The 244,431-nt window shown below is 47.3% G+C and overlaps 3 protein-coding genes and 1 pseudogene across 5 annotated transcripts; 3 read left to right on the forward strand and 1 right to left on the reverse strand.

Annotated features, from left to right (window-relative positions):
• The first annotated feature begins 6,285 nt into the window (after positions 1-6,285).
• On the forward strand, positions 6,286-85,434 carry Spata13 (spermatogenesis associated 13). 3 transcript variants are annotated; one of them, XM_051160654.1, is made up of 12 exons: positions 6,286-7,964; positions 25,355-25,717; positions 28,440-28,584; positions 68,974-69,110; positions 71,038-71,217; positions 72,441-72,626; positions 74,533-74,712; positions 76,173-76,405; positions 78,256-78,385; positions 80,408-80,780; positions 83,839-83,913; positions 84,967-85,434. In XM_051160654.1, the coding sequence occupies exons 1-12, from the start codon at positions 6,408-6,410 to the stop codon at positions 85,140-85,142; spliced, it is 3,735 nt and encodes a 1,244-aa protein (XP_051016611.1). In that variant the 5' UTR covers positions 6,286-6,407; the 3' UTR covers positions 85,143-85,434. The 3 variants fall into 3 exon arrangements, with proteins under 3 accessions (XP_051016611.1, XP_051016612.1, XP_051016613.1); XM_051160655.1 differs by lacking the exon at positions 6,286-7,964 and adding an exon at positions 21,494-21,736; XM_051160656.1 differs by lacking the exons at positions 6,286-7,964; positions 25,355-25,717; positions 28,440-28,584 and adding an exon at positions 56,326-56,483.
• Positions 85,435-96,062: 10,628 nt separating this feature from the next.
• LOC127202360 (complement C1q and tumor necrosis factor-related protein 9) lies at positions 96,063-101,597 on the forward strand. Its single transcript, XM_051161038.1, has 3 exons — positions 96,063-96,276; positions 97,642-97,704; positions 100,806-101,597. Exons 1-3 carry the CDS (start codon positions 96,111-96,113, stop codon positions 101,576-101,578), a joined length of 1,002 nt encoding a protein of 333 aa, XP_051016995.1. The 5' UTR covers positions 96,063-96,110; the 3' UTR covers positions 101,579-101,597.
• Positions 101,598-103,945: 2,348 nt separating this feature from the next.
• Positions 103,946-229,827, forward strand: Mipep (mitochondrial intermediate peptidase). Its single transcript, XM_051160657.1, has 19 exons — positions 103,946-104,154; positions 106,592-106,765; positions 109,256-109,344; positions 112,342-112,428; positions 120,899-120,962; positions 125,893-126,075; positions 126,598-126,754; positions 132,312-132,360; positions 134,594-134,654; positions 138,051-138,103; positions 143,103-143,256; positions 144,625-144,702; positions 146,378-146,582; positions 147,895-148,004; positions 165,013-165,087; positions 168,275-168,394; positions 192,527-192,648; positions 196,452-196,525; positions 229,583-229,827. Exons 1-19 carry the CDS (start codon positions 103,969-103,971, stop codon positions 229,678-229,680), a joined length of 2,139 nt encoding a protein of 712 aa, XP_051016614.1. The 5' UTR covers positions 103,946-103,968; the 3' UTR covers positions 229,681-229,827.
• On the reverse strand, positions 201,684-202,547 carry LOC127201953 (E3 ubiquitin-protein ligase RNF170-like; annotated as a pseudogene).
• Positions 229,828-244,431: the final 14,604 nt, after the last annotated feature.

Consider the following 244,431-nt stretch of genomic DNA (forward strand, 5'->3'; position numbering starts at 1 on the left):
TTTTATGACATTCTTCTATCTCTCTATCTGTCTGTTTGCCCATCCATCTAGCCATTCATCTTGGTGTTTTTGAGACAACATCTCAGTGTATAGCCCAGCTGGTCTAGAGCTTGCTATATAATCCAGACTGGTCTCAAACTCAAGATCCTCCAGAACTACTTAAGTTCTGGAATTACTTTGAGTTTGCCACACCTGACGCAGTGTTTCTTGTTCCGCCTAACATTGGTAGCCACCACTGGTCTGAAACATCCTAGGGGACACAGGACAGTTCCCACAGAAAAACTGATACATCTGGTGCATGTAGAAGGATGTTATCTTTACCCTCAGTCTGAGGGGTGATGAAGATAGCAAAATCAGATGTGATTTCTACCTTTAAGAACTTTTCAAACCCTTCAGAGATTGCTGGAGAAACCAGAGGAGGAGCAGGGTGCCGGAGCAGGATGCCGGAGCAGGATGCCGGAGCAGGATGCTGGAGCAGGGTGGTGAGCAGTAGAACCAATTGAGCTAAACGAGGTGCTGGGAACCAGAGAAAGGGCCCCCTGCATTAGAGAGGGAGGAAGAGTTACTTAGGAGCCCAGCTAATTGGGTTAGTAAAGTCAAGGCAGAGTGCTTGAACAGGTAGAGAGAACTGCCTCTAGGTATTTCAAACAGGGAGACACCAACACAGGCTTACGTGTGTATTCAGTTGGGAAACTGGCAGACGTGCAGTGACCGTTAGGCTGGAGGGGAGAAGGAGCAGGAACCGGGACCACCTGACAGGATCTGGGACATGAAGAGGCAGAGCCAAAGCAAAGAGAGGTACAACCCACAGAGGTACTGGGGCCTTCTTCCTCCCACTCTGAGGTCACCTCCCACAATTGGTTCCACTGACCAAACCTATCAGACGCCTTTAGTCGTGGTAGCTAGGAACTGTGGGTGAGAGAACACCCACTGCAAAGAACCTGAGAGGAGAAGAGGCCCCGCAGTGGGGCAAGTCTGTGAGCTTGCAACAAGGCCCTCAGGGTTTTCAGTAAGCACCCCCAAACCTAAACAAAATGGAGCCCGGTTGGAATGAGGTCTGGAGTGCTGCAGCAAGTGAGGCGGCATTCAGTGACAGCTCCATTGGCAGACCAGGAAGTAGACTGCTGAGAGAGGGAAGGGTGGGCCGGGTAAGCTGGACTGCAAGGTGGGAGGTAGCCAGGAGGCAACCTGCCCAGGACGAAGGCATCTCGGGCTAGAGATATGGCAGAATGCCACACACTCCTGGAGGTCTTGGGAGCCAGGCAGTGATGGTCTCAGACTTGGTGGCCACAGAGACCAGGGGACAGACCAGTGGGATTGTCTCTAGGTTCTTCTAGTGAGTAGATGACTGTGCTGGACTCTGGATTCCATCCCCCCCCCCCCCCACTGTGCTTTTACTCCCCTCCGCCTTCTAACAGTCAAGACTGGTAGGTAGGTGGCTGGAACCGCAGACAGAGCTGAAGCTCAAATGTAGACTACTTTCTGTTGACGTGCACACCATGGTTAAGTGTTCATCTTCTCAGACAAAGGAAGGATTTCATTAGTGTGTCTGAGTCGCCAGCATCTCTCCTTTTGAGCTTTGGGGCGCTATTATCAAATAAAACAAGGATTATTTGAACTTAACCACGGCAACGCCACGACAACCACTCAAGAGTTGGCTACAGAATGACTAATGGAATGGAATGACTATGGGATGGAATGACTATGGGATGGAAGGACTATGGGATGGAATGGCTATGTCATGGAATGACTATGGGATGGAATGGCTAAGTCATGGAATGACTATGGGATGGAATGGCTATAGGATGGAATGGCTATGTCATGGAATGACTATGGGATGGAATGACTATGGGATGGAATGGCTATGGGATGGAATGGCTATGGGATAGAATGGCTATGTCATGGAATGACTATGGGATGGAATGGCTATGGGATGGAATGGCTATAGGATGGAATGGCTATGTCATGGAATGACTATGGGATGGAATGACTATGGGATGGAATGGCTATGGGATGGAATGACTATGGGATAGAATGGCTATGTCATGGAATGACTATGGGATGGAATGGCTATGGGATGGAATGGCTATAGGATGGAATGGCTATGGCATGGAATGACTATGGGATGGAATGACTATGGGATGGAATGGCTATGGGATGGAATGACTATGGGATAGAATGGCTATGTCATGGAATGACTATGGGATGGAATGGCTATGGGATGGAATGGCTATGGGATGGAATGGCTATGGCATGGATAAGCCAGAGAGAGAGAGAGAGAGAGAGAGAGAGAGTTTGTATCCAGGGCAGGACAGAGAAGGATGGTGTAAAATGCAAAGAAAAGAAAAGAAAACAAACAACAACAACAACAACTGTCAATTGCCTACATTCAGAACTTTCCTTTTAGTGACTTTTGGGTCACATCTGTCTGGACATACCTGGAGACATGGAAATGGGTGGGGGAGGGGCACGGTGTTGCACGGTGGCGCTCAGCCTTGCTGGCCTTCATGCAGGCATTAAATGCTCTCCAAGGCAGTGTCCATAGCCCAGTAAAGGCCGTCCGTACTTTTACCCCTTTAACATTTCTGGCTTCAATGCATTTTATACCAGTGTCACATTTTTCTGAAATTTACATTTCATCAGCAGGCTTTAGATATGTATCACTGATTTTCAAATTTAAGTTCTAATTTAAGTTTGTTGGTTACAGCTGTTTTTAGGGATTTCTCATTTACAAGTGTGGGGGGAGGGGGGATGGTCCTCTGTGTAGTTCATTCACCCCAGAGTCCAGCCTGTGGGCAGCTGGGTTTCACAATATCCCCATCCTGAATTCTTTCTTTTTTTTTTTTTTTTTCCTCTTCATAAGCGTCTCTGGCAGTGCTCTCATGATTTACAAGCCTTGCCATAAAGCCAGTAATTGAATTGCAGCCTTTGTTAGTTAATGGGGGTCAAAGCGTCGCTTCTAAATAATGCAACTTGGTGTGTTACTCAGAGATTCCAGGAAAGCTTTTATTCCTCCCTCCACACGCCCCCCCCCCACCATGATTTTTCTCTTTCCACTCTAAAGCAGTAAACAGCAACGGCCCTGGTCAGGCTCATGCGCCAACAGTAGATTGTTCAGTTTTCTAAACCTATTGTCCAGGTTGCTCATGCTGCAAGTGCGTTATAGAATCTGGTTCTAAATTTAAATACACTTTAAAGTAACCACTCACTAGTGTTAGAAGAATGTAAGTGTTTTCAATCTGGAAAAATACTGGTAAGCAATGCTTGCTGGTGATCCTTGGGTGCTGGAGGCCAAAGGACTCCGGTTCAAAGACAAACCTAGAGACCCCGTCTCAAAGTAAAAGTAAAACAAATGAATAATAAACAAACAGTAGGGCTGGAGAGATGGCTCAGCGGTTAAGAGCGCTGCCTGCTCTTCCAAAGGACCTGGGTTCAATTCCCAGCAACCACATGGCAGCTCACCCCTGTCTGTAACTCCAAGATCTGACATTCTCACACCAACACACATAAATTAAAATTAAATAAAAAAGATTTAAAAAAAAAATAAACAAACAGTAACGAAACAGTATCAATGAAAACAGAGAGCTGGGTTACATAGCTCGGTGGTAGAAGGCTTGCCTAGCATGTGTGAGGTCTCTACATTTAATCATCAGTTAAGACAAAGTACAGTATTATGTCATGGTCTGTTACCCGACTAAAGATCCAGTCAGGAAAAGTGATAGAATGAATAAGCTTAAGTGTACGCTCACATAGTTCTCACACCTGAAAAGGCCGTAGGTTTGTTCATAGTACCAAAGTGTCACAGATGGTAAGGCTCCCGCCCCATGGAAGCACAGAAAAAGATATCGCACTCACTCTCGCGGTACTAGAAGGAACTCCTACAGGAAGTGACCCCTGCAATCGGCCTTGAAGAATGATTGGGTTTTGGGTTTTACACTCAGAGTATGTAGGCAGCTGGCCCAATTTCCCATGATTCTCAGCACTTACCCCATCGGGCCAGCCCTCCAGCGGCACTGTTCTGCCTGCCCGTATCCAATTTGTTAAGAATTTTCCCAGCTTTTCCCTGGAAGTTGAAACTGTTCACCTTCATTCACTGCCTCCCAGGTCTACCATGTTCCCAGCTGCCCTGTGCTCATGCCAGCTTCCTCTCGCCATCTTGAACTCTTCATGGGGCTTGGCCTGCTAGTTGCATCCTGTGGAGGATCATGACATAGTGGGTTGATTGATAGTTCTGCCTCTTACCTCATAGATGGCATGAAGCACGGGTTGTTGAGATGGCTGGCTGGGGATTGTGTGACGGTAGCAGGTCTAGAATCCGGGCGTAGCCCCATGTGTTCCTAGGAGCGTTTTCAAAATACCCAACACGCATCTCTACATTCCTTGAGCCCTGAGGGTCCCCTTAGCAAGGCCTTGTCCTGGGCTAAGAAGGTCTTTTGGTGCCCTCTACTGGTGTGACTGGCATGTGTCCTCGCAAGACCATCCCAGCTGCTTGGTCTGCAGTCAGTTCTTGGGTAGGCCTTGGATACTTCATTCCCTGGTTCATTTTAGGATTCCGAGGTTAAAGAAAGAAGCCCACTCCCATGGTGCTGAGGGTGGACAGACAGTCTAACTGTCGTCCCAGGTTCCACAGGATTCAAGACTCTGCTCCTGTGGCTAATTCAAATGTAGCCGCAGCCCCTCCCTACCCCATGCCTCTCACACACTCACTGCCTTCCCCATTAGAGCTGTGCACCACAGAGGGCACAGTAGGCCATCAGTCTCCCTATTAGCAAAGTGCTGACAGGCTAAGTCAGTAGAAACTCCCTCATCCCTGGTGGGTGGCACCAATCCTTTTATCTGTTTTCCCTAGGGGCCCTCCCTGATGGTCCATCCAGCTGTTGGGGAAAAGTGGTCTGTGAGACATCAGATTCAGCTTGAAAACGGTAAGCTAACTAAAATTGAGCCTCAGGTTCTGCTTCAGTTTTCTCCCGCTGCTTTGACCTCGGGGGGGGGGGGGCAGGGTAACGGTCTTGACTAATATCTAAGAACAGCTGGGACCTGACTTTTCTTGGGAAATGGGCACAGGTATGTGTGTAGGGCTTGGGACGTAAGAGAAGTGGGAGAGGGTGTTTTATTCAGATGCCTCTGTCTGAGTTTCCTAATGCTCCAGTGGATAGGTAGAGCCCTCTGGGTATCGGGTGTGCACAGCCTTTTCTCAGGCTTCACTGGCTTGCTGTGTTGGGCCATGAGTCCCTGTAACACTGTGTGGCTGTCTCGGAGCCTTCCTTAGACTGTCCGGCTGTCTCGGAGCCTTCCTTAGACTGTCCGGCTGTCTCGCAGCCTTCCTTAAACTGTACGGCTGTCTCTCAGCCTTCCTTAGACTGTACGGCTCTCTGCAGCCTTCCTTAGACTGTCCGGGTGTCTCACAGCCTTCCTTAGACTGTACGGCTCTCTGCAGCCTTCCTTAGACTGTACGGCTCTCTGCAGCCTTCCTTAGACTGTACAGCTCTCTGCAGCCTTCCTTAGACACTCTGTCAGAACTACAAGGAGTCCACTAACTGAACTCCCTGCTCCCACAGGCTGTGTTAGGATTCTGCATCAGCCTGCCTACCTGTGATGTCATTGCCTACCTGCCACGGGGGCATGGCCCTGCCCAGGGCTATATAAAAGGACAGTTCTACCTTGCCCCTCCCTCTTACTCTTCCGCTCTCTCCCCTCTCTCCCCTCTCTTCCTCTGGCTCTGTCTCCCTCTCTCTCCTTGGGGTACCCCTCCCACCTTTCCTACTCCCCCCATGCTCATTTAATAAACTCCTCTATAGCATACTCTCTGCTCCCTGGCACCTTATTAGCTTCTTATCATTTTCTTATCTATTAAACATAAAAGGCTGGTGTTGCAGTGGGCATGTCTGGAGGTTGCTGTTTGGTAATAAAAGATCCATCCCTTCAATTCCCATAGAGAACAAGGTCTCTCCATTTTCATTACAGTGTTTTCTTGAGATGTACACACCCTTAGCTGCCTTCTTCAGCTCTCTTTTTAGGGATGTGCATGTATGTACGTACATACGTATGTATGTATGTATGTATGTATGTATGTGTGTGTGTATGTATACGTATGCATCATTCTTGCTTTGATGAAAAGTGAATTTTAAAGTAATTCTCAAGGAATCAGCTGTGTCCTGGAGCTCTCCTTTTCCTTCAATTAGCAGTTGTGAGATTGGACGATCCGTCTCCAAAGAGGCACCTCCTTGGGGACAGTGGTTAAATGCCTGCTTTGTTTTGCGCTGCAGGCAGTAGCTGTGCCTACGGATTTAGATGTGCACAGCAGATGCGAGAGCCAGGCTGGCGTCCTTGAAGATGAAGATCTGGAGTTGGGACCCCTGGTCACAGGCGTGAGTGGGGGTCTGAAGCACGCTGCCCACCCCAAGAACATGACAACAGCCCAGGACGGCCATGGGCAAGGTGCCACAGCCACTTGCCCAGCCTCCAATCTGAAGGCTCCCAAAATGGTGACCCCCTCGGTGTGTCAGAATGGAGGCTGCAAAAGCAGCCCCGGCAGCGACCCTGAGGCCGCGGAGGCCAGGCTCAGCCCTTCCAAGCTTGTGCGCCTCTTCTCCGGTCGGAAGAGGGTGAATTCGCACTCTGAGAGGCCTCGCTCCGTGGTCCTCGTGGGGAACTCCTCCACGTGGAATGCCCTGGCCTCCTTCCGTAAAATGGGATCTTTTAAAAGATTGAAATCTTCTGTCCTTCAAGGAATTCAGAACCGGGAGGGGGCAGAAATTTCCAAGGACGAGCCATCAGGAGACCCAGCAAGGGCTGCGCCCAATGGTACCTTTAACATCCTGGGAAAGGGCCTGGGCAGGTGTCCATCCTTGGGGCCTGTAGGGGATGGGGCCGGGTCCGACTGCTCTGATCCTGAGGACACGGAAGACGCTTTCCAGAGGAGCACTCACCGTTCGCGCAGCATCCGCAGGGCCTATGGCCTGGGCCGCATCAGCCTGCTGGACCTGGGGCGGCAGCCAGTACCAGAGCCCGCCCTGTGCGAGATTCGCGTGTGTGACCCTGAGCCCAGTAACGCCGTGCCCCTACCGCGCAGAAGCAAAAGCATTGACAGCTTGAGCGTCCTGAAAAGCTCCTTCAAGCGCAAGTCGGCCTCCAACCTCACGGAACTGCCAGGTGACAGGCAGGTTCCCCCCAGGACCCTGAGCAGTTTATCCACGGACTCGGAGAAGCCCAGTGGCTCCGAGAGAAGAACGAGACGCTGGAGGAGCCCCATCCGGGCCAAGGACTTTGACAGAGTCCTAAGACTGGTGAGTAATGTCAAGGATGCCGCCTGGAAGAGGGAGGCCTCCAGGGGTGCAGCCCCTAGCCCTGGTCCCGGCCTGGGAGATGTGAACCCACCACTGGGACCGCGAAGCAGACTCCATGATGACTACTCGCGCCGCACCAGCAGCAGTGTGGAGCCAGATGCCAGGCGCGGTGGCCCTTTGTCTGCACCCTGTATCCCTGCACCATCTATTGCTGTGCCCTACGTAGCTCCAGAACCCCACCTGGATGTGGACACTGCCGTATTCCCCCTGGAAACCAAAAGTGCTCAGGCGCCGGGAAACGATGGGCCTCGAGTCGGCAGCCCCTCACCAATCCCCGCAGACCCAGAAGGGTTGAGCCAAGCCTCCAAGGAGGCACATAGTAGCAGCCGGCATCCCTTTGACCTTGTACCGTTTCCCACCCCTCTGAGGCCCACCACACCCAAGCCCCAAAGCCCTCAGAGCCCAGGAAGCACTAAGTGCCCCAGCAGTCTAAGCGTGTTGTCACTCAGTTCAGCGGACAGTGAAGAAAGGACTGAGGATGCTGCCCAGAGGCTGCCAGGACCGGTGTCTCTCCAGGATACTGTGCGGGTCGCGGCTGGTGACGAGGGAGAAGTCAGTGACAGGAGTTTTCCCGTGAATCTCCAGGGAGTCACCAATCCAGAAGAGAGGAAAGAAGAGGTAAGAGTCCAGGTGGAGCCCCCTGGTGGGTAACAGGGTCAGGCGGGGTGCCTGTCAAGTATTGCTCACTCACCCAGGACTTTCCAAAGACTGCTGGTCTTGTCAATTCCAACTAACCCTGTTAGCAGAGTTGGAAGTTACTGGGTTAGCCTATCTAGTTCTGGGGTGCTTTCTAGATGTGCCTCAGTGGTAGGTGCTTACTTGGCAAGTGCAAGGTCCCAGGTTTGATTCCCCAGCACCTCCCTAAAAGGTCATTTTTAATCTCAGTTAAATTGAAATGCTAATAAATACGATTTCTTGAGGTAGTGTAGTGAAAATGATTTTTATTGAGCATCTACTATGTGCTGCTAAGTTCTGGGAATTAATGTGGCCGCTAGGGCTTCTCAAAACTTTTCACATTTTGGAAGTTTTATTACCCCAAATCTTAAATTGCTATTGCTGTTATTCTTCCCAACAGAGACCTTGCAAGTGCAGATCTCTGTGTTAGAACATTACACGTCTTGCGTCGTTTCTTTCCTGGGAATGAATGACAAATGTGCAGCAGCTCAGTGCCTGTCAAGCCCAGGACGATGCTTCTTCAAAGTGATTCGAGTGATGGCCATTGTACTTATTTTTAGGGTAGAGCTCCAAGCAGCTCGTGGATCGAATCAGCGAATAGCTTGTCAGAGCTCCAAGATGCAGTGTCAGTTCCTTTCACATCCTGTCAGACAGCGAGACAGTTGTACTTCACTGGGCAGGTCTCACTGTGTGAATTCAGTAATAGCACTGACATAGCTAAGCGACAGGCGTGCACCCGCCTGTACCTGTTGTAGATTTGTTCTTTGCATGAGCTCCTAGACTCGTTACAGCTGTGAACTGGTGTTTGACAGTAGAAGTTGCTCCTTGGCAATTGGTCCCTTCCCTTAAGTCCTGAAGAGGGCGGGCAAATAAACAAGTGCACAGTTGGGTTTGCAAGCGGAAGCCAGGCCAGCCTGTGGACTACCTGTTAGAGATTTACTGACATGAGGTCTTGCTCTGTATGTAGCCCAGGCTGGCCTCAAAGTCACAGTCCAGAGTGCTGGGATTATTGGTGTGTACCGTGGGATTATTCTGTGGCTGGCAGAGATCTGTTTTTGACCTTTGCTCCGCAGAGGCATCCGAGTCATTGAGCCTTCTAGAAAGGACCTAGAGAGAGAAACTGCTTCAGAGTGCTTTGGGGATTCCCAAACCAGCTTTACGGATGACACCCAGGCAGCTGACGTGCCTGCCTGAGGGCCAGTCTGTCAGAGCTTTCCAGCATTGAAGGTGATCTGCTCATTTGCATACTTAAAAAAAAAAAAAGAAGTGTGGATCCCCTGAGGGGCACAGGCAGTCCTGGGAAGGAGTTCCAACTTTGCTGACTTTGTTTTTGTTTTTTGTTTGTTTGTTTGTTTTGTTTTTATTGGACACAAGTTTTACTCAATCTTGAGCGTGTTCTATCAGTTTTGCATCAGCACTACCAGCTGGGTGTGGTCACGTGTGTAACATGTGTTGCTAATACAAGTAAGTATAAGCTCAGCGCCTGGGAGATGGAGGCAGGAGGACCGCGGATTCCACTCCATCCTGTTCCATCCTGTTATATAGCATGACTCTCTCAGCAAAGAGTTTTATTCTGTTTGATGGTCGTACTGGTTCCTATCAAAGATTGGCCAGTCCTGCTGATTTGGCCCTCTGACAGGGGTAGCATATATCATGGTAGGAATCCACGTCACAGTGACTGATCACATCTCAAGGTTGGAGGCAGAAAGAGGAAGCAGTTGGCAAGGTCACAACCGTAGGACCTCCCACTGGGGTCTCCCCTATAGAGGTCCACAGCACCTCCTAATGCTTTCACCCCCGAGACTAAACTTTATCCTTGGACCTTTGGAGGACCGTGACCGTCCAAAACCAGTCTTGGTGAGTCATTCACTCCAGCAGACACCCCCATTTTTGGCGCCCCATTATTCTAGTAAAGGATTTTCATAAGTCTCGCAGGCTCTGAGACTCAAAGAGAGTGTGTCCCTCACCTGCTAAGTGTGATCTCCAGGACCTTACAAACTCAGTAGGAATAAACCCTGGCTCGAGAGGGTAGAGACAGGAGGATCAGAAGTTTAAGGCAATCGTCAGCTACGTGCCTGGCTACACAGAACCCTGTATCAAAGCAAAACAAAACACAAAATACTTTTGGGGGAAATTGTTAACTGAAAAAGAGCCGGGGGGGGGGGGGGGGCGGGGAGACATGCTGGGGGGGGGGGGCAGAAATGCTGCTATCGTTTGCAAAACATGGCCTCGTCCTGCCACCTAGTGGTAATTCTTGATAAAGAACAGTGCTGAGTGGACATGAACCTAAAAATTATTCCTCCTTTTAAAAAATGCCATGCAGAGCCAGGCACGGTAACATATACCTGTAATCTTAGCGCTCTGGGAGGCAGAGGCAGGGGGATCTCTTGGAGTTCAAGGCCAGCCTGGTCTACAAAGAGAGTCCAGGACTGCCAAGGCTACACAGAAAAACCCTATCTTGAAATACCTTAAAAAAATAAAAGCTATTCAAAAGCTGAGTGTGCTGGCACAGATCTGTAACACCAGCACTTGAGACGCAGAGGCAGAAGGATTCTGAGTTCAAGGCCAGCCTGAGCTACATAGTAAGTTCAAGGCCCGGGCTCCCACTCTGTGGTAGAATTCTCTTTTTTGTTGTTGTTGGTTTTTTGTTTGTTTGTTTGTTTTGTTTTGGTTTTTTGTTTTTTTCCCAGACAGGGTTTCTCTGTGTAACAAAGGCCTGGCTGTCCTGGACTCTCTTTGTAGACCAGGCTCGCCTCGAATTCACAGAAATCCATCTGCCTCTGCCTTTGCCTCTGCCTCTGTCTCTGTCTCCCAAGTGCTGGGATTAAAGGCATGTGCCACCACAGCCTGGCTGTGGTACAGTTCTTGCCTAGCACAGGCTGTGAGTTCTATCCATGCCATTTAATATTTAAATATTTATATATTTATTATGTATACAATGTGTCTGCATGTACACCTGCAGGCCAGAAGAGGGCACCAGATATCATAGATGGTTGTGAGCCACCATGTGGTTGCTGGGAATTGAACTCAGGACCTCTGGAAGAGCAGCCAGGGCTCTGAACTTCTGACCTATCTCTCCAACCCCCTGTTTGGCATTGATTAAAGTGTTTCCTCATCCCCAAGAAAGGTGCAGGAGTCATGGTTTAGAGCATCCACGCAGAATTTCCTAAAGGAATATTGCTGCAGTGTAGAGTCCTTGGCTGTTAAGCAACAAGCGGCGGTCGTGAGCCTTTCCCAGGCGCTGTGGTGAGTCTTCTGCAAATGCTTCTAGTTTCGTGGGACCCTGGCCCTGCTCCTCTGAAGACACCAGTTGGGCATCTTGACCTTCTGTGGGTCTCAGTTGTCCCTGGAGTATGGAGCAACCGTCTGCCTGATAGGATTATAAGGGCCGGGTAGTCAGTTGTGTTAAATGCTTAACCAGAATCTTAACATTTTCAAAATTATTATTTTAAGATGTATTTTGCCTGCACGTATGTTTGTGTACCATGCGTGCCTGTTATCTGAGGAGGCTGGAGGCGAGCGTTGTATCCTCTGGAGTTGGAGTTATAGATGATTGTCAGTTGCCATATGGTGCTAGGAATCTACCTGAGGTTCTCGGATTGAAAGAGCTTTTAACCACTGAGCCACCTCTCCCACCTCTACCCCTCAAATCTCTTTTTGTATAAACACTACATTATAGTTCTACAGGAAGCTGAGTACTTCTTCAAATAATTAGATTGGTCTTCCTCTGATTTTTATTATAAGACAGAATCTTGTTTATTATAGGCTGACCTTGAACTCACCATAAAACCTTGAGCTTCTCACCGTCTTGTGCCCCCCCCCCCTCCTGGGTGCTGGGATGACAGGTGTGAACGGCTTCATTCAGAAAGACAGGCACTCCACTACTGCCACCTCAGTAGAGTCCCAGGATGTCCTAACAGCGGTGTGTTCTATTCAGGCATGGCCCCCAGCCCAGTCTATTTTGAATCTACCAGGCGCAAGCGACTGAAGTCAGGCAGAACACAACAAGGCATACAGGTGACACTTGAGATGGCCGTGAGCCTCGTCCAGCACAGTATGTAAACCCCACACAAGACATAGGCAGGGACAAAGAAGAATCCTGGTTCTCACACACTTGTACTCGCAGGTTCTGTGTGTGGAAGGTAGGATGCTGCGCCGGAGGTAGAGTGCGACCCTCCCTTGCTGCATGTGAGCCGCAGGACTGTATAAGCCCAGGATAGTGCCCCGTGTCCTGTAGTCTCACCCCTCCCTGCCAGGGATTGGAAGTTGAAGGCAACCCTTAGCAGTTGCAGATAGGGGTGACCACACGGATGAAGGGAGCGGGGTTCTGGAGGGTGCAGTAGCCTGGACAGGTTACATAGACCTCGTACGAGGAGGGGTGCCATTAGGTGTGATGTAGGACAACCTAGGTTAAGTTGCGTAGTTACGGTCAGGTCACCCACACTCTCAGCCTCTGTATTACCTGGTGAATGAGGAAGAGCTGGGACTGGGTGTGAACAGAGAGACAAGCCAAGGCTCAGCCCTGTAGAGAAGAAATTTAGAAGGAGAGAGACCAGAAGGAAGGTTCGCAGTTTATATCAAAAAGGTGATAAGGTGAGGTGACAGTGGACAGGAACTAAAGACTCAACCTGAATGAATAGAACTCCAGGGGGCGAGCACCTGAGAGCTGGTCGTGCACCCTGGCTGTGAACACCTGCGTGTGCCAGGTGTTGGGGGAAAGAGGTCAGTGAGCTGTCACTCTCCTCAAAATACAGATGAAGTGCCAGCTGTCTATTATGGCAGCACTTGGGAGACTAAGCTAGAAGGGTGACTTGAGTTTGAGGTCAGCTTGGGCTGCGTAGTGAGTGCTGGGCTTTCCTGGGCTACAGAGTGAGGCCCTGTCTTCAGAGAATAAGAAAATGAAAATGGTAGTAGTACTGAGGGCCTCTCATGGGAGGGTGCAAAGCACCCCAAGTTAGAACTAATAGGTGGGTCAAAAGAAGCAGGAATGGTGAGGTACTTGAAGTGTGGGTACTGGCCTGTTCAAAGCCCAGCCACTGGAGAGTGCTGGGCATTCTGGGCTGACTGGGAGAAGAGGCAGGTGTGTTACCTGAACTCCAGCCCTGGCTCTAACCTGGGCGTGACCAGTTCCTCCACACAGGGTGCTGTGAGGTTAGCCTAGGCTGACCAGTCCCTCCACACAGGGTGCTAGGAGGTTAGCTCAGGTTGACCAGTCCCTCCACGCAGGCTGTTGTGAGGTTAGCCAGGCTAACCAGTCCCTCTATGCAGGCTGTTGGGAGCTTAGCCCAGGCTGACCAGTCCCTCCACACAGGGTGCTAGAAGATTAGCTCAGGCTGACCAGTCCCTCCACATAGTCTGCTGTGAGGATAGCCCAGGCTAACTAAGCCCTCCACACAGCCTGCTGTGAGGTAAGCCCAGGCTAACCAAGCCCTCCACACAGGCTGCTATGAAGGGAAGCAAAGTAACACAGGTGTTTAGCACACCTAGCTTATTGTGTCTGTCAGAGGCTTGCTTGCATATGACGATGCCAGGTGACTAAACTACTGTGCTTGGGGAACTACAGATGGGCTAGCTAACTTTTGTGCAGGTGTTTGGGTGGAGAAGGGGAAGATAAGATTAGTCAATAGGTCTGGATATGATTAGGAAGGACCTGGCTTGGAGCTGTGGACTTGGACTTCACCCTGTAGACGCTGAGGAGCCAAGGACAGCAGGGGACCTGTGGAGTCAGGATTGACTGACTGGACCAGCCTTGTAGAGGAGCTGCAGCCCTCCTGAGTCTCTTCCACAGGTCATGAGGCCTACACTTGGAGGAGACCGGCATAAACAGCAAAGCCGCTTAGCAGTTTCTATGTGCAGTGCGAGCCTGTGTGAGTGTTGATGGGGTTGCAGTGATGCTCGGTGCCATGTAGAAAGCACTTTGGGTTTGGATGTTCCCTGTCAAACAAGCCACAAACTTGGTGGACTGGGAAGCAAAAGGAAGGACTTATTTGGCACTGCAGGTACCTTGCTGCTAAAATAGAGTCCCTCCCGTTAAAGCAGCAGAACTGTCCAGCAGGGAAACTGGGTTAAACTGGGGCCAAGTTTTAGCTTGAATGAATGATTCCAGGGCCTTTGGATGCAGCTGCTTCTGTGCTGTTTAGTGACACAGCTTGGGCACCTGGCAAGTCCTGAGGGGTTGCTTCCGGGAGGTTTTGATGGCTTAGAAGTTATGCCATGTAGCCATTCCTACAAGCAGGGAGATGGTGTTACATTTACAGAAATAAATGTAGCTGGATGCAATCCCCAGCACCCTGGAAGCTTCTTACCTCTATACAATCTAACCTAGACCTAGAATGTATTAATCCTCTGAGACTGATGAATATGCTCACCCTTTCAAGCTCTTTCTGAATTCTGGCTGGCTGGTTCAACTCGGCTGTTCTGGCTCAAACTCTTCTCCCAGCTGACTTTTATAATATGGCTTCTCTCTTGGCCCCTGGAATTGCTCTGCTTGGCCTCAAACTTTTCTGGTTTTCTGACTCCTCGTTCTCTGGCTTCTTCAGTCTTCACCTGAATTCTTTCTCTGCAACCTGTCTCTCTGTTACTATCCCAGGAAAGCTGCCCCCTCTCTTTGTTAAACCACTTCTTAAGTAGCTTCCCTTTCTTCTCTCCTCTCGTGAGAGTTGGGCATATCCTAGCCTGTCAAATCTTCTCTGACTGTCACTTTCTTTTCCTGACATTCAATTAGACATCATTTTCAAACATGGGTGCTTCCTTCTACAAGCTAACTTCACCCTCACTGTTTGGGATTAAAGGCATGTACCACCATGCCTGGACCTAGGCTTTTCTTTACCTGATACTTGCTCTATACCAGGCTGGCCTTGAACACAGATCTGTCTACTTCTGTCTCCTGGATTAAAGGCGTATTTGCAATTCCAGCCAGATCACACAGACCTGGAAGGTCTTTGGATGTGATGTCTTGCCAGAACAGCCAAGTTCTGAATTAACATCCCTCTACAGAATGTATATCAGGTTGGCCTTGAACTCACAGAGAGCCACCTGCCTCTGCCTTCCGAGTGCTGGGTCTGGCTGTGCTTTTTCTCAAGAGAACATTTGGTGGTTTTTGTTAGTTTTGTGGACTAAGGGAGCAATCATGTGATATATTATCTTTCAAACCAACAATTTTTCCAGTGGCATCTTTTTTTTTTTAAAGATTTATTTATTTATTATTATGTATACAGTGCTCTGCCTGCATGTACATCTGTGGACCAGAGGAGGGCATCAGATCACATTATAGATGGTTGTGAGCCACCATGTGGTTGCTGGGAATTGAACTCAGGACTTCTGGAAGAGCAGTCAGTGCTCTTAACTGCTGAGCCATCTCTTCAGCCCTTCAGTGGCGTCTTGTGCTCAATGTTTACATGCGTCATAGCAGGTTTCATGTTTTAGTTCTTTATTTCTTTTTTAGCCAAATAGTAGGTAGATCACATCTTGCTTATTCATCTGTGGCCATACAAATACCAACACTAGCGAGACAAAGGCAAGAGGATCTCTGTAAGTTCAAGGCTAACTTGGGCTACTCGTTCAGACATTTAGGCAAATCAAACAAAAGTACCAGAGTATTGGATGGATGCAGACCCAACAGGGATACAGAAGAGATGTACTACAGAATGGCCGCCTCAAGGGCGGAGGCAGACACCGCCCCCCACCCCACCCCCCAACTGCCAGGGCATGAGGGAGGCCCAGCAAGCACCCCCACTGCCAGGGCATGAGGGAGGCCCAGCAAGCCACTAATGTCTTTCGGTCTAAGTTTGAAGGCTGGAGAACAGAGCAGGGCTGTGAAAGTTGATGCTGGTCCTGGAGTTGATGAGCCAAACTCTAACATGAGATGTGGTATTGATGACTGCACTCAGTAAGAAGGAGGGCTGCATACCTTGGGCCCTCCGTGGAGTAGACGGAGTCTACCTATATCTAGCAGTGAGGGTGGATCTTTCTCCCTGACCCATTGACTGACTCTCATCCTGACTGGAAACACCCTCACAGAAGCACCCAGAAATAATGCTTTATTGACTATCTGGGCACCCCCATTCCAGTCAAAGGGACTTGCACTATTAACCATCATGTATGAGTCACGGATCACTGTTCCTACTCTGTCCTGCCTCGTGTTTTAAGTGTTACGTGTCCAGGGTTCTTTTCTCCCAGTTCTGGGCATTGAACCCAGGCCTCTGAGAATGCTAAGCAAGCGCTCTTGCTGAGCTACACCCACAGCCAAACTTTCTAGGTTTGCTGTGTCTTGTCTTTTGAGATAGCCCCATTATGCAACTCAGGCCGACCATAAACTCACAGGCCTCTTTCTTGCCTTAACTTGCTAAGTGCGGGCTGGGATTACTGGTACGCGCTATCACATCCACCTTGGCTGTGGTTTTCTTTTTATTTTAAAGATTTGTTTATTTATTTATTATGTATACAATGCTCTGCCTCCATGTACACCTGCGGGCCAGAAGAGGGCATCAGGTCTCATTATAGATGGTTGTGAGCCACCACGTGGTTGCTGGGAATTGAATTCAGGACCTTTGGAAGAGCAGACAGTGCTCTTAACCTCTGAGCCATTTCTCCAGCCCCCTTCTTTTTATTTAAAAAGGGTATTTACATTTATTTATCATGTACCACAGCATGCATGTGGCACTCATAGGACAATTTGTAGGAGGGGCCAGTTCTCCCCTTCCACCATGTAGGTTCCAGGTATGGAACTCAGGTGGCCAGGAGTGGCAGCAGGGTCCCTGTGCTGTGCTAGCTGACTTTTGTTTTCTCCTCCTAAAAGACTTTCAGCGGCACCACCCCCCCCCCTTATTTCTTCTTTTGAAGGGAGAAAAAAATGGAAGTAAAAAGGGAACTGAACATGGTAGTACATGCCTATAACCCCAGCACTCAGGGCGGAGGCAGGAGGATTGCCGTAAATTTTAGGACAGACTGTTTTCCATATGGAGACTCTGCTGTTCAGCTTCTGTCCCCACCCCACCCTCTGCAGAAAGAAAAAGAAAGAAAACGAGAAGAGGGTCGTGGCAGAAACATGACATTAGCCATTGCCCTGAGTCCCTTGAGAAGTGGCCCTTTATTTGTATCGTTGAGTCATTTTGTGCCTCCGTCTTCACTAAGGTTGTTTCCGTCTGCTCCGAGAAGCCCTTTGCTTGTTACTCCACATAGAGACACTCTATTTGTGGTGCCAGATTTCCTAGAGTTCTGATGGACCCTTAATGTCTGACAGGATGGAGCTCCATGAACTTAAAAACACTTCTAAGCATGATGCTACAAGCCAGCGGCTCATGGCAGGCCAACCTGGGCTGCATAGTTCCAGGCTAGCTTGGGCTGCATGTGAGACCCTGACTCAAGGATGGAAAACACCTCACCCTTCAAAGATTGCTTCTTTTTCTTTTTACTTGTTTTTTTTTTTTTTTTTTTTTTTTTTTGTTGTTGTTGTTGTTTTGTTTTGAGACAGGGTTTCTCTATGTAGCCTTGGCTGTCCTGGACTCATTTTGTAGACCAGGCTGGCCTTGAACTCACAGCGATCCACCTGCCTCTGCCTCCCGAGTGCTGGGATTAAAGGCATGCGCCATCCCCACCCCCACGGGGCTACAGGACGCTTGTTTTTTGATGTAAATGTTTTAACTCAGTGAATGGATGCCGTGTAACAAGCTGTTTCCTTTGTTCAATTACTTGGGGCAGGGTCCTTGAGCTCCGGCCCCTCCTGCCGTTACACCCATCCTTCTTCTTTTGAGGGGAGGTGTGTTCTGTTGCTGAGTCTTTCTTCTGTCCCTCCCTCCTGACTAGCCGGGACAACTGTTGACCACCCGGGGGTCTAGACCCAGCTTAAAAAGTATTTTCAGTCATTGAGTGAAGTTACTTTTTTCCTCTCCCCAATCTAGGAGGTGGGACTAAAAGCCATTACTCTGCTGATAGGCACGGCCCCAACCCAGTATATCACATTAATGTTATGAGTAGCCATAATAAACCGTTTAACATTCTAACATGTATAAGAAACTGGGCTAGACTGTAGCTCAGTATCTTGAGTTTTCTGTCTAGCATATGCCAGATCCTCAGCACTGAAAGGAGTAAATACAAGATAATCATATTAATGTGAGCCACTGTCATAGTATTTTGAAAGTTTTCTCTCAAATTAGTGGCTTGTTTAATTTGGGAATAGAAAAGGCATAAAAAGCCTTAACTGAAATCCTAAAATAAGAAAATTAAGTTTCAATATTCTTTTCCAGGGTGGGGCAGGCTGTTCTAGTGTATATGTTTTTGTTGCCAAGTTTCTCTTTCTAGGCTTTCCTGTGATAAGATCAGAACGAAAATTCCTTTCTGGCTGGCAGGGTGACGAGTGCGCCATCCGCATTTGTCTGTTGTGGTTATTAGAACAATGTTTGGTTTATTTGGTAGAGGGAAACAAGGAGAAAAGCGTGCATTCCATAAGCTGGGCATCAAACGACGCCCATGTTTTCTCGGGTGGCCTGATGCCTGTGCCGTTGAGGGCACAATTAAGCCCAGGGAGAAACTGAAGGCTTGGGGAGAGGTGAAGCTACCGGGAGACTGAGGATTTGAGAGAGGGGCTGGCTGAGTGAAGGGACAAAGGCTTAACACATGAAAGCTCCAAGTCCTCTCTTTCTGTACATAGTAATGTGTCCTCGTTTGTTTTGAGAGAGGGTCCTCCTGAGTAGCTCAGGTTGGCCTTGTCCTCTCCACCCTCCTGTCGCTACTTGCTGGGCCATAAGTCCTATTTAGATCTCTGCACTTGCTTTGAACTCTGAAAAATTGTCATTCATCTGGGATCTTAGAAAGTCTTACTTAAGATCCTAGGACACACATGTAGAGCTCACACACATGCACGCCAACAGCATGTGGTTTGGGCTGGCTTTAGGCTTCTTGTTGATTGTGACGCAGTAGTTGTCATTTAAGGGATAAAAGCACACAGGTTGAGCATTCCAAATCCAGATGTTCAAAATCCAGAGTACCCCAAATTCCAATATGGGCTGAGCGCTGCACAAGTGAAAACTCCTCACCATAAAACTGTTCTGTGCATAGAATTGTTAAAAAAAAAAAAAAAAAAAAAAAAAAAAAAAAAAAAAAAAGACCACAAATTACTGTTGGGCTGCCTCTAGTGAGCTGTATGTGAAACAGGAGTCAAATTTGCTTTTAGAGTTGGACTCTGCTTAGTTTGGGCTTGTATTGCTTTGATAAAGACCAAAAGCACCTCAAGGAGGAAAGGGTTTATTCCCTCATAAGAGGAAGTCAGGGAAGGAACTCAAAGCAGGAACCCGAAGCAGAGCCTGTGGAGGAATGCTGCTTGCTAGCTTGCTCAATGTCTATTCTTACACACCTCAGGGCTGTCTGTTCAGGGGTGTCACTGCCCCCCAGTGTGCCGGGCCCTCTCACATCAATCACTCACTAATCAATAAGGTGTCCTACAGACTTGCCTATAGAAAATCTGACGGAGACAAAACCAAACCAAAACAAAACAAAAAAGAAACAAAACAAAACAAAACACCAAAAACCTAGCCAGGACAAACCCAGCCCATGAAATCTCTCTTTATTTTTTACAGGCAAGTACTCTAGAATCCAAAAATAATCTTGTATACCTTGAGAACATGGTTGAGGAGAAGGTTTTAATTGTGTGTAGATTTGAGTCATCGTACAGCCAGGGGTTTCTGGAAGAGTCCAGGGCAGGGAGAGAAAGTAGATTGAACGTGGCCAGCACACCGGACCAGGCCAGGCCAGGAGAGGTGAGGTGAGGTGAGGCGATGTGAGGAGGAGAGAGGGAGGGAGCGAGAGAGAGACACCCAAGAGAGAGGGGATCAAGAGGAGAAGGCAAAAGAGAGAACCCGTGGTCAACATGGCAGAGTTATAAGGGATTGAGAAGCTGGGGGAGGAAATATGGCTGGAGAAGTTTAGGGTGAGAAGAGCCGGGAAGAGCCACCAGTACCGGTACCGGGTGAGCCTGGAGGCCTACGTGAGCTTTGGTATGCTAAGAGGCACCACAGGCAGCCAGTTGTCTAGGTTTCTCTTGGACTTGACAAATCTGAATCTCTCCCATCCCAGGATTTGGGTAAAGATACTCAATGTGTAATTGTAAGCCAGGATTTGGGTTTGTGAAGGGTAGTGAGCACCTCACGCCAGTTTCATTTTGCTGAAGTGGCGCCCTGGACTGACGTCATAGCTCCTGGACTCTGGGAGGTACTGTCTCCCTAGTACTCCCTTGGGGGGGGGGGCTGTCCTGGGAGATTAAATGGGAAGCCTTGTGCCTCTGCTTCACGGTGAAGCATCTTCCATTAACTCTCCCATCTCCTTGGGTGAAGCTGATGTCCTAGCTGGGTCCAGGCCTGTGGTACCCCAGGAAGGTTCTGGGAAGTAAGCTTATTGCAATATGCATTTCAAAAACCTGTAGCTCCATCACTGTGGGTTGTTTGTTTGTTTGTTTGGTTTGGTTTGGTTTCTTAAGAAATGGTTTTTCTATATAGCCCTGGCTGTCCTGGAACTCACTCTTGTAGACCAGGGTGGCCTCAAACTCGGAGATCCGCCTGCCTCTCCCTCCCAATTGCTGGGATAAAAGGCGTGCAGGGCCACCACTGCCTGGCAAAGTGTCTCTAATTTCATTACCTGTAATATTTTTGTTTGAGTTCCCCTGCTGTCTTAGTTAGCCAGACTTACCTAACAAGGGATACACAGCGGATGGCTAAAACAACAGACAGTTGCCGTCCCACAGGTCAGGAAAACACAAGTTCAAAGTCACAGTGCGTCAGAATCCAATCTCTGCAAGGCCCCACCTTCTTCAGCTTCTGGTGGCAGTGACAGTCTTGGGCTCGCCAATGCGTCACTCCTTGGCTGGGGATAGAACTTGGGTGTTACAGAATGCCTGACGAGCAGGCTGTAACCCCATTGGCAGCGGAGGCAGAAATGACAGAAGGTCAAGGTCATCCTCAGCTACAGGTCCAGCTGGAAGCTGACTTGGCCTACATAAACCCCTGCTTCTAGACAGGCGAATAAGCATCAGTCTTCCAATCCTTCAGTACCTGGCTTCCTTTGTGTTTGTATCCAAATTTTCCTTAGCTATAAAGGCAGCAGCCATTGGTTTAGAACCCACCGAATCCAGGGTGAGCCCGGTGCAGGGTGGATCACCTTGCACAGCACCCAGATACTCAGTGGTTAGGGTCCCATCCGTCTTGGGGGCACCTGACAGCTGCCTCTGTTGTCTGGCTTCTGAATATGTGTTATCAAGTCAGGTTGTTTTACGAACTGTTTTTCATTCTTTTTTATCTCCAGTTAATAATTTCCTTTCACAGAAATGTTTCAAAGTAACGGTTTATATTAGTTTATATTAGGGTTTTTTTGTTTTTGTTTTTTTTTTTTTGTAGCTGGTGGGTGTGTAGAGAAGTCCTGTATAGGAAGAAAGCCACTTTAGAAGAGTTCAGAAAAGCAAGAGTTAAGAGGGCAGGCCCCAGAGTGCAAGGTCTGTTTACAGAGGTTTATGGCTTGGGTGTGACTCAGTGGTGGTTCAGGCTTCAGAGACTTGGAGACTTGTGAGTTGAGCCTGCTGGACTGGACCGGACCGAGCTCTGGATGGCTGTGTAGGGCCCTGATCACTGCTTTTAAAAAGACTTGAACAACTCTGGAAAAACATGGGTATGGCCAACTGCCTGTTCTTCCAGTGTGTGTGTGGGCCACCCCTGGCCATGGCTACATCTCAGGTAGGTTTTCAGCCTGCAGACGAGGATGCTTGCTGAAGTGTGTTTTCAGTTCTAAGAACGGGCCCATTAATCTCTATACTCTTGGCGGTGAACCTGGACAGAAAATTTTGCTTAAAATAAAACGTTGAGTTTAGGATCCGTGTACCTGTGAGCAGAGCCTGTGCCTGCTGGCATGGCTGCCATGCATAAGGCCGAGGCTCTTCCGTATGTAGCCAAGTCCACCTTGGCTTCTGAAGGGATCTGGCTCTTTCCTGCCAAGGGAGCAGCATATGAATGCGAGCTGGAACCCAGGCTTCCCTGCGGCTTCTCCTGAACCGGACGTTTCAAATCCATGTGATATTTTGTACCTAGATTTTAGGATCCCTAGAACACTTTGGTGCCTTTTAGCGGATCTCGTGCGTCATCATGGGAGCTGTGCACACACTGAAATCCAGCTCCGTTGGATCTCGGTTTTGCTGCCTGTGTGCGGCCAGTAGCTGGAGAGGCATGGCCGGAATACTTGCAGGGCTGCTTTGCCTGTGCCTACCTGGCCCAGCCCCAGTCACTTCCTGGTACATTTCTTTTATTTTTGGCATCAGTAAGAAAATACAAGTTGCATGTTACATAATAAGCACAAAGCAAAGCCTCGAGCTATTCAAAAACAACTTGTGTTTTGAATGTTTCTGAGGAGGTAGAGAGGCTCCAGGCTCTGGTTTTGTTCTGTAATCTTCCGTTTCTCTCGCAGGTTGTCGATGGTCCTCATTAAAATGACATCATATAAATGGATTCGTTCTTGCTGTGTATTTGAGTTGCCCATGTCATTTGAGTTAGTAATTTGCTTCAGTCCCCCATAATCTGATTTTCATAGAATTCAGAAAATGATGTTAACCTTATGATTTTTTTTTTTTTCCTTTTCCTGTGGTAGTGTTAGGAAGGATAAAAACATATATATCTCCTCCTGGCTGTGTGTGAGTTCACAAAACAAAACAAAATCCTCTGGTAGGTGGTGAGGACTTGATGCGAGGGTCTTTTAAGAGGTGTCAGCAGGCTGGGAGAAGAGTAAATAAGAAAAGCCAGGGTTGTATTTCTTCCGCGCGCGCCACCCCCCCCCTCCCGCCAGTGTGAGAAAATGGGGTTGGGGAGGGCCTCTAGGACCATTGGATCCTTTGGGGAGACTGTATAGGCAGGTGACAGGGTTTGGGGGGAGCAACTTTTCTCAAATGTCTTTGGCTGGCATAATTTGTGGAGTTTAGTTTGCCTTTTCACAGTGTCCTGAAGGTTCAGGACAGCAGCTCGGGGAGACTGTGCAGTGCAAGTTCAGAGGCCACGTGACCCGCGGTGGCAGTGTGGTCCTGGGCAAGCCACTGCCCTCCTTCCTCCTACAGTGTTTGTGATTTGAGGACTGCAGAGGTTGGTGTGGAGAGTCTATATGGTCCAGCCTTTGCATTAGCACAGGGTTCATGCTCGAGGAACTGTGTTTAATTGTGGGGTCCAGGATTTTTAGCTGGATACATGTACTCTGTATCCTTTTTAGTCTTTTTGAATTTGAGAGTCCCACTGTATCTTAGTGAACACTTTTAAACAAACCTCCGTTTTAGGACTATTGTTGCTGGCACGAGGTTTCTCTTCCTGTGCCTCCACCATTTAGCTTTCTTTGGGCCCAGACTCTCTCATGGACAAGGTGGGGCCAGGCTGCCTCAGATCACTGTGTCATCCCTTGGCAGCCACCTGCCTTTGATGCTTTGATGCGCCCACTGCCTGCTCTGCTGCCATCCCTGCCTGCCTTCCTGTGTAGGCTTTTCTGCCTACTCTGCACATCCTAGCGCCCCTCCCCCGGCCTGTGGCTTCATAGCCTGTTCAGTTTGTGTTTCTAAAAAATGAATAGGGGAGCCGGGCGTGATGGCGCACGCCTTTAATCCCAGCACTCGGGAGGCAGAGGCAGGCAGATTGCTGTGAGTTTGAGGCCAGCCTGGTCTACAAAGTGAGTCCAGGATGGCCAAGGCTACACAGAGAAACCCTGTCTCGAAAAACCAAAAAAAAAAAAAAAAAAAAAAAGAATAGGGACATAGGGACAAGCTAGGTGAGTAGGACCAGCCTGTAATCTCAGTACTTTGGGGGTCTGAAGGAGGAAGATTGCCACAGACAGACAGACAGACAGACACACACACACACACACACACACACAGAGTATTGCCAGCTTGGCTCACATTAACTGCTGTGCCTACTGCTGACAGCTACTGCCAGTCTCTGGACTAACCCAGTCCTTCTTGCATCCAGACTTTGGGGGGAATCTGCCAAGTAGACTGGTACCTATTTCTAGGCAGGACAAGCCCCTGGGGATGACTTCTCTGTGGCTCTCTTTGTAGCATGACAGCTGACTCTACCCTATAAGGCCTATCCTGCCAGGATTGCGTTTCAGTCACTTGAGTGAGGTTACTCACTCGGCCCCTGGCCCTGTCGGGGATGGATACAGGAGTCATCCTGACTCCAGACCATGCGTTTGCTTGGTTCCTGATTGCTTTCGAAAAAGCATATGAGGCTGGGTAGGCCTGGCAATGCATAACTGCTTATTCAAGAATGGCAGGGAATAGGTTAGAGTTCAAAGCCAGCCTGGGATACATAGCAAAATCCGGTCCTCCTCCTTCTCCCTCAAAGATGGAAAGCTTATTTGAAGAATTAGAAGTGGCGGGCATCTTGCTCTAGGTTTGATCCCAGGACTCCTTTTGACTCGTGGATTTTCTGTCTTGTTGTTTTGAAGCAGCCTTCTTTAGGTAGCCCAGGCTGGCTTGAATCCTTGTCCTCTTGTCTCTGCCTCCCAAGCACTGAGAACACGGCATGGACCACCACGCTCAGCTGAGGCTCACGAGATATGCATTTGTGAGATTTATCCTGTCAGAGGGCCAAGGTTAGCCTTGCCAAGTCCACACAGCTTGTTCGCGGTCTGATAGTTCTAGGAACCCTACCTAACTCAATCCATTCCCACCTGACTGTGGCAGGGGTGCTGGGACCCTCAGGTGCCAAGCCCTCACAGCCCTGCATGTAATCTTCTCATAGCACTATTTGTCAGTAGCATGTGCACTGAAAGAAGGGACTTGAGGGCAGTTCTGGATCTTGTTACAGGCGTACTTCAGGCGGCTGTCGCTAACTGCCTGCGGTTAAGCATATTTGGGAAACACCCACCTTAGCTGTATATCCATTTTATTATTGTGGACCTTCTGGCATTCTTTTTAAAAGGTTTTTCGAGACAGTTTCTCTGTGTAACAGTCCTGGCTTTCCTGGACTCGCTTTTGTAGACCAGGCTGGCCTCGAACTCACAGAGATCCACCTGCCTTTGCCTCCCAAGTGCTGGGATTAAAGGTATGCGCCACCACCGCCCGGCCCTTCTGGCATTCTTAATGTCTCAGGGTAGCTCATCGCTGGTCCCCCAAACATCTCTTAAGCTATAGCGTTAATTCAGCCTGGAATCAGATTCGGCTCATTTAACCCACAGTGAGTTGTGTTCACAGTGTGTCTCTGTGGCGCAGTAACTTTAGGCAGAGTCTGTGGCTTTGCAGGGGGGTGGGCTGGGCAGCAGGCATCCGTCCCGTTGTTCACACTTGCCCGGATCTCTGAGCTCACTCGGCCTGTTCATTTGCAAAGGTGGTGACTGAGGATGACTGGCGGCAGGGCTCAGCCCAGGAGGAGGAGCAGAATGAGGCACCCCGAATCTCCAGGAGGAGGTGGGGCTCAGGGAGGCGCACCCGGCCACGGCCACTATCTGACTATGGCCAGCTTGGCAGCAGAAGCTTGTCCATTCCTGAAGATGCCATTGCTGCAGACCCTCCAGATGAAGACCACGTGGACAGGATGCTCCCAGCAAGTGTGACCACCACCAGCCAGGACCCACGTGCCCCCTCAGGGTGTTCCAGAGGAGGCCGGAGAAGGCGACCCATATCCGTGATTGGAGGGGTCAGTTTCTATGGCAACACCCAGGCCGAGGATGTGGAGAACCTCTTGGTCCAAGTAAGAATTGATGTCTCCAACCATGGCCAGCAGAGACACTCGGCTTCCTCCTCTGTCCTCCCTGCAGACTAAACTGGACACTGCCTTTCCTTCTGGAGGAGGACGTACCTCTTCGCCCCTTTTCCTCCTGACTTTGAAACTTGCTTGGATTCACACTAACAGCCTGCTCTCTCACAGTCTGCTTTCTAATCTCCTCTTTTCCTGGAGCCTCGGCTCCCAGCACAGACTTGCCACTTGTCTGAGAAGCCTGAGACCTGAGCCTGGGGTGGGGGGTGAGGGGGCCGGGCACCATAGCCTGCATGGTTTTATCTAGTTCGCTTCCTGAAGGAGTGATTGTTGAAAGACAAAGTGGTCTGCTGTTAGAATGCAAACATAGGGACTAAGTGAAGATGAAAGCAAAGGGGATGGGGGCCCGACATAGCTCCATAGCTCTGTGATGGACCGTTGGTTTTCATGCACGAAGCCCTGCCTGTGTTCCTCCCACCACCACCCCTGCCCCCGCCCTCCCCAACAGAGCAGCAGACCATGCTTGGAGAAAAAGCAATTTCTTTCATCTTCTAAAATATCACACCTCTCCCCAGTGACTCATCACCCACAGTTCCTGGAGTGGACCCAGGCTTGGAGCATGCTAGGCAAGCTCCGTGCTGTGGAGCAGCACCACCATTTCCGGTTGCAGTTTTGCTGCAAGGTTGACCATAAACTGGTCCCTCATCACATTTGGCAAATCTCAATCTCAATCTCTCTTCTCTCTCTCTCTCTCTCTCTCTCTTCTCTCTTCTCTCTTCTCTCTCTCTCTCTCTCTCTCTCTCTCTCTCTCTCTCTCTCTCTTCTCTCTTCTCTCTTCTCTCTCTCTCTCTCTCCCCCAGATTGATTGATTGATTGATTATGCAACACTCCGTCTGCATGTACAACTACATGCCAGAAGAGGGCACCAGATCTCATTATAGATGGTTGTGAGCCACCATGTGGTTGCTGGGAATTGGACTCAGGACCTCTGGAGGAGCAATCAGTGCCCTTAACCTCTCAGCCATCTCTCCAGCCCATGGCAAATATTCTCTTAAGAGCATAGTGAGCACTTTAAGGTTATGGAATATTCAAGTAAAGAGCCTCTGCTGGAGATACTCATGTTTCTCTGCCTGTTTGGCCCAGCTAATACTATGACTGTGATCACACAGTCAGAGAAGAGTTTATATAATAATTTATATCTTCAGTTTCATTTTTGAAAGCCTGCTAGGGAAAAAAAAAAAGAGAAAGAAATTCTATATGAGGCTTGGGCTGTGTGCTAAAGCTCTTCCTACCAAAATCAGCACAATATCTTGCTTGTAGCAAACACTCAAAAAAACAAAACAAACAAACAAAAAAACCAAACCAAAACAAAAAAAAGCTCTTGCTTAATTCAATTGAGTTAAATTCTTCAAGTAAAATTAAAATCCCAGTGTGGTGGCACACAGCTGGCACGCAACAAAATCCCAGCTCTTGGGAGAGGGATGTGTGTGGTGTGTACAGGTTGGGGGTAGGGGAAGAATTCAAGGCCATCCAGCTACTGGAGGCCCTGTGTGGATAATGAGTCCTTGCCTCCAAAAACAAGCGAAATAACACAAGCAAAAGTGAAGTTAACGATACTCCAAGGCCTTTTAAGATTCTTTTGTTTTAAGGTGTCCCACTTGTTGGGAAATACTTCTCAGCTAAACTGAATCCAATTGTAAAATAATCTGAATGCAAGACACAGCCGAGGGATAATCTGAGACACTTAGAACACACTTTAGTTCTGGACGGCAAGACAGTATTGTGTCCAGACACGGTACTTGTGCCTGTAATGCTAAAGCAGAGGCATTGTGGCACTGAGGCCAGCCTAGACTCCAGAGCGAGACCCTGATGTACATGCCAAAGCACAGCAGGAGAGAGACAGCTCAGTGGTTAGTTCTTCTGTTCTAGAACACCCGTGTGGGGCAGCTTGTATCGTCATGTAACTCCAGTATGAGGGGATCAGACACCCTCTCCTGGTCTCTGCAGGCACCCACTCATAGGTGGCATAGACACACAGACATGTACACACATACATACACACACACACACACACACACATAGTGTATATATATATATATATACATATATATATATATATATAATCTTTTTTTAATAATTTACTTTTTAATTTTATGTGCATTGGTATTTTGCCTGCATGTATGTCTGTATGAAGGTGTCAGATTCCCTGGGCCTGGAGTTACAGATAGTTGTGAGCTGCCATGTGAGGCTCTCCGGCAGAAGAACAGCCAGGGCTTTTAACTGCTAAGCCCTCTCTTCAGCCCCCCGCCCCCAAATAATTTTGTAAATGAAACAACCATGTCTGTGTGCTGTGGCCTGGCCCTAGCTTCCTTAGATGCTACTCTGGGCAGCACACCTTTCTAACATAGCTCTGCTGCTGTCTTGGCTTCCTCTCCCTCAGAGGCCTCACTTTCTCTCCCTGTTTCCTTCTGGCATGGTGCTCACAAGTGGGATGAAATGTGACTGAGCCATCTTTGAGGCTGCCTGTTGAAACTTTTTAGCACAGCCTGTTGCCACTGAGCCTCGTGCTGCCGCCGCCAGCAGCTGCTGGTAGGCTTTGAAGAAGCCAGTCCACATCTGCCAGTGGCTTCAGGGTGAGAACACAGAAACGTTTTGTGGCTCACAGGAGCTGAGACTTCCTGGCACATTCTCACAGCGTTTTCACTTCCTTTCGCAGCCAGCAGCCAGGCCTCCCGTGCCCGCACACCAGGTCCCACCCTACAAGGCTGTGTCTGCCCGCCTCCGGCCCTTCACCTTTTCCCAGAGCACTCCCATCGGGCTTGACCGCGTGGGGCGCCGGCGGCAGATGAAAGCATCCAATGGTGAGTCTTGGGGCTTCCTCTGTGGCCCCAACCTTTTGTCTTGTGCCAGGGAGGTGCCTGAGGCACCAAGGTGATTCTGTACGTTACCCATCTGGATTGTTATCTGGATTACTCCGGTTTTTATATTTAAACCCCGTTCTTACATCTCCACACCCAAGTTGCTGCAGAGCCATCCCAATGTGTACTGACGTTGGGTTCGAGACCGAAGGTTCTAGTGTGGAGGGTAGTTTGTGTTTGCCCTTGTTCCTAGGCTGCGGGAGCACCATGCCGGATCGCTCCTGGCTTCTGCTAGCCTCGGGCTCCCTGGCTGGCGGGAGCAGCCCATCTCCACCTGTGCACTCTGTGGCGTTCTCCCTGCTGCAAACATTGTAAGGATAACCAGTCTCACTAAAGTGGCCTCCGTTCCTAGTGCCCTCATCTTAACTTGCCACCTACAAAGACTGTGTTCTCATCTAGGTCACAATTAGGGGTCTGTAACAAGGATGTCATCATCATTTGGGGGGGGGGGGTGGGGGGGCTTTTCAGATCAATCAAAAGTGCTCCAGTGACAGTATAGATGTCTGTCATGACTGCACGTGCTTTAGATACCAACAAAGAGCAGGAATGCATGGAAGATGCTAGACTCTTAGGAACAGAGTGGGTTTCTGCTCGGCCCCTACATACAGCCGAACAGCCTGTTTCATGTTTTATGTAATGCTTTTTAAATTTATTTTTAATTTTTTTATTTGGTTTTTCAAGAAAGGGTTTCTCTGTGTTAGCCTTGGCTATCCTGGACTTGCTTTGTAGACCAGGCTGGCTTCGAACTCACAGTGATCCATCTGCCTCTGCCTCCCGAGTGCTGTGATTAATGGCGTGCACCACCATGCCCGCCTCGTAATGCTTTTTAAAATTAAAAAAAAAAAAAATTAAAAACAGAAAGACCTTAGGGTTCTCTGGTTGAAAACAGCAAAACTGACAGACTAGTTTAGGAAAAGAGGGGTATGTGACTAAATACAGCATTTGGTAGAGTGCTTGCCCAGCATTCACATAGCCCTGAGCTCAGTCCCCGCATGAGTGGTGTGGAGTGGCGTGGGCAGGTAGTCTCAGCAGGAGGGAGACGGGAGCAGTAGACTCAAGTTTGAAGTCTTCCTCAGTTACATAGTCAGTTTGAGGCTAATGTGGGCTATATGAAAAATTAAATTTAAAACGGGGGGGTGTTGGGGGGAGGTCAGAAAAAACAAACAAACCAAAAACATCAAGCCTTGTGTGGTGGCCCACGGCTTTAAAACCCAGCACTCAGAAGACAGAGGCAGGCAGATCTCTGTGAGTTCGAGGCCCGTCTGGTCTACAAAGTGAGTCCAGGATAGCCAAGACTACACAGAGAAACCCTGTCTCAAACAACCAAATAAAATAAAATAAAATTAAATTAAAAAATAAAGGCCAGGTGTGGTAGTGCACACCTTTAATCCCAGCACTCAGAGGCAGGCAGATCTCTTGAGTTTCTGGCCAGCCTGTTCTACAGAGCTAATTCCAAGATAGCCAGGGGTACACAAAGAAATCCTGTCTAGAAACACCTGTCCCCACCCCCACCAAAAAAAAAAAAAAAGAAAAAAACTCATCAGGAGAGTGTTGGGTGCCCCAAGAGTGGCTAGGGAACTAGATGGAACTTTTGTGGTGTCAGGGCTCCCAGTAGTCCTGGAACCTCAAGAAGCAGTGTCGCAGAAGGCTGGGCATGGTCCCCCAGGGGAAGGGAGAAGGCCAGCCTGCCCCACCCTCCTGTCATGCTTGCAAGAGTCAGGCTCCCAGGATAGTGGCTCTAGCTGTTAGAGCTCAGTGGCCTGGTCACAGTGCAGCTGGTGCGTCTGGTATCCACACCCCCTCGCCTCTGCGTTTGTGCAGGTGGATAGTTCCCTGCCGTCAGTGTGAGTACAGGAGAAGGGTAGGCATTGCTCCCAGAACAGCGGCCAGGTGGTGTCAGGAACAGATTGGTCCTGAAAAAGTCCTCCCTTGGCTTGGGTCCACTCCTGCTTTCTCTGTCCCTCTGCAGTGAGCAGTTACTGTGCAGCAGAGAGCAGGGACCAGGATCCGATCCCTTAAAGCTCTGTGAGAGGAGCATGAGCAACAGGGACCTAGTCAACAGGACAGGGCACTATGGGGATGCTCGGTACTATGGAGATGCTCGTGTGTCACCCCACAGTGCTGTACCTACCCCTGATACCATGGAGATACTTCTTTTTCCCTGGAGATTCCCCCACAGGCCTGTCACCTCATCAGATACCACTGGGCCTATGCCATCTATGCTGGGAGGTAACTCTTGGGTGCTCTTCTGGAGTTTCTAGCCCTGGCAATACAATACCATAGTGGACGGCAGCAGGGAGGGATTTGTGAGCCAGTGCACATGCATTCATGTCATCACAAAAGGCACTTCTCACTGCCATGTCCTCGGAAGCCAGGCCATAGGCGGTATGTTTTCACTCCGCGTGCCCTCCTCCAACTGTCTGCTGCCTGCCTCTCCCAGCACCCCTAACCGTGTAGGGATCTGTGTCAGACAAAGCGATCCTACTTTATAGCTGTGTTCTTTTTTTCTCTTTTCCTCAAAAGTCGGTTAACCTACAAAAAAAATGTGTGGTGCCTCAACTGTGAGGCAGGGGCTGTTGCAGTAATTTTAGGATACAGCATTTCAAAGACTATACAGATGACTTCTGTATGCAGACTTGTGTCTCATGTACTCAGGGTTGACTCACCACAGACTGGGAAAACTAAGAAGAACTATATCTTCACCGAACAGACCCTGGCTCCTCTCCCTAGAACACACACCCAGTGCCTCACATATGGTGCACACTCCAGCCCTGCACTTTTCAGGACCTAGTCCCTAGACTAGCTGAGCAAGTGTATGCACGGTGTTTTCCCTGTACTAGTATTGCGAGCCGTCTAGAGATGACTTCCAGTATACGGGAGGATCTGTGTGTGTTACATGCTAAGGTCCTCCTGTTTTAAGTAAAGGACCTTGAGCATCCACAGAGAAGCCTGGCATCCAAAGGGCCCCTGGAATACAGAGGGGTACTATACATTCCACCATTTGAATAGATTCCTGGTAGGATTCCACAAGTCACTAGTAATGCTTGTGAGAAAATGAGGAGAGGCCATGGAGGATAGGGCCCGGCAGGCAGGCAGGCGTGACACTTGAGTAGCAACCTGGGTGACTAGGAAGAGGTAAAGAGGTAGTGAGGACCAGCAGCAGATGGCTCCACTGAGGTGACTGAGCTCCGGAAACATGGACAGAAGGGGGCGCTGTCAGAGATCGTGGCTAAACAGGAAACAGTTCATGTTCTGAGGATGTGGGGTTCTGCCTAAGCAGGGAGCCATTGCCAACAAACAGTTCTAGTTTGTGCTTCAGTTAAAAACAACAACAGAGCCAGGTGTAGTAAGACACCCCTTTAATCCCAGCACTTGGGAGGCAGCGGCAGGTGGATCCCTGAGTTTGAGGCCATGCTGAACTATAGAGCAAGTTCCAGGACAGCCAGGATTACACTGAGAAACCCTGTTTTGAAAAAAACAAAAGCAAAAACAACAGCAAAACCTCTGTGTGTGTGTGTGTGTGTGTGTGTGTGTGTGTGTGTGCGCGCGCGCGCGCGTGCACGCGTGTTGAGCATCTGTGGGCACAAACATGCCATGGGTGCATACGGAGGTCAGAGGACAACTTGGCAGGAGTCTGGTCTCCCTTTTTACCACATGAGTCTCGGGGATCAAACTCAAATCGTCAGGCTTGGCGGTGGGTCCCTGCACCCTCCAAGCCATCTTCCTGGTTTCTGGGTCATGCTTCGGAAGGAAAGAGAAGAATGGCCAAGCCTGTGTGGTGGTGCATGTCTGCAATGCCTGGAAATTAGCCAGGTTAGCGTGGGCTTCACTATGATTTCCAGGCCAACCTGAGACTGTACAACAAAACCCTAAAAGTGAATAAAGATTAAAGACTGAAACCAGAGAGAGCAAAGGAGAAAAGCAGGCCCCGTAGTTTGGAGAGAAGAAAGATGGGCACGAAGGCTGCTCTGTGAATCCACAAAGGCCACCCACAGTTCCCACTGGGGTGTCCGTTTCCCTAAAGCAAGAGGAGGCTGAAATGACTAGCTCCGTCCCTGTCTGACTGTGGGTAAGAGCTGGGATGTCCCACAGAAGGACTTCTCCCCTTGGAGAGGAAATTCCGTTTCGACAGAGCAGCACTGAGCAGGAGGGAAACGTTTTGCAAGCATGCTGTGGAGTAAGAGGGTAGCTGCTTCTATGTTTACCCGTGGTTTCCGGCTGTGGCTTAGCATCTCCCCCACCCCAGTGACATGAGTCATAGGTTCACAGCATGTGCCCCTGCAGGGTATCATGGCAGCCCCTGTGTGTGTCCCTATACTTCCTAGACGATTGGGTTCCATTGAGGTGGCGCTGCCAGTCCACTGGGGAGTTCTCCGTGGCATCTGGGAGATGCTATGGCTGTCTATGAGCTTTTGGTGAAGGCCAGCGAAGAGGCAGGAGTAATCTGTGTCTAGCACAAGTGGCTTTCTCAGTGAGGACAAATCATTGCCTCCTCCTGTTACAAAAATGTTCGTTGTAAACAGCTTTCCACAAGTAGCTATCTAGCTCCTACACAGAACCATATCATTAACCGCCGCGAGGACAGGCCCTGCGGTCTCACTCAGGCTGCGCACCCTTTCAGCAACTATGCTCTGGTGGGTGTTTGCTTTCTTCGTGAGTCCACTGAGCCACCCATCAAGGTGAATAGAGAAGATTATCCTATGTCTGCATGGCAAGCATTGTGCCCACATGATTATTCATTCACACAGTGTCTTTCGAGGTTCACTTTGCAAGCTTTGAGGGTCCTCTGATATGTCATCAACCCCTGGCTCCGCATCAAGGCATAGCCCTCTCTATTCAGCCAAGCCATTGGCTCCCCAAGCTCAGTCTGTCTTCTCCTACCGAAAGTTACTCTGTCCTGGGTGCAGAATGACCAGGTAAAGAGTGGGAGCTTGGTGACAGGAATATGACTCACTTAGTGTAGTATTACCTGCTGTGCAGGAGTACCTCAGACGCAGGGCCCTGGGTTTCCCTGTCACACTGGCTGACCCACAGATTACATGCATCATTAGCCAAGTGACACCTTAATGGAGGTGCTCGTCAGCATTGTTCCTGGGGACCCCAAGATCAGGGAGGGACAACCAGAGACTTCATGGGTCAGATCAAGGCCTTCCTGCCTGGGGACCGCAACTACCCATTATCCCGCAACAGGTGTTTGCTTCACTTGCATAGCTGATGAGGTCTCCATGGCAACTGAGGCATCTCTGGCCTAGATGCCTCATCAGTCTGGAGCTTATGGAAGCTGCCACCATGCTCACTCACTGGTCCGTGGCTCCTGTTGGACCATTTCCTACCTCTCTGCCTGATGAGTTAGGGACCCTTTCTTTCTAAATGCAAAGAGCTTATATTAGTTTGCTTTCCGATTCCATGATAAAACAAGCAATGTGTAAAGGTTTACTATGGCTTCCTACTGTTCCGGAGGGAGGAGAGTCCGACCTGACAGATGAGGGGTTGGGGGCAAGCACGACAGCAAGCAGCAAGCGCGGCAGCAGGAAAAGGAAGTTTGGCATCTCATACCTTCAAACGCAAAGGAGAGCAAATTGGAACAGGGCCACGGCAGTTCTCTCTCAACGTGTCCCCCATGTTCTGCTTTCTCCAGCGAGGCTATACCACCCTTCCAAAGGAGTGTCACCAACTGGAGCCAAGTCTTCAAATCCATGAGTCCGGGGGCGACAACGGCCACTCTCTAACCACCACATTCCACTCCCCTGGCCCCTGTAGATCATGTAAAATGCAAAATGCATTTAGTCTCATAGTCCTTCAGGATAAACTCATTTAAAAGTCCAAATTCTCTTTTGGGAGTCAACATAATCGTCTCGGTTTTCCGAGACAGGGTCTCTCTGTGCAGCCCTGACTGTCCTGGAACTTCCTCTGTAGACCAGGCTGACCTCGAACTCAGAGGGCCACCTGCCTCTGCCTCCTAAGTGCTGGGATTGAAAGGTGTGAGCCACCACCACCTGACTTCAAGGTAATCTCTTAAGTGTGCAGACACCCCACCCCACCCCGACACACACACACACACACACACACACACACACACACACACGCACGCACGCACACAAATTAAAAAGCTAAGTAGATACTTTCAACATGTAACGGTGGCACAGAATATACATTCTATGCTGATTAGTTTTGTCAGCGTGACACCAACCTAGACATAGCTGGGGAGAGGGAATTGAGAGGGAATTCACCTGTGGGCAAGTCTGTAGGGTTTCTTCACTAATGGTTAATATAGACGGGCCACTGTAGGCAGTGCAATCCCAGGGCAGGTGGTCCTGCGTGGTGGAAGAAAGGAGACTGAGCAGACCACGAGGAGCAAGCCAGTAAGCAGCATTCCTCATGGCCTCGTGTCCGATCTCGCTTACAGGTTCTTCCACGGCTTCGCTGGGTGAAGGACTGAAAGCTGTAAGATGGCACGAACCCTTTCTCCTTCAAGTTGCTCTTTGTCAGGTGTTTCCTCACAATAGAAAGCTTAGGGTTTCTATTTCTACTGAACAATGACATATTCCCTTTCCGGAAGGGAGGAATGGGGCACAGAGGCAAGATCAAAACCAAGCACGGCAAACCCCAAATCCTATAGCTCCATGTCTGGTGTCAAAGTGCTTGGGATGACTTTGCTGCCTGTGACATCCTCCTTTGGGCAGAGTCCACTCCCTTGTGTGCGGCTTTCCTTCGGGGATGTCTCACAGTCTCGCATCCCCCCGACATCTTGAGGTCTCTACCACAACCTAAGCTCCACACAATGGCCCTCGCACAGCCTCCTGCCCTCTCACGTAATGTCCTTCAGTGACTCCCTGCCACAGGCTGCTGAGCCTGGGTGGCCCCTTCACTCCAACTCTTCAGGCCTCAAAATCCAGCACCACGTGGGTAGCACTGTCAAGTTGCTCTGTTAGCCTGGGATGGAGCATGGCCCCCTCAAGCCACATTAGCAAAAGCTTTTGTTTATCCTGTTCCTTTCTAGGAACAGGAAAACACCCCAGGTCTTTTTCTTTCATAGGTTGGAAGCTTCCGCTGGAAGTAGTCTTACCTTGAGGGTACCTTTCCCTTTATTCCAGAGAGGAGCCTGAGGCCTCTCCATAACAAGTGCAGCCTCTTTTTAAGCCTGAGCAGTGGTCACACATTAACGTAGCAGTGTTTTTTTCTCTCCAGACTATACATTTTGTATTTCTTTCTGGCTCACTTGCTCTCTTGCCTTGTACACCTGTGCATGCGTTATTAGTACTAACTTCTGCACAGATTATGCATTATGTTGCCCTGAAAATTTTCCCCATCAAATAAATTGGTCCATTACTTTTAAATTTGCCTTCAGCCAGAATTGTTGTCAAAATATTAGTCCTTGCTGCTCTTTGAAGCCTCCTGAACCAAGTGTCCATGTTCTCTTTGCTCTTGGATCTCCTATGAGGATGGACCACCCAGCCCTGCCTACAATATTCAACTGCTTTTCCAGTCCAAAGTTACAAAATCTTTCACATCCCCTCCCCCCAAGTCAACATGCTCAGCTTCTTCATAATAAACCCCACTCTTTGTACCAACTTCTGTCTTAGTTACTCTTCTGTTTCTGGGATAAAATACAGAAGGGTTTTATTTTGGCTATGGTTCCATCATAGCAGGAAGAGGATGGTCATGTCAGCCAGCAGCAGGCATGGCTGCAGGAGCATTACCTTCACTAGCAGGCATGGCACAGGGAGTGTGAACAGGAAGTGTGGAAAGGCTGTGAACTCTCAGAGCCCACCCCACGGTGACGTACTTCCTCTAGCAAGGCTGTACCACCTTCTTGGGACCAACCAAGTGTGCAAATACCTGAGCCTGTTGGGGACATTTCTCATTCTAACCACCACTGAAATGTTCAGCACACGAACCAGCAAAGTTCTGAAATGACTCCCAGCTCGATGAGCCCACAGACTGAATACAGGTACTACCCAGAAAGACACAACTGGTTTAATCAAAATTATGTTCATTGATAGACTACTGATGCTAGTTTTAAACTCTTGCCTTATTTGGGATATTTACTGCCTCTACCTCCCTTCTCCACCCCAATCCCTACCAACACCCCAATACTAGGTGTGAGAGAAAGAAGGTTAGTAGGGAGACGGGGCATAGACCACTTTACTTCTTCAAGCTCTTTAGGATCTATTGAAGCTTCTCTCTTCCTGTAGCTACATACATACATACATACATACATACATACATACAATAAAGATTGAATTAAAACAAACAAAAAAGATCCATGAATCATTAGTTTGTTAGCTGGGGCAGTGACTGTATCAGCTACTTGGGGGGCAGCAGGACTGTATCAGCCCCTGGGGTGGGGGCTGGACCATCTAAGTGAGTTAGTTCTGAGGAAGAATTAGCAGAAAGAATCTAGGCAAGGCTTCCCTTTAGGAGACGACTTGGAGAGAGAAGGCAACAGAATGTGAGGGGCAAAAGTTGATCAGGAAGCTTGTTTACAGCCCTGTAGTTATTTAAGGTTGTGTGTGTGAAGTGTGTGACTATACATGCTCTGTGTGTGTGTGTGTGTGTGTGTGTGTGTGTGTGTGTGTGCGTGTGTGTACATAAGAGCGCAAGAGTCCTTATAAGCTTGCTGGCCAGCCAGCCCCAGGGACCTGCCAGTGTCTACCTCTCGGTCCTGAGCTTACAGCCATGTCACTTTATGCTTGATAAGAAATAGTTGGCATAAAATTCGAGAAAATATTTGTAACCACTCAGCCTCTGTGAGTGGAGTCCCCAAGGAAGAGTTAGCTTATTTCTCCCCCCTGGTGGGGCGCTGTGAACATCTGCAGAAGCAGAACCGCCCGTGCTCAGCGGTGGAGCACATGCTCAGGGTGCGGGAAGCCCTGGGCTTCCTCTTAGCCACCGAAGACAAGAACCGACAGCCACAGTTTTCTTAAGATCTAGAGATGTGAATGTTTGTCACTGGTAGGCATTCTTCTGCCGACTAAATGAACCAATTCAAGCCAAATTAAAGGATTAAAGTCAGGTTTATTGGGAGCAGCTCTTGGCTGGGTTCACTGGTCCCAAGGAACCGGGGCCAGGGAAGTCACTATGCTGACAGGGAGACAGAGAAGGGGGCAAGGAAGGAAGAAAGACAGAGTATGCACACGTGGGGTGGGGTGGGCTGGAGGGAGTGATGAAAATGTCTAGATTATATAGTGAAGAGCCTCTTGGGGAGAGGAAGCCCAGCCCATGGGCTGGAAAGTTCAGGTAAGGACTGAGGGATACTGGGAGAATCTGGTGGCCAGGTGTGTTGCTATGTTAAACATGCACCTCAGCTGCTGGTCCCGGGTCTGAATCCCAGCAGTTACTCCACTGTTCTGTTTTGTACTGCTGCCCTTGTGAGACATGGTCTTGTTTGAGCCACTGATCTCAAACCCAGGATCTTTCTGTTTCTGCTGTTCAAGTGCTGGGATTATAATTGTGCGTGAACATACCCAGCTAGCTAATGCTCTCTCCCGTTCCTCCATCCCTTCCCCTCCTGCTCCCCCCCCCCCCCCCCCCCGGCCTTTCTCTCTCTCACTCTGAAAGGAAGATCTGTGCCTTCTTACTAAAGTGGTCTCTCTTCTCATGCCTTTGCCACTGTGCTGTGATCTCTCTAGCTCTGGTCCCTACCCTCTTATCTGTTTAGAAACCAACCTTATCTCTTGGTAGCCCACACTATGTGTGAAGGAAGGCCACGTGGCCAGTCCTGAGGACTGCCTTTCTACAGTATGGATATGGTGTTGACGATAACAGGGTCAGGGGGATGAATCACAGCAGCACTTACCAGTGTCTTTAGAAAGTCCATCGATAAAAATGCCGAGGCCAGCTGGGTGTGGCAGTGCATGCCTGTAATTGCAGCACCCAGGAGGCTAAGTCGGGAAGTTTCTGCAGTTTAAGGCCAGCATGGGCCAAATAGTGAAACTGCTCTCTCTAGAATTCTAGGGATGGGTCCCAAGGCCTTGAGCATGCTGACTAGGCCAAGGCTTTGCCATCAACCTACATTCCCAAATGGTTCTTTCTTTCTTTCCTTATTTATTTGCTTTTAAGTTTGAGTGTCTCTTTAAGTTTTTTAGACTACTAGCCTTGAACTCAGTCTGTATCTTGGACAGGCTTTAAACTTAACATCGTCTTGCCTCAGAGTCTTACTTGCTAAGATACAGGGATGTGCTACTGTGCCTGGCCTTCACAGCCCTCTTACTTTCAACACACACACACACACACACACACACACACACACACACACACACACACACACACCATGTAGTATTTATATTTCTGAGTCTGACTTGTCTATATAGTTTACCAAAAGTCATATCGGATACTTTCTTTAAAAGTTCTTATTTCAGTTTGCTAAGATAAACCATGATTATCTTAGCTGTCTTAGCATTTTAAACTCTTGGTGGAATTTTTATGGACCATAAACAGAAAGATACTGCATGCCCATGCACTGATGTCAGTAGGTGTGGATGCAGCGCCTTCAACAAACTGTACTCAGGACTAGGGTCGACCAGTTGGTAAAGTGTTTGTCACACTAGTATGAGGACCTGAATTCAGATTCCCAGCATCCATGTAAAACTCAGGTCCGGGCAGCTCAAGCCTGTAACTGAAGTACAGAGAGGCAGAGACAAGAAGATTCCTGGTGTAATAATTAAAAATCAGATGCCATGCAATCTCTATGAATGTGGAGATCTTTATTTGGGGAGGAGGAGAGGGGAGAGGAGTTAGGTCCTGAGTGGGCCATGGAGGGAGAGAGGCAGTGGGAAAGACTGTGGGTGCGGGTGGGGATGGGGGTGACACAGAGACTACCGTCATTCTAAGTTAGAAAAGAGAATCAAATGAACCCAGGCTAGATTCCTAGTGTCCCAGGCTGACTCTGAGGAGGTTTCCTCAGAAGATGCAGCATCTCTAGCCGTGTTGCCGTAACCCAGAGTCGTCACCATACACATGGAAGCAACTGCAGTCTCATTAGTCCCCTGCCCGGCCCCGTGCCCGGGATCCAACCCTTGTATATCCCAGGCTGGTGGCTCTACCACTGAGCCACACCCAGCCCTTCCAACTGTGGTCCTTCCAAGGCATGATACAGATAAGGAAGAACTTCATCTACGAAGGACATCTGGGTAAGATCACAGCTGTCCTTCCTTACCTGTGTGTCCCACCTTTACTTAAAGAACAAATCTCAGATAAAAATATTTGGAAGGAAAACTGTGGGCAGATTGAAGATAGACATTTTCCTCATCGGCACTCAGCAAGCAAAGCCATGTAGCACCCTTTTACACTGTAGTTACGCTGTTTTGGATGTTGCAAGTCAGCTAGATTAAATGATTAAGTGACTAAAATGATTAAAATGTGGGAAAGGATGTGTATAGACTCTGTCTTAGGGATTCGAGCATCCCAGGGGCCTGGAAATCAGCCCAAGGGAGATGTACAGGAAGCTGGCCAACTGTCTGTGACGCACAGCAGGCCAGCCAATGACTGGTGTGAAGGGTGGGGCTTTGAAAGGCTGCTCTGAATGCCTTGTTTGGTTGTTAAGGAAGAAATGACGTAAAGTTGGGTTCAGGAGACACACACACACACACACACACACACACACACACACACACACACACACACACACCACTCAAACAGGCTTGTGGTCCTAGTACTGGGAAGACCAAAGCTAAGAGAGCAGGACTTTGAGACTAGTCTGCGTTACATGCGGGCCCATTTCAAACAAACTATGAAAGTACTACAGATGGACTGAAATTGACCACTGTTTTACGGTGGCCTACAAAAACAGTGCAAAGCTAGAACGAAGCAGGAGGATAAGATGTACATTCTTTTTTCTATTGTTTTTTGTTTGGTTTAAAGTTTTGAGGCAGCATCTCACTCTAGAGTCCAGCTAGCCTGGAACTCACCGATGTAGGCCAGGCTGGCCTGAGACTCAAGGCAGCCTTCTAGCTTCTAAGTGCTGGAATTACAGCTATGTAGCATACATTTCTCAGTGATTTAAAAAGCGATCTTCAGCATATGACATACTACCTTTTGCTTTAAGAAGAACCCGAGAGAACTGTTTTTAAATTTCTTTTCTTCGTGATTTTCTTTTTGTTTTGTGCAGGTGTGTGTCACCAGTGTTGGCTGCTTTGTGGGTTCTTTTTCTTCCACCCTTCTCCACCCCTTTTCTTCCATCCTTTCAACCCCCCCCCAACACTAGATAAGAGAGAAAAAAGGGTAAAGAGGAAAGGAAAGAGATCCCTGAGTGAAGTCAGCTCGGAAAGGGGGTGATGGTATCTTTGTCCTATTTCCTGCTGAATAGGGCATCTAGTTTCCTTGGGCAAGTCAGGATATCTAATTTCTTCTTGTTTCTTCTTTGCTCATGACTACTTCACAAACTGAGACCAACAGCAACCAACAACCCACCCACCCACCCACCCCCCTCAGGGCTCCAGCATTCTGAAAAGTCCCCAGAATTCCAAATGTCACACAATTGCAGAAACGATCTATAGCTGGCAAACTCGCACCCCTGCAGAGCATGAGGCAGATCATAGTCAGCTGCTGCAGTGAAAAGGAAACGGAAGTGAGGGGATAACAATCTGGATGTAATCTGAATAAATTATTTAAGTAAAAAAGTTTTAAAAGAAAGGTCAAAAACAAACAAAAAATAACAAAAATGAACTGGGCGTGGTGGCACACGCCTATAATCCCAGCACTCAGGAGGCAGAGGCAGGCCGATCACTGTGAGTTCGAGGCCAGCCTGGTCTACAAAGCGAGTCCAGGACTGCCAAGGCTACACAGAGAGACCCAGTACAACAACAACAATAACAAAACAATGAAACATATTCTTATTAAGAAACCAAAACTCCCAAATTCTCACTACAGGCATGTGTGTGTGTGTGTGTGTGTGTGTGTGTGTACATGATTGCAGGTCCCCAAGGGGGCCAAAGGCATCATGGCCTCTTAGAACTGAAGTTGTAGGCAGTAATTCTGAGCCTTGGGACATAGATGCTGAGCATCAAAGTCCAGTCCTGCATGAACAGTACATGCTTGTAACCACCTAAGTGTCTCTCCAGTCTTTGAGGAATGCTTTGAAGAAACTTTCTGCCCTTAAAAAAAAAAAAAAGCCAGTGCTCCTACCACAGAAAAAATTTGCTGCTTCTCATACAATTGACACAGCAGTATTCCCAATATCACCTACTTGGAAAAACTTGCCATGAGTGTTTGCCAGGGCCGGGAGGATGATCAGAAGAGGGTAGTGGGGAGCTCCTGTGCCATCTTTCTGTGGTCCCTGTGGATGGGTCCATAGTTTTGCAAACTGGTCAAGGCTGAGGCCAGCATCTTCAGTCTGCCTTGGAGCCCCCTCCCAAGCTTCAGGGAGCAGAGACCTTGGGGTGCCCAGCAGTGAAGTGTGGGCTTAGCCTTGTAGGAGCTTGGGGAGAGTGGGAGATGAAAGTCACCCAACTAGTAGGCACTTAAGGGATCTGAAGGCACCTAACATTCCCTTTGGGGCTCTGCTGGGCCTGCTGCAGCCTGCTGCTGCCCCCCTGTCCTGCCTCTCCCTGGTCCACCACCACCCCCCTTCCTACCTGGCCCTGTCCCGGTGTGGCTGCTATGCAACTGCCCAGCGCCTTTCTTGCTTGCATCATCTGTTACTACACAGATTTAAGCTTGCCTTAGCTAAATACGAAAATGTACCAGGCCTTTCTCTGTGTTTAAAGGCCAATAGTTTAATATTTCAGTTGTGTAAACAGAGAGACCTTTCCAGATTTTCTCCTTCTTCTTCTTCTTCTTTTTTTTTTTTTTTTTTGGTTTGGTTTTGTTGTTGTTGTTGTTGTTTTTGTTTTATTTTGTTTTGATTTTCAAGACAGGGTTTCTCTGTGTATCCTTGGCTGTCCTGGACTCTCTTTGTAGACCAGGCTGGCCTCAAACTCACAGCGATCCACCTGTCGCTGCCTCCTGAGTGCTGGGATTAAAGGCGTGTGTCACCACCGCCCAGCCAGATTTTCTCATTTCATAGTGAAATGCACACCTAACTCAGAAGGACAAAGATATATAAACATAATTATTTTCTTTTCCCTTACTAGGAGCTGACACTAATTTTAAGAACACCTTGGTGTTGGTTCAAGTGTTTGGGTTTCTTTGTTAAGACAGGGTCTCACTATGTAGCGTGGCTGGCCTGGAACTGACAGAGATGTACCTGTCTTGTGCAGCGTGGTCCTTGGCACTGGTTCCATGTTTTTTTGTTTTTGTTTTGTTTTGTTTTTATGATCAGTTGTTAACTTTAGACTTTCAGGACGTGCTGCGTGACCTGTTGTGAGGCCCCTGTCAGTGTCATCTCTGGAAGTACCCTGGCTGCTCCAAGCCTTTCTGAGCCACTCTCTTTTGTGGTGCTTTCTGTGCAGGAATGCCAAGGCACACTCAAGGGGCCTGGGACAGTGGCCAGGCTAGGCCCAAGCCTTTGATTTAGTTTGTTTTTCCTTCTGTCCTATTTGGGTTTCATTTTCTTCCCTTCTCTCTTGTTTGTTTATAAGTTAGATTTTTAAATGTGCTGCGACATCAAAGAAACTTCTATTTTCTTAAAAATAGGGACATTGTGGTACACATGTAAGCTAGCTCTTGGGAAGCAAATTCAGGAAGATCAAGGATTCAGGGGTACCTTTGGCTACAGAGTTATACTGGCCAGTGTAAGACCCTGCCTCAAGAACAAATGAGGAAGGTACTGAGACTACAAGCCAATCCACTATCCTGCCTCTACGTTGCTTAGCAACCTCTAACATCATCACCTGCTTCCCCCAGATGTGTGCCAGATGCGCTTCAGCTGCACACCAGATATGAAGGACCAACCTGTCATTGTGTTCTCTCTCTGCCTTGGTTTCTCTCCCCTTCTTTGTCTGGGGCGTCCGCCCCCCTTTATATAATAAATCTCTTCCTAGTAGATCTGTTGCATGGCCTCAATATTTATCATTATTATAACAGATACATTGTATACATGTATGAAATTATCAAAGAATAATAAAAAATTAATTAGTTAAACAAATAAATAAAAGCCAGGCATGATGGCTTCTGTCTGCAATCTCAGCACGTGGGAGATTTTTATCTGTGGTTCAGCACTTGAGACTAGAATATTGTAAGGAGTTCCAGGCCAACTCCAGTGACAATATAAGACCCTGAGCAAAAACAAAAAAACAAAACAAACCAGGCCTGGGCAGATGGCTAAGTGGGTAAAGAGCTTGCTAAGGAAATACAAGGACTGGAGTTCAAAGTCCCAGAACCAGTGTAATGTTTGGGAGAGGGGTGGGGGTGGCTCCTACAGGAAGATGGTGGGACTTCCTACAGGAAGACAGGAAGTGGGGCAGGAGAGTCCCTGGAAGCTTATGGGTCAGCTAACGTGGCCAACACAGAAAACAAGCAAGTCTGTCACAAAACAAGGTGGGAGGTGAGAATTGACATCCAGAGTTCCCCCTGACCTCAGCCCACATTGGTACTTTGTCATGTATACCGAGGGTGTGTGTGTGTGTGTGTGTGTGTGTGTGTGTGTGTGTGTGTGTGTGTGTGTGTGTGTGTGTGTGTGTAGAGAGAGAGAGAGACAGAGACATAGATATTGACACTTTAAAAAGTCACAGGAACTTCCTGTTTTGGGTTTATTTATCACTACTATAAGTGAGACCTGTCTCCTAAGTAGTGTTCTAGCTTGGTATTCACTGCCGGGATAAAGAACACTAAAAGCAACTTGAGGAGGATTTATTTGACTTTCATAGCCCTGATCAGAAATCAGAGCGTTTAAAAAAGAAAGAAAGAAAGAAAAGAAACCAGAGTGTTGAGTTTAGTTTTTGTTTTGAAGAGGGCATAAGGCTGGGTGGGTAGGGAAAAGGGGAGGGTCTGGGAGGAGTTGGGAGAGGGAGAGACTATGATCCAAACCACAGTGACATTCTCAAAGAGCAAGATGGACATTGGGCAATCTGTGCTCGAGTGGCCTCACTGGTGTCTCTAGGTTCTGCACTGAGAAACCAGAACCGGGGATCATAACCAGTGCATCCTGATGTGGATTGGACAAGGGAGCTTGTGCACAGGAAGAGCCCAGACCTTTGCCATCACGATGAAGCAAAACAGCTGCACATTCACTGCCTGCAGCTGAACCAACGTCATGTGGTGCAAATCTGTGTGGCTCAGCGGTCTGACTCGCTCCCAGGAGGTGGGAGGGCAAGCCGCTTCAATTGCTCCTGGTGGGAAGACCTGAGTTTAATTACTAGCCTTGAGGCTTTGGCAGGGGCCAGGGTTTAGAGGCCATTGTAAACCTGAGTTTCAGCTACCTGGAAGCAAGGAGGGAGGGGCTGGGCAGCCAGGAACTGCTCTGAGGTTTAAGCTGGAGTGGGGTGGCCAGCTCTGCATCTCAGGGCCTTCTCAGGCTAGACTGTGGAGCGGGAAGTGTCTCTTGCCTAATTAGGTTGCCATGTGGCTCAGAAGTAGGAAAAGTGGCAGTAGTACTGGGAAAGCGAAGAGAATGGAAGCCTAGAGAACTGTCTGGATGCTGCAGGCAAGGGAAGAGTCCTGATGACATCAACGCCCGCGCGACTGATGGGAAACAGGTTCCCAGCCCCGTGGGTGGAACTGCAGCCCTCAGCTCAGTCTCTGCTGGGCCCCAGATATCTAGGTTCTGTTGTGGGGGAGATGGGCTGAGGCTAAGGGTAAAGACTTCCTGGCCCAGAGGTGGGTGTGGTGGGGTTAGGAGGTCAGGAAAAGAAATTCACAGAGAGAAAATAGTAGGGATGAGGAGAGGGAGGCTCAGGAGCTTGGAGGAGTTCCTTGGTGCCATGAAGTTGAGCACAGGCCCCAGTGGTTTGTGCCTGTAGTTTCCATGTTCTCGAAAGACCGAGACAGGAATGTTTCTGGAACCCTGGAATTAAAGACCATCCTGCGCACCACAGGAAGCTGTGTTTCAAGGGAAGGGTGAAATGTGGAAAACTGGTCTGGATGAATAACTGCAGCTCTGTGGCTCAGGGCCAGGAGGAGCTTGGTGACTTCGATTAAAGGGAGCCTTCGGCTTCGGCACCAATGCGGGACATTTGCCCCAGAAGGCCGAGGAGGGGCCAGGACGTTACCGTTGCAGTAGCTGATAGATTTTGTTGATCTCTTGTGAGACTTTTCTCATCTTATATATGAAAATATCCTGTAAGTGCCAAGAATCAATATGTAATGATTAAAAAAAAATATTGTAGCCCCGTGGGACAGCATCTGAAAGCTCATTAGCATGCACGTGCTGATGTTCCCCTCTCGCTAAATGGCTTTGGTGCGAGAAACAACTAGCGCGCCTCAGGAAGTTCATCCCTGAGGAGCCTGTGGCTCCGCTGAGGAGGACTGGCCCAGGATGCCCATGGATCTAGGTCCCGCACCCAGCACCACAGAGCGGTGAGAGGCGGTCCTTGATTTGGGACTATGATGTAATCTCCTGAAATCATGAGACTTCATCTCCTGGTCTGTAGTTCTTTAGGATGCTCATATAGTGATTGGCCGTTTTAGAGACGTGTCCGCTCCAGAGTTTTGCCCAGTTTTCATTTTGTTTATTTGATATTTTTTGTTTGTTGAATTTTGTGAATTTAAAAAATAATATACTTTAGATATTATCCCAGCTCCCCTTCTTGCCCTGAAAGTGAAGGAGTTTATTCAAGTGAAAGAATTTATTCATAGGTGTCGGGGTTTTATTTGATTTTCCAGTTAAATAAATTCAAGAAGGTATAAAAACATTTCTTGCCGGGCGTGGTGGCGCACGCCTTTAATCCCAGCACTTGGGAGGCAGAGGCAGGCGGATCGCTGTGAGTTCGAGGCCAGCCTGGGCTACAAATAGAGTCCAGGATGGCCAAGGCTACACAGAGAGACCCTGTCTTGAAAAAAAACCAAAACATTTCTTTGCAAAGTTGAGTGTGTGTGTGCGTGTGTGTGTGCGCACGCTTGTGTGTGTGTGCATGCATGTGTTGCTGGGGATCACACACTGGCTCCTGGGCATACTAAGCAAAGCACTCTGCTGCTGTGTTAATCTCTTTCCTTCTGCAGAGTCCTGTGGCCCTGGTAGTTCACTTCTATAGTCCAGGCACTCAGGAGGCTTCTGAGGCAGGAGGATCAGGAGTTCAAGGCCAGCTTGGGCTACCTAGCAAGACCTTCTAAAGCACAAAGTTAAACTTTTAGTAAAAGTCTTTGGAATGGTTTTTATTACATTTATGTCTGTATTTTGCCTGTTTGTGCCTCAGCATTCATGTGGAGGTCAGAGGACACCGCAGGAGATGGTTTTCTCTTTCCTTCTTTCTGTCTTGTGGGTCTGAGGAATCAAACTAAGGACACCAGGCTTGGTGGCCAGCACTATTGCCATTTTTCAGGTCTTTGAAATGGTTAGTCAAAACTATGATCATTTTCCTTACCTTTGCCTTAGTGTTGTGTGTGTGTATGTGTGTGTGTGTGTGTGTCCAACATTCTGTTTCTAATATTTTGGAAGTAACAGATTTACATGTTGATAGCTTGCTTTAAAACAGGCCACATATTTCTGTTTTTTTCTTTGGTACAATTAACAGTCTAAGGCAATGTGGTCAGAGAGGAGAGGGGAAGTGTGCAGCTAGTCTAGCATTCTGACTGAGATAACCACTATTGGAATGTTTTTTTCTGGAAAACAGACTTTTGTGTCAGAAAGCCAACACAAGCTCCCACCCTTCCATTGAGACCGGCTAACCATGGCCTATCTCAGAGTCTTGAAATCGCAAAGGAGAATTGAATTAATCTCTGACTCAGAGCAGGAAAACGGGACCTGTACAGCATGAGTAACTATAGTGATCCATTAGGGGGCGTCTCACGAGGACATGAGCCATGAGCTCTTCAGTCATTTATTTGACCACACAGACAAGTTGTCCATTCTGGACAAGCCACTATCTACCAAGTGGCTTAGAGCTCTGGGTAGGACACCCAGCTATAGCTCAAGCTAATTTAAAACATACACACTCAGGTTATTAGGGGAAATCTTTATTGAATCTTTTCCATTGATTCTTGTGACCCACATAATTGCCCATGGAGTACCTAAAATTTTATTATCCTGTGCTGGAGAGATGGCTCAGCCTGCTGTTCCAAAGGTCCTGAGTTCAATTCCCAGCAACCACATGGTGGCTCACAACCATCTATAATGTGATCTGGTGCCCTCTTCTGCAGATAAAGCACTCATATACAGTAAATAAATAATAAAAATTAAATATTTTAAAATTATCATCCTGATGCTCCACTCAGCATTTTATTAGGATGAAGGTGGGGGAGAGGGGAGAGGCAGTGTCCAGAGCTCAGGAATGTGCATCTTATATGTGTGAGCAAGTTCAGGTAAATGTAGGACCTTTAGTGACTTTGGCAGGGTGGGTGCGTGACTGTAGGCTCAGTGTGCCAGAGTTTGGAACTGGCCTGCGCTGGAAAAACAGTGCCTGGCATGGCTTCCACTCCCCAACTCCCCACAATCCTTTTGGTTTGATCTTTATTGTTGTTATTATTCAGGGTATGTCTGCGTCTGTTTGTTGGTTTTTTTGTAATTTTATTTTTTATGAGTATTCACTGTAGTGAAGCAGTATTCATGAGGAGCTAACAGGAGAATCTGTGGGATTTGGGTCTCTTCTACCACATGGCTCCCAGGGATCAAACTGGGGTTGTTAACAGGCCCTGTGGTATATGACTGCACAGTGAGCCATCATGCCAGCCCCATTTGCTGTTCTGAGACAGAGTCTCACTGTATATAGCCCAGGATGGCCTTGAGGTTGCCCTTCTGTCTCCATCTCCCAAGCCTTGGGGTAACAGCATGCCCTGCTAAGCTCATTCTGCTGGGGTTAACAGTGTGCTCCTCTATGCCCACCCTGCTGGGGTTAAAGTATATCCCTGTATGCCCACCCTGTTGGGGTAACAGCATGCCCTCTATGCCCACCCACCTGGGGTTACTGCATGCCCCTCTATGCCCAGCCTTCTGGGGTTACAGCGTGCTCCCTATGCCCATCTTACTGGGGTAACAGTGTGCCCCCTATGCCCACCCAGCTGGGGTAACAGCATGCCCCTTTATGCCTACCCGGCTGGGGTTACAGCATGCCCTCTGTGCCCACCCAGCTGGGGTTATAGTGTACCCCCTATGCCCACCCTGCTGGGGTTACAGCATGCCCCCTATGCCCACCTGGCTGGAGTTACAGCATGCCCCTCTATGCCCACCCAGCTGGGCTTACAGCATGCCCCTCTATGCCCACCCGGCTGGGGATACAGTGCGCCCTGCTATGCCCAGCCTGTTCTTGCATTTTCTTTATACTGTTTTTCAAAAATTTTCTTTGAATGGAGAGTCTGAGCCAGACAAAGTAGTTCACACCTGGAATCCCAGACTTTCGAACACTGAGACAGGAGAACTGCCAACAGTTCAAAGCTAGCACAGGCTACAGAATAAATCCGTGTCACAAGAGGGATAGAAAAGGAAATAATGAAATCCAGTCTCAGTTGCTTAACACCTGAAGAGGGTGACAGTCACTGGGCTGTAAGGAATGCTGGTTAAGGCTGCAGTGATCCCAGCCTTGTTAGGTGTAGCGGTCACGTGTCCTGTCCCATCATCCCTTTCCTGGCCTGCATTAGACTGCATACCAAGGGATTACGGTGCTGGCTGTGCTCCTTTGCAAAATAGGGCGAATCCATTTACTCGTCTGTAGGCATATCCTTGCTGTTAGTGCTTTGCTGGCTGCTAAGACTGGGCAGCGGAATGCCCTCCCCAGCCCTGCAGTGAGATAGTGTGGATTCCACGGAGTCCGAGGAATTCAGAAATTGTGCTTCCTTTCAAAGGAAGGATTAGGAACAGCCCATCACTGCCTGTAGCCTGGTGCCTCCAGGCTGAGATCACATGAGCTCCAGTAGCCACTCTCCAGCTGGTTATTTCATGGCTTAGCATTGCCTATAATCAAGGGTTTAAAAAAAGGAACAGTGCGTTCTGTCTCTGCCTCAGAAAAACATGATGCAGAATTCAACTTTTTTTTTTTTTAATATAAGGTACTGGGTCTTGCTATGTATGTAACCCAAACTGGCCTTGAACTCTCAATCCTCCTGCATCAGCCTCCCCAGTGCTGGGCTTACAAGCATGTACCACCGTGTCCCGCTCCAGTCAACATAGCTTTCCATTTTCCAGCAGGTAAAGCAGTCTCTATTTTATGACTTGTGCTTGTTCCAGTCTTTGTGAAGTACAATCAGAAAGAAAAACCTTCTCAGAAGACGATGTTTCTCAAGTTTCAGGAAGTGGCTTTTAAAGAAGAGAGAATATGCTGAGCGTGGTGGTGCACGCCTTTAATCCCAGCACTCAGGAGGCAGAGGCAGGCGGACCTCTGTGAGTTCGAGGCCAGCCTGGTCTACAAAGCGAGGTCAGGACAGCCAGGGCTACAGAGAAACCCTGTCTCAAAGAACAAAACAAAACCAAAAAAAAAAAAAAAGGAAGAGAGACTATTAAACATCCAGGAGAACAAGAGATGTAAACACCCGGTACGTACGCTCTCTCATACACACATGTGCAGGCACACACATACACAGGTGCCAGCCCTCAGTCCCTGCAACTGCACTGATCTCACTGAGAAGGAACTGGAGCCCTGAGTGTGTCCTGAGGCTCAGCCCAGCCCAGCTGTCCTGCTGAAGAAGGTAGGAGTAATGCTGCCACTCAAACCAGATCACACAGGGGTGGTGTTTTAACCAACTGGCGGGATACTGAAGTCAAGACAAAGACATTATCCTTCGCCTCTAACTTGAGGCAGCCCTCCTGCCCCAAACCCCTCGAGCGCCGCGATTGTAGGAGAGACCCACTTGAAGACAGCAACCTCTCTAAAATGTTAGTCTCACTTATTTATTTCAGATGCGTGTTGCAAGTGTGACCGCAGCAGGTGTGTGACCACCAGAGGCCATCTTGGAGGAGTCAGTTTTCTCCTTCCCTTGTGGGCTCTAGTGAGTCAACTCCGGGCAACAAGTAGTCTTATCTACCAAACCATCTTACTACCCACTTCCTGGTTTTTTTGGTTGGTTTGGTTTTTTGTTTTGTTTTGTTTTGTTTTTGTTTTTGTTTTTTTTTTTGAGACAGGGTTTCTCTCTGTAGCCCTGTCTGTCTGGAAGCTCACTCCATAGACCAGGCTGCCCTTAAACTCAGAGATCCACCTGCCTCTGCCTCCCAAGTGCTGGGATTACAGGCGTGCTCCACCACGCCCGGCCAGTTCCTGTTTTTGAAGACTGAATTTGTTTACTAGTACATGCCTACACATATATCCACCAGCATGCCACAGTGTGTGTGGGAGTCAGTGGACAACCTACGAGAGCCTTCTTTCACTATATGAGTCCCCGAAAGTCAAAACCCAGGCTCGGTGGGATGCTGAACCATCTCTATATAAGATAGCATCTTTTCAACAGTTTCGCGTTTGTTTCTGCACCAATCTAAGTTCTAGTTGGCATCTGTGGAGTACATCTTGGAGCAAGTTTAGAAGCTGGTAGACTGTGAAAGAGAGAAATGGTGGGAGCCTTCATTCAAGTCACGAACAACAAATTTCCTTTGCTGTGATGTGTTCAAGTCCACATGGTCCTGACAAGCTGCAGTGACTACGAAAGCACAGAGTGGCGCTTCTCAGTCATCGCTATTCATAAGGGAACTCTTGGTTCTCAACCCTTGGCTCTTCCATGCTGTAATGGTTGGCCTCCCCTCTGTGTTGCAGGATCTGGGGCTGCCCAGTGGCCTTCCTGGTCAACTGTAAACTCTAGAACTTTAAGCATTTTAGGTGAGCACTCTACCAGCGAACTACATCCCTCAGCCTCCTAAATATTTTGAGATTAGGCTCCCATTAGGTGGACCTGGTTGGCCTTGAACTTCCAACCCTCGTGTCTCTGCCTTCTGGCTGTATTAGTTACTGTTCTGGTCTGTGATAAGGCAGCTTACAGAAAGAATAGTTTACGTGGGCTGACAGTTCCGGAGGGATAAGAACCCATCCCAAGAGGGAGCCACAGCAGCGCGCAGCAGGCATGGAGGCAAGAGCAGGAAGCGCAGAGGCCACATCTGCCAACAGAAACGTGGAGTTAGAGAATGACCTGGAAATAGATGAGACTACACAATATCAGAGCCCTCTGCCCAGTGACATACTTAATCCAGCAGGGCGGTACCACCCAAACCTCCCCAAAAGCTCCACCACCTGGGAACCAAGTGTCCAGATGCCTGAGCCCAAGGGAGGCATTTCTTAGTCTAACCACCATATTCCACTCCCTCACCGCCATGATCATATAATGCAACATGCTTTTAGGTCCTACTTCAAAATCCCTCGCAGTCTTTCACAATCTCAGTGCTGTTTGGAAGTCCATTCGGAGGCTGAGGCCGTCTCTTAAAATATCCCCTCCAGTAAGATCAGAAGGCAAATTACATACTTCGGCATATAATGAATGCCATGGAATGCCGCAGAATCCAAAAATGAGGCATGGGGACACAGTGGGCAAAGAGTGGACTGTAGCAAGACTGAAATCCAACAGGACAAATAACAAATCCTGTAGCTTCGTGTCCAATGTCAAACGGCTGCAACCTCAGTCTCCCTCTGCCTACCTGGCTGGCTTCACTCCCTGAGTGCAGCTCTCCGCCTCAAGTGTCTCACAACTCTGGCATCTCCAACATCTGGGGTTTCTGCTGTGAACCAGGCTTCATTTTCACAGTAGCCTCTCAGCTTTCCGCCCTCTCAGGCCTTCATGCAGAAGCCCGCCTTTAAGTGGCTCTCGGAAACCGTGGAGGAAACACCAGTGTTCTTCACTCCTGAACCTTTCAGGCCTCTCCTCGAGCCAACACCCCGTGGACCACACTGCCAAGTTTGGCTGCCAGCTTAGAAAGGATCCGGCCCGACTTGAGCCACGTTAGCAGCAACCTTTCCACACCTTTGCTTTCTAGGGGCAGGTGTGCCTTAGGTGATCTTTCATAATCTGGAAATTTAGTTGGGTAGGCTCGTTAACGGGGTCAATCTCTGCCTCAAGCTTCGGAGCTGCCCTTCATCTCTCCAAACCTGTACATTGTGTATTCCTTTCTGCCCCACATGCTCTTTTTCATTGTGGGCCTTCATAAATATCATAAAAAAAGAACCATACCACAGACTCAATATTACACAGTCTTGAAATGTCCTTCACCAGAGAAGTCAGCCCATTCCTTTTTGATTTAGCCCCAGGAAGGTTCTCAGGTCAAAGGCAAAAGGCCTTGCCAAATATCATACACATGGCTTCTAGCCCAGTGGCTAGTATTTTCCCCTCTGAAAGATCTTGAACTGGGCCGCTCGCATCCACATTGCTGTCAGCACTGCTGTCTTACAGGCTCCTGCTGAGCGAGGCTTACAGTGCATTCAACCACTTTGTAAAGTCTAAAATCTTCCAGAAAATAACATGGCTAGCTTCTTCACGTTAAACAGCCCACTCTCTGGTACCAGTTCCTGTATTGGCTCTTTTTCTGTTACCGTGATAAAATACCATGAAGAAGGCGACTTAGAAGGAATAGTTTTATTTCAGCTTCCAAGAGTCTATAATGGTGGAGAGGCATAGCGGCAAGCGCAAGGCATGTCAGTAGGCGTAGGAGGCTGAGCTACCACGTCTTCAAACATAAACATGAAGCCAGAGAGAGAAAGCAGGAAATAGCTTGCCCCCCCGCCCCCCCCCCCACCCAGTGACACATTTCCACCAGCAAGGCAACAGCACCAAAACCTCCCCCAAACAGCTCCACCAACTGGTGAGCAAGTGTTCTAATGCCCAAGCCTGTGGGGACATTCCTCACTCAAACTACCACAAGGCCAGTGCCACCATGCCTGGTTTACCTTCTTCTAGTTTCTAAGTATTTGCTACCAATATGTGATTTGCAAATCCATTTCTATCAATTATTTCTTGACTTGATGCCCTCCGTTGCCTGCTATAGTAGTTACTCAAAGAACAGGTTAGCCAGACATGGTGGCACATGCCTGTAATCCCAGCACTCAGGGAGGCAGAGGCATGTGGATCTCTGTGAGTTCGAGGCCAGCCTGGTCTACAAAGCGAGTCCAGAACAGCTAAGGCTACACAGAGAAACCCTGTCTCAAAAAACCAATTCCCCCCCCCACACACACACCAAAAAAAAAGTTAGTTTGGAAGGATAAGACTTACTTTTCACTCTGCTTGAGAGTTGTTTTGTTTTGTTTTTAAGCATTGGCAAATGTAGGCTATAATCCCTGAACATTTTTTAAAAAGCCTTAAAGTCAAATCGGTTTGCTCTATTGATACTTTTTCCCCTCAGTGTGTGTAGTACCTACCTGAACAAGTGAGTGCGCATGTGTGTGGAGTTCAGAGACCAACACTGGATGTCTTCCTTGGACTCCTTTCAACTTAGTTTTGAGGTTGGGTTGGTCTGAAAGTTGCTCCCAAACTGTCGGCCTCACGCACGCTAAGCAAGTTCTCCATCATTGAACCACTTGGCTTATGTATGTCTTGTCTTTATTTTACGTTGTTTTGTTTTAACGTGTATGGCTATCTTACCTGCACGCATGTATGTCCATCACATGTGTCCATCACATGTGTCCATGGTACCCTTGGAGGCCAAAAGAGGACATCAGGCCCCCTGGATCTGGAGTTAACAGATGGTTGTGAGCTGTCATGTATGTGCTGGGAATTGTACCTGGTTACCAGGGAAAGCAACCAGTTCTCTTGACTACTGAATCATGTCTCCAGCCCCTTTTTCTGGTTTTTTAATAAAATGACATTTCCCATTGTTCTGGAAGCCAGAAAGTGTGAGGTAGGCTTTCCTGCTTGTATAATGAAACACCTTTCATTATGTGAGCAGAACAGTGGCCTCTATGCTGCAGGGGTTTTTGTTTGTTGGTGTTTGTTTGCTTGCTTGCTTGCTTAGTTTTTAAAAATAATTTATTACTTATTATTTTATGTACATTGGTGTTCTGTCTGCATGTATGTCTGTGTGAGTGTGCCAGATCTCCTGAAACTGGAATTACAGACGGTTGTAAGCTGCCATGTGGTACTGAGAATTGAACCCAAGTCCTCTGGAAGAACAGCCAGTGCTCTTAGCCACTGAGCCATCTCTGTAGCTCTATTTGCTCATTTTTGAGGCAGGGTTTCTATCAGTCCAGGCTGGCCTCTGAACTCTTGATCCTCCTGCCTCAGCCTCCCAAGTGCTGGGATACAGATGTGTCACAGACTCTTAAAAACGATAATTTCCCTGGAAAACTTTTCTTAGTAGAATCAGGGGCAGGAAAGAACAGATAAATGGAAACGACCACAAATGTGAAAGCTGCCACATGGTGCACAGTCAGCCGGGGTGGGGGGGGGGGGGTTTACTAATTGGCCAGCCCCATCTTCTGAAGTTGTATGATGTTGAATGTTTTGTTTGAGCCGTAGCACGGCCAACCTGGAATTCACATCTGTGAGCTGCCATCCCCCACCCCGCACCCCACGTGGTGTGGGTGTGGGTGTGGGTGTGTGTGTGTGTGTGTGTGTGTGTGTGTGTGTTGCTGGTGATTGAACCCATACTTACATTGGTAAGTCAAGCACTGAGCAACCACATACACGGGCTAGCTTTGGACCTGGGGGTCTCCAGGGTGCTGGGCTTATAGACACCAGGGTGCTGGGCTTATAGACACGCACCGCCTAACCTAGCTTGACGCTGTGATTTCCCAGGGAACTGGATGTTACTAGGGGTCGCCAGGTATTTTCAAGCTGCAGTGGCTCAGGACAGATAACCCTTACCAGTTCCTAAGGAGGTGGTCCAGCTGCTCAGGCACTTGGTCAAATCCTTCAGACAGCCAAGGCAGGGTCAGGAGTGCCCCGTTGCCCCTCCACTGCTTCGAGGGAGGAAGCAGAAGCCAGGTGCAAAGTGCTGCAGCCCAGTGAAGAAAGCAGCAGCTTTGAACCCAAGCTCACCACAGCGTTTTACCAATCGCCGCCGTTCTCACTTTTTAACCCATATGCCGAGGATGGTCATGCGGCCGCTGGTTTTGCGCATATTATTAACTCATAGTTCATGAAGTTTAAAAGTCAGTGACTTCCTATTCAGAAGAAATGAAGGAAGCGCACTGCTGACAGCTGCGTGGAAATGTAAAAGAACAACCTGCTAATTTTGCCCATTATTTGAGAAATACAGAAAAGCATCGAGGAATTATAAATAACCCACACTGTTATTTAATGGCACCTCTTTTAGAACAAAGCCCATATTTTACATAGTGGTGATACAAAGTATGACTTTCATAGGGTTAAAGCATACATATGCTTATTATGTGTCTATCTTTGTCTTGCCGTTTTTACACACATTTTTAAAAAACAAAAGTCCCCTTTTTTTCAGCAATTCCATAAATTATAGTTAGTATAATGTAGCATCATAACTCAAATTTTTGGCATTCCATGCTGTGAAATCCTAACTCCACTTTCAAACCCAGTGACCTCTGTGCTTTTCTCTCCGAAACAAACAAGCTTTGGGAAAGTGATCTGCAAAGCCTAGAGCAGCCCTGGGGGTTGGAGTTAAAAGCGGCGCTCTTCCATCACCGGGCGCTGAGCCGCTCACTGGCTCGGTGGATTTGCGGCGTTCGTTTAGAATTTCCTCCCAAAAGTCAGCGCGTGGTGATGTCGCTGGAGCGACTGAGCCTGAGTCACGGGCAGCAAGCAGGCTGTTAGTTTCTGGGCAGCTCTGGCCAGGAGATTCAAGTTCCCGCAGCTGCCAGCCTGACCAGCAGCGCGCCTCACAGCGAGCTGAGGACCTGTTTCCTTGGTCACACCGTCTCCCTGCTGTGTGTGTTTAAACAGAAGGATGGTAGCGAGAGGAGAAATAGCAAGATTTTGGAGTCTGGAAAGCCTTCACATGGGTATGTGTGCGGTTCTCCTGTGGGCAGTGTTGCTTACTCTATTTACTGCTGAGCTCTCTCTCTCTCTCTCTCTCTCTCTCTCTCTCTCTCTCTCTCTTCTCTCTCTCTCTCTCTCTCTCTCTCTCTCTCTCTCTCTCTCTCTCTCTCTCTCTCTCTCTCTCTCTCTCCCTCCCTCCCTCCCTCTCTCTCCTTCTCCACTCCTCTCTTATCTGCTTGTGAGCCTACCTGGAAGGAAAGGAAAAAGGAAACTCTCATTCCTCCCGTGAGAGGGTCCATCAGAGGAATTGATCTGGGTGTATGACTGAGTAGTCAGACTAACAAGAAGCAAGTGTGGACCCACCTCTTGTAGGTGGGGGGACCTGGTGTTTGCTACTGTGATTGTTTCAGGGAGGTTTGTTTAGGTTTTGTGAAATTCCTTTATTTTAAAAGGAGATACCTGTGTGCCTGTGCGTCCTCAGTGATAGCTTAAGTGCGCCCTTCTGTGTGAGGGGGGAGGGGTCAGGTCTAAATGAGGGTTGGTTTTAAGTACTTAGTGTTTTCAAAGTAATCTGGCCTAGTTCGGTTTGTGCGTTCTGCTCATCTCATCTTGATAATGTTTCTTTTTATCAGCAACTGGACTAGACTCTAAACGTGAAAGAAAGGTTATTCTAGGAAGTTATAGATTGTAATCCACACATTCCTAAGGAAATAAGAAGGGGAGGGGAACCTCACAGGAAGAATCCCCCCCCCCACCCCACCCCGACTGCAGATGCTCTAAAAACAGAGCTTGTCTTTGGTCTTGCCTTAAATAGATGCCAGAAACGTGTGTGGAGATGAATGGGAACCTTAGTTGACAGCTTGAAGGCAGGCCCAGCCGCCAGCGAGGCTGTTTGTAGTTGATGCTTTCTTCCCTGTTTGGCGCGTTACCTTGGCCAGCCGAGACAGGACAGGGATGTGTGGTCACTGCTTCTGTCTCTGACATGGCACAGCGAGAGTAAAGCCAGGAGGTAGGGGTTGGGAGACTGAGAGGGATGGATGATGCTCCTGCCTCCTGGAGCCTCTTTCCCATTGGGTTGCCTGTCCGGAGCAATGATCTCCCCATGTTATTCCAGAATCTTCCATGAAGGCTTGTCCTTTAGGGGAATGAATGGATGGGTACTCAGCCTCTGAGACCAGCCTAGCTGTTGGTACTCCACTGCTGTGCCACTGTGGTGAGGTCGCTCTCCAGCCAGCCTGCTTTACTTCTCTACTCCACGACATCATTGAAGGCATGAGCTCCCAAGAACCGTCTCAGAGTCTTGGCATGTTGTGCACAGCACAAGTGAAGCCATGGCAAAGTAGTGTGATTTCCCTCATAATAATAATTGTTCAAAAAAAAAATCTGAAGCTCCCATTGGTGGGTTGCCGCTACATAGGGCACTCTGAGAGGCCAGGAGAGGGGAGTGAACCCCAGTGTCAGCTGGCTGATGCTTTTTCCATTTGGAAGCAGTAGATGTGACCACCATTGTCTCATTTCCAGGTTTCTGTCTTTTAGGGTGGGGTCTTTTAGTTAAGGTGGGATCTCTTAGCCCAGTCAGTCTGGTCTTGAACTCAGGATCTTCTGCCTAACCCTCCTGAGCACTGGGCTTAGAGGCGTGGCACACCACTAGTTGGGCTTAAGCCACAGTCTCCTCCTAGATAAATGAGTGGGGCTGGTGATAATTCGGGACACTTGTTAGTGTTGAATACCACGCTCAATACACCTGACCACACCGGCTTCCCTGATAGATTCCACCAGCCCGCAAAGTGGCCACTGGACCTGATAGGTGGTGGAGGGAACGCAGGAAGGGATAGCCTCTCAATGTCAGTTAGCAAGGATGGGTGTGGCCAGGCACCATCAAACCCAGGGACCCACAGAGGTGGAACAGCTGGCTGAGGAGACAGCAGACATTCCAGGGCATGTCAGAGGTAAAGCTGGGGCTTGTCACAGGGCACAGCGAGGCCAACTTCCTCTTGGCTGCTGGCCCAGAGATGGGCACCATGGGGGTGCCAGCTGCCCAGACTTCCCATCTCATCCGTCTCATCTTGTTTAGTCACTTTACAGATGAGCACAGCAATGCCGAGAGTGGATGGCAGAACTCCAGGCGAGCTCACTGCACTGGGGGGTGGGGGGTGGGGTGGAGCGGGGGGAGGACACTGCTCACTGGTGGTGGTCATGATGAAATGGAAGACTTACCAAGCCATCTGTAGAAACACACATCCACTTCTAGAAGTTTGGAATGCTTAGGCTCAGTCGTGATGCATTTTCCTCCTATCAGCTCTGGACAGCCAGAAACATGTTGCGTGTTGATGAGAGCTGAATGGGAGATCCATAGGCATTACAAAGGATAATCAGCAAGGGTGAAAGGTGGCAGGACATGACAGCAATTGTTTATTTTTGAACATGCAAAGCATCTCATGCTTTACTTAGTGTAGTCTGCAGCACACAGTGGCTCACAAAGGAGACCTTAAGGTCTGTGGGACATAGTTCTGGACAATAATAATAATAATAATAATAATAATAATAATAATAATAATAATAATAATAATAATGGTTATGGCTTGATAAATAAAGCAGTTGTGTACTGGGAGGTGTTTTGAAAGAGGTTAAACGCCCATGCCTCTAGAACGGGTCAGAGATGGTTATTGTAGGGGATCAAGGCATAGGTAAGAGACAGCTAGAAAACTGGGGGACCCTCCACTAAAAGGAGACCGTTGGGCTTTAAAGAATCATTCAGAGCACTGAGCTGCCTGGGAAGGACGGAGCAAAACAATTCCTCCCATCAGAGCGGGACCACTGAAGCATCCCAGAGCAGTAGTGCTGGCTTTCCATTGCTCTGCACCCTGTGGTGTGGTGCCGTGTGGTGTGGTGTGTGATGGAGGCAGGTCCCAGACCCACTCTGTAGAGAGATTCATGGGTGTGCTGTGGTGTGAGGTTAGCCGGAAGGCCCACTGCCTCTCAAGTTTATCAGGCATCACAGCCTTTTGAGGGACTTTTGGAAAGAGCTCCCACCTCCGTCCTCACTAATGGCCAGAGAATATAGTGGGATCTTCACTTTTCTAAGCGTCCTCCAATGTGGCAGGGTGCCACGTCCTTGGGTGTTGGGAGACCCCTGAAGAAGAGTGGATCAGGTGTGCCTGCGGCTGTGTGGGCATTGTTGGTTCCCCCTGTGGGTAAGGAGATGGCCTGAGAGTTGCTCTCTGGGCTGAGGGGCTGGGCCCACTGTCAACTGTAACTACAGCTGCTGAGCCTGTGAGTCCATTTCCGCTTTTGAAGGGGGTGGGGGCGAGTTGGAATAACTTCTGTTAGCCTGGAGGAAGTGGAGTGAGCAGCAGGAGGATTTCTGAAATGTATATTTTTTAACAGACTACTCTAAGCACGGGAATTTCCCCCCCAAACAAAGCCTTGGGGAAATCCCCTCCAGGAGCTGGCTGACTGGAAAAGGGCACCATGCATTAGCAAGTCTGTGGGTGACAGCCTGCCTCTTCCCAGCTGTGCCACCTCCACGCCCGGCCCTGAACACTAGCTGATAAGGCTGGGTGCTTCTCACCTTGCTCCACATCCGCCTCAGACAGCGCGGGTCAGAGGTGTTTTTCTCAGTTACCCATGAGAAAGCAAAGGCTCAGAGATCATGGCTTTCCCAAGGTGGCATCTCTGGGACCCAGACCAAACTCTGGCTCAGTGCTTTTAAACCCTGCTACTTTGTGCAATAATAAGCCAGCAAGAAAGAGAGCTATTTGTTTGGAGAAGAAAGCCACTCTCAGGCTGGGGCTGGGGTGGGGGTGGGGTTTGGGGGAATGGGGGAGGGGCGGCACTGAACAGTCAGGAAGGGGCCACAAAACAGGGCTCCACTGCTGCTGCTGTGTGATGTCATTTCTTGCTATCAGACTAACCTGTGGGATCTGATGCTCCTTCGGAAGTGTGAGGTCTGAGTCCAGAGAGGATGGCCTGCTGATTTCAAAAGGAGCGTAGCTGCTATTCCTTGCTGGCTTTCATAAAGTGTACACCCTTTCTGATTCCTGTTCCTAATGGTCCAGTTAGCTAGTGGCCTTGTGAACCTAGGCATTGGCCCATTCTCTGCAGGCAGCACACAACCCTCTGCACCCATTTTGGGGTCCTATCTGGCTGGAGGTGGCTCAGATGTCCTCAGAGAGTTAGTTGTCCCCTCATCCAACAAGGTTACAGACTAGGGAGTTATAAGTCTCCCAGAACAAACAAACATCTGGAGGCCACTGTGTAAAGGGCAGGGCAGTTGAACACACAGATGATACGTACCCCAGGGGAACAACCTTCCTAAGGGTGGTAGCTTACTGTGGTGATTCAATCAGAGCGCGGTGAACCCACCGTGTTGTGTATGTGGAAAGGGTGGGCTTCCGAAAAGTTCCAGAATTGCCTCTAGCCTGAGGTTTGTGCTGAGTCCGCACACAGAGCTGTTAAGAAGGGTAGGGATTCTCTTTGCACGCTCAAGGCTCTGAGTTCAATCCTCAGCAGCAAAAAAAAAATTGACAAAAGAAGGTAAAGAGGGGCTTCCTGACTAAAGCTTTAGCTAGCAAGTACTTAAAGGTAGGACTCACTTGAGGTCTGGAGATCTTAAAGTGACTTTGGTTTTGAGCAGCACAGTCTCCCTGTTTGCAGGACTACTTAGCTGAGGGAGGGAGAACTAGTCTTCCCTGGGGATGGCTCCAAAATGGTTATACAATGCCAGGCTGTCAGCCCATAATAAGTACACAGGAGCAACACCAAACAGACTCAGCCGGCTGTGTTTATATATTTATTCATGTGTGCCCACACTCCCTCACACACACCCGTGTGTGTGTGTGTGTGTGTGTGTGTGTGTGAGAGAGAGATAATAATTAAAGAATAATGCCATGAATTTGAGAGGAAGTTGGGGGACATGGAAGGAGCTAGAGGGAGTGGAAAATGATGTGACTATGTGTTTTTAATTAACAAAAAAGAAAGACACAAGGAGGAAAAATTGTCTTTTCCATACTTACGTTTTCAACAAAAGAAACAATATAGATAGCTCAGCCCTTGTGAGCTAGCGGCGAGGATGTACAACAATGTGGAAAAAATATGGAAGCCTCCAAAGACCTACCGCAGAATGAGCAAGCGCAGCGCTCTCCTGATTGAGTTCAGAACGCACAGGACTGAAAGCCGGCCTTCCAAGGCACGGTGAGTGTGCACACGCACGCATGCACGCACGTACGCACGCAGCTGGCTGCACTGTTCATAGTGGCCAAGAGGTGGAAGCACCCAGTGTACTTACACGCATGGAAGCAAACATGCAAAGCAGAAAGGGAGGAACACACAGCCGGAAGACAGAAGGGAAACCTGACATCTGTCGTGGGCATCACAGACGGAATGGGAGGGCATTGGGTATTGTGCTAAGTGAGACACTTGTTGCTGCAAGTCTGATACCACGTGGCCTGGACACAAACTCATCTGAAGAGGACCCACAGAAACAGGAAATAGAGAGGTGGTTGGCAAGGAGCAGGCGGGGGGCGGGGAGAGAGGGAAAGGAAGCTGCTGTTGGTACAGGGTTTTGGTTTTGCAAGATAAAAGCGTTCTGGAGGTCCGTGCACAGCAGGGAAGTGCAGCCTAATGCTACTCAACTGCTTTAAAGGGATTAAGCTGGAGTTTTAAAAAAATTAAAATAAAAAGGGAGCAAATTACATATTTAGCTGTTTGTGGAGATATATTCACATGATCCCAGCATCAAAGAGAAGGAGGTAGATGAGGGGGGTAGCCTGGGCTACATGATGAGCCGTAGCCAAAACAATTCTCAGCTGGGTGTGGTGGCACAGGCCTTTAATCCCAGCACTCTGGAGGCAGAGGCAGGTGGATCTTTGTGAGTTCGAGGCCAGCCTGGTCTATAAAGAGCTTTGCAGGACAGTCAAGGCTATCAAGGCTATTATACAGAGAAACCCTGTCTCGAAAAACAAAACAAACAATTCTCTATTTATATATTTCTCTTGGTTTTGCAGAGGTGTATTTTGAGAAAGTTTATTAGTGATTTATTACTCAGAATGGCTATAGGTTAACAAGTCCCCTTCGCTAACTGCCATCGATAGCAGAGGAATTTGGAGCCTTTTGGAGCTTGGAGGAAGTGACTGCAGAGGTACAGGGCCCAGGGAAGAGGTCAGCCACGGAGGAGGCAGTGGGTGTGGGCCTTGGCATCCATCAGGCACACACCAGGCGATTCAGTTGCTCTTTACCCATTAGCAGTGTTCAGCTCAGCTGAAAAATCATTTACTGCAAGTGTCTGGCACCAAGCATACCACTGACGTCTGTCCAAGGAGGCCTTGAATGCTGCGTGGGGGAAAAACACCACCATGGGGCTTTTCGTGAAACCAGGAGGCCAGGATTTTGAATTCACTGTGAAAGCAGCACAGGGCAGGGCTGGGGAGTGAGATGGAAGGCGCGAAGACCACCTGCAGAATTTTCCAGCCACAATCTGTGGTGGGTACAGGGATGCGAGCCAAGGAGCCCTGGTGTCCACGCTAGCCTGGCCTGGCACAGCGGGTTTTTGAGTTATGTAACTTCTTGGAACCCTGCTTCCCCATTGGCAGTTGGCAGCCGGTTTGGAAAGCTCTGAGTGGCTTCTCTGCCCCCAGGTGTTTACACAGAGTGCTAAGCTTGCAGAAACACAGTATCCGTCTCTTGCCCTTGGGCCCAGGAACTGGGAGTCCACCGGTTTAGAAGGAACTTAGTGTCATAGATAAAGGTCCCACAGGGCAAGGAATGAAAACAAACTGAGTTGGGACAGTGGTCAGCCTCACTGGGAGCCAGGGGCCAAAGCTTGAAAGGGACAGGGCCTCAGCAGTCACTTCAACTCCCAGAACAGTGTAAAAGGATTGAAGTTCTGATACCAGGCCACGTTTGCTGTCTGTCATACAGATTTTCTGTCCTGTTACCTGAAAGAGGCATCACAGAGGTGGCCAGTAGGAGAAGACATGTACCATGGAGGTCCCACCATGCAGTACCCAGTAAAAAGAATATTAAGCAGTTTACTTTTTTTTTTTTTTTTGCTTATGCATGAGCATCTGGAGGTCAGGGGACATCTAGTGGGAGTCAGTCCTTCATTTCCACCATGTGAGTCCTGGCTGTGGGTGTCTTTACCACTGAGCTACCTTGACAACCCCTAGTTTTCGTTGTTTTGTTTGTTTTTTTGTTTTGTTGCCAGGGTTGGGGTGGGGTTGTTCAAGACAGTGTTTCTCTGTGTAGCCTTAGTTGTCCTGGACTCACTGTGTACACCACCAGGCTGGCCTCGAATTCACAGAAATCCACCTGCCTCTGTCTCCCTGAGTGCTGAGATTGCCCCCCAGTTTTATTTTAGAATGCATTTAGTTATTTATACCAATTGGTTGATTAATTGAGACAGAGTCTCCATACTTAGTCCTGATTGGCCTTGAGCTTGTGGCAATCCTCTTGCCTCTGCCTGAAGATGAGGTTTTTTAAAGTGGAATGGTCAAGAAGCACGAGTCTTGTCTGAGGAGGGGTGTCCTGCAGGGGCATCAGAAAGTCATCGGAACCAGGGTGACATAGTGTGCGTGCATAGTGGACCTCGGGGCTTTGACTCTTCCTGGGGCAGATGAGCAGAGACACATTTTAAATTACGAGGGATTTAATAGCTGCCTTGGTACAGGCCATAGGCACTGGGTGGGGCGGGGCAGGGAGGCCAGCAAGGGGCAACTGAGTGAGCCTGTTAGGGTAACCCAGAGTAGTGTTGAGAGACAGGTGGGGCTTGACTGGGTTCTTGTCCCCTTTGGAAGGAAAGGTAGAGACAAGGTAGGGTGTGAAAGGTGGGAGAGAAAGAATGGCCTTTGAGTACGTAAAACATGAAAACCTACGCCCTTTACAGTTGGCAGGACACATTTATGGCAGCAGCTCAGAGGTCATTTGTCATTTTTCCTTTGTCACTGTGTGTCCCTGTCTCTTGTGAACATGCCTAGCACTTTTCTCAGAGAATTCTTTATATTAGACTTTTGTATATTATGGATTATAGGGGATGGCTACTGATAAAGAAAGAAAGAAAGAAAGAAAGAAAGAAAGAAAGAAAGAAAGAAAGAAAGAAAGAAAGAAAGAAAAGAAAAGAAAAGAAAAACCCACTGATTTTTGTTTTCCCCTAGCAACAGGCAGATCGGGTGGCAGTATTCTCACTGGGCCAACGTTGTTCAGTGCTTCTTTGAGGGAAAAAGTGGCATTTTCAGGGCTTTGCCCTAACTGAGAGGCCCCATGCCTTTCTTGTATTTTTTTTTTTTTTTTTAATTTGATCTGGCTCCGCCATAGCTGAAATGTGATAAGGAGAAATGCCAGCGGTGTGGGGCAGTGCCAGGTCACTGCTGGCCGGCACCCAAAGATTTCTGCAGCTCTGGTCCCCAGCCAGACCCAGGGTTTGTCTATTCTCTCAGCTCACCCACAATCGTTAGAACCTTTTAGCTGTAAACCCAGCCAGGCCACCAGGCCTCACTACTGGCTGCTGTTTCCACTGCAGCCTCCCCCATCCCCCCAAATTCACAAAGGCTTTTATCTTTAGTGCTCTCCCTGGGGCCTCAGACTGCTGACTTCTGCATGCAGAAAAACTAAACCACTTCCTGCCTCCTCAAGAGCCCATGCCCATACCCCAGGAACTCGTAATGCACGAGGTAGTAAGGAACCTTCAATTCTGTATCTGCGAGGCCCATGACCAGGGAAGGCAATGGAAGTGAAGATTTAAAAGGAACAGATACCTCGCTCTGATTCTCAGACTGCTGAGGTCTGACGTCCTTAAGACCTCACATGCTCAGCCTTGCGTCCCTGAAAAGAGGAAGAAGTATGTACTTGCTAAAGACCTACATCACACATGTACACGTGGCTAGCCACCCCTGCCCACCTTCCTGCCCTTTCCTGGGGTGGGGAGTCAGACTCAGGACAGCATTAGGAGCACCAAGTGTCCCTGGGTTCAAGTTCAGGAGCACCTTGACCCATACTCCCCCAGGCTCTTCCAAGGCAGCTCACTGCACTGTAGCCAGAGCTTGCCTGACTGCAGTCAGGGAAGGGAACTGAGGCTTGGGGTGGAAAGAGGGAGGGGAACACTGCAGGCAGCCAGCAGCCACTGTGGGCCAGTACACTCCAGCTCAGCTGCCCAACACCAGGTCGTCCAAGGGTTATGGACTCAGGATCTAGAGACTTGACAACACTGGTGTACATACGGCCTCCAGCCGGACAGGATAGCTCTGAAGGTGGGGTCACTACAGCAACACTGTGGGACCGCAGCCTCAGGCAATGAGACAAGAAAGCATGAGCTTGCTTATAAGCATACCCAGCCAGGTCCGAAGCTGCTGGAAGAAGCTGAGTGGAGCTTAGGCTCATGGGCTAGGGCCACCCAGGGTGGGGAGGCTGGAGCAGAGGGATCTCCTTCCCACCACACTGCTTCTTCATCGGATGTCCCTTTTGCCAGTGCTCCTGTGCTGAGCTCAGCTTCTCTTGTTCCCAGCCTGAGGATGTCATCACCTAAGAACTCCCGTTCTAATGACCTTTTTCCAGGATGGCACCTAGGTGCCTGATCATTGCACCAGCTTCCTGTCTCCCCAGCCCCACTACTTCACTTCCTGTTGTAGCAGGGTCATTCAGTTCTGCCCTGGTCACATTCTGCAACCTACAGTGTAAGGGGACCCTGGAAACTCAACATTATACTGATAACTGAAAACTCAGAAAGAAGCCACTTGGTGCCACCTTCCTGTGACTCAGCCCTTGGCCGAGGTGGGAGGATGGGAATTCCAGACCAGCCTGGGCTACGGAGTGAGACCAGTCATGAAAAACACACTGAAAGAACACGCTTGGCTGTCCATGGCCCTGGGAGTCAGTCTCCTGCCTCAGCCTTCCCATTCTTAACTTTCACTCCACTCTCAGAAGTCCCCTGGCCACAGGAGATACATTCATGGATACGTGAAATCTCAGTTCAAACCTCACATACACTATGATTTTCCTACTTGTGCATACCTCAGATAAATGTATAAACTACACACAAGGTTCAGATGAACAGTGACAATAATAAAATACAACAGAAATAACAATCTCTCTTTCTTTTCTCTCCTTCCCTCCCCTCCCCTTTCCCTCCCTCTCTTCTCTCCTCATGAGAGTTGAGTGTATCCTACTCTTCTCTGATTTGTCACTTTTCTTTTCTTTTCCCCCCAAGACAGGGTCTCTCTGTGTAGCCTTGGCTATCCTGGACTTTGTAGGCCAGGCTGGCCTCGAACTCACAGTGGTCCACCTGCCTCTGCCTCCCGAGTGCTGGGATTAAAGGAGTGCTCCACCACACCCGGCCTCGTTACCTTTTTTTTTCCCCCTGCCACTCAATTAGACATCACTTTCAAACACGAGTGCTTCCTTCTACAAACTGACTTTACCTTCATTGTTTGGGATTAAAGGCATGGGCCACCACACCTGGACCTAAAAGGTCTTTGGATGTGATCTCTTGCCAGAGCAGCCATGTTCTGAATTTAAAATCCTCTACATTGGGTTAAAGTGGTCTTTGGTTTGGAGCCACATGTGATGCACCCTTCAAATCTTGCCACCGTTTTCTCTTGCTCAAGGGCCATCTCAGTGTCGTGACTGAGGTGGCACGTCTCTCTTCCTTGAAGAGCCTCTCTCAGTGACATGATTTTTCTCTTTAAAGCCTCCTTAACACCTTTTGTGAGCCACTGTCTGGCTTGAGTGTTAGGCACTGAGCCCCCTTTGCTCTCCAGCTGCTGCTTTTGCCTCCTGAGGGCAGATGAGCCTTGTCCCATCTTCCCCAGCACCCAGCAGACCCCCATGCTGGAGGAAATGGCGATGGCAATGTCACTACTCCTATACCAGAGGGGGGCTAAACCAATGTGGCTCAAGCATGCAGCAACGGTGAGAGGAGCCCATGTTCCTGAAAGAACATCCTGGTAATGTGGTAGTCTAAGCAAAGCACTGCCCCCACCTTTTTTATTGACTGCTTTTGAAAAGTGTTTTATTTTTTGATATGATACTACATCCTTTACTCCTTCCCTTTCCTCCCTCCAAGCATTCCCATATACCCCTTTTTACTCTCTTTCAAATTTCTGACTCTTTTTCATTAACCGTTACATGCATACATGTATGTTCCTGAATACATAAATGCGGCCTGTTCAGTCTGCATCATGGTATTTGGTGCGTATGTTTTTTAGGTCTGACCATTTGGTATTGGATAATTGAGGAAGATTCCTTAGTTGCCTTTAGTTCTTTGGGTAGAGCTGAGACCTCACGGGCTTCCCCTCCCATCCATGTTGACGTGTCTGTTGTGTTTTTGTCCTCAGCTCATGTTTGGGTGGTCATGTTGATGGGACTTTATGTTTAACTTTGGTTATTACTAGGAAATACAGTAAGTATCACAGCAAACTCCCAGATCCTCTGGCTCTTACAATCTTTCTGACCCCTCCTCCAGGGTGTTCCCTGAGCCTTAGGGGTTGGGAATGTTTTATAGACTGAGACTCTACACCTCTTCTTCTTGGTTGCGGTTTCTGCAATGCTCTCTGTCTGTTGCAAAGAGAAGCTTCCCTGGTGAGGGGTGAGGACCACACTTCTGTGGGCTTAAGGCCAATGCGTAGGATGCTGTTGGGGTCATGCTGTCTTCGTAAAGGGGAGATTGGTGGTTCTCCTCCAAGCCCTGAGAAGTGCCCTCCTCTCTAAAACTCCTTTCTGTCTTGGTAAAGATGCTCACACAGCTTCCTGTACTGAGCACTGTTCCTTGTGGCTGGGCAGACTAAGGCAGAACGGCCCATTCTGACCACGTGGACACCTTCTGACATCAGCTGTCCTGTCGTGCCCTCACAGGCTGCAGAAGAATGTGTCTGATGCGATTCTCTGAGCTAGTCACTTCCTCAAGAGCCTTGACACATTTCCTGAAAACGGAACGTCGTTATGTTCCTTCTCCTTTTAAACGAGGTCTCAGTAACTTAGGTTGTCTTCCAAGCCCCAGTGATCCTCCTGCCTCAGCCCAGGTTCAGGAATCACAGCTGTGAACCCCCACACTTGCCTGTTAGCTGTGTTCTCTGTATCCACTCTGGAGTGGATTTCCTACCAAGTCATAAGTGAGTCCTTCTCGCTTGACTCAGAAAATAGCATGGTTGCAATGTCTGTAGTGCTCCTATCACAAAGCTGCTGGGACACTGGACTCTAGCTGCTCTTGCTGCCAGATGCCACCCCAGAGTTAGAGGGTCCCTGGAGATGTCCTAACATTGTCCTGCTCTGGGTAGGATAAAATGACCATTTTTCTTGAGGAATGTTACCAGCGGCCACTTGTTTTACCATATACATTGGTTGTTGTTGATATCTGTGTCTTGCTGTGCAACTCTGGTTCATCTGGAACTCATTGTGTAGCCCAGGCTGGCCTCAGATTTGCTGTGGCACCCCCCGCCCCGCCCCCTTTTACCTCTGCCTCTTGAGATGACAGGTGTGAGCTACCATGTCTTTTAAAGCATGCCTTCTCTGCCTCTTCCCCTGCAGTCTCTTCAGATGGAGGTGCGGACTCTTCAGCCTTAGTGGATGACAATGGGAGCGAGGAAGACTTCAGCTATGAAGAGCTCTGCCAGGCCAACCCCCGGTACCTGCAGCCTGGTGGGGAACAGCTGGCTATCAATGAGGTACTGGAACCCCACGTGTGCCAGACACTTGTTTCTCAAGGCTGTGGCCATCTGATTACTTCTTTTTTTTTTTTTTCCCCTGAGACAGGGTTTCTCTGCATAGCCTTGGTTGTCCTGGACTCGATTTGTAGACCAGGCTGGCCTCGAACTCACAGCGATCCGCCTGCCTCTGCTCCCAAGTGCTGGGATTAAAGGCGTGCGCCACCATACCCGGCTAATCTGATTACTTCTTACTGGGTATAATCTGAAGCCTGGGACTCTGTCCTCGTCAAGGGACCTGTCTGTAACTGAGCTTTGTAGGTTACTCACAGCCATCCCCATAAGCAGTAAGGTAAGCAGGTACTGGTCTTCAGGGCTGGCTCGTCACCTTTTTAAGTATGGTCCTTAGCTGGGCTGTGGTGATATACACCTTTACCAATACTCCTGAGGCAGAGGCAGGCCGGTCTGAGTTCCAGGTCACCCTGGTCCACAGAGTGAGTTCTAGGACAGTCAGGGTAACACGGAGAAACCTTGTCTCAAAAAAACAAAACTAAAAAAAAAAGTGTTCACTATCTCAGGTGATTCTCACAGCTCCTCTATCAGGGAAATGAAAACACTAATCGGCATGTTGGCATGAAGTTACACCTGGCCTGGTGTATGCCAAACACTCTGAAAGCCAAGGCAGGGAGCTTGCAAGTTCAAGGCCTCCCTGAGCAGTTTATGGAGACCTTTATCTTAAATAAGGGCAGGGTAGTTCAGTCATAGAGCGCATATGGCTCTGAGTTCTATGCCCAACACCATGGGGGTGGTGGGTGGGGTTGGCGTGAAATGCTTTGTTAGCAGATAACAGCTAGAATTAACCATGTGTTTCTTTTTCCCGGTCACTTTTTTTTTTCCCTACTACACTGAAATCAGCATTCCTCCTCCCTTTTCCTGTCCCTCTCCTCCATTCCCACCCCACCCCCAACAGACAGGGTTTCTCTGTGTAGCCTTAGCTGTCTTGGAACTCACTCCGTAGGCCAGGCTGGCCTCCAACTCAGAGATCCGCCCGCCTCTGCCTCCTGTGTGCTGAGACTAAAGGCGTGCGCCACCACGCTCAGCCCTCCTGCATTATCCCTTTTTCTTTGACTCTTTCTGGAAGGTTCTCCACGTTTTGACATTCCTGCGTGGACCACAGGGAGCACAGCTTCACTAAGGTGTACTGTTATCACTGTGGAGCTCTGGCACCTAGTGTGGTGCCTCAGAAGACATTTGTAGAGCGAGGATTCCAGACACTGACTTCGGTAGTAAACTGGTCTGCAGCTCCCATGACACAAAAGCCTTATGCCCATGTTCAGTGGAGTCAATAGATACTTCAGATGTGGGTTTTTTTTTTTTAATCTTTTTTGGATTAGTGGTATAGAACAACCATTCTGTTCTCTCTTTCCCTTCCAATACAACGCTCAGTGACTTTAGGGCTACTCAGAGCTTCGTTATGTGATGCACTTCCTGTTACATGGGCTACAACAGCACTGACGTACAGTGACTAGGTGCAGCAAATACAGTCAACGGTTTATGATGGTTTTAACTCCAGTGACTTACTATGATGTAGCCTCATTGTGAGTCAATGGGTTCTGTACAGCTTCGGTTTTGTTGAGACTGTCTTGCTGCCTACCAAACCCTGACTACCCTTGAACATGTGACACCCCCCACACCCCCCACCTCAAACTCCTACTCACCTTTTCAAAGTTGATCTGAGTTTCCCTTTAAGTGCAGGTCACAGACACCTACCAGCTGCTGTTCTCCTCAGCTGATTTCACACAGCCAGTGTACCTGGACAGCCATGAGTCTTTCCAGACAGAGTAGAAGGTGCCAGGTCACTCTGAGAAAGCACACCTGGCGTGTGGCTCCTTTCTGTCTGCCCACTTTGCTGAGTGCCAAACACGCTCTCCTGTCTCCATATTTCCAGCTCATCAGTGATGGCAGCGTGGTCTGTGCAGAAGCCCTTTGGGACCATGTGACCATGGACGACCAGGAACTGGGCTTCAAGGCTGGCGATGTCATCCAGGTCCTTGAAGCCTCTAACAAGGACTGGTGGTGGGGACGGAATGAAGATAAAGAGGCCTGGTTCCCTGCAAGCTTCGTGAGGGTGAGTGTGGCCCTTTGTGCTTCCCAGGGGTGATGGTGGCCAGGGAGTTGCAGAAGAGTTTACCACATCTCAGGCTTCCCCCAGGCCCAGTTCTTCTGTCATGGTCTTTAATACCATGCATAAGCCAACCTGTAGGAAATAGGCTGGTTGGGAGTGAAAATCTTTTATTTATTTATTTATTTTTTAAACTTTTTATTGAGTCTTTGCGATTTGCCCATCATGCACCTCAATCCCACTCATCTCCCTGTCCCTCCACATCCACCCCTGCCCTTGCAACTTCCCCTCTCAAAAAGAAAGCAAAAAAATAATTTAAAAAAGAAAAGAAAAGAAAAATATGACCATGGAAGCTGTGGTGTGTCACGGTGTGTCATACAGTATACCCTTTTGACCAAACAGCTTTATTTACTGTTTGAGCAAACAGCGAGCATTATTTACTGTTCATGGCAGTGAGTCGTGGGTTTGGTTCAAGGCCTCTGGCTTCTGCCTCACTAATCAATACCGGAACTTCACCGAGACTGCTCTCAGGTATTCTGCCCTTGCTGTGTGTCGTGGAGAGCCTGTAGCTTTGGTTCAGTAGGACTGGCCCCTTCACATGCTCCAGCAGTTCAGAGATGGGGGTAGATCAACTCAAAGCCTTGGATCCAGGCCTGGGTAGTGGTTCTGGAGTTGTTCAGCCTGACAGATCTTCTGCTTTGCTCAGTTGAGCAAGGGCTGAGACCGGCTCTTCCACTTTCACATCTTCACCTGGCTCTCCTGTGTCCACGCCATTAGGACCAGCTCAACGAGGCTGCCTAGATGAGGCGTGGGGCCTGGTCTCCCAATTTCTTTTTTTTTTTAAAAAAAATATTTATTTATTTATTTATTTGTTTCTTTATTTATTATGCTCTGCCTGCATGTACACCTGCAGGCCAGAAGAGGGCATTAGATCACATTACAGATGGTTGTGAGCCACCATGTGGTTGCTGGGAATTGAACTCAGGACCTCTGGAGGAGCAGTCAGTGCCCATATAACCTCTGAGCCATCTCTCCAGCCCTCCCAAAGGCTTCTTAATGGACGTAAACAAGCTTACTTGGCATTGCTACTGCCCATGGACACTTACCAAGGGCACCGTGACTTGATAACTCAGGCACAGAGAGCAGAGGCCAGCGAGGTCCTCGCCTTGCTCCCTGCTACCACTTCCTCCTCCCCCCTAAGCCACCTGCCTTTTGTGTGTGGCCTGCAGCTTCGGGTCAACCAGGACGAGCTGCCAGAGACGGGCAGCAGCTCCCATGGGGACGAGGAGGACGAGGACGCCAGCAGGGCCCGCCACAAGCACACCGAGAGCCTGCAGCAGATGCGTACCAACGTCATCCAAGAGATCATGAACACCGAGCGAGTGTACATCAAACACCTCAAGGACATCTGTGAGGTGAGGGCCAGTCGGGGCTCGCCATCTCCTCCAACCAACCCCAAGCGTCTGCTCAGATTCTCAGGCAGGATGCCAAGAGTGGAAATGTGGTCCCACTGGGTGGTGTTGCCATGGACTTTAAGATGATAGCCGGGAGTCAGAGGAGGTAGTGTGTGACTGTGCAACGATTGCTGGGATCATGGCCACTGGCCACTGGCCACCGTGGCCAGCTGTTATTCAGTAGTCCTGTCCTGGTTTCAGAGACCAGACCTTTAGTAGGTGTGAGGCCAGAAGGCTGCTTCCTCCCAGGCTGGTTCTCATTTTGTGGGATCAAGCGAGCCATGGAGCTCTGCGTGCTGATGGCAGCATTGCCCACTCAGCTGTGGTCACTCAGCGCTGGAGGCGAGCTTCATTCCTGACAGCCTGTTCTGGCGTGGATGAAGATAGCCCACCTCTGCTCACCTCTCTGCTGTGCAAGTGTGTGGTAAAGAAGGGTCTTTGGGATGGTACACTGACTGTGGATGCCCCGTTACCCAGCTCAGCTCAGCTCCTCACAGTGTTCTCACTGGGCACACAGCCCCTTAGTTGCCTGTTGCAGATGAGGAAATGGAGACCTTAGAATTCAGAGGCAGGGTTGGCAGACAGTGTGTTCCTGAGTTTGGAATCTGTATTGTCACAGTGGGTGTTCTCTTACAAGAATAGAGTGATTTAGGGGCTGGGGTGCAGTGCTTGGGGCACATGCGTGAGGACGTGAGTTCAGATCCTCCAGCATACACATAAAAGTTGGGTGCGGCAGCATGTGCCTCCCAGGAGGCAGAGATGAACAGATCCCATGGCCTCTCTGGCCAACCGATCTAAGCCAAAACTGTGAGTCCCAGGTTTAGTGAGAAGTCTTGTCACAAAAAGCGGGGAGAGGGTGGGTAGGTGACTGAGGTCACATGTACCTGGATGGGCAAGCCTTCCCACACACTCATGTACAACACATGCATGTATACATGTCACACTACACACCGGCAGTGGGTAGGTGCAAACAAGTGGATCCCTGGGGCTCTTCCACCAGCCTTGTCTGCTTGGATAGTTCCAGACCAGTAAGGACTCTATGTCAAACAAAAGGGACAACTCCTGAGGAAGGACACCCGGGCTTGTCCTCTGTCCTTCATACAGCTATGAATGCACATGCCCCATCAGCACCCCCTGCACGCACACATGCGTCTGCACGCACACATGCGGGTGCACGCGCGCACACACACACACACACACACACACACAGACACACACACACACACACAAACATGAGGACAAGTACACATAATGCACACAGTGGCAATGTGAATTTTTTTTAAACCCTGCCATTTGAAACTCACTCCTGCAAACTTGAAATCCAGCCATGTGAAACTTTTCACTTTCATTTTGTTTTTAAAAATGTTTACGGTGGGGGCTGGAGAGATGGCTCAGTGGTAAAGAGTACTGTCTGTTCTTCCAAAGGACCTGAGTTCAATTCCCAGCACCCACATGGCAGCTCACAATCATCTGTAACCCCAGTTCCAATGGATCTGACACCCTTCCACCAATGCATATAAAATAAAATAAAATAAAAATTTAAAAATGTTTACAGTGAATTGTAGTTGTAGAAATATGATTGATTGTCTTATCAGGGCCCCACAGAGATAAAGAATAATTTTCTCTAATTAAAATTTACCCCAACTTGGAAATGATGCCGCACACCATCATCCCACATAGGAGTCTTGTGTCAGGAGGATCGCAAGTTTAAGGCCAGCTACATAGTGAGATCCTATCCTAAGAATAAAATAAAATTCAGCCCAAGACCATGGCATTGGGCCAAAACACAAACAGAAACAACAACAAGAAACTGTATTGTCCAACTATCTCTAAACAAATAAAAACCGTGTGCTTTTGTTCTTCACAGGGCTACATCCGACAGTGTCGTAAGCACACGGGAATGTTCACCGGTGCGCAGCTAGCCACTATTTTTGGCAACATCGAAGACATTTACAAATTCCAAAGAAAGTTTCTGAAAGACCTTGAGAAACAGTACAACAAGGAGGAACCTCACTTAAGTGAGATAGGATCCTGCTTTCTTCAGCACGTATGTCACTGTTCCCCGTTAATCATAATCCTGTCAGACAATAGCCTAGAAAGGTACCCCCACTGGAAACATTCCAGAGGTTTCTTCACTGCCTCATGTACTGCCATTAGGTAGATACGATTTTTCTTCCCCAGAGAGTGAGTGACCCAAGGCCAAATGCTCATAGGCAGGTGACATCACGAGCTCAGAGCTTCTCGGGCGGTGACCTGACTTCTGGGCACTTACTATTTAGGTTGACTGTAACTGACAGTGAAAGATTTTGGAGGTTTTATTTCTGGGCTTAGAGAATATTCTAGTACTGCTAACTGTGGCGGCAGTGTCTCCTCCCTTCCGAGGCGCTAAGCCTGGTGGTTCAACAGAGTCAAGGGGCCAGACCTGGAGGAACAAGAGGGACCTTAGATTGCTGAGCGTGGTGGTTCCATAGGGAAGCAGGCCAGAAGGGGTCCCCGGGTGCCCAGGCATCTTCTAGACACTGAAGACCTGTGTGACCAGAGAAGCCTGGTCTTGTGGGTGAGCCACTACGGAGAGGCTTTGGAGGTGAGCAAAGGCAGGCCAAGAGCGGACAGCTGAGGGGCCGGAAGCACAGGAGAGTCTTCTTCACTGCTCTCCCTGCCGTGGCCAGCCCTGTCAGGTGATGGTCCAGGAGAAAGCGAAAGGAGACTTGCTCCAATGGGCGTTTTCGAGGGAAGTCTGGCAAGGCTGGTTGTGCCAACAGAGCAGTGGTCTCCAGCGCCTGTGTCCTAGAGTCAGCAGGTGGGGTGTGGAAACGGGATGCTGGGGAAAGGAGGACTTGGTGGGAGACCTGCTGCATTTAAGTTCAGCCAAGCCTGTGTGGTGGGACAGGGGAAGGAGGAAGGAAGAGCAGCCGTGAGAGCAGGGGTCAGCAGCTGAAGCTGAAGGAAAGGTCAGGATGGCCAAGGGTGTAGAATAGCAGCCCCCAAGGGCAGGGCTTTTAAAGGGATAGCCACGCGGACTTGAGGGAAGAAACGATGGGCAGAGGAGAGATTGGAGCTCCAAGCCCAGAAGAAGGGCAGCAGTGCGGCTGCACCTCCGCAAGAAGGGAAGTGGGTGGGGCCCTTTCAGTTGGAGAAGAGGGTAAAACATAGAAGCCAGGGCCAAGGGTACCACATGGTACCTCCAAGCCAGAGTTTATCAGTGGAAGGAAGGAAACCAGGATGGAGAGCCAGTCCTCAGAGCACCGCTTAGCCTCTATGCTGTGCCAGCTGCAGGCTCGGAGCCAAGTGAGCACACATGGTAGGGTACCCTCTACCTACCCTTAAAGAGAACCCAGTTATCTACCACCCCCAAACGACAAACAATCCTTCCTACCAACCATCCACGAAAGCCACCGCCAAGCCTGGATTGCCCTGGGGTCCTGGCCAACCCCTTCCCCGCTTCTCCAGGAGTGTCCTCACAGGTGGCTCAGAGCCACTGACTGATGTGGCTGCCTTCCCTTCCAGCAAGAGGGCTTTGCCATCTACTCCGAGTACTGCAACAACCACCCAGGTGCCTGCGTGGAGCTGTCCAACCTCACGAAGCAGAGCAAGTACCGGCACTTCTTCGAGGCCTGCCGACTGCTCCAGCAGATGATTGACATCGCCCTGGATGGCTTCCTGCTCACACCTGTGCAGAAGATCTGTAAATACCCACTGCAGCTGGCTGAGCTGCTCAAGTATACCACCCAGGAGCACAGGTAAGCCCAGGCTTGCCAGGGACCATGAAACCTGAGCAGCAGCAGCTGGGCCTGGTGCTTCTGGCATGGTGGGGGATGGGCAGTGGCAGCTACAACCGTGGCAGTGTGGTGATGGGGGATGGGCGGTGGCAGCTACAGTGGTGGCAATGCTATGGTGCCACTGAGGTCCATGGTAGACGTTCTCAGGTGTTTACAGTGTTTGTCACTATAACGGGGTGTGAAGATACTCCATGACTTCAAGAAATAGAAAAACAAAAGAATTCCTCTTTTTTGTTGTTGTTAATTTAATTTTATTTATTTATTAATATATATATTTTTTTTATAAATTTGCTTTGCTTTTTGTTTTTTGAACAAGGTTTTCTCTGTGTAGCCCCTGCCAGGCTGGCCTCAAACTCATAGATCTCCCTGCTTCTGCCTCCTAAGTGCTGGGATTAAAGGTGTACACCACCACTGGTGTATGTGTGTGTGTGTGTGTGTTTTAAGTAAAGCAGAAAAAATTTCTAGATTAAAAAGCAACCACAAAGCCCCCTAGATTCTGTCCCTTTTCTTTGGAGCTTCCCTTTCTTGGGCTGTTCCACATCGTGTTTGTTTTACCTCCTGCTCTGCCTCTGAGACTAGGCCTGTAAAGACAGGATCTGCTTTGTGGACAGTCCTGCAGACTTCCCAGAGTTCCCCTGTGTTCTGTTCACAGCTTCTGTTCTTAAGGCTGTGGAGGATTCTGCCTCAGTTACCGGGGGCCCCTGCCCTGCCATCACATGAGCTCAGGTGGTCCAGCCTGCTGACTGAATTACTGGTTTACATATCCCCAAACGACTACTGCTGAGCAAAACCTGGATGTAACATTTTCTTACACTGCGTCCTAGCCTCTGTGTAAATTAGGATTTTGGTTTTAGGGTTTTCAGAGCTTAACAGTTTCAGAGGCATGGGCAGGGGGGCTGCTGAAAGATATCAGGGCTGAGTGCTCTTGGCCTCTCATGCTCTTTCTAGACAAGTGAAAGAAGAGACCCGAGGCAGATAATTTCTGTCAAAATGGCTAGTGATAACATCGTGATGGGTGGGTCGGGGCCCAGTGGGGTCAAACTATTGCACTAACCAAGGACAATACAAGTAGTAAACATCGAACTCCTACTCTGATCTAGCCACATTCTCCACAGTTAGGTGGAAAGCGGGGACTAACTGACTCGAACCCTGGTGCCCCATATTTGACCACCTCCCCTTGGTGGGGAGGCCTGATGGCACTCAGAGAAAGAATAGGCAGGCTACCAAGATGGGACTTGATAGCCTATGAGCATATAGTGGGGGAGGAGGTCCCCCTTGGTCATAGACCTAGGGGAGGGGAATAGGGTGAAAGCAGGAGGGAGGGAGGAATGGGAGGGTACAAGTGATGGGATAACAGTTGAGCTCTAATCTGAATAAATTAAATAAATAAAAAAATGGCTAGTGGTTTTTAAGCAGCTTTGTAGAGCAGAACTGGTTATGTTGAAGTCAAAGCAGAAATGAAGAATTCTCTGTACTAATGAAAGTTACTCAGCGTGGCTGTGACTAACACTTGGTTTCTGTGGCATTTGCTTTCATTCATGGTGATTTCTGGAAAATGAATGACAACATTCTTATTTCCAAGAGAATTGTGAATCGTGCTCCCTCAGCTCACTCGACCCGAGCAGACTGGGGTCTGTTCACCAGGGGCGGGGGGGGGGGGGGACAGGGGGACGGGACGACGACAATGGCTCTTATTCAGTGCCTTGTCTAGACAATCAGCATACAAGCCAGGGGCAGAGCGCCCCGCTTTGTCAGTCCCTACTTGCGAGTGGCACGCCTGGCAACCGAAATGACCTCTTGCCGTTCTGCAGCGACTATGACAGTGTGAAGGCGGCTTACGAAGCCATGAAGAACGTGGCCTGCCTAATCAATGAGCGCAAGCGCAAGCTGGAGAGCATCGACAAGATTGCCCGATGGCAGGTGTCCATCGTGGGCTGGGAGGTGAGCACACCTCAGTGTCCGCTCCGTCCTGGCTGTGTGGAATATGTACCCACAACTGTCCGTGCATTCGGAGGGATTTTGATGAGTCTAAAATCCAACTACCTTACTTATGTACAGTGCCTACAAAGAAATAATCTGAGTAGGTGAGATAGCTCAGAGGGTAAAGACATGTGTTTAATCCCCCGGGCCCACGTGGTGAAAGGAAAGAAGAAAATTCTGCAAACTGTCCTTCAGCCTCCACACAGGCAATGTGACACGCCCATGCCCATACACATACATTCACGCACACACACTAAATAAATAAAGTAAAAGACAATTTTTAAAAAATTAATAATAATAAAAAAAAAACAAAGTCATTAATATATTGCTTAGTGTCTGGGGCCCCTGACATGGAGAGCCAGCTCTCACACAGTCAAAGATCACAGTGGAAGGAGCGCAGGGACTCTAGTCGTGCTAACCTATTTGGAACCTATATGATCCAAGCAAATTATCTTTTATTGTCTTTAAGTTGAGGAGAAAAATACTACTTCTTAGGCTTACATGCTCACTATTTAATAGTACAACTAACCCTACCTGATAGTGATGACCTAATGGGTATATTTACGCTTGTTTGTATACACATATACATGCACACACACATACACACTCATGCACACACACAACACAGTATGTAGTCTGTCCTGTCCCCTGCCCCCCCCCCCCACACACACACTATCATGTTGACTACCAATTACATTTATGAACTCAGTGAATCCCCTCAGTATTCCTTACAAGTAGGCACCACTCGGGTGGCGGGGGAGGCCCTTCACGGTGATAAGTACAAGGTGATAAAAACAAGGTGATGAGAGAGACAGGGCTGAAATCCAACCCAGGAAGTCTGTGCTGGTCGCCCCTTCGCTAAACCTGCAGCTAAGAGCGAGCTGGTGCCATTCAGGTTGTCGCTGAACCAGAAAAGGTTCGCCCCACTTACCAGCTGGTCAGAACTGGCTTTCACAGACTGAGAAGGTGTGGGGTGAGAAGGCAGGAATTCTGCTGAAGCCAGTGAAAGCAAGGCGGCTAAAGGCAGTGCGCCCTCCCGGTACCCTGAGCCTACCTCCAACATCGCTGCCTGATCCTCTGTTTTTTTAAGTGGAGAATCTGGGCCACAGAATTGCTCTAGGAAAGGAAATAGAAGAAATATTTTGGAGTCGAGGAATTTTGCCTCCAGAACATGCTGTGTATTATTAGGATTAAAGGAAAATGAGAATTTTACAAAGGAAGGCCAGCTTCATACCAAAGTTGTTGGGTGATATTGGCCTCGATCTACCCTAGATATTATAAAAGGTCATTTTCTTTCCAATCTTAGATTGGGTGATCATTTCATCAGAATTCTAATTTCTTTTTTTGTGTTTGTTTGTTTGTTTGTTTTTTGCAGGGTTATTTTTGTTTTTCGAAACAGGGTTTCTCTGTGTACCCTTGGCTGTCCTGGACTACTTCTGTAGACCAGGCTGGCCTCAAACTCACAGAGATCCACCTGTCTGCCTCCCAGAGTACTGGGATTAAAGGCATGCGCCACCAGGCTCGGCTCAGAGTTCTAATTTCTTATGGGCAGGCTGGCCTTTTGTTTCCAGGATCCTAAGCTAGCTACCCCAGGAAGTGGTAAACACCTGACTCTGGAGCCGTCAGAGTCAAAAATAGCCGTGCAGCAAACCTCTGCTTCCCTTTTATTCTGAGGAAGCCAGTCTTTATTGGCTCCCACCCCAGACACTGTCTGGATTCATTACTTTAACATGTTTTTTTTGTTGTTGTTGTTGTTTTTAGATCAGGAAGGCACTTTGTGTAACATAGAAGTAGGAGAAGAAAAACTGAATCGAGATGTTTAATGACAAGGAACCCAAGAAGTCAGGGTCTGAATGGCCTTTGAGGCCCGTGCATAGGGCAGCAGTGCCTGGTCTTAGGGAACAGAATATTCTAGAATTCTGTGTTGCTGTTGTTGCAAACAGTCTGGTTTAGAAAACTCACAGTGTCACTGTGTTCCCTCAGGGCCTGGACATTCTAGACCGGAGCTCCGAGCTGATTCACTCAGGGGAGCTAACCAAAATCACCAGGCAGGGCAAGAGCCAGCAGCGGATCTTCTTCCTCTTTGACCACCAGCTGGTGTCCTGCAAGAAGGACCTGCTGCGCAGGGACATGCTGTACTACAAGGGCCGCATGGACACGGATGGGGTGGATCTTGTGGATGTGGAGGACGGGCGGGACAAGGACTGGAACCTCAGCATGCGGAATGCCTTCAAGCTGGTCAGCAGGACCACGGACGAGGTTCATCTGTTCTGCGCCCGAAAGCAAGAAGACAAGGCCAGGTGGCTGCAGGCCTATGCAGATGAGAGGCGGCGGGTGCAGGAGGACCAGCAGATGGGTGAGTCCTAGCCTCCTCCTTTTGGCCTGTTCTGCCCAGTTGCTCCCTCAACTGAATCTATGGATGGGGCGGCCGGCATGCACTCCTGTGGAACGTTAGCCAAGATGACCCATAAAGCCCTAGGATGTGATTACTTCCCTTATTCACAACGTACGGATGGTTCTTTCTTCCTAATGGCCCAGCCTGGTGTGGTCCCAGGGACTGACCATATGGTGGCAGCACACACATACACACACACACACACACACACACACACACACACACACACACACACAACCTAACCCAACCAGTGGAAATGCCAGATGATTGTCTTTATTTCTTCACTTGTGTATTTATTTATGCTGTGTGTGTGTGTGTGTGTGTGTGTGTGTTGTATTTGTTCCTGGCAGGGGGTCAGAGAAGGACATCTAGTGATCTGCTTTATCATTCTCTGTCTTTTTCACTTGCAAGGGGTGTAACTGAACCCGGAGCTAGGCTGCCAGCTGGTAAGCCCCAGCAATCCACCTGTCTCATTCCCTACAGCCTTGGGAATCCAGGTGTGCACAAAAGTACACCAGCTTTTTACATAAGCCTTGGGGGCTTGAACTCAGGACACCATGCCCTTACAGCACACACTCTACCCACTCCTGAGTGGTCATCTTCCTAGCCCAGAAATACCAGATAATTGTCAAGGCTTCCCCTTTTATCAGCGCTCTTGGGAAGCACCCGCCGCCTGGGTCAGCTCAGATCCGGCTCCTCCTCTGCTTTTCCCCACCTGTGGCGTCTGGGGAACCTGTACCACATAGCAGAGTAATCTCATGATTCAGATGTTCCGTAGTGCACTTGTGCAGACCGAGCGTCTATAATCTCTGAGCGTCAGTGCGGAAAACGGCCACACCGGGCAGCATGTGAGAGACCCTGTCAAAAATGCAGATAGACGCCCAAGAAGTACAGTTTAGAATTACTTTGAGGCTCTGTATAAGGTATCTGCGAAACATAACTGAATAACCCTGTGTTTAGACTTTGGTCTCTTCCCCCAGATTCCTTATGCATCGTGTATGTGAAAAATATTAAATCTAAAGTGCGGTGTGCTCTGGTCCCACACATCTCAGATAAGGGGAAGTTAGCCTGTCCTTTGGTTTGTCATCCCAACCTCTACTGGCCTTTTTGTTGCATGCCCTTGTAAGAAGGAAGCTGCCCTGTGGCATTAGCCAGTGCAGCACTCACAGTTTCTATGCCCACACTCCAGAGCCACCCACACAGATTGGGAGTGTGAGCACACGCTGTCACATGTGAGCTGTGGTGCCCAGAGGCCAAGGGTGCACAGGGATAAAACGAGTGAGAAATGGCTCTGGTGACCAGATCTCAAGGGTCATGGGTCTGGGCAAGTTTCACCGCAGCTACAGAGCCAAAGGAGCTTATGGGTGGTCCCTATGTCTCCTGTATCAAGCCACCAGCTTTAAACGTGGCCCTAGCTTCTGTTGTTGGCCATAGAAACCCCTGTGTTGGGAGCACTCAGAAATCCATCAGGCCATTTTGCCATTAAAAATTAAGAATTTCAGCCAGGCATGGTGAAGCACACCTTTAATCCCAGCACTCAGGAGGCAGAGACAGGCAGATCACTGTGAGTTCAAGACCAACCTGGTCCACAGAGCGAGTCCAGGATAGCTCAGGTTACACAGAGAAACCCTGTCTCAAAAAAAAAAAAAAAGTTAAGAATTTCTTCAGAGACCACCAGAGCTCAGACTAGAGCATGCGGCTCCCAGCCTCACACGTGGGGATCTGCCACTCTGTGTGGCTGTCCTTTAGAGCCGAGGAAACCTGAATTGTGGTTACCGCTGCCGCGCTGGCTGCTGACCTGCAGGCCCTGTCGCCATAAGGCTTGTCACGAAATCCTTCTCAGAAGTGTGCGGGTAGTTACTAAAACCTGAAGTGATGGAGTCACCAGCTCCCACCAGTCATCCTACGCTGTCTGTGGCTAGAGGCACCTGAGTTGGGATGCTTGCAGTTCCCCTGGGGGGTTCAGGGAAGACCACAGAAGGATGCTAGAAACAGTCAGCTTCTTCAGCTAGTGTGTAGCCTTCGCTTCCTGGGCTCCTGTGGCTGGAGGCCACTGAGGCCAGCTCGGTAGGCTGTGTCTGGAGCAAGACACCAATCTCTGCAGCTGGGTATAAGGAAACTGCAGGTCAGACAGTGAGTATATGACTGCAGAAAGCCAGCGGAGCAGAGCCAGCCAAGGTAGAAGGTCGGTCCAAGATGGAAGCAAGGGCCAACTCAAGCTGCATGGCTCTCACCTCCACCGGTGTCCCACCTCTCACCTCAGGAGAAGCAGCCACCCCAGCTGCAGCTGATGCTCCCCTGCCGTTTTATCTCTCTCCAAAGCTGTTCTGTCCACTTTCCCGGGGCAACTCCTAGTTTTCACCTAGTTGGCCCACCACATGCAGACAGCTTTTCGGTCCACGCTGCACAGCCAGGGGTGCAGAGCCCCAGTCTGAGGCTTGCGGCAATTAGAATCTCAACCCACAGCCCCGGGCCCCTTTACCTCAGGCTCGCTTCCACAGCCCCGGGCCCCTTTACCTCAGGCTCGCTTCCACAGCCCCGGGCCCCTTTACCTCAGGCTCGCTTCCACAGTCCCGGGCCCCTTTACCTCAGGCTCGCTTCCACAGCCCCGGGCCCCTTTACCTCAGACTCGCTTCCACAGCCCCGGGCCCCTTTACCTCAGACTCGCTTCCACAGCCCCGGGCCCCTTTACTTCAGGCTCGCTTCCCAGAGTGTCCTGCTGTAGGCCTGCACTTGGGGTGACTCCCGTGTGGACACTGACCTGGGAGTGTCTGTCTTGAGACACCAAGGGTCTGTGTGTCATGGCAGTAGTACCTAGTATCACTCTGAAACACTTGGGTTCGGAGGTCATTGCGAGGCACTTGGTGATGCTCCTGGCACCCTGCTTTTCCTCACCTTTCAGGGTTCTCTGCTCTGTTCTGTAGAGAAAAACCTCAGCACTAGTTTATGTTGTACACAGTCTGTTCTGAAAACTTTTTTCCGGGTTCTGAACGTAGACCACATCTGTTCCTAAATCCAGGAATGGAAATCCCAGAAAATCAAAAGAAACTCGCCATGTTGAACGCTCAGAAGACAGGACATGGGAAATCTAAAGGTAAGGTTGGCTAAGGCTTTTCTCCTTCCTGTGGACCTTGAGATGATATGGAGCCAGTGGCCATGTAGAGCTTTTTCCCAGCCTTGGGTAGAAAGGAACGGACAGCGACACCAGATCCCAACTGACAGGCGGGTGGAGAGTCCATTTCAGGTTTGGATGCAGGAGCACGGAATATCTCAGTAGTAATGAAGGCCTTTAAGCCTCCTACTCCTGCCAGCACCCTCTGTTCCTAACACCCATGAGGGGATGGTTCTGGTACCCACTGGGCCACCAGTCAAGTAACACCTCGCATTTTTGGCTTAAGGGGGAATTTCCAATACCAAAGTGCTTGCCAGCTATAGGGGACTACACAGCGAGATGAAGTGAGGTCCCAGCTATAGGGGACTACACCACGTTCCAGTGAGGTGAGGAAAGGTCCCAGCTGTAGCGGACCGCACTGCATTCCAGTGAGCTGAAGTCTTGACAGTCTCTCATCGGTGAGTGAGAAGACACTGGCCTTCTCCTAGAGTGCTTCCCCACTCTTGGACATACTAGAGTCACTTGGTGGTGACACAGATGCCCTCATGGCCAGGCCACATCAGGGTCCTAGTGCTCACACCCAGTGCCTCCCCAGGGTAGATAGTGCCACTAAACGTTACCTCATTTATTCTCGCAGTACCCTGGTACTGTCACTGGCATGGTAGAAATCAGGGAATGGAGACAGAGAGAAATCAAAGAATTTCCCTCCAAGTACTCCCGCTAAGTAAGCGTGGAGTAGCATTTGTGTCAAGGGAGTGCCGGCTCCAGGCTTTGGCTCAGAGCATGTCCCATCCTCACCAGGAAGAGCCCAGTTCTGGTTCTTCGGTGACCTCCATCACGGTGGAAAGTGGTCGGCTTCCTTCCTGGGAAGTTTCGGGTAGGCTTTGTGAGTAACCCTTGCTGGCCACACGCGGGGCATCTGAAAGTCTCGTTTCATAGGGTGGCTATCCAGTGTCCTCTTGACTCCTGTACATTAGCCGAGTCCCAGTGTGTCTTTCTAGTGACTTGTCTGTTGTTCTGTCCTTCCTGAGTTAGGCTACAGCAGCTGCCCCGTGGCCCCGCCCCACCAGAGCCTGCTGCCCCTTCACCAGCGCCACATCACCGTGCCCACCAGCATCCCGCAGCAGCAGGTCTTCACGTTGGCCGAGCCCAAGAGGAAGCCATCGCTCTTCTGGCACACGTTCCACAAACTCACTCCCTTCCGAAAATGAGCCTTACCCAGAGTGTGCTTCTGAGGCGCTGTGGGCGGGAAGACTGGTTCTGTCTCTTCAGTGTGATGGACAGGGATGGCGTCTTGCTCAGTGTTCAACACTTCTTTTGGGGAATCACTGAAGGGGAAAAAGAGTTTGGACCTTTTATCTTGAGAGTCCCCGGCTCCCTTGTGGAAGGAAGGAAGCCGTGAAGCCGTGCTCTGTCCCACACTGGAAGCCAAGGCGCACTCTAGGGTGGCCAGGATATAGGGACCAGGCCCTTTCTGCATGGGGACTGCTTACTCAGTGGCTGTGGGAGTTTCCTGCTGACAGTCACACTGCCACTGCAGTTCCAAACAGTACCAGGGGCCTTTTGGTCCCCCAGCAGCAACTACATGAAGGATGACTTCTGTGTTTGATTTTAAGGAACTCATCATCAGCGGGACTGGTTAGGAGTTGGCAGCCGTGCCATGGCCTGGGCCAGGTGGGACCTGAAAGAGACAAATGAAGGAGGTAGAGCCAGCTGGGCAGGTGCCCACAGTCTTCCAAGGTGCAGCAGGTGCCACGCAAGAGCGTAGGCTTCATATTTTGAAAGGTTTCTTATTCACAAGAGAGTCAGGAGGCACCTGGCAGCATGGGGGAGGGGGGTGATGGTGTCCTCAAGGCAGTGCTACTTGCCATACAAGAGGGAAGGCCGCTGCCACCTGATTGGTCCCTCTCACGTCTTCAAGAGGCCATATCTTGCTCACTCATCACAGCCTAAGAAGCTGTCATTCACAGAAGTAGCGGTGATGTGAAAATTCTGCCCCTGGGCATCTTCAGCAGCCATTTGCAATGCCTTCTCCAGTGAAACGAATGATGAAGACCCAGGCATCCACAGAGAAAACTAGGGGCAAAAACGGCTTCCTGCTTCCTGGAGACACCTCTGTCACATGACCCCGAAATGGTAGTGCATGGCTGTGCCAGCTGGAGATTTGATGACTCCGCAGCTCTGAGAGAGTTGTCTCTTAATGAAGGCCACGTGGGCAGACACCTTTCTCTGTTGGCACTGTGGAGTTTGAAAATGCCTTTTAACCAAATCTAAGGAAGACTGGTTCTGCATTTTAGTCTACACAGCAGGCTGGCAGGGAGGGTCTGCAGCTTGTGTTTTCCTTTAGACAGGCTTGCTCTTGTGTGCTGTTCTTGCAAGGTTCTCCCCTCATCAGCTCTTGCCTGGGAACAAACAAGTCTGCAGGGTGAGAGATGAAAGGGTTGGTCCATAGGCTCAGTTCCTCCAACCTGTCCCCATAGCTATGCCTGGAACAAGTGATGTCACAGCAGATAGCCTTGATCCTGGACCTGGGATTAGCCTCAACCCTGCTGTGCACTCTTGGCATGGTCATTTATAGGCAGCCCTGCTGGGGATTGTGGCCCACAGCTGTTTTTGTGTGCTATGAAGTGGTTCAGTGCACAAAGCATGCGCTCTGTGTGTGTGTGTGTGTGTGTGTGTGTGTGTGTGTGTGTGTGTGTGTGTGTGTGTGTGAGGACTCAACTTCAGCTGCATTTATGTAACTGACAGATTTTTAGTTTTGGTTGATTGGGTTTTTGTTTGTTTTCCTAACAGAATGTAATGGTATATTTTGGAAACCATACTTAGTACTTTTCTCTGCTCCACTGTGTGCGTGTACAGCAGTTTCAAGAGCCGTGTTGTTAATATGAGAATTGCTTTAAGGAGGTGAAGAGAGTCTCTTGGTCCTGTTCATTTTCACTGAGGACTCAGCTTGAGTCAGTCTTGCTACAGACTTGATTTACTGTTACAGCTAATGACAGGGGAGAAACAATACATGTTGGTGACCAGCCCTAATATATTTCCCAGCTGCCCTGACTTCCGGTTCCCACCTACCTCCACAGACTTCCTTACAATCCTGGACATCAGGACGTGTTTATAGCGAGTCAAGTTCAAGACCTGGGCTGGCCCTAGGCAGTTTTATACAGCCTGAAAAGTGTTTAATCAAATGCCTGTCCCGGGTGAATCTTACTTGGGATTTCTGGGTGATTTTGAAAGCTAACGTGTTTTTAAAAGATATAATAGCTTTTGACTTTGTTAAAAAAAAAAAATCTGTATGTCTGTATACATTTTATTACCAAATACCTGAGCTCGAAAAAAGAAAAAGTGGAAGATCTTTAGTATTCTTATTTTTCAGTTCTCCAGACTTCCTTCTTGATTTAAGGCATGTGCTCTACTTTGGAAGGAAATGGAAGCAACAAAGAGCCTCCTGCCTGAATGCTGTGTGCCACCCACGAACAACATCCCCTCCCCTCAGTGGAGTCCAACAGAGATTGGTGGTTTAAAGTTTTTGATGGATTTCATTTGTTCCATTTGTAGTATTCCGGAATTTGTCAGCTCTGTTGACATGGTTGAGAAGGCGCCTCTGATACTATAGTGTTTAGCCACCATGTGGTAGATGAAAAGTAATCATAAACAGTCCTTAAAAGTCTAGAGAAAGAAATAACATTCCAGGCTCTGTCCCCAAAAGTAAAACAGTGGCAGGCAGCTAGTTGGGGCTCTCGTGAACCTTTAGCTGATGCCATCTGTTCCGATTTCCCGTTTCCACGCGGTAGGTCCGCTTCTTCGGGTGAGGTGTGAAATGCCGTTTCTAAATACTGTGCCTTCTGCTAGCCAGTCCACTGAGGACTGATTCCACATCCTCCACCTCTGCTGTTACACACAAAGCGAAAATGTATTTCATTCAAAATTCAGTCCACAGCACACATCTTCTGTAAGCGCCAGCGACCTAGCGTCGTGCGCCTTTGGAAATATGTACCTGATGTTTCTCAGGGCAGGTCAGTCCTGTTTCTCAGCCAGGGTTCCCTGCAGCCAGAGCATGGCTACTGCATTATGGCTTCATTGCAAATAGGAAAAGCAGAAGTGTCCTCAGGCCAGTGCCAAGACCCAGGAGTCAGTGCCTGTCAGCAGCTGCTGGGGACAGGTGTGCCACTAATTGTTTCTTCTCAGGATCCAGGGAAAGGGGAGTTTGAAAGACTTAAGAAAATAAGTAGGATTTTCTAGCTAGTCTTGGGGAGGGAGGGAAATTCAGCTCGTATAATGTATGTAAATTTGCTTAGCCACCGTCTGTATTTTATCGTTGCCTTTACTGTCCTGGGCATCGCCAATTATATTTTGGAAGTACTTTGAGCTGCTTCTATAATGTAATCATTGGTCCCTTTTTGGGGGGTACATATCGATGCCCGCTGTGCGTGACTTGCCAATCTCCTTGGCTATGCTTCGGTGATAACTAATCCACAATGGGGTGCTGTCGTCTGTTTGAGCCAAGGGCTGCCCCCTGGGCTGCTGAGCTGGCTTCGACACTGAAGAAGGAACTGCGTACAAGATGTGCGGTTTTCGCTGAATGAAGGGTTTTTTGTTGTTGTTGTTGTTTAAAAATATATATACTGTTGTTTGATTTCTTGTAAGTGCTGTGAATCTCTTTGTCATTTTGTATCTGTATATTAAAATTAATTTGCCAAGCTGGTTCTAGCGATGCGTCTCCATAGTAAAGTAAGAAGCACTATGGTGGTTTGTATGCATAAGGCCCTGGGTTCGATTCTCAGGACTGTGTAAGACTGGGTGTGATAGCACATCCCTGCAATCCCAGCACTTGGGAGGTGGAAACAGGAGGTTTTCCCTGGAAATAACAAGAAGTTCAAGGTCAACCTAAGCCATATGAGAAAAGAAGGAAAAAAAAAATTTAAGGCAGCGGATGCTGGAACTTCTGGATCCTTTCTTGCCCAAAGCTTGCTGCTGCTTCCTACGGAATCATTCCTGATGGCAAGGAAGCTTTGGGCAGTCTTGGAGGAAAGGCTCTGAGGGGATGGAGAGGGACCACTGGACTCCCAGAGCCACTAGAGTAAGAGAAGAGCCAGAGGGGCAGCAAGTGACAGTTTGGGTGGCTTTTGTTACCCTTTCGTTGGGTTTGGAGGTGTAGCTGGGGACTGCCCCACCCCCACTCCCAAGGCCAAGCAGGCCCTTATACCACTACACAGCAGCCCAGCCCTGAAAGGCAGCACTTTGCCATGAATGATGGAATGGGGGTGGGGGGCCAGGTCTCGGTGCCTCTGGGTGATGGGAGCTGCTGGCAAAGCCCCTTCACTGGGAGGTGAGCCTGCAGCCTTGGCCTCCCTCACCCTGAGTGTGGGGTGAATAAAAACTTCCTTCTCTCATTAGCAGGCTCAGAAAATCCCAGGAAACAGCCGCCCATTGTGTGCTGTGACTCATCAGAGGAAGGGGTCCTCTGGGTTGCCAAGGCTACCTGTTGCTTTGTTTATACATAGCATCAGCAGTCCGCTTGTGCCCTTGTTCACTCCTCCATGGGCACCACTGGCTGAAAGAGTGACAGCACAGCATGATGTGTGGTATCATGGAAGGGGACATAAGAGGGAGGCAGCAGTGCTTTGTTCTAACGTGCACATTTAGTTGTCTTACATATACACAGGAGAAACATATCCCTTTAGAGAAATAGGGCCAGAAGAACCACAGGGAAAGAGGGCGAGGTTCACCTGGCACTGCAGCTTCTGGAATGGAGTCCTGCTCCTAATGTCCTAATGTCCAGGCTGGACTCAACTCCTAAGGACTCTGTGGACAAGCACAACAGCGCTTAGCCAAAGCATCTTGCTTCCTCAGCTGCCTCAGAGCTGGGGCCTTGTGGTCTCTGCAGAGCTGGATTTTTAACCGTTGACCCACCCTGTGACACTGGTGACATTTGGTATTCCCTAATGTGGCTAGAGAGCTCAAGGCCGTCTGTGGCCAGTATTGCTTACACAGGTTGCAGTGAAGAGTCAGTGAAGTCAAATCCAAGGCAGAGAGGTGTTCAGGGGGACAGCCTAGCAGGCTACAGTGATCCCAGCAGGCCTTGGGAAAGGGAAGCGTCATGGGCGACCAAGTCCTCAATTTGTGCAAACTAAACTAAACTGAGGCAGAAGAGTAGTGCAAATGGTGCTCCAGGCATCCTATCAAACCCCTGGTTCCTGCTAACTCGAGAGAGGATAGGGCTAGGAATACAGCTGGAGAGGGTTCCACATAGCTAGGGGACCATAGGTCCTGTGGCAGCCTGAAGCGGAGTTGTCACATTGGTCCCTCTAGCAACCAGCTGCACTCCTCACCCATGAAGGGACTTGGCTGGAGCAGTCATATCTAAAGAAGCCAGACCTAGATCAATGGATGCCACCTAGCTTAACAGATGCTTCCAAGTCCCCAAGTCAAATCCTACCTCCTCCTGGGTATATTGTTGGGGCTGCCTGCTGGGCTGAGGAGGGCACATGGGGCTTGGTTAGCTCTGCTAAAGTGAGTCCCCCAGTACCTGCATACCCTATTCTCAGATGGCTATTAAGATTGAGCTCCTACCCCTCTCAGAGCAGAATATTTATTTATTTATTTATTTATATGTCCTGGAAACCATTGCACTTTTGCCTGAATGTTTAGACAATTCCCTGGGCAGAAGAAGATTGCACGACCAGACCCATGACAGAGCTGCAGCATGTTCCTTCCTGGTTGCACTGGGGGTTGGGGGCCGGGGCTCTGTGCCTGGTCTTCCCTACACAGATGTTGGGAGGATCTGTTTAGGCCATGGTAACTTGCCACATCCAAAACACCCGAAGCTGAAACTTGGAGTTACTGGAAGGGAAGAGCAATTGTCAATTGTCCAAAGGGAACTTTTCATTCCCTCACCCCAAAGGAGTAGATAATCCCAAGACAGTGTTTACTCCTCTCAGGCTGAACCTGAAGGAGCAGTGTTCCTCGGGAACACACGAAAGGGAAGGACCACTCCCCTTGGCATATACCTGTGGGTCCGTACCCTTCAGTCCCTAATCACATGGACCTGTTAGCATCCTTCCTAAATGCCGGTTAAAAGTTACAGGTACACCTACTCGCCAGAAGAGGGCTTTCGATCCCTTTATGACGATCATGAGCCACCATGTAGTTGCTGGGAATTGAACTCAGGACCTCTGGAAGAGCAGCTAGTGTTCTGAGCCGTCTCTCTAGCCCATATTGTCATTTTTATACCTGTTGCCTGATGAGGGACTCAAGGCCGATGAGGAAACTGTTCGAGTTAAGGAAAGAAACCTGCATTCCCACCTGCCACCTGCTGGAACACCTGGAGTCCCCTCAGTCTATTTCAGAGGACAGAGAAGAAAGGGACAAAGTTTTCCACACCTGGGGGTGCTCCAAAGAGATGCTACCTGCCCCCAGTGCTGCTGTGATTTTTTTGAAGCTCATTCAAAACATGTACCTCCCTCTGTCCCCTCCCCTTCCTGCTGTTTTGCAGTTATGTCCACTTGGGAGTTCTATGGCAGGAAGGCATGATTTTATTTACAGTGTGTGGGGTCCCTATTCACACGGTGCCTGTATCCAGCCTGCAACTCCAGGGTTCAGGTAAGTGCATGAAAGGATTTTATTTTATTTTATTTTATTTTTACATTCAGCCGAAGGCGCCTGGGTTCTGAGGTAGCCAGGTGTGGTATATATAAAGCTCTGGGTAAGAACAGAGGCATCTGCTTCTCATTTTTTTTTTTTTCCCTAAAGAACACACAAGTATGGTGGTTCACACATGCAGTATCACACTGGAGCAGCTGACACAGGAGGCTTGGGCTACAAAGTAAATTCCAGGACAGACAACCCAGGCTACAATATAAGATTATCTCAAATGCACTAAGCAAGAGAGAAAAGCAGTGAATTTCATTTGCCTGAATTCTGCAATACTGGCCTGAGAGGAGGCATTAAAAACAAGATAAATCACAAGAATAACAGACCTTTCTAGAAAAATATAATTAGATTATCAGCTACACATTTTAATGCGTCTGTTTTATTCATTATGTCTATGCTAATTCATAAAGTCTATAAAATATGTTTTAAAAATTGCATACTTTGACATTGTATCAACTCCATGGGAGAAAAAAATAGAGCCGATTTAGTGTGGAAGGGTGCCATCCCTCCATCTTACGGTCAAGCAGGCTGAGCCTCTGCAAGGACAAACTGGCCTGGTGCAGCACGCCTGCCAGCCACACTTGGAACGCTGGGGCAGAACGACATGAGTTCTAAGATGGCCCGAGCTGCATAGCAAAACCCAGTCTGGCAATAGCTAGATTGCAGTTCCCTGGGTTCTGTTAAATGTTAGTGTTTGGGAGCTGAGAAAAGAGTTTGAACTCTTTGGAGGCGTAAGGAATCTGAGATGTTTGGGAATAGGCTTACCCTTGACCGCGAGTAGGACGAAGTTCATCAGAGGAGGCACCGAAAGTGTGTGCTGTGTGTTTGTTTTTAATGTGTGTGTTATGTTTGCACCATCTGTCAGTGCCATACTGGGAGCCAGGAGAGGGCGTCACATCATCCGAAACTCCAGGTACAGACTTGGATATACAGCCGTGCGGGTCCTGGGACCTTAACTCAGGTGCCCTGCAAGATCAGGCTCTTGAACGTTAAGCCGCCCCCGCCCCTCTCTGCCTCCCGCTCCCGCCCCACAGTGGCTTTTCACGGGAGGTTGGGACGCTGGTTAAAGCTCAGAAGAAGGAGCCTAGAATCTACCAGTTGCTTCTGACTCCAGCCCCAGAGCGCCGTAGAGAACTCATAGGTTTGGCGCTAAGGAAACACAACTTCTAACGGAGTGAGTTTCTGTCAGGCACTACCTGGGTTTCCTCTTCTTCTGGAAACACTTTCTGTGTCCCATAATACTCAGCAGCTCCACCAGAGGGCGACACAGCCTTGTGGATGGCAGCGTCTAGCTACACCGGGGCTAGAGATGGCTTAGAGGTGAAGAGCACTTGGAGGAGCAGAGTTCAGCTCTCAGCACCCGCGTCTGGTGGCCTGTAACTCCAGCTCCAGCAACACCTCATGTTCTGGCCCCCAAGGGTCTTTACGTTCACTCGTGAGTGTGCCTGTGCGCGCGTCTGCATGTGTGTACGCAAACACACAGTTAAAAATAAGCAAGACAAACGGTCACAAATGTGTAACTAGCACTACAAAGACCTTTTCTCCCCACAGGAAACCCTCTTACCACCTCATCGTTCTATACATTAACATGTTCGGTTATTTGCATATATTTACTTCTAGTTTTTGATAATATACATACATTAATATCTTCATAATGTGCCTGATAACAGTCTTTCTAAAATCCCAAGTTTAAGTTTTAACTGTTATTATTATTTTTATTATTATTTATTAGTTATTATTATTATTATTATTATTATTATTATTATTATTATTATTATTATTATGTGTGTGTGTGCTTCTTGTGTGAATACCCTCAGAGGCGAGAGAGAAGGGGGCTCAGAATGGGGCTCAGATCCCCTGGAGCTGAGCTATAGGCAGTTGTGAGCTGCCCGCTGTGGGTGCTGGGGCCTCTGCAAGAACAGCCAGTGAACTTAACTGCTGAGCCATCTCTCCGGGTTCCTGAACTCACCATCTTCTGCCTTCATGCATCTTGTACAGTCTTCGCTGGCCCTCATGACTTCTTCAGCTCTTAGGCACCATCCCACCCCCCAAATCTATAAATAGGCATTACATAATGTGCCCCTTTCCACCTCAACAGATGATGCTCCAGGTAACTTGGGCGCACAGATCTTTGCTTTATTCTGAACAATTCCAGAGATGGGTTGAAAGGACAGGCACCCCGCCTTTTGCCTTTACAAAGGCTTACGGACATCTGCATTGCTGCCCATGGTACATAAGGCTCTGAGGTGTGACGGCGTGCATTAATACATGTGTTCTTATTTGGTTTGGGGGGAGGGATTGGGAATTTTGTTCTTTAAATCTTAAAAGTGCTGCCACCACAAAGTCCTTGCATCAAACCACCAAGGCTCACTCTGCGGCTCCATATTCACCCCTGGAGACTTGGGGTGCAATGCTGAAAATTCCGTAGGTGAGCATTTACATCCCACCTTGTACCAAGTGCAGAACCCCTGGTAGGCAGGGCCTGGAGGAGAAATGGAGTGGCACTTTGCACTTTGAACACTCGCCCGTAGCCTCACCTTGATCCGGAATCACATTCATGCACGTCTTACAGACTCGACCCCCTGCAGGGACTTCCATGCCAATCCCGGTGCGGGGCGGTTCGCCTACAAAGTCTCCCTGTGCCTCAACCTGATGTGGGCTCAGGAACGAGCCACAGCAACAGATTTGTTTGTTTTGTGGCACTGGGGGTTAAACCCAAGGACTCTATGTGTGACACGAGTGCTCTAGCATTGAGCTGTAGGCACAGCCCCTGAGGTTTGGTACATTGCTATTAATGCCACATAATTGTTGGTGTATGTGTGCATGGGGGGGGGGGTACTGGGAGGGAACTTGGGGCCTCGTGAGTGTGAAGCAGTATTTCCACCACTGAGCCACAGCCTCATCTTTAATATTTTGATGTTTTTATTGTGATAAAATGTATACATAAATTCAAACTTAGCAGTTGAGCCATTTTAAGTAGCAACAAATACGTTCACATCACCCTGCAGCCATCACCATCATCAGCCTGCAGAAGTTTTATCTTTCGTTTAACAGGAGCCCCCCCTGCCTGCCCGCGCCCCACCCCCACCCCACCCTGCCACCCCTCCCTTCAGCTCCTGGCATCTACCATATTGCCTTCTCCATGGATTGGACCACTTTGCGTACTTCAGATAAGCATTCACACCAGGACTCTCTTTCAGTCCCAGATTGTCCCCACCTAATGTCCTTGAGGTTGATCCATGTTGGAGCATGGCCCAGTATCTCCTGCCTTTCTGGGGCTGAGTGACATTCCACTGTATTTATATACTACATATTCTTTTTTTGTTTGCTTGTTTGGTTTGGGTTTTGTGTGTGTGTGTGTGTGTGTATGTGTGTGTTAGTTTAGTTTAGTTTTGTTTTGTTTTGTTATGTTTTCCCAAGACAGGGTTTCTCTGTGTAGCCTTGGCTGTCCTGGACTTGAACTCACAGCGATCCTTTGCCTCTGCCTCCCAAGGGCTGGCATTAAAGGTGTGGGCCACCACGTCCAACTATAATACGTATTCTATGTCCACTCATCCACTGATGGCCACATGGGCTGCTCCCCCTCGTGGCCTGTGTGGACATTGCTGCCAGGAACACAGAACTTGTTCAAGCCCCTTTTTGTTGTTTGGTTTGGTTTCTGTTTAGTTGGTTGGTTGTTCTATTCCCAGGAATAGAATTGTTGGCTCAGATTGTAACTCTGTGTGAGCTTCATTGTCTTTAGTGTGCTTTTTCATGTAGATTTTGGTCAAATTTGGTTTTTACATTAGTCCTATGGCATAAGAAAACATTTTCCTCTGGCTCAAAAAAGTGACTTGCAGCTGGGAATGGTGGCGCACGCCTGTAATCCCAGCACTCGGGAGGCAGAGGCAGGCGGATCATTGTAAGTTCGAGGCCAGCCTGGTCTACAAAGTAAGTCTAGGGCAGCCAAGGCTACACAGAGAAACCCTGTCTCAGAAAAAAAAAAGTGACTTGCTCAAATTGACACAGGGAACAGAAGAGTCTCCTAACCTCGAAACTCGGCTTCCATATTTACTGACCATTAAAAGTGGTCCCAGTCATGTGTCACCACCGGAGGACAATGTCCCCATCTTTTCCTTTTCCTTTTTTCCCCAACCCCCTTCACAATACATTCTCACTGTATAACTGTGTACTGTGCTGACCCGGATCTTGTGATTTCCTTCTTAGCCTTCCGAGGGCTGGGATTACAGGCATGTGCCGCTGTGCCAGGCTTTGTGACAAGGTCCTTCAACTCCAGCCCAGTCAACTTCCTGGGTTTTTTTGCCCCCCTGACCTGACCATCTGACACAGTGCGATCTGGTGCAGGCCTTTGTCAGTGCAGAGAGAAGAGGCCCTGTCACTCTCTAGCAATTGTGTCCATGCCCAGAGACCAAGGTCTGCGCCATCGCTGAGATGAGAGGCCATGCCCGTGTCCCGCAACTGTACCTACACCCAGCAAGCTGGCATCCTTCAACTTCTGTTTCTCTCAGTCCAGGCCCTGTTGTCTGACCATGAAGATTTGGTGGCTCCTGCTGGCTGTGGGTGTGTGCCCAAGGAGTGTATACTCCCAGGACACCTGCCGGCAAGGGCACTCTGGCATCCCTGGGAATCCAGGTCACAATGGCCTACCCGGAAGAGATGGGCGAGATGGCGTCAAGGGTGACAAAGGAGACACAGGTACATTTAAAACAACACACCTGTTTTCTGGGCCAGGTATAATGCATGCCTTTAATCCTAGCACTCAGGAGGCAGAAGCAGGTGGATCTCTGTGAGTTCCAGAACAGCCAGAGCTACATAATAGAGCGACCCTATCTCAAAAACCAAAACCAAAACCAAACATCAAAATCCCCAAAGCATCTGTTTCTGTATTATTTTTCTATTCAGTGTGTGTGTGTGTGTGTGTGTGTGTATACGTACATACATACATAGACATATATGCATATATGTAGAATATATACATATTCTACTCAGTGTACTATTTCTCAGGAGAGTGATGCAACCATGCAGCTTGGCAGGAAAGGCTGCTTCTTCTTTACCTGCTCGTCTGAAGATGTGCTGTGTGTTTCATGTTACCAGCGCCTGGTTGGTGCAGTGTGTGACACACACATTCGCAGTTGTTGGGTAGATGTTCATGCTCTGGCCTGGAGACCGTGCTACAGAATACACGAACTGGGAACTAAGCCTGGAAACAGAGAAGTTGGAGTAGGAAGGCTCAGGCTTGTGGTAGTACAGAGGGATGAAGGGTTATGGGGAGAAGGCAAGGCCTGGCAGTGGAGGGGGACCCGGGACTTGCTTGGGAATTTCCATAACGCCAGGCATTGTGACCGATGCAGATCAGCCTGTGTCACTCTCCAGGCCTGAGAGCTGAAGGCTGTTCCAGCTGTTTCTCACTCCACAGCTAGCATGGCAGGCTTGAAACCTTTGCGTCCTGGCTAATTTGAGCAAGACAAACCTGGACTAAACTGTGGCCTTGCGGGGTCTTCTGGCATCATAGTCTGGCCGTTTTACCTTGCTTACACCAGGTGAAGGTGGGACTTGGTGGCCTGCGCCCTGCCTCAGGACTACTGTATGGCCAGCAGAACCCAGTGTCTCGTCACAGCGTGTTCAGTGGCATTCACCCTCAGTCCATGGTGCCTTCCCTCCCCCAACAGTCATTTCATGGAGTTCCCTGGTGTCTCAGGGAATCTGGGGAGCCTTCCGTCGCACTCTTTGAGTGGTGGAAAGGGGACAGAATGAGAGATATGTCTAGCCCCTCCCACCTTCAGATTACTTCCAAGTCCTCATCTTGAGGCAAAATTACAGCATGGCCCTCAGTGGCCCAGTTTGCCTTGCCTCCTGTGCTCCTGGCACTCAGGAAGTCAGTCACCAACTCATCTCAGAACCTGCTCATCCTGCATGATTCAACACCCTGGATACTGCTACCTTCACCTGCACTGTGGGAAGAGAGGTGGGCTTGGGCACCCCAGGACTTCCCATGTGCTTCATCTGTGGAAATTGGAGTTGGAATGTCAACTCTTGTCTGCTTTCTTCCCTTCCACCTAGGAGAACCAGGATATCCCGGTGGCCCAGGGAAGGATGGAATCCGTGGAGAGAAAGGAGAACCAGGTGAGCAGTGGCTTTGTATTCGCCCATCCACAATGCTCTAATGCGAAGCTGAGTTGCCGGCAGCTGTTCAGGAGGGACCTGTATGGTGCTGCCAGGATCAGCCACTGTATTAGCCAGGGGGGTCTCTAGAGGGGCAGGATTGGTAGGATGGATGTATAGAAACACACACAGAGGCTTATGTTTAATAATAAGAAAATGGTAAAAAGATACCAGATGCCACATATTAGAATATATGAGGTTTATTAAGTGAGCATGGGGAGAGAAGAAAAGGGAGGAGGGGTACCCCAGAAAGAGAGAGAGAGAGGGGGAGAGAGAGAGAAATGGGGTAAGGGGGTAAGAGGAGAGAGGGTAGAGAGAGAGCTGTGAGGAGGGCTTGTCCTTTTATATAGCCCTGAGCAGGGCCACGCCCCCATGGCAGGTAGGCAATGACATCACAGGTAGGCAGACTGAAGCAGAATCCCAACACAGAGAAGGGGGGGGGGGGGGGGAGCGGAGAGGGAGAAGGAGAGACAGAGACATGGAGAGATGGAGAGACAGAGAGACAGATGATTACAACCTGTGGTCTGGGTAGTCCAACAATGGCTGTCTCCCAAGGGGAAGGCCAAGAATCTGTTAGTTGGTCAGTCCACAAGCCTAGACATCTCAGCAGTCCCAGTGTGGTTCTGGAGTCCAGGGGAATTCCTGGAGAGCTGCTGATCTTGAGTCTACATTGGAAACATCAAGTAGATTGTAAGACCAGGCAAGGAATGGCCCAGCAGCAGGGGAGATGAGTTTACCAGTAAGGACAAGGACAGGTGATCAAAAAGCAAAAGCTTCCTTCTTCCATGTTCTCTGATGCCTACTTTTTTTTTTTTTTTTTAAAGATTTAATTTATTATGTATACAATGTTCTGCCTGCCTGCTAGAAGAGGGCACCAGACCTTACCATAAATGGTTGTGAGCCACCACGTGGGTGCTGGGAATTGAACTCAGGACCTCTGGAAGAGCAGGCAGTGCTCCTAACCTCTGAGCCATCTCTCCAGCCAGACTTTTAGATTCTCCCCATGCCCTCTTTCACTATGTTCTCCAAATATTGAAGGGGTTGACATACACGTCTCGTTTTTGACTAAGCATTCGCTAGTTACTTATTCTCAATGCCTCTCTTTTTTTTCCTTTTTTCTAATTTATTCAGATTGTATCTCACTTGTATCTTCCCGTTGCCCCCTCCCTCCTGCTTTCACCCTGTTCTCCTCCCCTAGACCTCTGACAGAAGGGGACCTCCTCCCCCATGATGTGACCACAGCCAATCAGGTCTCATCTGGATAGCCTGCTTCCCCTTCCTCTGAGTGCCACACCACCAGGCTTCCCCACCGAGAGGAAGTGGTCAGACTGGGGGCACCAGAGTTCATGTCAGAGGCAGTCCCTGCTCTCTCCATAACTGTGGAGAATGTGCTGTCCATTGGCTAGATCTGAATGGGTGGGGGGGGGGATGGGAGGTCTAGGTTTACTGCATGCATTGTCCTTGGTTAGCACAGCAGTTTGTGCACCCTTCCCCCCACACACCCCCCACCTCCAGATATGCCAGCCTTGATGGTCTCCGTGTGGAGTTCCTGGACCCTCTGGGTTTCTTTTTTAACGTCTTAGTTTAAGACAAGAGTGTCAGGGCATTGCTGAGGGCTGGCCTGGGGCTCACTCTGTACATCAGGAAAGCTATGAACTTGCTAGCTGCTATGTGAGCCTCCTGAGTAGCTGAGATGACGGGTCTTGAGCCATCACATCATGTCGAGGTGTTATTTTTTGCCTGTATAAACATGTAAACCATTCTTAGCTTATGGGCTGTGCAAAAGTCAGGCAGAGGTGGGCGGATCTGGGCAGCAGGCCACTGTGTGCTGGCCTCTGACTCATAGAATGAGTGAGAAGGAAGAGGGCTTTACGTCACTCAGTGCATCTGTCCCTACTTCAGGGAGAAAGTGGCACTTGAGGGGGACCTAGGCTGGGGTCATAGCTCAGTGGCCCATCCTTGCCCAGAATGAGTTGCAACCTAGTAACCAACGGGGAGCGGGGGGAGATGCCCGTAATGTCAGACACGGACAGCTCATTCTGGGCATTAATCTAAGGCTTTATATGAAAATATCAGAGTTCTATAAATTAGATAGCAAAGGCCCCAGCTCTATAGTTGAGAGGGAAATGTGATGGAGGATGACTGCTTGTTTGTATAGCATGGTCATGTGTGCTGGGGTTGGCGAAAGGGTGATAGTTTTTTTGTATCTAAGCCCAGGCTCTATGCTCATAAGCGCCATCACCTCCCAATCCAGGCAGAGGAAGCAAGCAGTGTGGCATGTTTGTGTAGACTTAGGAAAAATGAGCAGAAAGGGCAGTCTAGGGCTGGATAGATGACAGGCATGTGGGTTACAATGAACACCCGACTTCAGGTCCACTCCCCGAGCGGCTGTCACTTCCCTGGGACTGAGGTCCCATTTCTCAGCAGCCCCAATCGACCTGCTCTGCTCCCAAGGGTGGCCTCATTTCTGGGCTGACGTAGGTCACTCTGGTAGTACAGTTGTCACTGCTCATACGAGCCCTGGCACTGACTGAGGAATACTTTTGGAGGCTGGGGATGTGGCTCAGTTGGTAGAGTGCTAGCTTAGCACGCATTGAAGCCCTGGGTTCTAGTCCCAGCGCTGCATAAATGGGGAGTGGTCAAATACAGCTACAGTCTTAGCACTCAGGAAGCACGGGTGGGAAGATCAGAAGTTCAAGATCATCTGGTCAGCCTCGGCTATAGTGAGTTTGGGGCCATCCTCGGCTACATGTGACCCTGTCCCCAAAATTTATGAATTAGTCCCCCTCACCGTGTGTGTGTGTGTGTGTGTGTGTGTGTGTGTGAGTGAGAGAGAGAGAGAGAGAGAGAGAGAGAGAGAGAGAGAGAGAGAGAGAGAGAGAGAGGGAGAGAGAGAGAATATTCCTGCATGCAATTTGGGAGTTTCTGAATGTTCAGAGTCTGAGCAGATCTCAAACCCATGCACTACTTTGTCTCAATCAAATGCCTTACTAACAGAAACCCCAGCATCGCTCAGGAGGAGTATTTCCTAACTCACTTTTTCATTATCTCCCTCTATTCAGGAGCAAATGGAAGAGTGGAAGCAAGAGGCATCAAAGGTGACCCAGGCTCCCGAGGACCCCCAGGGAAACATGGTCCAAAGGGATCCATTGGTCCTACAGGAGAGCAAGGGCTGCCAGGAGACACTGGTCCTCAGGGGCAGAAGGGGGATAAAGGCGACGTGGGCCCCACTGGTCCAGAAGGACTAATGGGCAGTACTGGACCTTTGGGTCCCAAGGGCTTACCTGGCCCTGTGGGCCCCATTGGCAAACCAGGTCCCAAGGGAGAAGCTGGACCCACGGGCCCCCAAGGGGAGCCAGGAGTCAGAGGAATTAGAGGCTGGAAGGGTGACCGAGGAGAGAAAGGGAAAGTGGGTGAGGCTCCCACCTTGCCCAAGAGCGCCTTCACTGTGGGGCTCACAGTGATCAGCAAGTTCCCGCCCCCCGATGCGCCCATCAAATTTGACAAGATCCTGTACAATGACCTAAACCATTACAACGTAGCGACGGGGAAATTCACCTGCCACGTGGCTGGTGTCTATTACTTCACCTACCACGTCACGGTTTTCTCCAGGAATGTGCAGGTGTCCTTGGTCAAGAATGGGGCAAAAGTCCTGCACACCAAGGATAGTTACATGAGCTCTGAGGACCAGGCTTCCGGTGGCATTGTGCTGGAGCTAAAGCTTGGGGACGAAGTGTGGATGCAGGTGACAGGAGGAGAGAGGTTTAACGGCTTGTTTGCAGACGAGGACGATGACACCACATTCACCGGCTTTCTTCTGTTCAGCAGCCCTTGACATGAGAGACAGCATGTGGGCCTCCAGGAGGGCTCTGCCGGTGGACGTGGGTGGTGCCCACGGGTCTAGCTCGGCGAGGGCGGCATTGTGACTGTACCCATTCCTCCAGTTACCGCGTCAATCCTAAGATGTAGAAGTGGGAGGTTAATCCTAAAAATTCAGTCACTCGAACATATTAATAATAAACTAAGAGTCACCAGCAACACGTCGGTGTTTGGGTAAGGTGATGAGGCCCGTTGGGCCAAGTAAACCCGTGGGTCCCAGAACATTTCTCCTCAGTGTCATTTTTACCAAGAGTGAGTCCAGATTTGAGTTCTCTGGTTCGCGGTCCCGGTGTCTTCCATCCTCCCTGCCTGTCTGCTACATGAGTCTGGATCTGTGTCTGCTTGAAGGCTGGCACGTGAATCTGTCCCTGTCCCCGACAAAGCACTTTGCTGTCTATCTTATTGAACAGCCAAAAAGCATCACAGGGAGGAAGGGATGAGGGCTACTTGACAGAGATGCTTTGTAGAGTTTTACAAGGGATTACATCACTGGCTCCAGCTGGTCCATACTGCCCCACTATGAAGCAGGGAAGGAGGGAGAGAAACAGAGGGAGAAGAAGAGGGAGAGAGGAAGGGAAGGAGAGGGGGAAGGGAGGGAGAAGAGACTGGACCTGGCATGGTCCCAGTGACACATCTCCTCCAACCAGGACTTTCATGACCAAGGGGGATGGCTTAAACATCAGAACGTACACCTCCTAATCCTTCCCAGACAGTTTCACTAACTAGGGACCAAGCTTTCAAACACATGAGCCTCACCACCCTCATTCAAACCACAACAATATAAAGGATATCTTTAACATAATGCATTGCCACAACTATATGTAATTTAGAGTCTCTTAAAGAGGAAACAAAAACAACAACAACAAAACACAACACCATCAAACCAAACAAAACACCAAAAAAAAAAAAAAAAAAAACCCAAAAACAAACAAAATAAAAAACCAAACAGTGGCCCTGTTTGTTGTAATTAACTTTCCTCCTGAAGATGGAAGCCATGGTTTGTCCACGCTAGGCAAGCCTCTGCCGCAGAGCCACGCCCACAGCCTGCTTGCTAAAATGTATCTAACACACAGCATTCCCTTACCCAGGACACCCTTTGCCTGTGCGTTTGTGGTGGGAAGAGTGCTGAGGTCACTTTCCTGCTCTAGGGGCCACGTTAGGACTTCTGATATTAGGGGTACGTAACAGAAAATGAGCTGGGGTTATGGCTGAGTGGGCATAGCATTTGTACAGCGTGCCGGGGTTCCATTCTCGGCACTGCAAGAACTATTTCCCAGCCTCTGCCCCCCTCTCATTTCTGCAGTCCAGTTGACCATTAGGGCAGGTCCTGTCTGTACTCATTTAGATTTTAGGCTATTATGTTGAGATACTAGGAGTTAGACTCCCTGTTAGGCACAGAGATAGGGAAAGGGGTCACTGGCTAAGCAGTGATGGTGTGGAATCTCCAAGCTTCTTCCTCTACCCACTGCTGATGGACCAGCTCAGGGGAATCGAGATGGGTCCGGACATGTTATTACTACAGCCCCGGGCTGGCCAATCGCTCTAGATTTCTTCAAATTGCACAGTCCTAAATTAGGGGTGGAAAGGTCTTCAGAGGTTTAAAAACTCCCAGCCTTTGAGAAGAGACTGGATTCCCCCACCCCCACCCCAGTCCCGCCTCTGCTTAGCAGAGGGGTCTTTTTCTCTGTGTGCCTGGTGAATGTGTTTGCTCACGCCCAATGAATGCCTGCCTCCAACTGCTGAGTCTGTCCACAGTGCTCTGCGGCGACTTGTTAAGCTTCAGATTTTTCCTGCCTTCTAATCCTTTGGCTGGCAGAGACAATGAATCCGATCAAGACCCTTAAACGGGATCAATAGTTTCCAATGTCAAAATAGATGACGATTCTCTGACAGTTAATTCACGTGGTTACACACAACTATCGCTGACACAGCTGACTTGCGAGCAAAGGTGGGTGTGACTTCAATCTCTTTTGGAGCTGACAGGTGCCTTAGATTTCGACTGCATGTGGCTTCTGGATCCGTCCATTCGTTGTCACTCGGTCTCCTCTGAGAAGGCATCAAGAACTCATCTTGAGTTGTCACGGTCAAAGACTTCTCTCCCGGCGTCCCAGTAAGGGAAAAGGCAAACCCAGGACGTTTTCTTCATCCAGACACACGAGGGCGCTCGGGAACTTCTGCTTCTCGGAAGGCTTCCGGGCGACGCTCTTGCTAACAGGAGTCCACGGGCTCTCAAGTCCCAGCCGGCCCACAGTCCAACGCGAGCGTCACGTGTCGCGGCGTGGGCCGCTGCCTTGGAAACGCGGGGCGAGGGCTTCTTGAGAGTAGCCGAGCCGGGGCCCCCGGAGGATGCTGCTGCTGGCGGCCGGGATGCGGTGCGCCCGCAAGCTGTGCGGCCTGGGAGCCGCAGCGGCTCTGCGGGGACCCCCAGGCCGGGGCCACGCCCGCAGGGTCAGCACTAGCTGGTCCCCGGTGGGAGCCGCCTTCAACGTCAAGCCCCAAGGGCGCCAGTGGGACCTGTTGGGAGAGCGCCGGGTGAGCGTGCCGTGGGTCTGGGCAGCTCCGGCTCCGCCTCTTCCTGAAGTGGGACGGTGCAGGGATGTGCGCGCACCGGAGCTGCGGTCCCACCGGCTTCCCACTCTGCCCTTCCCCTGCTCAAGTTTGCTTCCTCCTAACCCAGTCTCTGGCTTCATAATTCACCTTTGCCCTTAGCTCTGTAACGACACCCTTCTGTTGAAAACTCCATCGCACTTTAACTGTCCATTTCAAGCTGCCTTGGAACAACCTGTCAAACCAGGCATGGTGGCTCCTGCTTGTGAGAGCCTTAATGGGTAGAAGCGAGGGCGTTCAAAGGGCTGTCCTTTTGGCTCCAAACCGAGTTTGAAACTGACCTGAGTTGTATAAGAACGGGTGTTAAAACAGAAAGCAGCAACAGAACCCTTTTGAAAAAAAAAAAATCAGATTTCCTGTCATGCTTCGGAGTTGATTGCTTAGCCTATGAAGTCACCAAACAGAATTGTTTGGCTATTTCCTCCCTGCCCCTGGTGGTGTTGGACGCTTGATCATGGAAAATTGAGATGCGTCATTATGTTTTTGCGTTTGCAGATTTTGTTGTAAAGCTTAAGGGTTAGGGGCTGGAGAGATGGCTCAGAGGTTAAGAGCACTGACTGCGCTTTGAGAGATCCTGAGTTTAATTCGCAGCAACCACATGGTGGCTCATAACCATCTGTAATGTGATCTGATGCCCTCTACTGGCGGGCAGGTGTACATGCAGGCAGACACTGTATACACAATAAATAACTAAATAAATATAAACACATACATACATCTCTTTTTAAAAGGGGGTTAAGGGCTAGTTTTGCTTTTTAGCTTTTCGTTATTGAGCAGCTTTCTAAAGACAATTCTGGGGTATAGTTACGTTGCACTTAATGGTGTGAGTAACTCTGTGTTTCACTTTTGTCTACTTGAAAGTTCTTTCTATATAAAGTGTCCTCCCAAACTCCTAAGGGTGGATGATGCCGTAATGAATGGGGTCGGTGTTAGAAGTGCCTGTTAGTATTGAGCAGAAAAGATGTAGAAGATAAGCTTGCTTTTGTGTGGATTGAATGTAACTGGTTTCAGCCCCATTTTAAACAATTATTTCCTGTGTGTGTGCTGCAGGTGCAAGCCAGAGAACAGCTTCCAGGGGTCTGTTGCCTTCCACCCTGTGGTCAGGGGCTCTCTTGTTTTTGCTACTGCACTGCGTACTCAGCTTATCTTACGTGCCCGTATCTGGCCCTTGAGCTTCTGGGCTATTTTCTTGTTTCTATCTTGGAGTACAGTTGCATGCCACAGAATTTTAAAAGTTAATTTTTATTTTTCACTTTATGTGTTTTGCCCAACTGTTTATAGATGCACCACATGTGTGCAGTACCCACAGAGGGAAGAAGAAGGCGTCTGACACCCTGCAATGGAAGTTATAAACAGGTTGTAAACTGCCCTGTGGATGCTGGGGCTAGAACCCAGGTCCTCTGTAAGAGCAGTCAAGTCTCTTAACCACTGAGCCACTCCAGCCCTTCCTCCCAAACTGTTTTTCAGTTATGTTTTTGTCTGTCTGTGTGTGTAGGTGACTGTATGTATAGGTGTGTGTGTGTGTGTGTGTGTGTGTGTGTGTATTACTGTGTATGCCTGGACATTTAGCACTTGGGGTGTTTAGACAGGAGGAGCTACGTCCATATCTCTATAGAAGTGTTATAGAACTGTGTGATCTAGATGAGAGAACCCGTGTGAAGTACACAGCACCCACATGTGTCCTATTAAACGCCAGTTTTTCTCAGGGCTCTAGGATTCAAGCTTGAACAGCCTTACAAAGACAGTTGTTTCCATTACATCAGTGCTTTTTTTTTTTCTTTATTAAAACACTGAAGTGCCTGAGTTTCAGCCAGTGACTGGTATGTTAAGTCTCAGTTTTATAGTCGTGGACAGGTTGGTATTATGTGTGGAGACCTTGCTCTATGAGAGGCACAGCTCTTGGCACTTCATACATGCTTTCTGCTATAGTATGTTTCCATGCTGCCAGCTGTGTACCTGGTGAGAAAACTGCAGCCTGGGAGGAGTGCTCACGTGTCCGGGGTTCACATCTGCTAGCGCTGTCTGCGTGCCAGGCGCAGTTAGACATCTTGTTAAGCCTTTGGGTCGTCATTTAGCCTCCCAGCCATTTTCTCGCGGAGTCACAGCACTGACAACGGAACCTATGCCATTTCTTGTTGAAAAGTAAGAAGGGCTTGAAGAAAACATAAAATGTCAAAACTATTTTTTAGTGTAGTTTTGTCGAGTGTGACAGAGAAGGGGTGTGGCACTACTCCCGTGAGTACAGATGTGGGTGGTCTAGATAGAGCAACCAAGATGAGGGCTTCGTGTAAAAGCAGTTCTAGGGAATCAAACAAAACTGTACTTCTGGCTATAAATTGGAAATACTGCTTTGGACTTTTAGGGTCTTTTTGGAGTTCCTGAGCTCAGCACACCTGAAGGATTCCACGTTGCTCAGGAGGAAGCTTTGAGGAAGACGGCATGGCTGGTGGAGCGAGCGTGTTCCACACCCCCAGGGCCGCAGACGGTCTTCATTTTTGACGAGCTCTCAGATTGCCTGTGCAGAGTGGCCGACTTGGTGAGACTTGGAAGGGAGAACAATTGTGTGTGTGTGTGAGTTGTAGGTGCATGCGTGCCATGGATGTGTGTGTGTGTGTGTGTGTGTGTGTGTGAGTGTGTGTGAGTGTGGAGGCCAGAGGAAAACTCCAAGGACTCTGTCCTTCCTCGTAGGAGCCATGGGTGAAACTTAGGTCCCCAGGCCTGCAAGCCAGACCTTCCACCTGCTGAGCCATCTTGCCAGGAAAGGGCCCACACTTGATTACTTGGATCAGTGAAGGTGCTTAGTGGCACACAGGATCCAAAATAGTGATTGTTCACAACGTGATGTAGTTCTGACCTGTGTAGACTCTTCCTCAATGTTCAGTCATTGTTGAGGTCACCTGGTACAAAGTACTATCCTAGGTCAGGACAGGTTAGAAACATCAGCTCTGCAGTTCACTGCTTCTAGACAAGTTAGGCAGCACCCAGGTGGTGGCGTCATCTGGGGCAATTGCTGTACTCCCTCTGCCTATCTTTATGTACCTCAGTCAGTCAGTATTTTTCTCTCTTGCTCTGTGTGTGCACGCGGTCTCACTGTGTAGTCTACACTGTTCTAGAACTCACTCTGTGGGCCAAGTTGGCCTTAACTCATTCAGTCCCTGTAGCCTCCTGAGGACTGTAGTGCTTGGCATAGTCCACGGCCAGATCTGTCTTTCCTAGAAGGTCTAGGAGCAGCTATGAATGGGAGACCAGCCTAATACTTGTCCATTTTTGTCCATTTCTGCTTTCGTGACCATTTTGTCTTTCCTGCCCTTGAGTTGAGCACGAGGAGATGATAACACAGTCACTTTGTGTACCTGGGTTTTAAAGGAACAGGGTCACACTGTTCTGTTGGAAAGGTTCCCTAGGCGTGAGGTGTGGGCCCTGCCTTTCATTGGGTCTCTGTGCTGTTCTTCCTCAGTGATGGAAGCATCAGGTCCTGTGCTTTGCCAGCTTCCTGTGTCATTAATGGAATTGCAAAAGGCAGATCTACACAGTGTGGGCCTCTCTCACACAGTCCACAGTCCACTTTGACAGTGACTCTCAGTCCTGGAGAGCACCTGATTTATAGGCTTAGTCTGCATCCTCAGTAGGCAGTGGGCTACAATTTACCCTACATTTTGTTGTTGCTTGTGGTGTTTTGTTTTTTTGTTTTTGTTTTTTCTTGAGAAAGGGTTTCCCTGTGAGGCCCTGGCTGTCCTGGATGCACTTTGTAGACCAGGTTGGCCTTGAACTCACAGAGATCCACCCATACTGCCTCCCAGAGTGCTGGGGTTACAGGCATGCACCCTGCGTTTTTTATTTTGCTCTTTATGTCCTATGTTTTGAGCATTAAAACTATTTATGAAGTATAACAGTGTCTCATTAAAAATAATTTTCTAGCCAGTTGCAGTGTTACATGCCAAATGCCAGCACTTGGGAAACTGAGGCAGGAGGATCACAAGTCTGAGGTCAGCCTGGGCCACATAATAAGATACTGTCTCACATCAACAACAACTATAAAAGAAACCTGAACAAATTATAATGTAATTTATATGTATAATTCTTTGGGTAAATAGCTTTTTCTCTTTTTTAATTTTTAAGCTATTTCCTGCCTGTATGACCATTGTGAGGCAAGAATTTCATAAGCTCTCAGAAAATAGTATTTTGTTTTCTTTTCTCATAATTTTTATGAAACTGTTTTCTTCATTACCATTACAAATATGCTTTTATGCTAATGGGGCTGCATTGATGGTAAAGTGTTGACCCATTAGTGTGAGGACCTGACTTGCTCTGAGTTCCCAAGTAAGCGCCCAGTGTGGTAATCACACCGGTAGCCCAGAGCTATGGATCTGGCAACAGGAGGATTGCTCCGGGCTCAGTGAGAGACTGTGTCTCTAAAATAATTTTCTATTTAAAAAAAAAAAATGAATCCTTGCTTAAATTATCCTGGTTGGCATAGCGGAAACAGTATGGTTGTATACTGTTCTGGATGAGGATCAGCAGTTCCTATTTCCCTCTTATAAAACTCCCACAGAGAGACTGTGCCTCCCCCACCCCCTCCCAGAGCCTCAGATGTCAAGTTGGTTTTGAAATTATGTTAGGTGTCATTTTACAAGTGCACCCCTGAGCGAGCTGTGTCATCATAGGAGCATCACACTGCAGTTTAAAGTCCGAAGTTTCAGAGTGTTCAAGACCAGGCTTGGCTCATTGGAGTCACAGTATGGGAAGGATTTGCTGGCTATTCATGTGAAGGTGAAAATCTTATAAAATGAAGTTCATGAAAGCATCTGCTTTGGAGTGAAACAGACTTGGTTCCGAGGGATTAGAGTTTATAAACGTCTAGACAGAACAGAAAGGATCTGCTTTGCCTCGGTAGATGCAAATTCAGTCAGGAAATGTGTGGGTTAACGCAAGTGGCACGTCCCAAGGCTGGCTTCATTTGTACCCTTGGTTTTAAAATCCAGAGTTCCATCAAAGTCCTTTGGTTTTTGTCTTTCCCCTCCATTAGGCGGACTTTGTGAAAATTGGACACCCTGAGCCCGCATTCAGAGAGGCTGCGGAAGAGGCCTGCAGAAATATTGGCACCATGGTGGAAAAGTATGTCCCGTCCACTCCAGGTGGCTTTGTGTATAGTGCTTGTCACCTCCAGGGCAGGTGGGAGGAGGCACCATGATCTAGCAGCCCAGGTAGGTGGCGAGAGGGCTGGGAGTAGGTCCCCTGTCAGCACTGCAGCTGCGGTTATGGCCTGTCCTCTCCCTTTATCTGTAATTGTGTAATCACATCGACTTCAGTGTTGCCGCGTGTGAAAATGAAACGAGGCGAATGAGAGAGTGAGATGCTTAAAAGATGTCGGGCACACAGGGACAGATGGTAATATTTGTCATCATTACTGTTGATGGTAATTGTGCTGGTTGTTCTTTGTAGTGAACCGCATTTGAGGGACTTCCTCCATCAGACTGGCCTGTAGACAAGTCTGGGGGGTATTTTTTTTGGTTAATGGGTGGTGTCAGAGGGCCCAGCTCACTGTGAGCTGTGCCACCCCTAGGCAGGTGGCCCCAGGTTGTATAAGAAACATGTCGTGTTAGCCTCAGGGTGTGAGTGGCCCTCCTCCTTGGCTTCTGCGTCCGTTTCTGCCCATGGTTCCCTGCCTTGCATCCCTCAGTGGACTGTGACATGGGACGTGTAAGCCAAACACCCCTTTTGCTCCCCAGGTTGCTCTTGATTTTGCTCTTTTTCACAGCAGTGGAAAGCAAACTGGGACAGTCAGTAAAGTCTTTTGAGTATTTTTGTGGGTATTTGGAGTTCCTAGGTTCTACCGTGAGCTGATTGCTCTTGCATACATGACTGTGGGCTACAGGGTAGGAAGCGAAAATATGTATTTACATGAAGCACCCTTGTAGACTTTGTTGAGTTGTGATTAGCACTATCTTAACACTCTTGAGAGAGCCAAGGAAGGCTGTAGGTGGAGGCTATAGGAACCAAGTTATTCTAAAGTGGCTTAGGAGTGATCTGAAATGTTTTAAAGCCACTTACAAATGCCCCAAAGAGATTGCTAAAGCCACTGTGGACAACACTGTATTCTGAAGCACAGGTGTGTGGTAGTGTTGAGGCCAGGGAGAGTGTCAGGGCTTGCCTAGCCTGGGTTTATGAGGGGAAAACAAGCAGGCAGTACCACGAGACTGTTCCAGAGACCAGAAGTGGGAGAGGAGGTGGCTTCCCCAGCTGGACAGAGTTCCTGGAAGACTTCATATCTTAGGAGGTATGGCTGTCCTTCTTTCCCGTTGAGCGGCGTTGCCCCACTCAGGCACAGTAAGTATGACTTTCTGGTCATCAATGTGAGCTACATGGATGAAACCCATCCCTGCCACATTTAGACACGTGACCCTGTGCTGCAACAGGGACTGAGGCAAGGATTCCATGGGAGAACGGCCACCTTCTGCTAGGAGCAGTTCAGGGAAGGAGACAGCATGGCCAGGCCACCTGTCTGGGATGTCATGAAAGCTATGTCCTGCTGATTTGAGATGGAGCCTGTTGTAAGCACAAGTGCTCTGAGTTTTGTGGGAGACCAGTGGAGAGCCATGACTGACAGTGACGTGGTATAGTGTTTGACTGTAATCGTCACCTCTGCATGGAGAGTGCTAAGACCCTAAAGCAGCCTTTACCACCTTGCCCAGAGTTTTGCTTCCTGCTTTCTCCAAGTACTCACTGTGACGCATTTTTCCCTTTGGTCTGACTGAAGCCCAGCTGACTTCTTCGGCTGGTCCGGCTAACCTTGGGTACATGGGGAAACTGACTCGTTTTCTGGGTGTGGAGAAACAGTTGAGAATTGATGGTAGATGTAAACCATAGACTTCACCTCGGGGTCTTCCAACATTAAACAGTGCAAGAGATGTGCATATACCTCAGCAGGGACCATGGTGCAGGTGTCGCTGAAGTGCTGTCCTGCGCATGGCAAGAGGCCAACAGGACATAGGTGCCAGCTTTCCCCCTGACCTGGGAGCTGTGTGAGGGAGTAGATGCTGAGCATTTTTAAAATATATATATATTTATTTGTGTATTTGTGTATATTAGCACTGCATGACAGAAGAGAGCATCAGATTTCAAATAGATGGCTGTGAGCCACCACCTGGTTGGTGGGAATTGAACTCAGGACCTCTGGACGAGGAGCCAGTGCTCTTAACTGCTGAACCGTCTCTCTAGCCCCTGCTTAGCATTTTGATTGACAGTAATTAACTGCCTTGGCCCCTTAACATTTGGGAAAGAAACCCTCCAGTTCACAGGATACTTCAGTTCTTTAATTGTGAATGGCCTGGGGAACTAGCCCATCTCTGAGTTCCTGGGTAAGATCCGGAGACTGGGGAGGGTGTGAGGAATATTGTTTCTCCATCATGATCCAGTAGGTGGGAGTGGATTCTAGTGTAGGGCTGGTCCCAAGGCAGGCCCTGAGGATGCCAGGGCCTTGGCACCTAGAGAGGACAGTGCTGCTGCAGATTGGGCTGACATTGCCATATGGCTCGTGACTCTTTGCTTCCAGATTTGGCCTAGAGCCCTGGTGTGGTATTCAGTCCTCACAGCACCCTAGGATTATAGGGCCACAGTTGACCAACTGCATGACACTGGCTGCACACTGTCCTGAGCTGTCCAGGGTGGGCCTGCTCCTCTCACTCACCTAAGCACAGCCAGCCAGAGTGGTAGGGCACTGAGCTGAGGTCTTAGGGAATCTTCGCAGTGCCTCAGCCTTTCTTCCCTCCTTGCTTCTTTCTACTTATTAAAACCAAAGAAGCTGCCTAACCATTGCTAATGGGAAAAGGTCTCCATGACCAAGGCCACCACCCTGCCTCATCCTCACCACCCCCTGCTCCAGCTGCCTTCTCAACTTAACTTTACCTCCACTGGGAGGTTAAAGGATTGCCTGTCCCTATACTGAACAGTTTCTAAGTATGGCTGTGATTCCTGGTTCAAAAGAAGATACAGAAAACTACTCCCCAGTTTTGGGCTCTGGGTATTTGTATGTGACCATCAAATGCCATTTCTTGATGTAAAGATTTAAAAATGCATTAGAAAATCACATGTTCCCACTCATGGTCTTTCTAGGTTGAATACGGATGTGGAATTGTACCAGAGCCTGCAGAAATTGCTGGATGATAAGAAGCTCATGGAGTCCCTTGACGCAGAAACCAGGTGCTCATCCACTTACCCCTGTCCCTCTGACTGATGCTGCAGCCAGGCTGGGCAGCCCTCCAGGCCCTCGGAATGGGAAGGCTGCTCTCCCCGTATCCCTTGGCTCCTGCACTTTCTCGGAGACTCAACTACACTACATCTTCGCTTTCCACCATGTCTGACTGGATCCATCCTATTTCCCATGGTCACCACCAGTATCTTCTTATCTGTTGCCTTGGTAATTTGTTTCCATCTCACTGCCTTTGCCTGAGCTCCACAGGCCGCTTCTCAGTCTCTCTTGTTTATTGCTGCGAAATGAGTGACCAGTGATGACCTCCTGTTAATCGCTGATGGTCACACTGCCTTTATGCTTCTAGTTACGTAATAGCACCATTGGGAGAGATCAGCAAATTGATTTGTTGCTGGGTGGTTCTCAAGAGCTTTAAAATGATTATCTCTGGTTCATTAGAGTGCAGTTGTTCATTGTAACCAGAGGCCTGGTGCTAACTCAGTGCAGAGAGAACCTTACTTCTTTGCTTAAATTTTTTTATAAGATAAATGTAGGATTGATGAAAGGGCTCAGTAGGTCAGAGTATCTGTTCATAACCCCAGTGCTCTGAGCTCAGTCCTGGGACGCACATGGCAGAAGGAAAAACTGACTCCTAGAAGTGGTTCTCTCACCTCCTTACTCATGCCATGGTGGGCATGTACATGCACATGTGTGTATACATGAAAAATGAATAATGAAATAATAAGTTAAGCATACTAGGGCTATGATTTATGTGTTTATGATATTATGTCATAACCTAGAAAATAATTATTTTCTCCACCTGTTAATCCTCTATTTACGGGACACTTTGACTACCTATTTTCCCTCTTGCTGCTTCCGTCTCCCTGTCTGTCTCCATGTGCCACCCCAACGAAAGCCTTAACCCCTGGAGGCCAGCTGGGAATGGAACTTGCTTTCAGTTCAGATATGAGTTCCAGGTGGTGGAGGCACTGTGGGGACAGGTGCTTCCCTCACTCGCCTCACTCACCGGCAGGTCGTCAGGGACCTGGTTCTCCTCCTTGTTGCTCCTGAAGCTCAGGATCTTAGTGGAGCTGGCTGTGTCACGTGGGTAGTTGTTTGATTGTAATTTTAGGCTTGACTTATACTGTCTCCATTAGTGCAAAGCTAGGTAAGCTTGACTGTGGGTGCATCACCCCAGATGAGTACTCACTTGGCATTAGCTTAATGTAACAATATAAAGTATTATCTCTAGGTAATTTAGGACCTCACTCTAATCACTGGCACTTTTTTGTTTTGTGTTTTGTTTTTATTTTTTTCTTTCGAGACAAGGTTTCTCTGTGTAGCCTTAGTTGTTCTAGACTCACTTTGTAGACCAGGCTGGCCTCGAACTCACAGCCATCCGTCTGCCTCTGCCTCCCAAGTGCTAAGATCAAAGGCGTGTGCCACCATGCCAAGTGGGATAACTAGCATTTTTATGTTGACTGTGTACAAATTTTAGTTGGCTTTTGAGTCACTTTATACACAAAGAAATTGTGGGTACATTCCATATTTCTAATGTTTCTAGAAACGCCAATAAAGAGCTTTTGAGGAGCAAAGTGAAACATACATTGGGAAGAGTAAGCTGAGTGATAGAGCAGTGTTCCAGAAAGGAGAGCATTGGGTGTGGAAGAGAACTAGGGCTTGAGATGATAGCAAATGAAACGTCATGGTGCTTGAGCGTCATTGTGAGCGTTGTCAGTCATCCAGAAGGTACTGCATCGTAGACACTGCCTGTGTAAAGTACGGACCATGGTGAAAATGGAATTGTAGTGTTGGTCACATGTATTCTCATTAGTTAATGTGTAAATGGAGGAACTGGACTGAGTGCCCATTTATTTATTTATGTATTTCACTGTTTACTATTACTAGATGCATCCTCAGAAATACAAGTTCTCTGAGTGTGTTAGTGTCTTTCTGTTGCTATGATAAAACAGAAAAGCAGCAGGAGGCAAGACGATCTCTGTGAGTTCAAGGCCAGCCTGGTCTACCCAGCGAGTTCCAGGACAGCTAAGGCTACACAGAGAAGCCCTTTTTTGAACCCCCCTCAAAACAAAACAAAACAAACAAACAAAAACACAAACGCAGCTGACAAGGGAGCTGAGGAGATAGAAGGTTTATTAGTTCACAGTGCCAGATTACAGTCCGTCACTGCAAGAAAGTCACAGCCTCAGAGGTGTGGGGAATTGCTCTTGTCACACTCATAAGGAGCAGAGGACAAAGGGTGAGTGGCGCGTTGTTGTGGCCAGGCAGTTTTCCCACCATTGCTCAGTTCAGGGTCTCCTGCCTAGGTAATGGTGCCACCCTTAGTAGTGAGACCTTCTGCCTCAGTAGCATCGCTAAGATGCCCCTCACAGACGTGCCCCCAGACCCATTCTTCCAGTCTCTTACTATGACTACCTTCTGAAGTGTCAAGGTTGCGTCAAATTGACTGTTGTTGACAAGTTGTGTTAAGCTGCCGTTTAAAGCTAATCATCGCCCTCTATCCTTGTCTTTGAGCTAAACAAGAAGAAACTAAGAAATGAGCTGCATTCAGATTTTTTTCAGAGGGATCCCACAGAAAGGTCTCTACATTTGGGAATCTGCTATTTCTTCCTTTGGAAAATTTAGTGGCTTCAGGTCTCTGATGAGTCTGTCTATAAAGAGACCTCCTTTTTATTTGAGGTTTTCTATGTTGTATGTGTGCAGAAATGACAAACACATTTTCTATACTATGTAAAACAGGAAAGACCCCTGTTACAGAGCAAGTTATAACATCCCTTTGGATAAACTCTGGAGAGCATACCATGCAGAACCTGAATGCACACACATGAAGATGCACACACATGACCACTAGGAAGCATGAAGATGCACACACATGACCTCTAGGAAGCATGGAGATGCACACACATGACCTCTAGGAAGCATGAAGATGCACACACATGACCACTAGGAAGCATGAAGATGCACACACATGACCTCTAGGAAGCATGGAGATGCACACACATGACCTCTAGGAAGCATGAAGATGCACACACATGACCACTAGGAAGCATGAAGATGCACACACATGACCTTTAGGAAGCATGAAGATGCACACACATGACCTCTAGGAAGCATGAAGATGCACACACATGACCTCTAGGAAGCATGAAGATGCACATACATGACCACTAGGAAGCATGAAGATGCACACACATGACCACTAGGAAGCATGAAGATGCACACACATGACCTCCAGGAAGCATGAAGATGCATACACATGACCGCTAGGAAGCATGAAGATGCACACACATGACCTCTAGGAAGCATGAAGATGCACATACATGACCACTAGGAAGCATGAAGATGCACACACATGACCTCTAGGAAGCATGGAGATGCACACACATGACCACTAGGAAGCATGAAGATGCACACACATGACCTCTAGGAAGCATGGAGATGCACACACATGACCACTAGGAAGCATGAAGATGCACACACATGACCTCTAGGAAGCATGGAGATGCACACACATGACACTAGGAAGCATGAAGATGCACACACATGACCTCTAGGAAGCATGGAGATGCACACACATGACCACTAGGAAGCATGAAGATGCACACACATGACCTCTAGGAAGCATGAAGATGCACACACATGACCTCTAGGAAGCATGAAGATGCACATACATGACCACTAGGAAGCATGGAGATGCACACACATGACCACTAGGAAGCATGAAGATGCACACACATGACCACTAGGAAGCATGAAGATGCACACACATGACCTCTAGGAAGCATGAAGATGCACACACATGACCACTAGGAAGCATGGAGATGCACACACATGACCACTAGGAAGCATGAAGATGCACACACATGACCTCTAGGAAGCATGAAGATGCACACACATGACCTCTAGGAAGCATGAAGATGCACATACATGACCACTAGGAAGCATGAAGATGCACACACATGACCACTAGGAAGCATGGAGATGCACACACATGACCTCTAGGAAGCATGAAGATGCACACACATGACCTCTAGGAAGCATGAAGATGCACACATGACCTCTAGGAAGCATGAAGATGCACACACATGACCTCTAGGAAGCATGAAGATGCACACACATGACCTCTAGGAAGCATGAAGATGTACACACATGACCACTAGGAAGCATGAAGATGCACACACATGACCTCCAGGAAGCATGAAGATGCACACACATGACCACTAGGAAGCATGAAGATGCACACACATGACCTCTAGGAAGCATGAAGATGCACACACATGACCTCTAGGAAGCATGGAGATGCACACACATGACCGCTAGGAAGCATGAAGATGCACACACATGACCTCTAGGAAGCATGAAGATGCACACACATGACCACTAGGAAGCATGAAGATGCACACACATGACCTCCAGGAAGCATGAAGATGCACACACATGACCACTAGGAAGCATGAAGATGCACACACATGACCTCTAGGAAGCATGAAGATGCACACACATGACCTCTAGGAAGCATGAAGATGCACACACATGACCTCTAGGAAGCATGAAGATGCACACACATGACCTCCAGGAAGCATGAAGATGCACACACATGACCACTAGGAAGCATGAAGATGCACACACATGACCTCTAGGAAGCATGAAGATGCACACACATGACCTCTAGGAAGCATGAAGATGCACACACATGACCTCTAGGAAGCATGAAGATGCACACATGACCTCTAGGAAGCATGAAGATGCACACACATGACCTCTAGGAAGCATGAAGATGCACACATGACCTCTAGGAAGCATGAAGATGCACATACATGACCGCTAGGAAGCATGAAGATGCACACACATGACCTCTAGGAAGCATGAAGATGCACACATGACCTCTAGGAAGCATGAAGATGTACACACATGACCACTAGGAAGCATGAAGATGCACACACATGACCTCTAGGAAGCATGGAGATGCACACACATGACCTCTAGGAAGCATGAAGATGCACACACATGACCTCTAGGAAGCATGGAGATGCACACACATGACTGCTAGGAAGCATGAAGATGCACACACATGACCTCTAGGAAGCATGAAGATGCACATACATGACCGCTAGGAAGCATGAAGATGCACACACATGACCTCTAGGAAGCATGAAGAGTGATTGAGGTGGAGAACATGTTGCTCTGTTAGACAGGAGACAGGAGAAAGGAGAATCCATTAGCCTGTTCTCCTAGCCTGTAAGCTCATGGCTGTCCTGTCTCTGTCTAAAGAAGAGATTTCTGTTACTCAAAAGGATTTTGAAGTTGTAAACAATACTCCAGAATAGGCTGGAAATAATCTGGTAAGGTAGCATGTTAGCATAGTTTTTATCTATTTTATTGAGGTTTCTTACAGCTCTTTCTCCCTTCTCCACCCAATCCCTTCCAACACCTCACACCAGAGAGGAGAGAAAGAAGGTTAGTGGGGAGCAGGCGCGTGGTTCTCTAGGGACTTCCTGCTGGTGAGAGTCATTGGGTGGCTTGGGACAAGTCCTGTCTTCGGTTCAGGATAGCGCCAAGCTCTTCTCATCAAACTGCACCAACAGCAGCAGGAGCAGCAGGGAGAGCAGGAGCAGCAGGGAGAGCAAGAGCAGCAGGAGCAGTACGGGGAGCAGGAGCAGCAGGAGCAGCAGGGAGAGCAGGAGCAGCAGGGGGAGCAGGAGCAGCAGGGGGAACAGGAGCAGCAGGGGGAGCAGGGGGAGCAGGAGCAGCAGGGGGAACAGGAGCAGCAGGAGCAGCAGGGGGAGCAGGAGCAGCAGCTCTTTTTCTTTCTCAAACTGCCCCTCCCCCCCTGGAATTTATTCCCTCTTTGGAGTCCTCAGAGCTAAACTATCTGGCAAAGATCATGCCCCACTCAGAGCCTGCACGAGGCAAATAGTCTGCTGCTGTGGACAATCTAAAGCAACCCCATATCCTACACCTGGGATTAAAACAAAAACATGTTTAAATAGCATAACTGATATTTTAAATACACCAAAACTTCCACTAAAGTAAGAAGAAGTCTTAAACTAGATTTTCCAAATGTGTGTGTGTGTGTGTGTGTGTGTGTGTGTGTGTACGTACACATATATATTGCCTGTGTTTGGAAGTGCCTTATATTTATTTAATTTGGAATATTCAATTAGAGAGTGGAAGAACGGAGAAATTGCAGCCAGAGACACAGATCTATCTGTAGCTGTTTAGACGTCGTAAAAGAGTCATTACACATCAGCGGGGAAAAACCCCGAGAATTATTTTATCAAAGACAATATTTTTTAGAAGCTACACATGGTATTTTAGGATTATAATCCCAGATACTCAGGAGGCTAAGACAGGATGACCCAGGCTCAAGGCCTTGCTGATAACTTGTAAGGCCATTGTCACAAATGAAAAGTAAACAACAGTAAAATCGCAGATGGGTATATAGCTCAGCAATGAGTCATTGCTTAGTGTGTGCAAGCTTCAAATCCAGTGTCTAGCCCAGTCAGTCAGTTGTCTATTAGTACTTTGGAAAAGACAAATAAGAGCATAGATCTCTTGGGATGTGGAAGGTGTTTCCTTATACCAAAAGGAAAGATTGATTTGGTTACATAAAAATTATAAACTTGTTATGGCCAAACTCTTCCATGTTGAAAGTCAATATGCAAATGAGACACACTAGTTACATGACAAAGGGCTAGTTTATTTATCATGTTAAGAGACCTTATGCATTACTGGAATATAAAGAGCATACACAAAAATGGGGATAGAATTTGTTTTTGCAAAAGGCTTACTTCTCAAGATGAGGAGGAACAGATGCCCATTAGATTTTCACCGTGAACTGTAGTTAAACACTGATCTTTTTTTTTTTTCCTACTTATTTTTTTTTTAAACACTGATCTTGAGGGCAGCAGTAAGGAGTGGCTCTAGAAATAGACTGCAGGGCTGGCTGTTGGCACCACAGTTGGCTGAACTCTAGTTCCCTTTGTGAAAAGAGAAAAGGGAGTATTTATAGGATTACAGGTATGTGCTGCCTCCACCTGGCACAAACATGAAGTATTTTTGCTTAAGAAGAGAGTACTGGGGGCTGGAGTACATGGAGAGATGGCTCAGTGGTTAGAGCACTGGCTTCTCTCCCAGAGGACACAGGTTCAATTCCCAGCACCCACATGGCAGCTCACAACTGTCTATAGGTCTAGTTCCAGAGGATCTAACACCCTCACACCTGTGTGAGTGCAGGGCAAAACACTAATGCACATAAAAAAGAAGAGAAAGATTTTTTGAAGTACTTTTTTTTTTTTTAAAAATAGTGCTTAGGAAAGGGAGATGGTGTGAGATAGGTAAAGAGACCAGTTAAGGGCTCCTGTGAAGTGTTCTGTATTGTTTGTAAGAAAGCATTCAAATGACTGCATTGTTCATGGGACTTATTTATTTATTTATTTATTTATTTATTTATTTATTTATTTATTTATTTATAGACAGGCTATAGAACTCCATATTAGTCCAGAATGGCTCAAACTTGTAATCTTCATGTGTCTTCCTTTTCCAAGTGCTGGAACAACAGGTTTCACAGATGCCTGGCAAGGTTCCTGAAGTTTTAGACTTTTAGAGGACTTTAGGCTGAGTACAGCTCACTGCTAGAGAACTTGCTCTGGATATGCAGGGCCCTGGTGTGATCCCAGCACCATGGGGACCACGTGGGAAGAAGTTTAGAATAATGCTAATTCTGTTCATTCAAGCTGTATTTGAGCCAGGTGTGGTGGTACTCACCTATAATCCTAGCGCTCAGCAGGCTGGGGCAGGAAGATAACTAGTTTGAAGCTAATTTGGGCTGTATAGCAAGATCCTATCTCATAATAAAAGCACATTTAATAAGTAGAATTATATGATACAATAATCAGGAAGATAAATGGATATATTCCTTTTGAAAAGTCAAAGCCAGAAGAATACTCCATTAGTCTAACACTAGAAACAACAACTGAAAAATAACCATTGACAGGAAAGTTGTTAACTGGCTTCAAGCCTGAAGGCAGAATAAAAAGAAAGCACAGTTCTCCACAGTCACGAAGCCCACTGTGGCACAGCACCAGAGCTGGAAGAACCCAGAAAACCCCTGCAGGGGTCTTGAGAAGCTCTCCAAGTGTGAGCTGATCCTGATTTTAGTTACTGGGGTGCAGACAAAACTGAAATAATTAGCATGTTAGCTTTCCCAGCTTCACCAGGCAATAAACGCTCACATGACCAGCTGGTAGGGGCTGTCAGTCAACTGGGCATTGTATCTTTTCCTGAGATATTAAACTCCTTGTTTCAGACAAATAAACAAATTTTGGGTATGCTTATCTGTATGTGTGTTGAAATAGTTTTTCTTAATAGTAAATTTCAGAAATCCTGCCGAACATAAAGACTGATTGTTTTGTTTGTAATTTTAATGAACTCCTGTAACTTGTGCTCACTTTCTCTTAGGCGAGTGGCTGAGCTATTTATGTTTGATTTTGAAATCAGTGGAATCCATCTAGATGAAGAAAAGGTAAATCTTTTTATTTTTAAAATATGCTTTTAGGTTTATTTCTCTTGTGTATGAGTTGGTCTGAATGTATGTAGTCTCCTTTGGAGGTAAGAAGAGGCTTTCAGAGTCCCTGGGACTGCAGTTATAGATGGATTTGGACCGCCATATGGGTGCTGAGTACCAATCCTTGGTCTTCTGCAGGAGCAGCAAGTGCTCTTAACCTTTGAACCATCTCTGCACACCATGTTTTCTTTCTTGAGACAGAGTCTATGTAGCCCCAGCTGACCTGGAACTTGTTATGTAGACTAGGCTGGCCTCAAACTCACTCTGCCCCCAGAGTGCTTGGATTAAAGGTGCATGCCAGCACATGGACACTTTACTTTTGTGTTCGTCTTGTGTAGCCCAGGTAATTAATTAATTAATTAATTAGCTGATTAATTAAGAGATCGGGTCTCTTGTAGCTCAGGTCATCTTTGATCTTGCTATGTAGTTGAGGAAGAACTCGAACTTTAGATCTTGCACCGGGCTCAGTGCTGGGGGGTGAACCCTGGACCCAGGGCCTCCTGCATATCAGAGCAAGCATCCTACCAGCTGAGCTCTATCCTCCGCTCTGTTTTTCTTGAAGACAGGGTTACATGTTGACCAGGTTGGCCTTGAACTTGCTGTATAGCAGAGGCTGCCCGTGTACTCCCGACCCTCCTGCTAGGATCATAAGCATGTGTCACCACACCAGCTTCCAGCTATTTTGCCCAGTGTTGTTACTAATAGGTAGTTGCTAGAGCCCTTGTGTACCACTTGGCCTGGTGTTAGTAAAGCCTTACGACTCTTTTATTTTACATAAAATCCTTCGGTAGGTGGTGTCTAAATGTGATGCTCTGTGGAAGCTGGCCCGTCACCCCTGGTGATCCAGAATGAGGCGACATCACAGCTAGAGGGTGTAGGTATCATGGAATGAGGCTGAGGTGAAGCACAGGGGACTGTTAACAGAGATGCCTGCTGATCCACATGCGTACTATGGCAGCAGAAGGCGTTGGTGTGACCCACAGTGTTCACTCTGGATAGAGGGCCTGTCACATTGTCTGAACCTCTTGTATTATAGATGTTGAAACAAAGTAACCTGCTCAGGCTCTCAGCTTTAGTGCCAGGAATTCTCACTGGCTGTTGCTCTCCTCAGAGTCGGATGCAGTGCCACACTGGGGTCCTCTGAGTTGCGGTAGAGGAGTGACAGGCGCCATCAAGAGTGGCTCTCTATGGCCTCTTCTTTCCATAGTCCAGTGGCAGATGGAAACACTCAGAAACAATGTGTCTGCAGTGAGCTGAGAGCAGACTTTTTTGAACAGTGCCTTCTGTGCTCTCACCTGGCCTTTACACTGTATTATGCTTCCTAAGTGACAGAGTGGTGTTGTGACGCTGACGGGAGGAGATGCATAGGTGCCATGCGAAGGATCGACTGCCTGCTGTCCAAGGGAGGGGTGTGTTGGCATCGGTCCCAGGAAACAGTTTATGCCATGTCCGATAAACAGGTCTCTGGTCTTTCTGTCTCCCTCTTAACTTTGTGTTGTTTGTTTTGTTTTTTGAGATACTTGTATCCACTTTCTGCAGCCCAGACTGGTCTTGAACTTGTGATCTTCTTACTTCAGCCTCTTCAGTGCTAGGATCACTTGTGTGAGCTGCTGCTCCTGGCCAGTAAACCACAGTGTGTCTATTCACTCACCTGTGGGGGCTTATGTGTCAGGGCTAAGCATGTAGCTCTTGGTTCCTCTAAGTCTGCGGCTGTCTTTCCGTCAGGCCCCATTAGCAGTTTCTTTGCCGCTGCCCCCCGATTCTGTGGTGACGTATACCCTACAAAGTGTGGAGTAACTGTACATTTCTCCTTCACTGCCGTTCACACCGTCTTAGTAACTGGATCTTCAGATGGCATCTTAGATTTGATGGCAAGTCACATCTGCCAGAGGACCTGGCTGGCTGAGGCCTCTGTCTTCTCAGAGGTGACAGTGAACATCTGCCGAGCATTTGCTGTAGTAAAGTGTGCTTCTTTCTCCCATACTGCATAGTGCCTTTGAGAGTGCGTCAGGATGAAAAGCTGGTGAGCCTAGAGCTGGTGGGAAGGGCGTGATCTGTAGGCTGACCTAGAACTCTCAGGTGCTAGGGTCACATGCTTGAGCCACCACAGCTGGCTCCTTTGTATTTTGTCATAAGGTCTCACTTTTGGGAAGTGAGCCTGCCAAGTGCTTGTGAGTATAGGCACGTGATGATCACATGTTCCCTCTGGTGCCTCATGCATGCTAGGCAGGTGCTCTGCCACTGAGCCGTTATCGCCAGCAGATCATAGTTTTTAATGCATCCCAGTTTTAGATTCAGTAAAATACCTAATGAATGGAAGACGAATCATTATAACGCCACTAACCGACTTTGACGTCCTGACTTACTTATCTGTGGGTGATGGGTCTGACACGTCACAGGCTGGCCGTGAGCCAAGAAGGACCCTGAGCTTGTGATCGTTCTGCTTCCACCTCCCAAGTGCTGCCAATGCAGACCTTGTCCATCGCGCCCGCTCTGTGCGGTGCTAGGACCAAGCCCAGGGCTTCCTGCATGCTGGACCAGCACACAGCCAACTGCATACAGGCCCGCTCGGACCCTACCTTAGTAACTGTTGAGGAAGCCTTGCTGGTAGGAGTGGGTGCGCATAGCTTTAGCATCCTACAAAATGCTTGTTAAAGCGGTGTTTGAAACTGCTGACCAGTGCTTATGATCAGCTTTACCGGCACAGACACAGCTGTTCCCGCCCAGCACGCTCGTCCTTACAGCATGTGACTCCCAGAGTCCATCAGCATTAAAGATGGAGGAGAGAAAATCAGTCTTCTCTGCGACTCCCCTGTCTGCTCTCACAGGTCCCTCGGACAGGGAAGACACCACCTGCTTTAGAAGGGAGGCTGTGGCGGCAACCCACCAACATAACAATTTGCACACCATAAAAGCTTATGGTCTTTTAGGTTTGCTGTGGTTTGTTTTGAGATGAGATGTTGCTGTGTCTCTAGGCTGGCTTTGAACTTTGGAGCTCAAGCACTCCTGCCTTCTTCTCTGCTGAGAAAATGTAGCTACAGGTGTGGGCCTCTGTGCTTGCCAGATTTCACTTTACTTTAAGGTCTTGTGAACATAATTTAGGAGTTTAAGTTTAAGTTTATTTTAAGGAATGTTTCTAGTAGTTTCACAGGTGTTTAGAGTCCCAAGTTGTACTTGTTGGATGGGTCTCTAATGATGGAATATGTCCAGATGATTACTGGAATCAGAAAGTGAACTAGATTTTATTTTTTCTAGAGGTTGTAAAATATTATAAAACTTTAGGATGATTAATTTTATTACATTTATGGTTTTTCATTTTTGTTTTTTTCATAAAAAAAGCTTTGGGGACGATCTTTGAACTATAGTTTTTAGATACCATCCGTCATTTTTGTTATTCCACTGACTACCACTAGGTGGCAGTACATGGCTGCAAGAGAAGTCAGGATTAGAAAGACATTGGAAGCACTGGAAACCAATTCTTCCCAGGAAAGTTTGATTTTTCCATATTGAAAACTTCAGGGTATTGTCCTACATTTATCTTTTTTTTCCTGATATGGAAGTCTTGTTATATAACCCAGGCTGGCATTGAACTTGCAGTGTAGTCCAGGCTGATTTTGAACATTTAAAATGCCTGCCTCAGCATTCCTCAGTGCTGGAATTATATGCATGTGCCCCATAGCTGGTTTATTTTATTTTATTTTAGTCAAGGTGGCATGGAATCACTATGCTGCAGAAGTTGACCTTGAACTTCTGATCCTCTCGCTTCCATTTCCTGTGTGCTGGGACTGTATACACCCAGTTTGTGTAATGCTGAGGACCAGGGTCAAGGCTTTGTGCGTGGTGGGCAAGCACTCGGCTGAGCTACACCACCCCAGTCCTTCTCAGTTTCTTGTTCGGTACACATTTACATCTTATATATTTGTCTGAAGAAAAAAATAGTGTTGCTTAATAATTTTTAAAAGGCAGGTCACGTGACTCACCTGAACCACATCCTAAGTCCAGTCTGCAGCCTGACTTGTTTCTTGCTGATGTAGCTGGCAGTGCAGTGCGTACCTAGTCCTCTGATAGGCCGTAGAGATTACACGGGTACAGTTTATATTTGTGGTGTGTGCCGGGCCTGAGGCTCAGTGGCGGGAGCGCTTGCCCAGCATGCCGAGGCCCTGGGTTCAACCCTCAGCCATGCACACGACAAGCAAGGGGCTCAAGCCTGTTGTCCCATCATTCATGGGGCTGCGGGCTGGGGAGAGAGGAGGCAAGAGCGAAGCTGAAGGTCATCCTCAGCAGTGTCTCCTTTGACCATGGACCTCGGAAACTCCTCCCTGGAGACTGTTCTGGAGTGTGACTGCAAGCTCAAACTTAGATGACTGTGAGGAACTGGTCCGTGTACCACACACCTGGCCCATAGTGCGGAGGCTGCAGCTTTGCCCCTCAGGCCTTCCCGTTTTCAAGGCAGGGTCTGAGTGACCCGAGCCAGTGGTCCTTCTGCCATGCGACGCACACCCTGTGCCCTGTTTGCATCGGCTTTGCTGCTGTCCTTGCATAGCGTCAGGTGTGCGTGTGTTGAGAGCCTCTGACCTGAACCTGCCGGGTGTTCACTGCTGTTCCGGGCAGAGCTGTTTCTCGTCTCTCTTCCCTCTCTGCCCTTTAGTCTTTTACAATTCAACATCTCTCTAATTTACTCTTCAAATGCTTAATTTTTTAAAGTGCTACTGATCACGTGTTTCCAGCTCACTTGTTGACTTAACTTAATGAAAATTTAGGGGACAGAGGATTACACTTAAGTGTTCCGTATCAGCAGTTCAGAAGTTGATTTCCTTCCCGCTGTAGATTGTCTGTCTGTGAAATGCCAATTTACATTGCTTTAAAATACCTTCTCTCCCACGTGTAGCGCAAAAGAGCAGTGGACCTCAATGTTAAGATCCTGGATTTGAGCAGCACTTTTCTCATGGGGACCAACTTACCTAACAAGATACAGAAGCATCTCTTACCGGAGCACATTCGGCACCACTTTGCCCGTGATGGGAATCATGCCGTCGTCGATGGCCTACATGCAGAAGCCTCGGAGGACTTGGTAGGAGGCTGCGCTGCTCTTTGCTCTGCTCCCATCTGAACACCAGTGGATTGTATTACTACTGTTTTACTCCCAGATTGATTAGTAACATGTTATTACGGCCTTACAGATCTTGTTGCATTACTGAGCTCTGAAAATGTAATTTGTGACAAGTTGATCCCACAAAGGCTTTGAATAAGGAAAATAGTTAAAATTCATTTCTCTCAAGGATTAATTTTTGGAGTGCAGTCAATAGCTAGTGTGGTTGCTTTTAATTTGTGAGGTCATTGTGTCCCTGGATTGAGTGCTTTGTGGCATAGAGACAGAAGCATTGGCAAATTGGCCTCCCAGAGCCTGCCCCATGTGCAGTTGTGGCCCATAAAAGCACTGTGATTTGGTGAGGGCTGCTCTACTTTGGAAGCCATGGCCAGCTACAAGTAACATGTAACGTGGGGAGCATTGGCCTGGGTGGGTGTTGCCTAGGATTTTGAGCCATGTCATTTAGATCTTTGACTTTCTCTTCTTTCACTGTTCTAACTACAGGTTCGGGAGGCGGCTTATAAAATTTTCCTTTATCCCAATGCTGGTCAGTTGAAATGTTTGGAAGAATTGCTAAGCAGCAGAGATCTTCTGGCAAACTTAGTAGGTTACTCTACATTTTCCCACAGGGCGCTCCAGGGAACCATAGCGCAGACTCCAGGTGAGCCTGTCCATCCAACTTCTAAGGACAAACAGGACTTTGAGGAAACACAATTTCTAGTGGGTGGGTGGGTGGATAGATTGACAGTGCTGGAGAGCCACCCCAGGGAACTATGTGTGCAGCCCAGAACTTCTGATTTTAAATGTCTATAAATGGGTTAAAAGACAAAAGGCATTTGCCATATGGCCCAGGCTGTCTGAACTCACGGTCTCTTCTTGCCTGAGCTTCCTGGGTGCTGGGATCCTGCATGAGCGACCATGTCCAACAGGGTTTGTTTTTAATGCATTCAGAGAACCATTTGTTGATGTTTCAGCATCTTTTGATAGCACTCATCTTTGAATAGAGTAAGTAATTTGTATGTATTGGCTGAGAATAAGTCAAACCTAAGTTTTTTCTTGTTATTAATTTATATTAATCCATTCTAACAGCCCAGTGTCATCATATTAGTTGGAATTAGAGTGGGAGGGTGAAGGATGATGTTTTTGCTCAGCCAAGGTGGTGAGGTCATAGCCGAGCGCCGTCCTGCGAAGGAAGGTTCGTGTTAGGTGGGTGGGGGAAGTGGGAGTGGGTGAGCTGGCCTTGTGCTGAGCAGGGGATTCTAAGAGAGAATGAAAATGCATACGAGCTTTTCAGAGGCGCTTTAGTATCTGATAATTGAGGCAGTGAATCCGTCCAGACTGCTGAGGGTGGTGGAGCTGCTGAGATTCTAGCTGCACTTTGGAGATGTTGGTGGAGAGGGAGGGGTGGCCGTGCAGCTTCTTGTGCGCACTCACATGATTGTGGGAAGAGGGAGCACTAGGATGGACTCCGTGTGTGGGGGTTCCCGGCCTGCCTTCTGTCTTTGTTGCTGTCTTGTGCAGCCCCCCCCCCCAACCTGCTCCTTCGTTCTTCACAGTTCCTTTGTCTTTTTCGCTCTTCCTTACACAGCCACACATCCCTTGACCTGCTGTCCTCTGTCTCAGGGTTTTACGTGGTGAAGAGACACCATGACCTGGCAACTCTTCTAAAAGAAAATATTTAATTGGGGCTGCTTCACAGTTCAGAGGTTTAGTCTATTACTGTCATGGCAGGAAGCTTGGTGACATGAGGGCAGGCACAGTGCTGGAGAGGTAGCTGAGAGTTCTACCTCTTGATCCACAGGCAGCAGGAAGAGGCGGTGAGCCACTAGACCTGGCTTGAGTTTCTGAGACCTCCAAGCCCACCCCCAGTGACACACTTCCTCCAACAAGGCCACACCCACTCCAATAAGGTGACACCTCCTAATAGTGCCACTCCCTGTGAGCCTAGGCATGGTTTTCATTCAAACCATCACATCCTGCTTCCAGCCTGGGTGCTCCAGGTCGGGTTTGCTGAGCCCCAAGCCCACCTCTTCCATGATAAACTTCCAAAAACATTGCACTCTTTCTGCCTTCCTTCAATTCGGTCCTTGAACCTTTAAACCCCTTACTTTTTTGTTTTGTTTTGATTTATTTTTTTATGCCCAGTATGGAACCTAGGACCTCACTCATCCTAGGATCTTCTCTATCACCAAGCTCCATCTCAGGCCAGCTTTAAAACTGCTTTCATATAACTTAATTCCTAGATTGATTGATATATATATATATATAAAACATATTTTCTGTTTTTGACACTCATATATTTCAAGCTATCGAGGATGACCTTGAACTCTTGATCCTCCTGCCTCTACCTCCTTCCTGCCAGATTGCAAGAGTGTGCTACAGTGCTCATTTAAATTACTGTTAATATTAGCGGAGTTAAAATACCATAATTTTACTTTTATACTATATGAAGTATTAGTAGACTATTAGTGCTGCTGTGTCCCGTTATTTAACCCCTCGCCAGCCCTGTGGTTTATGGGTCACAGAACGAACCTCAGGTTAGTGTGTCTCTAAAACACGGCCCAGCAGGAATCTGTACACACCTCTGAGGCCTCTTGCCTGTCATAGCTGGAGTCAGAATGTCTTCCTGAGCTGCTACTCCATCAGATGTTCACCTGGGCCCTAGAAGCGAGTCAGTGTGGCAGGGAGGAGAGAGTGGCTTCTCCATGCAGGTGGGATTGCTATGGAGAGATGGAGCAGGGATGGGACGGAGCATGCAGTGTGCAGGCAGTGCTGCCTTTGCCAGGAAGGCTTGTGTAGAAATGTGATGGTACATGCGGGATGTGCAACACTTCTGGGCAGGCCTGGCAGTTTGCCAGAACGACCCTGCAGTCCCTTGGGGAGAAGGTGCAACCATATGCCAAGGTCCTAAGGCAGAGATGTGCCAGACACACCCAAGGAAAAGCCAGAGTGGGCGCTTGTCGAAAAGAGATACGTTGTGGGGCTGCATGTAGGGAGAGCTGTTCCGGGAAAGATGAGGGCTTTGCAGGGTTTGGGCAGGGAGGAAAGCTGACTTACACCATGATGACCAGAAGTGCTGGTAGCCATAGGATGAGGTGAGGAGGGAGCATTGGAAACTATTATGTGACACTCAGGAGGAGAAACAATGGCACCTTGACTAGGATGCCAGTGAGGTGGTCCGTGGGCACCAGCTTCTAGATACATGCTGTTTTGAAGGGGGAGCTTTACCCTGAGCAGCTAGAAAGACTGTAGGTCACTACAGTGGGGACCAGGAGCCTGGTTTGGTTCAAGATAAGGTCAGGATGCTGTTGTCTTGAAAGTGATCACTGTAGATACACGCTGTGGGCTGAGGGCTCTGAGATGGAAATGTACGTTGAAATGTTTACTCAAAGGCTCAGGACTGTATGAAGTCACTAAGGGAGTTGGGGGAAGGAGCAGGAGGCCACAGGCTGCTCTGGGTCAGACTGGGAGAAGAACCACTGTGCTTTGAGGAGTGCTGGGATAGTGCATACCAAGAAAAGGAAGCAGAATGTGTCCTCCGGCCAGCCGCGGGAGAGGCCGAAGGAGAGCAGAGGGATGCCCATTGTGGGGGCTGGCCATTGGCCCAGCCTGGCTTGTTAGAGTTGACGGACTCAACAGTAGCTAAAACCAGATTCCATCAGTGGCAAGCAAGTTGCTCGCCTGCAAGTCATGTAGTGCCATTTTGGAAGAGACTGCTGCACATAGTCACATGAGATGTGACCTGTGTCCTTGAGGATTTAAAATTTACTGCCACATTAGTACAAACAACAAGGCCATGAAAGTTTAGCTAGCAGGTGGTGTTTGTTAGCTGATTGGATGGCTTGTAGCTTTCAGGGAGGCGATGGCATTGACGAAATGATGAGTTTTCACAGAGAGCAGGGTAGAAAGAGAGGAACTGAGGTTATAGTGGCCATCATTTGGTGGTGAATTTGAAGCAGCCACATAGTGAGCATTGGGTTTCTCTTTAGGGAGTTTCCCATTTAGTGGTGTGCATGCGTGCGTGCGTAGGCCTGACGTAGATGCTGGGTGTCTTCTTTGGCTGTTCTCCTCCTCATTTTCTGAGAGTGATCTCTCCCTGAACCCAGACCTCACCAATTGGCCTGGAGTGCCTGGCCAGTAGGCCCCAGGGAGCCTTGTGTCGCTACCTTCCCTGATCTGGGGTTGCAGGCGAGTGCTGCTACACCTGTTTGGTGTTTTCTTTGTGTTTTGGAGGCTGGTACTCAGGTCCTTGTGCCCACATGGCAAACACTTTACTGACTACGTCATCTCCTTAGTCAGTCTTTTTAATAACAGTGTTTGCAAACTCTTTACATATCACCAGAAAAACAAAATGGGTGACTGAATAAGACATGGTTGTGTGGAAATCAAATACACTGAGATAGATTTGTTTGGAACTGTTGTCTGTGGTAGCTGGGATGATGGGAACAGCTTCGAATGCAGGCTTTTGTCTCCTTTCAGTTTCTGACGCAGTTAACTTGGCACACGAGACTGAGTATGAGACTTTCTAAAGATGACAGGGGCAAGAGACTGTGGCTGTGGTTTAGGCTAACCCGTTCCCTGCTTAGCCTTTCATTTACTCAGAAAGGAGATAGCTTAAAGACAGGGCAAGAAATTAAACCCATAGAAAAGATCATCTGGAAAATATAAAGGCTGTGTTTGTGGCCGACCGAAACACACATAAAAGCATTGCGTGGAGGTCAGGGCAGAAGGCGGCTTGGGATACTTTCCATGGGAAAGAAAGGTTCTGCTGCTCAGCCTCACGGGGCCTCGCTGGTGCTGACTGTGACTGAAGAGCTGCCGTGAGCACTGAGGACCAAGTCAAGACCTTGTTTAGTTATGCCTGGTATTGATACCAAGCAGGTTATTTTAAAAAGTGACCCAGGCAAACTTTGCTTTTTAAAGTTGAGGTTTTGGTGAATCATTTTTCTAAATGGTACTGATATCATTTATATTTTTATTAGTGTATATTTTATAAGGCTTCAGACGCTCAGTTTTGTTTAAAGATGTCATGAACTTTGACCGTGTTCACTCCCAAGTATCCTCCCTTGTCCCTTTCCCCTACCGTGAGTCCACTCTCTCTTCCCAGATAGCATCCTTCTGGTTTCGTGTGTGTGCAGTGCACAGTGATGTTTGCTTAGTAACATGATCTAAGGACATAACGTTTTGGGGGTTAGGGGAGCTAAGAGGAATTGGAGTGGGGAGTGGAGATTGGCTATGATCAAAATATATTGTATGTGTGTGTGAAATTCTCAAAGAATAAGTTACATTCTTTAAATGACCATCTTCAGTTCCATCTTGTTTCCTGAAAGTGACATAATTTAATTCTTTATGACTGAGTAAAGCTCTCTCTCTGTCTCTCTCTCTCTCTCTCATGCACGCACATACTCTTCTTTATTGTTTCATCTGTTGGTAAACATCTGGACTGCTTAAGTGACGTGGCTGTTGTGAAGGATGCGCAGCATTGCTGTGGGCTCTGATGGAGCCCTTTGCATAGCACCCAGGACTGGTGTGGCTGGACTTTAAGGTTTTAGGTTTTGAGGTCCCTCCACTGCTGAGTTCTGCACTAGCTGTACCAGTTTCAGTTACCACCAGCTGTGAATAAGGGCGCCCACTTTCCCATCCTTGTCAGAGTCTGTTGGGTTTTCTGTCTTTTCAATCACAACCATCTGATCAGAGTAGGATGGCTTTCAGTGTGGATTTGCATTTACCTGATGGTTAGGGGTGCTAAGCCATTTTGAGCCATCGTCTCTCTTTGGAGCTGGGCTGTGTTGGCTGTGACTCCTGGCGCAGTGCCCCATGGGCCGAGATTACCGGCATGTTCTGATTTTAGGATCAAGCCAACATCTAGCCATCTTGAAACTTAGGAATAAGTACACGTGTCTGTGGCACTTTTTTCCATACAACTGAACAGGAATTTTGGGTTATTTTCTTTTTGCTCTCCATTAATGTTGCTAACACTGGGTACAGTCTGAGGCTTTAGCACTCTGTTAATTTAATTTGTTTTTCGTAGGAGATAGTCAGTGTCTAGAAATACTAATCATATTCCAATCATATGGAGACAACTCTGCCTACCTTTGAAAAATCATTACTTTAGGGGGAACTACAGGTGATGAGCCTCACATTACAGTTTTAACATGGCTGTCCGTGATATTTTACAAACCGTAATTGAAGGAATTTTCTTTTGGATTCATTTTTAGAGACTGTCATGCAGTTCCTTGAGAAGCTATCTGGAAAACTCTCTGAAAGGTTAGTTTACATTCTAATTAATAGTTCAGTTGTGTCCTCAGCTTCTGTGTGTGGTATATGTATGTACGTGTATATGTATGTGTGCAGGTTCATGTATGTGCACATGTGTGTAGGTGGAGGCTTGAAGGTAAGTGCCCACCTCTATCACTCTCTACCTTACACATTGAGACAGGTTTTCTCCCCTGAATCTGGGGGCTCGCCAGCTCAGGTGATTCAGCTAGCCATCTTATCACTTCTTAATCTTCTGCCTGGGATGCACTTGGGTCCTGGGGAATCCATCCAAACTCTGTTCCTTACACTTGGGCACCTTCTAAGATGTCTCTCCAATTTCTGCAGTTGAATTTTTTTAGGAAGAGGTTTGTTTTAAAAATTAAGAAGTAATTTACTAAGAATGTAAGTTTAAATGTGAGTCAGATCTGTTGGCAAGAGATTGTCCCCTTAGAAGATGTTGAAAGCAGCCTCCCTACAGTTGGTACCTTAACGACTTAAGGTTGGTCTCAGCAACTAAGCTGGTTTCCCCCATGACCCACTTTGTTTAATAACCCTTCATTTGTGTCTGTTTAACCACCTTTCCAAAAGGGTGTTTTGTTTTGTTTTTTATTTTGCGTTTTTGTTTTGGTTTTTTTCAACACAGGGTTTCTCTGGGTAACAGCCCTGGTTGTCCTTGAACTGGAGCTCGAGCTGTAGACCAGGCTGACCTTGAACTAACAGAGCCTGCCTCTGCTTCTTGAGTGCTGGGATTAAAGGCATGTGCCACCACCTCCCAGCCCATAAGGTTCTTCAAATCATTTATTCTAAATTGTGTCACTAATTATAAGAAACTCATAAAATTGCATGTTTCTTTTGGGGCTCAATACAGGAGAGCTTGGGTGCAGTGGGTCTCCAGGACTTGGAATTTTGGTTTAAGGATTCTCTGCTTGCGTGTTGCAAGGCCAAGCTGTGTTCCCCTTTCTGTGCCCCATGCCTCATGGTGCTCTCCTTTGTGCTGGCTGCTGTCTCTGCCCTTCCCTCCAGTGCTTGTCCTCAGTGGGCTCTCTCCCAGCGCTTGGAGAAGGGTTGGCCACCTTGCCCTATTATAGCCAGCGTTCCAGGAAGAAGTGGACCATGGTTTGGGAACCCAGGCCTGTGCCCTCTAATCTGCCTCACAAAGCTGTGGAGTCTCCTTTGCCATTTTTTGATCATAGGAACACATCGGGTATTAGCTCAGATTTCTGTTTTGAATATTTGTTAAGGTTTATTTTATGTGTTGACTGTTATGTCTACATGTACGTATGTGCACTGTGTGCTTGCCTGGTGTCTGTGGAGTTCAGACGCAAGCATCCGATCTCCTGGGACTGGAGTTACACAAAGTTGTGAGTGGCTGTTGGGTGCTGGGAACTGAATCCAAGACCTCTAGAAGAGGCATTAAGTCATCTTAACCACTGGGCAACCTCTCCAGTGGCATTTGTTTTGAATTTTAAACTTGTGCCTTTGAATCATTTCTAATTTGGCTCATATTTACACTTCAAAAATCTTTTAACGCTAGTGAAGCGCTGTCTCTGTGACAGTGGCGAGGGAATGTTGACCAAGAAATTTCTTAGTTTACTTACTTTTGTTTGAAGGGTTCTCAGTTTATGTGTAGCTATAGATTGTATTCTCAGCAAATATACCTTCTAGTTGTCTGTGTGTGTGTGTGTATGTATGTTTGTATGTGTGTATATGTATGTGTGTGTGTATGTATGTATGTATGTTAATGCAAAGGACACTTCTGTTGTCCCGTTTTTCTGTAAGGAAAGGTGAAGTGTAGCAGTTGTAAGTCATCCCTACAGATGTCTCATAGCGGATCTTGCTCGTTTGCTGAGCTTGCTGTGCTGATTCAGAGTCTGCTGGTGACTCTGTGTCTGCTTTCCCAAGCCTCAGTACTTTCAAGGCTTTCTTCTATATTGTACATAAGGTAGAATTTGTAACAACTCAATGACCTATGTAGTTTCATAAAACACTTTAGTAAAAGTTGGGTTAATTATAGTTTGCTTTTGTTTTCATGACAGGGTATCCCTGTGTATCTGTGTATCCCTGGCTGTCCTGGAACTCGTTCTGTAGATCAGGCTGGCCTAGAACTCACAGAGATCTGCCTGTCTCTGACTCCCTGAATGCTGGGATTAAAGGCGTGCACCACCACCACCCGGTTAAAAGTTTATTCTTAATGCAATTACTAATTTTTTTCTTAATAAGTAATGATGGACTTGTTTTGCAGAACTAGAAAAGATTTTGAGATGATGCAAGGAATGAAAATGAAGCTAAATCCTCAAAATTCTGTAAGTTAAGTATGTTGGAGTTTTTCAAATAATATAAACACGATTTCAGCTGAAAGCAATATCTGTTGGTTCTAGAACCTTCTTTGTTTAATTTTACCTTTGTTCTTTACAGTTTCATACATTTGTATAGAATAATTTGATCATATTTTCCTCCCCCACTGGTCTCTTATTCCTTCCCACAAACCCTTCCTTTTCCCCATCTAGTCCCCATTGTGTCGTGTGTGTGTGTGTGTGTGTGTGTGTGTGTGTGTGTGTGTGTGTGTGTGTGTGTGTTTCACTGCATTTGACTAGGGTGCCTATATGACCATAGGTGATGGATTATTTATTTACTTGAGCAAGGGCAACTTACGAGTGGACTATAACTCCCTCCCCCCAGCAACCATGAATTACCTGCAGCTCTTTAGGGAGAGGTGGGGCCGCATTAGCCCCTGAGTTACCCCTCATCAATATGAAGGGCTATTTCACTGTGTAGAAGGCCCTTGAGTTTTGGTTGGATTTATTCCCCATCCTCTGATGTGCACATGCATTACCAACAACCCCACAGTGGTTGCTATGTCTTGCTCACTTGGTCCAGTCAGCATAATGTCATCAATAAAGTATGAATCGGTGATATTTTGTGGAAGAGGCAGATGACCAAGAGCCATTTGAACTAAGTTATGACACAGGGTTGGAGAGTTAATATACCATTGCCTGTATGTGTTGTTTTCAGCCATAAGGTCATATGACAGTGTAGACCAAGTGTGTTTGTGGCTAGCATGCCGCCCAGGGACTTGGCATGTTCTAAAGTGATGGGATTGCAGACATTAGGACCCTTGTTCCCATGTGGCCCAAAGGTACCACAGGCTTTCTGGGGTTGTCAGTACCATTCTTTCCCGTAGGTGCTGCTGTTGATGATTCTTGAGTGGACAGCGCCCTTCAGAGCTGTAGGCACAGGGAGATATGGAGAAAGGAGCCTTGTAGATGTGGAAACTATGCCAGTTTCTCAGGCCCACCCACTAAGTAGTGGATGATAGGTTCCTGGACTGGATGGGATTAGAGTAGCATGCCAGCCTGGCACCTGGCTGTGTCTGGCCTGGTGGCTAATGTCAGATATCTGCACCTTTTGCAGCGGTGGGCACATCCACATAGCATGCCAGCTATAGATCAGAATTCAGTTGGGCAGACCTAACAATTAAAAACATGCTGCCGAGAGCTGATTCATTCAAAGCTGACACACCTTGTCCCTTTTCGCCCAACATTTTTGTGTGGCTGATGGATGCAGGCAGTTCTGCAAATGTCAGTGAAGTCCTCTCCTGAAGGCTCAGTTCTGGACAGTGGTACCTCCTACTTACCCTGTTGCCCCAGCTAGAAGCCGCGCTCACTGCTGGCTGTTGAAGTGTGCGCAGTTCCTGCCCTGAAGCAGTAGCACTGCCCCGGAACTCGGCCTCACACGCCCGGCTAACGCTCTGGGTTGAGGCTTGTTGTTGCGTTTCACTGTGCCTTGCCGGGGGGTCCAACTCTTGTTGCTCCCCCATTCGCTTGCCTGGGACCACAGCCTCGGCTGGCTCCTTACTGGTTCTCACCTAGATGTAGTTGCTTAATTGGCTTCCCAGCCTTTAGTTCCTGCTTCCCTCCGAAGCACACTGGCGCAGCCCAGCGTGGGCGCAGAGCAGGTGCTTGGCACTTACTTGATCTACGAGGGTGTGAATCAAGAAGTGAGTGGCTTGCCGTCTGGGAGATTCTCCTGCAGCACAGATCTGGTCGTACCATTCCCTGTTTGAAATCCTTCACTAACTGCTGTGCCGTTCTTTCCATACCTAGGATGGCATGGCTTTCCTTACTCACTTCTGCCTTGTTTTCTTTTGTTCTTCAACTCTTGTCGGTCATTATGTGCCAACCACTTAAATATGCTGTGCTGGGAGCTTCCAGTCACCTCAGGTGCTACACACAGGAAGGCGCCTCCTCACCTTTCCCCCTCCATCAACTGCTGCCGTATCTCAGAATGTTTCTTCCTCCAAAACAGCCCTGAACCCAACACGTTGCTTTACAACTTCTCAGAGGTCTCAGATGCTTGTGCCTTGCGCACATAATACATTTTGTGTGTTCTTGTTGTTGTTTAAAAAATGACCGTCTCGTGGGTTGTGGTTTTGGGTGAGTTGCGTGGAAGGGTGCTTGTGTATGTGTCTGGAAGCCAGAGGTCACCCTGACAAACGCTTTCTCGTGAGCTGTTCCCCTTAACTGAGCTCAGAGCTCACAGATTCAGCCAAAATGGCTGGCCAGCCAGCCAGTGAGCCTTAGGCATTTTTCCTGGTGCTGGGATTACAAATAGAAACTGCCACACTCAGCTTTTTACGTGTGTTTTGGGGATTGGATTCAGGTCCTCATTCTTGCATAGGCAGTACTTTATTGACCGAGCTATCCTCCCATTCCCGTCACGTGTTACACTGCCCTTGCATTAAATCACTTGGCCCTCCTACACCATCAGCTCTACTAGGGCCACTTCCATCTGTGGTAGGAGCCCTACTCTGCCATTTGTAGACGGTACACAGTCATCAGCTGGAGGAGCTGGGAACTGGGACCTGAAGTCTAGGAGGTGGAGCCTCGGGGCTGCCATCCCTGCCCTGCAGGTGCTCAAGGGAGAAAGACCCTGAGTCTGCACTCTTACGTTGCCACGCATGATGTGCCCCAGGTGCCATGGCGCCGTGAGGGAGAGTCATAGCGTGCTGAGTCCTTACTCAGAGCCAGGTGTCCCTGTGTGGGAGGTGCTGGCAACTTATCAGCAGGCACTCAGTGAGTGGCTGTCCTGTGCAGCCTGCTGTTTGACCTCCGGTAGGCCATCCACTCAGGTGCTCAGGTTTGCTTTCAGCGCCCTCCGCTGGCTGTCACACAGCTGCTAATGCTTTGTTACTTTGGGGCTGGGCTTGTGAGTCTGAGCCACCATGCTCTGTTCTTGTATGACCTCCTTCAGACATACGGAATTTTCTCTGCAGAGATTGGGGCTGCTGCTGCCTCAGTTGCAGTTTAAAATATTGCTTTAATTTTTGGGCTGCACCCTAACCTACTTTTACAAAGATGTTCATCTCATTTTACTACCTGCAATGTATTTTATGAATTTATATATAGGTTATGCTTTAAGAAAAATTTTATTCTGACTGATTTAACCCATTAATGCTGACTTTTGTTGATTACCCTTTAGAATGTCATTTACCTTGGCCCCAGATTCTAAGGTTATGCCTTATTTATACCTCTGTGCATTGGTTACAGAGAAGTCAAATTGTGCCATGCCATGGCTTTTAAACATTTTTTTAGATATATGTTTAAAGTAACTGGTTTATGTTTTATAAGCTGGCCAATTTCTGATTTTAAAAAAAGATACTCAATTATGTTTGCTGACAGTAAACCATTTATGCCTTTCAGAAACTAATGCCTTGGGACCCTCCTTACTACAGTGGTGTGATTCGTGCAGAGAGGTAAGCTATTTCAGAAAGGGTCCTGTGGGCAGGACACAGGAGTGTATGTACTGAGCATCACACGCTGCCCTTCCCTGAGACACTTCTGTCTCTGAGGGCAAAGCGGATGCAACACTCGGTTGCAGTGTCTTTGATCTTCCCCACGTCTGTCCTTGGGTGGTTTGTACCATGTCTTTAATTCACTGGGCAGTGCTGTCTCATATGTGTAATTGGTTCTTGATAATTCTATTAAACACACAAGCACGTGCATGTGCGCGTACACACACACACACACACACACACACACACACACACACACACACACACACATCTATCTATCTACCTATCTATCTATCAGTTTTTCTATTCATTTGCATATGTCTATAGTAAGGGCACACAGCCACAGCACACATGTGGTGGTTGGAAGACTGCTTGCAGGAGTCAGTTCTTTTCTACATGTGGGTCCTGGGGTTGAACTAGGGACATCAGACCTGGCAACAGGTCCCTTCATTCACTGAACCATCAAGCTAGCCTACTATCCCTACTTTAAAGCTCTGAGGTACACTCACACTGAGTTTTCAGGAAGCGTGTATTGCTTGTTAGATATTCAAGCCCATATTGATCCAAATAAAAGTAATCATATAATAGGAATTTGGGGAAGAGAATGTCACAATATTTTGAATGGCATTCAAAGAGGGTTTTTTGTTTGAGTTTGTTTTGTTTTGTTTTGTTTTTGAGATAGGGTCTCTCTGTGTATCCCTGGCTGTCCTGGGATTCACTCTGTAAACCCAGCTGGCTCGAACTCAGAGATCCTCTGGCTTCTGCCTCCCAAGTCCCAGGATTAAAGGCATTTATCTGGCTGCTTCATTACATACTCCACTGGTTCCTCTCTGGAGGTCATTCCTGTGCTGTCTATAAAGACTCAGTGTGAAACACTTCCACTGGGGGCAGGATCTCACGGTTGATGCTGCAGAGTGTCCTGTCACAGCAGGGGACAGTCATTGGCTGTCCCCCCTTCCACCAGTCTTCCTAAGGGTAAGCTTAAGTAGAGTGTGCCCACTGGTGTCTGCGTCCTGCTGAAGGCCGGGGTCTCTCTTGTCTGGAAAGCCTGTGGCCTCCTGGTCCTGGAAGCCTTGGGGCAGCCGCTTCCTGTGCAGCTCACACGGCTTCACTCCCTTCCATGGCTCTTGTGTGAGGCAGTTCTCTTTCTCAGTTACCAGCTCCAAAATGAGGATTGCATACTTTCCCAGAGGTTCTGCTGACTCAGCCTGTTTCTGTTATTACAGTCTTGGGAGGACGCCACATTGGCCAACTGTACTGAAAAGTTGTAAGACCTTGATTTTTAGTTCAGGCTTTCAGCAGCTTGCTTGGGGAGACCCAGTGATGAAGGAATTGTGTCTCCTTCAAGACAGAAGCGGGCAGCAGTTTCTCCAATTGTGAGCCATGAGACCAACAATAGTCTAAGGATGGACTGGACTGTTGTCAGGAACTTGGCCTTTAATTGTAGGCTGGCTTACAGTTTCAGATGTCCATGATCACCATGGTGGGGAGCTTGGCATCAGGCGGGCTGCAGGGGCAGTAGCTGAGAGCTTACATCTGATCTGCAGAGGGAGGGAGGGAGGGACTGACTGGTGTTTAAATATATGAGACTGTGAAGACCCTTCTCATTCAAACCCAACACAGCCGTAAGCATGCCATTAGAACACTGTTCTTTCCGCCTCTGTGCTTTGTGCTTCTGGGGCTTGACTTTCACACCAGGAAAGTGGGAAACACTTCCCAGGCTCCAATGCACATAAAAGATATCTCCTCGGGGAAAGCCGGGACTGGCACACTGTTACCATGCTCACTGCCACAGCCAAGAAAGCCATACAAAGCCAGTGCCTCCCTCTCCTCTTCAATGCAACATGGTCACAGAACCTGAGTCATAAAAGATAGTGTGCATTGCTAATAGTAAACACTCATTTGTGCACTGTGTCCCATAAAGAGGTTGTAGCCCTAATGATTAGGCCAAGTGCTCAGGGGTGCCTGGGCACTGGGAAAGGGCTCTGGCACAGAGACAGTGGGTGCTGTTGATTCCACCCATTGGCTGATGGGGCATGACGGAGATCAGAGAGAACCACCAAGAGAGGAGCCGCTTCTGAGCAGCCCTGGAAAGGGGCTCCTGGTACAGGAAGTAGCACCTGCAAGGGCTTGAAGGCTGGGGAGGGAGGATGAAAGGGTGGTGGGGTACAATGCAGGAGAGGTCAGATACTCTTGACCTTGCTCAGCCATCTCCTCAATACCCTCTGGGACTCATGCCAAAGGAAAGTGAGCGAGAATGGAGGACTTACAGAAACAAAGCTTTGTTATCTGCAGTGCTGTAGGGTGCTGAGGGATCCCAGGAAAGAGTCCTTTAAACAGGCTAGACGGCAGGTAGCCAAAGGAACACCATGGCGCTCAGTTCACACTGGTACTGCAGTGTGATGTGCTGACTATTGTATGTCAGTGGTCTCCTTGCCCTGAGGGCGCTAGGCTCATGGTTAGTCATGCCAGGCTCTGGATATGACCACCGTGCCTGCCTTAATAGGGTGTTACTGATCAAGGTCACCTGTTAACACATACCTGTAATGCCTCTATCCACAACTTCCTTAGTTCCTGCACTACATGGAGGAATCGTCTCCTCTACCACAGAGACTCCTCAGGGGTACAGCACATGACTCTGAACCCTTCTAGCATGCCAGAGCCATAGCCAGTGCAAACAGTATCTCTGTGCCGAGGCTCTGCTGTGACCTCCTGGTGTCCTTTTGCTCCAGCCTTCGAGCTGGGATAATGGGTTGTGCCACCATGCTTTGGTTACTGTCTGTTTTCATTTGGAAACTTGTCTTTGTGACACCTTTTCTTTTACCCTTTTCTCCTTCTATTGTTCTCCTTATTTATATTTCACAACTTTGTAGTTATCCTAAAGATTTTGTGTAGTCTCCTCTATTTTTCACCGCCTCTTACTCTCCCCACGTCAGCCTCTCACTGCGTAAGTAGCTCAGAGTTGCCTCCCGTGGCTTGTGCTCTCCCAGCCTCTGCTTCCAGAATGCCCTGCCGCCGAGTCCTGGCGTTTATTTCACCCTTGAGACGTTTCTGTTGACATTGCTTCCAGCTCAGTGAGTCTCTCCTCAATGGTTCTAAGTCTGTGAGCCCTGAAAGGCATTCTTTGTTTCTGTCACAATGTTTTTTGTTTCTAGCATGTTCTTTTGATTCTGAAGGTCCTTCTTCCTGCATACATTACCCATCTGTTCTTGTGACATTCTCTGCTTTTTCGTTTGGGGACGCATTTCACAGCCTTGTCTATTCATTCAGTTCTATATCACTGCTGTATCTGAGACGGATTCTAGTATTGTTTGTCTCTTCTCACCACTGTTGGAGTAGTTTGTGCCCTTGGGGTGACCTTCATAGTGTTTCTCAGCCCCTCCCTTCCTGCTGGGGTGAGCCTAGAGGCTGAGCGATGCTTGGTTTGGGTGTTTCTACGTCATTTTCACCCCTCAACTCCCTGGCCTTTCGGTTAGGTTTTGGCTAAGTAGTTTTCTTTTGAGGGCAGGCTGTAGTAAGAATAGAATGTTCTAGCAATATTTCAGAGTGGTTCCTTTTCTTCTCCAACTACTGACAGGAGGGATTTTTCTCCACCTTAATTTTGGGAACTGTAGGGCTCCTGGGAGTGCACTCATGCAAGTGTGGGGTACTGTACAAGACGAGAGGGCTGTGGGGGACACGGCTTGCTGTGTAACCTGGACGCTGCTGTTGCCGTGGAGTTTGTTCAGCTCTTGTGTCCGAGAGTGTGGTGGCTTTGGGGGTCCTTGAGTGTCTGATTGGAAGCTGGAGCTCCCCTTTCTTCCTTTAACTATGTATTCAAGTCAAGTGGTGTTCCTCTGGAAGTGGTGGTAGCCCTGTCTGTGCTGTCGCCTGCCATCCCTTATTCCTCTAGGTCTGGGATCGACCGTTGATGAGCTGGTGATCACGTGGCCATGTTTCCTGTAGAGCCTTTCTCCCCCAGCTGGAGCAGCAGCTGCTTGCCGGTCCTGCAGGTCAAATTCTCATTGCTACAGTCACGTCGTGCCTTCAGACTGTACATGTCTGTCTTCCCACGGGCACGCACATTCCTTCTCCTCCAGCATCCGGGGCACACTCACCTTCTCCTCAGCACACAGTTATGTGTACCCTGGATGGTCTGGTTCTCATTCCTTGCCTACGGCTGTCTCTCTTACAATACCTGGTTCACTGGTCATTTGCCTCCGTTTATGGGATAAGGAGAAAATAAAAGCAACAATAACAAAAAATAGTCCTTATATTTGGAAATGAGTGACATTCTAAGTGAACGTATATTGTATGACATGCCATGTCAAGGATCAGTGCCTCAGCCCCATGAGAGTGGCAAAGCTTTCCCCAGGTGAGGCTCAAAGGGATGGCAGCAATGTGTGTAGAAAATTCTACCATAGCTTTCTCCCTTGGATATGTATGTCCTAGAGGCTGCTGCCCTACAGAGACTGCTCCTACTGAGATCAGCGAACCTGTCTCCTTGTTCAGCTGTGTACCATAACCCTGCCACCCTGTTTGTCTGTGTCATAACCCACCTCCGTGTTCAGCTGCCTTCCGGTTCACCTGTGTATAACAGACACCCCGAGCTGTGGAGGTGCTGTGGCTTCTGCATCAGAGAGCCCAGAGCACCCAACCCCAGCTCCTCTGCCCGTTCTTCATTCCTTGCTTGCCCCGCCAGGATCCAAGCTATGCAAGGATGGGACTCACACAAGTTCAAAACATAAGTCCACACAGCAGACATCCTCACTCCCCACCTACTCACGTTTTCTGCTGCAGTTGTTTGAACTGCTGGATGCAGAACCAGAGACTAGAGACTGCCTGCCAGCTGCACCCTCTTTCTGTGAACCTCCTTTTTTTTTTCGCCCCTTTGGTCCGAAGTATAGATAAACAGTTAACTGAATTGACCTTCTGAAAGTAAATAGAAGTGTCACTGTTGACCTTTTCTTCTTTCTCTTAGGTATAATATTGAGCCCAGTTTATATTGCCCGTTCTTCTCCCTCGGAGCTTGCATGGAAGGCCTGAACGTCTTATTTAACAAACTGTTGGGCATCACCTTATATGCAGAGCAGCCTGCAAAGGGAGAGGTGTGGTGTGAGGATGTCCGGAAGCTGGTAAGCCTCCTGGCTGGGGAAGCACCCAGGGGCCGTGTTAGTGAGTCCCCGGCAGTGTCTCCTGTGAGGTAATTTTATTCTGTTAGGGTGTCCCTTCCATAGAAAGCTCAAGCACCGCTCTGATTTAGGACCTTGCACATAGGACCTGAACATGGAACTACAGGGTCAGTTCTCCAAAACAAGTGCTGTCAAAAAGCCTGATTGCCATTTGCCTACTTTGAAATGGTCATGAATTCTAGTGGTTTAAAAAAAAGGCCATTGTTGTTCATCATATATTGGCAATGACCTGTCCCCCTGTAGCTCCCACTGTATTGCTCCCTTATTTGCAGGCTTTTTCATGTGTTTGCACTGGTCTTTGCATCAGACATTAATTGTATCCTGTGTCTGATTTATTTGACTTTGATGACAACTTTAAGCCTGGAGTTTTGCCTTTCTCTTATTAAGACCCACTTTACTTGGGATGTGAATATTTTACATTTTCCTCAGAAGGTTTTGTGGCTTTTTGGCCCTACATTATTTCATCCGCAAGGCTTCATGGGGCATTGCAATTTTCTCTTGCTTGCATGCTGCTGGGCTGTACTTTCTTCACTGTGTGCCCGGTCATGTCAGCTGCCTCACTACTCTTTGGCAGTGCTTTGAGCATGGGCAGGTATGAATCTGGTCAAGCTAGGAGAGCACACTGTCTGGGATGTTGTCTGCAGAACATCCTGGCCTGTTACCATCTTCCCGAGTGGTACAGGTTAGGGAAAAGTCAGGATGCAGTAAGAAGAAAAGCCAGGCACAGGCTGGAGGACAGATGCAGGTGGCAGCCCGGCCTTCTCCTCGATGCCTTGGCTATAGGTGCTTGCCGAGTGAGCGAGTGAGTGAATATACTTGCTTGAAAATTTAGAAAAGCAAATTATAATTACCAAATTGAGAAGAACAAGGCAAGATGAAGCCAAGTGACCCAATGGGGAAGAGAGCTGTGTTTTGTTGGTTCTGGATTCAAGGGCATGTATCAATTGCATAAGACAGGGAAGGAAAATAATTTTGCCATTAAAATCGTCAAGTCAGCTTTTCTTCCTAAGTCCTCTGGGTCCTTTTGAGAGAAGCGTTCTGTGAGGAGCTCGGGTTGGCGTACCTAGTGTAGAGGAGGGCAGGGAGGACTCAGGACCTCAAGGATGATATCTTCTCCTGACCACAGGATTCTCAAGTCAAATGCTCAAGAAGTGGAGCAAAATAGGTGAATATCTTGGAAAACTTGGGATGAAAAAAGTCACTAAAATGGCTGTGGCTCTGGCTGTGGGCATTTAGTACACAGGGCCTTGTGTTCTGCTTTTGGATGTTTTGATGGGGTCATTGACCCTTAACTTTGACCTTGTATTCTAGGCTGTTGTTCATGAATCCGAAGGGTTGCTGGGGTACATTTACTGTGATTTTTTCCAGCGAGCAAACAAGCCACATCAGGTAAGCCTTCCTTTACAAGCTGGCTTGTCTAGATGTGGCCAGCAGTTTATCTGTATGAATATGAACCTTATGTGACATTTTTATAGTTCCATTATATTTAAAGGCACCAAAGACTTTCTAAATATGTAAATTGAAGATAGGGGAGAATTTGAAAGTAATAAAGATCAGAAGAACTGCAGGGATCTATATTAACTACTCATATTTGCATATTAACTGAAGTAGTAATAATAATTGGGGACACTTAACAGGCTCTCATTTTGAGACCCAGCACATTTATATACTTACACCATTTAATGGTCACCTCAGCCTTTTGACTGAGGCTTTAACACAGTGAGGTCAGTGAAATTACACATTTGCCCAGGACACAGCTAGAGAGTCTTAGGCCCTGAGACCAAACATTGCGTCTAGAGCCCCAGTTCTCAACCCCTTTCCGTGACAGACAGTTGTCCTACTTAGCACGGTCAGCTGGACACAGCCTGCTTCATCTGTGGCATGCGTGTGAGGGATTGTCTTGATTGCTAATTGACATAGGAAGGCTCGGCCCACTGTGGGCGGTGCTGTTCCTAGCCAGGTGCTCCTGGGGTGTGTAATAAAGCAGGAGCAAGGAAGCTAGCGAGCAGTGTTACTCCAGAGCTGTTCTGCCTCGTTCCTGCCTGAGCTCCTGTCCTGACTTCCCTCGATGATAGACTATGACCTGGAGTGTAAGCCAAATAAATCCTTTCCTTCCCCAAGCTGCTGGGTCCGTAGAGGCTGTCCTGCCACCTGTTAGCTCACGGCGTGGGAAACACACAGACTTGCTTCTTTCCTTTTGCTGCGTGCTACATTTACACTCAAGTCACCTTTAGCATTTTTATGCAACTCAGTGGGGAACCATGACTTCAGGTTCAAAATTGTAACAGAAAAAGAAGTGGTGCCTGGCATTTAATCGTGATCTGCAGTTTCCAAAGTGTTTGAACAGACGGGAGCCTAGGAGGTGTGTAGCCTGGGACTTGACAGGAAGCAGTCTTCATTCTGTAGATGAGGCTGTGGCGGCAAATTGCTTTCCTTGGTGATTTGGCTAGCAAGAATCATAGTGGGCAGAGGACAGGCCAACAGCTCTGTGTCCCAGCTTCCCCCCCTTTCCTGAGTGTGGGTGGCAGTTTAAGGATCTCAGCCCTGGCCTCTGACAGTCAGCTGGGTTCAGATCTGAGCGGCAACACCTCCCATCCAGCTTGGATGCAGCACTTGACACTTTCAAGGCTTAGTTTTAGTTGTCTCTTCTGAACTGAGGGGCATCTGTGTCCTCATGTCATTTGAAGGAGCGACACTGCGCCTGCTCCAGACTCCGCTTAGACAGTCCAGGCCTTGGTTACCCAGGCACAAGGATGGCAGAGCGAAAGCCTCTCTGCTGACACATTCAGGGACATTACTGGTGGCTCTCAGCTCCTCAGTGCCTTTGTTCCCGCCCCTGGGTACACAGGCCACTGCATGGTTTTTGAGTAGCTGTATAAAATTCATCAATACATTTTAGTGGTTTAAAAATTAAAATTTTAGAAAAAAAGGAAGTAAAAAATATACAGGACAAAAAGAGTAAGCTAGAAGTCTGAACTCACGTATTTCTATAGAGTTTTCTGTCTAGACCTGTGCTCCAGCATGTCTAACCCTTTGTCTCCATATATGTATTTCCCACTCACAGGATTGCCACTTCACCATTCGCGGGGGCAGACTGAGGGAAGACGGAAGCTATCAGCTGCCCGTCGTCGTCCTCATGCTGAGTCTCCCTCACTCCTCCAGGGACGCCCCCACCTTACTAACTCCTGGGATGATGGAGAATCTCTTCCATGAGATGGGGCATGCCATGCATTCAATGCTCGGACGGGCCCGCTACCAACACGTGACTGGTAAGGACGGCTTGCTTCAGCAACCTTGGTCATTTCTAGTGTACACCTGGGCTCTCGAAGGCCTTTCACCTCACGACCTCATCCTGTTACTGCTGCACGTTAGGTCCTTTCATGCTGCTCTCTCCCGATGGGTGGAGTCTCCGTTGTCAGTCTTGAACTCGTGCCCACTTATGTTTTATGACAACGCAGGGAACGTAGAGCTCAGGGTATGAGAGAGGATAGGTCTGTGTCTCCTCAGTCCCGGACATAGTTACTGAGTGAAATGTTTCTTTTTTTTTATTAAAATAAGACTCCATGTATTTTGTCATAAAATAAAATAAATTGTTTCTTAAAAGTATGGTAACATATTTTTACTTGTACTCCTCCTATACAATATTGGAATTATGCTTTATGAATTTTTAATGATTCCTCATTACATTCAGGATTTTATTCTTAGCTTTCTTGTCGCTAAGGTTTTTTTGTTTTTGTTGTTTTTTTTGTTTTTTTTTTTTTTTTTTTGAGACAAGGTCTCTAGTAAACCAGGCTGGCCTTGAACTCACTGTCTAACTCAGGCTGGCCTTGAACTTGTGCTCTTCCTGTCCACCTCCCGGTATTGGGATTATAGGTGTGCACCACCGCTCCTGGCTCTACTTCATCTAACGTCCCCAGCTCACTACCATGAGTGATCAACATTTGACCACCTCCTGGTATGGTGTTGGCATCCATTGCTCATTAACTAACTCTGAACACACAGAACTTGGGCAAGGAAAAGCTGTTTGAAGAGCGTGGGTGGGTTGACTGGAGCAATATAGTGTCACCTGGAGGTTCTTAGAGATTTGTTACCTTAAGAAACTTTGAATTTAAAATATTGATTTTTCTTACCAAGGGTTGACTTTGTTACAAAGAGCAGTATGTAGCTTAACTAAAGTCCTTTGAAAACAAATGAAGGCTAAAAGCATTTGGTAATGGAATTCCGTGAATTAAATACAAATGCCTTATTGGTTGTAAGAGGGTTTTAATTTGTAATTCATGTCAAGCCAGCACAGCTGAAGACAAGCTGTGTGCAGAGGGTGTGAGCTGTCGCTTTGTAAGGTGTTTCAGCAGCTGTGCAAATATTTTGTTTCACTTCTGATATAAAGAAAAATATATAGGATTATAATAAACTTTTCTGCAAATATGCACAATAACTTTATAGAAGCAAAATATTGATTCAGTGAATTAAAGTTTATCATAGTTCATCAGAAGTACAAATAGAAGTTTGATTAAGCTGCATATCATACGGAAGACGAGCATGTTGATTTAACTCATACCTATTTTTTTCTCCCCATTTTAGGGACCAGGTGCCCCACTGACTTTGCTGAGGTTCCCTCTGTTCTGATGGAGTACTTTTCAAATGATTACCGAGTAATCAGCCAGTTTGCCAGGCATTATCAGACGGGTCAGGTAGGAATAACTAACACAGGCTAATCAGCCCTAGTCTAGACTTGAAGCACGGACCCAGGGCCACGAGTAGAAAGTCACAGACCTGACCCCGTGCAGCAGGTCTTAGTCACATCAAGTGGCCTCCGGGGGTACGTGTAGGGTAACATGCCTTTGAAACAGTGAATTCCTGTTGAGAGTTGGGTCTTATTCCTAAGCTGCTACCTGTGTGTGCGCGCAAATATCCCCAAACCTGGAAAAACTCAATCTGAACTAGCTCTGGCCACAGGCATTTTGGATAAGGGATTCTTACCCGTGTGACCTCATCGTGCGTTGGGTTGCCATGATTGGCTTTTATGGCCTACTGATTAACGGTGAGCGTTTTTGTGCGTATTTCTTTTGTTTTCTCAAACACCACCTCTCAAGTTGTCAAATCATATTCCCAGCACATGGTCATATGCTGAAAAATAGCTGCCTTTTATCTGGTGCCAAATAGTCTACTCTTTGTCCCTATGTTTATCCTGTAAGGAAAGCATTGTGTCTCTGCCCTGCCCTGCCCTGCACTGGGCCAGGCACTCAGGCTTGTCCCTATCCCAGAAGGAAGGCACTGTGTCTCTGCCCTGCCCTGCCCTGGGCCAGGCACTCGGGCTTGTCCCTATCCCAGAAGGAAGGCACTGTGTCTCTGCCCTGCCCTGCCCTGCACTGGGCCAGGCACTCAGGCTTGTCCCTATCCCAGAAGGAAGGCACTGTGTCTCTGCCCTGCCCTGCCCTGCCCTGGGCCAGGCACTCAGGCTTGTCTCACTGCAAAGAGCTTCGCTTCTGCACATTCGTTCTCTTTGCTTAAATTGTTTTCTTAGCAACTTTATTATCCAAATCTGAGAAGTCTGAAAATTCCTTGTGTGTATACGTGTTTGTGATACATTGCCATTTTAAACACTTCTAAATTAATATGAGAGTTATAGTTCAATAGTTTCCTATGTATAACTAATGATATGTTGCCGTTTAGTGACCCACATGTGTTTTGCTTTGGTTTTTTGTTGTCCTGTGGTCCTAGGGATCTAGCCCACAGCCTTGCACATGCTAGTCACGTGTTCTGCCACTGCGAGGCATCTCCACTCAGCCGTCCCATGTTCATTGGAAAAGACATGCTTGCCTTCTGGGAACAGCTTTCTATCACGTGTGCCTTGCTTTACATTGCTGTTTGCATCTCTGAGCCTCAGACTTTCACCTACTTCAGGGTGGGGGCAGAAATGTAAAAAAATATGTTAAGTGGAGGAATTAATCAAATTAGGAGAAAACAAAGGACTGAACTCCACCTTTATTTCCATCTCTTTCTATCTTCAGATGTGTAATGTGGCCTCGTTGTCTTTTGGGGGCTTGGCTCTATTTTTATCAACTCTGGAGCAGTAGATGTGTTTCTAGGTAGCCAGTCTGAGTGAGTCTTCATTATAGCCTATTTCACTTTTTAAATGGCAAAGTTAGGGCTGGAGAGATGGCTCAGAGGTTAAGAGCAATGGCTGTTCTTTCAAAGATCCTGAGTTCAATTTCCAGCAACCACATGATGGCTCACAACCATCTATGATGAGATCTGGTGCCCTCTTCTGGTATGCAGGTGTACATGCAGGCAGAACACTGAGTACATAATAAATAAATAATTTTTTTAATGACAAAGTTAAAGTAACTATGGTGTGGCCACACAAACCCCTACAAAAAGTCATGCAGCCTTCCATAGCTTCATGTTGGGGTTTGAGAGTGATAGGAATTTTGTAATTCCTTCCCATGTGAGGCCTGTGGAGTAGCGCCAGGTGCCCCATACCCAAGATCGCAGGGAAAGGCCAGCCCAAGCTGCCTAAGGGGCAGGGAGTCACTCAAGAGGGTAGTGAATACATGGGGTCTTGGGAAAGGCTTATAGGAAGGGGGCTCGCATCCAGCTCTCAGTAGCCCTATCCATTTTGTTAAAACATACTAACACTTATTAAGGGCATGTTAAGCGTGTGAAGTCCTCAGCCAGAATGTTCCTATTGAGTTTACGCTTCATGTCGGTCTCTAGTAAAAGAGAGGCATTGTCCCAAGGCTCCTGCCTTCAGTTCCTGAAGACAAGACAAGATAGCCCATTTTTGCTAGAAGGAAAAGCCTCCAAGAGGCCTGCAAAGTTCTCAAAAGGGCTTATGGAGAACTTTGGCGGTTGCCGGGGGCGGGGGGGCGTTGAGCAGGAATGGCCAGAGAATGGGAGGGAGGGAGGTGAAGGGCTCAGGTAAGCAAGAGTAACCTAGTGAGGGAGGAAGTAATGAAAGTTTTAGCAGGAGAGTGACGTTACTTTTCAGGGTCCTTGGCTTCAAGACATGTGATTATGATTGGGCAGGACTCTGAGGGCAGCAGTTGGCTCAGTGAGCCTTGCAGAGTCCTCAGGAACAGGCAGGGAGCGAGGCCATTTTGTATGAGCCGCCCCGGGAGCAGCCCCAGCTCATGTGTCTCCCTTCTGGGTACCTGTGCTTCTCTGAAAGCTGCTCCTGTTGGTGCTCCCTTCTCCACACAGACCTCAGCCCAGAGCACTCAGTTCCTACAGACAGTCTCCCAGCACTGCCACCCCAGTCCCTGGCTACCTGCTGGTACCTGCTGGGTACCTGGGTACCACTGATTCCCACTCAGCTCTGTGCTTCCCTGGATGTCGCCTTTCAAGTGTAGCCTGGTTTAGCCCTTACCAGTGAGAGCTGGAGGAGCTGCAGGCAGGCAGTGAGGGTGACCCTGATCACTACTTGCTGGGTATGGGTTGGCTGTGTGGCATGTATTTACTAGAAGAGAAGGCCCCCCCAAAAGGTCCAGAAAGTCTTCCCAAGGGCTTGTAGAGGACTTGGGTGGGTATTAAGAACAGCCAGAGGATGCTGAAGAAGAGGAAGAGAAGAACTAGTCAAGGAGACAGCTTTAGATAGTGGGGGTGGGGCAAAGGCACACATTCCATGTCAGAGAACTCCATAAGGCTCAAGTTTGAAAGAGAAGTTGCCAAGTTCTTACGTGTGTGTTGTGTGTGTGTGAGAGAGAGAGATAGACAGAGACAGACAGACAGACAGACAGACAGACAGAAAGGGGGCATTTCTTGGGATAAATTCACCATTTTTAAAGATGACCATCCATGTGAAGAACAGGCAAAGGAATAGCGAGGGGACAGAGCCAGTGAGGGCAGAAGAATATCCAGTAGAGGCATTCCCTCAGCAACAGAAGCCCTTTCAGGAGCTAAGCATGGTGTCAGTCTAGTACTTGGGAGGTGAAGGCAGGGGTGTTAGGAGTTCAAGGCCAACCTAGAGACTCTATCTCAAAAAAAAAAAAAAAAAAAAAAAGAGCCCCCCCCCTTAAATAGTTGCAAAATCCCTCAACAGCAGTAGGCCCCAGTACACTCCAAGACATGCCCCAGGGAAGCATTAAGCTGCTTTGAATTAATTTCACACCCAGACTCAGAAGTCATGTCCAGTGCCCTTCAGGACTTGCAGACACAGTCTAAGGAATTTAAAATAATTTGGTGATTTCACGGAGAACACAAGCGTGCCCACAGGCTAGAGACACATAAATGCTCTAAGATCCTCAGAGGGCACGCCTCTTCTTGTCCTAATTAAGACACCCAGTGGCTTCATCTCTCCCTGCTCCCTTCATTTTAAGGGTTGTTCTAGCCTTAGGAATATGGAGGTAATTACTAAAATCTAAGTCTATAAATAAATGACAGGCGAGCTCAGGGCAGTGTCTTCATGTCTAATTTCCTGTCCGGTTGCTCTCAGGGAAGAATTTATTCCCCTATACGAGGCAGACTCTGTCAGGAATTTACTAACTGGCTAGAGTGCAGCCAGTGATCCTTTAAGTTGGAAGAATGAGAAACTGGCTTTTATGATTCACAGGTGCTGAACACAGGTCAGGTGACAGTGTCTCCACAAACTCATCACCCCTAGACCACATGGGGGACTAGTGGTGCTGAGGCCCTGGCTGTGATAGTGCCCCTCTCTGCTCATTGGTCCAGCCTTTGGTACTTTCCAGTTTGATTGAGCACAGCGTCACTGCTTCCCCAGGCATGCTCTTCACCTGCAAAGCCTTTCTAACAGACAGCATTCCCTGCCTCGAAAAGTGCAGCCCTTTGTTGTTTACCCATATGTATTTAATGGCAGATTGTGTTTTACTACCCCCAAAACCACATAAGAACACCAGGCAGTCTTCATAATTACTGGGTTCTTAGGCTCCTACACCCAGCACTAAAAAATTGAAGTATCTCTGGGCTTGGTAACTGACCTTTGACCTTCCCCAAAGTACCTCCCTAGTAAGTGAGGTGCGACCAGAGTTTTCCTCTTTTTTTTCTCTCATTTCCCTTGGTTACTGATTTCTAAATGGCAGGATCACTCTGTTCCTGCCCAGGGATTGTTATCTTTTCACATCAGGCTTTAGGTAAAAATTTTAAAATGAAGGGCTAGAGAGATGGCTCAGAGGTTAAAAGCACTGGCTGCTCTTCCCGAGGACCTGGGTTCAACTCCCAGCACCCATATACATGACAGCTCATAAATATCTGTAACTCCAGTTCCAGGGAATCTGATGCCCTCAAACAGATATACATATAGGCAAAACACAGATGCACATATAATAAGTAAATAAAAAATTGAAAAATGAGCCCAAGAGTATGGTAGTGGTTAAGGTTAGGGTTTCCTTTGTTCTACGGTTCTGTCCCTACTCTTTCAGAATACATTTTTAACTCAGTTGAAGTAGCCAAGTGCTTAGGTAGACCAGATAGCTTCTGTGCACTCTGCCCATGTCCAATAGTAACCTCCTCTGTCTCCAGTTTTTTTAGTTTGTAACTTATATTAGCATTGACACTCAAATAGCTTTACTTGGAGCAGGGCAGTTCCCCTTTCTCTGGTGACCTGTCACCTAAGGGACAGTCAGTGCAGTGTGCTCTGTCTTGCCTTAAGTTGTCCTGGTAACAGTTCATCACAGTCCTCTGCTACTGTGGTTTTATGATAAGCTTCATACCAGAGGATTGAGCAGGAACCAGCAGGACGAACAGCCACACTTCTTCAGAGGCCCTCCCCCACCCCACCACCCCCATCCCCACCCCGACCCTGGGCTCTGGCATTTATTCTTTCTCCAGAGTCCTCAGAATTACACTATCCGCAGCTGGCCAAGATCATGCCCTTGCTAGTGCTCGAGATAATCATAGTTAGTAGCTGTGGATAAACTTAAGCAGCTCCATATTGCACACCTGGGATTAAAACAAAAACATTTACATAACAAAACTGGGTTTTTAAAGAAACCAAAACTCTCACTATAGAGGATATTTTATAAAATGAGCTGGTGAGTTGGTGTGTGTTCCTTCTTTTTCTGTTTGCTACAAGTGGTTTTTTTTTTTTTTTTTTTTTAATAGAACTATAGTCATCTGTTTCATAAAGCTTTGTCAGGGCTCACTTGGGATTTACTTTGTGGGAAGATCTTTAGTGAGCGGTTCTTTAGTGTCACTGGGCTCCTTGGACTGCACTTTTCTTCTTAAAGAGCTTTGCTAAGTTGTAATTTTCTAGAAATTTAACCCAAGTTCTTAAGTTTATTGGCATAGTTATTTATAGTATTCTTTTATCTTTCATTTTCAGCTTCATCTATAATTATATTGCTTTCTACTCAGTATTGTTTTTCCCATTTTTTTCTTTACTATCTGGCAGGTGTTTGTCTGTTTTATTAGTATTTCAAAGAGCAAATGCTGAGTCTTCTATTTGGTTTGAGTTCACTGATATTTTTTGCTTTGTTATGATTCATTTCTTCCTTTCTTGTTCCATCCACTTCCCTGATTATTATTTCTCTTCCTCCTCCTCCTCCTCCTTCTTCTTCTTAAAAAAATAGGGTCTCATCACATAGCCTTCATTGGACTTTGAACTCACTATGTAGACCAGGCTGGCCTTAAACTCATTGAGACCAACCTGCCTGTCTCCCAAGTGCTGGTGTTAAAGGCATGTGCCGTCATGCTCAGCTTCCCTGATTTTGTAAGACGACATTTAGCTAATTGTTTAAACTTATGTAATATACCCATTTAGATTTGAAGGCCATCTGCTTAAAATTTCACAGTACATTGCCTCAGCTAGATTGTATAGTTTTAGTATAAAATAGTACTGATATTGTCAATTTCCCTTGTGATTTTGCTTCTGCCCCAGGATCCTTTAGAAATGTAGCCAAATTTTGCTTTGTTTGTTTGTTTGAGGCAGAATCTCCTGGAAGTCAGTGTTTAGCTCAAGGTAGCCTTGAACTCATGGCTTTCCTCACCAGGCCTAGCAGTCTAAAACTCACATGCAGTTCTTCTTGCTTTACTCTCTATAGCTGACTTAGTGGGCTGCCTGGTGTTGACTCTTCATGGTTTGTTAGGATTCACTGTTGGCAATAGTCCGTCCATCTGTGCTGGAGCAGATGGTATGTTTCGTGAGTGTCATGTCTGGGATTTAGCTCTCTTGAGTCTGCAGGTCTGTGATGGACAGCTAGCTTCTTCTCTAACGAAGGCTGTTAGGAAATGGAGGTCTTGGTGGGGAGGTGGCAGGCAGCGTGCCCGGGGTTTCCTGTGTCTTTGCTGCCTGCACTTGAATACTATTTCACTAATGTATAAAAGCACCATTCATCAAACTTGCCATGCTCATTTGATTTTTAAACAAAGACATTTAGAATTTGAAAAATAATGTATCCAAAACTTCAAATATTATATTAGTCAAACTTAGTAATGTATGCACACTGTAAAGCATGGTGATAATGGACCACATTTTAGAAAGATGCAAAGGATCTTGTTATATATGAAATTTATCATCATCGTCGTCGTCGTCGTCGTCGTCGTCATCATCATCATCGTCGTCGTCATCATCGTCATCATCATCATCATCATCATCATCATCATCATCATCATCGTCATCTACTGTTTCCGGGTAGGGAAGTATGGAGCAGGATCAAGGTCTTTCCCCAGATGCTATTATGTTGTGGTCTTTACTTTCTTTGGGCTTCATAAAGCTGGTAATTATCACCCTGATAATTCATATTTAGACCAAAGCCTCAGCCCGTTACTGCCGTGGCAGGGAACATGGCGTCTTGAGTGCAGGCATGATGCTGGAGGAGCCGAGAGTTCTACATCTGCGTCCACAGACAGCAGAAGGACACTGGTGCCGCACTGGGTGTAGCTTGAGCACGAGGGCCCTCAAAGCCCACTCTCACAGTAGCACCTTCTTCCAGCGTGACCACAGGCACGCCGACAGGGCCACACCTCCTAATAGGTGTGCGTCAAACACATGAGCCTCTGGTGGCCATTCCTGTTCAGACCACCACAGCTACTCTTGGGGGATGGCTATGCCCTGCAGCAAGTCTTTGCTCCTGAAGCCAGGGTGTCTGGGAATGTAGAGCAGGGGGACAAGAGTGAATCTGCTGGTGACCTGAACCTGCTCCGGCTGCCATATCTCCCACCCTGGAGGGGGTTGCCACTCCTGAAAGTCAGTGAGTGAGCACCAGGTCACAGCAAGGGGCAGAGCTCCCTGCATTCTAACACTATACAGTTGAATGGGTGGATGAAAAGTTAGGCTGCATGTAGCAACCTAACACATTTAAAAATATTTTTATTAAAGTTTTGAAAATTTTATACATGCATGCAATGTATTTTGGTTAATATTCACACACACCCTCCTCTCCCAGGCCCCTCAGGCCACCATCGACTAGCTAACACACTTTCCCAAATAACATACATGACTTTGGAGTGGTGCACAAGGCACTATCTATAAAACATTTAGAATTGAAAAATTTTTAAAGATTTGTTTGTTATAAATACAGTGTTCTGTCTGCACACTGAGAAAAGGGCACCAGATCTCATTATAGATGGTCCTGAGCCACCATGTCATTGCTGGGAATTGAACTCAAAACCTGTGGAAGAGCAGACAGTGCTCTTAGCCCTTGAGCCATCTCTCTAGCTCTAGAATTGAAATTTTTGTTACATTTTTAAGATTTGGTGTGTGCATGTGTACGTGCGTATGCAGAGGCCGAGGCCGAGGCCAGTCGCTCTCTCCTTCCGCTGTGCTCCCAGGGGTGCACTTCAGGGTATCAGATTTGGCAGCAGGTGCTTCTACTGCATAGCCGTCTTGCTGGCCCTAGAATTTAACTTTTTGCTATTTTTGTCTTTTCTTTTGGTTTTCCAAAAGAAGTGGAAAATATACTCCTTATCTCAGATTAAAATATGTGCCAAGTAGAGATTTATAGTTGTTGAGCTGGAATGTTGGAATTACATGTTTGAGCATCAGAATTTTCTGGGTGGTTAGAAATTAAAATGCTTTAAATACTGTAGATTTTTAGTTTTAAAACAAGCTTATTGAGTTCTGGCCAACTGCACTTTAGTTAAGTACATTCCTATTTCTGCAAGTTCACAAAGTGTGGTGAGTTCTCTGAGAAGATAACGCACTCCACAGGCCGTGCTCCGTCCAGGGCAGGTTTTGCTTTCAGAGCTGTTTGTCTGTCTTGATGGCAGCTTCAGCCTTCAGGCCTTGCTGGAGTCTTCCAGGAAGGGGTCTGGTCACTCATGGTGCTCCCGGGGTTTCCCTCATTCTCGCCTAATGGGTTGCTTAGAGATAAATTAATTGTAAAAACTGTAGGAATTAGGAGAAACATGTTTTTATGTGCCTACCTACCTTCAATTCTGGCCTCATTTTATTTACTGACATTTTTCCATATTCTCACCTTTGCTACCATTCATTATATGCTAATTGTGTACTTGAATACATAATTGTAATCACTGTGTTTTATATTACCACTACTAACACTTTTGGGTTAGTTCTCCCCAAAAGTACTTATTAGGACATTAATTAAAAACAAAACAAAAACAAAACCTTGCATGGGAATGGCTTTGCCATTGGGGAGCAGGATGCTCCGTATCTTTGCCTCCATGTGATACAGTTAGGATTATGATATTTAAGGGCAGAAGATGATGTTTTACCTCATATTTTAAAGAAAAAAAATATGTAATCCTTTAAAAAGACCCAACAAGGCAACATTTCTTCAGAGTTTAACAGAGTTTTACAGTGGTAGAAAGATTCTGCTCATATCACCACCAAATACGGAAGGACATGGCCTTGTGTACGGCAGAGGCCAGGTCTGGGGGCTTGCTAAGCAGGAGGGATTCGAGACATTCTAGCTAACCAGACTACGGAATGTCCAGTGAAGATGGACCTTGGTGGGCAGGCACCACTTGGGGGATGGTGCTGATAAGGGGTCTTGAGGATGGCGGAATCTGGCTACATTGTCTGCTGGTTTGGAAATTGGTTATATCCCAAATGTTTGTTTGCTGGAAGTTTGGTCCCCAGTGTAGCTGTGTTGGGGTGATGGAACCTTCATGCTACCACCCTGGAAGAAATGAGGTGGCTCCAGAGGAACACTGACTAATTCCTGTGGCAGGTTATTAAAGAGGTCAGGCCTTTGCCCTGTCTCTCCATGTGGTCTCTTCTGCCTGTCTCTCCATGTGGTCTCTTCTGCCTGTCTCTCCATGTGATCTCTTCTGCCTGTCTCTCCACGTGATCTCTTCTGCCTGTCTCTCCACGTGATCTCTTCTGCCTGTCTCTCCACGTGATCTCTTCTGCCTGTCTCTCCACGTGATCTCTTCTGCCTGTCTCTCCACGTGATCTCTTCTGCCTGTCTCTCCATGTGGTCTCTTCTGCCTGTCTCTCCACGTGATCTCTTCTGCCTGTCTCTCCACGTGGTCTCTTCTGCCTGTCTCTCAACGTGATCTCTTCTGCCTGTCTCTCCATGTGGTCTCTTCTGCCTGTCTCTCCATGTGGTCTCTTCTGCCTGTCTCTCCATGTGGTCTCTTCTGCCTGTCTCTCCATGTGGTCTCTTCTGCCTGTCTCTCCATGTGGTCTCTTCTGCCTGTCTCTCCATGTGATCTCTTCTGCCTGTCTCTCCATGTGGTCTCTTCTGCCTGTCTCTCCATGTGGTCTCTTCTGCCTGTCTCTCCACGTGATCTCTTCTCTCTGTCTCTCCACGTGATCTCTTCTCTCTGTCTCTCCACGTGATCTCTTCTCTCTGTCTCTCCACGTGATCTCTTCTCTCTGTCTCTCCACGTGATCTCTTCTGCCTGTCTCTCCACGTGATCTCTTCTGCCTGTCTCTCCATGTGATCTCTTCTGCCTGTCTTTCCACGTGATCTCTTCTGCTTGTCTCTCCATGTGATCTCTTCTGCCTGTCTCTCCACGTGATCTCTTCTGCCTGTCTCTCCATGTGATCTCTTCTGCCTGTCTCTCCATGTGATCTCTTCTGCCTGTCTCTCCATGTGATCTCTTCTGCACTTGTTCCCACTGTCTGTCACCATCTGCCAGGAGGCTCTTCAGTATTAGGACCACTTAGTCTTGGACTGGTAGTGTCTAAAAGTATGATCCTAATAAATGTGCTCTCTTTATCAAACACCCAGCCTCAGAGACCTTTATGAAACAACAGAAAACAGTAAACATGTTGATTGATCAGCATTCTTCTGAAAGTGGACAGTGCCTGAGTTAACATGGAAATTAAATTCCGACAGCTTGAGCAGAGAAGAGAGAACATGTGTTGTCCCCCAGCTGACCACAATCGTACCTTATACTAGCAGTTTATTGATTTTTTTTCCTTTGAAGTATTTAAAGGAATTGACATCTAATGTTCACTCATTTATTGCACAAGTTTACAAATGAGCTTAAAGGGATGAAGTTTGCGTGTGAGCATCGCTGTGGTTAGTGCAGCTGAAACCTAGAGGCCAGATGCTTACATTTACAGGAAATTGGGGTTAAACCCCATGCTTGATCCTTGAGCCTGAGGGAACTAAAGTAATAAAAACTGTCTGTTTAGGTTTTCAATAGTATTTTTTTTATACCACAATGGGCTAGAGTGCAAGTTCCCAGAGAGCTGAGATTCTGTTTTCTTCCTAGCCGACGACTGTACCAGTCAGAGGAAGGGCAGGCTGTCAGCAGATACTTGCCCAGTGAACTATCCCTTAGCTAAAGCTGAGGAGTTTGGCTTGTGGTGCTGATGCACGCGGTCTTGTCATACATGCTGAAGCATTGCAGGGGTCGTCATGCATGCCTTTAGTAATTCAGACCCCTGCTCCTTTCTCAAGCTTTGCTGCCTTCCTGTCAGCAATGTGTTACTTTTGGAACACTGACCTGTTGGGTGTGTCCCACCCTCCAACCAAATAGAAAGCTTGGCTGGCTCCATGTCAGCATCACTGCAGAAAGAGGCAGCTAACACTCCAGCTCTTCCTGAGCTCCAGAACCTTGTAGTGACTTGAGTCTAAGGATGTAGACCAGCCCTCCATGGCATAGTACAGGTGACAGTGCTGACTGCTACATCAGGCAAGAGAGGTCAGATAACATTCTAGCTGAGAGGAAAGCCAGCTGTGCAATAGCTGTCAGAATTGACTCTGCGTGTGTGTGTGTGTGTGTGTGTGTGTGTGTGTGTGTGTGTATTTTCACAAGCCATGTTTTATTGGTCTCTACCAGTAATAATAACACCACAGGGGGAGTAAATCACAGCAGCACCCTCTTTCTTAGTACCTGCTGTGCTAAAACCGAGATATTCAGTTTTTGAAAACACTGCTTGTTTCTTGTACAGGCCTTTCACCTGTCTGGTTTGGTGTGCTAGGTGTGTGTGCATACGTGCTTGCATGTGTGTGAAGCTATGGTAAAAGGAATCTCTTCCTCTGATTTCATTCTCAGCAAGTTCACTATTGATACATACAAAGTCTGATGACCTCACCCCCACTCCCACCCATGTAGCATGTGGCCTCCTTCCCTGCGTGGTATGTGCATTTCACATCCCTTTCTCCCTCTGGTTTGTGCATGTCTCTGTGTGCATGAGTGTGTGTGCGCGTACATGTGTGTGGACATGAGTGTGTGTGCATGAGTGAGTGTGTGCATATGTGTGTGTGTACATGAGTGAGAGTGTGTGTGCTGCATGAGTGTGTGTGTGTGCGCGCACGTGTGTGTAGGACAGAGGTTGTTGTTTGGTACGTCCCATTGTTCTCTACCTTGTTTTTTGAGATAGAGTCTTTTCACTGATTGGCCAAACTGGGATTATAGGTATGTGCTGCCAAACCCAGCTTTTCACATGAACGTTGGCGATCTGAACTCAGGCTCTCGTGTTTGTGTGGCAAGCTGCTGATTCCTATGTGTTGGTGTTAAGTCCTGCTGCATGGCTGAAGGTGATTATCAAGTCTAAGAGTTTTTGTCCTTTGTAAATAGGGATGAATTGACTCCTGTTTCTTTCTCTTCTTATCTGCTCTAGCTAAGACTTTGATAATTATACTGAGTAAGAGAGCCAGTGCTTTTCAGCTTCCTCTGTTTGGTAGGTTTGCTACAGATTGTGATTTGCGGCTTATATTCCTAGGTTTTTCAGACTGTTATTGTGAATGGATGTAACATTTTGTCAAAGGCGTTTTCTCCATCTATTTGAGATGATCATGTGATTTCTGTCTTCATATGTGACTTGCAGGTGTTGAACCAGCCTTAAGATCTATGGAATGAAACAAACTTGACATGGTGTATGGTCTTCCTAATGTGCTTTAAAATTCAGTTTTCATGTATCTTCTGGGAGTTCTATGTGTGTGTTCACTTGGTCTATGCATTGCCCTTTCAGTCTCCATTTTACTAATTTCTTATCTTCACGGTTTCATGCTAACTGTTGCTTTTAAATTTGGCTTGCTCTTCCTGTTCTAAGACCTGTTACAATCAATTTATCTGTTTGGCATAGGAAGCCGATAACTGACACAAAGACTGAAATGTACTTTAAAGTTGCAAGCAGAATCTAAATTGATACTAATCTACTTGTAAACTAAAATAAACTACTCTAAACCGCATAACCTACATACATCCCAAGCACTTGCCAATCTGATCCTCGGAGGCTTCTCTCCCTCCTACTTCAACTGTGAACTCTCAACTCCGTCCCCTCTCCAGGAAGTCCCGCCTTCTACTTCCTGTCCTTCTGCCCAGCTGATTGGCTAAACAGTGCTTTATTGACAATTGTTACATCCACTCAAGACATTCCTCCACAAAGACCTTGCCATGTATGCATAATTAGGGTATTCGAAATCCTCCTGGTTTTGTTTAAGTGATGCCCACAGCTAAGAACTTTTCTTTTAGAAATGACTTAGCTGATCCCAAAGGTTCTGGGAATTTGTGCTTTCATTTTCATTTGGCTGTAGAAACTGCTTAATTTCTTCAGTAACTGTGATCATTTAAGAGTGTACTATTTAGACTCCTCAGGCACTTATATGATTTTTTTTTTTCTTTTTTTAACTATTGGTTTCTGGTTTTATTGCACCATGCCATAAAAAGATAAGTGAAATTATTTGATTCTTTTATATTGCCCAGACTTGCTTTTTGACCTACAATGAGGGTGTTTGGTGGGCTGCTGAGAATTGCCTTTTGTATCTGTCAAGTGAATCTTCCGTTTGACGCTGCTACTTCCAAGCTTTCAGTTGCATGGCCTCTCTGAAGATGAGAGTGGGCCTTGAAGTCACCTCCAGTCACAGTGTCAGAGACCCTCTGGCATTTTATGTCTGTTAGTGTTGGTTTTACGAAATGAGGAGCCCCAGCATTCAGTGCATGGATATTTACAACTGTTAGAGCTTCCTGGTGAATTAATCCACTAATTAATCTGTAGTGACCTTCCTTATCTCTTCTAGTTTTAGTGTGAATTCTACCTTGCTAGACATAGGAGTAGCCATGCCTTTGGTTCTCATTCTGTGACTCTCAGTCTGCACTATCTTTGCTTGTGAGTTTTCTTTTTTTCCTTCCTTCCTTTCTTTTTTGTTTGTTTTTGTTTTTTGAGACAGGGTTTCTTTTGTAGTCTTGAGTGTCCTGGACTCACTTTATAGACCAGGCTGTCCTCGAACTCACAGAGATCCGCCTGCCTCTGTCTCTGGGATTAAAGGTGTGCACCACCACAAAAACAGAGCTACTTGGACCTTGATCTTTAGTTGGTTAGCCAGTCTGTATCTCTTTATTGATAATTACAGGCCTCTTACATTTAAGGTATTATTGAAAGATGTTTACTATGATTTTCTTGTTTTTCTGTTTGAGTTATTTGTTTCTTTCCTACCAGTTTGCTGATTTACTATGTGGGACATGATGGGTTTTTTCCTACCTTTCCTCTTTCTGTTTATCCCTCTCATGAAAATAGTTTTTGTGTTATTATAGCTGAAACTGTTCCTCTCCCTTTTGTATAATATTCCTTTAAATATTCTGCAGTGCTGGTTTATTTGTTTACCATGAGCTGCCCTCGTTTTTGCTTGTTTTGAAGTGTTCTTTGTCTATTTTCAAAGAGAGCTTTGCTGGATGCTACAATTTCGGCTGGCAGCGGCTTACTCAGAGTTTGCAATATGTCTTCCTTGCCTTCCTGGCTTTTAGGAATGCTGCCGCAAAAGCTCATGCTCTTGTGATGAGTTTGCTTTGTGGATGAGTCAGTACTTTCCCCTTACAGCCTTGAGTGCTGTTCCTTTTCACTTCTGACACCTTGGCTGTACTGTGCTGTGGAGAGGGTCTTCCCTGTGTGTGTCTGTCTGGGTTTAAATCCCGTGGGCTTGAGCTTTCTGCTATCATTTTATTCAACAGATATTCTATGCCTTTAGTGCTTATCTCACAGCCTCTTCGCCCTGTGCATTCTTAGGTTTGCTGTCTTGATCATATTCCAAAGGGCGTGGGTGTCTTGTCATGTTTGCTGTGTCCCCCCCCCACCCCCCCACTCACTTTGCTTTATTTGAATGTAGTATTTCCTTGACCTTGTCCTCTGTTTCTGATATTCTTCTGCTTAGCTGAGTCTATTGGCAATGTTTTTTACTATTACCTTTTTGATTTGTTTCTTTCTTTCTTTTTTTCTTTTTTTCTTTTTAATTTCTGAGGAGTTTTGTTTACCTGATTTTTCCCCCTTTAAAATCTGTTTCTTTGTTGAGTATTTTTTTTTCTTGTTTCTGTCTTTTTCGTCCATATTGCTGATTTTATCATTCACTTGGCTAACTTTTTTCTCGTGTTGCTGACTTGAATTGAGTTCATGTGTTTGCTTAGATCCTTTTTCAGGTCACTGGTGATGTGGAAGTCTCCACTGAGCGTTTAAACTCCCAGTATCTTATCTAGTAGCTGAGGACTTGAGTCTTCTAAAGCAGCTAGTGTTGCCTTGTTTCTTGTGTTCCTGCGCTGTGCTTGACTGTTGGTTTGACTGTCTTACTGACCAACTCAAGAGGGCTGAATCCCCAGGACCTTTCGGGCAGGAGAGAACAGCCGTTGCAGAGGCATCTGCATGGGCAGAGGACTTGTCTTTGTGCTTAATCACCCCACTGCAGGGTGACACTTGAGTTTGTAGAAGGACAGATGGTGGCTCCTAAGGGTGACTAGCTGAGGCCAGCTGGCCTCAGGCTGAGGGGCTGTTAAGCTCAGTGGTAGTCTCAGCTATGAGCATGAGCCCCTTAGTTACTTTTCTGCCCCTATCATAAAATACCCTGATGAAAACAACCTACTCTGGCCTGCAGTCCACCATGGCTGGAAAGACACGGCAGCAGGGGCAGGGAGCTAGTTGGTTGCATCGCTTCTGCACACAGTGAACAGCAAGTGGGGCTGGGGTGTGAAGGCTCAAGGCTTACACCATGCCCCCCCCCCCCAACCCCCATTCATTGAGGCTCCACCCACCCCCTGAAGCTTCACAACCTCTCCCTACAGCACCACCAGCCGGAGGCCAAATGTTCAAGCACATGAGGGACTTTCATACTCTGCATTTTTCTATCACTGTCTTTGTGAATTCCCAAAACTCTCTCATTTTTCATTAGGAATGGAGTCAATTCTTCCTTACTCTGGTTCTTTGCCTTAACTGGGTCACAGAAAAAGCAGCTCTTACTCAGAAGTCTGCTTGGCCTTTCTTTTTCTTTTTTCTTTATTATTATGTATACAGTGTTCTGCCTGCATGTACATCTGCAGGCAGAGAAGGACATCACATCACATTATAGATGGTTGTGAGCCACCATGTGGTTGCTGGGAATTGAACTCATGGCCTCTGGAAGAGCAGACAGTGCTCTTAACTGCTGAGCCATCTCTCCAGCCCCGTGCTTGGCTTTTCTCATGGGGAAGTGCAAAGAGAAGAAAAAGCTGAATGTTTGTTGGTCTTGCTGTAGTTTTCACTTCATTGAATCACTAGGAGCCATTCTTGTATCTGTCTGTTCATCAGCAAAGCTCTTCAGAGCCCCGTGTGGCACCCTCTCTTCTGCAGATGTAGGCAGTAGCCGCTATTAACGAGCCCGCACTCCAGGAGCTAAACCAGCAACTCACTACCTTGGTTTCTTAGGTAACATGTTTCTGAGGAAGGGATTTTAGCTTCTTCGGTAAACATCATAATAATTATTATAAAGACTGAGCAACGTACTCATTCACTTCAGCTACATTATTTGCCCCCTCCCCAGGAGTCTTGTGTCATAGGATTAGGTCTTACTACCCTCACAGAGAACACCTTAGTTGAAGCAGGGACAGCATACTGTGCCCAGGCTTTCTGGACTCTTCCAGGTTGGAAAAGTAAGAGCCCAAAGTTCATCCTCACACTGATTTTTTGGGTATCAGTCCTTCTTTAGCACTGGCTGGCACTGTGGATTAGCGTTTATCTCCACATTTTAATCTTTTAGGCTCTTTCTCAGTTATTACGTGCACTTGAAAGTTAAGAGATCACTTAAACACACCTACTGGAAACAAAGGAGCAAGAGTATTTATTCCCTTTGGGGTTTAAATAAATTTGAAAGAGCAGTGCCAATACTGTCACTCCCTCTAATCCTGTTTTTTCTTGTGCAAACCCTTATTTGACAGTTAGTCCTTCTTAAAAGTAAATGGAATGTCTTCACCCATGCTACCCTGTCAACTGAAATATTCAAAAGTTATTTTTACACTCTATAATGAGATCTGCCATTCATTTTTTTCACTTGATGTCATTTTAAAATTCCCTGACCCTGAAGTATACTTGTTGCAGTGGCTTATTAAACATTATTGATGTGTAAATTGTTTTGTTTTATGAAGCCCCTGCCGAAAGCTATGGTGTCTCGTCTCTGTGAATCTAAGAAGGTTTGTGCGGCCGCAGAAATGCAGCTTCAGGTACGTGTGCTTGCTTCATGCTACCCACTGCCAGTCATTATTCCGTATATACACGCAACCTTAAATTCTTGCCAGTTATATACTTTTATTACAATAATTATGCTTCTGAACACCTTTCATGGCAGTTCAAAGAACTTGGCCAGAACTGACTTATGAAATTCTCGCTCTGTCTGCATGAGGTGCATGTGAAATGTGAAATATAGTCATTTCTCATTTTTATCAAGGAAGTAAAAGGCTAGCAGGGTATAGGCTCAGACCTAACCATATGGATTGTTACGCATTTTCTGTCTTTCAAAAAGAAACTGCAGCCCTACATGTGAAGTTTAAACAGTAATTACCATTAGTTTTAAGATAATATTTATAGACAATTTCCTGGCTTACCAGATGAAGACAAGGACAATTTTATGAGCCATCTGGATGCCAGGTCTGTTACCAGATGTTGGGATATTTGTAGTTACTAAGATTGTCTATGGAGTGTCCGTCCTTATGTCTTCATAGCAATCCACAGTATTACCCGGCGAAAGTCCTTTTATAACTTTGTTTTGATTTGGATAGTCTTGAGTAAATGGCCCAGGCTGGCCTAGAATGTGATCCTCCTGCCTCAGCCTTTCACTGCTGAGATCACGTGCATGTGCACCCCAGCACTGATGCCTTTTGTTTTGCTTTTAGATGTCTCTTGGAGCTTTCTCTTTGAACATCTGTTCCACTGATTTTATTTTAAGCCAGGAACCAACTGTTCCTTCCTGCGCATCCAAAAGTATAACCCTGAGAGGGCCGTGTCCCTGACAGTGCGGGGGCTAGAGCCTGCTTCCAAGCCTATGCGAAGCAGACCAGAGTGTAGAAAGGAAGGGAGTTGTTTTGTGTTGTGAGGTGGTGTAGACACTGTTTTAGAAAATGTGGCGCCCCTCTGCCATGCACTGTTTAACAGCGTGAGCACGTTTGTGTGGTGCTCAGGTTTTTTGCTCCAGGAATGCAGCTGCTGGCTGAGCAGTGTGCTATTCGCTCTTGTGTTGCTGTGGTAAACACCATGATCAAAGACAGCCTAAGGAAGAGAGGGTTTGTTTTGGCTTGCAGTTGCAGAGAGATCAGAGTAGAGGCACAGCAGCGAGGAGCAGGGAGCTGAGAGCACAAAGCAGAAGGAAGGTTCTGGAGATGACAAGGAGGCTTTGGACTCTCAGAGCCGGCTTCCAGTGCCATGCTTCTTCCAGCAGGGCCATGCCTACACCTCCCTAACCAGTGCTGCCCAGCTGCGACCACACGTTTATACAAGTCTACACTGACATCAGTTAAAAGGCACAATCGAAGAAACAAAGCTGCTGAATTCTAGCTTGTTTGCAGTGTGGGACAGAGTGTGCCTCCTCAGTTCAGGTTAGGATTTGGTTTCAATTGGCTCCACTGGGCATTGTTAGCCACTGCTACTCTCACAGAGCTGAGAGCTGGATTTAGGGTCTGTTGAGAGGACCAGCTGGAGGAGCACCATGTTTAGATTCAGAAAATGTCTTTATTTAACAGGGAAGGCTTAGCTTAGCTTTATAATTCACAGACATAATTCTATATGTAGGTGAAGCCGGCGGCCACGGGTCACATGTTTCCTTTATTCCAGACTAACCCACTGTTATTTCAAGTCAGCAGCTGTGCATTCACTGTAGACTCCATTTCTAAGCCAGAAAGATGCACTTCAGAGGTGTAATTGCATGTCAGACTTTCTCTTTAAATAAAGCACTTCAGCCTTCTCATATTGTGCTGCTCCTCAAGCACTCAGGTCAGATGTCCTGGTGAGAGCTGCCGCCTCCCTCTCCTCCTCCTCTTCCTCCTCCTCCCCATCCTCTTCCTCTTCTTCTCCTCCCAATCCTCCTCCTCTTCTCCTCCTCCTCTTCTCCTCCCCATCCTCCTCCTCTTCTTCCTCCTCTTTCTCCCCATCCTCTTCCTCTTCCTCCTCCCCATCCTCCTCTTCTTCCTCCTCTCCATCTTCCTCTTCCTTTTCCTCCTCCCCACCCTCCTCCTCTTCCTCTTCCTTCTCCTCCTCCCCTCCCCTCCTCTTCCTCCTCTCCATCCTCCTCTTCCTCCTCCCCTTCCCCATCCTCTTCCTCTTCCTCCTCCTCTCCATCCTCCTCCTCTTCCCCCTCCCCTCCCCTCCTCTTCCTCTTCCTCCTCTCCATCCTCCTCTTCCTCTTCCTCCTCCTTCTCCTCCCCATCCTCCTCCTCCTCTTTCTCCTCTTCCTCCTTCTCCTCCTCCACTTCCTCCTCCCCTCCCCCTCCTTTTCCTCTTCCTCCTCCTCTTCCTCCTCCTCCTCTTCCTCCTCCTTCTCTCCATCCTCCTTTTCCTCTTCCTCCTCCCCATCCTCCTCCTCTCCATCCTCCTCTTCCTCTTCCTCATCCTCCCTATCCTCTTCCTCCTCTTCCTCTTCTTTCTCCTCCTCCTCCCCCTCCTCCTCCTCTTCCTCTTTCTCCTCCCCCTCCTCCTCTTTGTTTTAGATTTTTCTACATGAAGCTTGGTTCTCTATACTCTCTAGACTGCAGATTCTGTGTTCAGGTTTCCTTTGGTGCTTTACTCTTTCCATGGCCGCTTTCCTCTGCCCAGGGGTGAGAGGTGGCCCCCACAATCCCCACTGCTGCAGCTGCCTCTTTTGCCCTTCCCAGCATAGATCTGAGGTCTGCTGTGGCCCTTGCTCCAAACCCCACAAGAGCTGCATCAGGGGTTGTCCCTTCTACACTCAGCAATGCACTAGAGTGCTTTTTACATTCTCCTCAACTCAACTGTGCCCACTTAGGTTTCTTTGACCAATTCTGACCCTCACACCTCTCATTACAATCTCCCAGGATCCAGGAAGAAACCAAACAAGATGTGTTAGATAAAGGAGACCACAAGCTGTAATTCTGATTTTTTTTTTTTTTTACATATTTTTAACTACATAATTCCAGTTTTGTGGCAACAAATTTAATGATGGATAAGGTTCAAAAGTGAACAACAACCTTTATTATGAAAAGCCCAAGAGTATCCTTTACGCTCTTGACTGGTTACATATGTGGTACAGAGTGCATCTCAAATAACACATATTTATGTTTGTGAGCCTTTTCAGCTGTGGCTCCTAATTACCATTCCGGTGTCCTTACGACATCTTTGACTGACCACATCTTAAATACAGGATGGACGACCAAAGCTAAATAGAGGTTTCTGTCTGCCTAGGTCTTTTATGCTGCCCTCGATCAAATCTACCACGGCCAGCATCCCCTGAAGAAGTCAACCACAGACATCCTCATGGAAACACAAGAGCAGTTTTATGGCTTACCCTATGTTCCTGACACTGTGAGTCCGCGATTGCTTATCTCTCTAGGTCGCCGTCAGTACCTCCAGGAGGACTTGCACTCCTTACGTTTGTGTTGAGATTGTTCATGGGCCATATGTTAGTTACCTCCTGGTACATCGAATGTCCTCTCTCGGTGCTTCCTAGATGCCTAGTAAAGTGGGTATTAGTCAGTATTCTGTTTAATTTTTAATTTATAATATGTAAATTTGTATATGTTTTTATATCTTTATATATGTTGAGACTCTGATAGTGGTCCTTACAAAGATAACTAACATTTATTGAGTACCTTACATTGTCCCAGGGCTTGTACTGCATTCTTTATATCTTTATATCTTATTTGGTGTCCTGTTGAACTAAAGGGCAGGAATCTTGGTGCCATTTCTAAGTTCTAGATGCTTAACTTCACCTCACTGCTTTGGAAGAAGAACTCTTAACTTCACTCTTGAACCGGCTTAGTCTTTTAACTACTCTCATCTCACTGGGGCTCATATTGAGGTCCTCTCCAGGATTAGATAGTGATGTGTTGGGAGTGAAAGCCACTTCAGACTTTGCTTATTACCAGGCTCCTATGGAAAGAAGACCAACTGATTTGCTCAGTAGTATGGCCTTAGAGTTTTTAGGGCTCTCCAGTTGTAGGTGATAGAAACCCAGTGAAGTTGGTTTAAGCAGAAAGGGCATTCATTGAGTCCCATACCTGGAAAGGCGAGGTGTGTTTGGTTCCAGCTAACCTGGATCTGGGTCCTCTATACCATCACTGGAAATGTGTCTCTTCTCTGCTTGTAGCTCTGTTCTCTGGGTTCATCTTATTTCCCCTGTCCAGGAGGTGAGGTGACTACAGCTGGGTAGAGATTGTATCCTTCCAAGCTAGTCAGTCCAATAAGGAGCTAATGTTAAGACAGTTCCATTAATTGCAGGAAGACAAAGGATTGAACATTAGAAGATGGTCAAGAGACCAAGTTAATCATATACTGTAACTAGCCACCAGGTTACTGTCTCTTCATCAGTAAATATATTTAGAAATAATTTATATACCCTGTGATGGGGCATGTGACCTTGACAGTGTCCCATTCATTAGTTTCTTATTGTCTTAGAAGCTGAATGTTCTAAAGATACAGAATACTGATCACACTAACTCCCCCACGGTGTGTGTGTGTGTGTGTGTGTGTGTGTGTGTGTGTGTGTGCGCCTTTGTGTGCTAAGCATGAGCTCTACCATTGGGCTACACACTGGCCCTAATTGCCTAGTTTTGATCATCCATCATTTGTTATTGTAATCTGTGATCTGCTGAGCTCTTCTGTATGCATGCTAGTGAGCACTGGCAGGGATGAGTGAAAACAACCTCTTCACTACGGAAGATGGAGTACTAACTGTTCCCTAGATTTTAATAGCTGTTACTTCATTTGTGGACTTACGGACTTTGTGTGTGTTTGCTTACCAAATATTCCACTTAGCTTTAAAAAAAAATGCAAGTTGGGGCTGGAGAGACGCCTCAGTGGTTCAGAGAACACGCTGCTCTTTCAGAATACCCAAGTTCAATTTTCAGTGCCTACATGGAGGCTCACAGCCATCTGTAACTCCGGTTTCAGGGACTCTAGCACCCTGTTCTGACTTCTACACTACCGGCAATAGGTGTGTGCCCACACATGAGAGGAGGGGGAGGAGAGAGAGGAAAGAGAGAGGAGAGAGAGAGCTCTTAAACACAAAATAAAAATAAACCTTTTAAAAGAATTAATGCAAGCTCCACTCCATGTAGATGCAACGTAACCAGTAAGGCTGTGTATCATAAGTAAACCCAGACGGGAGAGGACTGGACACTCTGCAAAGCTACAGAACTTAAGGGTGGCTGAGCAACGTGTCTGCTGTGTTCCCTTACCTCATGTCCTGGTTACCTTTCTATTGCTGTGATAAACATGACCCAGGCAACTTATAAAAGAAAGCATTTAATTGAATTTACAGTTTCAGAGGGTTCAAGTCCATGATGGCAGAGTGAAGAAACAGCTGAACACATCTGACCCAAGCCACAGGCAGCCAGAAGCAGCACACTGGAATGGCACAAGAATTTTGTTTTTCTTTTTTAAATCTTAAAGCCAACCCCTAGTGACACACCTCCTAATCCTTCCCAAACAGTTCTACCAACTGGGAACCAAGTATTCAAATATATGAGCCTATGGGGGCCATTGTTATTCAAACCACCGTGTTCTGCTCCCTAGGTTTGTGGCAAAATGCAAAATGTATGTAACCCAACTTCAAAAGCCCCCATAAATCTTTCACAAATTCAATGTTTTCTTCTAAGACTTGAGGAAATCCTTAATTATAACCCATGTAAAATGAAAAAGCAAATCACATACTTCCAATATACAGTGGCACAGAATACACACCAGGGCATAGTGAGGAAATACTGGGCCAAAGCAAAACTGAAATCCAGCAGGGCGGACTCCAAGTCCTACAGCCCTGTGTCTGATGTTAAACGGCTTTGGTGGTCCTGGCCTTCCAGCCTGCGGTGGCAGCCACCTCTCTCTCTCTCTGTATGCGGCTCCTCCTGGCATCTATCAGGCTCTGACATGCCTTCCATCTTGGAGGCTCCAATGCAATCCAGCTTCACGAAATGACCCCTCAGGGCCTCCATGAGAGTCCCCCGCCGTACACCTAAACTCATCGTTCTCCTTGACCATGGAGGAAGATTCCACAACCCCTTTACTTAAGTCTCCTCCATGACTCTAACACCATAACCACATGGATGATGCTGCCAAGTCTGACTGCCAACTTGGGGTGAACCCTGGCACCCCTCACTCATATGTCAGCTCTCATTTGTTGCTTTTCAGGAGCAGAAAATCCCTTAGGCTTAGCTGTGTGGAGGGTTACCCTGAGGGCACCTCTCACTTTATTCCGTTTCTGATGAGCCCTCTATTATGTCACCTCATCTCTTTAGCACAAGCCTTGGCTCCAACATTGAATGTTCTAGTGGTCTTTTAAACTGTGTATGTTTTATATCTCTTTTGCCCTACTTGTTCTTTTTCATTGTAGACCTGCGTGAGGGTGACTACTAACAACCATGCAACGGAGTCAATATTAGGCCTTCTTGAAATCCCTTCCATCAAAGAGATTACTTTTCAGTTCACCCTTAGGCAAATTATTAGGACAAAGGCAAAAAGCAGTCACGTTCTTTGCCAAAAATATCATAAGAATGATCTCTAGCCCAGGCACTAATATTGTCCCCTGAAACAGCTTGGGTTGGGTCTCCGCAGCTCACAGCTTGGGTAGAGTCTCCGCAGTCTGCATGCTCTTTGCATAGTCGTCTTCTGAGCTCCTGCCAGGATGGCCCGTCAAGCGCAATATACCTGACTGCTGGTCATGTACATAGATGCCCAGTTAAATATATGGTTATAAAACAGTGCCCACCCCATATATGAAAGGCCGGAAAATGAGATCTCTGCCTCACATTGTATATAAAACATGAAGCAAGTTGGAGCCCAAATGTGGGGAATAGTGAATCCAAAAGCATGCCGTTCTCATAGGCATTAAGTAAAAAACAGAAGACAGGCAAATTTAAGCACATTTAAATTGAAAGGTAAAACCGTAAGTTTAGTGTAACAGGAGCCAATCTGCTTCTATAAAAAATGGAAAACTTAAGATGTAGCAGTAGATATTTCCATGCACCTGTTTCTCTTTTTCTTTCTTTCTTTCTTTCTTTCTTTCTTTCTTTCTTTCTTTCTTCCTTTATTATTATTTTTTTTTAAAGTGTGGTTAAAAAGCATAAAAACTTGATGTGCTAGAAAAGCTGTGTCTTTACAGCCCTGAAAGGCCCTAAGACACAGGCACGCAGTAAGCCACATAAAACAGCCTCCACATTGACCAAGGAATGCTGACGAAACCATATCCTGCTGCCATTTGATTCTCAGCAGTTTGGCAAAATGTACGCAGGTCAAGAATGGGAAGGCCATGACGCTGTGGGCAGAAGTGCGGATGGTTCCTCTGTTTTGGAGAGAGCTAAGCAGTATGCAGTAACATAGGTTGTGGGCACTCCTGTGGGCGGCATTCCTCTCCTCTATTCAGGGTAGGGAACGTGAAGTGTCAAGCCCTCAGTTTCAGGAAGGCTTGTGACGGGTTTTGAACATTTCTGAAGAAGAGCTGAGTGGGGAGGAGTCTGTGAAAAGGGCAGGTTATTGTCAGCAGGGTAGAGAGAAGCACTGTGCAGAAAGAGCAGCTGAGGCATAGAGTTACGGAGCCCAGCAGGCTTACACCATAGGCAAAATAAGTGAGTTTCTTAAGAATCCAACTACGGGGGCTGGAGAGATGACTCAGAGGTTAAGAGCACTGACTGGTCTACCAGAGGTAATGAGTTCAATTTCCAGCAACCACATAGTGGCTCACAATCATTTGGAATGAGATCTGGTGCCCTCTTCTGGCATGAGGGTTTATATGCAGGCAGGGCATTGTATATGTAATAATAATAAATAAATAAATCTTAAAAAAAAAAAAAAAAAGGAATCCAACTACATAGAACGCTCATACAGAGTTCACAGCCATGTAAGACGGAGCATCACGGATACGTACTTTCTCAGGAAGACCTTAAAGAAAAGTGTCTTAGTTAGGGTTTCTTTTGCTATGAAGGGCACCATGACCACAACTCTTAGAAAACATTTATACTGCCTTACCATCTCAGAGGTTTAGTCCATCATCCTCCTAGTGAGAAGCATGGCAGCACGCAGGCAGACATGGCGCTACACAGGAGCTGAGAGCTCTGCACCTTGATCTGCAAGCAACAAAAGGAGGCTGAAAGCCACACAGGGTGTAGGTTGAGCATATGCGATCTCCACGCCTACCCCACAGTGACACACTTCCTCCAACAAGGCCACACCTCCTAATGGTGACATTCTCTATGGCCAAGCACTCAAACACATGATTACGGGGTCATTTCTATTCAAACTGTAGCTGGACTTTTTAGCTACTTGATTGGATTCCTTTTTCTGTCTTCCTACACCACACCTATCCCTTCCAACCCTCCAACACTAGGCAGGGAAAAAAGGTTAGAGGGGGAAAGAGGCATCAGTACCATTAAACTATTTCCTGCTGATGAGGGGCATCGAGTTCCTTGGGGTAGATTTGATCTTCATAATCAGGACATCTCCAGCAGGAGCAGGGGAGCAGCAGCGGCCGTGCCTCTCAGGGCTCTGGCATTATTACACCCTCTGAAGAGTTCCCAGAATTCCAAACATAAACTATCTGCAGCTGACAACATCACACTGCTGCCAGATCACGAGACAAATCATAGTCTGCTGCTGTGGTCAGTCTGAAGCAGCCCCATATCCCACACCTGGGATTAAAACGAAAACATATTCATATAACATTTCTGTGTTTTTAAGGAAACCAAAAATTCGCACTACACAAACCACTACAAAAAGTTAGGGAGTCACACACACTGCAGCTAGTGTACCGCTCTGGCTCAGGGATGGAACCATGTTTACTGTAGCAGTATTTATGGCTTAAGGGTGGCGGGCTATGTGGCTGGTGATTTGGTTCCACTGTGTGGGGTAAAGGGAAAGAGTATGTTTTAAGAACCCCATTCCAATGATGGTGAGAACCAGGACAGTGGTTGCCATGTACAGGGTGATGCAGAAGCAGAGGTGAGTTCTAATGTTGTGCCATATGTGCACATCGGGGCTGAGCAAAAGCAAAGCAGACAGTACATGGCTGCTAGCAACCACGGGAGATAGAAGGCAGCAGCATGTGACTTTGCAGTGTGCCCCATCAGCTTACCTCCAGGAATTCTTTGTCTTAAATAGTTTCATTCCATGAAATGAAACAATAAAAAAAGAAGAAAAAAAAAAAAGAGTAAAAACTGAACAATAACCTAAGAGTTCTTGTAGGGCTTATAAAATCTATACAAAATAGCCGGTTGCTTACAATGTGGTCTCAGTCTTTAGGCGATGATTACAAATAGATCTTTGGAGCATTCGTTTTCTTGGGAATAAAATGTCTCAGCTATCTTTGGGAGATGCTGTGTGGGATCACCAGCTTCAAAGCCCAGCTGTCTCCCATGAGACCCTCCAGAAGCCACCTTCACAGAAGAACAGCGTCCCCCAGCCCTGGAGGTCTTCACAGATTGTTGTGTAGCTAGCCAGCCCTTGGTGTGATGTGCTTTGGAGAACTGAACTCAAGTCACTGTAACTGTTTACATTAGTGCAACTGTCTCTGCTCCTCATGAAATATGGGCGCCAACTCTGTGAGTGAGTGAGTAGCCTTATTGTACCAGCATCTCATTAATATTATGTGAGTGCTAAACCACTTTGGAAAACAGAGAAAGTTAATTTTCACTTGACTTGTTTTTCCGTGTAGCAGTAGTTTGATGCTAAAAATCCAAGTCTTTTTATAATAATAATGATGATGATAATAATAATAATAATTGTTATTATTATTATTATTATTATTATATTAATTTAAACACCACACTTCAAGAAGATACATAATAGTAAATAATATAAAATTACACATTGATGACCCTAATTGAGAAGATTTGCCAACTAAATTAAATTTAAATGAACTTTCAAAACACTGATAAGGACCTCAAGAAGTGACAAAGAAACCTTTGACAGATAAAGATGCCAAGACCAATATCAGTGAGTGAAGGGTTTGATATCCCTCCTATTCATATAACTAAGTCGCCTGCGAGGTGGAAATAGTGATAATTTTAGACTTAGTGGGAATTTATAAAACAAAATTGAAGGTACTAAAGAAAGCCATCTGAAAGTGTTCGTTAACAGTATACACCACTTTACATGTATATTAGTTAATAATATAAAACAGAATCCAAGCCAGGCATCATACTCAAGAGGCAGAGGCAGGTGGATCACTGTGAGTTCGAAGCCAGCCTGGTCCACAAAGCGAGTCCAGGACAGCAAAGGCTACCTAAAGAAACCCTGTCTCGAAAAAACAAAAAACCAAAACAAAACCAGAATCCAAGTCATCTTCAATTGGTTATAAGGTGATTTTACGTCATAGTCCCACATGATTTTCTGTTGTACTCTTGGCCTCCCCCCTGCCTGCCCCCTCCAACCCCCCACCCCGCCGCTCTCTTTCTCTAGACAGAGTTTCTCTGTGTAACAGCCCTGGCTGTCCTGGAGCTCACTTTACAGACCAAGCTGGCCTCAAACTCACAGAGATCCCCGCCTGCCTCTGCCTCCCAAATGCTGGCCTTAAAGCCATGTGCCACTATGCCTGACATATTCTATCTCTTAATGAGTGGTGTTTTATTGCTTTTTAAGAACAAGATATTTTTATTTTAAAATCGTATGTACACGTGTATGTGTGTGAGTGTAAGTGCCCTCAGAGTCTGGAAGAGGGTTTCAGATCCTCTGGAGATAGAGCAAGGAGTAGATGTCTTGGCATTCCATGGGTGTTGGGGACAGAGCTCCAGCAGCTCTCTACAAGGGAGTGCACACTGCTAACCCCTGAGCCATCTCTCTAAGTCCTTGTTGCGTATTTTAGTCACCGAGTCCCCTCCTAAGAGTCTTTTACTTCAAAGTGATTGCACGTTTCTTCCATTTTAACCCAGATTGTATACAGGGTTATAATTTTGCTGCTCTAGTATTCTAGCTTTTAATCTTTGTTGCTGCTGTGTTTTGAGACAGGGTCTCTATATAGCACAGGCTGTCCTGGAGCTCGCAGCCTCCTGCCTCAGCCACCAAAGCATCAAGACTACAGGTGTGTGCTGGCCACCACACTGACTGGGTTTGTGTTTCTGCATTCCCATGTGCTCTGAAGTTGGTGAGGGATATCATATCTAGGAAAGACTGGGAGAATTCCTGTCCTCTCTGTCCTTCCAGTTGGCTTAATGAGTGTTTTCTGGTACAGACTATGAACAAATTGACTCTCATGTGAAAGGTATGTTGGTGTTATCATTGGTTCTTTAAAGTGCTTTGTCAAACTGTGGATGGTAAAGCAGTGTTTCTGGTACAGCTCTTCTTAGACCACCACTCTTCCTTTTAAAAAAAAGGTACCTTTCTGGTTTGCAAGAGGAACTTGTAGTCTTCTACATCCTTGTCCAAGCACGAGTGGCCCTGACTCTCCCTGCTGTGCCAGCAAGTGTCACGGAGGCCAACAATCTGAGTAGAACTGACTTATGAAGTGAAACAACAGGAAAAAGAAGGCTGGCAGAACAGGAGAGTGCCCTGACAGCCCAGCTCAGCTGCCACCAGCCTCGGGATTGGGTGGAGTAGCCTGGGAAGTGACACTGCTGAGCCATCTGCCAGGGGACATGGAGTCCATGAGGAATGGCTCCTCTGTAGAGAAAAGAAATGTGCTAAGTGTGATGCCATGTGACTAGACTGTCTAGGTGTTGGCTCACCATACCTGTCTCCCAGGACAGAGGTCAAGACACGAGCTCTGTGGATTGAGGCTGTTCCTATCTAGAGATCTAGGAGAATCTGTGGGTGACTGTGCTGGGGAGCCGAGCGTAGACGCTAGACTGATGATGCCTCTGGTGTGCAGGACATGCCCTTCTCATGGGGACAGCCTTTTCTCAACATCAGCAAAGCCCTCAATTTTAAACATACTGTTTTCCTTTCTACTTCTGCTCTTTCAGCCCCAGCAGTGTAGTGTTCTGCTCTTTATTATGTTAGGGTTGCGTCGGCTGGATGGTGGCTTGAACGCTGTTTATAAAGTGCTTGCTTTGAATGTGGTCTCTGATTCCCAGGGAGGACATAATACACGCAGGCTCGCCATACGGTTTGGTGTGATCTGCAGGCTTCCCACGTTGGAATTGCCTGGTTAGGAAGTAGATTCCTAAACTGACATTTCTGTGGCCAGGCTTGTCTGTTCCAGGGAAAGTAGCTGCTCACTTGGCAGCTGGGAGGTGGTGTGCTGCAGCGCTGAAGGGGGCTGCATAGCTGCTGTGCAGACCACATGCGCGTGCCCCGGAATCTCATCCCACAGCCCTCCTCATCCTACAGCTTCCTGGGACGAGGAGTGAGAAGGGCTTGGGAGATGGTTAGGCTACACCACCTAGACAGTCCTGCCTAACAGACTTGTACCACGTAACCCACTATGAGATTTTTTTTCTGTTCACTTGATAATTTTTAAGAACTTTTTGTTGAATTATTTGTGGAAAGTATAGGAATAATGTACCTTGATATACTGTAGAGAGAATGCATGCCAATGAGTATTTTTGTATTTAAGTATATTAAAATTGTCGTCAATTTTAGTTCTAAATATGTAAAGCTTTTCACAGGCAATTTCACAAATGAATGAATTGACTTAATGGTGCTGGGGATGGAACCCGGGGCATCCACATGGCAGGTGACCACATGTGTCATTGGTTAGTTCCAACATCAATATGAACTGGCATCACTGCTTATTGCATCAGGTAATAATAAGCTTCATTTTTTTTCTTTAGTTTTTATTTTCAAAATATGGATGAAGCATGACTATCATGTGTTAGGATGTGGATGGCGGAGCTGTATGGAGGAATGGAAATCACGCCACGCAGCCGACCCACTTGAGAGGCTTATTAGGGAATACAGAGACAGTCTCAGGAGACACACGAGGGAAGGGAGGGATAGGAGGAGTTCCCTTTATAGGCTACCTAGTACATGTGCAGAAAGTACATACGTGTGTGCAGAGGGTGCACACGTGTTTTAGGGGGCCTGAGTTCTGCCCCGGGCAGTGACGTGTTTCCGATGACATGCTTCTGGAATGGCTTTGGTGTTGCCTGTTTTTCCCACCATCATCAGGGCTTTTAGGGGTGGCTGTATCGCTGCCTTATTACTGACATAATGAATAATAATTAAATAATTTTTACCATTTAGATTAAAGGGCCTTTGAGTATTTTTTACATTAATGATATTTAAAATAAGGCTGGTAAAAGAAACCATGACCACACAGCGGATGTCTTTGCCTAGACATCTGAAGCCACTTTCCACCTTTGCTTCTTTCATTTCACACCTGCTCAGAGATGTGGAAGGAGGACTTACGGGGCTCTTTACATGGCATGTAAAATAGACTATTAGCTGGGCATGGTGGCTCACACATGTAATCCTAGCACTTGGACTGCTGAGGCAGGAGCATTGCTGGGACAGTGAGACCAGTTTGGCCTAGAGTGACTCTTTTTTTCCTCCTCACCCCCCTCCCCCGTTTATGTGTATGTGTATGTATACACACAGATATATACATATTTATATATGTGAATATATTTATATATGTCACGGGGGGAGGAGCTAAATATTTACTCTTCTCTCAGGAATAGTCAATTTAAACTCTGTGGTGAAACATTTTCTTGGAACAGTTCCGTCTCCTCCCAGGCCTGTGTTCCAGCCACCCTGCAAATGGAAGGTCTCAGTGAGGGGAAGGTCTTGCTTGGGTAGAACTCTACCTTTGAATATTTAAAGTTGTAAGCAAATGTTAGATTAAAGAAAACCATGCTCACCTATCTTTGCTTTCCTTTATCTTCAACACAGAGCTGTCTGGTGTATATCTAGAGACACCTAAGTGGTTAATGGTGTGTTAAATTCCTTTCCTCTTTGGCTACATAAACAACTGAGAACTTGTTTACCTTGCCTGCCATGCCAGATTTACTATGGCTTTATAACTAAAACACACACGTGCTGTAGACTGGAGCATTAATCTCAACGACTGACTCATTCTCTAAAATCCTCTAAGGGTTCAGCTTGTGGGAGAACTGAACTCTAGATCTCATCCATTCAAAACGCGCAGTTGTCTAGGTTTTTTTGTTTGTTTGTTTTGGTTTTGTTTTGTTTTTAATAATAGTCTTTTGAGCCAAGTCACCAGCGTCCATTTTATTCTCGATTTCTGTGTGTGGTTTTGCCCCCCTTTTGGCCTGTAATTTGCTGCAGAGCCCCCCCCCCCCCCCCAGAATATTAGAAGCTTTGTGCTTTGAGCGATGCTCCTGTGTTTCTATTTCTGGCAGCCTTTATTCTGGTGACTTCAAGGTCAATCACAGTATCAGCCACAGGGGATATGCACAGACCACAGGGCCTCTATTGCTCACAGAGAGATAGGCATGCAGAGAGGCTTCTACAAATGCCTAAGAACCTCTGGGATTTCCCTTGGGGCCTCTAAGCTGTCTGCCTGGCATTTTAAGAAGGGCTCCTACTGAGTGCACTAAGTGGACATTTTAATGGCATTTGGGGAAGGTAAGCTATGCACTTGATTAAGAGTTCATAAGCTGTGAAAAGCCCCACAGCATGAAGTCTTTTTTCCTTCTGATCCTTAGCTCTTCCCCTGGGAGCAGCCTGGGTGAGAGTGGCACAGTTACAAATGTCAAATGGAAAGTCCTCAGCTCTGCAGCTCTTAGTGATTCCCTCCCACTGCTCTTCCTGTTTTCCTCCCAGGCAGGCAACAATGCCCTAGCTTCCCCAGTGAGCAGGTGCACACACAGCAGCGGCTCCTCCACAGCCTCCTGGATGCTCCTCCTAGGTTGGAGATTCTGCATGGTCTTCTCACCCAGGCTTTACAGCAGGACATAATAACTCTAACAAGATATTCACATGTCTATTAGTAATAGAATAATCTCCCAATATGTGGCATTGCCAGAAATGGTGTATGTTAGAGCAATGAACAGGTTCTTATGAGTACTTTCTTAGTCTTTTGGTGAGTATAAGGGTTTATCTCTGTTAGTTGTTGGCCAACACTGTTGCTAAGTGATCACCCTGAGGTCCTTGCCTCCAGCAGTGCTGAGATACGCATTGGTTCTGAGTTGTCCCCAGTCCTCCCTACGGCTGGCTCTTCTGATTCCCGCCTTTCTAGAGGCTGAGCATGGTCTCCCTGTGCTTTCATTTGATGGTTCTCCAGACGATCGCAGACCACTTCATTGTCTGTCATCTGGGTGACAGATTCTGATAGAAGACTGACAAACTGAGTGGGGACATGAAAGAAAGGGACCACTTGAGAATGGCGATCAGGGACAAAGGTTGTGTTGAGGTAGTGAGGACTCTGGGGAGCATTGAGAACACAGGCCCATCGGAGGTCAAGGGTCAAGGATCATGAGCTACAATGCTGGTTGACAGGAGTAACATTAGTGTAGGTCATCCTAGTCCACTATTGGGGAAGTGAGAGCTGGGGGGGGCGGGGGTCCAAGGAACAAAGCAGGGTGGTCTGGAACACAAAGACTGTTCCTCCAGACTTGTGACTGGTAGGGCGTGGAGAAGGAAGCCAGCATTATAAAGATGGTCGTATTTTCAGTGGACTCAGGAGAAGGGGACAGTCAAAGATGATCAGTGAAAACACATGTGGTTTTGCCAGTGACTGGATTTTAGAGAGCTCAGCAGAAGGTAATGAGAGAATAGGTTGGAGAGTGAGGTGCTCAGCACTCTTAGGGATCAGCCAAGTGGATGGCTTGTCTTGGCACTGAGAGAAGTGGCTCAGAACAGTGGGGCAGTGAGTGGCCCCTGTTGAGTGCCTACATGACATTGGAGTGGGACTGGTGGAGAGGTGGGGTCAGTGCATGGAGTGGGGTGAATCTACCCTGGGACCTCCCATTCTTTAGACACTGGGAGTCAGAAAAGGGGCCTAGATATGATGAGTTTTCATAGTTTGCAAAGGGCAGTTACAGAAGCCTGATGTGTGTTGAACAGGGAGAGACCACAGAGTGAGGATTAAATGCTGCCCCAAGGCATCACAGACAGTTCCACAAATATGCAATAGCACTGGACTGGGGCTCTCTGGTTTGTAGTAGTTTGCTTTCCTGAAACAATGACAGTAGAACAAAAGATAGTGGGCAAAGCATAGGCCAGGAAAGACAGATATATATCATTTATTATTAAGTTGCTTGTATATATTTTGAACATATTATACAGTTATATAATTATTCAAACATGGGAAAATTGTTCAATTTTTCTAGCACTCAGAATGACATTGGAACAACATGGAATGCTGCATTTGTGTATCAGATAGTAGCCACTTTGTGCATTAACAATTTGTTCATGAATATGTATACACAGGTTTGACCGGAAGGATCAGTAACCTGAAGAGCTCATATACCCACCTAACCCACTTGGGGTGGATTCATGCTAAGAAAAGAAATATGAATAAAAAAAAACTGTAGGCTCAATCCTCACGTGTACAAAAACAAATTGGAATGAATCCATTATGGCCTGCTCTGTGACAGTGACACTCTGTTACAGTCATTTGTATCCATTCAGCCTACAAGACAAATAACTGACACAGGGAGACTGAAACATACTTTAAAGCTGCCAGCACTTCGCTGGGCAGAGTCTGAACTGAATCTAATCTACTAGTCAACTAAACTAAACTACTCCAAACCTTATAACACACATATATTCCAAGCACTTGCCACTATGACCCCTGGCTGGTCCTTGTCAAGCCTCACCATCCTCTTCCAACCGTCAAACTCTTCTTCCCCTCTAGGAAGTCCCACCTTCCACTTCCTGTCCTTCTGCCCAGCTGATTGGCTAAACAGTGCTTTATTGACGGTTGAAACATTCACTCAACATTCCTCCACAATTCCCCCTTTTACTCTAATGAAAAAAAAACCCTTTTACCTATACATTTATATCATTACACCAATATGCAATATATATACACAATAACCACAAAACAATCTTATCATTCCTATATATTTTTATATTTTCAGAGAAAAAAATCTCTGAGTCTCACCTTGTTCTTTCTCTGAATAAAATCAATAATAACACAATCAATTCCCAGTGAAGATAAACATCCATAGCCCAAAGCCTTATCCACCCTCCTTTAAGGAAAATAGGATGGCGTTCTCTTTTTAAGGCTTCTTCAGGCTGATTTGGGACGAATAATTCCTATACAGGGGCCCAAATAAAACTAGGAAAAAGGTTAAACAAGCTGAGATAGCATTTGTAGTCCAGTCTCTAAATATTGAGAAGTTCAGGCTTAATAAAAGTCCTGTGTGGGATGGTCTGAAATGCTGGACCAATTGGAATCAGGACTTTTTCCAAAGCTGTCTTAGGAGCTATTCTGTTCTGAAGACAACAGCAACCGAAGCACTTGTGAATGGAACATGAGGAACGCAGGATGTCAGCATCTCAGCATGCTGGAGGATGAATCCTGTCGGGTCTGATCCAGCATCAGTGTCTGGTACTTTAATTCTGAAATTATATAATTTCTCACAAGCATTATACAATTCTAAAAGTATAAATTCATAAGGTGTGTAGGATGCACAGAACAATCGAAGCTAGTACTGTAGTTTGAGTTCATGTACGTATAGACTGACTTAAGTCAGTAGTCTCCCTTTCATCCAGGTCTGTTTTATTTTGACCTCTTTCAAAAAGAAAGCATAATATTACCATTACCAAAGAACATACAATCATTATTTAGTTGAAATCAAAGCAAGATTGTGTAGTTCTTAATGTCCTTCTCTAGGCTCTGTGGCACCTGATGGATAGGTTAGGCCGCTACCTGTCTCCCGAGGAAATGCACCCCATTTTAGAGACAAGTCAGTTGCTCTGAGCAAAAGAAGACAAGGCATTAAGCCTTAAATAAACTTATGCATACCCTAGGCACCTTGTACTTGGGTTTTCACACTTGCAGGTGTTTTTGTCTCAGCCCTTCTCTCCATAGAGAATGGACACTTCCACCTTTTTAGACTGAATGTCCTTCTCTAGGGTCTGTGGCACCTGATGGATAGGTTAAGCCGCTACCTGTCTCCTGCGGAAATGTACCCTGTTTTAGAGACAAGCCAGTTGCCTGAGCAAAAGAAGAGAAGGCATTAAGCCTAAAATAAACTTATGTATACCCTAGGCATTAGTTCCTGGGTTTACACACTTACATAAACTCCCATTTTTGAGAAGTTTATGAATACCCTAGGTACCTTGTACATGGGTTAACACACTTACATAAACTCTCAGCCTTCCCCACGTCTGACTACACCCACAAACTGTGAGTCACCTCCGTGCTGCCAGCCTCCCCCATGCCTGACTACACCCGCAAATTGTGAGTCAGAATCATCTTTTTCCTCTTGAGTTGTTCTTGTGGGGTACTTTGTTGCACTGATACAACATGAAGTCATTGTGATGGTGGCATGGTCAACACAGTACAGATGACAGGCAGTGTTGTTGTTGGTAGTGGAATAATGGAGGTTTAGGTTGAGAGGGAATTTAAGTTATAAAAATAGTGTGTGTGGGAAAATAGACTAATCAGCTGCTCACAGAGTGGGCCAGAACAGGAAATGGCAATAGACTTATTCCAGTAGGGATCTCATTGTGTGTTCAGCCTGGTGTCCTCTGGGATTTGATAGTCCTCTCTGCTTTTTAAGAATAGCCACTTGCCAGGCCACCAGAGGTCCTCACTGCAATGCCTAGCTAGTTGTTTAGGTGGCCAGATGGCAGGTATGTGTCTTTCTAAAGGCCTTATAAGACCATGTGTTAAAGTAATTTACCTCCGACACACCTTCACTTGTAATGAGTGTGGTGACTAATTAGAAAAGAGTGCTAGCTGCTTTCCGGACACTGTCTCCAGACCCCAACTTAGCACTGATGCAATCTTTCTTTTCACATGTGTATGTTTTTCTGTGTCTCCAGGAAGCTTTGAAATATTCTCTGATTTATGGGGAGTGAAAAGTGAACCAAACTTTCTCAGATCATGTAGAAAAACTCAGACCCTTAAAAGCCAGAAAGAAACAGCATTTGAAATGATTTATACAATTGCAGCAGAGACTTTTTTCCACTTACCCAAAGTACAGTCTAAATACTTTCACATCGCCGAGTCTGTTAAAGGGCAGCAAGGGCTGTGTGTAAATCACATGTAGTTTACATTCTCAGAACCACTTCTAGCTCATTTTCCCTCTTGAAACCCAGCACATCCCCCAAACAGTAACCAGCTGCTTATTACGTTAAAGTGAAGATAGAAACACAGAGAAAACTGGAGGACAAAACACAGCTCTGCTGTAGTTCAGAGCATCACTGCCTTGAGAGCAAGTGGGCAGCGCCGGATGCTGTGAGCATGGTCAGCCAAGAGCTCACTCGCAGTGAGGATGGTCAGCCAAGAGCTCACTCGCAGTGAGCATGGTCAGCCAAGAGCTCACGCGCAGTGAGCATGGTCAGCCAAGAGCTCACTCGCAGTGAGCATGGTCAGCCAAGAGCTCACGCGCAGTGAGCATGGTCAGCCAAGAGCTCACGCGCAGTGAGCATGGTCAGCCAAGAGCTCACGCGCAGTGAGCATGGTCAGCCAAGAGCTCACTCTCAGTGAGGACGGTCAGCCAAGAGCTCACTCTCAGTGAGCATGGTCAGCCAAGAGCTCACGCGCAGTGAGGACGGTCAGCCAAGAGCTCACTCTCAGTGAGCATGGTCAGCCAAGAGCTCACGCGCAGTGAGGACGGTCAGCCAAGAGCTCACTCTCAGTGAGCATGGTCAGCCAAGAGCTCACGCGCAGTGAGGACGGTCAGCCAAGAGCTCACTCTCAGTGAGCATGGTCAGCCAAGAGCTCACGCGCAGTGAGGACAGTCAGCCAAGAGCTCACTCTCAGTGAGCATGGTCTGCCAAGAGCTCATGCGCAGTGAGGACGGTCAGCCAAGAGCTCATGCGCAGTGAGCATGGTCAGCCAAGAGCTCACGCGCAGTGAGGATGGTCAGCCAGGAGCTCATGCGCAGTGAGGATGGTCAGCCAAGAGCTCACGCGCAGTGAGCATGGTCAGCCAAGAGCTCACGCGCAGTGAGGATGGTCAGCCAAGAGCTCACGCGCAGTGAGGATGGTCAGCCAAGAGCTCACGCGCAGTGAGGATGGTCAGCCAAGAGCTCACGCGCAGTGAGGATGGTCAGCCAAGAGCTCACGCGCAGTGAGGATGGTCAGCCAGGAGCTCACGCGCAGTGAGGATGGTCAGCCAGGAGCTCATGCGCAGTGAGGATGGTCAGCCAAGAGCTCACGCGCAGTGAGGATGGTCAGCCAGGAGCTCATGCGCAGTGAGGATGGTCAGCCAGGAGCATCATCTGGCTTCTGAGGAACTGGCTGCCCGTGGAGCTGTGATCTCACAGTGGCCTTTCTCACAGCTCCTCAGAGTCCTGATGCTAATTCCAGACTATCTACCAGAGCATCACTTGGAACAACTTGATAGCCTCCCCCACGGGGACACTCCCCACAGCCATAGTGTGTTCTCAGAGGACAACAGCTAGCCTTGCTGTAATATTCTAGCTCAGCAGTCGGAATTACTTCATAATGACAGCTTATGAAGTGTACTGTCCTTGTTTCTAGGGTAGTACAGCTGAGAGTGGTTAGCTAAAACTAACTTAAAAAGTGAATATGATTTTGTTCTGTTTAGGTGAGAGTCAGATTGCGTGCAGCTAGGAGCAGTAGAGGCGGAGAGGTAGGGATTTGGAATGTCGTGGGATGCCTGCATCCCATTAAGGTGTTGGGAAGGCACGTATGCTTGCAAGTGCTGGCTGCAGAGAGCTGCGGAGGGCCTCTGCTGATGGGTGGGATTGGCATGTGCTGCGAGGTCACCTGTTTCACGTTTTCAATTTCCTAGTGACTTTTTTTTTTTTTTTTTTTTTTTTTGTCTTCTTTCTCTCTCTTCTTTGGTAGTACTGCTTTTCTTATTTAAGCATTTTGACCTAATGTGGAAGCAAAGTGTTACAGATCAAAAACTGCCCAGCTATCTAAAAGTTGGAAGCAATATATACATCCATCAGTATGCGCATGGGTACTTGTATCTACACACTGAAATATTAGTCTGTCATGAAAATAATGAAGCATTGGTGCATATTACAACATAGGAAATCCTTGAAGACACCAAGTGCAATAAGAGAAGCCAGGCACAAAAGACCATGTTATGATCTATTTCTGGGAAAGGTCTAGAATAGTTAATCCTTTTGAGTTCAGTGATTTTCTTTTCTTTCTTTCTAAAAAATTTTTATTTTATGTGCTTTGGTGTTTTGTTTGCATGTATATCTATATGAGGGTGTCAGATCTTGGAGTTACAGACAGTTATGATCTGCCATGTGGGTGCTGGGAATTGAACTCAGGACCTCTGGAAGAACAGTCAATGCTCTTAATCTCTGAGCCATCTCTCCAGCCCCAGGTTCGGTGATTGTCAGAGACTAGGTGAGGAGGAATGGAGAAGAGTGGTCACTAATGGACGTGTGGTGTCTTGGTGATTGTTGACGTGCTTTGTGATCAGAGAGTGAGGGTGCGTGACTGTATACTAAACTAAGACTCGCAGGATTACATGCTCTAAGATGAATTACAGGGTATATGACTTTTGTCTCAATTAAAAGTCAATGTTGATGGACAATGTACACAGAGTGAGAGACTTTGGAACATTCAGCCCTAAATGGGATGTCTCCATCAAATCCCTCCCTCAGGGGTCAAGAAACAGTGCTGAAGAAGAGGCAGAAAGAGCCTTATCCTAACAGCCAGAGAGGATGAGTGACATCAAAGAAACAAGGCCTTCTAGACACAGCAGGACTCATGTGGCATATATGAGTCTATTTGGCAGCATGCACAGGGTGCACAGGCCCAAGACAGATGGGGTCCTAGTACTGTGAGGGAAAATAGACACAAGCCTCCATCCCTAGCCCAGGAGCTATCCCTAACTGATAACTGCCCACAAAGGAAAAACTTTTAGTTTTCTCTAATGAGTCCACACATAAGAGGAGGCTTTGTGCCCAGCAGTAGATAGCTACACAAGATGAACTCAGTGGTGTTTTCTGAAGGTATTTTTCCCCTTTCACAATGCTTTGCCTGTGCGTTTTTTTTTTTTTTTTTTTTTTTTTTGACCTTACAGGTTTTGCTTACATATTGTGGTTTCTGATTTTGTTTCATGGATTCTGTGAGTGGGAGTGTGTGTGTGTGTGTGTGTGTGTGTGTGTGTGTGTGTGTGTGTGTATGTGTGTGTTTTGATACTTTTTTACTGTTCTTTTTATCTTATTGTTATTATTTTACATGCCTGTTTGTATTTTAACGAGAGAAAGAGAAGGTGTGGATTTGTGTGGGTTGAGAATTTGGGAGAATCTGGGAGGGGTTGGGGGAAGGGAACTGTAATCAAATTTTTGTATAAAAATATCTCTTTTCATTTAAAAAAATAATGGTCACCAAGTAGGTATAGATCAGATTGGAAACCAGGTGGTCTTCCTGTGTTTCTAGTGCTATAATGCTATGCCCATATAGAAATCCAGAGTTGAAGTGCTACATTGAAGGGATAAATAACTTGATGATAAAGCAGACCAGGGCCTGAGTTCTAGCTGTGCCACTTATGATCTCATGTTATGTTCTTAACTTCTACAATAACCTAGTTTTCCTCATTGACAAAAATCAGACAAAAGATCAAAAGGGGGCAGGGACTCGATATTGACACAATGCTTGGCTCATGGAGCACTGTCAGAGGTCGTCCTTGATGGCCTTAGTCTGCTCCCATGAACAAGGACAGCACATTGCTGTAGAGTCAGGGATAACTTACTGCCAGGCATGGTCTTCTTAGTACTAAATAGAATGAGTTTTGAAGGAAATATAAGGCCACCTGTTCATGTCACGGCATCTTACTTGCTGACCCTTTGGGAGATTATATCTAGAGCTTCTGATTTTAAGCATATGAGAGAATATCCCAGTATTGTTAGACAGCTCTTCTGAAACATAATGTACAGTGCTGTGACACTGCTACTGTTACGATGCACGTTGCTTTATGTGTGTCTTGGTTCTAACTAATGGTATTGGGTCTCCTCTGTTTGGTATTAGCCAGGCGCTCCTTGTGTTTCAGCCACAATGATAACAGTTTCTACCTTTGTGGGAAAAGGGTTGTACAAGCCATCACTTAAGGAATTTTGGACTTTCTTCAGAGGAGGCAGTCAGGGAGGATTGATGACATGATGATAGAAAGCAGGCGACCCTGGTAATTTCAGAGGATCAGTCGCGTGTTTCATTTCTGGCAGCCCTGCCATCAGGACGCAGGTAGAAACAGGATCTGCAGCTGATGGACTGTTGCCGCCCTGGGCGATACTTGAGAACGTGCAGTTAATAAACTTCTGGAATGCCTTCCCGGGATGACAGGTGGGAGGAAGGGTAGAACTACACAGCTCCTGGGCTGAGGGGTTTTTCTCAGCCAGTGAACTCAGTTTCTTCGTCAGGACACATGGCTGTCAGAGAGCCTTGCTTTTGTTTGCGTGTGGCTAGCGTGGTCCCCACCAGCAGTGTGTGATGGTTGCTTAGGTTCAGATGAATCGGAGGCTAGGTCACCAGGACAGCTAGAAAGTAAGTCTAGGAAGCTGTGCATCCCCTGCCCGGGGAACTGTGAGTAGCAGTTAGAGCTATTAGGTGAAGAAGGTAAGTATGTGGACGTGAAGGCATGACTGGAGACTTTGGGCCTCAGAATGAGGCTGTGTGACTGTCCAGCACCCTTCAGAACCACATGTGCGCCTCAGCCTGGTCCCCGAGAAAGTCAATGAAGTTGATAATGGCATTGTCTTCATTCTGATTTGTCACTTCAGAAATTCAGAGGTGGGATGTGGGGTATGTGGTAGGTTACATTGCTTATTTCCTGATGTCCTTGTAACTTTAGTGATCATGATCATGGGAAATTAGAGATAAGAATTGGACTGCCACATGTAAATCGTGTATAAAAAGCAGGTATTTGTGTCTGATTCTTCAAGGAGTTTATCTCTGTGAATACCTACTGCAGAAACTGCCAGTCATAAGACACTAAAAAGGATCTGTGTGCTGCCTGCCTGCAGCAGGCTTCCAGGTGAAAAGACCATGTGGACTCTTACTCTCTTTCCTGTGAGCCACAGAACATCCCCATGAGGCAGTGTGATGCTGTCACGTCTGCAAGGGAAGGGATAGCGAGGAATCCCCTGTAACACACTCATCAGTGTGACGTCAGCACCGTTGCCATAGTCTGCAGGCTGAAACAAGGAGCACATTCTGATCATAAAGAGTTTTTGGCGGGATAGATTGAGCCAGGTATGATTGCCTAGAGTGGCTGTTTTATTTATTTACTGTATATTGCAATGTGAAATTCTTCTGTTAAGGTACTATAGTGTCATGGATTTTGGTAATCTTTTTTATTATTTTTAATACTGTGTGTGTGTCTGTGTGTGTGTGTGTGTGTGTGTGTAGAGACAGGCACTTGTGTGCCACAGCACACATCTAGAGGTCAGAGGACACCTTGTAGGAGTCAGTTCTTCCCACCCTGAGGGTCCCATAGGTTGAAAACCAGGTTATCAGTCTTGTTACCAAGCGCCTTTACTCCCTGAGCCACCTTGCCAGCCTCAGTTTTATTTTACATCTAACAGTTAATGTAGTCAGAGAAATATTCTCAAGAGACCAAATAGCCTGAGATTGAAATTTGGTTTTTGTACTATAGCATCCTCTTGTCTGTAATGGATATTTAATAATCCAGGGTTGCTCCTGGGCTTCAGGGTCCAACCTTGCACAACACTGACTGTCCCTGTAGAAGCCCAGAGTGCCTAGCCAGCTACCATCACACTCCTGTAGTGTTCCTGAACAGGGTTGTGTGAGTCCAGACCTGGACCAGCAAGTGCTCCACGTTGAGTGGCACACACCAGAAACAAAGAACACTGTACTCTCATGCAGTCTGAGATGCTCCAGTGATAACTTGTCTCAGGTGCATTTTAGGCAGTAACACATTCATGTGTCACTGGAAATGAAATGATGTGTGCTATATTTAATAGTAAAATTAAGAGGAATGATGAATTTCGTTGTTCAACATTTAACACATGGTTAATGAGTGCTGAATGCACAAGTTCCTCAGTCAAGTTCAAAGGGGACAGTAGTAGACAGCCACAATGTCCCTTTTGTTTGTATAAAGCTGTGGAGTCAGGGAAGGGCATGAGTCCTCTGTAAGCTCTGCTGCAGGGCGCAGGGTCCGTGCTTCCACTCCCTGCAGATGAGATGCTGGCCATGTGACCCTCAGCAAGAGTTAGCGTCATGCTGGGCCAGTGTGAGCACTCACACGTCTGTGTTGCCGGCTTACGTGTGTTTCGTAAACATTGAGGGGAGGTGAGAACTATGCGCTTTGTTAAATACCTTTCAGGAAGAAGACTTAAAGGAGAAATGATGCCTCATTCCAGAAAGAATAATGTCTTTTCATTTTTTCAGATGAAAGTGAAATGGAAACAAGAACTTAATATTAGGTTGATTTAGCAGGAATCTAGTAATTGTGTTCAAACAGCAGTGTAATTGCAGGTCTTAGCCATGAGCTTATGGACCTCAGATGAAAGGTGTCAGGTAGGCATAATTTCTTAGTGTGTCTTCAGGTAAAAGAAGGGCTTAGAATCAAGCTCTGGGTTGTAATTAGAGAGTGAGACGGTGGTGAGGCTGCACGCTGCAGTGCAGGGCTGTCCCCGTGCCCCTGATGTCTGTCCTGTCCTGGAAGGTCTCCTTTTATCCTGCTGTTTGTATGGGGCTCACCTGCGAGTTGAAACTAAGGAACCTAGACATTCCTTGGCTCAGTCCAGTTGCTGTTGGAGTGGGCTGCTAGAGCAAAAGGGTACCCTGCAGGAATCTGCCCTGGACACCTGCCCTGCTGCAGCTGCTAGCTGGTTCTGTGGGTCACCTGGAAGACAGAACACAAAGCCCCTTGGCCCCCAGTGCTGCTGATTCTGTGAGAAGTTGGAACTGACGCCCTGGTGAAGTGTCAGTGCTAAAGCAGCAAGCTGTGTGCTGCCAAAAGTCCCATCACACCACAGCCAAATTGCTCTCCGCGAAAATCCCAGGTGTAGATTAAGATTCCAGCATATCATAAAAGCATGCGTGCCCCCTCCACTCCCAGGTAAGGCAGACGGCAGAACTCTGTGTACGTTTTAAATGCATTCCGGAGAACCACCCTTTTGGCTAAAAGTATAGCTAGTCAGGATTAGCTGTACTGAAATCTGACTGCAGGTGGTCCTGGGTTACTTAGCTCTCCTTTTAAAAACCACTGTGGAGGCCAGGAAGATGGCATAGCCAGTAAAGTACTTGCTGCATGAGTGTGAGGGCTCACACCCACATAAGAAGCTCGCTGTTACCCAGCGATGGGGAGGTAGAGACCGGAGGACCCAAAGCTTTCTTCTGCCTCCTGAGGCTGCAGTGCCATGGCTACCTTAGATTCTTAATGCACTCTTTCCTAAAAGTAATGCATTCTTCAATTCTGTGTGGTTCAGACCTCTTAATTCTCTCCCCCGTTCCCCTCCTACTCTAGGACTTTTGGCTTTGTCATAAAACGGCATGGAATACCATAAAGTGACATAATAAAAATATGGGAACTTTCAGCTTTAGGAAAACCCCCACCTGAACTGAGGCTGCCCAGCAAACAGTGGGTGCAGAGTCGGATAATCAAGAACGAGTCATGACATGACATTGCTTTCTTTCTAGGTTTCTATATGAAATAAAATGTAATAAGTAATTAAAATCAGTGAAAAGAAATTAACCAAATACAGTAAAACATATTTCTGTATGTCTGAAGGTTGTGTTCACACCTTAGGTGAAGTTGTTTTTATGTACGCATTCATGTGCGTAGGGTGTCAGAAAAGGGCATCCTGGCCGCATCATCTAAAGAACTGAAGGATGGTAGTGGTGCCAGGCTCCTGAGGCCGAAGGCCGGGTGTCAGCTTGTCTCCTTCTGAGGCCCTGTTCTTGTACTGCAAATGGAACCTTCCTGGCCTCAGTCTTTCATCTGTGCACAGGTCTCTAGGATCTTTGTCCAAAGGTCCTTTTCCGAGGACACCAGATTCACTTTAACCTCTTCAGTTCTTTAAGGGACCAGTCTCCAAATACAGCCACATCGTGGGCTGGAGAAGATGGCTCAGTGGTTACGAGAATATGTTCTTGCAGAGAACCTGGCTGGTTTAATTCCCAGCACCTACATGGTGGCTCACAAACACCTGTAACTCTAGTTCCAGGGGACCCAACACCCTCTTCTAACCTCCGTGGGTGCGAGGCGGGAGTGTGGCGCATATACATGCAGGCAAAACACTCACACGTAAAATTAAAGCAATCTAGAAAAAGTTCAGTCAAAAGTATTGACTTATAACTTCAGTTCATTCAGACACAGTTTAGGGAGACACAAGTAAGCACATAACAGTCTACAGATATGACAATATTGATATCGTGAGTGGCATGACCCTTTGGGGCGGGATTTAAATTGGGACATTTGACCTTTGTGTGTATGCTGTTCTCAGCTCCTGTGCTGGGTTTCTGTTTTGACAGGCCTGGCAGCTAAGGTTCAGCCACCTCGTAGGATATGGTGCCAAATATTACTCATACCTGATGTCCCGGGCTGTAGCGTCCATGGTGTGGAAGGAGTGCTTCCTACAGGATCCTTTTAACAGGTAACAAGGGTGTGTGTTGGGGTGGAATTAATGAAATATTCCCTTCTCAATCCACAAGATGCAACACATGCACGTACACACATGCACGCACGCACGCACGCAGGCACTCACAGCATCCAGTGTCAGTTGCTTAGAACTCTGATTCTGGCAGTGGGCAGGAACACTGATTAACCTCTTCTTAGGCCTCTCCTTCCAGTGAGCCCTTCTGCCTCCTGATATGATCACGAACTTTCCCGTCCTGTGTAGCTCTTAAGTCTTACATGGGCCTTGCCTGCTGTCCCCAGGTGTCAATGGGTCCCTGTGTGAGGGTTCCCAGCATCTCTCAAAGCAGCCCTGGACTGCATTCCAAGCAGCCCTGTGACTCCTGGCACTTTCCTAAGGCTTTCTTGCCAAATCTAGGTAACTGCAGCTCCAGGCTAAGGACACCCCTCTCCTGTCCACCCCAGGACTTGTTTTGTTTCCCTCGCCTGTAGCACTGGTGTATTGCCATTAACACTAAGTTTGTTTCTGGAAATGAACCTCTTCCTGCTTTGAATGCCTCTCTTTGGGGAAATGGGCAGTCCTGAGGAGAAGCGCTGCTCTCCTGTTCACCTTCGCTCAGTTCCTTTCCTCACTCCCTGCTGTCTGGCCTCTCGGGGCCCCTGAAGCCTTGCCCCATGTGTCCTTCATCAGGATGACCAGTGGTTTAGACCAGCACTGACCATTTTGGTATAATGTTGAAGACATGAATTTCTGGGCCACTCTCAGCAGCCACAATCAGTAGATTAGTGGCAAATGTGCCCCTTGTAGTGACTGTGCAAAAGTGGGAAGAACATCAAATCCACTCCTTCCCAGAACACACAGCCAGACCTGGCCGCCGAGCGTGCGGATGGGGGCTGCTGGCCTGTCCTCTAGCCATAGGTCAAGGGGTGGGCCTCGTAGAGGTCAAAAAGAGCATCTCATGCTTTGTCTCCGCTTCAGTGCCTCCTGGTGTCCTCACAGGACCTTGTAACAGTAGGAGCCCAGAGGCTCTGTGACTCTGGCCTCTGCATTCCTTAGAAGGAGCTTCCTTTGAAAGCAAACCAGTAATTACAGCCTGATGTCATAGTCCTTAGAGCACTTGTCTCCTCACCACCCAAGGAGACATCGCTGACACTCCTCGGGCAGTTCCAGGAGATGGCTATCGGCTCTGCCGCTTTTCTGTTACACACACACTGTTAGAATCCTGCTTCAGCCTGCCTACCTGTGATAGCATTGCTTACCTGCCACGGGGGCATGGCCCTGCCCAGGGCTATATAAAAGGACAGTCCTACCTCGTACCGCTCTCCCCCGCTTCCCCTCTTGACCCCCTCTTCCTCTTCCTCTGTCTCTGTCTCTCTCTGGGGTACCCCTCCCTCCTTTTCTTCTCTCCCCATACTCACTTAATAAGCCTCATATAATATCTGTTGCCTGGCATCTTATTCTCTTATCACCTTACTATCTTAGTTTTTAAATCATAACACACAGCCTCTCAACTACAGGTAGCCTTCGAGCAGCTGGGCAGAGCTGGCTTTCCCTAAAAGTGCACTAAGGCTAGGGGTGGGAGGGTGGGACAGTGCGTGGACTAAGAGATCCTGTGGGCCTCCCCCACCACCACTTTGTCCCTGCACACTCCTTCTAGACTGCTCTGCTTTCCCTACAGTTTCATGGATCTAGACAATCTCAGAAGTTAGTTACTACATTCAGTGCCAGAATCTTTCAACCTTGGATCTGACGTCACAGGACCTTTTACTGTTTTACAACGTGGCACCCACATTTTATTTTGTCTCCTGCCCTTTGCATACTGCAGACACTTGGTCTATTTACAGACTAACAATTTCCAAAGAGTCTACAGCCAAACTTGACTACAGTAAATCAGCTTCGGGGGTGGCAGCTCTTGACTAAGGATTTCTATAAAAAGGACAAAATGTCATTTTGTTTGAAGGAACCACATGCTAATAAAAAGACATCTCCAAACATTTCTGTGTTGGTTATATGTGAATTCTTGCCTAGACACGTAGCTGCTGTACTTTTATGATCATGTAAAAGTTAGCTTGTAAAAGTACTCTCTGGACTAGCAAATTCCTAACTGCTGTCTGTCCTTTTTTCTTTCTCTTGTTGTATTGGTTTTGTTTTGTTTTGTTTGAGAATTCACGATTCTTTCTCCTCAGCCTCCAGGCCTGAACTAAAGTATCCTTCTAGCCAAGAGCCAGACTCATGGGGTTCCATGGGGCTCAGGGTACCAGAACAGAGGCGTGCCAGGGGAAGCCACAGAGGAGGGCTTTGATTTGGGAGAAGGGTGCTATCTCCCATGGCCAGAAGGAGGGTCACTGCCTCCTCTCCCCCACAACCAGGTCAGAGGCTGGCCAAACCCTCTTCACATCTTGCTCTGGAAAGGCCCTGCCTCTGAGCACTTTCTGCTTTTGCCTTAGGGTTCATGACACTTGGGAAGCAGAGGCAGGTGGACTTCTATGAGTTCGAGGCCAGCCTCGTTTACAGAATGAGTTCCAGGACAGCCAGAGCTAAAAACAGAGAAACTCTGTCCCAAAAAACAAAACAAAACAAAAAAGATGCTGTCTAGAAGTCCGGGTCTCCAGCACACAGGTGGAAACAGATACAGTGCCCTGGGCTGCTGTCCTCACGAGAAGGGTAACCATAGGCACATCCCAGCACCAGGGGGGTAACCATAGGCACATCCCAGCACCAGGAGGGTAACCATAGACACATCCCAGCACCAGGAGGGTAACCATAGACACATCCCAGCACCAGGAGTGTAGCCATAGGCACATCCCAGCACCAGGAGGGTAACCATAGACACATCCCAGCACCAGGAGCGTAACCCTAGGCACATCCCAGCACCAGGAGCGTAGCCATAGACACATCCCAGCACCAGGAGGGTAACCATAGGCACATCCCAGCACCAGGAGGGTAACCATAGGCACATCCCAGCACCAGGAGCGTAGCCATAGGCATATCCCAGCACCAGGAGCGTAGCCATAGGCACATCCCAGCACCAGGAGGGTCACCATAGACACATCCCAGCACCAGGAGCGTAGCCATAGGCACATCCCAGCACCAGGAGCGTAGCCATAGGCACATCCCAGCACCAGGAGTGTCACCATAGGCACATCCCAGCACCAGGAGGGTAACCATAGACACATCCCAGCACCAGGAGGGTAACCATAGGTACATCCCAGCACCAGGAGCGTAGCCATAGGCACATCCCAGCACCAGGAGCGTAGCCATAGGCACATTCCAGCACCAGGAGCGTAACCATAGGCACATCCCAGCACCAGGGGGGTAACCATAGGCACATCCCAAGAGCTCACTAGCCGTCCAGCCTAGCTGAGTCATGGAGCACTAGTCAGTGGAAGGCTCTCACAAATAAGGTGAAGAGCAGCTGGGAAGTCATCTGACTTCTGACTTGCACATGCATACACACTTGCACATGCCATGTGCATGCGTGTGAACACACACATACACACAAGTCCAGTTAGAATCAGAATTACCTATTATTAAAAGAAATATTCAAGTGGAATGAAAATAATATCAAAATTTATGTAGCTCAGTGGTAGAACACTCATCTAGCATGTTCAAAGCCTTAGGTTCATTTGCCAGCACCACACCAAAAATGGTACCTCATCTCATTAAAGTGAGTAGTTGGTTGTGTTAAAAGTACTATATTTTGCATAAGATATAAAAACATTAATACCTTGTTTTTAAGTATAAGATGACCCCAGAGTTCAAAACATGGATGGGGTCACACAGACTGTATGCTCAGTGTGGTAACAGATTCTCTTCTCCAGGGCTGCTGGGGAGCGCTACCGCAGAGAGATGTTAGCTCACGGCGGGGGCAAGAAGCCCATGCTCATGGTGCAAGGTAGGCTCGGCCAGTGCTGCATCTCCTCTGGGACTTGGGCTTTGTTTTCAGTCTTTAAGGTTATATGATATAGCGTCAGCTTTCAGAATGTTGGTCTCTTGAATAAATTGTAGCCTAATTAAAGCATCTTTTTACAGTATCAAAATTTTGTTTTCCCATATAACTGACAAATGTTAATTGTAGACAGAAGTGACCATCATGAGTTTTCATTGAATGTTCTCACAGATACATATAGGAAGATGTGCTTCTTCATGAATACTCTCAATATATTGATAGTTAGAATCATAGGTAGGACTTTGGGCTGTTCAATGAAATTGCCCTAGGAAATTATTCCCACAATTGGGGATGTGCTGTTTCATTGTAGCAAATGAGTGGGCCACGTGCTCATCAGGTGTGTGCGTACTATCATGTGCCAGGCCTGCTTGCTAGCGCCAGGGTAGAGGCCGACCTGTGAGCATCCTGCATGGCTTGGGTGGGGACTTGCGGTGCCTGTTTAGGCTCCCTCTGCTCAGTACCTGCTGACATTATGGCACCCTGCACCACTGAACATGCCATGCTTCTAATAATTAGAAGGTGCCTGCTTCTAATAAGACCACATGCTGATCTTGCCTTCATGTCCTCTTTACTCCTTATTGGCCCTTCTCGATCTTTGCTTCGTCTGAAACTGTTTCTGTGTGACTTTCCCTTGCAATAGGGTCTGCCTATGTTGCCCTGGCTGGTCTTAAACCAAAGCAGCCCCCTCCAGCCTTTCAAATAGCTGGTACTGTAGGCATGCACTACCACATGCCTGGCTAGAACTGTTGTAGGCTCAATTTTCTTAACCAATATATTTCATTAACTTAGTAACCAAGCATAGGTCACTCATAACCTGACTAACCAAAACAATAGGAAATGAGGATTAATGGACACAATAAGAAAACTGTAAGGATATCAGTTCTGAGGAACGATTCTCCTGGCACAATCAGCAGGATTTCTTTTGCTGGAACCTGGAGTAACCAGAACCCAGAACCTCAGCAGGAGCCAGAGCCCTGAAGCGTTCCCTCGAGCAGTTCTCTCTAGGAGCCTCTCGAAGTGCAGCGATGAACAGCCAAAACTATCCCAAGTCTCCAAAAAGCCCCTGCCTCCAGTTCTGGGCTCATTTATATATCTCCTCCCAGAGTCTGTTCACTGGGATCTTTTCAGCTGGCAACAATCAAGCTCCCACACGAGATGGTTCGTCTTCTCGTGGATTAACCTTACCTGTTCTCTCACAAGACTGTTCCGATCCTGCACTTGAGATCCTAAAAAACAGGTTTATCTCTCCTTTATCTCCCCCTTTCTATTTAATAAAATAAGCTATATACAACAAAATAAGAATTATCCATTAAATCAACATTTATAAGGACCAGTCCATTTGTAGTTAACAATTTTTAAGAAATTATTCCACTATCCTATACTACTGATTCTTTTAACTAAACCTATAATAATACTGTGGCTATCTAGTCTTCAACCCCATCAGAGACCCCAGAAGGAAAAACTATCTAATATGAAGGAAGTGCAAGCAAGCGACTTCCAAAAGTATTGACAGGACAGAGAGCTGACTGTCTGGACAGTGACAAGTTCCTCTCCATCGTTGGGGCATCCACAGTCTTCAGCCAGCCGGCCCAAGGCATCTGACAGACTGCTTCTGGACTGTCACAAGTTTCTCTCCATTGTAGGTGCATCCCACCTTCAGCCAGCCAGCTCAAAGCATCTCAGAGACTGCTCTGAAGTAGGAATCCTGAAGGACTGGCCCACCTGGTCTCTGCAAGGCTGGGCAGCCAGTCTCTCAGTATCAGGCTTGATCATATCAGACGGTCATTCTGTGTCATCAGTGGTAGAGATAAGCACAGTTCCTCAGTGCAGCGGCTATCTGCCACTATCGTTTCTTGATGCCTGCATAATTAGACTGGAGGCCCAGCCAGGAACGGATGTCTCTCTGTCATAAAAGCCCTTTATTATTAAATGCCATTTTCTGTGGATCTCTGAAGTGTTTGAAGACCATCTGTCTATTCTGCCTATCATCTATCTATTCCTTTGAAAACACATACAAAAATATAAATAAAGCTTATTTTATAATTAAGTAATTTAGTATCTAGTAAGATTTATAAGTGACCAACTACCAATTTCTATTTCCAACCATCCTGAACAAGTTATAACAGCTATTTTTCAACTTTAAAAATGAGTTGTACATGTATAATACATTAAATAAGTGTCAAACAAAGTGATCTTATGTTTTTACCAACATACAATATACAATTTAAGTTTCCATTAACATACCATATATAATACATAAAGCAATAGTTGAAAAAGGAAAACAATCGTAAATTTCCATAAATCTATAATACCAATGTGAAATATTTGAATACCAATGCAAATGATTTGAGGCTAGTATATTCAATAATCTACTTTTTATTCTATAAATCTATATCCTCCTTTATCTCCTTCCCTTCCCCCCCTTTCCCCCTAATATTAGATAAGATAGAAAAATAAGAGAGAAAGAAGGATAGAAGAAAGAAATCCCTAAATGAAACTTTTACTAACTTACAACTAACCCCCCTAGGCAAAAATGAGCATTGATAACCCGCCAAAAACTACTATCCCACCTATTGGGAATGGGGCGTTGTTCTGTTTGGGGGGAAAGCATCTTTTTGGGTACCCTTAGAAAAATAAGATATTGGCCACGTGCTGCAAAAGCCAGCTGCACCTGTTTTGTCTAGTCTTTTGTGGATCGATCCTTGGGGCTAGCCCTTTTTACAGTTGATGTGCATGCAGTTTCTTGAGGAAACAGCAGCTGACGCAGTCTCTGATGTTGAATCACTGGGCTACCTGCTTTGTCTTCATAATTATCTGCCTATTTGCTCTGAAAATAAGCAAACTTTAACAAGTATTAATATAAATACTTTTCTATGTATATGTATGGAATATTCAAGGTGTACAAATTATTTAAAGATAAACATCTGCCCTATTTTTGAGCAGGTGTAAGCCAGCAATGTTGTTATACATCTGTCTGAGCTGTAATATCCAAGCTGTAAGAAAGAGTGTCATGTTATATTGACCAGATCTCCTTTATTATTCCCTTGCTATATGAACATATTCATGTATTATGTACTAAGAGGTCTTTCCTGGTCAGATCTAATCTTTATAAGTTTTGTCAGCAACCATATTTTTTCACTCCCTGTAGAAATATAGACATAGCCTCGGCCCCACCTCAAGTTTGTTGCAGGTTTCCAGTCCATGCTCATTAAGTCTTGATAGTAAATTGGTTGTCCTACTTCCTCAGTTTTTTCTATACCCAGTGTCTCTCAGATGCTGTTTTCCCTTCAGCACCAACATTCAGAAAACTTAAAGTCAACAAAGCATTATTTAATCTGCCCTGGGGGTTCTTTACCCTTCTTTTTTGTTTAATAAGCATCTCTTTTAAAGTACGATTAGCTCTTTTAACAACTGCCTGCCCTGTTGGATTGTGTGGTATACCAGTAATATGTTTAATATTATAACATGTAAAGAATTTCTTCATCTTAAGGGAGATATAGGCAGGAGCATTATCAGTTTTTATTTGTGCAGGTATTCCCATAATTGCCATTATTTCCAATAAATGAGTAATTACATAATCAGCCTTTTCAGAATTTAGGGCAGTTGCCCATCTAAATTCCAAATAGGTATTGATAGTATGATGTATATATTTTAGTTTTCCAAATTCTGCAAAATGAGACACATCCATCTGCCAGATTTCATTCCTTTTTGTACCCCCTAGGGCTAACTCCAGCAGGTAAAGGGTTTTGATTATACAATGAACACGTAGGACACCTATTAATTATTTCTCTGGCTTGTTGCCAAGTGATAGGGAACCTTTTCTTCAAACCCTTACTGTTAACATGTTTCTCATGAAATTTTGAGGCTTCAAGCACATTCCCTATTAATAATTGGCCGATTTCCTCATTTCCTTGTGCCAGTGGACCTGGTAAACTTGTATGGGATTGAATATGAGTAATATACAAGAGATAATTTCTACTTCGGATAACTTGTTGCAGTTCTATAAGCAATGTAGTCAATTCAGTTATCAGGAGTAAATTCAGCAGTTTCTGTATGCAGAATGCCTCTTTCTGCATACTGAGAGTCAGTGATTATATTAAGAGATTCCAGAAAATCTAACAGTACCATGAGGATTGCATATGATTCTGATTTTTGGATGGAAGTAAATGGGCTTTTGATCACCTTAGTCATTTTATCAGACTTATAACCAGCCATACCCATCTTATTATCATCCATATATAGAAGGTGGGTGCCCCTGATATTGATGTCCTCTTTACAATACTTGGAAGGATCCACTTAGTTTTCTTTATAAATTGTATACGTTTGCTTTTCAAGTATTTGTTATTAATTTCTCCCAAATAGTTGCTACAAGCCCATTTGCCATTCTTCATTAATTACCCATAGTGACATGATTTCAGAATTAGTAACAGGCACCACAGTTTCCGCAGGGTCTATCCCTGCTAGTTGACGCAATCTTATTCTTCCCTTTGTAATCAACTCAGAAAATTTTTCCATATATATCTTCAACTTCTTACCTTATTTGCTAGAAAACCCCATTCAATGATCCTGTCTTCCCTTTGCATAAGGAGCCCAGTAGATGAATGTTTTGAAGGCAAAATAACCAGAATGCAACCAAATTTAGGATCAATTCTATCCACATGTGCCTTCTGCAGTTTTTGCTCTACCAAAATTAACTCCTTTTCTATTTCAGCCATTAAACACCTTGGACTGTTTAAATCTGAATCCCCTTGTAACATTTGAAATAAATTACTTAACTCATAAGTAGCTAGTCCAATTGTAGGCCTTAACCAGTTAATGTCGCCCATTGATTTTTGAAAATCATTTAGCGTTTGCAATTGATCTCTACAGATCTGTACCTTTTGGGGTCTAATTTTTTTTCAGTTATCTTATAGCCTAAATAGGTAATTGAATCTCCTCTTTGTACTTTTTCTACAGCAATTTTTAATCCCCAGCATGGCAGAATGCTTTGTGTGTCTTTAAACATTTTGTCACATGATAACCAAATGCTTTAAGCACGTAAGATAAGATTTGGGTGGTTGATACTGCCGTGGATCCTTTTGTTTGATTTTACAAATAAGCTCAGATATTCTAGTAAACTAATTTTTTTCATCTAGTCAGTCTTTGGGTTATCACTTCTCGATACATAATAGAGATGTAGATAAGCAACAAAAAGATAACAAAGAAATCATCTAGAAAGCCCAGAATTCCAAACAAGGCTTCAGGTACAAAATCTAGAGGTGATATTAGATAGAAAAAAGCTCCCATTAAACAAAGCATTATCCTAATGCAGAACATCCAGAAGAGATCCCAACTGAAAACACTTCCCTGAGTGCATGTCTCAGTAAGCTGGGGAGGTCCAGGATTCTTTCCATAATAGATCTAGGCTGCCCTGAGAATCTCCAGTTATAATCATTAACATCTTTTTTTCTTTTGGATTTTCGAGACAGGGTCTCTCTGTGTAGCTTTGGCTGTCCTGGACTTGCTTTGTAGACCAGGCTGACCTAGAACTCACATAGATCCATCTACCTCTGCCTCCCAAGCACTGGGATTAAAGGCGTGCGCCACCACATCTTGACGCAATCCTATAACACCCTGAGACTGATCATCTTCACCAGATTCGTTAGGAATAGAGTTACCATTTGTCTACAGATAGGACAACTGATTGCACCGAGCCAGGACCCGTATCGCCAGTATGCAACTATGCAGGAAGCACAAAAGAGATGTCCACAGTTTGTTTCAACAGGAAAGGAGGCTTGATGTAAGCAGACTGCACAGTAATTTCGGTGTAGGACCGCTGTCGCACAGGAGCAGGGCGGGGCAGCAATTGTGGGAAACACTTGCTCTCAGTTACCAGGTTTTTCTCCTTTATCAACAATGGTGCAATTTGTTTTCTATTTGCTTCAACCTCTACCTTCAAATTTTCTAGTTGTACTGCCAACTCTGCCATCCTTTGCAGAATGATAGAATTTATTGACCCTTCCAGTTTTGGCATCTTATTGGTCTTTCTTCCAAACCTTTTAAACATGTTATACAGTAAAAAAAAAAAAAAAAAAAAGACCGAGACAAAACCAAACAATTCCATCTGGATATAAGGCAGGAAAGGACTTTGTAACAGCAGCTGCGATTTTGCCAACACCCTGAAAAAGCATTAGTATCTCTTGAAAACCACTATCTTCCTCCTCCACCACATTAGAAGTTAAGTTACCCATGATGCCCACACCACGTTGGGCGCCACTTGTATACTCAATTTTCTTAACCAATATATTTTAGTAACAACTTAGTGACGGAGCATACATCATTTATAACCCGATATAACCAAAACAATAGGAAATAAGGATTAATGGACACAATAACAAAACCGTGTGGATATCTGTTCTGAGGAACAATTCTCCTGGCGTGAACAGTAGGATTTCTTCTGCTGGAACCTGGAGTAACCAGAACCCAGAACCTCAGCAGGAGCCAGAGCCCCGCAGCCTTCCCTCGAGCGGTTCTCTCTAGGAGCCTCTCGAAGTGCAGCAATGAACAGCCAAAACTATCCCAAGTCTCCAAAAAGCCCCTGCCTCCAGTTCTGGGCTCATTTATATATCTCCTCCCAGAGTCTGTTCACGGGATCTTCTCAGCTGGCAACAATCAAGCTCCTGCACGAGGTGGTTGCTCTTCTAGTGGATTAACCTCACCTGTTCTCTCACAAGACCGTTCCGATCCCGCACTTGGGATCCTAAAAAATAGGTTTATCTCTCCTTCAAACTGTTTTAAAGGGTTCTCACATGGTAGTTGAATTAATCTATTTAGTAATCTCTTGAGGTGGGAACTGTCATTATTTGCATTTTATAGGTGATGAAGCAGGCCAAGTCCCCTGCTCCTGTTAGAGTAGTGATCAGAAGAGCCAGAATTCAAACCAGGTACTTCAGCAAAGATCAAGCTTCTGAGGAGCCCGAGAACCAGGCTCCAGGCAGAGAGGAAATTAATTGGCTCCGATAGGAAGCAATGGGTTGCATACTGGTAGCATACAGCCAGTGCGGGCAGCCCACGTCAGTGGGGAAACCCCTTGTCCATGGTTATGCATCGTGTTGCTTGCAGTGTCTGTGCTTCCCTGGCCTCATGTGAATATTAATTTCCATGCTCTTCAGCACAAGTCAAAACTTAATTCTCTTCATGGTCCTCTTGACTGCTCTGATTTTCTGCTCAGCCTCAGACCATGGTACATCCTCCTTGTACAAATTCCGTGCTTTGTCTGAAACATCTTCGGCCTAAAAATCAATACTTTTTACATTCAAATTTCCATTTTCATGAGATAAAAAAAGTCCTTGGTGTGGGCTACGGCTGCAGCATTTAGATTCCAGTTAGAGCCTCCGCCAGCAGAGCGACTCTGCTTGTGCGCTATTTAAGTGTTTCCCTGCGTGTCTTCCCTCCAGATACTACTATTGATTCATAAGATTCATTGCATGAAAGGGAAGTCACAACACCTGTTGTCACTCAAGAGTTGGACTTATAAGACCCACAATGGCTTCTTGCTTTCTCCTATGCTCCTGGCCTGCACCCAAAACCAGGATGGCATTAGGCCTGACTTCAGGCCACCCCGTCCTTAACTGACAGGGTTGCTGAGCTTTGTAATACACAAGTGAAGCACTTGGGGGAGACCATCTTCTTTCTCCACTAACTTCTTTCTCCACCCAGCTTTAGTCCCACCCTTCTCCAAGAATGCGAAATGGGGGTGGCTTTAATATCAATTCAGGATCGACAGACAATCCTTGTATGGGACAAGACAATGTAAAACAGGTGGCCAGGTGGGGTAAAGCTTGTTTCAACTCTTTGTAGCAGGGGTGTGCTAACTAAGATAAGCGCGCGGGCTCCTGGGTGCCAGCAGAGAGCCGTCCCTTGCAGAGTCACCTTCAGCAGTAGCAGAAGCAGCTGGTCTCCTGACTCTAGCAGGTCTTGGTCATAGAAGTGTCGCCAGGGACAAATCCCCTGTGCCTGCAGCCCTGTCCCTATCCTGGAGGCAGTCTGTCCTGCTCCCTTCCTAGGGCAGAAGCCCCAGGTTTGGGGACACTCTGGGGACTCTTTCTTCTCTGATGAGCAAGTTGGCTGGAAGCTAGGCTCCGAAGTCTTCTGGCATGGCCCCCACAACCGCTGTAGTTTTCCAGCTTCGGAGTGCCCAGATTTATACAGCTAGCTGCTAAGGTGAGCCCTGATTGGCTGAATATGAGTATACAAGCAAGCCGGAGACACAGGGCCAGTCAAGGAAGAGCTGTCAAACCTAGTGGCCAGAGAAGAATCCTGAGCCTGTCAAAATTTGCAGTAAGGTCCACAGACCTCAGCCTTCTTAGAGGCAGGGAAGGCCCGAGGACAGCACACTCAGCTGGAAGACTGCTCTGACTGGATTTGGGGGTGCTGATGGTTTGTTTTGCCTCAGCTGCAGCTGCACTAAGGGTTATCCTCTGTAGCTGAGCCTGCTCCAGATGGCTCCTTTACCCTCAAGGCTTGAAGCTTTCAGCTAAGAGAAAGTTGGGGACCACCTTACCCAAAAGCATATTTGATCTAGTTGGCTTTACTCACCCAAGAAAAGTCCCATTTTCATGGGTGTTTTATGTATTTAACTGCTTTGGAATGTGAAGAATTAGAAAGCAGAAGACAAGCAGCACACCTGCCTCCAGGCTCCATGCTTCTCTGACCAACGCTGCTCCGTTTTTGCCACGAAGAGCAAAGAATGGGTTTCAGGTGTACCCCTGCACCATTTGTCGGGGCCTCATGCCTCTGCGTGGTACTCAGAGAGACTAACAGGGGAACTTCTGAGAGCTCAGAGAAGGTCTGTCGCCTCTCTGCTTATCCACTCTGGCCCGCTGGCATGTGCAGTCCCAGGAGGCAGACAAGCCTCAGTGGCCAGCACCCCACTTTAGGGAGCCCCAGAGAGTCCACAGTGCTGCCTCTTGTATGTGCCATTTGCCCCAGTTCATCGGTGAAAGCCCACGGCTAGGCACTCACGTCTCTGCTGCCCCAGCTGCCAGACCGCGATCTGCAGGTCTCCCAGTGGCTCTCCCAGGGGGCAGCAGGTACCCTGAGCCTGGGCCTCCTCCCTCAACGATGACGCGCCATGGCATGGGCACCGTTGCCCCACTGGAGAAGGAAGTGCAGCAGAAGAGCAGGGTTTTCCGGCCCTCGCCCTGCCGCTGTTTCTTGTCAAAGTCAGCCCCCCCTCCCACTAAGGTAAAGTTAAACTTGACTTGAAAGCACCTTCCCTTCTGCTGCCTTGTGGAGTGGTGTGCATGGCACACGTGCACACTGTAATGAGTCAGAGCTTCCCAGACAGTTGGGCCCTGTGGGTTTTTAAGTGCATCCGTAGATCATATAAAGAGACATGTAACAAGCGCCTTATTTAGTGCCAGAGCCCCCAGTGAACAGGGTGTGACTGAAGCTTCTGGTCACTGTTCTCAGTCAGCCATGCCCTTTGTGGAGTGCGGGTGAAGGGCCTGGCTGTGCCTTCCGCACCCCACTGAGTTTCTGGGCTCACATCAAGCGTTGCATTTCTGGGTGGTTTTGGCTAAGACAAGACATGAAGATGAGGCATGTTTATTCAGTTGATGTTCTCTGTTTTTCCTAAGTTGTCCTGTGCTGAGCATGAACCAGAGTCCAGTGTACTTACTGTGGTTTAGAATATGTATAGTTTTCTAAAAGCTGAAGAGCCCCGAGCTGGTGAGTGTCTGGCCTTTCAGGGAAGCCCAACTGTGTCCTGGGCAGCAAGAGAAACAGGTGGAACCGTACTTATGAGTTTGGCAGAAGGAATCTCATCCATATATGAGGGATGGCTGGCAGTGACAAGTTGTGAGGGTATTATGTCCCTGACGAGGAGAGGTGTACTGCCCCCATGATTTTCTGTCCCCAAATCGCATCCTCAATTTGACCTTGAGTAGCTCAGAGAACTCACACTGTGAAATCATTCTCCCTCATGCCTGAGCAGCACTCGGCAAAACTCTAAAGGTCGTGGATAAGGAGGGACACGGGCGCCTGCAGAGACAAGACCAGTGCAGAGTGTGCGGGGTGGGACTTGGGACAGAAAAAGGCACTAGATTAAAAGCTGAGGTGATGAGAATAAGGCACACATTTCATCAGTCACACTCTGTGTGTTGGCCTTTTAGCTGTAACAGATACTCCATCGCAGCATACGGTGCTGACCACCAGGGACCTGGCCAGATATTTGGTCTTCTTTAAAAGCCTTCTTAGGACCAGGCATGGAAGACTCTAGCACCCAGACACAGGTCACACCATCCACCCAGCACAGGTTCACACCATCCACCTAGACACCAGGTCATACCGTCCACCCAGCACAGGTTGACACCATCCACCTAGACACCAGGTCATACCGTCCACCCAGCAGAGGTTCAACCCATCCACCCAGACACTAGGTCACACCATCTACCCAGCACAGGTTCACACCATCCACCCAGACACCAGGTCACACCATCCACCCATCACAGGTTGACACCATCCACCTAGACACCAGGTCATACCGTCCACCCAGCAGAGGTTCACACCATCCATCCAGACACCAGGTCACACCATCCACCCAACACAGGTTCAACCCATCCACCCAGACACTAGGTCACACCATCTACCCAGCACAGGTCACACCATCCACCCAGCACAGGTTCACACCATCCACCTAGACACCAGGTCACACCATTCACCCAGATACCAGGTCACACCATCCACCCAACACAGGTTCAACCCATCCACCCAGACACTAGGTCACACCATCTACCCAGCACAGGTTCACACCATCCACCCAGACACCAGGTCACACCATCCACCCATCACAGGTTGACACCATCCACCTAGACACCAGGTCATACCGTCCACCCAGCAGAGGTTCACACCATCCATCCAGACACCAGGTCACACCATCCACCCAACACAGGTTCAACCCATCCACCCAGACACTAGGTCACACCATCTACCCAGCACAGGTCACACCATCCACCCAGCACAGGTTCACACCATCCACCTAGACACCAGGTCACACCATTCACCCAGATACCAGGTCACACCATCCACCCAACACAGGTTCAACTCATCCACCCAGACACTAGGTCACACCATCTACCCAGCACAGGTTCACACCATCCACCCAGACACCAGGTCACACCATCCACCCAGCACAGGTTCACACCATCCACCCAGCACAGGTTCATACCATCCACCTGAGCACTCTGCACATCGCTGAATTGAGTCAGTATTGATGGGCTACTGGGATTAGACCGAGGCTGTGATGTGAGGGTGGAGTAGGGGGCAAAGGCACATAGGTGTGATTAGAGTAATGTGATGTATATGCAGCCAGGAAGGGAGACACCAGTTGTGCAGGGCTCTGCAGACCCCACGGAGTTGTTGGGCGTTTGTTTGAGGACTCTGAGGAATCAGTGTTTAAGGCAGACTTACTTCTGATAGGATCCCTTGCTGTCAAGGACAGGTGCAGCAGAGGGCAATGGTAAAGGTTAAGTAAACCCCAAGCCGTTGTGCCCAGGGCCAGGAGAATGGGCATTTGGAGGGAAGGAAAGTAAAAAATACTCATGACATGGACTTGGCATGTCCTGGCACTGGGTTGAGGGACTGAGATGCTATGGTGATTCTGTAAGCTCCAGGCTGTAACCCCAGAGAGACCACCATGTTGTTATGGCAGGCAGCTGAGAACTGTGGGCAGCAGAGTGTAAACTGGAGATGCCACAGTGGGGACGAAGGAGCTAGAGCCAGGTCTGATCCCTTGTGTTCAGTCACAGTGTAGAGTCAGAGTGAGAAGCGCCAAGTGTGAGCATTCAACCCGTGTTACAAGACGAACCTCGGGGGGCCTGGCTCTCAGAAGCCCTTCCGCCCAAACAGTGCTGCAGGAGGAGCCTGCTTTCCAGAAGTCCAGCTCCACTCCCGATTACAGCCTCTGTTGACAAGATGGCACGTTTACTCAAATTGGTGCAAACGGTTTAGTCCCTCTTAAAAGTTTAGTGTCTTCCCAGTGCATCATCCAGGAACTGAGCATTTTTGTTCTGGCTTTGTTTTTTGTTTTTGTTTTTTGGTAAAATAGTTGCTAACCTAACTAACATAACCAGATGTGCTCGCTGTGTGGCTTTGCTGCTGGTGTGGTTTGCATAAGACAAACATGACCACGTCGAGGAGCCACGGGCCCTGGCTGTCAGCAGAGCCGCTGACGTCTAAGTCAGAGCGCCAGGTAACAGGCACTGGTCAGCACCAGCCTGCCTGATCTTCCCTGCTGTCACAGTGTATACGTGGCTGTTTAAGAAAGGCATTTTACTTGTTCTTTAGCACTGAAAGTTAGTAGTTATTATTTCCAGTTTTTAAAGCATGCAGTTAACTTTTAATCATGCAGCCTTGAATAATCCCCAGATATTGGCATTATGGCAGGAAGCTGGCATGCTCAGGAGGCACAATGCTGCCTTTGGATGCTTAGTATTCAAAGTTTATTTTTTAATGTCTATTTGCTTTTTAATTTTTTAATCAAGTGGAATTTTCAAGAAGAGATAAGCATTAACATATGACAAGTTTTGCCTGTCTGAGCCAGCATCTGTGCCCTCGGGGATGGAGGCCCAGCCTCAGCAGATGCCAGAACATGCTCAGAGGCCCTGTGCCTGGGCTCCTGAGGGCCTGCCCTGGACTGGACTGGGATTGACTTAGGAAACCCCCTCACATAGAGAAATTAAACATGAGGAGGTAAGATGCCGTTAGTGATGGTGGTTTTGTTTCTTACCTAGTCCTCCCTACCCTCACCCCCAGACAGGATTTCTCTGTGTAGCCTTGACTGTCCTGGACTCACTTTGTAGACCAGGCTGGTCTTGAATTCACAGAGATCCACCTGCCTCTGCCTTTCTAGTGCTGGGATTGTGTGCCACCACACCCAGCTTGTACCTAGGTCTTAATGTGCAGTCTGAGTTGGCCTGGAGGTTGTCTCCTACCTCCTGAGTGCTGGGGATGCAGGTGTCTGTTGCATGCCTGGCTAGGACAAGGTGCTTTTTAACAGTTCTGTCATGCCAAAGAAAACTGATGCTGGAAGCCAGTCTTTTTTTTTATGACATGTGATAGGTTGTTCAAAGGTTTACGTAGACTCTCTGTACTTCTTTCTGTAGTGAGAGAAGTCTCCCCCACCTCTGAACCACCTTACCCTGTTCACTCTGACGTAATATAATGTGTATCAGTTTACCAGCCTAGTTTATCATAGTCTCTGCCCTCAGTGAAGTCTGAGCTCTCTGAGTTCTAAACTGGCATCTTGTTCTTCGTCATATTTACAGCCCTGTCATAGGGCTCAGTGAGATCACAGCCTCCAGGAGAGATTTGTTAAATGTATGACTTTAAGGTTCAAATATGAAATGTCCCCACTGGCTTCTGTTTGCATGCTTGGCCCCTGATTGGCGTGCTTAGCAGGTAGGGGCATCTGCCTCCAAGCCTGGTAACCTGGTTCAATCCCTGGAGCCCACGTGGCATAACGGAGAGATCAACTCCAACAGGTTATCCTCTGTCCTGTGTGTGCATATGTGTGCACTTGTGCACCACACATTATAAATAGATGCAGTGGAAGTTGAAGTGTAACGCTGTCATAGTGCCCAACAAGTACTCTAATAGAGTGAGAACCCTGATATTTATTTTTCAGCTTAGTGTGGATTTATTGAATACTTACTACTATCCAAGTGCTTGTTGGAAGGGGTGGGACAGGAAAATAAGAATGACCTGTGTAAGGGGTGCAGTGTCCAGTGAAAGCTCCACATGAGTCCACCGCCGAAGACCTGTCTCCTCAGTCAGTTGGCGCCACAGGGAGACCTGGGTCTCATCCCCCGCCCGGCCCCTTATGGACCTACCTTTGTCCTTGATACCTAGACACGTGGAGGAAGCAGCACGGAGGGTGAGAGGCCAGGGATCCCTGCTCTTGGAAGCCTCCTCCTCACGGGGAGCCAGCTTGGAGAGCCTGTGGCTTGCCTTGGCCGGGTGGTATAAGGAACAAACACACCCACAATTCAGATGGCTCCCCGTGTGTGCTTTCCTGACATTAGGGAGGGAACAGTGAAATGGTGACCTCACAGCATTTGAGTATAAAGTTGAAAGAGCTGATATTGCAGATTCAGATACACAAGAGGATACACATAGCTCCACTAAGTGAAAGTCCTGACAGGAAGTGACTTGGATTTCGGAGTTTGGTTCTCTTAAGTCATTGCTGCTGGAGCACCGGGAATAAGTGATGCCTGTGGTTACTGGCGTTTTAATGCTTAATCAGCGTCCTGAGCAAACCATCTTTGTGTTCTGTGCTGACCCAACAAGACATGAAGCAGCCTGGGAGTGTCACCCCAGCAGGAGCTGTAGAGGGCTCTGTGTGGCTGTGACAGCATAGGACAAGAGAAGTTCTGTGACATGCTGAGGCCACCTTTCTCAAGAAGCTGGTACATCTTTCTTACACTAACGTTAGCCAGAGCCTAGCCTAGATTTCCTCCCTTTTGATCCTTTTTTTTGGTTTTGTTGTGGTGGGTTTTAGAGGTTGTGCTGAGACAAGCTGGTTATTTTTTGTTGTCTTACCACTATAACTAGAGTCACCTGGGAAGAGGGGACCTCAGTTGAGGAACTGCCTCCATTAGACTGGCCTGAGTGTGTATGGGGGCATTATATGATTAATGATTGATGTAGGAGGCTCTGCCCACTCTGGGAAGAGCCCCTTCTATATGGTGTCATGGGGATCAGCACTGCCCCATGTCCCTGCTTCAGCTCCTGCCTTTGGGTTCCTGCCTGGATCCTCGCAATGATGGAATGTAATCTATAAGCTGAAATTAGACACTTTCCTGCCCTGGTTGCTGTTGGTTAGTGTTTTAGTAGCAGCAGAAAACAACTAAACACAGAGGTGAGTTAGTTGATTTTTTTTTTCTTCTTCTTCTTTTTTTTCCCCCCTTCCTGTCTCTGTGTAATAGCCCTGGCTGTTCTGGAACTCTCTTTGTAGACCAGGCTGGCCTCGAACTCATAGAGATCTGCCTGCCTCTGCCTCCCGAGTGTTAGGATTAAAGGTGTGTGCCACCACGCCTAGCTTTATTTAATATTTTTTGGTCATATTCTTTCTCCTCCCAAATCTTGCCTGCCTCCTTACTCACCTAACTTTATGTTCTGTCTCTGATACACACAGACACACACACACACACACACACCAAAACAGATAGATTTTTAAGTCAATAAGACAAAAAATGAGAAAATGAAGCAAAAAGCCCACAAAACCATGTGGATTCCACTTTGGGTGGACATGGGACCTGCCCTGGAGTGTGATCGATACCCAGTGACACTTCATTGGGAAAAACTCGTTTTTCCCTCCCGCTGTGTATCAATTACAAATAGGTTCTTGGGTAGGGGTGGGACTTTGTGTCTACTTTTCCTTCTTGGTACTTGAATTTTGTCTGGTTTGAACCAGAGTATCACAGTCCCTGTGAATTCATATGTGTATTAATCCTGTTGTATGTGGAGGACGCTGTTTTCCTTGGAGTCATCCACCACCTCTGACTTTTACAGTCTTCCCACCTCCTCTTCCACATAGATCCCTGAGTCTCGAGGGAAGGAGTTCAGTGGAGACATTTAGGATTGAGTGCTCCAAAGCCTCTTACTCTCGGCACATTGTTCTACTTGGAGACCTCTTTGCTAAATACAACCAACTGCATGAAGCAGCTTCACTAATTACCATTTACTGCAATAAGCACCTTCACTGATAAGGCTTGAGTGATGCTTTAATTTATGGATATAGCAGTATGTCAGTAGAAGCAATTTTATTGCTGTGTTCCTTTAGCAGGATATTAACATTAGGTGTTGACCTAACCCATGACCTATCTAGGCTTAGGTTCTTGGCCACGTTAGCAGTGTCAGGAATAGGCTCTGTACCATGAAGTGGTTGGTTACTCCATAACAGTTATGCCATTATTGCATCAGTGTGCCTTGCAGTCAGGTCTCTGTTGTAGGTCACAGGGTTTGTAGCTGAATGATACTGATATTTTCCAGTGATGTAAACAGTGCCTTCCAGCATCTCCATGTTTGATGACATAAAGAAGCTATGTCTTCAGAAATAGGCCCTACCATCAGGTTTTAGAGCAGCCAATAGCCTAGGCAGTAGCCTGTGATATTTGGTGGGGAGGGTTTATGGGACTCCTTAGGACAAAGCTCAACAAGATGTAATCTATTCCTGGCACTGGAGGTTTTTGTTGATGGCATAAAATGTCTAGTTGGGGAGACATAAGATTGTCCCCCCCATTATATGATGACTCCATTTAAATTTCTTTCATATATATCTGTATTTTAAGAAGCATTTACAGTAGCTGGTTTCAATTTGACTTTTCAAAAGACGTTTGATGTTAGTTGTCTCTCCCCATAGTCCTCTTTTTACCCTGACATCCCCTCCCCCACCCCTTTTAGTCTTCCTATACTGCCCCTCCCCCACCCCTTTTAGTCTTTCTATACTAGTTTCCCTTTCATCTCTTTATAAAACTGCACTTTATTTCCCTTTTCTTGGAAGAGCCTCTCCTCCCCTTAGCAGGTACCTAACTGCTTTGCTTATTTGGACTGTCACATATCCAACGCTTAAAAGCTAACATCCACATATAAGACAAAACATGCAATATTTGTCTTATTTGGTCTGGTTACCTCACTCATGATGATTGCTTCTATTTATCTGTGTATTTCATAATTTCATTTAACAGCTGAATGTTGTTCCATTGTGTAAATGTGCTTCGTTTTCAGTATGTGTTTACCAGTTGCTGGTTGTCTAGGCTGCTTTCAGTCCCAGCTATTATGAACTCAGCAACAATGAGCATGGCTGAGTCAGCATCTTTATAGCAGGGTACAGATTCCTATGCGTATATACTTGAAAGTAGTACAGCTAGAGCTTGTGGTAAATATTTTTTCAACTTTCTGAGGAACCTCCACATTTGCACAGGGGCTGTACCAGTTTGAAATCCCATCACCAACAAATTTCCTTTTCCTCATACCTGCCTCCAGCGTGTGCTGTCATGTGTTTGATTGTGGCCACTATGATAGGATGCAGTATGTCCTTCCTTCCTCCCTCCCTTCCTCCCTTCCTCCCTTCCTCCCTCTCTTCCTTCCTTCCTTCCTTGTTTTGGGGGGCTGGGGTGGACAGCGCTTCTCTGTTTTAGCCCTGGCTGTACTGGAACTCGCTCTGTAGACCAGGCTGGCTTCAAACTCACAGAAATCCACCTGCCTCTGCCTCCCAAGTGCTGGGACTAAAGGCGTGCACCGCCACTGCCCGGCTCTTTGTTTCTTTGTTTTTGTTTGTTTGTTTTGTTTTTTGTTGTTGTTTTGTTTTTTTAATCTGTTCAGAATTGCTTTGTGTCCTAATATGTGGTCAATTTTGGAAAAGGTTCCAAGGGCCACTGAGAAGAAAGTGTAACCTGCATGTTTGGGTGGGACATTCTGTAGATTCTGTACATACCTTAGGCCCATTAGACTTGTGACATGATTTAGCTCCAGCATTTCTCTGTTTAGTTTTTGTCTGGATGTCCTGTCTGTTGGTGAGAGTAGGGAACTGAAGTCACTGTCAGTGTGTGAGGGTCAGGAGGTGACTTTAGCTATAGTAGTGCCTCTTTTATGAGCATGGGTGTCCTTGTGTTTAGTGCACAAATATTTAGAATTTAGATATCCTCTTGGTGGATTTTCTTCCTTTGATGAACGTTGGCCTTTCTCCTTGGATGGGAAAGTGTCCTGGAAACCCACAACTCTGAACCACACAGCTCTGAGGTGGGGCAGTGTCCCATTCTGAGACACAGGAGCTCAGGAACCACACAGCTCTTGAGAGGAGGCCTCCTCAGCAGAGACAGTGCAGCTCTCAGGGGAGGGCATCCCCAGCTGAGCTCAGGAGCTCAGGAGCTACTTCTCTTCTGGGCTTCTTGATGATGAGAGAGTAACACCAAGCAGCAAATCTCTTAACAGACATTTATTGGAGGGATGAATCCAGGAGTGGCTTCCTCTGTTCTCAGAAGACAACAGGAAACTGAGCAGACACAGCCTTTCTATAGGATTTCTTAGGGGATGGAGCTTTCTAGAGCAGAGCTTTCCAGGGTGAGGATTGGTGGGATTTCAAGTCCTGAGCTTGGGGGAGCTCAGAGATGGATGGGTTTTCCAGTTCAGAGATTGGTGGGTTTTTGTTCAGCCTTTTTACCTAAAATTAGCATAATCTAGGAAGTTCCCCTGAGGGTCTGGGGATGGCTGTTGTGACAGAGGCTGGAAATGCCTTTATGACAGTTGGAGAGGTGTTAGAGAGAGGCCTATTAACTCATGCCTCAAGGGGTTTATACAGACTTGAATTCTAAGCTAAACAAAACAACTTTTCTTAACTATGAGTTTACAGATTCCTGGTCCTATCCCTGGCTGGCAGTGCTGGACCATGTAAAGCTCCCTGCCTCTCGGAGGAATGGCTGGTTCATACACTGCTGCCACAGAGATAATGCCAGAACTCACAGACTAGCTCCAGTGGGACACGCCTCCCTCCCCCTGAGTTCCCTGTCAGCAGCAGCTGTAACTGAGGCTTCCCCTGTTGCTGCTTTCTCCTGGCTTCTGCTCTCAGGTCTCAGGACTGTGGAGACTGAACCTCAGTCCCTCTGGAATCCTGAGGTGTTGATGTCTGGAGGTGTAGAGAGGCCAGCAGCACAGCCTGAAGATCCCAGCACCCCTTTCAGGGACCACAGGGTGTGGCACCCAGGGAGCTGAAGAGCTGAGAAGGGAAAGATGTAGGGGGAGCCCAGAGGCAAAACTTGAAGCAGCCATGCCTGGCTGCTGTAGCTCCTCAGGCAGGGCCCCCGACACTTTCTGCAAAGTAAACAAAGTTTACAAGTGTACAAAGTTAACAAAGGCCATCTCTGCCAGAGAAGGCTTTCCCTACAGCTTGAGTTGGCATGAATAGCCAACAAGGAGTATGTAGTTTTCTTTCCTATTCTTCTAATTAGTTTTGGTTTGAAGTCTATTATGTCAGCTATTAAAATAGTACTTGCTTCTTGGGTCCATTGCTTAGAATACCTTTTCCACCTTTTTACCTTGAGGTGATGTCTATCCTTGATGATGAGGCCTGTTTCTTGGATGCAGCAGAAAGATGGATATTGTTAGTCTGACTTGTTTGGTTGGTTGGTTGGTTTTCAAGATACGGTTTCTCTGTGTAACTGTGACTATCCTGGACTCACTTTGTAGATCAGGCTGGCCTCAAACTCACAGCGATCCACCCCTGTCTCTGCCTCACAAGTGCTGGGATTAAAGGCGTGCGTCACCCCTGCCTGGCTAGTCTGTCTTTTTATTGGGTAGTTGAGATCATTACTATTGATAGTGACCAATGGGCATCGTTTATTGATTTCTGTTATTTTGTTTATATGTAGATATCCCCTTATTTTGACTAACTTCCTTGAAATTGTTTATTTCTCGTGTCTTGAATGTAATTCATCTTTTCTTGAGACTGAGTTTTCCTTCTAATGTCTTCTGTAGAATTGGATTGGTAGATAGAAATTGCTAAATTTGGTTTTATTGTAGAATATTTTTGTCTACCGTGATGATAGTTTTGCTGAGTATAGTAGCCTGAGTTATTATCTGTGGTCTCTTAGAGTTTGTAGAACATCTGTCCATGCCCTTGTGACTTTCAGAGTCTCCCTTGCCGTGGTTCTCACCCTTTCTAATGCTTTGACCCTTTAATACAGTTCCTCATGTTGTAGTGACCCAGTTATCTTTGTTGCTACTCCATAACTGTAATTTTGCTGCTGTTATGAGTTATAATGTAAATATCTGTGTTTTCCAGGGTTTGCCTAAGACCCCTGGAAAAGGTAATTTGATACCCCACAGGGGGTCCCAGCTCATTGAGAACCACTGTTTCATTGCAAAGTCGGGCAATGTTTGAATGGGCCTGCCTTTACTTGGTCTTCTTTCCTTGCAACTTTTGCAACTCTTTCTCTGTTGTGTATGTTTAGGGTTTTGATTTTTATGCATCCTGCAGGGAGGGGTTCTTTTCTGGTCCTGCCTGTTTGGTGTTCTGTATGCTTCTTGTACCTTGATGGGCATCTCCATCAGATTGGAGGATTTTCTTCATGATTTTGTTAAAAAATATTTTCTGTGCTTTTGGCCTGAGTTTCTTCTCCTTCCTTTATTCCTATTATTTATATCTTGGGTATCCTCATAGTGTCCCAGATTTTCTGCATATTTTGTGATGGGATATTTTTTAGGTTAGAAATTTTCTGAGGTATTCTGTCTGATCTGTCTGTCAACACCTGGTGTCTCTCTTCCACTCCTTCTGCTGTGTGTGTATGTAGGTATACATATTTGTGAGTGTGCAAAAGAGTGTGAGGATATGCATGAAGGGCCAGCCAGTGGTCATTGTCAGGTATCTTCCTTCACCACATTTCCAGCTCACTTTTTGAGAAAGGATTTTTACTGAATCAGCCAAAGTGATGGCTGCCAAGGCCAGGAATCCATCCAGTGCCCATCTGTCCAGTGCTGGGGTTGCCAGCACGTGCCCCCACACCCACGTTCTACATAGGTGCCGGGGATCTCTCTAGCCCCCTGACGCTTCTGTTTCGGGGGTGGTTGAAACAGGGTCTCTCTCTCATAGAGATCCACTTGCCACTGCCTCCAGCGTACTAGGATTAAAGGTGCTGTACCCGGCTCCAGAACTTTGTTTGTTTGTTTGTTTGTGTTTTGCTGTTGTTTTTGTTTGTTGTTCTTTTGGATTTCGAGACAGGGTTTTTCTGTGTAGCCCTGGCTGTCCTGGACTCAGACTGCAGACCAGGCTGGCCTGGAGCTCAGAGGGATCCACCTGCCCCTGCCTTCCAGAGTGCTGGGAATACAGGCGTGTGCCACCACTGCCCGCCTGGCTCCAGATGTCATTCTTAACATGACTATGCGTACGGACAGTAGCCGTAAAACACATTAGAGAAGCAAGTGTCACTTGCCTGGAGCTCTGATTGGAGTCCCAGGCTTCTTGCCCAATAATCTTGAGACCGTACACTTCTGAATGGACTGGTGCTGGGGAAGCACCCACAGCACCCTTGGGCCACTCACCTGCAACCAAGCACTCAGCAGTCAGAGAAGAGTTCAGCCAAAGAACTGAACCTGGGCATCTGGAGGGCTGGCTCAGCAGTTGAGAGTAAAGACTGCTCCTGCAGAGAGCCTAAGTCTGATGACCAGCACTCATGTCAGGTGGCCTCAACTGCCTGTAACTCCAGCTCAGGGAGTCTTCACACCTCTGGCACCTGAACCTCTGTGAGCATACATGTAGATCCACGCACATACACCTAATTAAAAGTAATTGTAAAAATTAAAAATAATTGTAAAAAATAATTGAAGTTAACATTTACTAGCCATGTCCTGTTGGAAATGCTACCAAGGAGCATCAGAACAGGAGACTGTCCTTCAACAGTCACCACAGACTGTCCTCGAGTGTACAAGTCTTTCAAATATCTAAAAGGAAACCTTTCTGGGTGTGGCGTAACATTAATGGTAATGAATTTAGATTGTGCAATTGGCATCATGCATACGCATTTCACAGTAACGTGAGATTTCCATTAAAATAATAAATACCCTTATATACTGATCTTCCAAGCATTAATGCTTTCTGTTGGATCTTACAAACGTTTTTAGAGTTTAATGTGTAGGAGAAAGTTAGAAAAGTAGTAAAGGTGATGAGCACAGCAGCAATAGCTACAGCTAAAGCTGTGTTCAGGGTCTCGGGGTGCTGAATGATACGTGCGTGGCATGTGTTGTTTAATCCTTTGAACAATCCAGGGTGCTTAGTAACTCACTTGCCTGAGGTCACCGGTAGTAAGGACAGAACTTGAATGTCGACTGGGGCTCTGACTCACTCGCGTGGGCTGGTAATTCCTTCAGGGTCTTTTCCAGGTTATACCAGGCAGCCCTCGCCTGGGAAGTAGTTGCCAGCATGTTCTGCTGTATTTTTTCCCTCGTTCCTTTGTAACTTTTGGTGATTGAGTTGCATCATCAGAAATACACAGAAGCTGAAGAAGATGCTGCTGAGGCTCTCTAAGTAAGAGATCATAGAGACCAGCCTGCAGGGCGGGGCACAAGCTAGAAATGATACAGCTCTCTTGCCTGATCTAGGAGGAAATGGACCTCACAGTAAAACCAGACCTGACCTGTGTGGATGCAGGATGCGATTCTCAAAGCATGTTCATTGGCAGGAGCCTCAACATTTAACTAGAAGGAAGTGAAGATACGAGTCACGACACCAGGTCTAGAGCTGGGAACACTAGAACTATGACATGGTTTCAGTAATAAGCATAGAGGGCAGCCCAGCACAATAGATGAGTGAGTAGAATCCTTTATTTTTGCTTATTCAGATATTCACCCAGCATAGCTGAGGGCTTTGTGGGAGGAAAAAAATGAAAGAGAGCACCTGTGTTCTCAAGGCTGAGACCTCGGCTTTGTCACGAGCACTGAGTTTTTTAAGAGGGTGTGGTGTGTCTTTATTTAATGTGTGGGCATGTTGGCCTCAGGAGGGCATTGAGCTTCAAAAGGCAAAATGTTTTGTAACCCAGAAATGTAATTGTGAGTAGAATTATTCTGCCTGATGATGAAATGAGGCCCAACTAGTGTGCATGCAGCACGCGTGCGGGGCTGTACTGGCTGGCCCTGCTGCTCTTGAGAGAAGGTCCGAGGCTCTGCTGAATGCAGCTGTAACTGCAGGATGCAGCCTGTTTGAACAGCCACAGATGCTCCTGCGGCTTAGGGAGCAGGCCAGCTCTTCAGTTCCAAGGAAGAGAGGAGCTTGGCTTGCTGGCAGTTTCCTTGCTGGTGATGGTGTGGTTTCCTCAGGATCTGATGGTAGATAGTGGGGATCCACCTGCAGCCAAGGTGTGGGTAGCCACCGCCTTGTAGCAAGGAAGAACTTCAAAGTGGGGAAAGTGAGCCACACAGTTGCCCCGGGCTTGGGAGAGACAGACTTGGAATGGGGATTCCAATCTCATAAAAGTCACTAAACATCTTTCAGGCGTCAGGCAGCCTTTGTAGCTGTAGTTCCCAATTGGTCTGAACTGAGTTTGGCACATATAATTATTTTGGCATAAAAAATAGCCATTAACTCTTACAGAGGATTTTTAGAATTAGTCATGGTGTTGAGGGTGGATTTCAGACCTCCTTGTCAGTTCCTGAGTCTTTTTAAGGGAATCTGCTTCTCTGAGGATGTCGGGTTAGCATTTCAACCCAGACCACCACATCAGATGAGCCACGCGCTGCATTGTAGCACTTTTGGTCTCTTCTGGTTCAATTGTGGCCAAGTATAGATAATATAAAATCTGCTGTGTATGTTTATGTGGTGAATGCACATATAAGCAGGGGCCAGAGGCCAATATTAGGTGTCTTCCTTAGTCTCCGGCCATCTCATTTTTTGAGACAGGGTCTCTCACTAAACTGGAAACTCAGCAGTTCAGAAAGGCAGGCAAGCCAGTGAGCTCCAGGATCCACCTGTGTCTGCTCCAGGCTTTTGTGTGTGCTGAGGATCTGAGTGTACATCCTTGTGTTTGCACCTGAGCCATCTGCCCAGCCTCAACCTACCATTTTAACCATTGCAGTATACTTTTCAGAAGCACTTGCATTTACAAGAGCGTGTAGTTGTCCCAGAGTTTTCCCATCTTAAGAAACCTTCACTATAGCCAGATCAGGTCAGCAACTGGGGTGGTTTTAATAACATCTTTGTTTGCTTTATTAAGCAGTTAGCTATCTGTTTTGTTTTGTTTTTTAAGCAGATGGCAAGAAGCAGAAAAAGTAGAGCAGTGATTCATGAGCTGTGTAGTTAGCTTGTGATTTTGAGTTTTGTGGTAATAACCTAAATAGTTAATCACAGAGCAGTGTCCTGGAATTCATCTTATGCAGAAATAGTAAGCAGCCTCATCAGTCAGCTCTCGAGCTGGGCAGTATGTGTTCAGACACTGTGGCTGAGGCTGACCCTGGTACCAGGTGCTACGTGTTTCCCTGCGTTAGACACAACCTTATTTAATCTGTCTGACAGTCTAGCAAAGTAGGTGACCTTAAACCAATGTCATAAACTTTAAGGCTATTAAACTGCAGCATTTTTGCTTTTCCTTGGATTGCTTCTAGCAGGGTGGAGTCTTAGGGTCATTAGGCTCCTGGTCCAGAGGCCCTTTCCCAGTTTATTACCCAAGGCTCACTAGATGTTCACTCTACTGTCATAATGCGTTGCTTTGCTTAGAGACCTGCAAAGTATATTTAGAAAAGGAAGATATTTTTTCCTTTGCTCCCCTTCCATGTGCGTCAAAGGAAGATACCCACATAAGTCAGAAGAGGAGAATTGGACTGACCTCTTAAGGTACAGACTGCCATGTGCCCCCACATAATGTGCTATTGAGCCCCACATTCAAGCCTGCACAGCACCACTGTAGGTGGTTCCTGGGTGGATTTTCTTTTGTGATTCTTGGTCTGGTTTGGTTTTTTATTTGTTTGTTTTGTTTTGTTTTTTGGAGACAGGGCTTCTCTTTGTAGCCTTGGCTATCCTGGAACCCACTCTGTAGACCAAGCTGGTCTCAAACTCAAAAGATCCTCCTACCTCTGCCTCCCAAGTGCTAGGATTAAAGGCGTGCCCCACCACTGCCCCGTCTCCTGTGTTGATTTTCATAACTAGCCTGCTGGCCTGAGAGGGGACAGTCATTTCCTTTTGGAGCTTGAGGCTCCTATCAGTTCCCCAGTTTGTCCCTAAGTAAGTGACAGCTTAAGTAGGCACTGGTCTGATGGAATTTAATTAGCTGCAGCAAAAGTGCTCCATCAGCTGTTAGTTGTAAAGGTGCAAAGGGCTGTTTGTGCTGGCGGGCTTGGCCTGTGAACACTGGCTCTCCTGATTGGTATCAGCCGTCATCTGTTTGTCCTCTAGATAAAGAGCTCCAGGGCCTCTGTCTCCTGGGAATGCACATCCACCCCAAATACTCCTGCCTCTGCAAAGCCCACAAATAGAAAAGACCCTTGCCCAGATTTATCAGCAAAGAGCCAGTTATAGGAAGACCCACAGTCTGTGGAGACAACCCCACCCCAAGTCTTTCTGGACTAAGCGTAGCCATCTCCACTACTCTCTGGCCACTATCTCCCTGTCTTGACCAGACTTGTCCTGTGTCCCCACAGGGAGGCTAGAGAACAGAAATTAGCCTTTAGAAAGAACTGCTTGCCTGTGACCTGGACCTTCCCACTCACAGAAAGGCAGCACCATTCCAGTGAAGACCGTCTTCCTCTATGCAGACTGTGGATATGAGCAGTTGTCCCGGAAGCTCTCCAAGCCACCTAACCCTCATCAGCTCTTGTAAATAGCCTGTGAACTGACCTTTTTTATTAGCTGGAGCTCATTGCGAAAGAGGCAACTCTGACTTTCTAAGGAAAAATGGGTGTTTGGGGGACCATGCAGAAGAAGCCAGAGGAGAAGAGGAGAAGTGAAAGCAGGCCTGGGCGCTTTCTCAGAAAAATGGGAATAGGGCTTCCTCAAGACCCAGCTATCCCACTCCTTGGAATATACCCAGAAGATGCCCTACCACACAACAGGGACATATGCTCAACCATGTTCATAGCTGCCTTATTCATAATAGCCAGAACATGGAAACAGCCTACGTGTCCCTCAGTAGAAGAATGGACTAAGAAACTGTGGTACATTTACACTATGGAATACTACTCAGCTATTAAAAACAAGGAATTCCCGAAATTTGTGGACAAATGGATTGAACTAGAAATTATCATAATGAGTTCACCCAGAAGCAAAAAGAGTTAAATGGTATATACTCACTTATATCGAGACACTAGTCTAAGGGGTACATCCCCATGAAAAACTTTACCTACCAGGAAAGTGGGTCAGAGGGGAGGACATCCTATTGAGACTTTAGGTGTGAGAAGCCTGGGAGAATGAGGAAATAGAAGGATCCAGAGGGTCCTGGAAAACTACAGGCGGGTCTGGGCCCTGGGGTCCTCCTCAAACTATGGCACCAGCCAAGGAAAATATAGGCAGTAAACTTCGAACCTCTACCCAGACTAGCCGATGGACAGGATATTCTCCACCGTTAAGTGGAGAATGAGATCTGACTTTCACACAAACTCTGGTGCCCCATATTTGACCATGTTCCTTGGATGGGGACGCCTGGTGGCACTCAGAGGAAGGATAATAGGTCACCAAGAAGAGACTTGATACCCTATGAGCATATACAGGGTGAGGAGGTCCCCTTCAGTCACAGACATAGGGGAGGGGAATAGGAGGGGAAGCGGGAGGGAGGGAGGAATGGGAGGATACAAGGGATGGGCTAACAACTGAGATGTAATTTGAATAAATTAATAATTTAAAAAAAAGGAAAAAAAGAAAACAGGCCTGGGAAAGAGCAGAGGACTTGGAGTGTTCTCAAGGATGCCCAGGGCAACCCAGACGGGTTAGTTAGCTCTAGGCATCCTCAGCCCCCTTCTCAGGTCAGGATCCTCTGGAAGCCCATGGGAAGAGGATGGGTGCGAGGAGCTTGGTGTTTTGAGAGAGAGGAAGAGAGAGAGAGAGAGAGACAGACAGACAGACAGAGAGAGAGAGACACCAATTCTGGAGGCACTGGCTCCTATGCAGTGGCCACCCACTCTCTACTGAGCATCAGTCATGAAGACCCATGGCACCACCACATGCCCCGAGGGTCTGTGCTCACCAAGAGGGCATCCCCAGGAGGCAGTGACTCCTGACTTCTGATGGACTGAGGTTTGTTTGTGGTTCTCATACACAGAACAAGCAAGTGGGCACAGGAGAGAGCCACCCACGAAGGCTTCTGAGCTTCTGTGCAGAGTCACCCGAGCACTGCTCTCCACCCTGCTGCTGCCATTGCACTAGCTCCGGCTTCTTTGTCTTTTAAGTATGAACACTTGTTATGGTCTCACACAAAACCAGTGTCTGCACAGCCTATAGCTCCCCCAGAGATTCCCGTGCTGCTTTTCCCAGCCCCTGCATATTTTCAGAGAAATCCATTAGGCCATTTTAGGTGCATTTTCAGCTACCTTGCTTGTCCTTGCTATGGGAACTTGGCATTTGATGACTCAAACAACTGTAGTTTTTTTTTTTTCCCTGATTATGATTGTTTCCTATTGTACTTGGGAAACTGTCTCGTGGTTTTAAATAGATGATGTAGTCCGGGTGTGGTGGCACACACCTTTAATCCATTTGAGTTCAAGACTAGCCTGGTCTACAAAGGGAGTCCAGGACAGTCAAGGCTACACAGGGAAACCCTATATCAATAAAACCAAAACCAAACCAACCAACCAAACAAAGCCAAGACCCAGAAAAGCCAAATAAAAAGGATCAGTTGTTAAATGGATGATGTGCATCTTTCGTACTACCTGAAGAAGCCGCATCCTGTTTTCAAGACTAATGTCTCCTTCTGGTCCCTGCGCTAGCCATGCTGTACTTGATCAGTCTGCAGGTCCGGGGACACCCTAGCTTTGATGCAGGGCCTGAGGGCCCAGGACCGAGCATTTGCTAGGCACATAGCTCATGTATGCCTCAGGTCCTAGATTCAACCCATCCAGCACTACAAAAAGAAAAAGTAACAATTAATTACAACTTTAACAGGTTCCCAGATTGACAGCAGTGAGGTTGGTCTCAGCTTTTTGAACCATTATTTCTATAAGAGTCTCAGCATTTTTATATATAATGTCTTCCTAATAAATAATAGGTGATTTGTTAGTCTTTAGTTCACATTGGGTGCTCTGGCATAAATATCAAAACTGAACAAACATGGAAGGGATGGAAAACCCCTTACAAAGTTCTCTTTATAGTCTCTTCATTGATCCTCCTTTGTCTCTCACTAAATTTCTATCAAACACAGCCACACATTTATTTTATTGGATATTTTTGGTGTTGAACAGTCTATGAACTAGATTCAAAGGAGAGATGTAAGTCTTTAACTTCTCTTTCAAAGCTTAAGCAAATTCTCATGTTTTTAATTGCCGGTAATCCCCTGCATTCTCCAACCCAAGCACAAAGCATTTCACCCCAGGCACTTAGTAAAGGAGCCAGAACAAGGCTCTGTCTCTGCAGGGTTGGCTGCTTTAGAAGTAAGCACATGCCAACTGCCAGGCAGCTGCTTTCAGCCATGTTTGCAAAATGCAGCATTAGCTGTGCACCCGGGATGGTATTGAGGGGCCTAGAGAGTGCAGGCACAACTGTGGTGGTGTTTTAAAGGTCTGGCTAGATGCACATTTACTGTACTGTACAGTCACTGGGCATGTGCTTGTGCTGGGACATGCACTGTCTACCTTGTCCTGCAGTGAATAAGGATTCTTTTTGGTGAAGTATGTAGGCAGCATCACCCCAAGCACCTAAGGCTTCTGTTGTAAGGACTCGTCACAGATATGTGAAGCCATCCAGAAAAGACCCAGACGCTCAGGACTAGTAGGCACTCTCCTCACTGTGTATGTACAAGGCAGTCCCAGGCACAAACTGGCATTCAGCAAGTGCCCTGATGGGACGAGACCTTGGGTCGTGGACTGTGTGTCTAGCCTAGTGTCCTGAGTGTTCCAGTCACACACTGGCTGGGCAGAACCAGAGTGGCCACTACCAGGCTGCTGCTCTGCCAGCACAAACCAGTTTTTTCTGTCTCTGTCTCCTCTGAGGTAGTCACAGCTGACTGCTCCTAGTGTGCTGCTGGGGCAGCAGTGGGGTTGCCCAGACCTAACAGTCAGTCTGGCTGGCACAGTGGGGTTGTTGGTATGTAGGGTCCTGTGCAACATCAAGAAGTTGTGAGAGTGTCCAGGGTTTCTCCACACATTGAAGTTTTGTCACATAAAGGATGCTGGTACTCTAAACACGACCCTCTTCGGATGGACATTGTCTCACAGCATCAGAGACCATGAAAACCGTACCCTAGAGCGTAAAGAACATAGGTTATAGAATCAAACTCTCAGGGTTCAAGAAAACGGACAACAACCGTGAGAACTGAATGGCTCCTGTGGCTGAGAGCTCTGTCTCTGGTAGGTGATCAGCCTTAAAACCATATACACACAATAAAACCAGACCCAGCAGGGTCTATTAATATATATTTGTGCATGCAGATAGACATGTATATGTCTAACAAATACAATCAAAGAAAAAGGAGCTAGCAACTTGAGAGTTGGGGAGGGGGGACGTGGGAGGGGTTTAACGGAGGGCAACTGGGAGGAGCTAGAGGGAGGAAAGGGGGGAGCGGTGAAGTTCTATTTCAATTAAAAATAAAATACTTTAAAAAAAAAAAAAAGAGGAGGCTAATACTCTTAACGTCATGCCTGGCACACAGTGCACACTCCATTTTGAGGCCCTAGTAATCCTGTTCTGCACCAGCTGGGCCTACTCCCCTTTGGGTGGTTCTGCCTCCACTCTCTCTCTCTTTGCAGCCCAGTGTCAACCTTCACTTAGAGAGCGGCTCATGGCGCATTTTGGAAACCTGCCTGCTTCAACAGTCAGTTCTGGAATCCATTTGATAATCACAGATTATTTAGTTAGGCCTAGAATAATTTCCCTGGCTTTCAAGGTTGTTAAACAAGGGACAGGAGTGGACCCACAAGGACACAGGTGTTCTGGCTTTTATGTCTTTTGTTGGCCAATTTGCCTCTCAGGCTAAATGAGGGAAAATAAACCGAGCCATTCGTATTTAATAGCTCATTGGCTTGACCGTCAAAGTTGGGCAGGTACGTGAAACCCGGAGCCCCAGTGTCCTTTTGTGAATGGGCAGGTGTGGTGTGTGTCTGACCTCAGTTGTGACCTTATTTTCTTGCCATTGGTGTCTTTCTTCCTTTACTTGTGAACAGAGCCCTTATTTGTTTAGATCCGTATCCCCCATGATGGTTTTCACAGAGAACTGTGTTGGCTCTTCTAAGGAACGACAGAGCTACTGTCCCCTTTTCCAAATTAAGAGTTGAAGACAAAGGGGACATTTTTTGACAATTCTTTTCTCCAAACTTAAGGGTTCTTAGAGAGTTTTAGGTAGGTAGGTAATTAGGCACTGTTTTAGTTTGCTTTCTATTGATGGAACACTGAACAAAACATGGGGGGAAAGTTTATTTCCCCTTTAGCTTGCCATGTTTCAGGAAGGGAAGTCAGGCAGGAACCCAGAGCAGACACTGGAGCAGAGGACCGCTACTCACCAATCGTTCCCCTGCCTCGCGTCCATCTACATTTCAGGTAGATGTGGTCTGGGCCCTCCCACATCAGTCATTAATCAAGAAAAGGCCCCACAGTCTTAGCTTCAGGCCACTCTGATTAGGGGCGTTCTTTCAGTTGAGGTTTCCTCTTCCCAGAGGATTCCAGCTTGTCCTGAGTTGACTAAACACTAACCAGGACAGACAGCTGGAGCAGCCAGCGTTGGTTTTTCTTATTTGTGAAACTGCCTGAAACCCTGGGTTTGTCTTTACTTCTCTATGTAGGATCAGATCATGTTGATACTTGTCAAATGCTTCAGTGTTCTATTTGGTCCTGGTTCAGAGCCGCTGTGTGCCCGGCCTGGTTCAGAGCCGTCGTGTACCCGGCCTGGTTCAGAGCCGTCGTGTGCCCGGCCTGGTTCAGAGCCGCTGTGTGCCCGGCCTGGTTCAGAGCCGCTGTGTGCCCAGCAGCTACGTTCCCAGATCCTTCAAGCCCCAGGTTCTTCCTTCCTGTACTGTCATCTTCAACAGTCACATGACAGACAAAATCACCAAACCATTTAGCTCTCACAAGATTTTTTTGAGGAAAAATCAAGATGTTTGAATTTCTCTCCTGTTTCCCAAGTCACCGTTTGAGGTGCAGGAATGGTGCAGATTGGGCACTTGGCCCAGCGTGTCCTGGGTACCTCTGTTCCCAGGAGGAGGCCAGGCCACGTTATGCTGCCAGGTTGTGGAGTTGAAGTGAACCACTTCAAAGACACAGGATGCTCACACTTAGCCATCTAGGTTGGCTCTAAATAAATGGTTTTACCCTCTGACACTTACAGTCATTTAATTCAAGGTAAGCAGTCTTGTAATTATAGAAATGTTTCGGGTATTAAAAGAAAATTGTATAATAATTGATTGAAATCCATGTTTAAACATTTTCCTACAAATGGGCACTGCATCAGGAAAACTGGCAGCAAGGGAAGGCATGTGCCTTGCTGTCCAATCAGGTGGAGCTGCATCTGGAGGGTGCAGTGCAACCGTGCCACTCCAGTGGCCATCAGAGGCCCAGCATGCCTGCACTCACAGCACAGCTGGACAGCTAGTATCCTGCTTGTATCCATGCTTGTTAATTTACTGTAAAGAAAATCATACTTTATTTCATTTGTACACAAAGTATAATTTTCTGTCCATGTTTCCTCAAGATGGGACTATTAAAATCTGAATTGGAAAGAGAGTAGAAGCACTTTAATCTGTAGCTCAAAATGAAAATACTGTTCATGTTCTCCTCCACACCAGCCTAGTTAGCAGATTCCATACATTGGCAGCTGTTTTACTACCTGTGTCTCACAGTGCATAGTGGAGTGGCTGCAGTCCTGATTGTGAACCAAACCCCCCTGCGATCCAAAGTCTCGTCTCACTGCAGACTGCAGCCCAGACCTCCCCACGTGACTGGGCTCTGCTACTCATATTGGCCCTTGGTTGTCCATGACGTCCTGTTCTTCCTGTGCCCAGTTAGGTTCCCCCCTCATCTCCTGCCGCTCTGCTTGAGACCTCAGCTTGTCCTTCCGAGTCCTCTGCCCTCCTCACCCTGCACCACAGACAAATTCATGGACAACAGATGCTTTTATAGGTTCCCACTGTTACACCTCTGCCCTAAAAGACACACATTTGGAACCAAGTGGTTTTTTGTTGTTGTTGTTGTTTGTTTGTTTTGTTTTTTCATAATACTTAAAATAATTTTTTTGTTTTTTGAGATTTTTTTTGTTTTGGTTTGGTTTGGTTTGGTTTGGTTTTTCAAGACAAGGTTTCCCTGTATAACAGCTCTAGCTGTCTTGGAACTTTCTTTGTAGACCAAGCTGGCCTCAAACTCATAGAGATCCACCTGCCTCTGCCTCCCAAGTGCTGGGATTAAAGGTGTGCACCACCACCCAGCTATGTTTTTTGAGATTATGATATAATAACACCTTTTCCCCTTCTCTTTCCTCCCTCCACACCATCCCATATGCTCTCCTCGCTCTGTTGTAAACACATATGCACACACGTATATTTCTAAATGTACCCTGTTCAGTCTGTATAATGTTACTTGTATGTATGTTTTCAAGGCTGACCATTTAGTATCGGATAATGGTAAAAAAAAAAAAAAATTGTTAGGCATCTCCATTGTTCTATTCAATTAATTTAACTCATGTACACCAGTGGAACTTGAGTTGTTTTCCAGATAGAGAACAGAACCATCATTGTAGAATGTTCCTTCATGCCCTGTTCCAACCTACTGCTAAGGCAGCTGTACAACTCTGTTTTTCTCGACCCATTCTGAATTTTACATAAGCAGAATCCATCAGTGTGTCTTCTGCGTGAGGCATCTTTGACTTTCAGGGTGGATTCTTGAGACCATATGAGTCTCTGCAGATCTGAGTAGACTTCCCTTCTGCTGATGAGAGAAATATGGAGGGACTCAGATGCAAGACTTCTGCATAAAGAATTAACACTTCATTGGACTTGATGTGTATAGAATGTGCTTCAAACTCAACCAATCACTAAACTTAACTTAAATTCCAAATTATCCTGATCAATGGTAATGTAAAAATTCAGTCTGGTAGCATCCTCCCAAGTGGACAGTAATATCTACAGAAACAGACTTCCTTGGGAAAAGCATTTGGCCTAAGTCTCTGAGCCAGGTATTGCTTAAAGAGTAAAATGCTTTAAAGTCATGAATACACATACTACCTGTGAGTTTATGAAATGGCTTCTCGTGGTGAGGCTGTTTAGAATCCACAGTGTCCCCCAGTCTGGATTTGGCACTTTGTCCTTCCCCTGGTGCCTCCGGGTGCTAACATGAGCCTCTTGTTGCTTCGGTTGCAGGCATGCTGCAGAAGTGCCCTTCCATCGATGATTTTGTGGATGCCCTTGTTTCTGACTTGAATCTGGACTTTGAAACTTTCTTCATGGATTCTAAATAGCAGAAGCATGGCTCATGTGGACAAGAAACTTGTCACCAGATCCCACAGCTATGAGAGTTTGCTCCGATTTCAGTGTTCACTGAGGAAATATTTTCTGACAAGCCTTAAATTGACAGAACTTGGAATAAATAACATGTTTGAATTACACTGTGTCTCGCCTGCTTGGCAGAGTTTTAAGCATTTTCAGTCTATCTCTGAACCACAGGAGTTTGTAATTATAGAGTACCAGAGTTCCCTGAAAGGCAGCTGTATCCAGACTGCCGCCTTTCCGCTGATCTCTAATTGAATGTATTAGAAACTCTGTGGAATGCTAAGTTGATGCAAGTTAGGACAATTTGAAGAGTTCTCAGATAGCTCATACCTGTGTTTTAAAGAAAGGCTACCATCTCTTACAACCTCTAACCTAGTCTCTTGGATAGTCAGCTACAGCAGCCAAGAAGCCAAATCCAAGTCTTGATGCTGACATGCATGGTCTTTCCAGGGTGTTTAGGTTCTACACGGATGGGCTCAGGACAGGGAGGGTCTGAACTCACGCCTTGCCATCGTGACTGTGAGAACCGTTAGTGAGACATATGCAGGTTAAGCAGCAAGCCCACAAGGAAATGGGCTCAAGCCACGGCTTGCTCTTGAGACCTACTGAGCTGCTGGCGCATGTTGTTAATGTGAAGAAAGGAAGCACGTGACGGACTTAGATGGTCTCCCCACATTAGAGTCAGAGTCAGCAGACTATGGCACTACCCAAGGACAATACAATAGTAAACATGGAACTCCTACTCTGATCTACCCAATGGACAGGACATTCTCCACAGTTGTGTGGAGAGCAGAGACTGACTCTGATATGAACTCTGGTGCCCCATATTTAACCACCTTCCCTTGGTGGGGAAGCCTGGTGGCACTCAAAGAAAGAATAAGCAGGCTACCAAGATGAGACTTGATAGCCTATGACCATATAGCGGTGGAGGAGGTCCCCCTCGGTCATAGATCTAGGAGAGGGGAATAGGGTGAAAGCGGGAAGCGGGGAAGAACAGGAGGATACAAGTGATGGGATAACAATTGAGCTGTAATCTGAATAACTTAATTAAATAAAGTCAGAGTCAGAGCTTCTCACTCTTAAGCGGTGTCTGGGAGCCCCCTCTTCCTGCTTCTCACTAAGTGACCAGTCACAGAGAAGAGTCTCCCAACCTGGGACACACTCCTTGTACTCAGATTCTGGGAGCTTCTTGCAAGCTCATCAGCCCTAGAGATGTCCTCCAGAGTGACCTGCTGTGCTGGGTCCCTGCAGGAAATGCTGACCCTTCTCACCTCCCCACATGTGTGCATCCAGATCTGGATCATAGGAGAGAATGGTTGGCCCACCAAGGCTGGCTTCAGCCAGGATGCTGTAGCCATTGAGTCTCCTTCCATACCAACCCTAAGAAGCACCTGGAAGCCTGTGTAGAGTCTGACAAGAGCAATCAAAGCAGGAGGACAGGTTGTTCCTGGTGACAAAATGGGCTCCAATGCCAATGTCTAGCAGAGGAGGAGCCACACCCCACCCTGTTTAATCTCCTTATCTGACTGAAGGTCGGAAGATCCGATCCTTGTAGATTTGCGTGCACACATGCCAGCTCTGTTCTGGGAAATGCCCTGGGAGTCATCAACCTGCCAGTCAACTGCAGGGTCATCTGGAGAGGTGCTGTAGCAGGCTCTGTAGTGTCCCCAGAGGGCCAAGGCCCGGTGTCTTCATCAGTCTTAGTTTTACCAGAAACGTGGGATAATCAAGAGAGTTCAGGCAAATTTGGGAAAGCAAAGATGGGCCCCTTTAAGAGGGTTGCTTCTGGTTCCTGGATGCCTTTGCAACTGCCACAGCTGCTAACTGACCACAGGAAGAAAGTCTGCCCAAGCAAGGACACTAGGAGGACCAATCAGAGACAAGGGAAGAGATTTGGGGAAGGAGAGGGCCCTCAGATCCTATAAAATGTCTCTCTGATCCCACTTGGTTCCCTGAGCCTGCCATTTTACCTTCTCAGTACTTTGGTTTTTCCTAGACACACAATTCAGTGTCCACACGACAGAACAAACATCGGTACCCCCAAGACACCATCCCCCACCTCATGGTCCCCATAGCTGTCGGGGCTAAACTAGGATTTGAAGACCCACCCAAGGCCAACACACTGACCGAAAATTGTGATGAAGGACTCCAGATGGATGACTGATAAATCTGACACACCAAATACCCTTGTGGACAGAGATAACCTCTGGCTGTGATTAGCATAAGTGACTCCCCAACCATGCCTTCTTTGTTTCTTTGGGGACTAGTGAAAGTAGGGATCCTGACCTTTGGGGGACAAATGGCTTTGAACTCATACAAGTAAAATCGCTGCCCCACTCCTCAGTAATTGGATGAACCAGAGTAGAAGTCATTCTTCCCCTCCCAAACTAAGAAGTCTCGCTTATCATCTTAGAGGAAAGAGGCATACTGCTAGGCAACCTACACCCTAGCCCTAAAGTGTCCAGGGATCGTTTTGTCTCCACAAAGCTCAGGAAACTTTATGGAAACCTGGGCACAATCCATTTAAGATTAACATCCCTTAGTCGACGGTCCATACCGTATCCAGTGCCTCCCAACTGCCCCATCTGTAGTCCCTTCGAGATGGAGTTTCTCTGTGTGGCCTTGGCTGTCCTGGAATTTCTTTGTAGACCAGGCTGGCCTCGAACTCACAGCGATCTGTCTGCCTCTGCCTCCCCCAAGTGCTGGAATTACAGGTGTGTGCCACTGCTCCCGGCTTGTCCTACAGATAAAAGATTGCATGGGGACATGTGGTGTGATGGCCTCTGAGTATGGATATTTCTTCCCGTGACTGGACACCCTAGGGGTGAGAGGAGACCATTTTCACACCTTTGATGACAAACTCCTGCAAGCTTAACGCTGATCAGCTTCTTTAATCTCTTAAACCCCTTTCTCCAAGAAATAAGATGGCACATCTTTTGTTGTAAGCGATGGTGCCACACCAAAGAGATTTGGCCTGTACTTGGAACTATGGGAGACCAGGGCTATGGAGCCTCGTGGGCATACAAGGAGGGAAATCAGAAGATGATGGGGACTGAGCCTTGCAGAAGTCCCACTACTCAGCCTCTCTCCCAGAGACAAAGCGGACCACACTAGCTTGTCCCTGTTGTAGGCTGGAGCTGCCCCTCCAGGGATGTTAGTTTGGCAGAGTGACTTAGTGTGTAACCATATCACATTGTAAGCGTATATCATAAGCACTGGCAAAGAAGATTACACTGGCAAAGTTGTACTGGGTCTGAGGGGGCAGAGATGGCTCTGTTAATGTTGTGTTGCGGCATGTTATGTGAACTAGTCAAACTGAAACTAAAGATGGCCCCTGTGGTAGACAGAGAGTGATCTAGCCAGCGATTGGTGGGTGTAAGGCATATATGTGGAGACCATGGGGAGATGCCATAGACAGTCTTAAAGGAGACTGTCAGGCTCTCATAGAAGACTGTATTGCAGAACTGAAGAGGTGCCCCAAAGAAGGAAGAGAGTTGGGGTGTATGATTAGTGATTCGACAGCAGTCCCGATCTCTACAGCTCCAGAGCAAGATACCACATGGTAGTTTCTCAGACTGACTCATGACCTGGCAGTGGAAGTTCTGAAACGGGATGGGAGTCTACTTTACACAAGGGAAATGTGTCAATTTGATGGGAGCTCTGTTGCTCTATGAAGAACAACTGCGGTGCCAGAATTGTCCTGCTGGCATCTGCGAGGGAATTGCCTGTGTCCCTTCATACTGGGAATTGTATTTTCCTGTTTAGAAGAAAGCTGTGCCTTGAAGATGAACATCCCCTGATGGCGTGAGCTGCAAGTCACCTTCCTGGCCTTCATCTGTCATGTATGCCATCAAATAAGGCAGGCAGCTGACTATTAATTCCTTTCAAGTGTTTTTGTTTCTTGTTTTATGTTTTGTTGGTTTGTATAGCTCTGGTTGTCCTGGAACTCACTCCGTAGACCAGAGAGATCCACCTGCCTATGTCTCCCAAGTGCTGGGATTAAAGACGGTTGGCAAGTGTTTTTTGTTTGTTTGTTTGTTGTTTTGTTTTATTATCTTTGAGGAAAAAAGCCAATGGGAAAATGTATATTTTAATGACCTAGAGTTAATTTTTGAAGGTCTCACAGAGAAGACTAGGAAATCCCCTAGAATGTGATTGTATTATCTTCGCTCTTTGTGTGGGGTGCATTTTAGTTTAGCTTTGGTTTTCACCTTCAGTTCGGACATGTGGAGGAAAGAACATCCCTGTTCTGTTCTGGGGTGAAGTTCCTAATAGTGTTTCCCCTACAAACACTCAAACTGACATTAAAATTCAGTAAATTTAAGAGTTTAAAAAAATGAATTAGCAGAGTGTGGTGACACACGCCTTTAATCCCAGCTCTCAGGAGGCAGAGACAGGTGGATTGCTGTGAGTTTGAGGCCAGCCTGGTCTACAAAGCGAGTCCAGGCCAGCCAAGATAGCAAAGAGAAACCTTGTCTTGAAAAAAAAAAAAAACCAAACAAACGAGAGAGAGAGAGAGAGAGAGAGAGAGAGAGAGAGAGAGAGAGAGAGAGAGAGAGAGAATTAGCAGTGAGTCAATTAAAATTAGAAAAGAAAACCAAACAACAAAAATGTCTCTTGGTGGTTCTGAGTCCTACGAAGCTGACAGTGTGTAGTGACCATGCGGCCTGTGTCTCTGGAGGCGGATGGGCCATGGGAGAGCTACTCCACAACAAAGCACCTAGAAGTTGAGATCACGTGGTTCGTGTTTGCGGCTTGTCTGGTGTGCCATTGTCACCTCGGCTTCACTGACAGAAGGTCATTCTGCCTAATGGAGCTCTCCTCCAATGTTCTCTTCTGGACTCTGACAGACATACTCCTGACCCTACTCCTCAGGGTGACAGGCTTCCAAAGGTAAACTTGGTGACAGGTGGCTCCTCTGTGTGCTTGTCCAACTGATGAAACATTGTCTACAGCTGGTTGGGACCCGCAGCTTCTGCCAGTGTCAAAGTAGGTTGGATGGCTCGTGTCTAATTTGAGAAAGGATCCCATCATAGAATCCCATGGTCAGTTCCAAATTCACATTTGCAGCCTCATGAAGTCGACCCATCATAAGATGAGCCGCTGTTGAGCTGGGGCCACCCACACCTAAGTCCTGACTCAGCCCTGTTTATCTGGAGAGGAATGAAAGAAGGTCTTCTCCTGGGTGTTCATCTCTTCGCAGGTGCTTTAGAGTCTGGGGAACCGAGCCTGAAGGGGAACAGGAGATCCCGTGAGACATTCCTGGCCTTTGCAAGGTCTCTCCCGCCCTCTGAGAGTGAATCAGAAGGGAGACTTCATAGCCTGCAGCCTTCGCCTTCTAAACAGAAAGCAGAGAGGCGAACTGTAGGTTCAGTATCCCACTCCTGAAAAACCCCTGAATGTCCAGGGGAAACACAAGCCAGCATAGACATTTGGTCCATCAATAAGCTCAGAACACAGCCAGGCCAAGTGGACCCAATGTTTTCAAGTGATGGTCAAGCTCCAAACTTTCCAAAGGGGGTACAGCCTCGGTATCATTGCAAAGCATTTCATGGTCCTGCTTTTGTGTCATTCTTCCTGGGTCCCATCCAACTTGTCACATTTTATCACTTTTTAAATTTTTTTTTTAGGGTATTGCTGAATCCCATCTAATTTTGACACATTTAGGGTTTTTTTTTTGTTTGTTTGTTTGTTTGTTTGTTTTTTACATGTTTAGCTTTTAAGTAGCTCATAAAACAACAAAAAGAAAACTGTGCTTACCTACAGCAAAAGAGGCAGCCTTCCTAATTGCAGGTCTGCTGCAGAAATGGTCTTCGCCCTGTGTAGCCAAACCCTCTAATGGGGCTGACGGTGGCCCTGAGCAAACGAAAGGATGAGGACGAGGGACAGCAGGGTGCCTCTGAAGCTCCTTCCTGCCGAAACTCTCTGAAACTAGACCTCCCAGTCACACGACAGGCATTTCTGGAACCCTGGAATCATCTGAAATATTTGAGGTCAGAGAGGTGAGTCCCCCAAATGATACAATCTCCATAGGTCACTGGTTAGTGGCATTCGGTTGTCAAACCCAGGACAAGAGTGAAGCCAGACCCCAGTCTGAACTTATGACTTGAGGCTCCAGCACAGCCTCTTCCAGTCTCACTGCTCCTTCTGCCTGCGTGTCCCCACAGGTGTCCCTGTGACTGTCCTCCATACAGAGTCACTCAAGCCCAGACCCTCCTGTATTCTCAGTCCCACACTGCTATACAGATGCTCCTGGACTTACTATGGGGATAGGGCCCAACAACCCTACCATAAGCTAAATTCATGTAATATACATAGCCTGCCCAGCATCCCCGCTTAGCCTGGCCCACCTTAAATGCTCTCAGGATACTGCGTTAGCCTACAGTCAGGAGGCTAACCATCAAACCAAGACCTGTTCTATAATATGGTCTTGAATGTCTCATGTTGTTTATTAAATACAGTGCTGGAAGTGAAAAGTGGGTGGTTCTCCATGAGGAGTTGAACTGTAGTGAGTCCAACCACAGTAGGTTGGACAATGATGTTCCCACATGGTCTCCCAAGCCTAAGCGCCAGCATCATTTTCTTTATGGCACTCAAGGGTACTTATTTGTCAGTCTAGGAGTTGGTCATGTCTCATCTGCAGCCAAGTCCAGGTTGTTAACATGGTAAGGGACATGTAGAAGAATTTACCAAAGACTATGCATGTGCTAGCCCTCAGCTCCCCCAAGCCCACAGCAAGCAGGCTTTCACATGGCAACAGGGGCGGGGAACAACTGGGGGAGGTAGACCAGCAGTCCCACATGGTTAATGGGACTGTGTGGGCAGAGGGAACGCTGCTGTTGAAATCCTGAGTGGAATTTTCTGAGCCCAGATCACTTATTAACTCTTTTTAGAAGGAGGTGGAGCCCTTCTCGGTGACCTGTAAGGACAGGGGCCTCCAGGCTGTCACCCTGATCATCGGTCCTTCCAAGACCCCTTGCCCTGCTGGAAACCCCTTGACACAGTGACTTCTCTTTGGGGAAGCCTGCATGCAGTGAGAGCCAGTAACAGGAGATGGCTGAGGGAGGTCACATGACAGGTGTCCTGAAAGAGACCACCACAAGGCACAGAGCTGATCCTACTTCCTCATAAACCTGGAACTCATATCAGGTGTGAGGCAAGAGCTAGCGTGGCTGCCAGAGACTGCTGCTCCCCGGGCCTTGATAGCATCCACTCCAGTCCAAAGCATGTGTCCACACCCTCACCATCACTGCTAATCCAGAGTGGCAGCAGCTAAGCTTCCAGGTTGCAGGGCACCCAGGAAGTAGCCTAGAAAGCAGGACAGAGGTTTCTGGGGGGGGGGTGTTCGTTTGTTTGTTTGTTTGTTTGTTTAATAGTTGATTGGTTGAGCCAGCTCCAAAGGAACAAAACAAGTCCAATAAATATAATATATGCATGGCCATGGTGGAGTCCTGTCCTGTGGACATTTATGTGTCCTTCTGTCATTGTCAGTGATGGAGGAGTACTGCCCAGGGCTGCAGGGCTGAGCTGTCATCAAGGGTCCAGGGGACTCTGGCCTGCAGCTTCTGATGGTACAAGAGTCTGTTACTGTCAGGAACACACGAACACCCAAATCCTGCTTGAACCCGGAAGTCTTCATGTAGAGAGTCCAGAAGGGACACGTACCGTCCCCAGACACCGTGACATTGTTATTTGCTGGGCTACAACACACCCTGGAACCAGGTGGAAGCATGGAGGGGGAGCCTGAGCCTGAGGGGGGGGGCTTGTTTTGAAGCTCTTTCTTTAATCTTCTGCCAGCTGGATGAAAGTGAGAAGAGAGATTTTATGATCGGGCACAGAGAGAGAGCCTGCCAGGTCCCCCAAGAGCGCGGGGAGAGAGAGCCTGCCAGGTCCCCCGAGAGCCACCACTGGCATGAAGACGCTTGATGGGAAGATCACAAGCCTGTGAGCATACGAGCTCTGGCCACCAGGACACCTGACCAAATTCCAGCTGTTGTCCTGTCTCTGAATGACTGTGTCCCCATTCTCAGGGACCCGGGGACACCTTTAATTTTTATACTCTTAAATGCACAATGTGCTGCTCTTAGGAATGGAGAACACACACACACACACACACACACACGTGATTTTTGAGACAGGATTCTAACCTGCTGCTTTCTGTCGCTGTGATAAACACCATCACCAAACACACTTGGGGGTAAGGGTGTTTCATTTTACAACTCCCTGGTCATAATCCATCACGGAGGGAAGCCAGGGCAAGAAACAAGGCAGAAAGAAGCCTGGAGGCAGAAACTGTGAAGGAATGCCATTTGCTAGCTCACTCACTGGCTTGTCCCAACTAGCTTTCTTATAAAGCCTGGCCGGGCCCACCTGTTGTGGGACAGTACCACTCAGTGGGCCAGGCCCTCCTCTACCAACCATCCATCAAGACCGTGCTCATACACCAGGCCCCGGGCCAATCTGATCCAGTCAGCTCGTCAGTGCCCTCGTCCCAGATCACTATAGGTTGTGTCAAGTTGTTGATAAAAACTAACCGGCACAAATGGTCCCATGTATCCCGGGCTCACCTCGAAGTCCCTAGGTAGCCAAGGACAGCCATGGACTTCTAATGCTCCTGTCTCCACTCCTGAGTGCTGGGATTTCGGACATGAGCCACCACTTCTGTGTTTATGTGGTACTGGGGGTCACACTGTGCTTCCTAGTCAAGCATCTTACCATCTGGGCCACACCCCAGCAGAGTTTTGCATATAATTAAGAAGCAACTACAGAACATATACACTAAACTAAAGGCAGTAGCTTTGGGGTTTCTTCTCCCTGCCTCCATCTATTTATTAATTTGTTTTATAGCCTAATCCCATCCGTCTCTCTCCTCTCCTCCCAATCCCACCCTCACACTCTCCCATTCCCCCCTTTCCTTCTTCTCAAAGAAGGGGAGCCCCCCCCATGGAGTACCAACCCACCCTAGCACCTCAAGTCACAACAGGACCAAATGCATCCTCTCCCACTGAGGCCAGACAAGGCAGCCCAGCTAGAGGAAAGTGATCCAAAGGCAGGGAGCAGAGTCAGAGGCAGCCTCTGCTCCCATTGTTAGGGGACCCACATGATGACCAAGCTGCGTATCTGCTGCATATGTGTAGGGGGCAGGGTCTAGGTCCAGCCCATATATGCTCTTTGGTTGGTGGTTCAGTTTCTGTGAGCCCGCATGGGCCCACGTTAGTTAACTCTGTAGGTCTTCTTGTGGTGTCCTTGATCCCTTTGGCTCCATCAACACTTCCTTCCACTCTCCCACAAAGCTCCGCCTATTGTTTCGCTGTGGGTCTCTGCATCTGTCTCCATCAGCTGCTGGATGAAGCCTCTCAGAAGACAGTTATGCTGGGCTCCTGTTCTGCAAGCATGGCAGTTTCATGAATAGGTTTCTTATTTAATGGTCCCAAGTTTCAGCTTTAAAAGAAGAGCCTTGGAAGTAGACAGTGCTGATGACCGCACCTTAGGTAAGTGTTTAGCAACCCTGAGTCATCCACATGACACGGGGTAAGGCTGTGCCGTGTGCACTTCACTTCAAGAAAAAAAAGTAATGGGCTGGGTGGAGACGAGGCTTAGTGCTAGAGTGATCCATAGACACACTGGGCCCTGAATTCTCCCCACCCACAAAAAAGGGGAAATTAGTGGCTCCTCCTTTTTGGAAGAGATCTGCTATGGCCTTAGTGTAGGGATGGCATTCCTGAACCCTGTTTGTCTCGTGGGCTGCGATCTGGAGGACAAAAGCCTAAAACCATCTGGAGACTTAGAGCACTGAGTTCTGCTGAAGCACTTCTGCTGTCAGCTGTAGGTGACCAGGGCGTGACTTAGGGACAGCTGTGCAGGGCTGGGGCTCCCTCCCCAGCACCCCAAACAATAAAGCATCCACCCTGTCTGCTTTGATGGCTAATTTTACCATCTTGCGGTGACATATCTTTTTAGAACTCTTTTTTTTTTTTTTTTTTTTTTTTTTTTTTGGTACTCAGCTGTCATGGTATTGTGCATTTTGTGAGCCAAATAATTAAACTGACATTTGTTTTTTGTTTGTTCTTTTGGCCACAAGTAAACACGCGCTTAAGCAATAGCTTCCTTCTGCTGTTGAATTATGCAACCTAAAAATACCAGAGGACTTTAATTTTAGTCTTGCAGACCATGTCATTGCAAAAAATACTTTCACATACAATGAAGAAAAGTAATGGCATTTTAAGTGGGAAAATAAGATGCTGAGAAGTGTTTCTCGTTCCTCTCCTCCTCGTGTCCTCAGCTGGCCTCCTGCCTCCTGGTCCCACTTAAGTCAACGAGAATTCCTTTGGCTGTGCTACACACAGGACAGGAATGACAACCGGCCCCTGAGGTGAAGGAGTACGGTTAGCTAGCTGTGGACATCAAGGGACAACAGCACAGATACCAAGTGCACAGGTGCTTGAACTCCTCTCATAAAGTGTGCCTGGAAGCTCCGCACAGCCTCCTCTACACGCCAATCATACGTGAGCAAATGTGACACAGCCCCTCACTGTGCTTCAGTGCGCAGCCGTTCAGCGCAGACACTGGTCTTCACGAACGCTTTCTATCATCAGCTGGCTGGACCTGGGAGTGTGAAACTCATGTGCAGAGATACTGTGCTTTTTTTGTGCTGTGCCAGGTTAACACATACCTCAGAGCCACCCCAGGAGGCAGGTACTGCTTTGAGGGACGTTTTGTTCTTATTTATATGGGTGTCTTGCCTACGTGTATGTGTGTGCACCGTGTGCATACAGTGCCCACAGAGACCAGAAAAGGATAACAGATCACTTGGGGCTAGAGGTGCAGATGGTTGTGAGCTAACCGGTGAGTGCTGGTAACTGAACCTGGGTCCTCTGGATGAGCAGCCAGTGCTCTTAACCTCTGAGCCATCTCTCCAGCCCAAGTTACTGCCTTTAACCCTATTTTACTGGAGCCCAGAGGAATCAGGGAGCTTTCAAGGGAAGAGGGGCACACAGTTTCCAAACCATAGTGAGTCCAGCACCTGTGGGTTTCCCCACTATGTTGGATTTCACATCTAGAAATGTTGTGGCCTTCACCTTGGGGGCCTTCTCCCTCCTGCTTGCCTCTGCCTGGGTGACCTGGACCGCCTGCTCCCGCCTTTTCTTAACCCTACATGCATACCAGGGTGGCTGCATTTCTTGTTTCCTTCTGGGATCAGAGACCTGCATTGTCCCTGTGGCCTGCTGAGGTCACTGCTCAGTGTAGGTGCTGACACAGAGGGCCTCCATCAGGACCAATCTGCTGCCGATGGCAACCTGCCAATGGCCTTCTGTCTCAGATGGCAAAGGCTTGTTCTAAGGGCCCTGGCTCTCCTTGCTGAGGCTGGTGGAAGACCTGAGATGTATGTCCCAGGGCCAGAAATAGTGTCTCCCTCCCTCCCTCGCTCTCTCTCTCTCTCTCTCTCTCTCTCTCTCTCTGTCTCTGTCTCTCTCTCTCTCTCTCTCTCTCTCTCTCTCTCTCTCTCTGTCTCTCTCTCTGTCTCTCTCTCTGTCTCTCTCTCTCTGTCTCTCTCTCTCTGTCTCTCTCTCTCTCTCTCCAAGCCACCTGAGGCTGACATCAGCACACCTGGCTTCAGCCTGCCTTCTGGTGGTGGGTGACTTTGCAGACTGTCTGGCAGGATTTACTGGCTCCTCTCCCCGTCCAGTCAGGCCCACCTATGCCACTCTCCCCTCTGACCCTCTGACTTGCCCTTCTGCTCTTCTCTCCACTGTTTGCAGAACCCTAGGCAGGAGATGCATCTCAGGAAGTTGTAGGAAGTTTAAATGAACCAAGAGTGCTGATGGGAAAAATGGCCCTGATCACGAAGTGTCTCCCAGAGACAAGATCTTGGTGAGGGATGTTGGGGCCTTTGGATTCCTGTATAAGGTCCTAACAGTGACAGAGTGAAGACTTGTCCCTGGGTTTGCAGAAGACATTATCACCCATTTGGGCGCAGCCGTCGCATTGACCCCTGGCTTCCCTGGAGTCTCCTGTGGCTTAGCTGCCTTTTTCTCCAGATCTGCTGGCCTCGTTCTCACCTTCTCCTTTGCTCAAGCTCTATCTGCCCCTCTTCCCCCCTGTCCCCCCACTCCTACCCCCCCCTCCTCTGCCTCCACTCCCTGGGCTTTGTTAGTTGCCTGCAGTATGGTGCTCATGCCTGTCCTGTCCCCTCTGGGGTCACTCTCTCCAGCTCCCTCCAACTCAGCTGTGTTCTGCTTTTTCTGAGAGCCATGGATGGCTGAAGTCCCTGGGGCGGGGGCGGGAAGGTGGGGGGAGTCTCATGGGGAGTAAGTACTCTAGCTGTCCTAGGCCACTGCTTGCTGTTTCAACTACATAATTCAGAACGCTTTGTGTGTGTCCCGCGACTGCTCCAGCCGGATTGCATTGCGCGCTGCTGGATAATTTGCGGGTCCTTTCACCTCCCCTAGGGCCTCTCCGCCTTTGCCTTTCCAGTGCTTTATCTCCCTGACGTTAGTAACTGTGCTGGGATCTTGTCCTCCTCAGGGCAATGGTTTGCATTTTCCCACACCGGATCTCCTCCGATTTTCTTCCTTCAATTCTTGCCTCTATTCTATTGTCTTTATGTTCTAGTCTCTTTGAGTGGAAGGCTGATTTAGTTTCACTTAATGGTCAGCTGCAATCCCCTCCCTGCCCCCCCCCCCACCGCAACACCCCGCCTCCTTTCTTGGGGCTGATGGTGAGGACTTGTTCAAGTGATGCAGGCCCTGCCTGCTGAGGCTGGTGGAAGAACTGAGGTGTGTGGCCCCTGGGATGCTTCCTGAGACTGAACTGACCCCCCTGTGATCTTCTTGACAGGCATATTATGGTATCGCACGGAAACTTGGGTCTCGTCTCTAAAATATCACATTATGTATATGCAAATATCTCAAAGCCTAAAAAAACACCCCATATCTCCTTTACAGGATGTAAATTGGTTATTATACAATTATTAAATGGATTATCTTAGTCCATTTTCTGTTGCTACAACAAAATGCTCAAGGCTGGACGTCTTTGTCAAGAGGCTCATGGGCCTCAGTTTTCTGGAGTGTGAAGAGGGTGGTGTGTTGGCTTTCTGGCCAGGAGCCTCTCTTGGCTGTATCATAACCTGGCAGAGACATGCAAAGGTGACCAGCCACATGCAGAAGGGGTCACATAGTAAGAATTCGCTGGTGATATTCTGGGGTCAGACTTAATCTGCTTTTAAAACAATCTATAAAAATCGCTTTCTCTGTCCCTTCCTTCCTGCTGGCCCCATTCTTCTATCCTTATGCTTACACTGACCTACCTCCGTGACACGTATCTGCATCTAGTCTAGATGTCCCTTATGAGAGGAAGCATCCAGTATTGGTGTTTGGTTTGTTTGCTTGTTGGCTGGCTTTGGTTTTGGTTCTTTGGCTTTTGTTTTATGTTTTTTTGTGTGTGTTTTTCAAGACAGGGTTTCTCTGTGTAGCCCTGGCTGTTCTGGACTCACTTTGTAGACCGGGCTGGCCTTGAATTCACAGAGATCCGCCTGCCTCTGCCTCCCGAGTGCTGGGATTAAAGGCGTGTGCCACCACCGCCTGGCTTGGTTTTGGGTTTTAATGCAAGATGGCTTGTTTTACTTGCCATGATTTGCTCCAGCTCCCATCCTCCTGCAAAGGGCACCTCTTCATCCTCCATGGCTGAACACACTCCACAGTGTGCATGAGCCACGTGGACTTGAGAGCTATAGTGTTAGCCTCTTGAGCTACTTACATCCCACTTAGGCCCCTGCCCCCCAACACTGGCTGCCACGTTGGAGACAGGATTCCAGAACGTGAAACTTTTTTGAAGAGAAAAGCACAGCCAATCTGTGGTAGAGGTCAGAGGTCACACTGGGATTTCAGGAAAAGGCCCCTAACAGTTAAGGGAGGTGTGTGTGGCACCAAGACAAGGGAAGGTGGTTTTTTTTGTTTTGTTTTTTGGGTTTTTTTTTTTTGGGGGGCTTTCAGGGTGGGGTGGGGGAGGGGAGGATCTCATTAAAAGGACTAAAAATAAAACAGAGAAAACTATATACAGTACAAGTCCACTTCGAGAATCTGGGATGCTTATTCAACCCCACATGGCTTTCACTCTCGCCCCGAAGGCATTCCCTACTGATGTATACTAGCATTTATCTCAAGAGCTTGAGTTATTTTGATTCAGGGGCAGATGGGCCCCAGCGGGCTTGTAACACTCATTTCTGGTTCAGGAGTAGCCTTTAATCTCCGGCATCTCATCTCTGACTTTGATGGTGGCTTGCAAATGTCTCTATCTGCTCTCATCTCCCAGCAAACTGACTTCAGTACCACTCATCCCCAGGCACAGGCACTCCAGGGAGACATCACCTCTACAGGACAATTGGGAATGAGCCCCTACAGTGATGGCACTTCCTAACTATACTCTACAGCCTTGCCTCTCTGATGGTTCTTGAGAAAGTAGGTCACAGGGTCAATGAACACCTAGTGGCTTATGGTGATGATCCTTGTCTCAATCTTCCTACATATTTACAGTCAGTAATTAATTATGATAAAGTCCTTTAAGCCTAGATTTATTCTGGAAGTCTAAAATGGTGGCATGGGATAACCCTTCATCTTCCCTCAGAATTTGGTGGATTTTCAAATTTTTCGCAAATTGTATTTTGAGAATTTTGAGCATCTCTAACTTAAATTTTTTTTTTCTAAAGCTCCAAAGTCCCAAAC

Source organism: Acomys russatus, chromosome 18, assembly GCF_903995435.1.
Source record: "Acomys russatus chromosome 18, mAcoRus1.1, whole genome shotgun sequence".
NCBI classification, from domain to species: Eukaryota; Metazoa; Chordata; class Mammalia; order Rodentia; family Muridae; genus Acomys; species Acomys russatus.

Coding starts and splice junctions, on each gene's coding strand:
- LOC127202360 (XM_051161038.1), top strand. CDS start 96,111: ATGAAGATTTGGTGGCTCCTGCTGGCTGTGGGTGTGTGCCCAAGGAGT. Junction 96,277..97,641: donor GGGTGACAAAGGAGACACAG/GTACATTTAAAA, acceptor CCTTCCACCTAG/GAGAACCAGGATATCCCGGT. Junction 97,705..100,805: donor TGGAGAGAAAGGAGAACCAG/GTGAGCAGTGGC, acceptor CCCTCTATTCAG/GAGCAAATGGAAGAGTGGAA.
- Spata13 (XM_051160654.1), top strand. CDS start 6,408: ATGACAACAGCCCAGGACGGCCATGGGCAAGGTGCCACAGCCACTTGC. Junction 80,781..83,838: donor GCAGGAGGACCAGCAGATGG/GTGAGTCCTAGC, acceptor TCCTAAATCCAG/GAATGGAAATCCCAGAAAAT. Junction 83,914..84,966: donor AGGACATGGGAAATCTAAAG/GTAAGGTTGGCT, acceptor TTCCTGAGTTAG/GCTACAGCAGCTGCCCCGTG.
- Mipep (XM_051160657.1), top strand. CDS start 103,969: ATGCTGCTGCTGGCGGCCGGGATGCGGTGCGCCCGCAAGCTGTGCGGC. Junction 148,005..165,012: donor GGCATTATCAGACGGGTCAG/GTAGGAATAACT, acceptor TGTTTTATGAAG/CCCCTGCCGAAAGCTATGGT. Junction 165,088..168,274: donor CCGCAGAAATGCAGCTTCAG/GTACGTGTGCTT, acceptor CTGTCTGCCTAG/GTCTTTTATGCTGCCCTCGA.